The sequence below is a fragment of the Medicago sativa genome, chromosome 1 (assembly GCF_051527215.1).
Source record: "Medicago sativa cultivar Bolivia chromosome 1, Bolivia_mono, whole genome shotgun sequence".
In the NCBI taxonomy this organism is placed as follows: domain Eukaryota; kingdom Viridiplantae; phylum Streptophyta; class Magnoliopsida; order Fabales; family Fabaceae; genus Medicago; species Medicago sativa.
Window position 1 is genome coordinate 91324762 of NC_140749.1, and position 252858 is coordinate 91577619.

The 252858-nt window shown below is 33.0% G+C and overlaps 23 protein-coding genes, 4 long non-coding RNA genes and 1 pseudogene across 48 annotated transcripts; 19 read left to right on the forward strand and 9 right to left on the reverse strand.

The window, feature by feature from the left end:
• The first annotated feature begins 10582 nt into the window (after positions 1–10582).
• LOC146959087 (uncharacterized) lies at positions 10583–11505 on the forward strand. Its single transcript, XM_085740609.1, has one exon. It carries the CDS (start codon positions 10696–10698, stop codon positions 11272–11274), a length of 579 nt encoding a protein of 192 aa, XP_085596735.1. The 5' UTR covers positions 10583–10695; the 3' UTR covers positions 11275–11505.
• A 975-nt stretch (positions 11506–12480) lies between these two features.
• Positions 12481–12891, reverse strand: LOC146959088 (uncharacterized). Its single transcript, XM_085753051.1, has one exon. The coding sequence runs from the start codon at positions 12889–12891 to the stop codon at positions 12481–12483; it is 411 nt and encodes a 136-aa protein (XP_085609177.1).
• Positions 12892–28519: 15628 nt separating this feature from the next.
• Positions 28520–32610, forward strand: LOC146959089 (ubiquitin receptor RAD23d-like). Its single transcript, XM_085740610.1, has 12 exons — positions 28520–28691; positions 29510–29671; positions 30051–30104; positions 30246–30325; positions 30443–30508; positions 30649–30826; positions 31012–31170; positions 31245–31313; positions 31414–31461; positions 31536–31645; positions 31782–31863; positions 32260–32610. Exons 1-12 carry the CDS (start codon positions 28626–28628, stop codon positions 32377–32379), a joined length of 1194 nt encoding a protein of 397 aa, XP_085596736.1. The 5' UTR covers positions 28520–28625; the 3' UTR covers positions 32380–32610.
• Positions 32611–33691: 1081 nt separating this feature from the next.
• LOC146959090 (Glycolipid transfer protein (GLTP) family protein) lies at positions 33692–37445 on the forward strand. The gene is made up of 4 exons (XM_085740611.1): positions 33692–35216; positions 35766–35938; positions 36185–36330; positions 37048–37445. Exons 1-4 carry the CDS (start codon positions 34995–34997, stop codon positions 37152–37154), a joined length of 648 nt encoding a protein of 215 aa, XP_085596737.1. The 5' UTR covers positions 33692–34994; the 3' UTR covers positions 37155–37445.
• Positions 37446–39654: 2209 nt separating this feature from the next.
• Positions 39655–45651, forward strand: LOC146959091 (exocyst complex component EXO84A-like). Its single transcript, XM_085740612.1, has 7 exons — positions 39655–40284; positions 40751–40848; positions 41224–42280; positions 42923–43423; positions 43993–44181; positions 44618–44754; positions 45246–45651. Exons 1-7 carry the CDS (start codon positions 40105–40107, stop codon positions 45355–45357), a joined length of 2274 nt encoding a protein of 757 aa, XP_085596738.1. The 5' UTR covers positions 39655–40104; the 3' UTR covers positions 45358–45651.
• Positions 45652–47385: 1734 nt separating this feature from the next.
• On the reverse strand, positions 47386–51797 carry LOC146959092 (delta-aminolevulinic acid dehydratase, chloroplastic-like; annotated as a pseudogene). The gene is made up of 9 exons (XR_015024808.1): positions 51426–51797; positions 51238–51349; positions 50899–50971; positions 50274–50342; positions 50109–50192; positions 49939–50008; positions 49462–49517; positions 49164–49285; positions 47386–48526 (listed from the first exon to the last, which is right to left on the reverse strand). The product of XR_015024808.1 is annotated as a delta-aminolevulinic acid dehydratase, chloroplastic-like (transcript).
• Positions 51798–60017: 8220 nt separating this feature from the next.
• LTA2 (2-oxoacid dehydrogenases acyltransferase family protein) lies at positions 60018–64568 on the forward strand. The gene is made up of 6 exons (XM_085740616.1): positions 60018–61028; positions 61432–61623; positions 61697–61784; positions 61871–61941; positions 62053–62136; positions 64144–64568. The coding sequence occupies exons 1-6, from the start codon at positions 60144–60146 to the stop codon at positions 64246–64248; spliced, it is 1425 nt and encodes a 474-aa protein (XP_085596742.1). The 5' UTR covers positions 60018–60143; the 3' UTR covers positions 64249–64568.
• Positions 64569–70043: 5475 nt separating this feature from the next.
• On the forward strand, positions 70044–71502 carry LOC146959094 (uncharacterized). 2 transcript variants are annotated; one of them, XM_085740621.1, is made up of 3 exons: positions 70044–70372; positions 70471–70552; positions 71129–71502. In XM_085740621.1, exons 1-3 carry the CDS (start codon positions 70307–70309, stop codon positions 71296–71298), a joined length of 318 nt encoding a protein of 105 aa, XP_085596747.1. In that variant the 5' UTR covers positions 70044–70306; the 3' UTR covers positions 71299–71502. The 2 variants fall into 2 exon arrangements, with proteins under 2 accessions (XP_085596747.1, XP_085596746.1); XM_085740620.1 differs by having other exon boundaries at positions 70058–70372; positions 71126–71502.
• Positions 71503–72198: 696 nt separating this feature from the next.
• LOC146959095 (geranylgeranyl transferase type-2 subunit beta 1-like) lies at positions 72199–91645 on the reverse strand. Of its 3 annotated transcripts, none has more exons than XM_085740619.1 (10): positions 91450–91645; positions 91219–91239; positions 76109–76186; positions 75763–76033; positions 75600–75666; positions 75352–75500; positions 74598–74731; positions 74448–74508; positions 74213–74288; positions 72199–72517 (listed from the first exon to the last, which is right to left on the reverse strand). In XM_085740619.1, the coding sequence occupies exons 3-9, from the start codon at positions 76160–76162 to the stop codon at positions 74260–74262; spliced, it is 765 nt and encodes a 254-aa protein (XP_085596745.1). In that variant the 5' UTR covers positions 76163–76186; positions 91219–91239; positions 91450–91645; the 3' UTR covers positions 72199–72517; positions 74213–74259. The 3 variants fall into 3 exon arrangements, with proteins under 3 accessions (XP_085596745.1, XP_085596743.1, XP_085596744.1); XM_085740617.1 differs by having other exon boundaries at positions 74410–74508; XM_085740618.1 differs by having other exon boundaries at positions 74410–74508; positions 91330–91645.
• Positions 76196–78107, forward strand: LOC146959096 (uncharacterized). Its single transcript, XR_015024810.1, has 2 exons — positions 76196–76539; positions 76636–78107. It is a non-coding gene; the product is annotated as an uncharacterized LOC146959096 (long non-coding RNA).
• A 6989-nt stretch (positions 91646–98634) lies between the features above and the next one.
• On the reverse strand, positions 98635–100394 carry LOC146959097 (uncharacterized). Its single transcript, XR_015022432.1, has 4 exons — positions 99647–100394; positions 99261–99317; positions 98951–99007; positions 98635–98777 (listed from the first exon to the last, which is right to left on the reverse strand). It is a non-coding gene; the product is annotated as an uncharacterized LOC146959097 (long non-coding RNA).
• A 725-nt stretch (positions 100395–101119) lies between these two features.
• Positions 101120–116089, forward strand: LOC146959098 (uncharacterized). Of its 13 annotated transcripts, none has more exons than XR_015024812.1 (16): positions 101120–101524; positions 102426–103672; positions 103754–103926; positions 104860–105020; positions 105127–105195; positions 105571–105643; positions 106293–106449; positions 106543–106834; positions 106946–107060; positions 107159–107322; positions 107551–107625; positions 107763–108169; positions 108471–108533; positions 109094–109108; positions 109217–109243; positions 115698–116089. XR_015024812.1 is itself a non-coding variant. In XM_085740622.1 (12 exons), the coding sequence occupies exons 1-12, from the start codon at positions 101261–101263 to the stop codon at positions 107949–107951; spliced, it is 2979 nt and encodes a 992-aa protein (XP_085596748.1). In that variant the 5' UTR covers positions 101120–101260; the 3' UTR covers positions 107952–108257. The 13 variants fall into 13 exon arrangements, 2 of the variants coding, with proteins under 2 accessions (XP_085596748.1, XP_085596750.1); XR_015024813.1 differs by lacking the exon at positions 115698–116089 and adding an exon at positions 114000–114262; XR_015024814.1 differs by lacking the exon at positions 109217–109243.
• On the reverse strand, positions 112419–114001 carry LOC146959099 (uncharacterized). Its single transcript, XR_015024822.1, has 2 exons — positions 113015–114001; positions 112419–112977 (listed from the first exon to the last, which is right to left on the reverse strand). It is a non-coding gene; the product is annotated as an uncharacterized LOC146959099 (long non-coding RNA).
• A 3490-nt stretch (positions 116090–119579) lies between the features above and the next one.
• Positions 119580–121808, forward strand: LOC146959100 (uncharacterized). Its single transcript, XM_085740625.1, has 5 exons — positions 119580–119854; positions 119987–120090; positions 120192–120363; positions 120644–120766; positions 120993–121808. The coding sequence occupies exons 1-5, from the start codon at positions 119666–119668 to the stop codon at positions 121521–121523; spliced, it is 1119 nt and encodes a 372-aa protein (XP_085596751.1). The 5' UTR covers positions 119580–119665; the 3' UTR covers positions 121524–121808.
• Positions 121809–129944: 8136 nt separating this feature from the next.
• LOC146959101 (cytochrome P450 CYP73A100-like) lies at positions 129945–132244 on the forward strand. Its single transcript, XM_085740626.1, has 2 exons — positions 129945–130874; positions 131334–132244. The coding sequence occupies exons 1-2, from the start codon at positions 129997–129999 to the stop codon at positions 132064–132066; spliced, it is 1611 nt and encodes a 536-aa protein (XP_085596752.1). The 5' UTR covers positions 129945–129996; the 3' UTR covers positions 132067–132244.
• Positions 132245–133165: 921 nt separating this feature from the next.
• On the forward strand, positions 133166–136349 carry LOC146959102 (aluminum-activated malate transporter 4-like). The gene is made up of 6 exons (XM_085740627.1): positions 133166–133604; positions 133842–133982; positions 134243–134512; positions 134651–134787; positions 134943–135089; positions 135636–136349. The coding sequence occupies exons 1-6, from the start codon at positions 133226–133228 to the stop codon at positions 136239–136241; spliced, it is 1680 nt and encodes a 559-aa protein (XP_085596753.1). The 5' UTR covers positions 133166–133225; the 3' UTR covers positions 136242–136349.
• A 3633-nt stretch (positions 136350–139982) lies between these two features.
• Positions 139983–148125, forward strand: LOC146959103 (uncharacterized). The gene is made up of 13 exons (XM_085740613.1): positions 139983–140174; positions 140568–140983; positions 141402–141648; positions 141788–141900; positions 144465–144544; positions 144742–144883; positions 144998–145078; positions 145912–146016; positions 146204–146386; positions 146466–146558; positions 147354–147493; positions 147601–147667; positions 147761–148125. Exons 2-13 carry the CDS (start codon positions 140591–140593, stop codon positions 147878–147880), a joined length of 1764 nt encoding a protein of 587 aa, XP_085596739.1. The 5' UTR covers positions 139983–140174; positions 140568–140590; the 3' UTR covers positions 147881–148125.
• Positions 148126–154790: 6665 nt separating this feature from the next.
• LOC146959104 (uncharacterized) lies at positions 154791–156387 on the forward strand. The gene is made up of 2 exons (XR_015024809.1): positions 154791–154889; positions 155939–156387. It is a non-coding gene; the product is annotated as an uncharacterized LOC146959104 (long non-coding RNA).
• Positions 156388–156509: 122 nt separating this feature from the next.
• Positions 156510–157836, reverse strand: LOC146959105 (putative carboxylesterase 6). The gene has a single exon (XM_085740614.1). The coding sequence runs from the start codon at positions 157724–157726 to the stop codon at positions 156620–156622; it is 1107 nt and encodes a 368-aa protein (XP_085596740.1). The 5' UTR covers positions 157727–157836; the 3' UTR covers positions 156510–156619.
• An 8783-nt stretch (positions 157837–166619) lies between these two features.
• Positions 166620–167667, forward strand: LOC146959106 (uncharacterized). Its single transcript, XM_085740630.1, has 2 exons — positions 166620–167186; positions 167322–167667. The coding sequence occupies exons 1-2, from the start codon at positions 166709–166711 to the stop codon at positions 167375–167377; spliced, it is 534 nt and encodes a 177-aa protein (XP_085596756.1). The 5' UTR covers positions 166620–166708; the 3' UTR covers positions 167378–167667.
• Positions 167629–171320, reverse strand: LOC146959107 (transcription factor TGA2.3-like). 2 transcript variants are annotated; one of them, XM_085740628.1, is made up of 11 exons: positions 171094–171320; positions 170875–170951; positions 170670–170743; positions 170455–170553; positions 170257–170361; positions 170083–170142; positions 169392–169469; positions 169222–169288; positions 168666–168937; positions 168156–168392; positions 167629–168049 (listed from the first exon to the last, which is right to left on the reverse strand). In XM_085740628.1, the coding sequence occupies exons 1-11, from the start codon at positions 171156–171158 to the stop codon at positions 167900–167902; spliced, it is 1284 nt and encodes a 427-aa protein (XP_085596754.1). In that variant the 5' UTR covers positions 171159–171320; the 3' UTR covers positions 167629–167899. The 2 variants fall into 2 exon arrangements, with proteins under 2 accessions (XP_085596754.1, XP_085596755.1); XM_085740629.1 differs by having other exon boundaries at positions 169404–169469; positions 171094–171319.
• Positions 171321–174881: 3561 nt separating this feature from the next.
• On the reverse strand, positions 174882–179255 carry LOC146959108 (uncharacterized). The gene is made up of 7 exons (XM_085740631.1): positions 178689–179255; positions 177813–178279; positions 176951–177134; positions 176606–176830; positions 176387–176503; positions 175577–175810; positions 174882–175363 (listed from the first exon to the last, which is right to left on the reverse strand). The coding sequence occupies exons 1-7, from the start codon at positions 178743–178745 to the stop codon at positions 175157–175159; spliced, it is 1491 nt and encodes a 496-aa protein (XP_085596757.1). The 5' UTR covers positions 178746–179255; the 3' UTR covers positions 174882–175156.
• A 3784-nt stretch (positions 179256–183039) lies between these two features.
• Positions 183040–185110, reverse strand: LOC146959109 (Eukaryotic aspartyl protease family protein). Its single transcript, XM_085740632.1, has one exon. It carries the CDS (start codon positions 184730–184732, stop codon positions 183335–183337), a length of 1398 nt encoding a protein of 465 aa, XP_085596758.1. The 5' UTR covers positions 184733–185110; the 3' UTR covers positions 183040–183334.
• Positions 185111–194513: 9403 nt separating this feature from the next.
• Positions 194514–200114, forward strand: LOC146959110 (uncharacterized). Of its 2 annotated transcripts, none has more exons than XM_085740642.1 (5): positions 194514–194649; positions 195188–195400; positions 198674–198912; positions 199113–199261; positions 199550–200114. In XM_085740642.1, the coding sequence occupies exons 2-5, from the start codon at positions 195216–195218 to the stop codon at positions 199760–199762; spliced, it is 786 nt and encodes a 261-aa protein (XP_085596768.1). In that variant the 5' UTR covers positions 194514–194649; positions 195188–195215; the 3' UTR covers positions 199763–200114. The 2 variants fall into 2 exon arrangements, with proteins under 2 accessions (XP_085596768.1, XP_085596769.1); XM_085740643.1 differs by having other exon boundaries at positions 194526–194649; positions 198685–198912.
• A 21336-nt stretch (positions 200115–221450) lies between these two features.
• Positions 221451–224971, forward strand: LOC146959111 (GDT1-like protein 4). Its single transcript, XM_085740646.1, has 12 exons — positions 221451–221555; positions 221652–221720; positions 222230–222289; positions 222413–222460; positions 222695–222783; positions 222897–222933; positions 223013–223060; positions 223555–223623; positions 223710–223754; positions 223851–223912; positions 224179–224251; positions 224516–224971. The coding sequence occupies exons 1-12, from the start codon at positions 221538–221540 to the stop codon at positions 224582–224584; spliced, it is 687 nt and encodes a 228-aa protein (XP_085596772.1). The 5' UTR covers positions 221451–221537; the 3' UTR covers positions 224585–224971.
• Positions 224972–228828: 3857 nt separating this feature from the next.
• On the forward strand, positions 228829–233338 carry SPD1 (P-loop containing nucleoside triphosphate hydrolases superfamily protein). The gene is made up of 9 exons (XM_085740644.1): positions 228829–229332; positions 229833–230047; positions 230245–230395; positions 230515–230706; positions 230907–231069; positions 231181–231431; positions 231597–231773; positions 231863–232024; positions 232823–233338. Exons 1-9 carry the CDS (start codon positions 228898–228900, stop codon positions 233129–233131), a joined length of 2055 nt encoding a protein of 684 aa, XP_085596770.1. The 5' UTR covers positions 228829–228897; the 3' UTR covers positions 233132–233338.
• A 512-nt stretch (positions 233339–233850) lies between these two features.
• LOC146959113 (uncharacterized) lies at positions 233851–236780 on the forward strand. Its single transcript, XM_085740645.1, has 3 exons — positions 233851–233984; positions 234370–235106; positions 235600–236780. Exons 2-3 carry the CDS (start codon positions 234376–234378, stop codon positions 236513–236515), a joined length of 1647 nt encoding a protein of 548 aa, XP_085596771.1. The 5' UTR covers positions 233851–233984; positions 234370–234375; the 3' UTR covers positions 236516–236780.
• A 5785-nt stretch (positions 236781–242565) lies between these two features.
• Positions 242566–247141, forward strand: LOC146959114 (glycine-rich RNA-binding protein RZ1B-like). 4 transcript variants are annotated; one of them, XM_085740648.1, is made up of 5 exons: positions 242566–242782; positions 243348–244717; positions 244817–244929; positions 245680–246161; positions 246640–247141. In XM_085740648.1, the coding sequence occupies exons 3-5, from the start codon at positions 244891–244893 to the stop codon at positions 246875–246877; spliced, it is 759 nt and encodes a 252-aa protein (XP_085596774.1). In that variant the 5' UTR covers positions 242566–242782; positions 243348–244717; positions 244817–244890; the 3' UTR covers positions 246878–247141. The 4 variants fall into 4 exon arrangements, with proteins under 4 accessions (XP_085596774.1, XP_085596775.1, XP_085596776.1 ...); XM_085740649.1 differs by having other exon boundaries at positions 243445–244717; XM_085740650.1 differs by lacking the exon at positions 244817–244929.
• The last annotated feature ends 5717 nt before the right edge of the window (positions 247142–252858 follow it).

Genomic DNA, 252858 nt, shown 5'->3' on the forward strand with positions numbered 1-252858 from the left:
AAGTTTCTCAATTAAGTTTCTAACTTTATGTTTTTATCACATGACAAATGATTTAATTGAGAAACTTTTTAACAAAAACATAGACTAGTTTAAAATATTAAAATAAAGTTGGAGGCTATTTGAAAGTGACTTACAAAAAATATGGACCAATTTAATGATTTACTCTAATAAAGGTAGCCAGGGACGGATGCATGTTGTTGCATCTGCGGGCTTGTGCCCACACAAAAATTTTAAAAACACTTTTTTTCAGTATAATAATGTATCAATAATTGACATTTTAACCACATTGCCCACACTAATCACAAATTATTTCTCTTTTAGTTCACACCTATCATCATATATCTCAAATCTTTCTTGATAATATGAATATTATCAAGAATCGGATGCGAAATCGAGTGGAAGATGACCAATTAAATGATTGTTTAATTATTTATAGAGAAAAATATTTTTATTGATATTAAAAATGATAAAATCATTCAAAATTTTCATAATATAAAAAATCGTAGAGGACAATTTTATATAAGGCGCCCCCACTATTCAAAAATCCTGGATCCGTCAGTGAAGGTAGCTAGCTTTTATTCGGTGAAGAGTTCTCCTAAGCAAAAACCAACCATTATTTTTTCTGACTCAAGCAAATCAACAAGTAAATTGCGTGTTAATGCAATAAATAAATTAAACTAACTAACACCCACCAATGTGTCCCTTTGTAGCTACGAGTGGTAAGTACGTAATAGATCGGACAGATCAACCAGTGTCTACAATAGTCTAAATTAGGTCAAAGTCAGATAAGATTTTTTTCGAAAAAATTAGACAAGTGAAATCTTTTTTAGAAGCTTGTTTAACTATAAAAACATGATTAGGCTAACAAGTAACAAGTATTCTTATTTTAAAGACATTTGTTAAGGATAAAAAAGAAATATAATTTATATGTTTAATGTACAAAAAAATGTCTTTTAAAGACATTTGTTAAGGATCAAAAAGAAATATAATTTATATGTTTAATGTACAAAAAAATGTTTTTTGAAGTTTCAATTTGTCAAATATATAAATTATAAGATTATTTTTGAACATCCGTTAACATTTTTCATTAATATGGGTCAACAAAAATGTCATTTTAGTCTATCAAACTTTTTTATTTAAGCTGATTTTAGTTAACATATTGTGATAAGTAGAATCATAATGAGTAAACATATAGACATACATATACATTTAATGGATATATTATAAAGGTTTGTCTAACATGTTCCAATACAAATTTATTTATTTTTAATTTTTTAACATGTGTAAATTTACACGTGATAGAAAAACTCATACTATAATATCATCTTAGAATTTATGTTTAGTTTTAATTTAATCCAAAATTCAAACTTATAAAATGATTGATATACCCACCACTTATAAATACATGTCTAAATCATATCTCATCTGATATACTCCCTCCGTTTCAAAATGAATGTCGCTTTAGCCAAAAAAAATTGTTTCAAAATGAATGTCACTTTCGGTTTTCAATGCAATAATAACTTTTTCTTTTCAATTGTACCCTTCAATTAATACTATGTTACACTACTTCCAAAGTATTATTTTTTCTTTAATGAAAAACAAACCAATAGTTGATTAGGATAATTTGGTAAAATTGCTATGACATTTGACTACTTTATTTCATTCCTTAATCTGTGTGCAATTGGCTAAAGCGACACTCATTTTGAAACGGAGGGAGTACAACTTTTAACAATAATTTCATTATACAATATGCTCCTAGCGAATAGTTTTAAAGTCTATTCTACTCATTTTATGAATAAGAAAAGTCTAATATACTCATTCAATACCATGATGTCGGTTGAATATCCGCACAGGTCTAGAACCTCAGAGTCAAGGAAGTTAATTAGAGAATGCCTGAGTTACACTCTCATTTTAAGCCACACAAACACGTCTATGAGACTTTGACACCAAAAAAGATGGAATTTTCCTTGATGAGTTCTAGATATTTTCTTTCATATGATTTCTGCAATTCTTTGTAAACTACTAGATGAATATTCCATGGTGACATAATTGTAAACACTATTATAAAAAAAAAAAAAAAAAAACTTGACGGAACTAGCTTACCCAACTGCAATTGGTCGAATTGGAACTATGTGTGTCTCATTGATTCTATCTTCTGTTACGTGTTTAAAACACTGCATAAACATATTAGAATTATATAAATAGTTTTAACTTAAAATATTAATATACACTCCTGTTCTTAGGCTTATCCTTCAACGAATCGAGTCACCCTAAATACTGCTTATAACGTGGACCATTGCATGCCACGTCGTAGAGAATCACTGAATCAGGGCTGCCTAAAACTATATACATCCACTATTAAGGCTTCTAGCTTAAAAATCTCACGTAGTTGACGTTTTTTACTTGATCATGAAAGTGTTTCCATGTAGATCAGCTATGTTAAACAGTCACCATCTTTAACTTGTTCGCAGCCACTCATGCTGAGCATCCTATTTACAAAAGATTAACTCTCATTCTCAAACCATTAAAAGAGAAGATATTTTCATCTTCATTATAGATATACACAAGATGACCTGTATTTTAAGCGATCATGGTACTAATAAAATTATTCAATTACACAATTGCAATCTTTTGAATATAATAATACACCTTTTTTTTTTTTTGTTAAAATTGACCTTTTGAATATATGAAACCTCCGGTCAAAAAAAGAAAAACTATAAAACATTTGACTGATGACAAAACATATAAGTTTGTGAGAAGAACAAAACGCACAATGATTTTTCCAGACTCTTCCATTCAACAAGTTTAAAATAGTTATTTTAAAAAAATAAAAATAAGTTTAAGACGAGTGATAGCAACACTCTTTTTTCTTATGTTATTATGAGAAAAAAATATAATAATATTTTTTTATTATGTCATCTAGTGGTTAGAATTCAACTTTCAAGATGAATAAACGTGATGTTTGATGTTCGAACTTCGACCTTGCATATTACAATATATTACCAAATGGATTATGTTCATAGAAACATAATATAATAAACATTTAAATTTAAAACAACAACTATCAACTTATTTTTTTTAAAGGTGAATAAGTGAAGTGTTCAGAAATTTTAACTTCTTTATATTATAATGTATTGTCCTTAGCCTAAGACAATTTTTTGAGTTGATTTAATTAATAATAAAGAAGAAGAAAAAAACGTGACATGCGTGGACAGCACGAGTACTCCGTAAAATACTACGATCTCGTGCGAATGCATGCACTACACGAGTACTTCCCCTGTAAATTAAAAAGGAAAATGCTATTTATCTAGAAAAATAGCATCAAGAATTTTTCAAGACACATGTGGCAAGTTTTAATTGCATGATTTATTTGCTCACTTCCTATTTTTCAGCCACACCTCCTTGAATTGTGGCAAATAGTGCATTGTGATTGGTTGCTTTTTATTCTTGAAGAATTCTTGATGTTTTTTTTCTAGAGATATAGCATTGCTCAATTAAAAATATCTTTGATAAAACATTTCAACTTCAAATTTATAACTTCAAGTATTTGATTGTAATCAACTCCGAATCCGTTAATTAGCCAATTTGCTCTCTCATTCCATCATGGCTTGTTAGAGACTTAGGATAATTAAATATGTCCATTGAACCCCTAAAAAAAAAAAATGTCCATTATCAACTTTTCTATCTTGTGTGAGCTGCTTGTTTTTTAGTAGTATTTTCCACGCATCTTGTGCTAAAGAGATTGTTATAGCAGTGTTAATATAATCCATTTTTGCTTGTTAAAAAAAGTATTAAAATTATCAAAGTTATTAAGCACATAATTAAAAAAAAACGTAAATATAAGTGTCACATTATTTATCCAAAAACATTTATATAAAATGACTCGAGTCTCTTCTAACTTAACCAAAATTTTGGTTCGAATGAAGAATTGGGCATGCAACCGCATTAAAACACTTGGGGAGAGTTTGTTGCCTATTTGAGTCGCACAAAGCTTGGGGGATTAATTTCCGCAGTTGTGCGTGCAGAGGATACCAGATTTAGACCAAAAAAAATGTCACATTATTTCTGATTAAAGAAAGCACCACATTCTTAAAAAAAAAAAAATCTCTTTTTCAATGGTTAAATATGTTTTTAGTTTTTATAAATATTTGAACTTTTTGTTTTAGTCTTCGTAAATTTTTTCTTCTACTTTTAATCTTTCAAAAGTTTTCAATCACCGCTTTTGGTCATACTTTTAAATCAACTCATGTGTGTACCTATCAAATTTTTGAATGAGATCCTTTCAAAAAAAAATTGAATGAGATTTTGAAAGAAAAAATATAATATTATATATAATAGAATTTTTATGTTTTTGGTGTTTAAAAATTCATATATATTTCATGTTACGTAAAAAAATATAGAATTTTTTTTGTGGTGGCCGGGGTTTAAATCCCGGATCTTATATATATTATGCATTGTCCATACCAACTGAACTAAACTCACAAAGATATAGAATCTTATAATATTCTAAACATGACTGCAAATAAAAAAATCAAAATTTTAAAAAATGCACATAAATTAGCTTAAAGTAGGAGACCAAAAGTGGTGATTAATGTTTTTCGAAAGATTAAAAATTGAAATATTTATAAAGACAAAATATATTTAACCATTCTTAAAATTGTACTAAGGAACAAATGAAGGAGTAGCAGCCACATCTTTAAATTCTTATCGAAGCAGTACACCGACGTGCTTCAAGAGTGATGTGAGTTTGGAAACAAAAGCAATTTAAAAAATAGATAGCCAAACATTGTGGAATTGAGTTTGACATTCTAAACTCGCATTTCATGTTTTGAAACGCCAAACCGTATGAGTTAGGGATATCTGCGGTGCGGTTTTGTTTGGTTTTGAGGTTAAAAGTTATGTAAGATAAAAAAATATGTGGTTTGATTTGGTTCGGTTGATTTTTAAAATAAAATTCGAACCAAACCAAACCAATGCAGTTTGGTTGGATCGGTTTGTGCGGTTTTTGTCGATACAATACAATTTTTTGTTTTCAACATTAAAACAAGTTAATAAACTAAAACACAACATATTTTCAGCAATGTTTTAAATTTCATCGAACATCAACATTTCATTTTCAGCTAACCATATTCTCTCTCTAAAAAAAATAAATCTAACCATATTCTCAACAACATAAACCAAATTAAAAATGTGAGCAAAAAATAATCTTATTATGTAAGAAATGCAAATACTAAGATTTTATCATTCTCTAAAAGTTCAAGTAAAACAAATATTTTTGAGATAAAGAGTAAAGAAGAAACTTAACAAGAGAAAAAACATGACATTTTATAAAAGTTTTCATTGAGTTTAGTTTCTATGAATATTGGTCTAGACAACATATGTTTAATTAATGTTTTTCTTATATTGCGGTTTGATTTGGTTTGGTTTGGTTTGGTTGGTAAAATAAAAACCGCAAACCGAACCAAGTCATGCAGCTGGGTGAGAAAACAATCTGAATACATCCGAACCAAATATGATTTTTTGCAGTTTCGGTTTGGATTGGTACGGTTTGCGGTTTTTCTATTGGATTAGTTCGGTTTTGAACACCCCTAGGGCTAGCATGAGCACCAAACATATGTTTATTTTTGCGTTCAAATCCACCTAAACACACAACAAATTGAAACTATAAATTTCAGCTTCATGCAAAATGGGCGCGAGCCTGCTATTAAAACGTGGATCCAACACTCGCTATTTTTTTTTTTTTTTTTTTTTGTGAATTTACCTTGAGCCTGAGGGTTTTCTTTTATATGTAGTATGACACGATCTAATCACATTAAATTTTTCATATATAAATAGTTTATCTTGTCAAAAATATATATATATATATATATATATATATATATATATATAAATAGTTTATTGTATCCTAAAAATTATAATATACGTCCTTGAATATATCTTGAGAAATTTATGTGTCCATTTTCATAATATCTCCTTTCAAATTTCAACATCGTTTGAAAAAAAATTATTTGTAAATAAAAACCCCATCTAATTTTCCTATATTTATTTATTAATCCTTTTTCAAACATAGTTTTAATTAAAACTACTACAAATTTGCCTTGAAACATGAAAATTAATAATGAATACACAAATGACATTTTAGATATATTTCCACACAAAAAATGAAGTTGTTAACTATTCTATCAACTTTTTCTTTTCAATATAAAAAGATGTGTTATTTGAATAATAATTCACACGACAACTTATGAGATAACTATAAATTTATAAAAAAAATAAATAGATATTGACACGAAAACTAAAGTAATGGAGAAAGAGAGTACAAGCATAATGTGAATGTTAGAGAAAAGGTTGTCACAAATTAGTTATACAAATATCATTCTCTAAAAAAAACTACATTACCAACTCTTATGATTTTTTTCCAACTTTTCTCAATTTTTAATCTCCACCATTAAAACTCATCAACCACTTTTCTTTGTAATTTAACTCCAACTTTCTCTGTCATGTCTTATGGTTGAAATTTCACATGAAAATTTCAACAAAGAGAATTTAAATTCAAATTTTACAATGTAAACTTGTATTGTATTAAAGACCGAGAGTAATAGATAGTTAAGACATTATGGGATTGAAAATAAATCCATTTTACCACCTCCGGTCACGATTATAGCAAAAGTTTATATTTTAGATCTATTTAATTAATGATGTATATGATCTTTATTATAGATCACATACATAATTTAGTAAATCATTCTCCTTTATTAAAGGGTTTTCTAACTAGTGCCATCAAGACAATGATTAAGGAGAGTGCTAAATAGTGCCCTCAGGGCATTGATTAAGCAACCAAAGCAAGTAGTAATTTTTTTATAAAAAATTTTGTAATTAATCATAAGTCAAAACTTATATTTTCAAGAAAAACTCTCTACTATTTAGTTAGCAAGACCCTTTAATAAATGAATCTAAAATTTTGATAGTATTTGTTTATAGGTCTTTCTAACTAGTGTCCTAAGACCATCCACATTGGTGAGGTTTTAACCATACAAGACCCGGTATTTAATAGGTATCCTCAATGTGGAAAAAAATTTTGGGGGTCTCTTAAGACCCAGAGTTTTACTTAATACCTCAATGCTTAAGTGGACCCCATGTTACTTTTTCGTAAAATAATCATTTTTATTGTACTATCTCTCAAATAAGATAATAGTGTCTTAAATAAATAGTTATAGGTGGGACCCTTTTAGACCTTTTGTTAGAGGGTTTCCATTGAAGTTGATGAGTACCTATCAGATACTATTATTAAAAAATAATAAAAAAATGATGTGTCCATGTGGGACCCATTTAAGACCTCACAATTGAGTGTCTCAAATGTGGATGCTCTAAGGGCAATGGTTAAAGATTCCATTAATAGGAACTTTGTCTTGGAAATACAAGTGTTTACTTTCTTCTTAGCAATAATTACACTATTTTTCAATGCAAACTTACTTATTTTAATACTTTAAGGGTCTTGTTAACCAGTGCCCCTGGGGCACTGGTTAAGGAATACAAAAGTAGAAAAGTTGTCTTGGAAATATAAACTATTACTTTTGACTAACTAATTATACACCACCTTTTAATAAAATCTTACCTCTTTTAGCTGCTTAACCAATGCCCCGGGGGCACTGGTTAACATTCTCCATACTTTAACCAATACCCAAGGGCACCGAAAGAAGTACTACTCCCTCCGGTCCTATTTACAAGAAACAATTTACTTTTTAGATACATTAAATAATTTATGTATTTGGTTTAGGTTCTTGATTAGATACATACATTATTCAATGTATCTAAAAAGTCAATTTTCTCTTGTAAATAGGACCGGAGGGAGTACAATTTATTTAGAGATACTCCCTCCGGTCCAATTTACAAGAGAAAGTTGACTTTTTAGATACATTAAATAATGTATGTATCTAATCAAGAACTTAAACCAAATACATAAATTATTTAACGTATCTAACAAGTAAATTGTTTCTTGTAAATAGTACCGGAGGGAGTACATAATTAAAACGGATCACTTTAAATTGTTTTTAAGGAAAGGAAAAAGGAGATAAGTGTATCTGTCTCTCCATTGATTGAGGCTACGATAGTGGGCAACATTATTATCACAAAGGTTTTTAATGCAACATTATTGACGTTCACAACACTCCACTTATATCCATCCATTCCTTTTTCCTTTCTTTGCTTGTTGCCCATTCCAATCAACTAGAATTTGGAATTGGTAATGCGATTTTCAAGTCTAATCAAATCTTGTTCCATTCAATATCATCCAACCAAATAAAAACACTAAAAATAAAAACAATCCACTAAATTTGATTCCTAAAACGCCCTCATACTAACCCTCTTTATTTGATTTTTCCTTTCAAACCAACCAAAGAAAAAACACGAGCTGAATAAAAGCATCAAAGTCGTGATTGACTAGGCATGTGGGACCCTAGCCAACTGACCCGGACTCCAACTTAAAATTCAACTCAATTCAATAATTAAAAAAGGAAAAAGCAGCCACTGATTCTTTTTCCCTTCCTTTTTTAAAAGAAGCAAACAACCATTTTAATCTCTAGATTTAGGCCAAATCTGTAACTTTTTGTCATATTCATCCCTAAATATAGGTGAAACTGCAAATGCATTCATAAATAAATGTCTTTTTCTTATCTAATTTAATTTTTCCGTCTTTCAATCTACTTTTAAATAATCAATTTGGTTGGTCCTCGTGAGCTTAGCTCAGTTGATATGGAGAATGCATAAAAATATACAAGGTCTGGGGTTCGAACCCTGGCCACCACAAAAAAAAAACAACAAATCAATTTGGTCCTCAAGTATTTTTTTATCGGTCAATATTCATTTTAGTCTATGAATATGTAATGAATAGTCACAATAGTCTTCAATTTATCAAATTTTAAAATAGTTTTTGATTGTGCATTTTATTATTCAAAATAGTCTCTGACGATGAAATAATCTCTTAATACCCACAATAACTTTTTTCATATATGAACTAAAATGATAATAAGAAGATATGTATAAGTGTTGATACGATAATAAGTATGTGTATTGAAATATTAATGAAACATTTTAATATTGGAGACTATTTTGACTAACAAAGTGCACAATCCTACACTATTTTGAAATTTTGATACATTGTAAAACTATTGTAACTACTCGTTACACATTCAGAGACCGAAATGACTATTAGCTCATTTTTTTATTGATCGATTTAATATATAAAATTATTAACAAAAAATATAATACGATCGCCTTTGCAGTTTTGGATACATTAAAGGGCTATGATGACATCATCCCACACATATAGAACCAAAACGGTTTTTTGTTTGCCCTTAGATTTATGAGATGCAGGGCCGGACCTTGGGGAGTGCAAGAAGCGCTACTGAACCGAGCCTCTAAAAACTATGGGCCTAAAAAAAAATTATAATACCCACCCCCAATGAAAGAATCACAACAATTATTTATTTTTCGCATAAACCATTCGTTTTCCCCTTTCCTACGACGTAAGAGTGACATTTCAAACGACACCGTTAGATAAATTTCACTCTCTTTCACTTAATTTTATTTTGTTTTGTTTCGTGTTTAAAAGTTCTTCTGATTCTGATTTTTTAATGAAGCTTAGCTACACAAAAAGAATTGCGTTTTGATTTTACTTGGGCCTATTTTAAAAATAGAACCGAGCCTCCTATTTCATAGGAACGACATTGATGAGATGTGTTGTCTTTCGTATATATGTAAATGAGTCTTGTTAACGAATGTCTTTGAAATATTATTCAAAAATCCTAAATTAATAAATTATTTTTTAAAAAACCAAATATTTCAATGTATAAACACGCAAATTTTCATAAGACTTACATTCAAGGTATTTAAAAATTATTCTGGAATATTTGTTACTATTTCCTTTCGGACAATTGCTTTGTTGATAATTTTGATACATTCACGAACTACTCGTTTCAATCGTAAATATAAGATATATTTTATTCAATATACAATAATACTTCTTTCTGTCTTTATTATAACAAACAATTGTGATACATTTTTTTTTGAATCACCAAACAATTTTGATACATGATCTATAACATATATCATGTAATTTTTTTTATAAGGTATATCATATTTCAATTATTCAATAAATTAAAAAAAAAAAATCTTATAATAAAGAAATGAGAAAGTATAATTTAATACATTAACTTTTATTTATTCAAATATCTCTATATTTATAATAGAGTAATGTTAGCAAAAACTATTTTTTTCAACACGCTATATATTAGCATACAAATTCTACAAAGAGTGTTACAAGAAAAAGTATTTTTAATTACAACTTGTCTTACACGTTGAATGACTAAAATGGTACTAGTTTAAAAACAAAAATAGAAAAAGGTGAAAAGAAAAGGAATAGGGAAACAGGAAAACAAAAAGGCAAAAAATCAATGGTGTGTGGTGATGGGTTAAGAAGAATTGGGTCCCACACGCCTGCGTGGTCAGCATCATTACACTCTCTTCCTTCTTTCTCTCTCCATTGTCCCCCCTTATATATAAACCACCACGAGTTTCTCTTCATACCCACCACCGTGTCAACTTTATTCAAACTCACACAATCTTCTTAACAACAAAACGCTACCGTTTCACACTCCTTCTATTTCTTTTATTATTTTATTTCTACTTCAGATAAAAATGGCTGATGATAACATTACTAATAGTGTCAATAACAAGAAACGGTTACGTGATGAATCGTCCGAGTCAGAAGTTGAATCGTCTGAGGCAAAACGAATCAGAGACGATTTACTCGATTTCTTGAACGATTCTGATCCAACACCCTCAACACAAGATCTTGACTCCGTTATGAAGAGTTTACAGGATGAGATTTCTGCTTCGTCTTCTCTCCCTGTGACGTCAGATTCCGGCGAGTCTCAGATCGGGTATCTTCTTGAAGCTTCCGATGACGAACTTGGTCTTCCACCCCCTGGATATGAATATCCGACGGTGAAGGAAGATAAGAAAGATGAAACTGAGTTGAGCCGAGTTTTGTCTGACTCGTCTGGAATCGGTGAGTTATGGGAGTTTGAGAATCAGATACCGAATTATGATGAATCATTTGATTTAGGAACTGGATTTGGAAGTTATGGTTATGAGAATAATAATAATACTACTGATTATGTTGCGTTTGATGGGATTTTTAACCATTCGGATTTGTATTATGATTCCAATGAATTTTCTGATCCGTGGCGGCATGGAACTTTGCCGGCACAGTAGAATTTATTATGAAGAAAGAAAAAAAAAATATCAGAAAAGGGGAAAAAGAATTTTCCTAAATTAATTTGTCTAATGAAATTTTTTCTTAGGCATGTAAATCTTTTTTTTCTCCTCTATTACCTTTTTGTTCCCTTTTTTTCTAGAGATAAAAAAGGGGATTATAGGATATATTAATTATAAAATGATGAAGATGTGAATCATGGAACATGCGTTCAGACATGGTGATCAAAACGTTTATTTATTTAGTTTTTTTTATTTTTTATTTTTATGGGGTTCCTAAATTTTAATATACTACTACTTTATTTGAAATTAGAAGTTAATGAGAAATTAAAAACAAAAACAAAAAAGTTAAGGACAGAAAGATAAATTAAGAGAAAAGATGTATGAAATCAGTTAAAAAAAAAATAATGTATGAAACGAAAATACTTGAATGGTTATAAGATTTAGACCCACGGCTTAAAAAAAAAATGGTTAATTAAGCAAATGGTCCTTAAATATTCAGAATTTTGTTTTTAGTCCCTATAAAATTTTCCATAAACATTTTTAGTCCCTATAAAATTTTTCCAACAGCATTTTTAGTCCTTGAAAAAAAAATTCATCAACATTTTTAGTCCTTAAAATGCTTAAGGAAAATGTCACGAGGACTAAAAAGTGTGATTTTATTTTGTAGGGACTAAAAACAAAACTGTGAATATTTATAGGGACTAAAAACTTAATTAACCCAAAAAAAAAAAGATTTAGACCATCGATGAAAAATATACTCCCTCCTTCACTATTATAAACAAAACTTCACTTTTTAAATACATTGAATAATTAACGTATGCAATCTATAATAGTGACTAGAAACATTAATTATTCAATGTATCTAAAAAGTAGAGTTTTGCTTATAATCGTAACCAGAGAGAGTATATATTTTTTAATTGAATCATTTCTAGCAAACGAGGTTGGTCATAAATTAACTAGGTGACCTTATTGTCAACAAGTCTCGAGGTTCTATTTAAAATACTAAATTGTATTCAACACACTTTAATTAATGAAATGTTATAAGTGTTTCTCTAAAAAAATTGAATCATTCCCTCTTTCTATTTTTGTGAGTGTGTTTAAATTTTGAGATATTATGATTAAAAGAGTTTCTTTGTAGGATTTGAATGAAATAAAATTGAGAATAAACAAACGATTTTTTTTTTTGAAAATAGACAACATTTATTAATGAATTATATCAGAAAAGTACATAGCTTGGACCGGACTAGGAACCTCGGCCCACCAGATATTATTGGTCTCAACATGACCCAAAGAAGTTAAACTATGTGCTACTTGGTTACAATTCCTAGGGGTGAATTGAAATTTACATATCTCAAAATAGCCAATCAAATTCCAGATTTCCTTGAGAATAGATCCCAGATAAGATCTATCATTAGCGTTATTCTTCTTCAGTTTATCAATAACCACTTTGCAGTCACATTCAAAGATCATCTGCGTATAACCATAGGAAAGGGCCAACACCATAGCTGCATACAAAGCAAAAGCTTCAGCGACAAAAGCGTCTTCGATACCATTCCAACTCCAAGTAGCAGCTACTTGAACAAGACCTTCCTCATCACGAATGATACAACCCATACCCCATCTCCCTGGGAGCTGAAGATTCGCGTCCGTATTAGCTTTTAGACAAGGTGGGACCGGTTTGATCCAGTAACGATCTGAGTGCGAGCTGCTGTTATGCTGATTGGTGGGGTTGCTAGCGCGAGGGGGTAATTATCATGCAAAGTGTCTGATGCATCAGAGGTAGCCTGAAGGAAAGCAGCGACACTGGAACTGGCACGTTGGATGATGGTAAGCTCAGGAACAACAACGTCTTCAAAAACCGCCTAATTACGAGCATGCCATAAACTGTATGTAATTGCCGCCATTTGAGTTAAAAAATATGCATCTTTATTCAGAATGTTCTCTGCTATCCATTCTGGAAACTGTTGGTTGAAACTTTTAATGTTTATGGATAGTTGAGATCCGAACCAAACTCTCTCCGATAGGGGGCAGTCCATGAATAAGTGGGTGTGGGTTTCAAGCTTAGAATTGCATCTAGGACATAGAAGTGAACAGTTCACTCCCCTCGTCTGTAGCTCATTTCTGATGGGAAGGGAGTTGTTTAGGATTCTCCATAGAAGCGTTTTATGGCGGGGGATAGTGTTTATCTTCCAAAGTTTCTGCCATAACATAGTGGATGTGGAACTTGTAGAAGGACCAGTGTTATCTGAGGTTTTCCAATGTTGGATAGCCTCATACCCACTCTTAACCGTATAGTTACCAGTTTTGTCATGCATCCACATCAACTCATCTTCCTTATTTTGGTGGATGATAGGTAATTGAAAAATTTGGGAACAGTCAATAGGGAGGAAATTATCTTGTATTAACTCATAATTCCAATCAAAAGGAGAATTAGATAAAAGATCCTTAACCCAATAAAGGTGAGGAGTAGAGATCCTATTAGAAATAGGTTTGAAACCATTCTGGTAAGGTAGCCAGTTATCCTCCAGAATCCTAACCTTGTTCCCATTGCCAATTTTCCAGCACCCTCCTTTGTTTATAATCCAGACTGATTGTTGAATACTTCTCCAGGCGAAACTGGGGTTGGAACCAATGAGAGCCTGTAAAACATCACAATTATGAAAGTACTTGGCCTTATAACATTTGGCTAATAAGGAATTAGGATTGGTATGAAGCCTCCATATTTGCTTAGCCAGCATTGCTTGATTAAAATCCCTAAGAATTCTGAAACCAAGGCCACCCTCTTTCTTAGGTTTAAAAATCTTAGCTTTAGAGGCCCAGTGGATCTTCCTGCTGTTATCTGAACCACCCCACCAGAAGTTGCACACAACCCTTTCAATATATTTGCAAACGGCCATAGGGAGAAGGAAACAACTCATCACATAGACAGGAATAGATTGAGCAACTGATCTAATGATAACCCCTCTACCTTCAAAAGATAGATTCTGTTCCTTCCATCCTTTAAGCTTTTTCCACACTCTATCCATAATGAACTTGAAATCCTGTGCTTTTGATCTTCCAAATTGAGTAGGAAGGCCCAAGTATTTAGTATTATTGTTACTAATTTGAATGGGAAGGTTTTCTTGGAACTTAAGCTTGACTACAGAGCTTACATTAGGACTAAAAACCATTTCAGACTTGTGAAGACTAAATTTTTGTCTAGACAAGGCCTGATAGGGGTTAAGGATATTAAAAATGACAAGGGCTTCCTCAGGTATGGCCTTGCAAAAGAGCAGACTGTCATCTGCGTACAACAAGTGAGTGAGACAAGGAGCATTAGTTGCTATGGATATGCCATGAATGAGGCCCTGATCCCTGATGTTAGTAAGTAGACTTGAGAGCACTTCAGCACATAAGATGAACAAGTAAGGGGATAGGGGATCCCCTTGTCTAATGCCCCTATGTGGGGAGAAAGAGTCTGTGGGTTCCCCATTAATCAAAATAGCAAATGAAACTGAATTGATGCATCCCATAATTAAGGTCACCATCTTGGGGGGGAAACCCATAGAAGTAAGGGTTTTTTCAATAAAGACCCACTCCAGACTATCATAGGCTTTAGCGATATCCAACTTAATGCCTACATAACCATTGTCATGTTTCCTAGGCCTTTTAAGGTAATGAAAAGCTTCAAAAGCTAGCAAGGTATTATCTGTTATCAATCTCCCTGGTATAAAAGCACTTTGATTTTCTGTGATGATATTAGGCAGAATGAGCTTGAGTCTATTAGCTATAGTCTTTGTAACAATTTTCATGATGACATTGCATAGACTGATAGGCCTGAAATCAGCTGGGGTGTTTGGAGAGTTGATTTTGGGGATGAGACTAATGTAGGTAAAATTGATATCAGCAGGGTTGCCTCCATTATTAAGAATGTTAAGGGTGTAGTCTAGGACCTTCTGACCAACAATCTCCCAGAATTTATGATAGAAAAGAGCAGAAACCCCATCTGGACCAGGTGCAGAGTTACTTTTGAGCTGTTGGGTAGCTTCCATCACCTCCATGCTGGTAAAATCTGCAGCTAAGATGTCAAACATTTGATTATCAATTCTGTTACTGACCCCTTGAAAAAATTCAGATGCCAGCTGGGGGTTAGTACTAGTGAACATAATATGAAAATAGTCCATAAAGGCTTTATGGATATTCATGTTGTCTCTCCAAATTTTGCCCTGAAAGTCAGAAATTTGATGAATGAAGTTCTTCCTTCTTCTCTGACTAGCCTTATAGTGAAAGTACTTTGTATTAAGGTCCCCATGCTTAAGCCAATGCACCTTGGCCCTTTGAGACCACCACATTTCCTCCTTTGCTAGAAAATCATCCAAGCTCCTTTCTGCATTTTTGATTTCTCTAAGCTCTTCTTTAGTTGAAATTTTATTCTTAAGAGTAGATAGACAAGCCTGACCATCTTTAATTCTTCTGGGGATGTCCCCAAACTTTAGTCTGCCCCAACTATCTAAGCTATGGAGAGTAGTTTTAATTTTTGTTGGACAATCTCCAGTAGTTTGGTCCCAACTCTTCTCAATAATCATCTTGCAATCTTTATCTTCAGTCCAGACTTGTTCAAATCTAGTGAGTCTTTTGCTTTTGTAAGTAGCCCTTCATTCAATCTCATCAAAAAACTCTAGGAGGATAGGGGCATGATCAGAGGTATATCTAAGTAAATGAGTGTTAGAAAATCTAGGAAACAGGGACATCCAAAAAGAATTAGCACAAAACCTATCCAAGCATTCCTGAATGTGATGGTTATTGGCCTGGTTGTTGGCCCAAGTAAACTTATAGCCATTGAAACCCAGATCAGTTAAGCCACATTGGTTTAAAGTAGAATTAAAGAGGTTAGTTATAGGAACATCAATACCAATTCCTCCTAATTTATCAGAGCTATTGAGAATCATGTTGAAATCACAAAAAATAAGCCAACTTTCCTGAGATCTGATAGTATATAAATCTTTAATGGCATCACAAGTTAAATGTTTAGTATTTTGGTAAGGGGAACCATAGAAACCAGTTGCAAACCAATGATTATTGTTATTACAAGCAGTAATATAACAGTCAATGATCATTTTATTAGACTTGATAATAGTGATGTTTACATTATTATTCCATAAGAGGGCTAAGCCTCCAGATATATTACTAGAGCTAATAGAGCAATCAACCATAAAAAAATTAGAAATAGGACCACAAGACAGAATTGACTTAGCCTTTTTATCAATAGCAGAAAGTTTGGTTTCCATAAGGAACACCACATCAGGGCAATGCAATTTCAAAAGCTTTTTCAAAGCTCTAACTGCAGGGGGGTTGCCCAGCCCCCTACAGTTCCAAGATAGGAACTTCATGATGCTTGGCTGGCCCCATAAAAAGGACCTGCCATTTCTGAATCCAGTTTGGATTGGTTTCCTGCACCTCCATTGCTGTCCTGACCATTGATGTAACGCCCTTCTTTTTATTTAATTATTTTTATTAAGTTAGAGTTTATTTATGTGATTTATTTAAATATGTTATATGTTGGTATTTACTAGTATAATATATTTGTTATTTGGTGTGTTATTATTATTAAGTGGGGGAGAGATATATTTAATTTAGAAATAAAATAAGATTCGAAAATAAAATAAATATACGAGGTGTTAGTATTTTATTATGTGACAGTATTCTATTATTTAGTAGAATATGAGAATTATTAGTGTAAGTAGAGTTGAAGGTTAGAATAGAAAGAAGAATAAGTTATTGGACCTAAATAGATTTAGGAAAGTGATTAGTATTAATTATGAGAGAAACGTGGAAGGCTTAATATAGGGATAGAGATTACCTTGTGTAGTTATATGTGTATATATGTATATAAGGATAGCAAACTTGTTCCGCACACTAACCATTATTTTAACGAAAGTTATATACAGCCCATTAGCCTTAAAACCATTAGTGTTTATATATATATATATATATATATATATATATATATATATATATATATATATATATATATGCCAACAACCTTTCAAAAAAAAAAATATATATATGCCAACAATAAACCTAGTTACACATAAGAAGAAATTAGTGAAAACGGTGCCGATAGGAGAACAACAAGGCATCGTGAATTACCTTGAGAAAAAGTATCAACCCAAGAACTTATTTTGTTACCCGCTAGAGTAACAAAGCAGAGATGTGAGTGTGTTAAGCTGTTGGGATTCTTTGATGCGTCGAGTTCTTTATATCCTTGAAAGCTTCGATCCAGGTTTAGAGAGAAGAGAACAAGAGGAGAGAAGAACCAAGAGAGAAAGGCTGTCATCGATAATTCTAAGGTAAGGGTGAGACTATCTTTCACTAATATTAAGTCTGTAGATCATTAGATTGCATCTAACGTGTTTTAGGATGAGTTTTGTAAGATTATGAGAATTAGGGTTGAGTGAGAATTGATGATTAGGTGATGAAAAACCATTGAATTGATGTAAGGGGAGAGTCTCTATTCACCATAAAGGGCTGTATGAACATATGGGTAGTGAAGAGTTTTTGTTTTCTATTGTTTTCATGATCTTTTAATGAATTCATGTCAAATTTGTGCTTTAATTTGCTGCTCTGATTTTGTGTATATTCTACCTCTGAATTCATTATTTTTATGTGCTAAATTCATGATTAAACGGTTCAAATGCACAGTACCGTGATTTCAATTGCACATGGAAGAACGTTCTTGTTTCTTTATGTACACGTTCTAAACTAAAGGTTTTGCACAGTACCATGATTTTGAATTGCATATGAATTTTGAAAGATGATTTTTCTTTTGCTTTTGGAATTATAGGCCTTACCGTTAGCGCTAAATTATACATCCCAATGAATACTTAATTTGGCTATTGGAAGAATTATTACCATATTTATTTCAAACAAATTCGGACGTGTATATGATATGCATGTTCTTAATTGATTTTTGGTGTCCATGTATAGCAATAGGTGAATTCAATTAGTGATGTTCCTGTTCCTATGTGCTATTAGATTTTATTGTTGTGTGTATGTGCTTCGGTGATCTACAACTAGTAAATTTGCATGATGTGCTATAATTTATATTGATTATTAGCTTCCCTTAAATTACGATTAACTACTTGTTGTTATACCTTAAGCTATCACTTGAAAGACTTTATTAATTGTTGAACCATGTCTAGTGCCATTTAACTCATATTGCTGCTACTTTAATTCATGTGCCGTGTTCAAATCCAGCTCTTTCCTTATTTTTACCATTGCCGTGCTATTTTAGTTCACATTGCCTTCATGGTCCTTTTGATTAATATATAATGATGTTTAAGATTAGTATTTGATGATATTTAAAGATGTATTATTTAAGATGTGTGATTTAAATATGTGTTATTTATGATGCTTATGTTGATGCGATGTTTAAGATGTTGATGTTTATCATTTGATACTGTTAAGTTATGATGCTGATATGATGTGACTTTATAAGTGTTGCATATGTTGTTGTTGATCTTATTTAAGATGTAAATGTCGGTCTAAGTCAAAGAGTTTGTTAAGTCGTCGAGTCGTTATGAAGTCATCAAGTTGTTAAGATGTTATGTTGTCAAATGTTAAGATGTCATAGATGTTCATGAAGTTTCTAAGACGTAAGATGTTGAGTCCATGCATACTCATTTAAAGATGAGGGCTCATGCCCTGGAGCTTTTGCTCAACCACGACGATGGAGCTTTTGCTCAACTACGACGATGGAGCTTTTGCTCAACTACGACGATGGAGTTTTTGCTCAACCACGACGATGAGGGCTTATGCCCTAAGAGTATATTTATGCTCAACGACGATGAGGGCTTATGCCCTAAAATGGTACCACATGCATTTGCATTTTCATGATGTTCAAAGATGGTTTAAGACGTTAAGAGTTGCATAGTCGAGTCTAGATGCATTGTCAAGTCAAGTTGTTAAGTTGTGATGTTTTAACGAATTACTTTGTGATGCCTTTTAGTATGATGATATGTGACGATGATTGTGACTGCTATATGATGATATATTGCTAAGATGAAATGATGATGTCTATATATTTGATTATAATTGTTAAATGTAATTTATGATTTATGAGCTTAATATTATTGTTTGAGAAATCTCACCCCTTCTGCTTGAAAATGTTGCTCTTCGTATGGGTAACTTGCAGGTAATCAAGATTAGTTGCGGTCGTGGGTGACTATCTCTCACTGTGTCCTTAGGTGCTCTGATACGTAACAGGATGAGGATTTTAATACTATTTTCTGTTCCTTTACGTATTGCCTTTTTGAAGTTTAAGAATTATTATTGAACTAAGATTTATGAGACTTTTATGATGAGGCCTTCGTGCCAAAGACTATTTATGATATTGAAATATTTCCGCTGCGAGATTTAAAAGATCATGTTGCTATATTTTTGAAGGATAAATTATTATTTATTCCATTTACGATTTTTTTTAAGAAATGTGACATTCCGTTTTATGATGAAAAACTCTGATTTTATTTAAGAAATTTTTACGTTGGGAAAACGGGGTGTTACAATTGATAGCTTTCCTTTTGTTGTTATTCTGCTCCTCCATTTGGGATCCTTGCGAGTTTCCTGAAGCCTGAATCATCTTGATACTAGCTGAAATTATATGTTTGTTAGCATGTAGGCTAGAATCACTACTGTTGTTTGCTGAACCCTTACTTCCACTAGAATACTGATGGTGTTTGTTCATATTCAGCTTGGCCATTTTATCCACCAGGCCTTTTGGTATGGGGCTAAACTGTCCCCCACTGAGTGACTTCAAAGGGTTGCTCTTAAAAGCTTTCTCCTTGTTATCAAGAAGTCTGCGCCCATAGATTTTGGACCTTAGCCATGCACCCCTTGGGTTGATGTAACCTTCACCACCAGCCTGACTTGGAGATGGGACATTAGTGCAGTTGCCTTCATTATGTCCTACAAGGCCACACCTAAAACAAAACATGGGTAGGTTTTCATAACGAAAATTCACCCAATTTATCCCATCTTCATCATTCCCAATATAGAGACCAACCCTGATTGGAGAGGAGATATCAAAAAGAAGCTTCATTATGGGACTACATGGTTGAAGGAAGGCTTATAAGAATTGTTAGGTACTACCCATATCAACAAGATGCATCTTCTTTTCGGGAGCTCAATCCATAGGAACTCCACAGTTAAGCGTGCTTGGCTTGGAGTAGTACTAGGATGGGTGACCTACCGGGAAGTTTCCCGGTAAGCATGTAAGTGAGGACAAAGCATGCTGAAAAGACTCGTGTTGGTTTGTGGGGTTAGTCGGCAATCCTGTAAGCAGTCTGGGATGTTACACTTGGTATCAGAGCAGACCTCTCCCAGTACGGTGTGGTTCGGGGACGAACCAGGCGGAAGCTGGTGGGCATGTAACACCCACGTCGTGGCTTTCGATATCCCGCTAGGTGGATACGAAAGGTTCCCGACCTAAGGGGAACGGTTTAAGCCGCAAGGGACCCCCACGACAATAGTAGGAACCGAAACACATCGGAATGAGAGGGATCCGGAGGCCGTGTAGGTATGGGACTACATGGTTGAAGGAAGGCTTATAAGAATTGTTAGGTACTACCCATATCAACAAGATGCATCTTCTTTTCAGGAGCTCAATCCATAGGAACTCCACAGTTAAGCGTGCTTGGCTTGGAGTAGTACTAGGATGGGTGACCTACCGGGAAGTTTCCCGGTAAGCATGTGAGTGAGGACAAAGCATGCTGAAAAGACTCGTGTTGGTTTGTGGGGTTAGTCGGCAATCCTGTAAGCAGTCTGGGATGTTACATTGATTCTGGGGAATGGTGCAGAAAGGTAAGAATTGATTCTGAGAATTTGTGATAATAGGAGGGATACAGAAACTTTTTGGATTTTTGCAGGACGGTTAGAAGCTTGATTTGGGGATGAGTTCTGGAAGTCTAAAGGGACTCTAGATTCATTCTGGTTAGCCATTGGAGATACAACAAGAGAGAAGGTAAAAAAGAAGGGATGGGCAAAGAAGGGAACAAGGAAAATTGAAAAGAGGATGAAGCTAAGCAAGAAACAGAGGACAAAGGGAAACTAGAAGATGAGGGAAATCAAACCAACAAAGGTGGGAGAAAGGAGATTAACATGGAAACATCAAAAGATGTAAAACTACAAATCATCTATCATCACCAAGGCGATGAAGGAAAACTAAGGAAAATTGAAAAGAGGATGAAGCTAAGCAAGAAACAGAGGACAAAGGGAAACTAGAAGATGAGGGAAATCAAACCAACAAAGGTGGGAGAAAGGAGATTAACATGGAAACATCAAAAGATGTAAAACTACAAATCATCTATCATCACCAAGGCGATGAAGGAAAACTAAGGGAAAGCGAGGAACAAAAAGAAAGAAACAAGAAAGGTTCTTGGAGCGATTGGTGGAAAAAACGATTTACGATTTACGATCGCGTTACTCTAGAATAAGATTTGATCACTAAACTGTCATTCTTTTATCGATTTAGTTCTTAAATTATTTAGATCTACTAAAAGATCTTTAAACAAAGACATATATTAATATAACCTTTACACTATTGTAACAAACAACCAATTTTGTTAACTCATAGATTAAATAGTTGGATGAAAGAATAATTTAGAGACATTAACGAATTGCATGTCAAATTTAAATTTAGACAAACTCGAACAAGTTGTTCATTCGACACTAAAAATTAGGATTGATTCTTTATTTTTGGCAGGAAAGGGCTTTTGGCATAAGCCTCCTTTACTTCTGAAAATATTTTTGATCTATATCTTTGAAAATAAGTTTCATGTTGTAATATACCCTCCAATTTTTTAAACATGTTTTTTTAAGAGAATCTTTAAAAATTATAAAAGCTTCTTTTAGAGAATCTTTAAAAAAGTTGTTCATTTAAATTGCTAAGAAATTAAAGATTCATGCTGTAAAGTAATTGTGACGGAGAAGAAGTGGAAAACAAGTGACAAATAGTGTATTTTCAGAACCAATCGAAACATTGTTTTCTTAGCTTTAGTTTTTTTTTTTTTTTTTTAGGGAAGCTTTAGTTGTGGTTAAGTCATCATTCATAGATATTACTATTTATGGAGTAAGATAATCAATGTTTGTGGAGACTATCCATCTAACCTAACTAACCTAACTTTATTCAGAACTCCAAACATAAATAGAGTAAGTTTGTGGAAACTATCCATCTAACCTAACTTTATAATGTAACTCTAGTGACAAAAATAGAGCGGGTTTGCCACATGAGATAACAATAAAGGTAGGTTCTTCCATAGTTAGCGGTTGTTAATTTTGGTTGAAGAATTTATGGATCACATAACGCATATTTTTTTTTTTTCACATGATATGCAGTGCTTAAAATAAGTTCTTCCTCTCAAATTTAAATTTTAGGAGTATGTAAGAGTTCAAAGATCATATTTCTGATAACTTGTTTAAAAGGTCAAACCTCTGACCATGTCAACTAAGATCAATCCACTAATTTTTTATAAGTGGATCAACCTATTGTTGGTGGCTTATATTATTTATATGAAAGACAATCCACATGTTTGAGTTCAAAAAAATTAAAAGTGTTATTTTTTTATTGAAAAAGTGTTATATATTTACTCAAAACTATAAGTTTTGTGTAATTATGCACCCACATTTTTAGTTGTCTAATCAGAGAAAATAAACAAACAATATCAACAAAAGTAAACAAAATAAATATTATTTAACCCTAAATTATTTTGTTGATTCCAATAATTCCAATAATATGTAAACTTGTGGGTCATGGACTCATGCCAATTAGGTATGAGTACATACATGTAACATGCTATAAACGTGAAATGAAAGGATTGTGTTTGTCTGTTTGGTCTCTCAATCGTACTTCTAAATTTATATCAACTATTACCCAAAAAAAAAATGGAATGCTATAAAAAATTAATTTGAGTCTTTATTTTAGCAAAATATTGTTTTGATTAAAAAATTATTTTAAACTTAGCAAAATAAAACATTTTTTTTGGAAATATGTTTAATTCAAATAAAAAATATGATTTATTCCCCTAGTATTTTAAATTCACTATGTTTCTTTTCAAGTAGGGTGACAAACGGGTCCACCTGATGCTCCTGTAATTAGGTTTCAATATTTTTTATAGTTCGTTACTCATTTGGGTTAGCTCATATGAGATATATCTAATTCGCATAATAGAAAAATCCTAAAATTTATATATCTTTTGTAAAATGAATCCTTAGAAAGTTGATTATTAGAGTAAAAAAAATAAAAGTGAACAATCCAATGAATGCACACACTAATATATAAGTAATAAAAAATTATATTTACTCGTTACTTTTAATTTTAATGGTTGGACATAGAAATATATTTAACCATACAATATATAAGTTATCTAAAAATTGATTTTCCAACAATTTTAGTTTGCGACGTTTGAATGACAACGTTTATACGAGGTAGTGTTTAAATCTCCTAAAAGTATTACTTATAAGAACTTTTGTAGAACTATTTTATAGTATTTTTTTTGTTGTAACATTGGTGTGAAGATGGAAAGAAATTGGAAGGTTGGAAGATTAAACACTAAGTAATTAAACTTTGATTTAGTGTTGTGTGAATTAAAAAAAATAGAATGTGGGGGTCCCACATAAAATAGAACACACACATTAGTAGTGTTTAAATTGCGGTATTTAATTTTAAATACCCGATAATGATGAAAATAATAGTAATTATTATTTTTAATTCATGGATATCACTCCCCATAATTTTAGTTTATGTTGGTTGTGATAAGATTGAGAATCCAACTGAATTTCCTATCTTTCCTTCGTTAGTGGATTTATTTCTTTTTGAACTTATCCGATTAGTTTGTTACTTGAGCTGATCTGTGGGTTGCTTAATTTTTAAGTTTAATTCTTAAGTTTCTCCAAATTAGTTACAAACTCTCCCTATAAAAGGAGAGTTCACCTAGTTCAAAAATGACACCAAAGAGTTTCATTGAGTTGTCGGGAACTCTTTCTCTCTTCTCCCTTTCTTGACTTGTGTTGACGAGTTTTTCTTCTCTTCATCTCTTTTTTCTGTCCCTTCGAAACTAAAAGTGTTCTTAAGACCATAGTCCCTTCTTCGGTTTAATGCCCGTTTGGAATTAAGAATGGTCTTAAAAACATAGTCCCTTCGATAATATATGTCCCTTCGGAATAAAGAGTACATTTAAGTTCATAGTCCCTATTTGGAATAACGAAATTAACAATGATCTTAACGGTATATAAAAATTATTTCAATATTTTTCTATTTGAGGAGAAATGGTGGTATCACCGTATTTGAGTGGTCATAGTACCATATTGATAGTTTGGAGAACTTAAAGGTTAGAATGGTGGTAACACCATATTTGAGTGGTCTCAGCACCATAATAGAGTGGTAACAGTACCATATTAAAGTGGTTTCAGTATTAAAAGAATGGTCTTGGTACCATATTGGAGGTGTAATTCTCGAACGGTTTTCTATAGTGCAGTAGTTAACCGCACAATTGTAGTTGGGCTTGTTTTATCCTGGAGGCGGCGTGGTTGATAGTCTGTCTTGCACAATTTTGGGCAGTGCCACGAAACGTCTTAAAGAGAGCGACCTGGTCGTGACTCAACCTAGTAACAACTTCGGTAGATAATAGAATCTGGAAATCCAAATACAACAGTTTGAAAATCCAAAAACTTTTTTTTTTAGGGTTAATAGGTCTTTACCCCCCTGTAAATAGGTCATTTCCGGTTTTCCCCCTCGTAATTTTTTTTTTGATTTACCCCCTGTAAAAGTTTTTTGTTTTGATTTACCCTCTAGTAGGCCAAACAAAAACGAAAATTTCTTGAAAAAAATAAAATAAAATTGGTTTTTGTTTGGCCTACCAGGGGGTAAATCAAAACAAAAAACTTTTACAGGGGTAAATAAAAAAAAAATTTACAGGGAGGAAAACCGAAAATGACCTATATTATAGGGGATAAAGACTTATTAACCATTTTTTTTATAAGGGTGATCCATTTAACTTGCAATTTGTGTAGGGTCGTACTCGGGTGTTTTTTTAGAGCTCATATTTAGGAGAGCTTTTTGCCCAACAACCTGATAAAATCTGAAGCCAGTTAAGACCAACTCTAAATGGACTGGGTAGTCCACTTTAACAACTCTAATCATAACATTTGAGTTGATTTTACTAAAACTATACAATTTTAATAGACAATTTCTTATCCCATCCTACTAATTATCGTGTGGTCTACAACATTTTGGATTATATAATTCAAAAAATGTAAAAACATCTTCCAACCCCCTACATTTTTGTTTTGAATTTCATAATCCAAATCAGACGTGGAGGGTGGAAAAAGAAGCCGTCATCATAAAACTTGAGAGAGTGCCAATCAAGCCGTTCTAAAATTGGAAGGGGCCCAACCTAATGAGAGGCCTCTAAAGCCCATCCTTTTGACCTTCCAACCTTCTTGTACATCCTGTTTTTGGATTCTAAAATCCAAAAAGTGGAAGGGTTTTGAGGGAATTTTAGCATGTTTTACACTGTTTGTATTATATAATGCGAAATTCAGTAGGGCACGAGATGACTGTATGATGGAAAAATATAGTGAATAACTCATATGTTAGAATAATATCGGTAGACTAATTTTTGTATAAATATTCTTTAGTTGTTAAATGATTTCTGGCACTCTTGAAAATCATCTTTTGCACCCCCACGGTTGCGGTATTGCACTGCTTTGGTTATGAACTAAATATAACAGTGGAGCCGTTATGAACTAAATATAATAGTGGAGCCATTAATGTGAAAAAACAAATAAGAGAAAGGGAAAATGTAAAACATAAATATATTTACACTGAATTTTTATCAAACTCGCTGGCCCGTACCAATTAACCAACTATTTTAGATGGTGCATGTTAATGGTTACAGCTCAACCATTTAAATTTGATCGTCCCGTTCAATCTGCTAAAAAAATGAGATGTAATAAGGAAGATTGTTTTCAACCCGGACACTCAGTTTTTTTTTTTTTGGTGTGATCTTTTTAGTTTTTTTTTTTAATAAGTTAAACTAGCCCACCCAAATTGACATCGAGAGAATCGAATCTGAGACCTTGAGGAGGAGCACACTTTCAGATCTCAAACCAATACCATCGGGCTAACCCCAAGTGGGTTTGTGATCTTTTTAGTTTATTTTGCTAGAGATCATTTTGTTCGAGAAATTTAGACTATTTTTAGATTAAGTTGGAATTAATTCAGCGTAGACCCAGCAAGATTGCCTACTCAACGTGGAACAGTGTAAAGAGGTTGGCATTTTTGTGTGGAAGTCAATTGTTTTGGTGCTACGTGGGATCGAGAAATATCACAATATCTAAAGACTTTTTAGAAAGTTTCTAAGTCATCTCTGATCTCACCTCTCTAGTTTGTCTATTTTGTTTGGATGAATGTAGCACTTCTATTGTATAAATATTTTTTTTGGTTACATTCTATTGTATAAATATTTGCAAAGGAATAAAAGATGGGAAAGGAATAGGGTTTGAGATTATTTACCCTTTTTTTGATCAAAGATTATTTACCCTTGACTTGTTTATATGTAGATCGATTATTTTAGTTAGCCATTGTTTTTACTTTTCACTAGCTGTTTTGTAATATGTAAAGGGAAATCATTATCATTATTTGCATTATTTCATGGTTGTACAATGTACACAAAGGGAAACAAATTATTGTAATATGCAGTGTTTGATACTACTGTCAAACCAAAATGATTCAAATTAGACTATTTTGATGTTATTATTGGATTACTAATTTATTTTTATGTATTGTTTCTAATTATTGATTGACACATAGTCAATAATATCATGTTTGGTTTGGTTATTTAGTAGTTGATTTATGTTTAAGTTGTTGGTGTCATATTTTGTTAAAATTTATGATCGTTGTTTTCAAGTTGTCGGGTTTGGATCCCCTCCAGTGACTGCACCATGCAGTGAAATCTTGTTCATTGAAAATTAATTAAGTGGGAGCATTTAAAGTTTAAAAAGAAGAGAGAGATAGCTATTAATGACTGTGATTAAAACTGAAGAAAAAACTGGAGAGACTCCACTGGAGAGGATCTTTTTCCCATATGCTTTGCCACACTTTAGACGAGTTAAATGAGGGGGACCAAAATGGGATGAGCTAATATGTTTTGACACCTCTAAAATCTATCTATTATTTGAGTCATTTATTTACTTACTAATTTATTCATGCTGACTATTTTTTTAAAATATTTTGAACTTGATTTTTTTTTAATATAATTAGTTGTTTTGGAAAATTTAGTAAACTATTGAGAAATATCATGTCCCACAATAATAATTGGCTTTAGGCCTCACATTAAGATGAGCAGGTCCAATTGGATGATTTTTTTTTAGTTTTTAAGTGAAGTGTAAATTGTAATACATAATGGTACTCTTTTTTGTGATTTTTACGATTGAGTAATTGTGAAAATTCTTGCGTTTAACTTTTTTTTTTTCCACTTATTATATTTTATAACTAATTTTCTTCAATTTTAATGAATGGTTGAGATTGTAACGTAGATTAATCTCATTGAAGAAAATCTACATCGCCATAATCCGATTACATAAAAACACACCTTCCTCTCCAACTAGCATTGAACTAAACAATTTAGCCCAGAGATTTTAGCGGAGCATAATGTCATAGAGAGAATACAAACCCATTGTAACACGAAAGTTAGCTCAATTGGGATTTCAATAGAGCATAATGTTATGAAAGAAAAGCTAAACCAATTGTAAACAAAACGTTAGATCGACTACGATTGCAGTCGAGCATAATATCATTGAAGAGAATCCAGTTTCATCGTGACATAAAAATCAGCTCCTTCAGAACCTCATGGAAAGATAACTTCACTAAAACATAGATTAGCTCGTTCACGACTTCATTCGAATATAATGTCATCGGAGAGAATCCAAATCCCGTAATTTTAACCACTTCACCCATAGTTTACAATCAGACACAAAAATCTAGCTCACTCTCCACTTTCAACACTCAATCTTAACCAAACCCCACCTCCTATCCATACACGTTAGGCCCACTTGCCAAAACCCACCGTCAAGATAAACACAAGAAAAACATCGAAGCGGCGCGTTTATCCAATCCCGCAAGTAACGCGTGAAGATCAACTACTGCTAATATAATAAACTAGTAGCATATTTTGGGGTATATCTTGTTTCAAATCGTAGAGAGAAAGAGAAGAAAGATTTTGTTGCGCCTTTTCACTCTTTCTTTTATCCGTCGTCGTTTTGGTCTTCGAATCCCTAGTTTCGAATTTCGAGGCTATTCTTTGCGGCGATCGAAGATGAAGGTTTTCGTCAAGACTCTTAAAGGAACTCACTTCGAAATCGAAGTCACGCCACAAGACTCGGTTTTCCCTCAAACTCTGATTTCGACTCAATTTCGTTCTGAATTTTGTGATTTCAATTTGTTTCAAGAATTGCGTTTTGTTATTTGATTTGTGACTCTTTCGATGTGCGAGATCACTGAATTTGATTGTTAGTTAAGTTAGGGTTTAGTGTTTTTTTTTTCCCTGTTCGGTTAATTATTGACTTTTGTTGTTGATTTGAATTTTCTTGGTACTTGAACTTGAAATTCATCTTGTTTAAGTTATGATTTCGATGTGGTATGTAGAATATGATGTGGAATCGATGAATTATTTCTGAATTATGATTTTTAGTGGGAATTTTGTTGTTAAGTTTTTGGTTATTGGTTATTAGCACGTGATTATGAATTAGTTCCACATTGTCTCTGTTTGGATCATTACTTTCTAGGAATATCGAAATTGTTTATGCTATGAGAAAAATCTCTTCATAAGTACTAGGACACTGACACACGTCAAACACCGGACACAGGACACACCTTTGATCAGAAGTTTCATTGCTTCATAGTTTCAAATATCCACGAGAATTTCAATAATTGAGCATATATGAATTTTATACACTGCTAATACTAACACTTGCATCCATAAATAAGTTATTATTTAATGGACTGTCAAAAGTGATACCGGCCTTACAACTTAGGGCTGCGCCTTATTTAGTGAATTTAACCTCGCTTTGCACACTGCAAATTGTGGTGTTTGATAGTTATACTGGTTTTGTGTTTAATTTTTTACCGTGTTGTTTTTATTCTGAACCACAATTGTTTTTCTGCTATATTAATTGTACTAATTGCGAATATTCTTGTCAGATTTCCGCAGTCAAGAAAAATATAGAAACCGTTCAAGGTGTAGATGTCTATCCTGCTGCACAGCAAATGCTTATTCATCAAGGGAAAGTTTTGAAGGATGGTACCACCTTGGAGGAAAATAAAGTAGCTGAAAATAGTTTCATTGTGATCATGCTTTCAAAGGTAAAACTTTCTTTTATCTCTTTTTCCGTCTCGAAAACTACATTGATTTTGAACTTATTATAAATGTTCCGTTATTTTGTCGCAAACACAGTTTTTGAATTTTCCAGACTACTTCTGCTTCACAATTTTTATTATTTTTGAGTTTTGGTTGGTTGGTGTGTGGAATCTCACATGCCAATTTGGAGTGGTTAAGATCTATCGTAAATTGCAGTTTATCCCAGCTATCTTAAGGGTCTGTGGTTTTGTCTATTTAGCCATAACTGGAGTTGATTATGTTGAGTTTTATCAATGAGAAATCATTATTACCTTTTCATTCCTTAATGCTTGTTATATTCTATTCGGAGTACTAAACTAGAACTTTTTTTTTAATATATGGCAGAGTAAGCCCGCGTCTGGTGAAGGGTCTACTACTTCAAATGCTCCTCCAGCGAAGGTGAGAGAAGTTTGATGTGTTATGATTATTGCTCATGTTACTATCTTTTTTGTTGTTATATTTGCTGGGGTATAGTAAAGAAGGATATTACCCATTTACAGGAACTGAAAACAGTATCTAACAATTATGTATTCTTTGCAGGCCCCACAGACAAGTGCTGCTCCTACTTCAACCCCCCCAGTGTCTGTTTCACCTCAAGCTCCTGCTGCAACTGCGGCACCGTGAGTGACTTGTTTTACATGACATTTTCTTGAGTTGTTTAGATATATTTGGTTCAATTATCTTTACATATTATGTTCCATTCAAATGAACTCTGAATCTTCATTTCAATTCGACAGGCCTGCATCTGTTGCTGCACCTTCCCCAGCTCCAGCTCCTGCTCCCATATCCTCGGCAACTGCTACGTAAATATTCTGTTTACTTTAATGTTTGGAATTTGGTCTTTATAGTTTCTATAATTTTGTACATTGAAAATGGTAATTATACCATTATCTTGATTGTTCCATTAAACTATGTTGCTAAAAGATTAAATTTTTTGAAACAGGGAAGGTTCTGATGTCTATGGGCAGGCTGCATCTAATCTGGTTGCCGGTAGCAACTTGGAGGGAACAGTTCAACAAATCCTAGATATGGGAGGAGGAAGCTGGGATAGGGATACTGTAATTCGTGCTCTTCGAGCTGCCTTCAATAACCCTGAGAGGGCGGTTGAATATTTGTATTCAGTAAGTAGATTTTAGATGTTGAATTTCTTAATGATTGTATCTTCCTATATATTACAGTTACCGGTTTGGAATTCCTGTTATTTCTTGATGATTCTTACATATCTTGTTTCGGTTGTTTGAGTCTTATATGATTTTGGCTTGCCTGGTTAATTTTTTATTTAAATTAAAAATATTCATAAATTTAGGGTATACCCGAACAAGCTGAATCTCCAGCAGTGTCCCGAGCGCCTGCAAGTGCACAACCTGTGAATCCTGAGGCTGCAGCTGCAGCTCCACAAGCAGCTCAGCCTGCTCCTGTTACCTCAAGTGGACCTAATGCTAATCCTCTAGACCTCTTTCCCCAGGTAACAGTCGCTGTTTTATTTTTAAATAAAAAAAAAAAATTCTTCTGGGTGGTATACTTAACTGTATGTTACAGGGCCTGCCAAATATTGGTGCTGGTGCTGCTGGTGCCGGTTCTCTGGATTTTCTACGCAATAGTCAACAAGTATTATTTTTCTCTCCCTGTGCTGCATTTGCACTGAATTTATTACTTATAGGTATGTTTTAAATAGATTAATCATTTTTTTTTTCCATTTTCATTCCAGTTCCAAGCATTGCGAGCTATGGTGCAGGCAAATCCACAAATATTGCAGGTTTTCTTCTCACCTTAGTAGTTATGTCTTATATTCTCTTCTTGTGGATTCCCTGATTCTTGTTATTGCTGCAGCCCATGCTACAAGAGCTTGGCAAACAAAATCCTCATCTTATGAGATTGATTCGGGATCATCAGGCTGACTTCCTTCGCCTGATTAACGAACCTATGGAGGGCGGAGAAGGGTGAGAGTCATCTATTATTGTTCTTTGCAGATTTATTTATAATTGTTTTTGTATATTGGAATGGGTGATCTTGTTATCTTTTTTACTTGAAAATACCTGTCCATTGGCTTACTTTTTGGCTTTCAACATGCTTTAGGAACAACCTATTGGGACAGATGGCTGCTGGCATGCCACAATCAGTAACTGTCACACCCGAGGAGCGCCAAGCTATTGAACGTGTAAGTTTGACTTCTTGACTATAAGATGCCTTAATCGATCTGTCATTTTCTTGTCAAAACCTATTAAGACTATAAGGACTAAGGACGACAACAACATGAGTATAAACTACCGTTACCTATTTATTGTATTTTCTCGACTGTTTTCCCTACATATGTTGATCGAGTTTTGTCTAGGTATATGTACAACATTATACATTTGTTAATTAGGCTTTGTGCATAAATAGTTCAAATTTGGCTCACCTATTGTTTCTCAGAAATATGGAGGTTATTGTTATATATTTGAGTCTTAGGCGGGGTTGTGTTAAGTGAAAAATGTCCTAGAAACACCAGGGTCAATTAGCCTTTCTCTGTATTTTGTAATTTATGTGGGTGGTGATGTTTCCTTTCTTATTGCAGCTTGAAGCAATGGGTTTTGATCGTGCTATAGTATTGGAGGTGTTCTTTGCTTGCAACAAAAATGAGGAATTGGCCGCCAACTACCTTTTAGACCACATGCATGAGTTCGACGAACAATGATCTCCTTTCCAATGATTTCCAAATTATTTTTCGTTATCTTTTCTCTCGGTGGACCTTTTAAATTTCTTATACTTGGTGTTAAATGAGGTAATGCTTTATAATGACAATCTCTCAAGTTGACTGTGGACAAGGGATGTTTTTTACCTTCTCATTGCCGCCCTTACATGACCTTCTCATTTCCTCCCCATCGAGGGCTCCTTCATATACATAGTCATTTGCTTTTCTGTATTATTGTATTGTGCATCCTTCTAACAAGCGTAATTTGACATCCTTTTTTATTCCCAAGTTTATATATAGCCTACCTTGGATTTCACTTGGGGTCCATTGGTGCCTTTAATGTATTTTAGAAAACGATGAATAAATGATTAAAATAAATTATTTAAATGAGTGAACGAATGGTTAAGAGATTGATAAAAAGAAATGCACCGATGACATCCAAGTGAAACCTGGCCTCCCTCTAACTTGAGCTGCGTGATATTAAGGATTTTGTTGCAAGTAAATCAAGGCTTTTTGAAATGGGATCAAAACTCTCCCGTAATGATTTTGTTCTTCTCTTTTATTGGCAAAGTAAACTTAATGATTACTATATGCCCAAAGATCTCCCAATATTCAATTCATTTTACATTGTTCCCTAAAAAAAATTCATTAATTACATCGTGTTTCGGAGTCTACCCCATTGGGAGAAAGACTTGTGTGGACCAGGACTACACAATTTGGTTTGGTCACACACATAGTTTTTTCTTTCTTTCTTTACTTTTTCTATTTTCTCTCTCTTCTCTCTCTTCTCTCCCATTTCTTTGGTTGTGTGACCACACAATGAGGTTTGGTCACTGGTCCACACAAGTATTTTCCCCCCATTGGACTTTTGAACGTAGGATCTATGCAACGTGAATTTCCCTTAAATTCTATGTCGATTTGTCATCTAGCAGTCACTTATTCTAGAATCCCGCATCTGTAAATTTGACCAAGAGTGCCATCAAAACGATATTACACTGACAAGTAAGTGAGTAACGTGTAATCAAAGATCACCAAGTCGTCATGTCATTATACATAACTAAGAGCAATTAAAAGTAAAAATTGATGAGTAATGATATTTGAACAACTATTTTGATACAACTTTTGGGACAACTTTATTGTTTTCTCTAAATATTGGTCAAAAACAATAGTGAGAGAAAAAGTAAGAGAGAGAATAAGAACATAATGTGAGTATGAGAGAGAAAATTGTACAAAAGTTGTACACCCTCTGGTCACTAATATAAGCAAAAATCCAATTTCTAGGTTCATTCAATTAATGATGTATGTAGTCTTTATTATAGGCTACATAGATCATTTATTGAATGAACTTAGAAAGTGGTTTTTGCTTATATTAGTGACCGGAGGGTGTACTAAAATGGTTGTATAAATATCATTTCTTAAAACTGATAGCCTACAATAAGGATTATAAAAGGAGAAAAAAGGATATAGCAAAATGATTGGTTTCTATTGGATGACACTGTAAAAATAATTTCCACAGTTGGTACATAAACATTAATTCTTACAAAAATTGCTTTAAATATAAGTAAAATATTAATAATAAAAGGTTAAATAAATTTTTTGTCTCTATAAATATAGTCAATTATTTTTAGTCCTCGTTAAAAAAATAAAATGTTTCTGTTCCTATAAAAAAAAGAAAAATAGTAATGGTGTGGAAATTAAAATGGACATGCGTAAATTTGCTTGACATGTCACATGCTTAGTCAGCATCTATTAACGATCGACTAACGATCATTTGACGGAAGAATACAATTGAAAATTATATAATAACTTACAGACTCAATAACAATTATATCAGTTTAGGAACATATTTAAAAATTATCAAATAATTTAAAGATCTGGATTAATTCAACCTTAATTTTATACCGACATCGAATAGAAATCAACAAATTTTCCACGTCTCTTCAAATGACATCATTCTAAACTAAAAAGCTAAATCTAAATTAACAAACCAAACTCTTACTTCTAAGAACCAAACTAAATTCTTCTACATATGACCATCGATCATTAATAATAAAAGATCAACAATCTTTAATTTCATATATCCTTTAAAAAAAAAAATTGCTGGTGGTGTTCATACATTTTGACTAAAGGTGATCTTTAAAATGACCCATCATAAACATTTACTCCTATTTTGATAAATAAAGAAGATCCTAAATCGTGATTGAAACCGGATAAGCGGATAACAGCATAAAATAATTTTACAACATCTTATACAAGATCCGAATAGGGCGATGTAAATAAACGAAAAGGTCGTGACCAAAAAAATAAAATAAAATAAAATACTAAAGGAAAAGGTGCGAAGGTTGATGTTTTTTATTACCAGCGGTTGACATTTTCTTTATTTGCGTTTCAAGTGTTTCAGCCTCATACACACCCGTATTCATAGGGAACCTTCCTTCCCTTCCTATTCACTCTCTTTCTTTCTTTGTTTTCCAGAAACTAATTATTTTTCAATTCTTTCTTTCTCTCATACACGCTTTGCCGACATTTCATCGTAAGACTCCTTTTTTGACGTTTCATCAAAGCTTCCTTCATAAAAAGAAATCACAAAAAATGTTTCAGTGATTTTAAAACAAACGATGGTTGTAATGGATCATTCCGATTTAGCGATTGCGTATCCTCTTTCTTCCATTGCCGAAGCCTTTGAGGATCTTTCCACAAAGGTTCAGGGAATCAAGAACGGTTCCTCCACTCAACATATTCGCTTAGACTCTTTCTGTGAAATTGCTTCTCTTGTTTCTGTTCTTTTTCGTTGTCTTGGTCTTGCTTTCAAATTCGCTGAAATGGAATACGTTGCCAAGGTATATCATCATCGTCATTGCTTATCTTAATGGTTCTTTTGTTGATTACTTTTATAAATTCATTAATTACTAGATTCATTCATAATCATCATGTAAGAAATGTATAATTTGACATTTGATACAAGGATTTGTGATTCAATGATATTATAAGATTAAATATTCAACGAGTCTATCTAATCAAAGGTAGTTGTAATCCTTGATATTTGTGATGATGACATGGCTACAATTGCAGTTACAAACACTTCACATTGAAGGTGTGTCCGGCCGGTGTCTGACAAGACACCAATGTATGTAATGTTTTACACTTGAATATTCAATTTTCTCAAAGAAAAATATTGTGAGAGTTTTAGGATACTTCATTATGCTGGTTGTTTTCTCGCTTTTGGTCTATATATTCATTACTTTATACCCACGTATTTCTGGTCTATCTAGTTAGTATTATTGAGCGCATCATGTTTACATTGCTTTCAAGATTTTCAACTATTAGTTTATCATATTATCTGGGCTCTTGTTCTAATGATGTGAATATATGATGATTGGTATGCTCAGCTACATGGACTGGTGGAAGCATCAAAGAAGTATCAGACTCTACAAGATGTAATTGACCATGATGTGGCCCGTGACACAGTGAAAACATCTGGAAGCTATTCACGTAATCTACGCAGAGTTCGCCAGGGTCTTGATCTCGTTAGAGCTATATTCGAACAACTTTTGTCAACTAGGTATCAATCCTATTTATACATGTAACACTTTGTCTTTTGAGAATCCCTTTGTTTTGGGGGGGTGTGGGAACTCAAATTATCTGATGATGTATCCATGTTGTTTACTTTCATACCAGATTTGGTTACTTTAAACTCAAACTAGATGCTGAGATATCCATGTTGTTTACTTTCCTGTCAAATGTGGTTACTTTAAGTGTCTGAGATAGTCATAGTACTGACATCTGATTTGTTATTTGACATTGTCAGTGATATTTATCTGAAAGAAGTGGCGTCAACAGCTTATGGAGAGGTTTGTGCACCGTATCACTCATGGGGAGTCAGAACGGCTGTGTATGCTGGAATGTATACACTTCCAACAAGAGACCAACTTTTTGTAAAGCTCAATGAAACAGGTAACTTTCATTGTTTTGTTTTGTTATGTTCGGTGAATATTGACTCATACATATCGTGCCAAGTAAACTGTCATTTTTGTCTCTAAATGTGTGTGAGGAAGTGTTATTATAATCCCTTAATGTATCAAAAATTTATAAACATCCTCAAGTGTGTCTTATGTTACTAATTTTATGGACCAAACTGACAAACATAAGACACATTCGAAGATCAAACTTAACTAACTAATAGAATACACATTTGAGGATCAATATGGCCAGCAAAAGACACATTCATGGATATATTTTATAATTTTGATGCATTTACATACTATAGTGGATACTCTATAATGCTTTTATATTGGAGATAAATTGAAAAACAGATTCCGTATAGTGGTTTTTCTTTGTTATCACACGTTGACTCTTAATCAAGTTGACATCGCAATGTAAGAAGCATGAATCAACCTCAATCCTAACATGTGAGGCAACCTAGATGACCCTTCTTGTAAGATGTCATCCTAACATGCGAATAACCCTTTCATTAGTCTGTTTATTTTTTTTCCAACTTAGCCGAGAAGCCTTATATAAATCTTTGTGTTGTGAAACAAATGGTATTTTTTATACAAATGCAAATGATTTGAGTATATAGCAAGTTGGATCAGTTATTTACAATTTAAATATTATCTTGTTCCAATCCTTCATCTTACATAGAAATAATCTGTATCATGAATGTTATTGCAGAGCAATCAGCGGAGAAGAAGATGAGAAGGTACATTACTGCCTCACGTCCAGTTATAGAATACATTGATAAACTGTACCTTTCTCGAAATATTTCATTGGACTGGTGAGTTCTAGCAGAGGCAGTGATGTGCTCCATTGGTATAGCAGTACAATGCTTCATTTTTTGTTGTAGTCGATCTGTTCGGTTTAATTAGTCAGTTTCTCAGCGGCTATTTGGAGATTTAGAGAGATACAAAAAAAGAACAAAAAAATTAGGATTTTGCTAAAACGGTTACATTGATGTATTATTTGTTTCTGTATATACATAATCTATTTGGAGGACATAAACAGCGATTTCTAATTCCCTTGAAAGAGCAATACTGAAATTTGGAAGGTTGTTCAGTGCATTATACTCGAAATATTCCTTTTGATGAAAAACATGTATGGTTGAGTGCAAAAATAGTCAAAATTAAAGGCTTCACCTGGCTTTTGTCGTACCCTTCGTAAAGAAACTCATTCATCTTGAGACAGTTTCTTATCGCACCCTACTCTCTTCTCAAACACCCTATTGCATTTCGGGTTTTATCTTCTGAAAATGTAAAACATGTTCAAAAACCCTCCCATTTGTTGGATTTTGGAATCCAAAAATAGGGGGCGCGATAAGGTTGAAGGGTGAAAAAAAAATCTCCTACCTTAAATAAGGACTGGCAATAAGAAATTGTAGAAAGTTATCGGGGCTTTCGTCTTCACTCAACTCTTTCCCCACTTTTATTGTTATAAAGAGAGGTTTCATACGCTTCCCAATTTTTCTACCTACACTCTTTCCCTATTATATTTGAAATTATTGCTATCACATTCCCTCCTCTGCTCCATTTCCCCCTCCTTGTACACGCCAACCCCCCATGATCTATAGTCTTGCTGCCCCACTATCACTCATCTCCTGGATGTCTCAGGGGTGCCAGCCAAAAAAAATAATAATCATATATTGAGTGAGCGGACTATTTTCTATGATACTTCTCTTTTCATTGAATTGACTAAGATTATCTCCAATAGAAGAAACTTTTTTGGTACCAAATAGACAGCCCCATTGTAAAGAAAAAATACAATGAAATTTGACTGTTGTAAAATAGCTTGATGAGTCAGAACAACACGATTATCAATTAGCACAAGTAATAAATCGATTAGATCAACAACTAATAAATTAGGTATTACATAACGATTGATATGAGAAAAAACAAGTCTTTAATCGACCAGATCAACAATTAATCGATTAATGACATAGATAAATCGATTAGATCAACAACTAATAAATTATGTATTACATAACGATTGATATGAGAAAAAACAAGTATTTAATCGATCAGATCAACAACTAATCGATTAATGACATAGAAATTGTAACAGAGCATAACCAAAATGATGGATTCGCCTTCCAAGGAGTGGAAAGTAGAAGGACTGTGAAATAAGTTGTTGGGTAATGGCTATGAAAGTTTCTCCTAAAGTTAAGAAATTCATGAAGCGTCTAGGAAGGATTCGTCTTCCAATCAGACCAAGATTAAAAACTAATGGACTTGATTGTTACTAGACGGTCATCTATTGGTAGTGCTCACTCTCTAGTGAGCATCTATCTCATTTACTCCTCACTCTTTTTCATGACATTCTTGATTGTATTTCCTCCTTTTTTTTTTCTTCCAGAAGTCAAACCAACCCATTAAAATTGGTACTGAGAGAATTGAATCCGAAATCTTGAGAGTAGTACACTCCAAGATGCTAAGCCAACAGTGCTAGGCTCCATTATTATTATTATTATTAATAAAATGCATTAAGTTTGTTTGAGTGAAAAAGTACTTTCAATGCTTAACAAAAATCCAAAATATTTTCATATGTTGTATACTTCTCAAAACTACTATCAAAGAGATTCAATTGTTTGATCTATAATACATAAACAACAATGAATTATAGAAGTGTCTTTTAGCAAACTCGTGGTTTTGTTATGTGTATTCAGAGAGATTTTAATCACAAATTTTATGATAAACATTTAGATAAAATTTTCAGCATTTTCAATAAGATAAGCTCTCCAAATTCATCGTATGCTTAAAGTTTTGTGCACTTCATGTCATAATTGACGCACAAGCCTAACTATAGAGGTTGAAGTTCACATTAGAACAACAAGTTACTCAGGGCCGTTCCTATGAAATAGGAGGCTCGGTTCTATTTTTAAAATAGACCCCAGTAAAATCAAAACGCAATTCTTTTTGTGTAGCTAAGCTTCATTAAAAAATCAGAATCAGAAGAACTTTTAAACACGAAACAAAACAAAATAAAATTAAGTGAAAGAGAGGTAAAATTTACCTAACGGTGTCGTTTGGAATGTCACTCCTAGTCGTAGGAAAGGGGAAAACGAATGGTTTATGCGAAAAAGAAATAATTGTTGTGATTCTTTCAATGGGGGTGGGTATTATAATTTCTTTTGAGGCCCATAGTTTTTAGAGGCTCGGTTCGGTAGCGCTTCTTGCACTCCCAAGGTCCGGCCCTGAAGTTACTCATTATGTCAATTTCATGTCGTTATGAACCAATTAACCATTGTAACCATTCATCTATATTTCCAAAATTCACTCATATTTAATCATTTTATTACATTACATTTTAAAATTAATTGATTTTTTCTCATTACATTTTAAAAAAAAATTAATCAATCAATAAACCCATGCATCACGATTTTTTGATTAAAAATAAACAATATTCATTCATTCATGTTAATAGACTACATATTATTACCTCAAGTTATTATAATGTCTATGAAAGCAAAAATATCTTGAATCATTCTAAATTATGCTTCTTTTTTTCTTTTTCACATGATGCATAGACAAAAAAAAATCTAAATTATGTTACTTTTCATTTTGCAATCACTAGATCCTAAATATTAGATCATTCGATATCTATTGTGATGGATTCTTCTAATTCAATCTTATATAAGGATTTCTTATTTGTAATGTTTATATTGCATGAAAGCATGCATATATTAGTATAATATTGTAACGCATTACAATATCACAGAAGAAGAGAGATCAAATCAATATGTCAATAATGGATAAATCACCTTTCACGACTCCAAGAGGATCCCTTTCATCAAGCATTGGTAACTCTGCTGAACTTGAAGCCAATCTCACTCTCAGTGATAAGCTCCGGGTTTTCAAAAGTTCTACCTTTGATCCCAGTGCCTACGTTGCTTCCAAATCTCGCAGCATGAACGAGAAGGTATATGTGTGTGTGGGCGCGTGGGCGCGCGTGTTTTATTTATATAAGTTTTGAATTTTGATTTGAATTGATTTCCATGTCACAACTTGATAAAAAGGGTTTATTTGTTTATGCTCAGATTAATTCAATGAGTTAGGTAAGATCACACGGACAGTAAAACTCTTCTACCGTCCTTAAAAATGTGAATGATGTTGTGTTTTTAAGGCTGAATTCGAACAAAAAACCTAGAAGATATTCATATAAGTGAAAGGTAGAGTACAGACTAGTTCAACTATCCATACTTTAGAGAATTAAAGTAGTTTTGCATGCATTGAAAGTGTAAATATGATTACAATATTCAATTTATACCCATGTCTTCTTATGCAATGTGTTAGACAATGTTATGGAAAAAATTATACCCTTTTTGCTTTCATTTGATCAAGGAAATGATGTTGCTTTGTTTAATCAATATTTGCATTGTTTATAGGAGATAAGACATTTGTGTGCTTATCTTGTTGACCTTAAGAAGGCTTCTGCAGAAGAAATGCGCAAAAGTGTTCTTGCTAATTACTCTTCCTTCATACGGTGAGTACAGATCAGACAGACCTCTTGCATAAAGTTGTTTCTAGCGAGTATGCAAGTTCTATTTACATATCTTAGTTGAACAATGTTTGTTGCCACATTTCCAAATTCTTATGCATCATATATGAAGGGATTTAACCATTGCCTTTTTGTGAATTTTGGTCTGTATTTGAACAAAATTATGATTACGAAATTTGGCTTTCTTCCGAGGTTCACTGTCAAATGTGTTTGAAGTGCCTCAGTTGAGTTTGCTCTGGAGCTGAGAGACATTGAAAAGAAGTATTGAAATCTACGTAACGTTCTAATAAGATTGCAGACCTTTACTTAAAACCTCAGTATTTGCTATTTGAAACAAACTCTCTGCAATATTTTGTGCAGTACATCCAAAGAGATTTCAGATCTTGAGGGAGAGCTTCTTTCCATGAGAAACCTTTTATCTAACCAAGCTGCATTGGTTCATGGTTTAGCAGAAGGGTGTCAACTCGGTTCCTTGGTGACCGGAAACGAAGATTCAGACATGGATGATATAATAAATGAGAAATCAGATATATCAAAAACAGAAAAATGGCTAATAGGATATCTTGAAACCCTTAATGTCCTATTGGCTGAGAAAAGAGTGGATGAATCCATGGTAGCTTTAGAGGAAGGAGAAAAAATGGCTAAAGAAATTAAACAAGGGAAAACTTTAAGTTCGAGTTTATTTCAAGCACTTCAAAATGCCATTACTGAACACAGACAAAAACTAGCCGATCAACTAGCAGAAACAATCTGCCAACCATCAACTCGGGGAACGGAGATTCGATCAACGGCATTAGTGTTGAAAAATCTGGGGGACGGTCCTCGTGCTCATACGCTACTTCTTAAATCACACAAAGAAAAGTTGAACCGTAACATGCAAAGTCTCGAGCCGACAACTTATGGAGGAATTAGTGCATACACTGCATCAATTTCACACCTTGTTTTTTCAACCATTTCACAAGCAGTATCAGATTCTTTGACAGTTTTTGCTGGTGAAGAACCTGCATATACTTCTGAGCTAGTAACTTGGGCAGTAAGACAAGCCGAAACTTTTTCGCTTCTCCTTAAGAAACGGATTCTCGCCTCGATAGCTGCATCAGGAGGTCTTAGAATTGCATCTGAATGTGTTCATGTTTGCCTTAGTCACTGTCATCTCTTAGAGGCTAGTGGAATGGCACTTTCACCTGTGTTACTTAAACATTTTAGACCATTTGTTGAGCAAGCACTTAACACAAATTTGAAAAGAATTGAACAAAGTAGTGCAGCTTTAGCTGCTGCTGATGATTGGCTGCTTGCTTATGCACCAACCAGTAGGAATAATAATACTGGCCTACGCCCTGTTTCTTCTTATTCTAGTTTGAATTCATACCAGCCTAAGCTTTCAATCAGTGCTCACAAATTCAACTCTATGGTTCAGGTGATTACTTCTTAACTAAATAAATTTTCATTTTTAACCTCACTTTTTTGCCGTGGTTTCACAGTTGTTTGCATATGAAGAAAAACCCACTGCCAAGTAGCCCATGATAATAATAATAGATATTACTTTTAAAATTTATCAAGTATAACATATGTAGCACCGTCACTTCAAATTGAAAGCTTGTTCGATGTCTGACACGATACCAACACATGCAGTTACATTAAATCACTTCTATTTTGTAAAATTATTGCAGGTGTTTACATGTTAGTGTTCAGTGTTGTATCTTTGTCATTGCTTCATAGAATATAACACTGACCAAATCCTTATTATCACTAGGTGGGATGGCACATGCTATATGAATCAAATGACGCTATAGATTCCTCTCTCTCGTATATGAAGTCTGTTAGAATCGAAGAATCAAATCTTTCTTTTTATACTATTAGGAATAGAATCATATATTAGGGTCTGAATTAGAAAATCATATAAACTAGCAATATTAAGCTTGAGCGTGGTATGACTTGGACAGAGAATCAGAAATTCAATTAGGTTGAAAGTGAGGCACAGCCAACAAAGAATAAAATCCTTAATCACTCCCCTTTCCATTTTTATGTAATGCCTTTTCTTTCTTGTGTGAATATATAGGAGCTTTTTGAAGACGTAGGGACACTTGAAATCTTACAATTGGATGGCCTTGCACTAGAAGGACTTCACCAAGTGTTTAATTTCTATGTCAAGCTGTTGATAAATGCAATGCCAGGTTCAGCTGTCACTGAGAATCTAGAAAGCACAGGGCACAAAATTGTTAAGATTGCTGAGACAGAAACACAACAGATAGCATTGCTAGCTAATGCAATATTGCTAGCAGATGAGCTGCTACCGCGTGCTGTAATCAAACTTTCACATAGCACAAAAGGTGACGACTCTCATAAAAGAGTATCAGATAAACAAAGACCTCCGGAACAGCGTGAACTGAAGAAAAGACTCCAGCGCGAAGTTGATCGTCTGAGAGACAGTTTCTGCAGACAGCATGCCCTTGAACTGATCTTCACAGAAGATGGAATCCCACTTTTGAATGCTCAAATGTATTTGGATATGGAGGAGAAAGGGGAGATACCTGAATGGTTTCCTTCTCCAATTTTTCAGGTAAACAAACAAAGGATGCTTCATGCTTCCTTTGGTTATAGCTCTACACTTCTACTTTGCTATGTTCTAACAGCATGGTTATATATCACATGCATTCCTATAAGCATAGTGATAGTAGTATAACCTATGTGACATGGACATTGAACACGACACAGTGACACTAACATATAGACATATCAGTAGTATTTTGAGAAAAGAGAAGTGTTTGAATGTATTGCATGCATTGGTGTCGGACATGGACATATATTAGACATTGAAGACAACAATGCGCAGACGGACATATAGACATCAATAATAATTTAAGAAAATAAAAGTGATTGAATATATGTTTTTTTGAATGGCAAATGCTATTGGTTATTTTGTTAGATTAATAGTTTACTCCTTCATAGGGCTTGAACCCAAGACCTCCAAATACTTTTCCCTATGCAATCCTCCATAGAAGTTATTGAATGTATCCACATAAGTTGGTGTTGGGCACTGAAATGCGTCAGACACTGTACATGTCTTCGATATGAAGTCTCGGTGCTAGATAGAGTATAAGGTTGATCATTTTCTATATTATTGTTCAGGAGCTTTTTGTAAAGCTTACCGGAGTGGCAGGCATTGCATCAGATGTATTTGTGGGAAGGGAAAGGTTTGCAACTATTTTATTGATGAGACTTGCAGAAGCAGTGATACTATGGCTTTCTGATGACCAAGACTTTTGGGCAAACGTTGAAACAGGACAAACTCCTTTGGGTCCTCTCGGCCTTCAACAGGTAGATGAGTTCATAGAGTCATTTGTTTGTGATTTAAAGCAATTTTGGTGCTATACAAAAAGCTTGAGTATTGAAAATAAGGTATTACAGAAGTTGAATTTAGAAACTTAATGGTTATAAAATAAAATGATGTTGTTTTTGAGACAAAGTTGAGTTTTTGATAAATAACTGGACATGGAAATAATAGAATGAAATAATAATGATAATTAATAACAATGAAATTCTTTGTGAAAAAATTGTAAAAGTATTTGGATATATTTTGGTATTTTATAAAACAAATAGCAGACATGAATTTTAAAAGTATCCTCAAACAGAAACAAAATTCTTTAATACACAACAACTATAGCTTGTGACTGATGTATTGAAGATATTTATGTAATGCTTGTGATTAGTTACCAAAAACAATTCCAGACTCACTATTAAATAATTTGTGCAGCTTTATTTGGACATGCAATTTGTGATGATATTTTCATCCCAAGGTCGTTACTTATCTCGTCATCTGCATCAAGCTATTAAAAACATTATTGGAAGGGCTATCGATGCTGTTGCTGCTACAGGGCTAGATCCCAACAGGTACACACATATATAGCTTAAAATAGCATTGTGGATGGAAAATTCTACCGTGGACCGCTTTGAAACTCTAACGGCGACATTTTCTTATGGAAGTAGAACCTCACAGTTCTTCCTGTCCTCATGGTCGAGACTTGAGACAATAACTTGTTCGGTGCCGGTTCAACAAAAACAAGGGAAAACTAATGTGTGCTCAAAACACAATTCATATTCGTTTTTCTTGTTTTTATCGAACAAACATTAATCAGGTCATCATCTAAAGTCATAAGGACAAGGAGGGCAAGAGCTTGTACTTCCAGAAAGCAATATAAAAACAATGGTCAACGTTCCAATTAAAATTATAATCAGAAAATTAAGACATTTTTTTAAAACCAAACATGTTGTATTCTTTGAAAACGTGTCTAGAACTAATCACATGAATAGATTTATAATGTGATTATCCATGTTTGTTTTCTACTGCTTCATAGTACTAATCAAAGATACTTGAATGACAGTGTCTTGCCAGAGGATGAGTGGTTTGTTGAAGTTTCTGAAATAACTATAAAGATGATAACTGGGAAAGCCGCCTTTGACAATGTAGAGGACGATGCTTATAGTCCCACTTGATCAGCCCGAGCATAAATATAATCAATGTCATCAATCCATTCTCGAGGAAAGCGATTACAGCTTATCTTATTGGTCAATCTAGAGAGCAAAAGGGAAACAAGAAATTGAAGTATAAAGAGTTAATGTTATCGTGTACCACTTGATCTGTATTCTACATTATCTTTAGCGACATAACCACCATAGCCACTCCTGCCTACTTTGTGAGGAGTAAACGAAGATGAGAATCAAAAACTAAACATTCTTTTGTGTGTATTATGAATTTATAACGCTAATGCACTTCATTGATTTTAAGAATCTAAGTAGCATGAGGCATGTGAATAAATAGATAAAAATAGCAAAAAAAAAACATGTTTAATTCTTTTTTAACGCTGCAAATCAAGTTTACCAGACAAGAAAAAGCTACAAATTATTTTTTCACAAAATCTGCTGGGAACAAAAGCTGTGAGATGACGGTGCAGAATTCACACTTGACTTGTGAAACAAGTTTACCAGACAAGAAATATACATACTATGGATCAAAAACCATTTATTGCAATAACGACAATAGACTTCCCTAGACAGATCTTCCTACACGATTCACTTCTCCAATGCTTTCTTCAATGCCAACTTACTCATGATATTACCTCCTGCACCAGAATCCTTCTTCAAAGTCTTGATGACTCCAACAGCCACAGTATGACGCTTGTCTCTGACAGCAAAACGGCTGAGTGCAGGATGTTCAGAATAAGCCTCTACCGCCATGGGCTTGGTGGGAATCATCTTAATAATACAAGCATCATCATTCTTCAAATTTGGGTTCCCTCTCAATTTCCTCACCACAACGCCATTCAAACTTGGTAACAAGCTTAGAAAACTTGACAACAATGTGGGAGGTGGGCAGTAAAGAACAAGTGTATAGCCGTTTCCAATATGGCCAGGGTGATTCGTGATGATAACGTGAGACGTGAATTTAACAACCTATGTGGCTGGGTCTTGGAGTTTGAGGCAACATGGCTTAATCAGACACATAAATAACATTAAATCCCACAATGTCACCAAGAAGGGCCTCAATGAGAGGTTCATTGTGCATCTCCACAAACTTCACTTCAGTTGGCAGCCGCGTTAGGGCAAAAGTCACCACCATCCCAGGTTTCAAGACACCAGTCTCAACACGTCCCACAGGCACAGTTCCAATTCCTCCAATCTTGTAGACATCCTGAAGTGGTAATCAGAGAGGTTTGTTTAATGGCCTCTTAGGCTCTTTGATTAGGTCAAGAGCTTCAAGAAGGGTGGAACCCTTGTACCAGTCAAGGTTAGTAGAATGCTCAATGATATTAAATGGAGTTTCATTTAAGCTATAGCCAATCTTCTTCAAATAAGGTGTAACTTGCTTCACCATTTCTTCATACCAACCCTCAGAGTATTTGGGTGTAGATAAGCATGGGACCATCACAAATATATCATCCTTATATAAGTACTAATTATCATCTATAAGCATGGAATCATTGGTAACTAAATCACTTTCTAGTTAGTTTATATGTTATAAAAATCATAAGTCGTCTCTATCTTGTACTAACTATATAAATATGCTTCCATTCACATATATAAGGTAGTTAATTTAACATTGCGATAAAAAATCTTTAACATTAATAATCCAGCTACAATATTATAATCGCAGGAATAAGGGTCTAATCTGCACCTCATGCTTTCTAGATAGAGTCTAATCTAGCTACAATATTCATTGTACAAGAAAAAATGCCTTGTACAATGAATTGGCAGAACGAAAACAAAACATTCTTATAACAGAATCACTAGCAGTCTTGATGATCAAATATTGTAATGATTTCAGGTAAGTGTTTGAAAACCTTGTTGCAACAAATGCACAGCAAGAACAGGACAGTGAAAAAGGACACCTAACTGAATCAAATCACATACATATTCACGATGACATGAAAACCAAGTGTTCGAAATCAAAAAAATTGACAAGGCGAAGTATAAAGCACAATAAATGGAAGTCTATAAAATTCCCTCATCGAACAATTGCACAAATTAAACTCATAATTACTTCCATGTATTCCAAATATGTGTATAGTAAATCACAAAATTTGGACCGTTGGTCCTTGACAGTTGCCCTTTTAGCCAGACGTTTTCAGCTGCAAGAGCATAGGAGTTTCTTGTGCAAGTCACTCTGCCACTACAAAACGCCTTCTATTTGTATCATTGCGTCTAAAAGGTGAACCAAATCACACCCTCACTAAAATCCCTTCAAGTTAGGCATTATACCAAACATTTCACTGAAACATTGTTTTACATAACTGAATGTTCCATCTTGTAAAAAAAATACAGATCGAGTCTCACTGTATCTCGAAAATAATCTTTAATATCACCACCAGCTCCCAGTCCTCCATAGACAAATCACCCTATATCAATAATTCAACAGTATAATTTTTAAGAGACACTCCAACAAAATCCATAAATGGTTAAACATTGTTACTGATACATTTATTTATTTGTTTATTATTAAAGAATTACTCGATAATAAGCTTTGAGAACATCAATAGATCTCCGTGAAATATGGCTTACAAGTTCATCATCAATCCCAAAATGCCTGCCAAACATTTTCTGCTGTTCCTCAGAATTTCTGCCTACAATCTGCAAACCAAGTTGAACAGAATATTAAGACTATCTTATTCACCTCTTGGACAGTTTTATTTCTCTTTCTCTATAGCCAGGTCTAAAGATCGACCGCATGCCTTAATGGCTACTTGCTGCCCTTTTCTCGCACGATCAACCAGTTTACCGTTAATCTTAATGGAGTCGATGCAAGTTCCTTAGCTTCAGAGATGAAGGCCAGTGTAATGCTCTTGTTTCTTTTCAAGCATTACACCTATATAGTAGAATACTCTCGTTTCTTTTCAAGCATTACACTGGCCTTCATCACATCCTTCTTATGTACAGGGCCTATGTTTATAGCACCAACAGGAATATTCACTTCTGGAGTTTTCAAAAACTCCAATAATGATTCCAATGAGCCAAGGGTAGATGCCTGGACACAAACACCCTCACCACTCCTGTCAATCCTTCTCAAGACTGACTCCACGTCTTCCAGGGCCACTTTTTTAACATATTCCAAATCATCATCAGGCTTCACCACATATAGACTAGCGCCAGTAACAGCATGTTCAAGTCCCTGAGATAACAAGAAATCTTATCAAATCTCCGATTCTCTACACATTAACTAAATACAGTAACTGACAAAAATATGCATGAAACTAATAGCAACCTCCACCAATCCATCTTGTTAGTCATAAGTTCTATTTTTGTAGAATTGATTCTCCAATGAGCAAATCAGTGTCAAGCAAGTGAAAATTAGCAAAAATAATGAGATGACCATGGCAGCTCAAGATGCATAACTAAAGGAATTTAAATGCTATGATTATTGGCGAAAGGAAGATAAAATTGTGTATAACTTGTATAAGAAAAAAACCAGCTGGTGCATAATGGAAATGTTTCACTTATAAAATTATTAATATGCCAAACATCTTGAATATCTACACTGATAACAAATGCTACAACCTATAATAGATAGCCATCGATTGTAAGTCTAGATCCTTCATAATACAAAATCTTGTAAGTTTATACCAGATCGATAAAAAAATGCTCATTGTTAGCAATTGTCGATTTCAATTTTCAAATAATTTCCTTCCTTTTACTAAACTTATTTCTAAAGCTCATGAAATTGACGTAATCTTCAATAATTTCCAATGCATGCAGGCAAAACCAGAAAGTAAGCTAAGGAAAAAGAAATGGCCAAGCAACCAAATTACTTTGCTGTATATGACATAATAGAAACATGCTGAAAGCCTTCAGCATCAAGAGCTGCTCGCATTGCTCCTACACGACCATCCATCATATCGCTAGGGCTGACCACATCTGCTCCAGCGCGAGCCTTTTATACAATAAAAAAACAAACTAAATTATGTTAGTGTCTTAGTGCGGATATAGAAGTGTAGCAAGAAAAACTTTGGAACATAGAGCGCGAGTAATTTGTTCAGGAACCCCTGAACAAAATAATGGGTAACTTCCTAGTTGAAGATGTACACATGAAATATGTAGTTATATTACCTGGGCAACAGCTTGTTTACCAAGCTGATGAACAGTCTCATCATTCATGATAACTCCTACAAGATATTGAGGATATACATTATATTAGTACTTTATTGACTACAATCAAGAAAGGCCACTTTCCACTTCCTTCAATAAAAGTTAAAATCATGCAAATAGATCCTAGATTTTTACCAACACAAGTTCATACAGGGAGATGATAAAGCACTTAATTGCTGGCAATTTCTTTTCCTTGTATAAAATTAAAGGTATACAGACGAAAAACATATTCAGCAAGTATTAAACTAATGCTAGAAGTCTTCTGCAGGCATGACTTACAAATTCCATCATCCAAATGTAAAATGTTTAGATTATATGCTTCACATTCACAGAGCATTTCTTATGAATTACTGTAAGTCAATAAACTGAATCATGTTCTGTAACAAAATAGGTTTGAAAAAAAGATTTTGATTGCGAAAGGAAAAGTTCTTAGCGTACCATCTTCTCTAACAATGCCGTCATGCCCATCTGACGAATATGGGTCCAATGCAACATCTGTATAAATAACCTGAACAAAAGTTGAACAAGAAAGGATCATATAGGATTAATCTTCTTACATGCATCAGGAAAATATAACATTCTCAAATCATAAAACTGTGTTCACTTACAAGATCAGGGTATTTATCCTTAAGTAATCGTATAGTTCGAGGCACTAAGCCATTCTCATTGTATGCTTCATCTCCTGTGGGGGACTAAAGGGGGAAACTTGTTAGACCAGAATACATATATTCTTCTACCAAAAATTTATGGTAAGTGTTAGAGAAAAATAGAACCTTCAAAGCATCTGGAATTTTGGGGAAGAGCACAACACTGTTAACACCAACATCCCGTGCTTTTGCAACCTGAATTACAAAAACTCACTGAAATTAATCTAAAATTCAATACTAAGGAATAACAAGAATAATGTCACCATCACTTATGCAGTTTAGAAGATAAAAAGAAAAGGTTTTATGTTTGTTTGGGTTTTTGTACTAACCAGTTATAAGCTATAACTTAAAATATACTACAATATAAGAAAGAAAAAATTTCTTCAGAAACGATACAGCAATGTAATGAGAAGTTCAGCATTGGAAGTAAAATACCCAACAAAATCTATCCAAACTCTTAGACCAGATCGGTGAAGAATAAAATTATGCAAAAAAAAAAAAAAAAACTGCATAATCCTCCCTTTAAAAATGCTGTTATTTACAGCAACAGACGTGCTTTAGCCCAATTCAATACCAACTTTTGAATGGTAATGTCATATTAGCTTGTAATTGATCCTGCTACATTTTCAGAGTCTAACATCATATCAACATTTTCTCAACTAAATTTAAGATACAAAACATAAAAATGCTACTTCAGATAACAAAGAACATGCACGAGTATAAGACACAAAAAGAGTAGCCATATAAAAACCTCTTGCAACAGTCCGTGTCTCCAACCAAGCCTGTGGCACCGGGCATAGCACCGATTGGGGTGTCCTCCTCACCTGCCAAAAAAAAAGTGTTCAAATCTTGTCATAATCTAAATTCAAATCATCAAAAACAAACTACAGCACAACCAAACTCAACTCACACCTACAAGCTAACAATGTATGTATATAAGTAACAACCACAAAAGTTGTGCCCAAAAAAGCGAGAGCATATGGATACAAGCTAAAAAAGCTTACAACATCTTATTAGCATGTCATAAGCTTTTTATACAAACAAATATGAAGCTCAAATAAGTCAAACCAAACAGGTATTTAAGACTAACCTTCATGTATAAAAAGTGGATGTACAAAATTAGCAGGTGATAAAGTTGTATCCTGAAAAGCGGATCGATGTACAGCTGATCTTCTGTTACGACGAGGACGCCTCTGAATTGGCTGAAACAAAACCATTTCTTAGCATTGCACTAAAAATGCACAAACACATATTAATTAATTGTGCAACAATACTCACAAGTGAAGGAACCACGGGTGTTCCAGCAGGTGCAGCCGACGACACATTACCAGCAACAACTGCGTCACTAGCTCTAACAGTGAAAAGACATGGAAGTCGACGCTGCTTTGTTGCGTTGAAGGGACAAGAAGAAAAGTTGAAAATGTTCCTTGATGATGATGGTTTGAGATCAACATTCAAGGTTAAGGGTGTGTTTGGAATTGTTGAAGAAGAAGAAGCCATAATCGGAGATTGAAGCGTGGAAATGTGAAAGTGAGAGAATCTAGATAACAACCAATAAGGTGAAACTGAATGATGGAAGAAGATAAGTTATTTATTATTAAGGGAAACAAGTCCGGGACAATTTCCATTTCTTCCTGAATGGAGTGGAATGGAATAGTGGAACTCATTCCATCCGATACCACCTAAAGTTTTATATAAAAAAAAGGCTTAAATATGTTTTTCGTCCCTGCAAATAGGGGTCGCTTAAAATTTCGTCCCTGCAATCGCTAATCCTTTTTTTTTGCCCCTGCAAAGTTTAATCACTTAAAATTTCGTCCCTTGACCCAGTTAATTAATGCCACGTCATCAAATTAGCAAAATGGCATGGGAAAGGACAAATTTACCCCTCCTTTGTCTTCTTCAAAACGTGAAACCCTCATCTTCTCTTCTCTTCTCTGCAACTGATTCCCTTCTTCTTCTTCATACTCTTCCATTCTTCTTCATATTTCTTAATCAAAGCAAACTCATTCGGTATCACTTCTCGACCCGAAGAATCCGTCGCTAATTCAAATCCTTCTTTCACCGACGGCGTCGCCACCAAAGATATTCACATCGATCCTTTCACCTGGGTTTAGCTTCTTGTTAATTATGTCATGTGTTCTTCTCTGCTATGAATTCAATTTCTTGTTGGGGTTCTGAAATTGAGAATGGGTATATTGCTGAATGGGTTTAGCTTGTCGGGATATTGCTGAATCAGAGTTTGTGTGTTTTCATTGGTGACAACAATCTCCACCACTGTTTTGCTGCTGTTTGTAGAGATAAAAGCAAGATGAATATGGCTTCTTCATTGTAGAGATGAAAGCAAGAGAGTAATTAGTGTTGTATATTGTTTTGTTTTTACTAGGTTTCCGTCCATGCCGCCGCCGTATCTGCTCCGATCCTCTTCCGGTCGTGATTTTGCATCCAGTCACCACCGTCCCTCCGCCGATAACAACCTCTTGTTCCCTCTCCGGCGAGTTTTCGGTTTCTGAAATTGGAATCACGAAAGTCACTCTTTTTCACTCGATCCAGACCTTCATGCTTCTGTTTGTTCTTCTTCCTCTTTCTTGTCTCCATTCCGTGAATCAACACCCATTTGATTTTGATTTCTGTTTTCATGTCCACACCCATTTGGTTATGGGTTGTTGTTCTTGTTGTTCATGGTCTTTCGAACTTGTTAACTGGTTGGTTGATAAACCTGAATTGGGTTGTTGTTGTGGTTGTTCAATTTGGGAATGAATGTTGTTTGAAGATCGGGTAAGAAGAGGAAAGAATGAGAAGATGAAGATAAGGGTAAAGCTGTCATTTCACGTGTGGGTTGACAATTTAACATAGCCACGTCATCAAATTAATGACGTGGCATTAATTAACTGGGTCAAGGGACGAAATTTTAAGTGATTAAACTTTGCAGGGGTAAAAAAAAAAGGATTAGCGATTGCAGGGACGAAATTTTAAGCGACCCCTATTTGCAGGGACGAAAAACATATTTAAGCCTAAAAAAAAAAAGGAATCAAAACTCAGTTCATTAAAAAAAGCAAAGTATTATAAAGGCTTAAATGCCCTTAACTTTATTTCCAGTATCGGTTTGGTCTCATAAATAATAAAAGGTCAGTTTATGTCCCTTAGCTTTATTTAAAGTATTGGTTTGGTCATTTCTGTTAATTTAATTCAAAAAAACGTTAAGTTTAATATCTATATTTTTTTTGAAGGAAAAAAAAAATTATTTGAAAACATTTAAATTTCACTTCTAATATTCGGTTTCAATATTTTCAAATTTGAATGTGAAAATAATTAGAACTAAAAGTTCAAGTAAAATTGGTAGTTTAACTCAAAAAAATTAAAATTGGTAGTTATTTTTCAAATTTCCAATAAATATGATGTTGATTTGAATTTAATTTAAAACTGAAAACAAAAGTTGAGTTTATAATGGTAAAATTAGAAAATTATAAATAAATTATAAAATCATCCAAAATCCTCTATTACATTTATATTTTTTGGTATGTAGGAGATGATTTTTGGCATTTTGTTAAGAATGCTTTTGAGATGGGATCCTTTGATGCTGCCACAACTGACACTTTATTGGTTTTGATTCCTAAAGGGGACCACCCAACCTCCTTTACGAGAACTTCAGACCCATAAGTTTGTGTAATGTCACATATAAAACTATTTCTAAGGTTCTAGTCACTAGATTGAGACCATTCCTTAATGATATTATCTCGCCTCTCCAAAGTAGTTTCATTCCGGGAAGGAGTACCAAAGATAACGCCATCATTTTGCAAGAGATTATCTATCATATGAATAAGAAAAAGAAGAAAAAAGGAGACATGGTGTTCAAGCTTGACTTGGAAAAAGCGTACGACAGAGTGGATTGGGGATTTCTTAAACAAACTTTGATCATGTTCGGTTTTCCTACTTCCATTATTTCTCTAATTATGCATAGTCTTGCTTCCACTTCGATTTCTCTGTTATGGAATGGTAGCAAAACTGAAAGCTTTAAGCCTTCTCGTGGCCTTAGGCAGGGTGACCCTCTCTCCCCATATCTTTTTGTGCTTTGCATGGAGAGACTTGGGGAAATGATTCAGGAAGAGGTTAGGGCGGGTAGATGGCTCCCCCTTCAAGTTTCGGCCAATGGTCCTACCATCTCTCATCTCTTTTTTGCAGATGATGTGTTATTATTTGCCAAATCCAAACCATCTCAAGCAAGAGTAATTAACAAGATTCTAGACGACTTTTGTTCTATGTCAGGGCTTAAAGTTAGCTTGGATAAGTCACGAGTGTTTGCTTCAGCGGGCGTTACTAGAAGAAGAAAGGAAAGCATCACTAGCATCACTCACATCCAGTTCACAACCAACTTAGGGAAATATCTTAGCTTCCAAATGCACCATGGAAGAATTAAGAAAGAGGATTTCTCTACTATTATGGATAGAGTCTCTAATAAGCTAGCATCTTGGAAAGGAAGGCTTCTAAACAAACCAGGTCGTGTGACTCTTGCTAACTCTGTTTTGACTGCAATCCCCGCTTATAGTATGCAAATTCAGTGGCTTCCACAGTATGTGTGTGACCATCTTGACAAAACTGTTCGTAACTTTATATGGAAAGGATCCACAAATAAAGGTATGCATATGGTTGGTTGGGAAAAAATTACTAAATCTAAGAAGAACGAGGGTCTTGGAGTGAGAATTGCGAGGAAACAAAACATTGCGTTACTTGGTAAACTTGTGTGGGATATGTTTAAACCTAGTAATCATTTGTGGTCTCAAATTCTTTCAGCAAGGTATCTTCAGGGATCTAATATTTTCCTTATGAGAAATAGCAAGGGCTCTCCTATTTGGAATGCCATTGTAAAAGCACTTAAAGTATTGGAGGATGGATTTCATTTCAAAATTGGAAATGGTACCACTAGTATGTGGTACGAACCTTGGTTGCTAAAAGATCCCTTATGTCATCTTGTGCCGTTTGTTCAAATTCAAGATATTGATATTCAAATTCGAGATATTATTACCAGGGATGGAGGTAACCTACAAAATGTTTATACCATGCTGCCTCAAGATGTCAGAAGTAAGATTTTGGAAACGACGGCTCACCTCGTGGATGATGTCACTGATAACTGGATTTGGAATAATTGTACCTCTGGTGCCTACTCGGCAAAATCTGCATATAGTTGGTTGAATGATGAAGAGACGGTTCCTCTCTTACCTAGAGATTCTTGGAATTGGGTATGGAAACTTAAAATCCCAGCCAACATCCAATTCTTCCTTTGGCAAGTGATGCATCTTGCGATCCCAACACGAACTATATTGAATCATCGAGGTATCCCATTAGACTCCATTTGTCCTATTTGTGATAATGAACCCGAGACCTTAATTCATTGTTTGTTTAATTGCAACCGAGCAAAAGCTATATGGAACTTGATGGTGGGTCCTAGTCTCGGTTTACCTGAGGAGGATAGCTCGATATTCATGTGGTCCCATGATAGTGTTGACAAGCTTGGCATTGTGATTCCTATTACCATGTGGAGTATTTGGTGTGCTAGAAATGCAAAGGTTTTTGATGATATAAACATGCCTCTAATGGCTACTCTGTCAAAGATCGAGGTTATGACTCATAATGTTACTCAAGCTTTCAGCAGTATGCATAAGGAGATTACTCGCATTCAGCCTCAACTTATTTCTTGGCAAAAAGGACATCTTGACTCATATATTCTTAATGTGGATGGTAGTGCTCAAACCAACCCGAGGATGGCAGGATTCGGTGGCTTAATTAGAGACTTCGATGGACAATTTATGTGTGGCTTTCATGGAAATATTGGCTACTCAAATATTCTTCATGCTGAAATCTTGGCATTAATGCATGGGATTCAAATTTGTTGGGATGAAGGCCTGAGAGACATTATTTGCTACACTGATTCCATGCATACTATTCACCTAGTGCGGTATGCTGATGTTTCTACTCACCATTATGGAAATGAGATAGCTATTATTAGAAAGTACATGGCTAAAGATTGGACTTTTCATTTATGTTACACTCTCAGAGAGGGTGATATGTGTGCTGACTTCTTAGCCAAGCTTGGAACAAGGTCTACGAGTGATCTATTGATCGTGCTTAATCCTCCAGCTGAGCTTCGTTTATTGCTTACGGCAGATCGTATGGGTGTTGCTTATCCTCGTGGCCATTAGTCTCTTTTATTTTATTTTTGCTTTGTTTTGACTTTTTCTCATGTAACCAAAAAAAATTTTTATATTTTTTGGTTACAACTATTACATTTATATGAAGTATAGTATAGATACCTCGTTTTGCTCAAAAAAGATACCTCGTTAAAATCAGACAATTTTCAAGTACTATTTTTTTAAAAGAACTATACGACATTTGAGTTTCTTATCGCACAGAGGATGCGAGGAACAAAGATCCAATTTTTTTTCTTTGTTGAAGGCAGGACCTAATTATGTCAAGTTAAATTTAAGTTTCTTTGATGTAGTTCTAGAAAATATCTCTATTTTTTTTATTCATCTTTTTAGGGGTAATTTTTTTTTTTACTTTATAAATAATTTGTACATCGAATTTAAGGTAATCGTTTCAAGGAAAATTAACATCTTATATTTTTTATTTTTCTATTTTTATATATTTTTGTCCCATAAAATATTCAAACTTTTTGTTTTAATCCCCTTAAAAAAATTAACTTTAGTCATTCAAAAGTTCTCCGCCCACACTTTTGGTCCCTGCTTTTAAGATTGATCATGTGTACTCTTCAATTTTTTTGAATGAGTTTTTGTAGTAATATTTATAATATTATAAGAATCTCTAAAAAAACAATTAACAAAACATGAATTAAATTTGGATTTTTAAGCGCCCAAAACATAAAAATTCATATTTAATTCATACATTGTTAATTTTTTTTTGGAGGAATTCTTATAATATTCTAAACATCTGTGTGAAAAAATTTAAAATATTGAATGATACACGTGAGTTGACTTAAAAGCAGAAACCAAAAAACAATAATCTTATCTTATTTTTTCCTTTCTCACTGGTGGGCAACTCCCCACGATCATGCTTCCTCTCTCATCGCCCATTATATGGTTAACAGTGTTATAAATATGGAGCGTAGATTTAGAGCCTCGTTGTCTAGAACTACTTAGCTTTGATTAGTCTGAAATTCTTTAGACCTACGTTCTTGGTTTGTGGACTTGAGAAAGAATCGGTCCTCCCTCGCTCGACTGCCCTAACCTTTGCTCTGCCAAGGGTTTCATGGCCCAAATAACAATCGCCTATTTGCCGATGTTAGCTAACTAGATAATTATTTTTAAGTGTAAACAATATCATAACCTATCATGAATCTAAGGCTATGCTTTCAAAATAATATCCTAACACTAAAACAAAAGGCGACTACGATCTACCCATGGTGAAGGACTATGACCATAGCCTGCCCAAATGAAGGGGAAAATTTCCCGGTACAAAGGTCAGAGGCTGCTACGGTCTGCCTGTATCGAGGCACTACGAGCTTAGCCACTCTAGGGGCGGAAAAGCTCAAAATATACTTTCTTGGTTAATCTAGGTTTCTGGTGTGGTTCACTCCAGGTTTGATGAAAACCTACACATACGAATTATCACACAAAGTCAGTATACCCCCTTGAATCTTCTACCGTTAGGTGATTAGAAAAATCCATATTATGAGAACCCTAAGGAGTCTCCGTAAAGAACTCATCCACAAGATAAACTTTAGTTTTTATAAATACAATCAAAATTTGAACGTTTATGCCGCATAAGATTAAACATTTATTTTCTAATGGCTATACCCCCAAACCTCTAACATTATACGATAATATATTCATAACAACCGCACTACACCAACCATCACTACTTAAGACCTCCATTTTCCACCCTATCGATAAGACTTCCTCAACCTCCTTCATTAGCCCTAACACCCTCTCCCACTGACCTTTTCTTGCTCCCTCACACCCTCTCACCGTCTATACTATATTTTCTTATACTTTTGAGTTTGACTAATCTATATTTTTCACCTTTATAATTAACCCCAATACCAAGGTTGTCAGACTCACGAGTCTACATAGACTCGAAAAAAATTTGTAGACTCGACTCGTATGAGTCTATGAAAAATTATAATTGACCTTAAAAAAAATATGTAAGTGACATATATATTTATAATATAACATTCATTAGCATAAAAATTAAAATTTCAAACTCCATAACAAACAATTTAAGAAAAAAAACTCATATTAGAGCAAGCAAAGTAGAAAAGTAAGTGGATAAGATCCTAGTTCCTTCCTATTGGATACTACATACACCAAAAAAATCATAAAACATATATGACAATGGCTTCAAACATCCAAATCTCTAGCAAAATCATGTTCATCGTCAAAATCACCGTCATCGTCATCTTCACAAGCATCTTGACCATTATCATCAAACTCAACCCCAGATAAAATACCTTATTCATCATTAACCGTAACCTAACTTGGATTGTTTTAACCTACAACTAATTCCACAATGCTTCCATCACCACTTTGCACATCATTATTAGCAACATTAGCTCCCACAATATTTCGATACACAAAAGAGAACGTTGTCGATGAAGGAAGAAGAAAATGCTGTCGACGAAGGTGAGAGTGACCTGAATTCTTCTATCTTCGGTGAAAGTGAGAGTTTTGTTTCTAAATTGAGAGTGATATCGAAAAAGAAAAGAGGATTCTAGGTTTTTTTTTCCTTTCAAATTTTGTTTAGTTTGAGTTTTTTTCTTCTTCGGGTTTTTTGCTTTAAAAAAAATTTGTTTTTTCAAAAAACCTCATAGACTCGTCATAGACTCACAAACTTATACGAGTCTGTACGAGCCTTAACGAGTCTACCAAGTCTACCATAAAATGATTATATGCGCGATTCCACTCATTTTTGCCTTCTAAACTTGTAAACTCGTAAGAGTCTACTCGCGAGTTTGAAACCCATCTCACATCCCCCACCTTAACTTCAGGCTTATCATGTAAAAAGTAAAATAAACCAATTTGTCCAATCACCATTACTGCAAGAAATAGAATTGCTCAAAGACAAAGATTTACCTTGAACATCAAAAATAGAAGTGCAACTATTACTTATTTTTGACATTCTTTTTCTACATATCTTCACTGGATAACACTTGGGTGAAATGGTGGTGTGAATGTCATGTGACATTGACCAACCACAATGTGTCACCTGTTGTTTAAAGAAATAGCAAAAAACAAAAAATCCTTGTTAAAGATAAATAAGAACCGCACTTGTCACATTGTAGTTGGCCAATGTCAGATGACATTGACGCCACAATGCTTTCTTCACCACCTTTTAACAATGTTTTTCGATCATCTTTAAAGACTTTAGAAAAATCTTTTCACTTAACTTTTTCACCGTGTTACTTGCACCCCAGTTTGTTGTACTTGCATCCGTCGAAACTAAAATAAAAGAGGTAATGATCGTTTTGGTCCATGAATGTGCAAGGAGTAGTCACAATAGTCACTTATTATATCAAAATAATTGTGGTTGTGCACTCTGTTAGTTAAGATAGTCTCTAACGCTAAAATAATTCTCAAATACTCACAAAACTCTTTCATATAGAGACTCAAATGATAACAAACAAGTATATTGAATGACTAATTTATCAATATTAATGAAGTATTTTTTAACAACAAAGACGATTTTGATTAACAAAGTGAATAATCAAAATTATTTTAAATTTTTTTGATACATTGAAGATTATTATGAGTAAATATATTGAATGACTAATATATCAATATACCAAGACGACTAATATCCCGAAAATAAAATAAACAAAAGATTTGCTTCGATAAGTTCGTTGGGCAACAAGGAAGGAGTAAGAAAAGAGAGTGAACAGTAGTTAGCTAGCAACTCTCCCTCGTCCTCTCCGCCCCTCTCACCTGTCCCTCCTTCTTCATATTTCTTCTCATTTCTCATTCATTCATTAATTCTCATTGCTCCAAAATGAATACACATTCTCTCTCTTCTTCTTCGATGATCTCAATGTCTTCTATTCGCACCCCTCAATTCACCACTCTCCTCCTCCCTCACCGCTCCTCCCCTCCCCGCAAATCCTTTTCCTTCAAAATCCAAGCTAAGATCCGTGAAATCTTCATGCCTGCACTCAGTTCCACTATGACCGAGGGTAAAATCGTCTCTTGGATCAAATCCGAAGGCGACACTCTCTCCAAAGGTGATAGTGTCGTTGTTGTTGAATCTGATAAGGCTGATATGGACGTTGAAACTTTCTACGACGGCATTCTCGCCGCTATCGTTGTCGACGAAGGCGAAACAGCTCCGGTTGGTGCTCCAATTGGTTTACTTGCTGAAACTGCTGAAGATATCGCTGAAGCTCAAGCCCAGGCTAAATCCGTCAAATCCGCTTCTTCTTCTTCCTCTTCCTCTCCTCCTCCGGCGACTCCTCAGGAAACTTCTCAGTCTCCTCCTCCACCACCGCCTCCACCGGCGGCGGTTAAGTCTGTTTCCGATGGTCCCAAGAATATCACAGCGACACCTCAAGCGAAGAAGCTTGCAAAGCAGCATAAGGTTGACATTGCATCAGTCAATGGGACTGGTCCGTTTGGTAGGATTACTCCGGCGGATGTGGAGGCTGCTGCTGGGATTACACCGGTGATGAGTAATGTAGCTCCGGTGGCGACTCCTGCTCCCACCGCGCCTAAAGGTGGTTCTTCTACTGCTGCACCAGCTGCGATTCCGGGTTCGAGTAATGTTGCTTTCACAACGATGCAATCTGCTGTTGCTAAGAATATGATGGAGAGTTTATCTGTTCCTACTTTCCGTGTTGGGTATCCAGTTATCACTGATGCTCTTGATGCTTTCTATGAGAAGGTATAAATGTGCATTTTTCTAATTTGAAATATGATGATATATGATAATGACATTGTTTGATTTTTAAATTTTGGTGATGGATTGTTGAGACTAAATATTATTATTGTATTGGAGTTTTGAAATTTGAAAATGATTATATATGATGATGACATTTGTAGCCCTGACACTTCTAATTTGAGGCGTGTTTGGTGTTTGACACTGACACATGTGATTACATTCAATTATGTCATTTTTTCAAATTACCTCCGGGTGTTGACGTGTGTCCGATGTCTATGTATGTGCCAATGCTTTATAGATGATGACATTGTTTAATTTGAAAATTTAGGTGATGGATGGATGGTTGAGATTGAATATTATTGTTGTATTGGAGTTTTGAAATTTGATGTTGAATTTTTCTTTTCAGGTGAAACCTAAGGGTGTGACGATGACTGCTATTTTGGCGAAGGCTGTAGCTATGGCACTTGTTCAGCATCCAGTTGTTAATGCCACCTGCAAAGATGGCAAGAACTTTCATTACAATAGTAACATTAATGTTGCGGTTGCTGTGGCAATCAACGGTGGCTTGATAACTCCAGTTCTTCAGGATGCTGATAAGGTCTGTGAATTTAAATTTGTTTTCTGTTTTTTTTGTTCAATTCATTTGTTGATTGTTTGTTGCTGTGTTGTAGTTGGACTTGTATCTGTTGTCTCAAAAGTGGAAAGAACTAGTTGGAAAGGCTCGTTCAAAGCAATTGCAACCAAATGAGTATAATTCAGGTTTGTTTATTGTTGTTGTTGGCTATCTGGTTTCTGTGTTACTTGAACGTTTTAACCGGATATTAATTGTGCCTGTTTGCCTGCAGGAACTTTCACGCTTTCCAATTTGGGTATGTTTGGAGTTGACAGATTTGATGCCATACTTCCACCAGGCCAGGTTAGTGCTTATTTCTAATATTTTGAGTTGTTAGTTTGAGAGATTATCTGGCTTATTTTCTAGCAATTTGGACCTTTTTTTGGGAGGTGTTAAACTTGTCATTTATTTCAGGGGGCTATCATGGCTGTTGGAGCATCAAAGCCCACTGTTCTTGCTGATACAGATGGATTCTTCAGAGTGAAAAGTAAAATGCTGGTGAGTTAGTATATATACTTTCCTTGCTGTTTATGCATTCATGCTTGCTTAGAACAGTAGATGAATCCCCGAGTGAGAACATAAACGAACATTTTCTTAATAGAATAAGGCCTTCTGTCATAGCCCTGCGGCCATCGTATGAGGTAGAACCTTAGATTGCATTTGCATCATGTCACATTAGCAATATAATTTTCTGAAATGTTAACTATAGGGTCATAGCCTGAATTTTAAATTATATCTGAGTGGTGTTGAGCCACATGAGTACATTTTTCTCAAGGGTTAATAAATTGCATAATTTTTTTATCACACCTGCAAGGTGCCGTGCTTCAGTAATGTTCAGGAATATGAACTCTAGTATTTTTCTGCAGAGTTAATTTTCTGGCCCTGTCTCAAATATTCACCATAATGCTTTTTTCTAATCTTAAAATTCATAAAGTGCGGCCTATGAATTTTCTATTTCTCAAATTTCTGACTCCTTCTCTTCTTACCTGATGAACCAAAGTTTTCAATGTTCAGAAGGCTTCTTTCGTAACTGGCCTGGATCATACATTATTCCTCTATTGTATAATAAAGTCTTATCTAGACTTTTTACTTTTCATCCTGTATTCTTTATAGAGATAGGTTTCACAGGAACCTTATTTGGATAGTTCGATTGATTCCTAGTGGCTAAGGTGCATCTTAATATACCACATAGGCTCATTTTGTAGTTTAACATCTTTCTTCTGCTAAGTTCCTTGACACAGTAAACGATTGGAGTTGTTTCTTGTCAATGAAATTTCAACATACTATATTATATGCATGGACGCATAGGACCTATAACCACAGTTTTCTCTAGTGTTTTGTTTTGTTTTTTCCTTTTGAAGAATCTATACACTTGATTCTCTGCAAACAAATTGCAAGACTCTGTTGGAGGTGTACATCTAGAAACCATAAAATGGGAATGTCTGCAAATCATCATTTCAAATGCAATGTTATTGCTTTTATAGTCACAATGGGTATGCACTTCGATTAGAGATTTTAGAGCAACACAAAATCCAGTTTGCTAGATTTCAAATTTGTCTGTTTCATTTTTCAAGCATTTTGTCCCGTATCTTTTGATCTTGGATGTTGAAATACTTACTGGACATATCCAATAAACGGTATCGTAGCACATGTTATTTTGTAAACAATTGAAAAGCTAGTGATATGTCATAAAGCCTGTGAGACAATTTCAACCTAAGCCATAGTAAAGAAATAGTATATGGAATGCAAAACAAATTTTATCAGAGAGGTGAACATTTAATACAGGTCTCTTGATTTAAAGTATTTAAAGTATCATAGATCTATCATACAAAGGAACATAGAGATAGAGGAGGATATCAATCACAATCAAAATAGGATGGATGAAATTGAGTTATATGCAATAGAAAATACCACTCAACCATAAAGAATAAAATCCATTGCATAGTTATAAGATTTTCAATATTGTGTATGCAACTGAATGTTTGGTGGTAAAAAGCTAACAAGTAAACTCAGTGTTGCCTAGATGAGAATATTGTGATCATGATTGGTTACACGAGGCAAAATAGGATTAGAAACACTAATTAGAGAAAAAGTTGGGCTAGCCTCCAGTAGAGTCATTTAGGACATTCATTGTTGCTTTTTTTTTTTCTTTTTCCACAACCGAAAATTCGGAAAAAACGGTGGTTCCTTTTTATCCTATTCAAATGCACAGTTTCACTACCGTGTTCAAATTTTATAAATTAATGACCTCACATGCATGATGCCTCACTCTGAAATATAAGGGTAGAAAACATTTTTCTTGTCTTTATCTTGTATGCATCATATATCATGAATCATGATAGATGTATTATTTGGCTTTTGGTTAATGTGGTCATAAGAAGCACCATGTCAAATACTGGTTCAGATAGTTCTCTTCCCAGTTTTTGATAAGAACCATATGAAATCATTTGTTCTTATTTTTATTCCGCAGGATCAAATTAATTGGGTCTAAACTTTCCTTTTCAGGTGAATGTAACAGCTGATCACCGAATAATTTATGGAGCTGACTTGGCTGCCTTCCTTCAGACATTCTCTAAAATCATTGAAAACCCAGAAAACCTAACATTATAGTTATTCTTCACTTTCAGATAAATTTAGTTCTACCAGGCGCACTGTTTCTTGAGAAGCTGTTTGTCTTGATTCTTAATCTTTTGTACTTTTTCTTTTCACTTTCTTTTTGTTTTACTATACTAGATCATTCACCCATGAATTTCTAAAACTTTTGTACTTTTTGTTTGCACTTTCTTTTTGTTATATTTTACCTTTATACTAGAATGATCATCCGTGTGATGTACGAGTCAGTTGCATTTTGCATATGAATATGATTGTAATAATATTTGTGCACTTTTAGAAACCATAATTTAAGTATCTACTATTTAATTGTCTATTAATTAATAATGTTTCACATGTTTGATGTTTAGACTTTAGATAAGAAATGCAAAGACTCCTATTATCACAGAAGAGAAATACAAAGACTGAGTAGAACATAAAATTTCATGCCTTGGGTGCCATATTAGCGGAAGCACTTGGGTGACATAATGTCACCGTGACATTAAATCTGGGCCACACAACACACATTGCCACAGAACATCTGAGCTACACAACACATACAACACATCTGGGCCACACAACACAACACCTTTGTATGGCCCAAATTTAATGTCACGGTGACATTATGTCACCCAAGTATTTTCCCATATTAGTGGATTACCATGATCATGGGAGCATCGATAACATTAACAATTATTTTAAAGACTGCTTTTAACGCAGAGTTGCAAACATTTGGCAGAACATCAACAATGTTTCTGTTCAACTGAAAAAAATATAATTTTATGTATTAAGAATTTCTTCCCACGTTTTTATTAGACTTTGATTGAGAATAAGAATGTGATGCTTCAAATTTTAATCATTTGTGTTATAAAATATCATCGTTATCTTTTATTTTTAATAAAAAAATAATCAAAAACTCCTCCATAAGGGAAATCTCTTGATGACTACGATTTGGTTTTGGTAACAGCATTGCAAATCGTAGTCATCAAGTGATGCTTCCCTTACGGGGGAGTTTTTGATTATATTTTTTATTAAATAAAAGATAACGATGATATTTTATAACACAAATGATTAAATAAAATAAAAAAAATAAACGGCGAAAATATTACATAAAAATATGTTTTGGAAAACATTAGTTTCTTCCGCAAGAAAAGAAATACTAAATTATTTTCTAAAACAAAATTGGTAAAACATGTGGGTCGAGTTGAGGTATTTGTGTTGGAATTGTATTTACCCAAAACCTAGTAAATTTAATTGACACACTCAGAATTTTCCAGAAACGAATTGCAGGAAACGAACCGCACGGAATTTCAGATAAAAACTTTCAAACCATATCTCCTATTTTCACGCTTAAACCGAACAAGAGATTGAGAATCATGAAGAGAAAAACGAAAGGCGTTTTAACAGGTTTTTTTGGTCTTATCTATCTATTTTTTACGCATTGGCTAGTTTGTGACCTTGTATCCATCCAGCAATAACAGAGCACTTTTGTTGGACTAATACTATTTTCATATAATTTGTATTTAGAAAAATACAGCTAAATTCTGCTATTTAATTTTTGCATCACTAAAATTACTTAACATAAAGACTCAAAATAACTAAATTTTATGTGTCATGTTTAGGGAGGATCATAGAGAAACCGTAGTACAAGGTGAAAGTGAAGCACAATAGAATAGAATAGCAATTAATTTACATAAAACGAAAACAAGTAAACTCAAGCTATTGAGTTCCTATACATATTTCTACACTGATAATTTTCTATTGGCTTTAATAAATTAGGACCCGTCAAACAAATGAATGGCAACTAAGTATGTCATTGCATTAACACAAACCATTGACAAATAAATATAGTTGTATTGTGTATGTCTCTATCCTCAATTGAGGGTGCTAGTCGCAACTTGCCGAATAATAAGATACTCTCCCAATGATAATCACAATGAAAGTTATTGTGAAGACTATTACTCAAATAGACACCGTCAATCAGAAGTTTGCGGGTACAATACAATGATAAGGATATGTAGGGAATCTTCGATTATTTTTGCAAACATTATACTCTCACCTCGTTGGGACGGACCACCTTAAATGACCTCAAGTTGAAATGCGACAAGAGTGATAGACCTTAAATGGTTAATTTATCAAAAGAAAATTCGGTGAAATCTCTCGCTGGCCCAAGTGTGTGAGCAAGTCCTGTAACTCACACTTCTCCAATCCATTTTTTGTCAAAATGCATCTCAATATATTTTCAGGAAAGCCACACATCACACTATTCTCGCCATACTTTGTAGGATATACCTTATTCATTCCCTTCCTCATACGTCGTTTATTGGTGAGCTAGTCTATCACCCTTTCCAATGATGATCATTACTACCAATTGAGGAACAAGGACGATTGTCTATCGTTGGTTCCTGCAATGGATTGCTATGCTTTCTCGTTGTTTCTATCAACACTAAGTATAATAGTTCTATTTCTGGAACCCAACCCCAAATACACTGCCCAAAAAACTAGGCTCTTTTCGCATTTTAGGTAACTATCCAAATTCTCGTTTGCTTATGATGATTTAAATGCCAAACATAAGGTGGTGGCCTTCCTATCCCAACGAGGTGAGAGTTTTCGCATTGGGTAATAAAGTTGGAAAAAATATTCTAAGTTTCCATCGGATCTTTATCATCGCAACCTTGTGAATGGTGGTGTCTATTTGGGTAATAGTCTTATTTGGTCTTTGCAATTCGTTCTGATTATCATTGATTATATACTAGTGGTCAACAAGTTGTGATTATCTCCTTAGAGTTTTGATGAAGTGCAGTTATATATGCCATTTATTTCCCTGTTAATTGAGTGTTTTTGTTTATTTGAAAGAGAATAATCTTGTTATATGGAAGATGGGGAAATTTGGAGTTGAAGAATCTTGTACTACAATGCTTGAGTTTATTTATTTGTTTATTTCGGATATTTCCTGTTGGTTGTCGTTACAGTTTTAGAGAATGGAAATACAATGATATAGGCAAGCAATCAAGGACATGTAATTCACCATAATACGAGAGAAGTAGAGTAAGAACAGACTAGAACTACCATTTACATATATTGATTTCTTTTTTCTTGTGTTAACCCTCCGGTTCTCATGGGAAGGGGGGCCTTGGTAATCCAGAGTTCGGCCGGGTAAATAAAATCTGACCAACAATTATTCCATCCAGAAATCAAACTTAGGTTATCCTAAACAATTCGTCCTTTGGAGGAGCTCATTAACCACTTGAGCCCAATTGCTTGGTTACATATATTGATTCCTAGTCAAGCATTATGTTAAATGACATACTAAGTTGCCGTTCAATTGTTGGTTACTGTTTGGCTTGGATATGGTGTAATAACATGATATGTTTCCATTCATTTCATCAATAAGCTGCATGGGAAAGCGCCAATTAGCTCGAGCAACTGGATTCAAAAGTTAACTCTCCCTACCAAACTCCTTCCTCTTGTATTGCCAGAGTTTTGTTACTCTTGTACTCCGGCACTTGTAAGGGCTTACATTTATCTAATAAAAAAATTGCAGAATATAAAACTTTTACCTCATATGGGAACATACGAGCTTCTGTTTTCATTATTTGGTATTGTTAATGCTCAATGTGAAGACAATAGATATATGCTGTCACAGGTGGATGCTGCTAAAAGAATAAATATAGAAAGGGATATTGGCGAATAACAAGTTCTGTAATGTTTCCCTAAATTCCCTTGTGTATAATTTAAGGATGATGCAATCGTATGTGGAATTCCTTCTGCTAGAATCTAGGAAGAGCTTGAATGGGTGTTTGAGAGAAAGTCAAACTAACACCTGTCTAAGAAAATAGAGTCTCGCCAAATATGGTATGGTGTTACATTAAAGTGAAACTATTACTCCTAGGTCTCTCTATTGGCACATGCACTAGGAAGGGTGCACATGAAATTGCCTCACACATGCATTGTATCCACAACTTTTGATGAGTAGAGTTTCTAACCAAAAAAAAACTTAAGATTAGTAGAGTTGTGAACAGTTTATTTGGCCTATAAAGTATTGTATGAATATAAAATCTTGAGTTACAATGTAAATGTTACATTATTTAATTACTGTCAACTTATTATGCTTGCCTATAAGAATAAGAATGTTTTTTTTGTGGTGGTCGGGATTTGAACCTCGGACCTTGCATATATAATGCATTGTTCTTACCAGTTGAGATAAGCTCACGAGCACATTTTTATAAAGCCCGGGCGAAAAAAAATTTGCAATACATTTATAGGGGTTTACATAAGAAATTGCAAGCAAATAATAAAATTTTTTAAAGAAATTGCCCAATTTATAGGGGTTTATATAAGAAATTCAAGGGGATTTACATAAGAAATTGCAAAAAATTTGGGCCGGAGCCCGGGTGAGTGCCCGGGCTCGCCGGGCCTTAGAACCGCCCCTGCTCACGAGGACATAAGAATAAGAATGGGGAAATACTTGTGTGACATTAATGTCACGGTGACATTAAATCTGGGCCACACATTGGGTGACATTAGATGTGTTGTGTGGCCCAGATGCAATGACAATGACAATGTGTGGTTCAGATTTAATGTCACCGTGACATTAATGTCACCAAAGTGCCACCCATAAGAATGTGATACAACTAATATCATTTTGCTGTGTTAAAAGTGAAATATCAAATCTTTATAATCATATCTTTATATTAACATCATTTTGTCTTGGTGCTGGTGGTTGTTGATTTATTTTGATTAAAGCGAAATATCAAATCTTTGTTCAAGGACATTCCTCATCTTGTCCCATCCATAGCATGGTTTTTGAAGACTATACCCCCATTTCCTCTGCCATGCTTTCCATGTTTCACAAAGAATTTCCTTAAAATTTTGTCAGTTCAATTTGGAAATGAGAGTTTGAGAAAAGGAGAGATTGTTGTGGGTAACGTTTTTACGGGTGAGTCACATGCGATTGTAATAATATTTGTGCACTTTGAGAAACCATAATATAAGTAGTACTAATTTAAATGGCTATTAATAAAGTTCAAATGTTTGATGTTTAGTTTAGATAAGAAGTACAAAGACTCGTATTCAAAACAAAAAAATACAAAGACTCGCTATCTAGAGAGAAAGAAATATAGTAGAACATAGAATTTCATGCCATGGTTACCATGAATTAATCCACGATCATGGTTACCATATTTGTAAATATTTTTATAAATGGAGTAATAAAGAGTACAAGAGAGAGATACCTATTCTATTCATAATCAAAGAGAGTTTGGTATTCATGCATAGAAAAGGCATCGTACTTTGCCGTGTAGAAGACTATCGATTCGAAGGTAGTAGAATACAAGAATTTCAATGCATGCTGTCATTCTGAAATGGACCACTGTCAGTGATGGAGCCAATTGTTTGACTTTACTCATACACACCCAATGACCTACGAAGTGGATCCAATGCTATTAATATTAATCTTCTGGATAACAATAATTAACTATGTTGGCTTAATTCATTCAATAATACAAAATACTACTAATCAACATCTACACATTGAGCCTAAGCTGCTTTTCTTTATTCTTCAGCTTCTCTCTCCCAAGTGGCTTAAGCCAAGTCACACACTTCAGTTTTGATTTTGACATGCTCAACTTGGTTGGCTTGCTGTCTCTTAAGCTGTTCTATTCTAGCCAATAATTAGTGTAGTTGACCCATTCAATTCAATTAATTTAGTGCCCCCCGGTTAAATAAGCAACCTTGTAGGAATAAATCGTGTGAAGAAAAAAACAATCAAGCACTATGTCACTATGTGGGACCTGCTAGCTCCACTCCAGTATATTAGTGAAACAAATTATCTATGTTAACATAGTCATCATAAAATAAAAAAGCCATTTTCACCTTTTTGGCTATTTTTCATTTTCTGCCAACCCCACCAACAACTCAAGTCATAAGCATCCCAAGAGATGAAATTGTTCTATCAACTACAAGCTTAATAAACACTCAGTTTCTGTTGGAGAGGAGTAATAAGAAGTTAAATAAAACTAAGGCTTTTGAAGATTGTTATTATGATAAAAGGAATCTTCAGAAATCAGCTGGTATAAAAATGTCCAAGAGTTTTCCTCTTTCTGGGACTAGTCTTGCATCTTTGGAGTCTTTGTCACTGCCACTGGTATGTAGTTTTGAACCTTTTACTGTATTTTGAGTTTTGAAATGAGCTTGAATTTCTATATATATAGTGTTTAATGGTGATTGTTTTGTTGAGAACAGGTGCAGGAAGTTGTTCTTTCAGCAGATATGCAATGTGAAACCTGCCAGAAGAGAGTTGCTGACATTATTACAAAAATGAATGGTAGTAAGCTTGTTTCTGTATCATTTTTGTTCTGTTAAATAAGGAGATATCATGTATGGCTGGCTATATGTGTTGCACATGATTGAGAAATTGTTGATTGATTTTAATGCTCTATGTGAAAATTGCTTTCTTCAAATCTCAATATTCCTCTATTTGCTTTGCAAGAAGAGGTTAAAGAAGACAGAGAGGAAAAGAGCTGTGGTCCTTACTGTTTATGTTGCTACTGTATAATTTATAAGCCCTGCATGTGTTTTTGGCTGCAAGCTAGAGGAATGTTATAGGGCTATAGTGCTGATATCTATGACTTAAATTACTGTTATTATTTACCTTACAATTATTGTTATTTACTGTTAAATCTTCTGTTTTTTTTAGAAACTTTATTTATCTTTCACTGATTATATACATGGTATCTTATAAGATATCTGAACTTATGATTCTGATGTGAGTTTAGCAGAACTTAGTATAAAACACATTTTCTGTTTTATACTAAAGTGTAATGAATTTTGTGATGATGTTTATGTTATTTCTCTTGTTAGCTCTAATACATGTTCCCCCGTATCTATAATTTTTCAGCAGAGACAGAGTCAATTGTGGTGAATGTATTGGAAAAGAAGGTGATACTTACATTTAGGATATCAAAAACAACTGTTGGTAAATTAATCTCAAAGAAAGTTACGCCATTAAACAAGACTCCTTCCCCTAAATTTGCCATTATCAAACGGATATTCCGCTCATCCAGTGGTTAATTAGTAATTATACACAACTAAGAAAGTAACCACATGTGCATAAGATTCTGTTAGATTGATTTGACAATGTACAGCACACAGTCTTTGTATTCATTCATCATTGAATTTGTTTTTTGTTATTGCTTTCTCAACATGGAAATTCACAAATAGTAGAGATGTAAGGATTTTATTGAATTGTGTTTGAATAAATTCTTTATGTTGTAATTTGGTAACACAATGCATTATCTGATAGTAAAATCGCTTTATTGAAAATAAGAAATGTTTCGTGGAAACCCACTTTTTCATACAATCATGATATTTGATTAATCATGTACAAAAATATGGTTAATTCAAGTAGTTGAATTAACCATATCTTTCATCGTGAATAACCACATGCATGTAAAAAAAATTGGGTGTTCATGGATCGTTTTTGATTAAAAATAACCCACTTTGTTCCTGCTCAACTTTCTTGAAAGGATTGTTCCTGAAAATATATAATAGTAAAGTTTATGTATTGAGAATTTCTTGTCTTGAGGCTGCTTTTATTAGACTTCGAGAATAAGAACATGATTCTTCAAATTTCAATGTTGCTTTGTGTAACGGCGACGCAAATTGTAGGCATCAAGGGGTGCTTCCCCTAGTATAAGGTGAATATGTGTTAATTAAGTTGAAGCTTAGTTAGATAACTTCGTCTTATTGAAAATAAGAGAGACATTAGGAGAGTACAGTGTCGGTTGATCCATGAACATCCATGTCATAATTTCACTTTCCCTTGCTTTTTTTTCCTTATCCAAAAAATAAACCAATCACGGGTTCTGTCAGTACTATTAACTCATTTCAGAAAAGGGAAAGTGTTTGTGATTTTTCACTGGGGTATGTATATTCTACACTCTCAGTGGACTAGTTGAATGTAGAATTGAATTCCTCGAGAATAATGTAATAAATAATTGTAAACGAAAGTGTCTGGTTGCGACACACTCACCCAGTCACACATCAGAAAAACAAGATGTTATATACATGAAATTTAATACAGCTAAAAATAAGAATTAAAGATCTTTCACCTCAAAAAAAATTAAAATTAAAGATCTTATGAATCTAAACTCAAGACGGTTATCATTACTTGATAATGTTTGTTGAACTCCAAGTCATTTACTAAAGAAAATTCTATTCACAACTTCCACGGGTAAAGCGTAAGCTGGGTCTATCGGTTTCACTCCAGGATATTCAAGAAGTGAAAGTCCTGCAACAACAAATAAAACAACTTCATATGAAACACATAAATAAAATTAACAGAGATACATTACTAAGTTAAATCATGTTATATGCCAAATTGAATTCGGGACTTGATATATGTTGTATGACCAGCATTATAAGGGGTAAAAGCATAAAATGCAGAGTGGGATAGGCAGGGAAGCTATAATATGCAATAATGAAGTGTAGAACAACATTAATTTTCTGTTAAAAAAAAGAAGGTACAACATTAAGTTCATAACTAACATATGTACTCGCTTTAAACCTAAGAAACAACAATATATCAAGAAACATTTCTAACGACAAATCATTCCCGATCAACACTTTTTATCAGTGCTTCTCAAGTCTACTCCACATAAGACGAAACTCTACCAACCAACTTTCTCGCTAACATTTATATTCCTAATCCTATCTTGTTTTATGTGATTACACGTACAGCTAGCATTGTCATTTTAGCAACAGTGTGATTACTTTCTCATTAGCTCTAAAGCCCAACATTCAATATCATGTAACTGCAGATTTTAAAGTCGTGTGGTAAAATTTTCTTTTAAACTTCAATGTTAGTATGTTACTTTTCTATCACAGATCTTCAATGTTACTTTTCTATCACAGATTACACTAGAAACATTTCTCCATTCCCACCACCATGATATCCAGATTTTAACCAGTTTGGATAAACTTTTCAAAAAGCATTTACGAGAAAATAAGATTGAAATTATACAACAATAATGATTATGAGTATATAACTAATAACTTTTTGCATAAATTGAAATGAGCTTTCCACATTTCGACAATTTCAGAAACTTATTTATCTTATAACTCCAGGACAACCTATAAATGCATTAGGGCTTGTTCTATAGATACGAATCAAACACATCTCTCTATTAAGAAGCTCATATAGCACTTAAACTTAAACTGTGTAAATTGTAATATGGTATGTTCTCCAATTTTCCACGTTAAGCTAAAATTTCAGTGCCTTTTGCTAAAGTTACATTCCATATTATACCCTTTCTACTACAAACTTTCCAAACAACTAAAATAAAAATAGAATGACATGTATCTAGTTCTAAATTCTAATGTATAATTATGTAAGCTTGTTGAACTAATATGATTTTTCAAGTGATTTTACTTAATAGTTTAACCTTTTGACATAGTTTGTCCCACTGTAGTCAGGGTCGAGTGCTGGTTCATAGGATCGTATGATCCTACGTTCCACGGCACCTCAATCGTGCTTCGACTTTACTCAGGTTCATTTTTTCTCTGTTTGCTCTGTTTTTCTTCTGTTTCCTCTGCTTTCTCTGTTTTTTTGTTTGTTTTCTCTGTTTTTCCTCTACTTTCTCTGGTTTTTTGCTTGGTTCCACTGTTTTTCCTCTATTTTCTCTGTTTTTTCACTCAACTCTATCAACAACCTACTGATCTTACTTACGAAGCGTGTTACGACCCTCATGTTTACAATCTTTCAGCAGCCTACCGATCCTACTTAAAAACTCGAACCTGACTACACTCTGCATTTTCCACGCTTTAGCACAAGCATAGGCTTATAAGATAATCAATTTTATGACATGAACCAAAACATGAAGTGGGCAACAAAAAGTCACTAGGTTTCTTGAAGATGCCTTTTTGCTTATCTTTCGAAATTACATGACCAAACAAAGTAGAAAATACAAAAAAGGGAAAACATTACCAGCCACCCCAAAGTATGTATGGAATACATCCACAGCATCATCTGGTCTATCTGAAATCCCACCATTGTCTGTGTCCTAACAGTTTCAACGTACACAATATTTCAGAAATACTAACCTCATAAGTCATAACAGTTAACACCACAAAAGAAGAAGGAAAAAACATGCTGATTTGTTTACACAAATTCCACTAAATAACCTGACAGTCCAAGATAAATTTTATAAGCTTCTCCTTACTGATCCAATGAACCCTGTCAATCATGATCAGGCTAGAAAGAACCCACCATGAGTAGCATACCTGACAAGATCTAAAGCTGGTAAGAGAAACTGAACAAAACAATAATAGCATCTATAGCAATAGACCTAAACTTGAAAAGATTTACTCACATCAGGGAGTTTCTCTGGACGCCCATTCAGACCTCCAGATTTAACTTGTCGCTCACATAACCACCAACCAAGTAGGTCCTTGTCAACAAGATCTAGTGACCCCGCTATAGCAAGGGCCCCCACACAACAGAAAACTGAAAATAGAAAAGCAATATCTCACAAGGATTATTCAAGTCTGCAACTCATTGCATTCTTTTATTTGGAATTCAAAAGATGGAAAAACCAAAGCAGACATATTTACACACTAAGAATGCATTCGCCGACTAAAATTTGTTTTATCATATGCATTCCTTGAGTGAACAGTCAACACAACACAACATAAGTAGAATACCAAATTATGGGATTTGGCCTCCTAAAGAAGTTATCTTAATTCTAAAGCACATATTGTAACCTCTTAGCATTCAAAGGTTTAGAGAGTTGCTCACAGTATTATTAATTTGGGAAATTTATTCAATATAAGTAAAATGGAGACTTTTAAATATGATATTTGCTTCCGGTATGCCCTAATCCCACTGCTTAAACCAGGAGAAAGGTTCCTTCTTCTAGTGAAAACATTATTTTTACTCCTTTTATTGGCTGCATCAGAGCAGAAAGCAAATTCTTGTGTCCATAATTTAAACAACAAATTCAAACTATGGCCTAACGACACACAACATTCCTTTCGTGTGGGAAAAACGAAAAAAAAACAACAGATCTTGAAAAGGAATAGATGAACATGCATTGAGTAACATAGAGAAAGTAATTTATAACATACTTTGTCCAGCATGAGATTCCCCACCAGGTGTGCAACCAAAACCACCATCCATGTTTTGGCAACTTATAATGTATTTGACAGCCTTGTCCACATTTATTCTATCCAAGCGATGTAATAACGATAGACAACAAATAGCAATGTATGAGAACCTAAGACAAACAAGTCAGTAGATTTTAGTAAAAAAAAAGTGCAGTAAGCTCATAGGCAATCAACAATCAAAACCGGAGTTAAGTAGCAAAATAGCATACCGGGTATCAACTTCACCCCATATATCCCCTGAAAAAGACCCATCTTCATTTTGCAGGCCGACAATATCTAACATAAATATTAAGCAACGCAAGATCCAGTATATTTATTAACAGACAAATAACTCATGAATACATATCACAGGACAGAACCTTTAAAGGATACAATTTGTGACCTTATCTGCATCAATAACGTCCAACTTATCAAAGAGAGCGAGCACCTGCACGGCGCTCAATGTATACAAGATATGTGGGTCATGTCCAACATTTCCACCGAATCCCCCTTCATCGTGCTGACAACTGATGATCCATGAAACAACCTCATTAACATCTACAGTGTCGTCGAGCTTTCCGAGAAGATGAAGGGTAGTCAATCCCCAGTACGCTCCATTCATCCTGAGATGCTCCATTACCACAGATTCAAAACTATCTTTCTTCTGAAAAACAAGGAATATTAAAAAAGATGATATATTTAGTTTTGGAAATAATTTAGGAATGAGAAGCAGACGGACCTTTTGAACAGATAGTATATACTGAACGTGTTTCTCAGCAACCAGGTCTCCCATCTTCTCTTCTCCGGAGCAAAGTAATCTACTATAATATAAGAAAGTAGTGCACGCTCAACCACAGCTTGACCTCTGGCAGCGTGTGTGAGTGCCATTTGGCAGCGGCTTTGCTTGACAAGTGGACAGCTCTTCTGCTTGACATATGGCATCTGGTATTTTCAAATTTGCTTTATGAAGAGAAAGGTCATTTTGGGGGGCAAATTCTTACATTTGAATTTCAAATTTCAATACCCTTTTCTATAAAAGTTAATACTTCTACGGATCTCTTCTTTCATTAGATATCTTCTTTCATTTTTCTTCTCTCTCACTTTTTCTTATCTATGTTTAATGTTTAATAATCTATTTCTTATTTTGCAGGAAATGAAACGAAATGTAAGGTAACAACAACAACAACTCTTCTTTCTTCTTCTTCTTGATGTCCTTTTCTTTCCAAACTTTCTAATCTTTACCTTCTCTTCAATTGGATTTTGCAGGAAACTTGAAGTGTTGCAAAAAAAATATTATGAACAACTTTTCAGATCTACAAGTTCATTTGATGTTTAAAGTGTCTAAAATTTACTCTTTTCTCTTTTCTTTATCTAACATGTACCTTTTCAATATTTGTATTTACATTCAACTACAATTTTTTGATCTAGAAATGTTGCAGGAAAGTTGAATGGAGTTCATTTCTCTTTATCAAACTACAAACAAAGAAAAGAGAAAAAAGGGAAAAAAGAAAACAAAGATGGAGAACAACAAACTTAAATGTGTAAGTATGGATAGGAAAGGTGATTCAATGGATGTATCACCTAAAACGAATGTATCAATGATTCAATGGTGTTTGTTCAATCTTTTTCAAATACTTATAAACTTGCATAATCTTCCTTTAGTTTATTATTATTTTTGAAAGAAAAAAAATTGAGTAAAAATAAAGTTTATACTATTTTGTATCAATGGTGTTTGTTCAATCTTTTTCAAATACTTCTAAACTTACATAATCTTCCTTTAGTTTATTATTATTTTTGAAAGAAAAAAAATTGAGTAAAAATAAAGTTTATACTATTTTGTATAAGAAAAAAATAGCTTATAAATAAAAATGAAAAACAACCATGAAGGATTAAGAACAAGAAAAAGAAAATAAAGATGAGTACAAACATCAAAATAGACAACAATTTTGTCTGATGTAAATTGTGTCTACAATTTTCACTTCCATTAATTTGTTTTTACAACCTGTTGCTATTAAGCTATTAAAATACACAGATCTGTGATTTTTTATTATTCAACATGTGAGTTTTTTTTATTATTCAACTGTGAAAGAGAAAATTCTTTATATATTCTAAAAAGAACAGTCCTCATTTAGACTTAGAAAAAAAAAAACAGAGAGAAAGAAAGAGAATTCTTCTGTTTACATCATTCTGTAACAACGTCAAAAAAAACAAAATTTGCAGAAAAAATGGTTTTTCTATTGATATTATGGAAGAAAAAAAAAGTCTTCATTTTTGCTGGAAACGAAATTTGGGATTTTCAGAAAAAATATATTTTTTTTATCAAAATCCAGTAGAAGGATTGTCAAAAAACATCAATAGAAAAAGATTATTTGATCTACATAAGAAATTCTTACATCTTTTCAAAATACAAGAGAATCAGATCCAATTTCATCTTTTAACTGTTGTTGTTGTTGCATGTAATGGAAACATAAGATGTAAAGAACTTGACCTTGATGAAGACACCAACCCAGTTTCATACCATAACAGCGGCGGTTGCAATTTCAGGCGCGGAGGTCGCAATTTCTGGTGTGGAGGTCGACGGGGAAAGTGTTTCAAATTATGATCTTTTTTGTGGGTTTTGTAGAGGAGTTGGAGGAGAGTCTTTTTATGGTATTGATTTTTCAAAAGGTTGTCTATGTTGGCCGAGATCTAGCCAAGAAGGTGGTAGTTGAGAAGTTTACAAATCTATTTGATCTGAATGATAGATGATAAAGAATAGGGCAAGATTATGAGTGTGGTTCAGCCAAAGGCAGCCGGAAATTAATCATGGAGGTTGTGAACAGTAATCCGGCGGCTAGGGTTTGTTAGAAGAGGAGAGCTTCTCAAATTCCTTTGATGAAGAGAGAGAATAAAATTAACAAATGAGCATTTGTCTAAAAATAATAATAATAATAAAGGGTGGGAGAGATAAATTATAAAACTTAAAAGTTGGATTACCGAAAAGAAAAAAAAAATGAAAACTGGTAGCCTATGTTGTACAATACATTCAATTGTTGTACAATACATTCAATTGTTATTAAATTCTAAAATTAAATGGCTGATCTTTGAGAAAAAAATGTGAAAAAATTGATATGAGTATTTACAATTAGATGTAAGAGCATCCACATCCATGCCACCCAAATGAGTGGTATAAATGGGACCCACATAATATATTATATTACTTTACACTTTTCAATTATTTAAACCACTCAACTATATTTTCTAAATATCCATACCACTCCTCTAAAACTCTAAAATGGGTCCCACTTATCTTACACCTACAATATACTTTAAATTATATTTTACATTAAAATAAGTAATTAAAATAAAAAGAACTCAAAAGCAATACAAAAGTTCTGACAAATTCTGGAATGGAACGGTGGTAATGCATTGCCACCATGGTTGGTTTTACTACTTGCTTTTTTGCCAAATAACAGAGGTTTCCTGACACAATTTCATTTGTGGCAGTTATACCACGGTGCAAAAGCACCGATAATCATGCTCTAAGTTACTTAATTGGTTCTCTTAAAAAAATGTTTTAATTGGTTGTACGTGTAAAATTATTTTTCGACCGTCAACTCATTACCATTAAACTTTAAATATTATTGGTACTCTTAATCAATGGTTGTGATGTCTGTGTTTCCTCTTGATGCGTGTCCTCTCTACTTGCTTAGCCAAAAAAAAAAATCAATGGTTGTGATCACTTAGTCAAAATTAAAAAGGGAGATGTATTTCAAAAATTAATTGTATATTTTTAACCGATCCAACTCTAAAAAATGTGGATCCTTAATCAATTTATTAAAAAAATTATTTGCAATGGGTGTCATTATTTGAGATTTATACAATTAAACTATCATGAACTTGCATGTTTTCACTAATACAATTCGTCACTAATGAAATCAATTCTGATAAATGAGACAAGTTCTCATTGATAAAATAATTTTTATTGAGAGGCCATTGATAAAATAATATTTATCTTTGATATATTTCACTGATATGTATAAAAATATGATATCACTATAATGGTGTTCCTATTTTTATACCATAACTTTGATTACACAATGTCATTAAACCATCGTTAACTAAAATGTATGAAAGAAATTGACATTGATTAAAATTTAAAAAATAATTAAAAATGGATGGAAGAAGTTTACATTGATTAATTGAACTATTAAGCACGAAAGAAGTTGTCACTGATAAAAATTATAAAATCTTACTAGACAACGATATTAAACTCTTTAACTAAAATACATGAAAAAAGTGATATTAAACTCTTTAATTAGGAAATTCACTCTAATTCACGAGATAAGTTGTCATTGATAAAATAATATTTTTAGGAGAACATTGATAAAATAATATTTGTCACCGATATATTAAATTATATTTAAGCAGAGAATCTTTGTTTTTTTGTTTTTTTTAACAAGCAAAAATGGATTTTATGAAGTAGATGTAATCGTCACAAGAAAATTTATGTAACACAAGGCAGAATTTCATATAACTCTCCAATTATTGATTAATACATTAAAGGCAATTTATTAATGAATATCAAATTTATGTACGTTGGAAACTACTCATTTAAGTTGGAGAAATGCCAATAGAGCAACTCATGAGCAGAAGCGTGTGACCAACATAAAAACTAATAGACCAACTCACTACCCTTAAGAAACCATGGGCTGTTAACTAAGGAAATTAACTATGTCAACTGGGTTGTAACTATGTATTCAAATGCAAGTCAAAACATGTGTTAGACAAATCATGACATTGGACAATGTAAGAAACAGTACCTGTAACAATTATATTAATAAAAATAGCATTATCAATTGACCAACTTTGAATAGTTCTGTCTAATCAAAGTCTATCATATACTACCTAATCTAGAATAGTAATGAGTACCATTTTTTGGGAACCAATGAAAATTATTTGTCTCAACTAAATTTCGATTACAAACAAATGGTGTTAGAAACTCAAAACAACACACTGTTATAAACACACAAATTCTGCCATCAACCAATCTAATGGATCACCTTCAGCTTACTCAACAACATATTAAGATTAAGAGACAAAAGAAAACAAGTATTAGAAGAGAAAAAAATTGGTGGTACATCTAACATTAGTAGAGATACTTCAACTAAGAAATTTACTCCCAAATTTAGTAAACCTCTTATTTGAGGAGCAAATACGCTAGACAGGTTGTCACTTATAAAATTTTAAAAATCACTTAAATACTTGGGATAAGTCGTCACAAATGAAATTAACTCTGATAAAAGAGACAAACTGTCGTTGATAAAATAATTTTTGTTGAGTGATCAATAAAAAAATAAAGTTTTTAATCGATACATTATATAATATTCAACATAGAGTATCCTCTTTAACTGATATATATATATATATATATATATATATATATATATATATATATATATATATATAAGATGATATCACTAACACGAAGTTCCTATTATTTACACAATAACTTTTATGGTACAACGATATTAAACTCTTTAACTAAAATACATGAAAAAAGTGATAAATTGTCACTAATAAAGTTAAATTTCATTCAGAAGACAAGTTTATTTTCAGAGCAAATACGCTAGATAAGTTGTTACTTATAAAATTCTAGAAATAACTAAAATGCATGGGATAAGTTGTCACAAATTAATTAACTCTAATAAAAGAGACAAGCTGTTATTGATTAAATTATTTTTGTTGAATGTTCATTGATAAAACAATATTTTTTTATCGATATATTAAAGGGTTAATTAAGTAAATGGTCCTTATAAATATTCAGAATTTTGTTTTTAGTCCCTACAAAATAAAATCACACTTTTTAGTCCCTATAAAATTTTCCATCAACATTTTTAGTCCCTATAAAATTTTCCATCCGCATGTTTAGTCCCTATAAAATTTTTCCATCAGCATTTTTAGTCCCTAAAATGCTTAAGAAAAAAGTCACAGGGACTAAAAAATGTGATTTTATTTTATAGGGACTAAAAACAAAACTGTGAATATTTATAGGGACTAAAAACTTAATTAACCCTATATTAAATAATATTTAATGTAACGTATCTTCTTTACTGATATATAAAAAAAACATGAAATCACTATAATGATGTTTCTATTATTTATACCATAAATTCTATTATACAACGATATTAAACTCTCTTTAACTAAAATACATGAAAAAAGTAATTAGTTATCAATAATAAAGTTAAATTTCATACATAAAACAAGTTTTTTTAAGGAGAAATACGCTAGACAAGTTGTCAGTTATAAAATCTTACTAATAACACAAATGCACGGGATAAGTTTTCACAAATAAAATTAACTGCGATAAAATAGACAAGTTGTCACTGATAAAATAATTTTTGTTGAGTGGTCATTGATAAAAATATTTTTCATCGATATATTATATAATATTCAATATAGAGTATCTTCTTTTATTGATATATAAAAAAGTGATACACTAAAACGAAGCTCCTATTATTTATACCATCACTTTTTTTATACAACGATATTAAACTCTCTTTATCATTTATTCATGAAAAAATGATAAGTTGTCACAAAAAAAGTTAAATTTCATACAAAAGACAAGTTTTTTCGAGGAGCAAATACCCTAAACAAATTGTCACTTATAAAATCTTAGAAATAACTCAAATGCATGGGATAAGTTGTCACAAATGAAAATAACTCTGACAAAAAAGACAAGTTGTCACTGATAAAATAATTTTTGTTGAGTGGTCATTGATAAAATAATATTCTTCATTGATACATTCAATAAGATTCAATGTAGAGTATCTTCTTTCGCTAATATATAAAAAACATGATATCGCTATAATGATGTTCCTATTATTTATACCATCACTTTTTTTGTACCACGATATTAAACTCTCTTTAACTAAAATGCATGAAAAAAGTGATAAGTTGTCAATAATAAAGTTAAATTGCATACATAAGACAAGTTTTTTTAAGGAGCAAATACGTTAGACAAGTTGTCATTAATAAAAATTTATAAATAACTCAAATGCACAGGATAAGTTGTCACAAATGAAATTAACTCCGATAAAATAGACAACTTTTCACGGATAAAATAATTTTTGTTGAGTGGTCATTGATAAAATCTTATTTTTCATAGATATATTACATAATATTCAATGTAGAGTATCTTCTTTCACTGATATATAAAAAAAATTATATCACTATAACAATGTTCCTACTATTTAGACCATAACTTTTTTTATACAACGATATTGAACTCTCTTTGTAATTTATGCATGAAAAAAATGATAAGTTGTCACTAATAAAGTTAAATTTCATAAAGAAGATAAGTCTTTTTAAGGAGCAAATACGCTAAACAAATTGTCACTTATAAAATAAATAAATCAAATGAAAGGGATAAGTTGTCACAAATGAAATTAACTATGTTAAAAAGACAAGTTGTCACTGATAAAATAATCTATGTTGAGTGGTCATTGATTAAATAATCTTTTTTATCGATATATAATAAAATATTCAATGTACTTTTATTGATATATAAAAAAATGTGATATCACTATAACGAAGTTCCTGTTATTTATACCATAATTTTATTATACACCGATATTAAGCTCTCTTTAACTAAAATGCATTAAAAAAAGTGATAAGTTGTTGGTTGTCACTAATAAATATAAATTTCATACATAAGACAAGTTACTTTTAGGAGCAAATACGCTAGACAAGAGGTCACTTATAAAATCTTAGAAATAAATCAAATGCCCGGGATAAGTTTTCACAAATAAATTTAACTCTGACAAAAGAGACAAGTGGTCGCACATATGTTTATATAAAAAAAATTATATCAGTACAACAATGTTCCTAATATTTAGACAATAACTTTTATTATACAATGATATTAAACTCTCTTTATAATTTGTGCATGAAAAAAGTGATAAGTTGTCACTAATAAAGTTAAATTTCATACATAAGACAAGTTTTTTTTCTGAGCAAATACGCTAGACAAGTTGTCATTAATAAAAATTTATAAATAACTCAAATGCACGGGATAAGTCGGCATAAATTAAATTAAATCCGATAAAATAGACAAGTTTTCACGGATAAAATAATTTTTGTTGAGTGGTCATTGATAAAATCTTATTTTTCATAGATATATTATATAATATTCAATGTAGAGTATCTTCTTTCACTGATATATAATAAAAAAATTATATCACTATAACAATGTTTGTATTATTTAGACCATAAATTTTTTTATACAACGATATTAAACTCTCTTTGTAATTTATGCATGACAAAACTGATAAATTGTCACTAATAAAGTTAAATTTCATAAAGAAGTTAAGTTTTTTTTAGGAGCAAATACGGTAAACAAATTGTCACTTATAAAATAAATAACTCAAATGAACGGGATAAGTTGTCACAAATGAAATTAACTCTGTTAAAAAGACAAGTTGTCACTGATAAAATAATTTATGTTGAGTGGTCATTGATTAAATAATATTTTTTATCGATATATTATATAATATTCAATGTAGAGTATCTTCTTTTATTGATATATAAAAAAATGTGATATCACTATAACAAAGTTCCTATTATTTATACCATAATTTTATTATACAACGATATTAAGCTCTGTTTAACTAAAATGCATTAAAAAGGTGATAAGTTGTCAGTTGTCACTAATAAATATAAATTTCATACATAATACAAGTTATTTTTAGGAGCAAATACGATACACAAGTCGTCACTTATAAAATCTTAGAAATAAATCAAATGCTCGGGATAATTTTTCACAAATAAATTTAACTCTGATAAAAAAGACAATTTGGATCTTATAAAATCTTAGAAATAACTCAAATGTACGGGATAAGTTTTCACAAATGAAATTATCTCTGATAAACTTTTATTATACAACGATGTTAAATTCTCTTTAACTAACATGCATGAAAAATTGATAAGTTGTCACTGATAAAGTTAAGTTTTATACCTAAAACAAGTTTAGTTTAGGAGCAAATACACTATACAAGTTGTCACTTATAAAATCTTAGAAATAACTCAAATAGACGCGATAAGTTGTTACAAATGGACATAACTTTGATAAAAGAGACAAGTTTCGCTGATAAAATAATTTTTGTTGAGTGGTCATTGATAAGGACGTTATTTTTTATCGACATATTAAATAAGATTCAATGTAGAGTATCTTCTTTCAATGATGTATAAAAAAATAAACATGATATCACTATAACTATATTCGTATTATTTTAACCATAATTTTTATCATACAAAGATATTAAACTCTCTTTAACTAAATGCATGAAAAAAGTGATAAGTTGTCACTAATAAAGTTAAACATCATACGGCAGACAAGTTTTTTTTAGTAGAAAATACGCTAAGCGATTTGTCACTTATAAAATCTTAGAAATAACTCAAATGTACGAGATCAGTTGTCACAAATGGAATTAACTCTGATAAAAAAGACAGGTTGTCACTTATAAAATTTTCGAAATAACTTAAATGTACGGGATAAGTTTTCACAAATGAATTGTTCAAAAGAAAAAAAGTTTTCACAAATGAAATTAACTCTAATAAACTTTTATTATATAACAATATAAAACTCTTTTTAACTTAAATGCATGAAAAAAGTGATAAGTTTTCATTAATAAAGTTAAATTTCATACAGTAGACAAGTTTTTTTTAGGAGCAAATACACTAAACAAGTTGTCACTTATAAAATCTTATAAATATCTCTAATGTATAATATAAGTTGTCACAAATGAAATTAACTGTGATAAAAAAGACAAGTTGTCACTTATAAAATCTTTGAAATAACTCAAATGTACTGGATAAGTTGTCACAAATAAAATTAACTCACATAAACTTTTATTATATAACTATATTAAACTCTCTTTTACTAAAATGCATGAAAAAATAAATGATAAGTTGTCACTAATAAAGTTAAACTTCATACGACAGACAAGTTTTTTTTAGGAGCAAATACGCTAAACGAGTTGTCACTTATAAAATCTAAAAAATAACTCAAATGCACGGGATAAGTTGTCACAAAAGGAATTAACTTTGATAAAAAGATAAGTTGTCACTTATAAAATCTTAGAAATAGCTCAAAGGTACGGGATAATTTGTCACAAATAAAATTAACTCTAATAAATTTTGATTATACAACGATATTAAACTCTCTTTAACTAAAATGCAGGTAAAAAGTGATAGGTTATCATCACTAAAATTAAATTTCATAAGATTAGAACTTTTTTTTAGGAGCAAATACGCTAAACAAGTTGTCACTTATAAAACCTTATAAATAACTCAAATGGACGGGATAATTGTCACAAATGGAATTAACTCTAATAAAAGAGACAAGCTGTCATTGATAACATAATTTTTGTTATGTTGTCATGGATAAAATAATATTTTTTATTAAGTAACCAAAAAAAAAAATATTTTTTATCGATATATTAAATAAGATTCAATGTAGAGTATCTTCTTTCACTGATTATTTATACCAAAACGTTTATTATACAACACGATATTAAACACTCTTTAACTAAAATGCATGAAAAAAGTGATAAATTGTCACTAATAAAGTTAAACTTCATACGACAGACAAGTTTTTTTTTGGAGCAAATACGCTAAACGAGTTGTAACTTATAAAATCTTAGAAATAACTCAAATGTACGGGATTAGTTGTCACAAATGAAATTAACTCTAATAAAAAAGACAATTTGGATCTAAAAAAAAAAATTAGAAATAACTCAAATGTACGGGATAAGTTTTCACAAATGAAATTATCTCTGATAAACTTTTATCCTACAACGATATTAAATTCTCTTTAACTAAAATGCATGAAAAAAATGATAAGAAATCGCTAATAAAGTTAAATTTGATATAAAAGACAAGTTTATTTTAGTAACAAATACGCTACACAAGTTGCCACTTATAAAATCTTAGAAATAACTCAAATACACGGGATAAGTTGTCACAAATGATATTAACTCAGATAAAAGAGAAAAGCTGTCATTGATAAAATAATTTTTGTTGAGTGGTCATTGATAAAATAATATTTTTTGAGTGATCATTGATAAAATATTATTTTTCATCGATATATTAAATAATAGTCAATGCATAGTATCTTTTTTCACTGATATATAAAAAAACACATCACTATAACGATGTTCCTATGATTTAGACCATAACTTTTATTTTACAATGATATTAAACTCCAATAAAAGAGACAAACTATCATTGATAAAATAACATTTGTTGAGTGATCATTGATAAAATATTATTTTTCATCGATATATTAAATAATAGTCAATGTATAGTATCGTTTTTCACTGATATATAAAAAAACACATCACTATAACGATGTTCCTATGATTTAGACCATTACTTTATTATATAACGATATTAAACTCTCTTTAAATAAAATACATGAAAAAAGTGAAAGAAGTCACTAATAAAGTTAAATTTCATACATAAAACAAATTTTTGTGAGGAACAAATACGCTAGACACGTTGTCACTTATAAAATCTTAGAAATAACTTTGATAAAAGAGACAAGCTTCGCAGATAAAATCATTTTTGTTGAGTGGTCATTGATAAAGACGTTATTTTTTATCGACATATTAAATAAGATTCAATGTAGGATATCTTATTTCAATGATGTATACAAAAATAAACATGATATCACTATAACTATATTCGTATTATTTATATCATAATTTTTATCATACAAAGATATTAAACTCTCTTTAACTAAATGCATGAAAAAAGTGATAAGTTGTCAATAATAAATTTAAACATCATACAACATACAAGTTTTTTTTAGGAGCAAATACGCTAAGCGAGCTGTCACTTATAAAATCTAAGAAATAACTCAAATGCACGGGATAAGTTGTCACAAAAGGAATTAACTTTGATATCACCTAAGATAAGTTGTCACTTATAAAATCATAGAAATAGCTCAAATGTACGGGATAAGTTGTCACAAATAAAATTAACTCTCATAAACTTTTCTTATACAACGATATTAAACTCTCTTTCTATACTCTTACTAATAAAGTTAAACTTCATACGACAGACAAGTTTTTTTTAGGAGCAAATACGCTAAACGAGTTGTCACTTATAAAATCTAAAAAATAACTCAAATGCACGGGATAAGTTGTCACAAAAGGAATTAACTTTGATAAAAAGATAAGTTGTCACTTATAAAATCTTAGAAATAGCTCAAAGGTACGGGATAATTTGTCACAAATAAAATTAACTCTAATAAATTTTGATTATACAACGATATTAAACTCTCTTTAACTAAAATGCAGGTAAAAAGTGATAGGTTATCATCACTAAAATTAAATTTCATAAGATTAGAACTTTTTTTTAGGAGCAAATACGCTAAACAAGTTGTCACTTATAAAACCTTATAAATAACTCAAATGGACGGGATAATTGTCACAAATGGAATTAACTCTAATAAAAGAGACAAGATGTCACTGATATCATAATTTTTTTTGAGTTGTCATTGATAAAATAATAATTTTTATCGATATATTAAATAAGATTCAATGTAAAGTATCTTCTTTCGCTGATTATTTATACCAGAACGTTTATTATACAACACGATAATAAACACTCTTTAACTAAAATGCATGAAAAAAGTGATAAGTTGTCAATAATAAATTTAAACATCATACAACATACAAGTTTTTTTTAGGAGCAAATACGCTAAGCGAGCTGTCACTTATAAAATCTAAGAAATAACTCAAATGCACGGGATAAGTTGTCACAAAAGGAATTAACTTTGATATCACCTAAGATAAGTTGTCACTTATAAAATCATAGAAATAGCTCAAATGTACGGGATAAGTTGTCACAAATAAAATTAACTCTCATAAACTTTTCTTATACAACGATATTAAACTCTCTTTTACTAAAATGCAAGTAAAAAGTGATAGGTTATCATTACTAAAATTAAATTTCATAAGATTAGAACTTTTTTTTAGGAGCAAATACGCTAAACAAGTTGTCACTTATAAAATCTTAGAAATTAACTCAAATGTACGGGATAATTGTCACAAATGGAATTAACTCTAATAAAAGAGACAAGATGTCACTGATAACATAATTTTTTTTGAGTTGTCATTGATAAAATAATAATTTTTATCGATATATTAAATAAGATTCAATGTAAAGTATCTTCTTTTGCTGATTATTTATACCAGAACGTTTATTATACAACACGATAATAAACACTCTTTAACTAAAATGCATGAAAAAAGTGATAAGTTGTCACTAATAAAGTTAAACTTCATACCGCAGACAAGTTTTTTTTTAGGAGCAAATACGCTAAACGAGTTGTAACTTATAAAATCTTAGAAATAACTCAAATGTACGGGATCAGTTGTCGCAAATGGAATTAACTCTAATAAAAAAGACAATTTGGATCTAATAAAATATTAGAAATAACTCAAATGTACGGGATAAGTTTTTACAAATGAAATTATCTCTGATAAACTTTTATCATACAACGATATTAAATTCTCTTTAACTAAAATGCATGAAAAAAGTGATATGTTGTCACTAATAAAGTTAAATTTCATACAGAAAACAAGTTTATTTTAAGCGCAAATACGCTATTCAAGTTGTCACTTATAAAATCTTAGAAATAACTCAAATATACGCGATAAGTTTTCACAAATGGAATTAACTTTGATAAAAGAGACAAGCTTCACTAATAAAATAATTTTTGTTGAGTGGTCATTGATAAGTACGTTATTTTTATTGACATATTAAATAAGATTCATTTTTTTTAGAGACATTTTATACCATAATTAAATAAGATTCAACGTAAAGTATCTTCTTTCAATGATGTATAAAAAAATAAACATGATATCACTATAACTATATGCGTATTATTTGTACTATAATTTTTATCATACAAAAATATTAAACTCTCTTTAACTAAATGCATGAAAAAAGTGATAAGTTGTCACTAATAAAGTTAAACATCATACGGCAGACAAGTTTTTTTTAAGAGCAAATACGCTAAGCGAGTTGTCACTTATAAAATCTTAGAAATAACTCAAATGTACGGGATCAGTTGTCACAAATGGAATTAACTCTGTTAAAAAAGACAGATTGTCACTTATAAAATCTTCGAAATAACTCAAATGTACGGGATAAGTTTTGACAAATGAAATTAACTCTAATAAACTTTTATTATACAAGTATATCAAACTCTTTTTAACTTACAAGCATAAAAAAAGTGATATATTTTCACTAATAAAGTTAAATTTCATACAGTAGACAAGTTATTTTTAGGAGCAAATACAGTAAACGAGTTGTCACTTATAAAATCTTATAAATAACTCAAATGTATAATATAAGTTGTCACAAATGAAATTAACTATGATAAAAAAGACAAGTTATCACTTATAAAATCGTAGAAATAACTCAAATGTACGGGATAAGTTGTCACAAATAAAATGAACTCTCATAAAATTTTATTATACAATGATATTAAACTCTCTTTAACTAAAATGCATGAAAAAAGTGATAAGTTGTCACTAATAAAGTTAAATTGCATACAGAAGACAAGTTTATTTTAGGAGCAAATACGTTAAACAAGTTGTCACCTATAAAATCTTAGAAATAACTCAAATATAAGTTGTCACAAATGAAATTAACTTTGATAAAAGAGACAAGTTGTCGCTGATAAAATAATTTTGTTGAGTGGTCATTGATAAAATTATTTTCCACAAAAGAGTCATTGATCTTAAGCTCTCTTTTGCTACAAAGCACAAAAGAAGTCGACATTGACTAAAATTTGAAAAAGAATTAAAATACCTGGGAGAAGTTGTTACTGATTAAATTAAATCTAATACAGAAAACAAGTTTTTTTTGGGGGGACAAATACATAAGACAAGACATCAATATTTTAGAAATAACTCAAATGCATGAGATAAGTTGTCATCAAAAAAACTTTAACAATGTTTAAAATTTTTTGTTGAGAAGTCATTGATAAAGTAATATTTGTCATCAATATATTAAATAATAATGATATTACTATATCAATGTTTAATATTAGACAAATATTAAACCCTCTTTAACTAAAATGCATGTAGAGTATCTTCTTTCGTTGATATATATAAAAAATAAGATATTCGCTTTAAATTTTCAACAATGGATATAGTTGTAGGATCCATGCTTTTAAGAGGATTCATGTCCTACATTTATATACTCAATTTCCAAAAAGTTCATCTTCTATGTTCTTAATCTATAATAAAAATTAAACAGATAGTCCAAAGTCCCTTTTTTTAAGGTGATAGTCCAAAGTCCTTATACATTCTTATTTACCCAAATTATTATTCCATTAATCTAATTTATACAATGATGAAAAAAATGCGCTAACGGTACAACCCATGCGTCCGCAAGTGGTGTAATGCACATTTGAATATGTTCATTAATGAAGCTGCATTTTACTCTGTGTTACCATAAATCTATCAATACTACTAATCTTGCTTATTGCTAATTACCATGTTGACTCGGAAATATATTTTATAATACCTCCCATTTACTTTGTCAAAACTTACGATGGGAACATTGCTTCCTATTACTTCCTCATCAAGCTACCATTTATATGAATTTATGATAATTATACGTTATCCAAATCTTACTTATTCCAAAACAAAATAGAATTACTGCCAAAGAAAAATATATTTAAAAATTTTTGCTTTTTTTAAAAAACTCCCAAATTAAATTATAAACATTGGCAAAAAAACATGCGCCAACGGCGCAACCCGTGCGTATGCACGGGTACAGCACTAGTTAGAATAGAATAAAAGGTTTCTGTAACAAACAGTAAAAAGGGTATTAGGGATTTGGCCAAAAGGCTATATATAAAGGGTAAGTTGACCACAGGATTAAGTCGCTAATTACCTAAACTTAACAATTAAGCATTCATCTAATACCAAGTAATTGCCAGCTCATGCTAAAAGAAAGGGAGGGAATACACTGTTACAGTTTCACCAAAAATAATGATGATGAGTTTATTCTAACCTGTGAATTAGAGACGAAAATACAATGGATCAAAGCTCTTCCAATCTCTATCTTCTTGGAAGATAGAGTCTGAGAGAGACGAGAGAGACGGTGTCTGGTCTCAACGTCTTTTATTTATCTTCTGAGCCAAACAAGAGAGATTCTCTCTCTCTCTCCCCCTTTTTCCTATATTTCTTACTTCACGTCTACCAAACACACTCTCGTGTCTTCTGTTTCTCTTGTAGTACCTGTTTGGTTGCACGTTGCAACCTCCAAAACGTACGTCTATGAAATAGAAACGTGATTTTCCCATAATATTTATGTTTGGCTTCGACAAAAGATAATTGATTTTGAAGCCTAGAATTGAGTTAGCAAGAAGCTTGTATTCTTAGCTTCTGCGATCAGTAGAATCAATTCTACTGCTTTTTTGGACAAATATTTTATATTATGTCTTTATTTCTCTATATTGCCCTTATTTATATGTAATTTACGCAGAGCATGCTTATTGTTATTTTGCTTATGGAACTATAACATTATTTATTTTTATGTTATTATGGCCAACTATTTCTTCTTACACGGAACCATGCTTCTATTTTTTTTACGCACAATCCATACTTACTATTAACTTTCAATTATTTTCTGTTATATTCCAACCAAAAAAATAAATATTTTCTATTATGTTATTATATTGAATTTTAAGTTTATTATATAATTTGACAAAAAATAAGTACTGGTATAATATGGATTTTCTTAATGGAGTATAATATGAATTGTTTCCGTCAAAAATAAAGTGTAATATCTAAATGTTATAGTAGTTCTTCAAAAATTAAATAATAATTTGTACACAATTGAATTCCTTTAAAAAATCTGCACCTAGTTTTAAATACAATCAAAACCCTTTTTGGTAATTACACATTCAAAAGCAATTTTGATTCAAATTATCCAAACAACATAATTTGATAAGAATCAATTTTACAGGAGTGTATCTAAACATAAATCAATTTACATTCAACTCACTTTTAATCAAAATCAATTCTCTCAAAATCAATTCCACCAAACTCAATTCTAGCTACCGCAGAACCAAACACACACGTAATCTAAAAGCATCCACACGCCCGCATCCATTTTTGGTACTTTTTTTTTTGTTGAAAAATACATTTTTGTTACATAAATGGGTCACATATCCCCACGGATCATTCGTTTTTGTTTGTTGAAGAAATACATTTTTGGTATTTAAATGGGTCACGTATCCCCACGCATCATTCGTTGTTAACCTAGCAATTGAAGTATAATTTTTAAATGGATCTACTAATCGTATCAATAACTCTGTTATATCATTATACTTCAATATTTTAATATTAACAATGGTGGGACCCACTTAAAATTTGAATGTTTGAGTGAGACCTTTGTCCCATCGAGTACTCAGAATCATTTGTCCCCCAATGAGGATACCTCGTAGGTATCAACTATCAAGTCTTAAACGGTGAAATTCCTTCGTTAGGGAAGGCCTAACAAACAAAAGTATTGTTAACAACGCTTTTTTAACACATTCTCAATCTTTTGCTTGGTTAAACCAATATGGGTCATGCGTTTTGGAAATGGAATCTACATAGAGTGATAGAACATGCGTTAATTTCACTCGATAAAATAGAGTATTCAAAAGAGAGTGTTACTAGCATTCGTCGCCAAACAATGTCTCGGTTTATTGTATTATCTTCTCTTTCTCTTTTTTAATGTCTCTTCAAAACCAAACAAAATTGTAGTGTCAAGACGCTTTTTGCCATAAGAAGTAAAAAAAATAGGACCGGACTGTTCGCATTTTAGCTCATTTTACATGTGCCAATGTTTTTTAAAACCATAGTGAAATCGAATCGGCGAGACATTTGAGTCATGATTTAACGTTTGAAATAAATAATAACAATAATTATAATACTACTTAATGAAGAGTAATAAACCGAAGGATAAAATGTTAAAGAAAGTTCGATTCATTGGCAAGAAAATTCTTAGTCGTATTCTACTTATCTCTAGGTGAGTCTTTTGGTTACTGAAGTCTTTTCACCCAAGAATCGAAGCGTTAATAGAAAGAGAAAAGAAAAAAGAACAAAGAATAATTTTAGGCCCAAAATAATTAAGAAGTAAGCTGTTAAGCTTGTTTTATTATATATGAGCCATTAATTTGAACTAAATGGTTTAATATGATTTTGATAGCATTAGCTCATATCGAGAGCAATAGTATAAGACTTGAAAAAATATCTGAGTTGCGCTTTAGTCAATGAACACTTTCTTTATCAAGGAAAAAATAAATATGAAACAAATTCAAATAAAAATCACAAATTGTTAAATGAAAAATAAAAAGTTGTAGATTTTTTATTTGATGTTTTCTTATCTTCTTTTGTGAAAACTGATTGGATCAAATTAATTTGAAATTCGTATTCATGCAGCGAATTACACGAGTATTAGGATGTGTTTTAAAAATTGACTCGGTAGTTGACTTGGCAAGTGTGATGAGTCATTGAATCGTTTGTCGAATAGTCATTGGATTACTGGTCAAACTATATGATATAACTTGATCTTTATACATCAGGAAAATGCTGGTCTTAGGCTTTTCCCTTACATGCCTTGTGATGAGGAGGCTATGGACTTTCATGACAAATCTGACCTATTCCATCAAGCATTTCACTTCAGAACACCTATTCAGCTCGTTTGTTATTAAGGTTCGCTCTCGAGATTCACATCACTGTATACAAGGGTGTCTTTTATTGCAAGACCTAAGCAACTCATTCCACCAAAAATACCCGAAGATGGCTAGGTTAGAGTTCTATCAAGAACAAAGGGATTCTGAGCAATTACATTCCCTTGAAAGTATGATGAAAATATATAGTTGCACTTACATGTTGCATATCAAAGATCTGAAATAAAAATAGAGAAAATTAGCCAAAAAGCGGGATGTTCACAAATTAGAAATTACATTCCACGACGAATATGAAGTGAATAACACGTTAGGAATGAGATAGTTGCAATAAATAAGGCAGCTCATAGGAGAATGTGAGACGATCGCTTAATCGTGATTCATACTGAGGAAAAAAACACGTATTTTAATGGATTGTCTTTGATGATCAATTTTTTTATGACTTTTTACTCGTAGATAAAACAAAACACTCTTTCAACAAACTTACAAAAACCTTGAGGCTTTCTCATACTTTCACAGTTTTTTATTATGTTTTCTTTTTTCAACCACGTTAAGATCTTCATTGCCTCTCATTGTCATATTTCCAGTTATTTTTACCTTGATGCTTTTCTGTTTCACAATCTTTTTATCACTGTTCATCACTTCCGAGTGTCGTTAATCGTTGTTCGTGTTAGTTTTTTTTTTCTGTGTTGTAAAAACATTAGTTTTTAACATTCACTTCAAACATTTATTCTTATACTGTTTACACGATAATAAGCAATATTTACACAATAACGTCCATATGCCTATGTGCAAGACACATGACCCTACCACTGAGATAAACCAAGTCATACAAGGCTGTGAACATTATGCACGTGCATGCCATACTCTAAGAAAGATAACAAAATACAATATGCACGAGGAAGGAGCGTATCAATAACCTTCTGACTTGAATGGACATAGTAGGGCACGTCGCTACCCCACTTATATGATCGAGATATACTAGACCATCGACCCGTGCGCCGCACGGGTCTAATGTGATATTTAGTAATTGAGTAAATTATTAATCATAAATCAAACACACATTAAATCATCTTTCTGTTTCATAAGATGCAATCCAATGATTAAAGGGTTAAGGCATTAAATGGGTTTGAGAAGGAGTTCCAAAGTCCTATCCATATAAAAGATTAAAAGTGGATGTCATTGTAAACAAATGAGTAGCGTTTACACTAAAACTATGTACTTGTACTTGAGGAAATTGTGATTATTTTTGCTTAGACATCGTGATAGTATACTTGTTGGAACTTAATGAATTTTGCAACGTTCCAAGGCAATTGTTTAATACTGATGTAAGATATTTACATATCATCTATAATTATGTATGCTTTCAAAAAAATATCTATAATTATGTATATTTATGCATAAGTGGGACAATTAGTAAGATAAGTAAGATATTTAGTGGGCAAATTAGTAAGATATTGCTATGTCAATTTAAATATATTTTAGTGGACCAATTCATAGGGGAAGGGAGCCTAATAATATGGAGTTCAACCTCGAGCCAAGGAACATGAACAAACTTTTCATTCATCCTAAATGATCAAAAACTCCAATCTCATTAATTAAGGAATGATTTACTAACGTAATCAACCCTCATTAATTTGTCACGTTACACATTACTCCCTCCGTTCCAAAATATATGACTTAGTTGACAATGTGGATTGTTTTTTTGAAGGAGACAGTGTGGATTGTTGAATTGACATTCTTTGACCATGTCTTTTATACTAATATACAAATATAAATCTCATATAAGATGTTGAATTTGTCTCGATGAATATTTTTAAAATATTAAATTTTGATAATTTTTTCTAATAGATAATAAATATATTATAGATAAAAAATATGCATTGATATGTGTGATTGATTCAACTCTATCACTCACTTAATATGAGACAGAGGATGAATATTCAGCTTGAGCAAAAACGTGACATTGGTTATGGATATCAATTGAACATAAAAATTGTGACTACAAACATGTGATGTTAATGACAGATCACACAAACAATAATTAATCGAAATTTAAATTAATGATAAGGAAGTGGATAGCAAGAATGAATCAAAAAATATACATAAATCTTGACAAAATCTATAAGGATGATCTCTTTTTTCAGGGAAAGGATGATCTGATATGCATTATTCTATGTACCTTTTACAAATTAAATTATATGATCATGTAAAATTAATCTTCATTTTTCATAAGCTAAACTATATTTACTCCTTGCAAAACATAAGGCAAGACCACCTTAACAGTCGATATAAATATCAGGTAGTGGTGCTCTTGGCCAAAAATAATATTTCTTTTTTAGGAGAATTGATGGTTTTTCTTTATATAGTTTGTAACAAAAATATATTAAAATATTACAACATAACTATAGTTTACAGAAGAGTTCAACACTAATAAGTTGGTCAGAGAACCAAATTACACCTTTACAATCTTTCTAACAAAAGAGAGTAATAACACCAAAACCACACAACTTTATCAAAACACATATTCTTATGCTTAAGTTGAAAGAAACTTGATCACTAAAACTTAGCAAACTAAACAAACAAAGGTAATTGCTGCCACAAAAAAGCATGAGATGCACAATTATAAGGCATCTCTCACAAAATACAGCAACAGTCCAAACAAATGTGGCGAACAGAAAAATAGCCCGAAATGGATAGTCTGCAAGTCACATCTCTACTGATTGTAACATCAACTCCCCACTCAAAATACAGCAACCAAAATCCTGGAACAATATGCATATCTCAACACAGCTAAACCTGGAACACGCTACTCAGACTGAGGAACTCCAACTCAATGACAGGCTATATCAAAGGCAAAAGGACTACACCTAATCAGATGACATGCATCCAGTAGGAACATAATCATTGTCTGCAGATCAAGAAATCAACCAAAAACTATAGAATCCAACCCGATATTAACTGATAAGAGAAGACCGTGACTATGTGAACTGTCAATCGTAAATAAACTCCAGATCTGGCGCGATTGGAAAAATAAGTCATTAAAAAATAACACACAAATCAACATAACCTTAATTGCACTTTTCAGAAACCTCTCACAAAAAGAACTATTGTCGACACCAAATCAATTTCATAAACAAAAGAATCATTCATTAAAAACAAAATGAAGAGTTGATGCTAATAATATCTATCTCACAATCAAGATACCAGCCAGGGTCACATCTGCATATTCTCAAAGTTGTTTCTCGCACAATGACCTATTTGATTCTTTATCAAGATAAAGAAACATGCCTTAAGAAAAATTAAGCGAAATTGAAAGTGTCAAATTCTGGGTATGTGTCACAAAGCGAACAAACTTGAAAGTGTAAACAATGCTAGTAAGAATCATGCTCAGAATAAGTTTACTGAATAATTAAAAAATTAAAGAAGAATATTTGGTTGATAAAGTCATAAAGCAACATATTTTTATCCCCCATTTTCATTTTCCTCTTTGTAAACTTTTATCCTTCCATCATTTTATCCCATCAATATTATCAATTTATGGAAAAATTAAAATAAAACTCAATTGACTTAGTAACATTTTCAATCACAATTTATAACTATTAAGAGGACCCTATTTACACATTCAGCCAATCAGATACCACACAACAACTTCAAAGGTACCTTGTAATATATAACAATAGCAGATATGAAACAGACAGATTCAGAATGTCAAAAATACAATGACAAAACTTACTAAAATTGATATTCAATAATTTTGATTATTATATATGTTTTTCTATTGGAGTTTAAATAAATCCTGTATAATATAAAGTACATTAGCACTTTCTAAGTCAGAAGATCAAGTAAATAAGGCCTAATTTAAAAAAGAACTCATTAGAGCACTATGGCGTAATTTGATCCATGTAGTCGACCCCACTTTGTGGGAGAAGGCTTAGTTGTTGTTGTGGTATAGAAGCGGATAAATTGGAACTCAAAAGAGAGCTGCCCATGAATTAAAAAAAAACTCATTTTTAACAAAATATGAATCAACATAGGATATTGTGATCAACGTATAAATAACCTCTGCAAAGTAAACAATTCATTGAACAAAAGTGTTCAATTATTCTCAGCAGCTATTCAACTATTTCAATATATTAAAATGATTTAATATCATCACTCACTAATAGCTGTTTGAGATTCTAGCTTCAGGTATAATTCAAAATCTTATTGTAACTACATATACCTTGATTAGTTAAATAGTCTCTCCGTGAGTACATTGCACAACCAACGACACCGTCATGAGCTTTTGTAGGCGCCATTCAATGCGGTGCACCTGAAAAGTTAGACATAATTATCATGTTAAGATAAGGTAACAACTCGCTTGAACAAAAATAAGGACTCCATTACATACGCACTTGTGTTGCTTCAATACAATCGCACCAGCAAATATCAAACCCAATGGTGAAACAAAACACGAACATGAAATCCAAAATTGATATTCATAGGATAGTTGATTGCATTAGTAAAGTACCTTGGTGAGAAGGCCCCTTTACCGCAATTGTCGCTTGAAACTCTCAATATAACACATTTTGTTGTTGTTGTTGTAGCAGCAAAAATAATCAAAGATGGGTACAAAGACCAGTGCTCTACCCAAAGTTTTCATTAGGACCCATAGATCCTGCAATTGCAAAATGCAGCTGTGCTTAGTAAATGCAACCATGTATTTATCAAATGAAGTTATCACATAGACATCAAACAGTGGAGGAAATTAATTTCAGGTTTAGTAATCTCAAAAACTAATCCATAAGACTACAAATTCAATAGAAAATAGTGAAAAGTAAATATGTATACCTCTACATGTGTGCGCTATGCAAATTCAGGTTTAGTAAGCTCAACAGCTTTATGAACCTACAAAGTAATATAGAAAAACACAATTTAAAATCCCAATTTATGAGATATCCTTTTACAAAAAAAAAAAGAAGCTAGGAAGTTATGAAAATAAGCCACTACATTTCAAACAAAGTACAAAAATGATGACAAAATTAACGTGAAATCTGCAAATATGATTCATATAGAATCGCAAATATCATATATGTGATTTAAAAGCATAAATATTCGACTACAAATTCAATAGAAAATAGTGAAAAGTAAATATGCATACCTCTACATGTGTGTGCTATGCAAATTCAGGTTTAGTAAGCTCAACAGCTTTATGAACCTACAAAGTAATATAGAAAAACACAATTTAAAATCCCAATTTATGAGATATCCTTTTACAAAAAAGAAGAAGCTAGGAAGTTATGAAAATAAGCCACTACATTTCAAACAAAGTACAAAAATGATGACAAAATTAACGTGAAATCTGCAAATATGATTCATATAGAATCGCAAATATCATATATGTGATTTAAAAGCATAAATATTCGACTACAAAGTTGTTGTTCTAGATTTGCTATCAGTTTTTCAGATTGAGACATTTCCTCAAACATCTCATGATCATAATTAAACTTCCAATAAAAGACAAATTAAGAAAGCAAGTCCACATACCTTTGAGCAGATAATTTGAATTAAACTTGCAATTTTCGTTACCTTTGAGCAAATAATTTGTGTTGCTTCATTTCCTAATAAACTCCAATTCGTCACCAAACAAAACCAGAGAAAACAGGTTAGCATAAAAATATCACGAAACCGACAACAATCAACAATATGAACAACAACTACTGCATGTCACTTGCAAGCAAAAGAATTGAAAGTAAAGAAGGATATCTAATTTACCTAGCTAAAAAATTACACCCACTCGCAACAGAACAACAAAAGAAATTTGCCCAAAGCCAAAAACAAAGTTTAGTAACACAGAAGACACAAAATGCAATCAGAAGCTAATTAGTAATATCTCTGCAGAAGCTAGAAAACCGTAACATTGAAAATAAACACCAACAACCTTGGAGGGAATTGCGGCGAGAGAGAGAGAGAGAGAGAGAGAGAGAGATCCGAGAGGAGAGTGAGTGGAGAGAACATTGAAGAAGATGGATGATGAATCAATATTGAGAGAGGGATAAGCTTGGTGAACAGAGAGAATGAATAATTTGAATTTTTTCTTCGGAAGTGGGGAGGATGAGATAGTGCATGATTCCAGGGAAAAAAACGTAAAAGTTTGTTTTTAAGGATAACAGTGTAGCGTTGGATTAGGGTAAAACAGTTAGGGTTTAGCGGAAACAACCATGTTTGTAGCGCAAACAGATGAAAAACCCTATTTTTCTTTTTATTTTTCATAATTAAAGTTTGGAATAGGGTAAAACAGTAATTATAATCATTAGGGCTTCTGAAAAATTAGGGCGAAATTGTTTGCTTGGGGCAACTTTTATATATAGATAACAGACAAAACCCTAATTCATTAAATCTTTACCCATAAATATTGAACCCTATTACGACGCATCGTTAACAAGGTATACCATGTTGTTCTCGACAATATTCCGTGCATGCCATATTGTTGTATAAAATCGATGTTATTGTTTTTTTTTTAAATTGTGAAAGGAGAAAAATCTGTTAATGAAAACAATGTTGATGATCGTAATCATCATCGCATGGATTCAATCTTAATATTTGAGGTTACATATCAAGCTATCGCCATTTACCACGTAGTTAACATCTAAGTAAATTTTGTTATTGTTTTTTATACGCCAGAGTCACTTTGTTATTGAAAAAAGTTATAACGGGCATCAATTTTATTTTTCTCTATTCAAATCTTAGAATTTATTTATCATCTTCTTTACTTAATCTCGTAGCTTTGTTTTCTTTTGCTAAAAATCCACTGATCCTTTGAAATCTTAAAATTTATAAAAAAAAAAATCTGTATTAAAAATCTAAATCTAAATCTGAAAAAAATCTTTAAAATCAATACAATACTACAAAATGTTTTAAAATCTTCAAAAATATTTTTTAAAACCCCAATCCAATAGACTCATTGACACGCTTGTAAGGCACGTGGGATTAAAGTTTTCTGAATCTAAAATCTAATCCATCCAATACAGAACGAACCTCCGTGCGTGCCATAACTAACCGTTCGCTGTTTGTTCTACCGTATCGTATCGTATTAATTCAACCAATTAGCCACAAAAACCTAAACAAACCCTAACCCTAATTTTTTCTATCCAATCAATCATGCCCACCGATTCTCGACGCAAGCATCGCCGATCACCTTCTCCCGATGACCACGACAAATCCTCCAAACGTCACAAACACCGTCACCGCCACCGCAGCAGCAAAAAACGCGACGAAGAAGAGATTCAATTCGTTGCTGAAACCGTTGATTCGGTGAAGATCAATCATCTCCCTGCTGATGACGTTGAGGAGGGAGAGATTCTCGATGATGAGCCTTTCGAGGTCAAAGACGATACAGATCTTCGATCTCATAACAAAAATCCGGTATGATACGATCCAATTGAATTGGTTTATGTATTTATTATTATTTATTTAATTTCAATTTTCTGTAATGCTACATGTGTTTTCTGTTTGGTTGCTGAGAAAAACAGAGGATGCCATTGAAATAGAATTCAATAAATCACAGTCGCTAAACTATCACTCAATGTTCTATTTAATCCCTAAACTATGTAAATATAATATTCTCCATAACCTATACAAAATTCGTCAATTTAGTCTCAAGTTTATAAAAATTCGTCAATTTAGTCCCTGAAGTGTATACAAATTTGTCAATTTACTTCAATTTGTTGTCAATTTAGCCCCTAGCATTACATCTTAATAGCAGAGACTAAATTGGCGGGTTTTATATATTATAGGGACTATTTATTGTATTTACAATTTTCAGGGATTAAATGGAAGTTTGAGTAATAGTTTATGGACTAAATTGATGTTTTATTCAAAATATAGTTCATCAAATTCAAAAAGTTTTTGCTCTTCTACTTGTTTTTTTGTTGTTGTAAATTTTTGATTATGTCACAGAATTAAGTGTTTCAGTCTATCTCACCTCGTCTCAGTGACCAAACAGAACACAGTGATTCCTTTTTTTGGATTGTATAATGATTTTTTTATTCGTGAGAGCTTGTTGTTAGAGTACCCTGTCAGTGTTTCATAGATATGTAAGAACCTGGTTGCACTACACAAACATGACATGAAAGAAATCTCTCTAGGCGTTTCAGTGAAGACTGGGGGCTTACAGTTAATTTGTAAGAGCTGGTTTTTGTGTTTTGTAAATTTATTTTTGCATATATTATGGATTGATTTAAATGCATTGCTTATTTTATTCAGCTCTAACTTGAGTATTGTTATCTTTAACATCTGCACTTAATTAATTCTTTATGGTGGGCAGGGCATTCCTGCTAAAAGTTCAGAAACTGAACGTGAGGGCATCAGCAATGACAGATTTATTAGTCACACTTCTGATGAAGAAGATGGGAAACTGCGTCACAGCTGCCACATTGATACTCGAATTAATGACGACGATGATTCTCCATACATCTCAAGAGCTGAAACTCAAACTAGGAGGGATGTTCGAGCTGGTACTGATGCTCTGGGCAATGGGCATTTGGGTGTTAAGTCTTCCAAAGGGGATAAGTGGAAGAATGGGGAGTTTGGTCATTTTAGAGGAAATGAGAAACTTAAAGGTGACAATGATGACGACGCACTGGAGGCTAATAGAAGGGAAGTAAATCCCCACAGGAATTCCTCTGAAAGTGGCGAAGAAAAACACAGAATGTCAGCGAATTCTCCTTTGCATGATGGACACAGAAGTCGATCAAGATCAATTGGTCATACAAGGGACAGGTCTCGTTCTCGTAGTGTAGTAGAAGAGCATGCTCGTCCCAAGAACAGGCGCTCTGTGGAACGAGGATCACTTTATTATACCAGCAAACACAAGACTGACTATGACCTTGATGAGGAAACAGTGAGGGAAGGAAGAAGGGAGCATCGTCACGGCAGTAAGGATCTGATGGAAGATGATAGACGAGAACACAGTTCTAGGTATCACAGTCGGGAGGCCCGGGATAAGGACAGGAACAAGGATATGGATAAGGATAGGAGTCGGGACCGAGATGTGGATAGAGACTTGCATAGGGAAAAGAAGCGAGATGAAACAAGCAGGAATAAGGAGGTTGATTGGGTGCATAGAAGGGAAAAAGAACGTGGAAGGAGTCATGACAGGCATAGAAGGGACATGGTAAAAGATAGGAGCAGGGAAAGGGATGAGGGTAGGGATAGGAGAAGAGAAATGGAAAGAGATAGGAGCAGGGACACAAATTATGAGAGGGATAGGAGAAGGGAAACTGAAAGAGATATGAGCAGGGACAGAACAAGGGGTGGTGAGAGAGATAGAGACTGGAAGAGTGAATGGGATTATAGGAACCGGGAAAGGGATATCAATAAGGAGAGACGAGATGACAGATATCGGCACAACGATGAAGACGCTCCTAATGGTAAGGATAAGCATATGCGTCGCGAGGATGATAATGACAGCAGAGATAGATATAAAAAACATTCAAGACATGAAGAAAATGGATACCATGCAGATAGAAAGAGAAACTATACCATGGAAGATGATGGAAGGAAACTAAAAGGGTAAATTTCATTTTTACTATAAAACTTTGTTCTGGAATATCATACTTGTTTTGTTTTGATTCTGATGTATATTGATTGCAGCAGCGAGGTTGAACAAGATGATGTAGATGAGGATACATTGGAATTACCTGATCAGGAAGAGGAAGATCTGATCAGAATCAAAGAGGAGAGTAGAAGAAGAAGAGAAGCAATAATGGAGAAATACAAGAAACAAAATCAGCAAATAGAACAAGCAGCTGAAAACGAAGGAAAAGGTATTTACTTCTGCTTTTTTTATAGGTCTGAGTGAGGCAGATAGTATTAGTTACAGTACTTATCATAATTTATATTTAATTAATTTCTGCATTTATCATAAGTATTGTCTTGATTTTCACAACTTTGGCTTTTAGACTATGATTTCATATTTCAGACCATGTATCAGTTTACATGAAGGTGCGTATGTGGCTTATAATATTTTTTGACCCCATAGGTTACCCGTAAAATATGATCTCTGCTATTAGAGCCATGCTATGCCTTCTGCTCTTCTTAATGGAGGTGGTCTTGCTTTTTCAAAAGACCGTCACATGCTAGATGTGGCTAGTTTAATTTTTTCTCTACTACTATTTATAGTATGTTTGGTCTGTGCTTAAATAGGAAAGTTCAGTGTGTTTATACGTCTCACAATTATTCTCTCTTTAGCATTTTTTCTTTTTCTCAAAATAATTGTCACTTTATAATACCATTGCAGCATTTATTATTTTTTTCCACTATTATACCCTTATTTATTGAATTTCATCCAACTTAACTACTTCACTAACTACAATTAATGAGGACATTTTAGTAAATGCTTCTAATTTTACCATTGAAATCAACACAATTAATCATTTCCTTAATAATCGTGCACAAACCTTAAACGACTAATATTGTGAGACGGAGGGAGTATATATTTAAAGTTAATTACAGCTGGACTAGAGAAATTTGGCATTGTTATTTTAGTCTTCACTGTTATCCATTCTTTGTAACTCATGTAAATTACATTTTTAGAGTTGCATAATATGTTCTCATGACACTAAATTTTGAAACTACATAGAAACATTGAGCATTGAATGAAATGCATATACATTAAGGTGTTTACGAGTCTTTGATTTTTTGCCCATATTATCGTCATATTTGAGATTTTCTCTAATTTTGTAATACACTATTATTAGACAAGGACATGGAGATTCACACTGACATTTCTAAAGCAATTGATGGCAAGAGTGATGATGTGGAACCATCATTTTCTGTTGGGAAATCTCCACCTGAAAATGTGGATGTTGGCTCAGAGAAGGTACCTGGTGCTGGTGGCCTAGGCGAGGGTACTCCAAAGGTTTGTCCTAAATTAGTTTTATATTTTAAGATAATAGTACTAAATCAGATGCAATTTTTCATATTTATATCTATTGGATTTTGAAGTTCATTCATAACTCTTGCAGAGTGAGAGGTCAGCTGACAAGTATTGTGATGATATATTTGGTGAGACACCAACTGGAGTTAGGAAATCGGTAAGTATTTGGTTTAACTTTTCAAATTTTGTAGCAAATCATGACATTGTTCTGATTATAGATGGATTATCTTTCTTGAATGATAATCTAGGAAGCCCGTCTTCTGTGTTTTTCCCCATTTTAGTTTTCTCATCCGCCTTCTCCATTAAACATGCTCTGGTATATATTTTACAGCCTTCCGCCCCCAAGATAAGTAGCCTTTATTGTAGTAGACGACTTTTCCTTGCGGGCTCTTATCACTTATTGCAGTTATTTTCTTTCATTATCATTTTTCTTCATTCTTTTATGCTTGAAAAGTTGTTGAACCAATTGTATATTTTGTCGATTTGGTGCTATAATTTCTTGTTGTATTAACATTTTCTATCTTCTATTCAGGGAAAAGAAGATGGGTTACTGATTGAGAGGGCCGGCCTGCATGACAATTGGGATGATGCAGAGGGCTATTACAGTAAGTAATTCATTTGACTATAGCTAGCTGGATCATTCTCTTTTGATTGTTGAGTTGTGACTCCAGAGCTATTAGTTTTGTGCCACGTGTTTGTAAGAAACTTAATTTTCTACGTAACTTTAATTGTTTTTATGCATACTGTGTTGGCATGGGTTTTCCATCAAAATAGTTATGGTGTAGTTTTGATGTTTTTGGAAGGAATAATTTCAAAACATAATTGTTGATATTTAAATACCCTTAACAAGCATTTTAAGTTGTTACCGTTGTCACAAAAAAAAAGTTACCAAAATGATGCTGTTTGATACTATAGACCCTAAGTTCAATGATCTGACAAGTAGTTCGCTTACAAATCTTCAGTAACTTTTCTGAAGCATTTCCTGTGGATCTGCTACCACAACCTGTCAATATGATGTGGGAAATCTTTGGGGAAATCATATTCCTGTTGAAATTGTTGGTCAGTTATTATGTCTAATATCCTTGGCTATGTCTGTTTTCCCATTTCATGGGTTTATATTCTTATAATATGATGTGGGAAATCTTTGGGGAAATCATATTCCTGTTGAAATTGTTGGTCAGTTATTATATCTAATATCCTTGGCTATGTCTGTTTTCCCGTTTCATGGGTTTATATTCTTATATTTCAATGCAGGCTATCGTTTTGGTGAAATACTTGATGGCCGATATGAAGTTACTGCTGCACATGGGAAGGGTGTCTTTTCAACAGTTGTACGAGCTAGGAATCTAAAAGCTGGTAATGGCGAGCCAGATGAAGTAGCAATAAAAATTATTCGCAATAACGACACTATGTGAGTGGTTTTTTCCCCGGCTATCCTTAATCAATCCTTTTCACTTTTGGGTAGTGTCTCTTTACTTATTGTTACATCTCTGATGTGGAATAGGTACAAGGCTGGTTTGGATGAATTGGTCATTTTGAAGAAATTAGTAGGTGCAGATCCGGATGATAAACGTCATTGTGTTCGTTTCCTTTCAAGCTTTAAGTACAGAAATCATCTATGTTTAGTTTTTGAATCTCTAAATATGAATCTGCGTGAGGTTTTAAAGAAGTTCGGTCGCAATATTGGCCTTAGGCTAACTGCTGTGAGGACATATGCAAAACAGCTTTTTATTGCACTGAAGCATCTCCGTAACTGTGGTGTTCTGCACTGTGATATAAAGCCCGATAATATGTTGGTATGTCTAGAATGCTATTTTGAGTTAAGATTGTTTCTTTTGTTAGTTTTTTTCCTTTATTAAATGAAATAGCCATTATCTAACTTTTATTTCAATTTCCTTTTCTGTAAGGTGAACGAGGCTAAAAATGTTTTGAAGCTTTGTGACTTTGGTAATGCCATGTTTGCTGGTAAAAATGAAGTGACACCATATCTTGTGAGTCGCTTTTATCGTGCTCCTGAAATAAGTAAGTACTGTTCATTATACTTTTAATTGTATTACTTCCAACTACTTTTTCTTAGTTACTTACTGTTACTATCTGGGCTCTTGAATCTTTCTTTGCAGTTCTTGGCTTGCAGTATGATCATCCATTGGATATTTGGTCTGTAGGCTGTTGTTTGTATGAACTGTATACAGGGAAGGTTCTTTTTCCAGGGCTCACAAACAATGACATGTTGCGGCTTCACATGGAATTGAAGGGCCCTTTTCCAAAAAAGATGCTCCGTAAGGTAAAGATATACTGTTTAGTCTTATGGATGATTTTAATACTTTGAGTCTTTGACACTCCAAAAAAATTACTAATATTTGATACTAGCTTGCATTTGTCCTGTCATTTTTTGACTGTTGCTATTTAAATTTTATAACTGTTCTTTTATATGATCTGCACCTTCAATTGAAATTTTGGTTTGAACGAAGTGTTTGTATTTATATCATCTTGTTTATGTTACTCCTGGCAGGGAGCATTTACTGGACAGCATTACGACCAAGACTTAAGTTTTCATGCCACTGAAGAGGATCCTGTAACAAAAAAGGTGAGCTAGACTTATGATTGTGTTTTTAAGTATTACATTATGATTGTGTTTTTAAGTATTACATTGTGTTTTTAAGTATTACGTTGTAGAACGAATGTTTTTTTAGTCTGAATAATGTTTGTAATATTATTTCGTAGACCATAAAGCGGATGATTCTTAACATAAAGCCGAAAGATATTGGAACAATCGTTGCTGGCTCTTCTGGGGAAGACCCAAAAATGTTGGCCAATTTTAAAGATATTCTAGATAAAATTTTCGTCTTGGATCCGGACAAGCGGTTGACAGTCTCACAAGCATTGAACCACCCATTCATCACTGGCAAGTGACCAATGTTGCAAAACTTGACTCCTGAAATGATATTCACTGATATTTGTACATATTTATCCAATTGGTATTAAGGTTCTAATCATATGGTACTATTTATCTTCTCTGTACGGCCCAAGGAGTGTCATCGCAGTTGTCGGCCTGTTGAAGTTAAAAAGTGTGATGTCCCTAAAGGCGTACACTTAACTGGCGGTTCTCAGTGGAATGTACTGTTTCTATTGTAAGACAACTTGCCGATGGAAGTTTTTCTTTCTGCAGATGTATTTGTATTTGAAACACTGCTCATGCAATTAAATCCATTGAAACTATACTATGAGTTCAGTTTTTTTTTTTTTTTTTTGTTCAAGATAGATCTGTTTATTCTTTTATCTGCTCCTTTTTTTTTCACACTACTTTTCTTAATAATCTTTGCATTGGTTATGCTCAGATTCTCATTAATTGTCACTATTTATGCAATGCATATTTCTTTACCATTTCATGTAACTTGAGTTCTGGAGAGTCTAATTGAATTTCTCATTCAGGAGACATCACGGGTTTCAGGCTTCCCTCCCATGCTTAGATGCATAAAAGGAACCCAGGAGAAGGTATCTTGGTTTGTTTATTAGGAGATTAAATTCGCTGTTTTAGAATGAATTATAATTTCCATTAAAATTTGTTATCAATGCCTATACAATAGCTACTGTATGTGTGATGGAAATATATTATGATGAGCTTGAATGTGCTCTCTTTTGAGCTGTGAGGGAAGTCAATAGTTGTTGGTGCTATCTGAGAACATGTGAGCTCATCAATTGTTTGTGTTTTAACTAGGTTCATAAGTTAGGAGTAGTGTTTAGTGTTGAACCTGCATTTTCATCCAGGTGCAGGTTCCAGTACTACGCGCCACTGTTTTGATGAAAAGTCAGTATTAGTGAAAGAATTAACAAGACCTGTGTTTTCTACACTTCTTTCTTTTGCCTTAGTCACTGCTTGAGTTGGACATATAGATCAATTTATCTAGTTGTACTTAGCATTTCTTTCCTTTTGATGTCTTGTTATTATTTTCTAAAGTTTGCCGTTACGTATCCTAATGGATTAATGTTGCATTTTATCCATGGCTGGTCATTCTGGATGCATTTCTACTGGATGTTTGGCCGTGTTCTTGAAGCATATTCATATCTCGGTAAGCAATTCAATTTTTTGTTTTATTGGGCTCGTGGTAGCATGTGTTAAGATTGATACTGCTTTTATTGGATGATATTTTGATGGTTTTCATGTCTTATCTTTTTAGGTAATGTATCATACTCCTGCAGTTTCTGTAAGTATATTGAAATCCATTTCCTTTCTCATTTTTGTCAGTATTAATGCCTTTGATGGTCCACGGCATCCAGTTTCCTACGATGATATCATAATACAGAGTTATCATTTCTGTTTGTGGATGGATGTTTTGCGAATTTGCAACTACATCCATAGTTTCCTACAGTGTTTTCAATGATCGATCTGACCCTTCTTCCTACTATAGCATAGGATCTAGAAATTTAGAAATATACGAGTTAAAGTCGTGTGTTTGTGCGCGTAGGCATTTAGAAATTTAAGAGGTGTTGGTTGCCCTAGTTAGTCCAGACAAACTTTTGGATTTAAACACAAGTCCATTGTTCATCGGCGGAGGGTGACTAAGTGAGCCAACTCCTTCGGTACCTTTTATGGCCTCTGCCATCACGATTGAATAGTGCATGTCAATGAATACCTATTTTTTTATTTTACCTTCAGCTTTAATTTTTTATAGTGTTGCATTTGCCTTGGTTGTATATCTTGATATGCAGTCTTGGGTGTGGATGCGTTACACAACTCAAATTTTATATAGTCTAGAAGTAGTGAGGATGGGGGGAAAGAACATGGTTATTTGATGATGGGCCGTTAGACATAGATACAACAACCTTGTAACCACTTGGTTATTTGTAGTAAATGAATTTCTTCCCTAAATTTCGATGTACAATTAACCTTCTACCATCAACTTCTATTTCGTTTCCCCTCATCTCTCTAGGGTACAATACACATTCTTTCACCGTTGATTCCACCCTGGTCCTAACATTATCACCTGCTGGAGCTGCAACTTTGTCCCCAAGGTTGAATTTTAGGAACTGGTTTCTAATAGTGGTGGCATCCTCTTAAATAGCAATAGGAAACAACTAAAAGAGAGAGAATTGTTGGACATACTTAATGCAAGAATCTCAACATATATTCCTGACATGATGCCCAAAAACAGTTACGAGAAAATGCTAAGAACCAATTCTACTAATCCCCTAATCAGTATGCAGAACTAGATTAGTAGAGTGGTTGCTGTTGGCTTGTTTAGAAACGTCCAAGCCTGGCCTTCCAAGTCATGTCGAGAAGAAAGAAATCTTTTATGCTGTTTTTCTTCCTGATTTGATTTTATTGTTGTAGGTCATTAATGTGGATCCCCAGGGGTTCCAATTTCAGTAGGTAACAAATGATGCAAGACTAATATTTAAAGCATTTTCCTTAAATAATGAAATTTGAAAGAGGTAATGGTGAAATGACTTAAAGTGCCGTAATGGATGTGGCCCCCTTGAGTTTCCTCTTAGAATTGTCTGACCTTTTCCATTCGCCTGCTCTGTCTATCTCCGAGTCATGGCATAATTCACTACGTACGGTGTTGTAAGTGCTATTTTTGGAAACATGTTTTGATTTTGATATTCCCTTGGGTCATATTATGGGGGTGTTTAGACTAATAGAGATGTAGCCGTCATGTAAGCTTTCTAAAATTGGATCACCAATGATCACGAAAGTTTGTAGGATTGGATTATAGAATCAATCAGATTGAGTGAAAGACAATGTTTGAATTTTCATTATGGGGGTGTTTAGACTAATAGAGATGTAGCCGTCATGTAAGCTTTCTAAAATTGGATCTTACCAATGATCATGAAAGTTTGTAGGATTGGATTATAGAATCAATCAGATTGAGTGAAAGACAATGTTTGAATTTTCATTATGGGGGTGTTTAGACTAATAGAGATGTAGCCGTCATGTAAGCTTTCTAAAATTGGATCTTACCAATGATCATGAAAGTTTGTAGGATTGGATTATAGAATCAATCAGATTGAGTGAAAGATAATGTTTGAATTTTCTTCATGCTATAGGTTAGTTTTAGAAAATCTACATATCGACTTTGTTAAATTGTGTGATCCGGTTCGGTCCTTGTATGTTCTGGAAATTCACTCGAGTTAACCTAGTGAAATAGTCGGGTTGTTTAGTTCTAAACCTCGAGATGTTTCTGAACACACCCAATGGTTAGCAAGAGGTTTCTAGCTTTTTAGCATGAAATGTTCAATGCATGCAGAGCATTCCAATTTATAGAAGAATTGATTGATGCATTTTTCTGAGGTTTGAATAAAAGAATATTCGTTATCTCTATTATAAATGTTAAAATAATTTCTAATGCTAACAAATCAGAATGAATTCAAATCATACGAATGTCTTCCATCTATTTATGAAACAAGAAGGTATGTTTTTATGATATTTATTAGACCGGGCCTTTGGATTTCATGGTATAGTATGAAGTTTTACTTTACTATTCAATCCTTGGAACTTTTAATTTTTGACGAAGAATTCTAGTAGCTCCTAAATAAAAAAAATTACCATGCATTATTCTGCATTCTTTATGGTTTTTATCGAGTAAAATGCCGCTAAAAAATCTCCCATAGATACAAATTTTTCAAACTAACTTGTTTTCAGGGATATCCTAAAGTGATTATGATTCTGATTAATCTTTACCAGATTTATCAAGTAAAACCACTTCTATGATATCTATATTTACTTTTTGGGTTAATTAAGTTTTTAGTCCCTATAAATATTCACAGTTTTGTTTTTAGTCCCTACAAAATAAAATCACACATTTTAGTCCCTGTGACATTTTCCTTAAGCATTTTAGGGACCAAAAATGTTGATGGAAATTTTTGACAGGGACTAAAATGCTGATAGAAATTTTTTATGAGGACTAAAAATGCTAATGGAAAATTTTATAGGGACTAAAAAGTGTGATTTTATTTTGTAGGGACTAAAAACAAAATTCTGAATATTTATAGGGACCATTTACTTAATTAACCCTTACTTTTTTTTTTCCATGTTAGAACATTATCTTGCCATCCTGATTAATATTTGACAGACTTTTGTTTTTCTCCTAAACAATATTTTATTTTAAATAGCACTTTTGTTTTTTTATGAAAATATGTAATCAATGCTTTGGAAATTGAAATATTTGATTTTTTTATAAAATAATTTCTTTTAGAATCACCTTAAAGACGACCCGGAGGTACTTGTGAATAATGTATTTGATGTAAAGTTCACGCATCTGTGTCATACAACAAGCCATGATGTTGTGACTCGCTACTGTACACGATGGTTCGTACTTTACTCATCTAAAGATGAACAAGAACACCACGAAAGTACCCCACAACAATAAAAATTGAATGTTTTTTTTTTTTTTTACCAACACTTAGCTTTACTATTTTGTTTTCAATGATTATTTTTGATGGATTTTAATAATGGGGCATCGAGAACATCGAGATCACTAACCTTAAATTCATTTCAGCTTCGTTGACTTGCTTTCTACGATGTAAATATTGTCATTTTACCTTCAATTGTATAATTATTTATGCATTTGGACACCACAATAAACAATAATCCGACTGGTAATATTTTTGTAAGTATTTAAGAAATTGTAATATCTTTACCAACCTATTCTTGGACTAAAATTGTGTCTTCTTTTCATTTTCTTTTCCTTTAGTTGAGAAACTTTTCCTTTAGTTGAGAAATCATGAAATGTGACAAATGTTATTAGACTGTGTTTGTCGCTTCACTTTGTATTTTCCTTGAGAAGTCAAAATGAGATTTCGTTGCTTATGAAGCATAATATGGAGACTATGCAATCACTTATCTACGCACCAACACGGTGTATAAACAAGTTATTTGACGGAAAAGAATTATGGATTATTAATAGGGATTGGTGAAAAAAACCGTATCCATTGGTACCTGTTTGGAAAAGTACTTGTTTGGAAGATTCCGTCACCTGTTTGGAAAAGTACTTGTTTGGAAGATTCCGTCACCTGTTTGGAATCCGTTGATAAGTTAAGTAGATGACTAAACTTTTGCCAAAAACAAAAGTTCAATAAAAAAAACCTAGAACTATTTTTTAGACAAATAGTTCTAAAAAAGATTCGATCCTTTTTTTTTTTAAAACAATGATATCCATGGAAATCCGTAAATACTTGCGAGTATATCAAAATATGTAGATTACCTGCTTAACCAATACTTAGAAAAATATGATGCAGATACATATATATTAGGGTTAAATATATATCAATTTTTCGTTTTAGTCACTCTAAACATTTTCTTCAACTTTTATTCCCAAATGTTTTCCATCTCACTTTTGGTCCCATGTAAAATTCATATTATGAATAAAATTTTGCTGAAAAAATTATAATATTATTCCCAACTTTTTTTTAAGAATCGCTCCCCAAAAAAAAAAAAATAGATTTGGTTTACAAAACATGAATTAAATATGAGTATTTATATTTTTTGCGGTTTAAAATTTGTATTTAATTTATGTTTTGTAAAAAAAATTAATTTTTTTAGGAGATATTTAATTTATGTTTTGCGGTTTATATTTTTACACAATTTCATTAAAAAATACAAAAACTAACTTAAAAATAGGGATCAAAAATAATTTTTATAGAGAATAAAAATTTGAAAGAAATTTTAGAAGTACTAAAACAAAATAAAATGTTATATTTACAGAAACAAAAACATATTTAATTATTGGACAGAGCAGACATGATTATCATACTATTTTAAATATCTATCTACATCCCTAATTATTAGTGCAACTAGATCATGCAGTTTATTTTATTTTTCACGAGGACCATCCTTCTACATAAAAAATTGTTTTTTTTTTGTTATGCCATTTCTCTACCTCGTTAGGTCTCTGATTTTGTGATATTATTTTAATTTTATTTTTTATTAAAAGATTTTTTTTATTATAATGTTGTGATTAGGTCTAAGGCGTGTGGGGTGCTCTATTGACGAATGTGCCATCGGAGGGTCAGCTTATATACAACTTTTGCTTTCAAGTTTAACACTTAAACGGCCTAAACATTTCTTGATGAAATGAAACGTTGATTTCCTATTCTGCCTTTTTTTATTATTATTCTTTTTTTTTTTTATATTGGAAATGTTAAAGAGTCCTTTAAGGCATTTTTTTTTTGTTACACAAGGCATTGTTTAAACTTTAATGACACGAATATAAGTCTTCCATGTATCGTGCTGGGAAAATACACATAGATAGGAAGGTTTGGGAAAAAAGGAATGAGCAAGTGGAAGAAATAGAGGAAATAGGAGGGGAAGATTTTGGGGGGTTAACTTTTCTTCATGATACTAAACCCTTCTGATTTGGGGGAACTTAAAAATTGTATTGGAGGAGGGTTTTGGGGAATTTTGAAGGGTTTATATGGATTCTTCAAATTTAATCTATGTTGTTATATTATTTTTAAAATTAAAAATATATTATTTTATCATTCTCTAAAAAACTACTCTTTTAAAACTTTTAAAAAATTTCTCCATTTTCACTCATATTTTTCATCCCTCAAAGCCTTTTTCTCCCCTCCAAACTCGCAAACAAATTCTGAATCGTTTTAAAATTTAAATTCCGTTTGCCCCTAATATACTATTTTCAAACTGTCCTCGTGAGCATAGCTCAGTTGGTATGGACGATGCATAAAATATGCAAAGTCCGGGGTTCAAACCCGGGCCACCACAAAAAAATACTATTTCAAACTATAAGTACACAATTTTTTTTATTATTAAAATGAAGTATAAAAAAATGTTTAGTTTTTTTTGTAGGATAAAATAATTAATCAATAGCAACAGCTCCTTTCAAAAAATAAAAAATCAACAGCCGCAACATATTAGTTAAAAAGTAATCTCTATCTCTATATACATGTATTCTAAGCTACATTTTGCTTACATGTCACCTCACAAATGCCTCTTTTCTAACTTATTTTCTATAAAGGATTCACCAAGTGGCTCTCTATTTTTTTTCTTTTTTTTTCTTTTTTCATATTTACTAAATATTTACATATATTCATTCTTATATTTATTTTGTAACTTGCCAATTGAGCTTTGTAACTTTCCACTATGCATTCTTACATTTATCGTGCTGCACGTGGCTCTTTCTTTTCTTGGATTTTTTCATCTACAAGTTACAAATTTATTGACCTTAATTTATTATATAATTTCGGTTTAATTTGGGAAATTGGAGTAATGAAAGGTGAAGAGATGCATCCCTTTTAATGTTTTATTGTGTAACTTATTCAGAGTTTAACCTTTTAAAATTCTTCTTAGCCACTCAATTCAACAATAGTATAAAAAGGTTGGGTGAATTAGAATATTTACGTGCCTTGTGTACAACCTTTGTGCATATAGGCCTCTGAAATTTTAGTTTGAGAGTGTTGTGCATATTGTAGAAGAAGAATGTATTTTTCTCAAACTTTTGAGATCTCATTGTGAACCTTTTTTCCCTTTAAATTCAGCAAGTGCAGCATTACAGTGCATAGTTTATATTTTTAATTTTAGAACCTACCCGTTCATACTTGATACAAAAATATTGTCTTTGCTTCTGATATATCTTTCGTCTATGTGGTGTATGTAATTAGTGTTTTATATATTGTGTATTTTATATGTTGATTAATTTGTAGGTTTCAAAGGAGTGCAAATGGAGTCGTGGCACATCACATAAAGTGCATGAAAGGATCATATATAGTGTTTGAGCATAAGCAAATGTTGATCGAATACAAGGGGTACTTGACTCGCCGATCAAACGACCAACTAAAAATCAGGCAAAAACTTTATTTAAATATCGATAATAAACTAGATTAGAAAACCATTCATAATATAATCAAAATACTCATTTGTTTCTCACTAGAAACAACTTTCAAGGTTGATTTTTAATTATGTCCACCACCTCAACACGGTTCGTGATATGATAATATCATGAAAGCATGCTTGAATATGTTTTTGTCTGATTTTTAAATATGCTTGAATATGCATGAAAGCATGATAATATTAATGGCCAACACAATTAGAGAAATCGGAGCTTGATTTTGTATCTACTAATTGGTATTTAAATTTTTCACTCCAATTACCTACATGCTACTATGGTAAAGAACTTCAATTTTGCCATGTATCAAAGAAAACACTACACGTAAATGAAGGACCAAAGATATATGCCATCAAATGGACACATAATAGCATACCTAAAGAGTGAAGTAATATATGTTGTGGTTGTTATAAAAAAGACATAAAGTTCAAAGTAAGGTATGAGAAGAATTTGCAAAGTAAAATAGTTTTTTTTTTGGTAGTGGCCGGGGTTTAAATCCCAGACCTTGCATATATTATGCATTGTCCTTACCAACTGAGCTAAGCTCACGAGAACAGCAAAGTAAAATAGATAGATGTGAAGTTAAAATTATTGTAATTTAAAAAGGTTAAATTTTTTTTTCCCACACAAATAATTTAATACAAAAATTATTTGGATTCCACGAAAATAAATTACATGGGATAACAGGAGGAAACTCAATGACTTTGATAATGTCTTTAACTAAAAAATTAGATGGTGCTTGAAACGAAGAAGTGTTGCCATAGCTTGCTACGTACTATGCCAATCAATCGTTTATATAAATTATTACTATTTAAATAAAACTAACATTCATGTAACAAGTGGCCTCTTCAAAAAAAAAAAAACATTCATGTAACAAGCTAAGAAGGTGTAACTGGTATAGGAATTGAACAAGGCATGATTTCATAGGTTACAAGTTTAGAAACGTAATATAGAAGTCTTTTTATTCTCCAAAAAAAAAGTCTTTTTTTTAATTGTGTATTTTACTGTTTTAAAAAATTATTTGTCTAATAGAAATCATGTCTCAATTTCTTTTTTGTTCCTTAATTTATGCTCTTAAAACATAAATTAATATGACCATAAAAAATTTATTAATTTTTTAAACACTTGAATGTCTATTTATCAATCAACGTTAAAGCATGGTTCTAAGTGAACAACCAATCATTACAAATAGAAAATTAATTTACCAACATTGTTTCTGACCGGTGAAGTGTTTTGACAGTTCAACTCACAAATCTAAAACGCCAAGACATTTCATAGACAATGACAAAAATTGCATGTGAAGATCAACTTCTTGGTGTGAACAGGGCTGCGTTGGGTTGCTTCACATTGTTTAGAAATTAGTGATTGTCGTGTCTTTAGTTAGTTTTTTTAGTCATTTGTTAATTTTTGTCAAAAAAAACTAAGGAAAAAGTTGTCTTGAGAATGATGCATTCAACTCATTGACATAACCCTTTTTTAAAATCAAACAATCAATCAATAAACCTATCAAAATTATAATTTTAAATAAAAAAAATATATAAAATTATGATGAAACCCGTGCAACGCACGGGTTATATACCTAGTAGTAGTAATAAGAAAGGGTATGTGTTTATGTCAACAAAAGAAGATGAAAGGGTATGCGTTTGTGTGTTTTTATTTTTTAATATTGCGCTGTAGTTCTCTCAAAAAAAAAATATTGCGCTGTAGTTTTTTTTAGGGGAATATTGAGCTGTAGTTATATTATTACTTTTGATTAGTTATATTTTCTAGTCTCTACATTATTTTATATTCACTATCAAAATTTAATCTTTACAAATTTTACCATAAAAGAGTGCTATGAACATTTTCTCTTTTACAATTTTAATCTTTACTAATTTAATATTTTATTTATATTTAATTGTCATATTATTGGTACGAAATTTCCATCATCGTTATTTCCTTTATACTTCTTTACTCAGTCAAAATAAAAAGGTAAACAACAACTCTGATAACGTGAAATAAGTGGAAGACCGAATGTAGGAGAATATTTTTGTTGGGAAAAACTCACGTTATTTTCTTTTTGACGTATAATAATTGTCATCTATTATGGATTAAGAATATATTTAATCATTTGCCTTATAAATTATTTCAGAAAAAAAAAAATCTTTTTCTTATATATAGACAATAAAATAAAATTTGTGCACAAAAAAAATCTTATATCTAATATAAAAAACATTATTATATCATAATTATCTTTATATTTTAAGGTGACACAGAAAAGTGACCCACAACCAACAATGGATTGATCTTAGTGGTAAGGATTTGAACCACTTAGATCATCATTATCGCCAAATCCTTACCACTGCAAAGCAAGTTTGAATCCATACTCGAGTTTATTAAATATCTCGGTAATCTTTTCTTCTTCTTAATAGATAGACGAAATTACAATAGATATTAGAGACTTAGATAAGTGGAGGAGTCAAAGTTTGAACCAGGGTCAAGACGTTTAACCTAGCAATTTATGTATTTTTTGTTAGTTGAACTATGATTTATGGACAATATCTTTTTTTCTTTGAAGAGGTATGGATAATGCCTTTGCAACCTTTTATCATCTTAATTCTACGGAGAGCTTTTATTTAAATTATGAGATCACTATACTTTTTTTAGGGGAAATCACCATACTTTTATTTATAAGGAAAATGAAATAAAATATCAAACATGTAATTATAGAAAACTTTTTTTTACCAAACTAATTATAAAAAACTTAATTAATGAGTACGTGGAAAAAATAAGTGAAGATCCAATTTGATATCTGACAACTTTTTCGCACCCAACTTATTCATCGACAAAAATAATATCCAAATTAGTTTTCAACATTTCCATACATCGGATAAACCAGTCACCGACTCATTACAACATAATGACTAATTTATCTCCGATTTAAAAAGGGTAATAGTCATTTAGTTCCTTAATGTGTAGCAAGTAGTCACAATAGTCCTTCAATGTATCAAAATTCTAAAATAGTCCCTGATTGTCCAATTTGTTAGTCAAAATAGTCCCTAAAGCTTAAATAACCCCTTAATACTCACAATAACTCTTTTGATATAAGGACTAAAATGATAATAAGTAAGTACGTATAAGGACTAATATGACAAAAGTAAGTCTATTGAAGGACTAATATGACAATATTAATGAAATATTTTAATATCAAGAACTATTTTGACTAACAAAGTGCACAATCAGGGACTATTTTGCTATTTCGATACATTGAGGGACTATTGTGACTACTCGTCACTCATTCAAGGATCAAAGTGACTATTTCTCCAATTTAAAAATAATATACATGGAACAGTAATTTTGTATTATCTTTTGTTGGGACTAAATTGAGCTGCGAGAGAATTCTCAGAGACCAAATTGAATCTTCAAGTACAATTGTTCCGAATGTTTTTTCTGGTGTAAATTCTGAGCCCTTTCTAGGAAGGTGACAACTGCCAAATGAGAGGAAATTTTAGTTTTAGCTTTGGAATGTTCACACGCCAACCGCGTAGATTCATTTAGTAACAACGACACTTTTCCTATTTGCATTAAGCCTTCTCTTATAAGCAAACAAAATACTACTATTACAATTAATTTATTTATTTATTTATTAATAAGCAATTATATTATATTATACTATACTATACTATACTATATAATAACACCTTCTAGCGTGACTGTGTCCATTGCTATGCTCTTTTGAGTTTTCTCCTTCTCGTATTTCAGCACTATACAACGTAGCAATTACGTTACGTTTGTGTGCATACTAATATGGGTAAGAAACTTGATGCATTGTTGGGTAGAAACTTCAAAACTGACAAATTCAAGCCTACTATTAACCTCGCCATATCGCGCCTCGCTGTTCTCAAGAATCAACGTAACGCACGTCTCAGACAATCCCGTTCTGATGTTCTTCAACTTCTCCAACTCCCCGATAACCATCAACGCGCTCTCCTTCGAGTAATTTATTATGATCCTTTTGTTAAATATAATTGGAGATTTGTTAGAATTAGTTTGATATTATTTAACGTAGTTACTAGTTAGTTATAAACATAATCATAATAATCTAATAATCATTCTTGCTTTGTACAGGTTGAACATGTAATCAAGGAGCAGAATATGTTGGATGTGTACGATGAAATTGAAGGATACTTCAACCTCTTGGTTGAAAGGATCCACCTCATTGCACAACAAAGGTGTGTTCCTCAGTTCAACTTCAATTGCTTGTGATTTTGTTAAAATATATTTTCGTATTTTTTAATCATGTTGATGATTTATGTTTTTATTGATGTTATAGAGAATGTCCTGATGAACTAGAGGAGGCAGCATCAGGAATACTGTTTGCGGCATCAAGGTGTGGAGATTTTCCAGAGATTCAAGAGATTCGCGCAATTCTTACTTCCAGATTTGGGAAAGAATTCGCTGCACGTGCTATTGAGTTGAGGAACAATTGCAGAGTTCATCCTAAGGTATATATTTTTTTTCATGTCATAAATCAATTCAATCAAGTTTATCATAATTTTTTAATAAGCCTCAAATGTCATTGGTACTCTAGTAATTTGTTTTGACCTTTTGTTGTTGTAGAAACTTATTGAATTTTATGGGCTAAATTGATGATCTATTTTAAGTTTTATGATTACTTATTAGTGCGGAATTTGTGTAAAAAGCAGAGAACCTTTTTGAGGAATTTTGTTTTTTTGATGTATTATTTACTTGTAATCTTATATAGTCTTTTGAGTATTTTTATAGATAATCACAAAGCTTTCTACGAGGATGCCGAGCTTAGAAAGCAGAATGAAGGTACTCAGAGAAATTGCTTCTGAGAACAATATTATCCTGCAGCTTGAACAAGTTTCTTCAACTATAGATGAGGTACAAAACTAATGTGATCTTATTGTCTATCACACTTAACTGCATGTTTAGATTGACAGTAAGTTTGGCAGAATAAGGTGCGCCACCGTGATTTTGGCGAGAACTACACTTTGTAGCTTCAACGAAATCATAGTGCCAGTATGATTTCGTCAAACTTGTTGTGGTTCTAACGATGCAATTGAACAAAATTACTAAATGAGGTTGTTGTGAATTGTGATCAATGCAGGAACAAGTAACAAAGCAGGAAAAGCAAAACCAGCAAAAATCTGAGATCAAGGAAGAAGAAAAAGTCCACATTTTAGTTAATGAAGGAAAAAGTGATGAATTTTCTGATTCCTTTAAGGGTAGGAAAAAGTATAAGGATGTAGCTGATGCAGCACAGGCAGCTTTTGAATCAGCTGCATATGCTGCAGCTGCTGCTAGAGCAGCTGTGGAACTATCAAGATTCCAATCACATGATCCTGATGATGATGACCATAATAGTTTAAGCCCTCGACCGAGAAAAGTGTTGGATGGACATGATTCTGTGAAAGCTATGTCACCGCTGAAAGGAGAAGAAGTCAATAAGAATGTTGAAGAGTTAGAGAAGGTAATTAGTAGTTCAAATTCAGGTGCTGATGAGATTGTTGATTCAATGGATGCAGAAATTGAGGGTGGATCAGGGGTTGTATTGGAATCCAAGACGCAAAGTGCACCTTTTATTGATTTGGAGAAGAAGCCATTTTCAGTGAGGACTAAAAGGGTAAAAGGTTATTGAGTAAGAATGTTTTATATGAATGTGGCATATATATGACTTGAGTTTTGCAACTATCTAAGACTAAGCATGTAAATATTTGTGTTATATTTTGGTTCCTTTTAACAATAATATGGTCAGAATTCTTTTATTTCTTTTGATGCAAACAGACTACTCATAATGTATCAAGGGATCCATACATACTGAAACGCAATCAACATAGTAATGACACTTATCATATGAAGATACCATGTTACATTGTATTTTTATTTTCGTAAAATATAATTTGCAATCCTTTAAGTTGTTTAATTGTATCGTATTACCCATTTCAGTTTTTTTGTCTCAAATATATTATTCACGTCTCATTATCCCTACACCATTACACTTTTCACGCATTCCGTTTCAAAAATACATAGGTGTTCGTTATATTATTGAAGGAGCGAAGTTGCTCACTAAATTGGCTTTTAGTGGAATTGGTTGATGGATTTTGATGGTAACAAGTACAGCAGATGGATTTTTTGTTGATTTACACCATGGAAGCTATTTTGAGGATGAAATGAGCAGCAATATTAAAACCTGAAAGTGTGGTCAATCTCATTCCAACATAATATACACTTCATGACCGATTTAAGACAGAAAAAATGTGTTAAAACTTTAAAATGATACTGGTAGTATGATATAATTAAAGGACATATTCAAGACAGAAAAAAAATTAAAGAACCAATCTGATATTTTGTCCAGCTAGTATCGCCCTCTCCCTTTTCCTCACACACCACACGAACTAGCAATCCATAAGCAAGGGCCATTCAGTATGGTCACTATAACTCCATAAAACCCCACCTCTATAGTTGGCTGCAACTGCAAACCATAAAGTTGCACCCACTCCACACGGGCTCCACTTTATAACTTTAAACCAATACTTCATGTCACCCTCAAACTCACCCAACCACCGTAGAACTTGAAGCTTAAGCTCATCTAAAACTTTTAAATTTTTGTTTCCTCTACTTGCACACTGTGGTGAGAAAGGATTCAACGACTATGTGGATTACTTTATTCATTTTGGAGATTCTATCTATGTAGGGGACTCAATTTAGCCAGGGTTAACCCGTGACAAATATATAAAGGGGTCATATTTAACCTTAGTTTAATTGTGGCCTGTGAAACATGGACACCGGACGCGACACAGACGCAAATACGTCGACATCGACTAAATTTTAAGAAAATGACATAATTAAATGTAATCATAAGTGTCTGTGTCGGATACAACACGTGGCAGACACTAAGACACACCTTCAATCAGAAGTGTCGGTGCAATAGAGATTGTGGCAAATTTTTTCGGTGATGCGCGGTAGCCTAGTTTGCACATGCTATAGGTTGGCCTTGACTTTACCTAACCAATGAGAGAATAAGCCAAAGATTCATAACCTAGTATTCTTTTCTATCTCTTCTATTCAAATCCAGGAAATTTTTTCCATTAGATTAACAACAATATTTTTTGAAGTATGGATACTCCACAATTCATGTGCATCACATCGTGAATGTACTTGAATCGTGTAATATATAGCTGAGTAGACCTATGATTAGTACAATCATTGCAACTTATGGATATGATTAGAACATGCAAAGTCCTCTTTTATAATGGAAATTGGATTAGTACAGTCGAGATAGGTGCAAGGGTGCAATTAGCATCTCAGTGCTGTCTAATTAAGATTAGGTGGCGGTTCAAATCTTAATACATTTTATTTTTATTTAATATAAAATTTAGGTTAAAATATGACAAGTCATAGATTACTGACAGCATGCTGGCCCTAACTGCACAAAAGCCTAATCCTTCACAAGCTATTCCTCTCCGGAAATAATTGTGGGGGAGAGAGGAAAGGATGAAGAGAGGAAACAAATATGGAGAGGAGAGAAATAGTATTACACAATCAATGTGAAGATGATACCTTGGAGCACAAGCTAACTCACAACAAGGATGAAGCAAATAACTTGGAGAGCAAGCAAGGAACTCAAGCTTAGTGATTAGGGTTTATTAGATACAGTCATCCTATAGTTACTATGATACACCCTATTTCATGTATAAATAAGCTTGTAATCATTTACCAATCAATACAATTTGACACTTCATTCATTTGTTTTCTACTTGATAATATGGTATCAGTTTCTCTCTTCAAGAGAGAGAAAGTTAGTTACGATCCAGATCTAACCGTTTTCCGCCATTAAAGCTTGAAGCTCAAGCTTTATTGTTGCTCTGTTTTCTACATTTTTCTTTGCGATTCATTCTAGTTTCGCTATCTTCTTCTTGTTTCTGTTCTCAATTCTTCATTGAGATTCTCTTTTTCTTCTCATTTCTCGCGATTCATCACCTCTGTTTCTTCAATTCTTAGCATTTTCCTTGATTAATCATGGTTCGTAATCAACGTGAAGATACTGAATCTCCGTTTTACGTTCATCCAAGTGAAGGTCCTCACTCTGTGATAATTTCACCAAAATTCAACGGTTCCAATTATCTTGCATGGAGTAGATCTATGCAGTGTGCACTTGGAGCGAAGAATAAACTACCTTTCATCAATGGCTCTCTTCCAGTTCCAGATGATGATGATCTTAACAAAAATGCTTGGGAAAGGTGTAATCACCTTGTGCAGTCTTGGCTCATTTCTTCGGTTTCAGATTCCATTGCACAAACTATAGTTTTTCATGACACAACTTTTGATGTTTGGCAAGATCTCAAGGAAAGATTTTCAAAGGTTGATCGTATTAGAATTGCAAATCTGCGTTCCTCCATTAACAACCTCAAGCAAGGTTCAAAATCTGTTTTGGAATACTTCACTGAGTTGAAAGCTTTATGGGAAGAGCTTCATTCACATCGTCCCCTTCCTAATTGCATTTGTCCAGTTCAGTGTAGGTGTGCTGCAATGAGAACCAACAAGGAATATCGCATTGAAGATCAAATTATTCAGTTCCTAACTGGCCTCAATGATCAGTTTTCAGTTGTGAAAACTCAAGTTCTTTTGCTTGATCCTTTACCTTCCTTGAACAAAGTTTTCTCCTTGGTAGTTCAGGAAGAAAGTAACAATGTATTAGTTCCTTCCCTTCCTTCTCTGGATGAAGGTTCAGTTCTTGTGAATGCCTCTGATGCTAGAAGGCCACAAGGACGTGGAAGAGGTTCATTCAATAAACCTTCCACTAGATATTGTTCATTTTGCAACAGATACAATCATACTGTTGAATATTGTTACCAGAAACATGGTTTTCCAAATAAACCTCCCAATCAGTCTCCCAATACTGGTAATTCTCAAGCTAATGCTTCTTCAGTGGAGCCTTCTGATGCAAGTAATGCTTCTGGCAGTGTTTCTACTGGTTCTGGTGGTATTGGCAATGTTTCTAGTTCTATTGGTTTGGCTCAGGATCAGATAAATCAGCTTGTATGTTTGCTTCAGCAAGCAAATTTGTTTTCCTCAGCCTCAACTCCCTCTCCTAGCCCCACCACCAACCATGTGAATGTTTCTCATCACATTACTCCTGAATACTCTGCTTCCTCTTCTTCTGCAGGTATATATAGCATCAATTCCTGCTCTTTACCTTCAACTTCTTATTGGCTTATTGATTCAGGTGGTAATGAGCACATTTGCAGCCATTTGTCTCATTTTTCTTCATTATATTCCATTAAACCTGTCTATGTTAATCTACCTAATAACACTAATGTTGTCATCAATCAAGCTGGTACTATCACTTTTAGTCCCCATTTTTATCTTACCAATGTTCTCTATTGTCCAACTTTCAAATTGAATCTCATGTCTGTTGCTAAAGTTTGCAAATCTCTATCATGTGTTTTTCATTTCTCTGACAAACAATGTCTTATACAGGACACAATGTCATTGAAGATGATTGGTTTGGCTAGTCAGCATGATGGATTATACAAGTTTCATAGTTCCAATTTAGCATCTGTTAATTCCATTTCTAGCACAATAAATGTACCTTGTACTCCTATTTCTGATATTTCTTGTAATTCAAGTCAGTTTATCCCTGTTAAAGCCTTATGGCATTTTAGATTGGGACATTTATCCCATCAAAGAATGGATAATATGTCATCTTTGTACTCTTCTATTGTTAATAATAATAAAGCTGCATGTGACATCTGTCACTTTGCTAAACAAAAACACATTCCCTTTCAATCTAGTTATTCTCATGCATCTTCCAAATTTGAATTGTTGCACCTTGATATATGGGGTCCTTTATCAGTTACATCTGTTCATGGTCATAAGTATTTTTTAACTATTGTTGATGATCATAGTAGATTTCTATGGATCATTTTACTTAAGTCTAAAGCTGAAGCTTCACATCATGTTAAATCCTTCATTATCATGATTCAAAATCAATTTAACATCACCCCTAAAATCATCAGGTCTGATAATGGACCAGAATTCATGCTTTCTGACTTTTATGCCTCTCTTGGTATTTTACACCAAAAATCTTGTGTTGAAACTCCTCAACAAAATGCAAGAGTTGAAAGGAAACACCAACACATTCTCAATGTTGGTAGAGCCCTTCTATTTCAGTCCAAACTCCCTCCTTCATATTGGTCTTATGCTGTTCTTTATGCAGTTTTCCTAATCAATAGAATCACCACTCCTGTTCTTAAAAATAAATCTCCATTTCAAGTTCTATATCAAAAACTTCCTGACATATCCTCTTTCAAAGTATTTGGTTGTCTATGCTATGCTTCTTCATTACAGGCCCATAGAACCAAATTGCATCCCAAAGCCAGAAAATCCATATTCCTTGGTTATCAATCTGGTTATAAGGGTTTCATTCTCTTAGACATGCATTCTAGAACCATATTCATCTCCAGACATGTCATTTTTCATGAGCACATCCTTCCTTACCCCAGCACTTCTGCCTCTATCACTTCTCAATGGGAGTATTTTTCTTCCTCTCCCACTTCTATTTCTCCTTCACCTGATATCACTCCTGCACCTCCCATAATTGTTGATGACCCACCTTTCACTCCTTCTCATGATAGTATCACTCCTCCTCCTCCCATTTTACCTGTTTCCACTAGACAATCCAATAAGATCTCCCATACTCCTGCTTATTTGCAAGATTATGTGTGCAATAATGTTTATACTTCTTTATATCCTATTACCAATTATATTTCTCATCATAAGTTGTCTAACCAACATTCTTGTTTTGTTAACTCTTTACATTCAAACCCTGAACCTAAATCCTTCTCTGAGGCAAACAAATTTGATTGTTGGAGGCAAGCTATGCAAGCTGAATTATCTGCTCTTGAGTCAACTGGTACCTGGAAACTTGTTGATCTACCAGACCATGTCAAGCCTATTGGTTGTAAATGGATATATAGAGTCAAGTACCATGCAGATGGCTCTATTGAAAGGTACAAAGCCAGACTTGTGGCTAAAGGGTACAACCAGATTGAAGACATTGACTTCTTTGACACCTTCTCTCCAGTTGCCAAGATGACCACAGTGAGGTTGGTTCTTGCTCTGGCCTCTATAAATCACTGGAATTTACATCAGCTTGATGTAAACAATGCTTTTCTCCATGGTGAATTGCAAGAAGATGTTTACATGACTCTTCCACCAGGTGTCACATCTCCCAAACCAAATCAGGTGTGCAAGCTGATGAAATCATTATATGGTCTCAAACAAGCTAGCAGAAAATGGTTTGAAAAGTTAACATCTGTATTACTGCAGCATCATTACATACAAGCACCATCTGACCATTCCTTGTTTATCAAGAAAACTGCTTCCTCATTTACAGTTTTACTGGTGTATGTAGATGACATTATTCTTGCTGGAGATTCTTTGACTGAGTTTGATCACATCAAATCTGTTTTACACAATTCTTTCAAGATCAAGAATTTAGGTCAACTCAAATATTTTTTGGGTTTGGAGGTTGCTCATTCTCAACAGGGTATCTCATTATGTCAGAGAAAATATTGTTTGGATCTCTTATCTGATTCATGCTCCATCAATTCAAAGCCTGTTTCAACACCTTCTGATCCATCCATCAAACTTCACCACGATTCCTCCCTTCCATATGATGATATCCCTTCTTACAAAAGGTTGGTAGGCAGGTTACTTTACTTGACCACTACTAGACCAGACATAACGTTCATTACTCAACAACTTAGTCAATTCCTCTCCAAACCAACTCAAACTCATCATCATGCTGCTTTAAGGGTTCTCAGATACCTCAAAGGCTGTCCTGGTAAAGGTCTTCGTTTCCCCAGATACTCCTCTTTACATTTGCAAGGATTTTCTGATGCTGATTGGGCAGGGTGTATTGACACCAGAAGATCCATTAATGGCCAGTGTTTCTTTCTTGGACATTCCCTAATCTCTTGGAGAACCAAGAAGCAATTGACTGTATCCAGATCCTCTTCAGAGGCTGAATATAGGGCTCTAGCTTCTGCTGCTTGTGAACTGCAGTGGCTTCTTTACTTGCTCAGAGATTTACATGTTACTTGTCATAAACCTCCAGTGTTATTTTGTGACAATCAAAGTGCTCTTCATATTGCTGCCAACCCTGTTTTCCATGAAAGAACAAAACATTTAGATATTGACTGTCACATTGTCAGAGAAAAGCTTCAAGCTGGTGTTTTAAAGCTTCTGCCTGTGAATTCCAAAGACCAGATAGCTGATTTATTCACAAAGCCCTTGTTGCCTCAACCTTTTGGTATATTACTATCCAAGCTGGGTTTGCTAGACCTCTATCAACCTCCAGCTTGTGGGGGGCTATTACACAATCAATGTGAAGATGATACCTTCGAGCACAAGCTAACTCACAACAAGGATGAAGCAAATAACTTGGAGAGCAAGCAAGGAACTCAAGCTTAGTGATTAGGGTTTATTAGATACAGTCATCCTATAGTTACTATGATACACCCTATTTCATGTATAAATAAGCTTGTAATCATTTACCAATCAATACAATTTGACACTTCATTCATTTGTTTTCTACTTGATAATAAATAGCAATATATTTTTGTCGTAGATAGATGGAGAAAATGAATTGAGAGAGAGGAACATATATATGTGACCCTTTTAGTAGATGCTATGAGGAGCAAATGTAACTTTAAAAGAAAAACTAAGCGCCTGTTTGAAACACTTTTTAAAAACACTTTTTTAGTTTTTAAAAATTAAAAAGTTAAAAACTTGTTTGACTACCTATTTTTAAAATATAATTTTTGAAAAGTGTTTTGGGTTTTTTAGTTTTGGAAACTAAAAAAGTGAAAGAGCTAAAATGGATTTTGCTTTTCTGTTCTTAGTTTTTAAAATAGAGTAAAAAATAAGAAAAGTGAAAACACGGAGAAAAGTGTCACTTTTCTCAATGGCATAGTTGTAAAAATAATAATAAATTTCTCAATGGCTTAGTTTTTAAAATAAGAAAAACTAAGCCTCCTATCTGCTTTCTTTGTAGATATAATTTTTTGGACCAAGTAATTAAAATTGGACTAACCACTCAGCCGGCGGCAAAGATACTATAGTTCAAGGGTTCAATTGTTCAACTTTGGTCCCACCACGGTCAAATTAGGGTAAAGGATAAAAAAAGAACTAAGACAAAGGTTAAACATGTGTCCTAAAAACGCATGCTAAGAAATTTAAAATAGAATTAATTATTTTAAAAGTTGTGCATTCAAGTTTATTTAAATTTTTATAGTCAAAATTTTGTTTTTTTTTATTAAAAACTTCTAATTTTGGATTCTTTAATAGTCTAAAAAAAATGTTACAAGTAGAATATTGAATTCAAAAGTTTCGTCCAATGGTAAAAACGACATTATCCTCCAAAAGGTCACTATCTACTAAAAAGTTTGGTCCAATGATAAAAAAGTCACTATTTTGGCACTATCCTAACTATAATATTGACCAATTAATTACACATACCATCTAATCAAGTCATTTCATGATGCCTAGATTAATTTCTAAATAAATTTTTTGAGGGAATTAATTTCTAAATAAATATAATTTGATTAAATGTATGTGTAAAAAAAAATTTACACAGCATTTGTATATAGAAATTAATCTCGACTATATATTGGACAATATTGAAACATTGTTTATATTCTACGTACCCACGGTTGGGTGGCTTGGCTTGACCGAATGGTTGCTCATGTCTGCAAGTAATTTTATTTCATTTTTTATTTTGACAAAGTAATTTTATTTCATAGTCTCACCAAACTCTGCGCTTTGACTTCAAAAAATGGCTTACTTTATTCACCAACTATTAGTATAAACTATAAACTATTATATACATATTCACATTCCTCTAATTAATCCTTCCTACCTTGGTTTGAAAATTTGAAATACTAATAGAGATAGAGCCCATGGATTCATCACAAACCATGGAACACACACACACCTACACACCTACCTCGTGACTCCCAACATATATAAACAATCTCATTCCTTAATCCAACCCATCACAATTCTTCATCCATTCAAATATCTTTTACTACCTCACAAATCAAAACATGACTCTCCTTCAACTCACAAAGAAACCAATAATATTTTTCACTCTTTTTGCAATGCTCATTCCAATAATTACTACAAAACTCTTTTTTACACCCTCTCTCTCAACCTCCATTGCTTGTGTCTCTCCCATAATCTTATTATTTATATACCTAACTCATTCCAATTCAAACAGCCACAAGAAAAATTCTTCACCTCCAAGCCCTTTTTCTGTTCCTATATTTGGAAACTGGCTTCAAGTTGGCAATGATCTCAATCATCGTATGCTTGCATCCATGTCACAAACTTATGGACCACTTTTCCTACTCAAACTTGGTTCCAAAAACTTGGTTGTTGTCTCTGATCCAAACCTTGCCACACAAGTTCTTCATTCACAAGGTGTCGAATTCGGTTCTCGTCCTCGCAACGTTGTCTTTGATATCTTCACTGGTAATGGACAAGACATGGTTTTCACTGTCTATGGTGATCACTGGCGCAAAATGCGAAGAATCATGACATTGCCGTTTTTCACTAACAAAGTTGTCCAAAATTATAGTAGCATGTGGGAACAAGAGATGGATTTGGTAGTTCAAGACCTAAAGGCTAATGACATTGTTAAAAGTGAAGGCATTGTAATTAGAAAACGTCTTCAGCTGATGTTGTATAATATCATGTATAGGATGATGTTTGATGCCAAATTTGAATCTCAAGAAGATCCTTTGTTTATTCAGGCTACAAGGTTTAACTCTGAGAGAAGCCGTTTGGCACAGAGTTTTGAATATAATTATGGTGATTTTATTCCCTTGCTTAGGCCATTTTTGAGAGGCTACCTTAACAAGTGCAAAGACTTGCAAACTAGGAGGCTTGCATTTTTCAACAACTACTACATTGAGAAGAGGAGGTAAGTAATTGATCTATTAATATTAGTCAAGTTTCTTGTCTGGATTTACAGCTTAATTAAGTGCTTATTGCATAGGTGCTTAACTGCTTATGATATAGGTGCTTAAATATAAGTTTTTTTTTTTCTCATAGAGAGAATTAGAAATAAGTTGATAATAGCTAACGGACATGTCATAATTTGTTACCATAAACTATTCCAAATAGTCTCAAATACTTATGCCAGTAGATAAACTCAAACGTGTTCTCTGAAGCGGTCTCACAAGTGTGGTTAACCACGAAATTGAGGATCACGTAAACATAATGCAACACCTTTACACATAGATCCAATCACAATTCACCCTATTGGCATTTTGTTATACTACCAAAAATACATCCACAAAAATCCATATTAATTATATAATTTTTTTCAACTGATTTTCCATTTATATGTAACATAGAGTATTTTTTTTTTCTTCTCCAGAAAAATAATGGCAGCCAATGGGGAGAAGCATGAGATAAACTGTGCAATTGATCATATCATAGATGCTGAGATGAAAGGTGAAATAAGTGAAGATAATGTGACTTACATAGTAGAGAACATTAATGTTGCTGCAATAGAGACAACACTATGGTCCATGGAATGGGCAATAGCAGAGTTAGTGAATCATCCAGAAGTTCAAACCAAAATTCGTGATGAGATATCAAAAGTGCTTAAAGGTGAACAAGTCACAGAATCAAACTTAAACCAATTACCATATTTACAAGCTACATTGAAAGAGATATTGAGATTGCATACACCAATTCCATTGTTAGTGCCACACATGAACCTTGAAGAGGCTAAGCTAGGAGAGTACACTATTCCAAAAGAGTCTAAGGTAGTTGTTAATGCTTGGTGGCTTGCAAATAATCCATTATGGTGGGAAAAGCCAGAGGAGTTCAGGCCAGAGAGGTTTATGGAAGAAGAAAATGGAATTGATGCTGTTGCTGGTGGAGGGAAAGTTGATTTTAGGTTTGTGCCATTTGGTGTTGGAAGAAGGAGTTGTCCTGGAATTATACTTGCATTGCCAATATTGGGATTGGTTATTGGAAAGTTGGTGTCAAATTTTGAGATGAAGGGTCCAAATGGGACAAAGATTGATGTTAGTGAAAAAGGTGGACAATTTAGCTTGCACATTGCCAACCACTCCACTGTTTTGTTCCATCCAATTAATTAGAAGCATGAAGAATAAGTCTCAATCAAGCTCCCAATGCTTTCTTACAAGGATTTTTTTTTTCTTTCTATTTTGATTTTTGCATGTAATGTTTGATCATAAAGGAACTTTCAATTAAGTTGTTATCACTACTCATTGTCATTGGTATAATATACATAACTTTTGTTCTTCTTTTGTAAAACTCTTTCTCTCTAAGCTGTTTGCCTGTTTTCCTTCCCACTCTTAAGATTTTAAATTTTTTATTGCATACTATATCAATTTTTTGAATGAGTCAAATCGAAATCGGTACCCCGAGATTTATATGACATTTTTTGTTTTCTGCAAGTACAATATAAGAAAACAGAAATATAATAAGGTACTCCTCCCTTAAAAAAAAAATAGGTACTCCTTGTTACAATAATAAAAGAAAGATAAAAACATATACAAAGTGATAGTAAAAAAAGTATAAAAAGTTAAAATAAAAATTTTATAAAAGAAATTAAGATTGATAATATTTTTGGGTAAATGTATAGACTATAGTGCTTATAGGACAACACTTGGGTGACATAATATCACCGTGACATTAAATTTGGGCCACACAACACACATTATCATTTGCATCTGGGCCACACAACACATCCATGGGTACATTTGCACGGTGACATTATGTCACCCAAGTATTTTCCGTGCTTATATACCCCATTATCCTATACTATCTATACATCCATCCACAAGAACAAAACTAGCTAGATTCTTACGAAGGAACCAAATATATAGAAAAAATAAAATATATTTTTATGAATAATTTTCGTTACCGACAAAGCTCTCTATGTGTAGAGTTTGAAAGTGCGAAAACAAGAAAAATGAATTTATCCATCAAATGATAATTTCTTGTATTTCCTATTTCTACTAATTTTTCACAAATAAACTTGGGTAGCTAAATCTACCTATCTAAATATAAAAATAGACTAAATTATAAAATAAATAAATGAAAAAGGAGTAATATGTAGTATGTGGTTTGAGAGAAAAGTTCAAAAGACAATAGCGAAAGAATGGCGGGTCTTATGGTCTTCCTACTCTTGGGCACTCCCCAAACAGGACATAACCTTCATTTTCTCATTCCTTCATTCAACAACAACAACTGTGTCTGTGTCTTTGTCTCTGTTCTTTTGATCCCAACAAAATGCAATCACATGGAACGTCAGCAACAAGAATCGGTTCCTTCAGACACAGTATCTTAGAAAGGAGCAGAGAGAGACTCCTTGCTAAAAAAGAATACACTGATGATGATTTCAACTTTAACGATACCGTCCCCAAACGCAGTTGTTTCGATCTTGACGCTCTTTCTCAACGCGTTGTCAACATTCGTAATGGCTCTCGTGATTTCATCCAAAAACTCTACGAGATGGGTCGTTCTGATCGACGTAAAGTTATTTTTGCCATGAAAGCTGGTTTAACTTTGGCTCTTGTTTCTCTTTTCATTTACATTAAGGAAAAACAACTTAGCAAATACTCTATTTGGGCTATTCTCACTGTTGTCGTTGTTTTCGAATTCAGCATAGGTAGGAATCTATTCTATTCAACCACCAACATAAAATGATTGTGTCGGTGTTGTGCCAATGTCACATACACCAACACATGTTAGACATTGAACATGTTTTCAATCTGAGGTGTCGGGACGATATAGTTGTTACTTATTATTATTGTTGTGACAAAACGAAATATTATGTGATTTTTTTTTTTTTTAAATAAGGTTTTGTTTAATGAAAAAGTTAACTTTTTTTTCTTTCTGAGATTAGGTGCAACCCTTAACAAAGGGTTCAATCGTGCTTTGGGAACAATTTCAGCAGGAGTGCTTGCTATAGGGATTGCACGATTATCAGTTTTAGTTGGTGGAGCTTTTGAGGAGCTTCTTATTGTCGTAGCTATTTTCGTTGCAGGTTGGATTTTATTTTTCTTTCTTAAGCTGAATGGAAAATTGAGGATTGATGCGTGTGTGTGTTATCATATATATGTTGTATGAAATACCGACACATACAAGACACTGACACGTTGACACCAGTAATAAATGGAGAGCATGTAATTATTGAACATAACTACATGTATCAGTGTTGGGCAGTGAGTCAGATACCTGACATGTCTTCAACTTGAAGTGTTGGTGCTACATAGTATATGATTGTATTGTTGTGGGGATTTGCAGGGTTTTGTGCAAGTTTTATGAAGCTATATCCTGCAATGAAGACTTATGAATACGGCTTTCGTGTGTTTTTGTTAACCTTTTGTATTGTGTTGGTGTCTGGAAGAGATGGAAAGCAGTTTTTCACCACTGCTTTTTATAGATTGGTTCTTATTGGTGTTGGTGCTGGTTTGAGTTTGTCTGTTAATATTTGCATTTACCCTATTTGGTCCGGAGAGGATCTCCACAAATTGGTCGTCAAAAATTTCCACGGAGTTGCTGCATCTTTAGAAGGTTAATACTCGTTTTTTCATATGTTTCCCGTTTTCATTTTCAGAAATTCGTTTGTGCTGTTTAATTTGTGTGACTTTTCTTCAGTTTGTTCTATAGATGCTAACTTGCTAGGTTGGTATTTTGTGGTAATTTTCTTAGGTTGTGTAAATGGTTACCTACAATGTGTTGAATATGAGAGGGTGCCATCCAAAATTCTCGTATATCAAGCCTCTGATGACCCTCTTTATCGCGGTTATAGAACAGCAGTGCAATCATCAAGCCAAGAGGAGACTTTGGTATTCTCATTTGTGTTTCCTTTTCCCTCTTTTCCAACAACTCACTTAAATGTGTAATTAATCCTTGATATATAAATACAATTTGGGAAGCGATTACTTAAATGTTTTCTAATCCTGTCTAATATTCATTCTTACTTATTTGGACCGTTGCACAGTTAGATTTTGCATTGTGGGAGCCACCTCATGGTCCATACAAGATGTTCAATTATCCTTGGAGAAGCTATGTCAAACTTAGTGGAGCATTGAGGCATTGTGCTTTCATGGTCATGGCAATGCATGGATGCATACTTTCAGAAATACAGGTATAAGAAGAACTTCTCTTTTGTGATTTGTGTCTCATTTAAGCTTCTCAGTCATTTCTGTTTTTTTATGCTTGATAACCGTTGTAAGGAGGAAAGCATTTGTCCATGTATGAACATGTGGTTAATTGTAAATTTATATGTTCCCCATTATAAATTTTATGAATTGTTTTATGACAATAGTTTGCTTAATCATACATTCTTTCATTCCTCTGTACTCCCAAAACACTTAGCAACATGATATCTTTGCTTGTTCATTTTGATAATTGTTTGGAATTAACCACGATGAGCGTGAAGAACTTAATGTTATAACTTTATTTTGTGCATGTTCACTTCTTTTTTGGTATAGAATTACATAATGGCACAAGTCAACAATATATTTACTCAAATACATTTTCAAGTGCAGACCCTATAATTGTGGAATGCAGACCAACAATTATGAAAATTTTCTTGGTTCACTGCTAAATACCGCAAATTTTCTATATTACTACGGAAAATAATGCTTATTTATAGGAATGTCTTAATTTATATATATTGTTAATGTCATAGGCACCTCCAGAAAAGAGGTTGGTATTCTTTCAAGAACTTCAGAAGGTGGGTGCTGAAGGAGCTAAAGTACTGCGTCAACTAGGAAGCAAAGTAGAAAAGATGGAGAAGCTAAGCCCACGTGACATTCTGTTAGAAGTTCACGAGGCAGCCGAGCTATTGCAGATGAAGATTGACAGCCATTCATTCCTTCTAGTCAATTCAGAGAACTGGGAAGCTGTAAGACAACACCAGGCTAAAGGAAATGGACAATCTGACAATTTGATCGATGAGAGTAAGAAGTCATCGTCAAAGCAGTCATCGACGAATGAACTAGTGGACGATTCAAAACTTAATATAAGCATACAAGATTCGCTGCCAGAGTCGAGTTTTACACAGACCATGAACAAGGGCTTAGTATCATGGCCTCAACTCTCTTTTTGCGGTGATGCTATACTGAATGAGCCAGAATCTAAAGTTTATGAAAGTGCTAGCTCTTTGTCTTTGGCTACATTTGCTTCACTTTTAATCGAGTTTGTTGCAAGACTTCAAAATCTTGTGGATGAATTCCAAGATCTTGGTGAGAAGGCTAATTTTAAAGATCCCTTTGATGAACCTATATTGAAGTGAAGTAGTTGGGCTTAGTCACACTTTAGACATACATGGCTTTATAGGCATTGAATTTGACATGGATATTTTGTTTCATTTATTAAAAAAATACAAATTTGAAATGGTAAATTCATTTTTTCCCCTTTGTGTTTGTAGATTGTAGAGGTGTCTCTTCTAGCCACTAATAAGTTCTGAATTATGAGTTTCTATTTACAAAGATTCTTGTATAGGAACAAAATTAAGTTGGTAAGACTTGAAGAATGCTTATAGTAAGGATTTAGACAAGTGAAGTGATACATAAGCTTTACCTTTCTAGAAAAACATTTAATATAGAATTTATGAAGTCTTGAGTTGACGCATAATGTAAGTTTAAAATTAAGGGTATAGGATGCTTCATTTGGTTCAAAATTTAGTAGTAAAATAAATGTTCTATTCTATAACCCAAAGTTGAATGTTGTTCATTTATTTGTTTTTGTTGCAAGGGCAAAAATCAAATCTAATTGCTACACTTTGCAATAACTAGACTCTTGTATAATCTGTGTTTGGTTTGCACTTTACAGTTACACAAGTACTCAAACTTAAAAATTGACCAAGAGCAACAAGAAAGTTCCATTTCTGTTCACATGTCTTGGAGGGTGTAGCATAGGCAAACCAAATATAGATTTATAAGATATCACCAACATTATCCACAAGAAAATAAACACAAATTCTTTAGACAAACAAATTCTATTTGGTATAGGATCATCTTGATGACAAGTATGAATTTGACTCCAATTGGGATCCAGTGGTAGAATCAAAGTTGTCAAAGGAAGCATGGCCCTATCGAGGTGTTAGTAAATGAGAATATAATTTGTTTTTTGAGTAAGAGAATATAAATTTTTTAAACCCTAAAACAAATGTAAAGTTCTCAATGAAGAACTCCTAAAGAAAAAGTTTTCAGTGGAATGAAGAAACTCACAAATTTTATTAATCTTCCAGTTCTATTTTTTTAGGAGTACGTGAGTTTTCTATTAATAGGCTAAGCATTATATACAAGAAATAAATTTTCATTATCATGCATTTACCAAATACAAAATAAGAGCATGTACATTACCTTAAAAATAGACATAAACATGATAGTAAAATCCTACTGACGACTAAGGAAGTCACTTAATCTCATCAACAAACTTAAGCACAAAATAAGACGCACAGGTTAAAAATCAAATAACAAAATTGGATTTCATTATTAGCCAAATAGTAATAGTCATACACGGTAAAGTCAATAAAAATTTCACAAAAACAATAAAATTCAAGAGAGGGCTTGAACCCTCGTAAGAGTGAAGAAATTACAGGACACCACTTGTGTACCATTAGGATACCAATGTTATATAATATTGGTCAATGAAGGTGTGCCACATAGCACTTTACATGCATATCTTTTATATTTCCTCTTTAGACCTTCCTATGTGACACACCTTCATTAGCCAATGTTATATAACATTGGTATAACCTAAGCTAGCAAAGAGTTTGAATTTCATTTGTGTTTGTACTGTTAGATTGTTGCGGCCTATACTTATTTTTCTGCTGAAACCCTTTTACACAGAAGCAAAAGAAGACATTCCCTACACAACTAAGGTTCTAAAACTTTTGGTTTTGAAATACCCTTTTTGGAACGGGTGATGATGACCTCTAAATCCTTAGGATTAGCTTGTGTGATATGTTTTTTTTTGCTTTTTGGCTATAAAGCCCCGATACTTAAAAATGGATGACTTATCGTATCCCCTGCGTATCCTGCACCGATACCTCCCGATACGTATCAGAAGAGTATCCAAAGATTAAATTTTATTTTTTAAAAAAATAATTATCCGATACTTCCCGATACGTATCAGGAGAGTATTCGATAATTATCCTGCACTGATACCTGCCCCGATATTTCCCAATTAATGTTAACTAAAATAACTTAACTCTTGGGTACTGATGTGTTCTTTTTTGGATATAGTGCTTCTTTTTTGGATAGATATAGTATAACACTAACAATGTTCCTTTTGGATATAATATAGGAGTGATGGTGCTCTTTTTGGGATATATTGTTTATGTAATTGACTAATCATCACTCTCTTAATCGTCAATATTATTTATATTTATGTTGATGTGCTACGAGCCTATGACTGGTTTCTTTTGTTTGTTAATATATTTGAATATTAAAAAAATGGTTATATTTATATTGTACATTTAATTATATAAGTTTTTTTATGAACGTATCCCAGCCGTATCGTATCTTGATTTTTGAAATTTTTCAGTATCGGCGTATCGGTGCAGTATCGTATCTCGTATCCGGGCTTCACAGCTTTTTGGAGACCAAAAGAGTGTTTGGAGTGTCAATTTTTACCAACACTGGACTTTCCCTTTTTTTGCCTCTAAGCTTTTCGGTTAGTCTTAGGGAGGTTAGCAAGCTCTACATTATGAGCCAGGTACTCGTAGACATCAAATTCTGCTTCCTGGAGGCAATCAGAGGCCGAATCTTCTACATCATCATCATCCCCCCCGTAATTTCTTCAGAATTTGGACACTTCTAAGGCTAACTTCAGAATGTATGTTAGTGGTATGCTTTCCAACATATGTGCTAACAGGGTGGTTGTCACTTGTCCAAGACATGTAAGCAGTAGTGATAGGTTGTGGCATGGGATGTTGCACAACTACGTTATTCTTGTCTGATATCCCAGGATTCAAGGTCATGTTTGGAGCTATGATCACATCCAAAGAGTGAGTAACAGTTGCACTCACACATCTAAGTCAGTGGAGTCAAGATTATCATTCACAACCTCAACCAAGGCCTCCCCATCTGTGACATTTTTCAGATCATTCAATAAGTCAAAAGAGTTTGTCTAAGATAGATCTTTCTTGGTATTTGTCAAGTAAGAGCATCCACAATGAGAGAGTCTTAAACATTTAAGACCTGGTACCTCATAAGTACCCCATTGTGGAAAAAAAAAGTGAGGGTCTTAAAAGATGAAAGGTCTAAATTAAGACCTCATTCTTAAATGGGTCCACATCACCTTTTTATTTAAATAATAATTAAAAAGTGTATTAAAATAGATAGTGTATTAAATAAATAATATTGGTGGGACCCAATTAGACCTTTTGTTAGAGGGTCTCGATTGGAGTGGTTAAGTACCTATTAGGTACTGTTATTAAAAAATTATTAAAAAGTGATGTGTCAATGTGGGATCCATTTAAGACCTCAAAGATGAGAGTCTCCATTGTGGATGCTCTAAGTAATGTTTATTGTACTTCCAAACTTTATGATATTTTGAAAACATTTTATTTCCTAACAATTGTCATCATATCATATATTAATAAAAGCATGATTGAAATAAATTATTTGAATAGTGTACATAATTAAACTGTGACAATTGTTTTGAGACAAAAGAAATATTTATTTCATAAGTCTATCTTTCAAGAAAGAAATAGTTAGTTTACTTGCTAAAAAAAAATAGTTAGTTTATGTTCCAGCAAAAGTGACGTAAAATAAAGAAAGATTGATTGATAAATAAATAATTAATACACACAAAATTCAATATATTCTTTTTACGCATATAAGTATGTTTTAAATTTTGATATTTTTTCTTTGAAGTAATTTTAATCTTAGTATATTTAGGAACGGGTTTATTATAGAATTTGAAAAGCAATTAATCGAAGAAGAGAGGAAAGGAAACAAAGTTGGTTACACACGTGCCACGGGCAACGGTGAAAGTAAAAGCATTGAAGAAAGAAGCGAGTTTCATTTCTAATTTCTAATATTGTCTTCGTCGTCGTCTTCCTTTCTTCTTTGTTGGTGTGTGTATGTGTGTTAGGGTTTTCACTATCCCATCCATAGCAGTAGCAGTAAATAATTAGTTGAATTCCTTATTCAAGATCTCAATTCCTTCATACTTACCGACCTAAATCGCAACAATTCAACAACACTTTCGCGAGGTACTTCTTTCTATCTCAATTTCACACTTTACCTTTTCAATTCATCTTCAACTTAACTTTTTCAATTTCTTGATTTCTTCTTCTTCTTATTATTATTTTTTCAAATGCTTTCGATTTGCCATGCGCGCGCGTGCGTCTTTCAGCTTCGAACTTCTACTTTCTCCTTCGTTGTTAAACTCTTGCATTAATCAATTGATTACTTAATTAATTCAACCACACAAAGTAATGCCTAATTACGCCAATCAAATTATTAATCAATTCAAATGAACTAGTTAATGTCGATTTAGTAATAATGTTTACTGTTTATTGTACTTCAAACTTTACTTTTGGTTGGAACTTAGGGTTATATTTGAGATTCTATTGATCATTTGATTGATTTACTCATTCTTTCAGAACTATTGGCAGAACTAAACAAAATGTCTATGGCGGACGAACCACTTTATCCAATAGCCGTGCTTATAGACGAGCTCAAAAATGATGATATCCAACTGCGGTTGAACTCAATTCGCAGGCTATCCACCATTGCACGTGCTCTTGGAGAGGAGCGAACCCGTAAGGAATTAATTCCATTTTTAACCGAGAATAATGACGATGATGATGAGGTACTTCTTGCTATGGCGGAAGAGTTGGGAGTTTTCATTCCTTATGTTGGTGGAGTCGAACATGCTAGTGTGTTGCTCCCACCTTTGGAGGCTTTTTGCAGTGTTGAGGAAACCTGCGTGAGGGATAAAGCTGTGGAGTCACTTTGTCGAATTGGATCTCAAATGAGGGAGAGTGATTTGGTTGAATATTTTATCCCATTAGTGAAGGTCCGTTTATATTCTTTTTCATTGCTATAAATTCTTTTATTATTACTTTACATGGAAGATATCATGAATGCTACCTAAATTGTTTACTTTTGGCTCATAATTTTGTCATTCAGTGCGGTTTTGATTATCACATTAATTTACTTTATCTGGAATTTGACAAGTTTCTATTATGTTAACAGTTCTGATACTTTTGAAAAATGGAGTTTGATTAATGGATCTGGGCGTATTATAATGATGCTTGATAAGTACCTTATTTGACATTGTTTTGTTGCTACCTAACATTTTTTTTGTTGCTAAGTGATCATATGTGTCTTAGTGTTTGTTTCTCGTTTAAGATATGTTGTATATAGCCTCGTAGTTCCCATTTGTTATATTACTAGAATAGTCTGTTCAATTAATGCCAAGACATCTGTTTCAGAGATTGGCAGCAGGTGAATGGTTTACTGCCCGAGTCTCTGCATGTGGTCTATTCCATATTGCTTACCCTAGTGCACCAGAAGCATCAAAGACGGAGTTGAGATCAATATACAGTCAGTTATGTCAGGATGACATGCCTATGGTTAGAAGATCTGCTGCGACAAATCTTGGGAAGTTCGCTGCAACTGTTGAGTATACTCATTTGAAGGCTGACATCATGTCAATTTTTGACGATCTTACTCAAGATGGTACTTAAATAAACATTTTATGTTCTTTATAGATAGATGCCTATGTGTTTGTCCATTGTCTAAACTGTTTGATATTATCTTTATTTTTGAACGCGCTTTACTTGTTTAACATGTAATTCTATTTTTTTACTTGGGGCAGATCAAGATTCTGTCAGATTGTTGGCTGTGGAGGGCTGTGCTGCTCTTGGAAAACTGTTGGAGCCACAAGATTGTGTTGCACATATACTCCCAGTTATAGTTAATTTCTCCCAGGTACATATAGGAGTTGATAAAACTGTTGTTCATCTATAATTAATTTTCATCATTGCGCCCTTATCATATTTACTATATGGATGATTCAACAGTCAAAGTATGTAGCTAACCTAGAGATCTTCCCATTCTAATACGTTATATTACTTGCGACTTTTCAGATATCCACTTCAAAGTAATTTTATCCAAACCATCAATTTATAACCTTAGCTAGTTTTTTTTTTCTTTTCTTTTTTTTTTTCTTTCAAGATTTCCTTTGAATGCTATATATCCATTATCTACTAAAATGGTGTCTAGTGAATGTCACATATCTTTTACCTGAACGAAGTAGCAGGAAGATGTTTGGCTATTGGGTGATTTTTGTCCATTCTGAACTAGAAGGAGAAAATTGCACTATGCTTACAGATAGGAATTCCAGTAACTTAGAAATGTTAGTTAATTATGTGCAATTGGAAAGCCAACCCAAAGCACAGTTCGGCTTTGGACACAGATTTAAAACTTAAATAAATAACTGTGATGGTTGTTAAGAAACAAGTACATTTGATTAAATTTCCCTTTTATAAAAAATACCACCTTAAATTTTCGGTAACCTTTCTCTCACTTCTTTAATATTATGTATCTTTATCGGCTAAAACTCTGTTCCCTATCTATTGCTTTTCATTTACCCTCTCTTCCTTCATTAATTTACCAATATGCATAATTATAAATCTGGGACAGCATATCAGCATGGAACGGCCAATCCCGGAATCACTATAAGCGGAAAGTGGATAGTAGGGTGATTGCTATACCAAAAACTATAATATTAGATAAGTAATTTAAGCTACACGTATATAGATGCTAAAAAAAAAAACATTATTATAGGCACAAATTAAAAAAAAAGGGCAACCCGGTGCATTAGAGCTCCCGCATAATTATAGGCTCAAATTATTTAAACTAAACACGTATAGGTATAGATGCTAAAAAATATTACTTTAGGCATTCATAATTGATAATTAAGCATTAAGAAGTCAGAAAATAAGAAGACAGGCCAGTTAAACAGAAACTTGAACATGTGTGGATAAACAGATCTGGAGAGGATGCCAGATAATCCCAGGTTTTGGAAGAATGCTCGTCTAGAGTTTTGTATTACCGATATTGCATCTTTTGAGGAAGGAGGATGAGATGTATTCTTATGAAAAATAAAGAGAAATTACAAAAACATCCAAAAAAAAAAAAATGATTTGATAAACTAAGAAAATTGGGGAAGGGTGTTTTTTTGTCCATGCGTTCGTACCATTGGGGCCAGGATTTTCCATGATATTAACTGCAATCACTCAAAACTGTGACATGATGAAGACCATGTAGGCTGTAGCTGCCACCTGATAGTAATGTGACACCATAATGTTACTATAGTGTGTGATTGACTATCATGCCAGTGTGCAAATCAGTAAAAAAATCCTTGAACTGTTCAGTTATGCAACTAGTTTAACTTTTCATCAAATTGAAATTCTTGTGTTATTGTTTTTTATATTGAATTTTTTTTATGAATTCCCTGCAAAAACAATTACATAGTTATAAAACAAAGTTTGTTACGGAGAAAACAAATACAATTGACTTTTATCTTATCATGCTTCATTTTTGGACTCGGATAAAGATTCATAATCGATTATCTAGATAGATCTATACAAACTTCAACGTTTGCGAATTTTTTTCTTTCTTGGAGTTATTAAAAACACACTGATTAAAATCAAATTTATAATGGATGTCATGTGTGAAGTGTTTTTGTCATTGGTAAATGTTTGGGGTGGGAGTAGGAGGGAGGAGAATATGAAAGGATACTTCAGTTGATTACACTTCAATTAGTCAACCTTTTAGTTTGGTATTTATCCTAAAAAGTACGTGAATGAATTTTATTGCTGTACATGAGTTGTAACAGAAGAGAAGAAAATATCCGTCAGTCAATTGTGATATTGTACAACAAAGCATAGGTTAAAAAATAAAGTTGTTTTTTAATTTAATCTTGGTATAAATTCCAGTGATTGGGGTAGGGATATAGCAACTATAACCATATAGATATAATAATGAAAATAAATCAGTTAACTTAAAAGGAGACAGACAAAATTTTATCAATTGATGTATTTTGGGAAATAAATCAATCTAATATCTAGTTGCTAAGAATTATACCCTCTTTGTTCATTAAAGTGATAGATACATTGACACAAATTCATTTTCTAAAATGACAATATTGTAAACTAGAGGTGATAATAAATTTGCTTAAATGTGTTATATGATTATATTCTGCTATAAATGAACTGTCCATTTATCAAATGTATTTTAAACATCCAAATAAGGAAAAGTGAACTCATTATTTAGTACCCTCGCCTAAAAAGATCCTTTTTCTTTACATCATTTTAGTTCCTAACTCCCAAACATGCACTTGGTTCTTTGGTCAGCATGCATTTACATATCTGTACAATGTTATATGCACCTTACTAAATGTTTTTACTTTTTAGCTAATTATTTATTTGATGTGATTCATTTTTTAGTTACCTTTCGATTAATGACATGATTCATTTTATCCTGGGCAGGATAAGTCTTGGCGTGTGCGTTACATGGTTGCAAATCAATTGTATGAGCTCTGTGAAGCTGTAGGCCCCGAACCTACCAGGTATTATTTTTTCACCTACTATTTCAATTACGGTATATCTTTCCATCATAGTGCCATATTATGTAACTTGTGAGCTGAGTTCACTAGTTGGGATCTTGATTTTCTCATACATATAATACGGCCCAACCCTAAAGCCCGGTGAATATATCTTTCTTGATATTTTAACATGTTGAAACACTTTTTTTTTGTTTGTGAAGAGCGGAATTGGTCCCTGCATATGTTCGATTGCTTCGAGATAATGAGGCTGAGGTACGCATAGCAGCTGCTGGGAAAGTGACCAAGTTTTGTCGGATTTTAAGTCCAGATCTTGCGATTCAGCATATTCTTCCTTGTGTGAAGGTGTGCATCTTTGAGAAAGAAATTTAGATGGATGTTTAATATTACCATATATATGAAGGCTCTCTTTTGTTTTGGTTGTGTAATTTAGCATTCTAAATTGAACAACTTTTGCAGGAATTGTCATCAGACTCTTCACAGCATGTCCGTTCTGCACTGGCTTCAGTAATAATGGGAATGGCTCCTGTGTTAGGAAAGGTATAAATGTCAGATAGAAGTTTCTGCAGTAATTTTTCTCTAGACAGTGTTTGCAGTATCCATATCAGGAAGGTGAAATCTGTTGTTGGGGGTCCTTCATAAAAAATGTATATTGCCTTTCACCATGTAACTCATTAACTCGTAAACTGAGCAGAGTTTTGAACATTATTTAGTGTTTTGGCTGTCTTTGTATATTTCACAGTTTTCATAAATGCCATCTGCTTGTGTTGTGTAGACCATTGAAACTCTATACAACTAGCTACTGAAATATGTCTTTCGCAAGTCAGAAGGGCATATGTCATACTGCGGTCTCGATTGACCTGTACAGTATTTAATTAGATTCACCTTTAAAGTCCTCACTTTCCACCGTCCTCCCAGCCTGCAACAAGGGAAATATCTTATCGTTAAATCTTGGTTTAAAGCAGTGTTTAGGTCTTCTAAACTAGCAAGGTCATAAACTAAATGAATGTTAGTAATGTATGACATGTCATGTTTCACTCACATATCCTGTGTCATTTCTAAAGGTTCCTTTCTTTCTTAGCAATCTGTGTATATTTATGGTTGACTGCTTAGTGTAGTTACTTTATGGTATCTTTTGCTTCTGGCTTTTGCTGGCATGAAAATTTATATTGAATTTACTGGATTTTGATAATTCAGTTCTGTAACTAATTTTGTGCCACTAGTTTTCCACGGATTTTCAATTTTCAATAAATTATTGTATTTCCTCGTTTGTGCAATAAAGTGCTGTCCTCAAAAGCATTTGTTTTCTGATCATGGTAGTAGTAGCATTTAGTGCAAATGTGATTCTTAGTTCTACCTTATCTTCAATGCAGGAAGCAACAATAGAGCAGCTTCTTCCTATTTTCCTATCCCTTCTGAAGGATGAATTTCCTGACGTGCGCCTAAACATCATCAGCAAGCTTGATCAAGTGAATCAGGTTGTTCTAGTTTTCTGGAGTTGTTTTAATTTTCAGAATGCTTTTAAACTCTTGAAAACCTTTTCCTTTCCTCTGATTAATTTAACACGCAGAACCTGTTTATTGATGTCCTTAAATCTGCATGCCACACATATATACTCAGCAAAACAAATATTTCAAAGTTTTATTGATCAAACTATTCTTACAGGTTATTGGAATCGATCTGTTATCTCAATCTTTATTACCAGCCATTGTTGAGCTTGCGGAGGATAGGCATTGGAGAGTTCGGCTTGCAATTATAGAGTATATACCCTTATTGGCAAGTCAGTTAGGGGTTGGATTTTTTGACGACAAATTGGGTGCTCTTTGCATGCAGTGGCTACAGGATAAGGTTTGTGCTCTTCACTTTCTTGCTAGTAAGGTAGATTTTGGGAACTGCATATTTAATATTACTATTTTTGTTTGTGTAGGTTCATTCGATTCGTGAAGCAGCTGCTAACAATTTGAAACGTCTAGCTGAAGAGTTTGGTCCTGAGTGGGCTATGCAGCACATCATTCCTCAGGTTCATCTATTACCTTAATTTATTACTTACACGTGGTACACTACCTTGTATCTCAATATTATTTTGTCTTTGTGTGTATGCTTTTATCTTCCGTCGGAAGGACACTTCTAATTTGTTCTTCTGTATCGTCATTGTTTTTTTTTAGATACATTTCTTTGCTTACACCGTATAATTTAGAGAACAGTAAACCGTATTTTAAATGAATTAACGAACCTGCTGGTTTTCAACTGGAATGTTGAAAGAAAGTTGTTGCACATGAGCAATCGTGGGAAGTGGAGTAGGGGACTAGTGAAAATCTTCCACTTTTTTCTGCCGTCTTTATTGAGATCAAAGAAGCCTGCATTCACTCTTGGTTTGTTTTCAGTTTAAGCACAGCAGCTCCTATTCCAAAATATTGAAATAATAGAATTATCTGCTTTCGTGGTACTGCTGTTTGAATAAAGTTGAAGTCATGTACAAAAAGGTCTCCTGTCATAAATATAACAAATTGAATTTTCGACTGCAGCTAAATTAGGAAATACAGGTTTTATTTTTTTATGTTCAGCCTTGGACCAAAATATGGTTTATGATAGAAGATTATGGCGTAATTTGATCCATGTAGCCGACCCCACTTAGTGGGATAAGGCTTGGTCTTTGTTGTATGTTCAGCCATCCCCCCTTGGCTCTGGCCTCTCTCTGGCCCTTCGAGGACTCGCTGTATTATTATCCTTGAAATATGTGCTTTGTATCTGCTATTACTTGTTTTGTTGTCCTAAATGCAACTTCACATGTATCATTTCGAACTGTATGGAACAGGTTCTGGAGATGATTACCAATCCACACTATTTGTATCGGATGACCATTCTTCGTGCTATCTCCCTGCTAGCCCCTGTAATGGGCTCTGAAGTCACTTGTTCAAAATTGTTGCCTGCTGTTGTTGCAGCATCAAAAGACAGGTATTTTATTTTAATTTTTGAAAGTCTGCCCTATGCCATTGCACCATAGGGTAAGGATTAACATAATTGTTCAAGCTTCTAACTCATGGCTGTTCGATCCCGTGTAGAGTGCCCAACATAAAGTTCAACGTGGCAAAGGTATTAGAGTCGATCTTCCCCATCGTCGACCAGTCTGTAAGTATCTTGCTTTCTTGCATTTTTAATCGACGTATCCTTTTTTCTTTCTATGCCAGCACTCTTATCCCTGTGAACACCATTGCCATTCAGGTGGTAGAAAAGACAATCCGACCATGTCTGGTTGAGCTAGGTGAGGATCCTGATGTTGACGTGCGATTTTTTTCCAACCAAGCCTTGCAGGCAATTGATCATGTCATGATGTCTAGCTAGACCATAATGTAAATGTGTCTGTGTCACATTGATGACTTCAGCAAGGATGCTAATTTTTCGATTATTATAAACAATACTGCTTAGTTATGTTTAATGCTGTTCAGTTATAGCTAAATGGTTTTTTGCGAGTAACTAGTCATTGACAATTGATGTGATTTAGTTCTGGTTATGTACCATTTTCTCTATAATTCTTTTCTTGATTGTATTTTGCATAGGTTCTATATTGTTACCATCATCTTTGTTCATTGTCCTTGTTCTAGAATGCATTGCATTTGCTTATTTCAAATATTAAGTTGTTTAGATATCTAGTTTGGTTACAGAATTTCGATGGAACAGAAGCGTCTCATTGGTATTGGCTATTCTCTACTCTACACTATTTACTACGGCGACGAAGAATCAAATTATCACTACATTATTAAGTGCCTTGATGGTTTTTTTCTACCAATCGAGGCCCTCCCTTCACCACCACCATGGGGATGGTCTACAGGGTTCATAACTACAATTACTACAGGACGTTATGTTTAGCTCCGGCTCCGCCCAAACTTTTCTGAACTTTAATATTTTGATTATTTTCAGCTAAAATTTTTTTTGGAATAAAACATAATTTTATTTTTGGAATTTATTCAATACATAGAACTTTAGTTTTTGTCCCACTTGCTTTTAGTTTATTTTTATCTTAAAGTTTACAAATACAGATAATTTTAAATCAAATTCTTCAACATTCCATTTGAACACATTTAAGCGTCAAGCCCTCTTTTCCATTTTGATTTTAGTTTAGGGAACTATTTCTCGTTGAGTTTAGGGAACAATTTCGAAACAGCTTATTTGGCGTGTTATAGCAAGTCGAAGATAATCACGAAAAATTAAAATGAAATAAATTTTTAGAAATTAAAATGAAAGAAATTTTTAGACATGACATGGTGGCAACGTTTGATCATTGGTTGTATTTTGATCTACGATTTAAGATCATTTTAGACATTATTCTTAGAGATTAATGGAGGCATGCTCTCTAGGTTTTTAAGGTCTTTCACCTATTTTTTAATTTTATTTTATGAATTGGATATCTCTATGTGTAAATGCAAAAGTTGTAAATATTAATCATTTGAATCGAATAGGATCACAATGATCAGAAGAACTTTCTTTATAATCTTCTCCTTTCTCTATAAATATATATTATTATTTGTTCCTCTTTACTAACTTTTACACGTACTCACGAGTCACGTAAACAAAACTAAAAAAAATGATTTATTAATTAAAAATTATATAAAACAAAAAATTGTTTTATTTTTTGGTAGTGTTACAAGGTAACGAGGAAAAAGAAAAAGAAAAAAAAAAGAGAGACGAAATTAAGTTCCAAGCTTATCTCTCAGGATGAGAGATTCCATGCCAGACGGAGGGCAGTTCCAGTGAGCAGAGCATCTTCCATGTGATCCTTCCTTAGCCAAAAAATCTGCACACATGTTTTGTTCCCTAAGAACATGCACCAATGTTGTATTTTCATTTGCATGTAAAACATCTCTAATATGAAGGATGTCAGTAACATAAGTGTGCAAGGTATGATCGTGACCATCAATAATCAGGTCAACTGCTTCCAAACAATCACTCTCACAAATAATGTTGACATAACCATTTTTACTACAAAAATAAAGACCTATCTGGATAGCACGTAACCCAGCTAATAACACATCACCTCCAACTTCATAGTGGGAAAAACCAGTTATCCAATCTCCATCGTGGTTGCGAACAACACCACCAGCACCTAAACAACCAAAATCGTCTAGAAAGCTGCCATCTATATTGAGTTTGAGTGTACCTTCTGGAGGGGGGATCCAATGAGCTAAGAGGCGCGACGAGTGTGGGTCTAAACCAGGATTGGGATAGTAAGAAATGCATTCGTCATGTAACAAAAAAATCTTTCGCACCACATCTTGAATACGCCAATGTTGATCCTCAAAAATAGCATTGTTTCTCCAACACCAAGCATACCATACTCCTGTAACAAACAAAATTGAGGAAGTACCTTTTTTCATCTCATGAAGCCAAACCTTGACATCAAATTCAGAGAAAAAATTATTATAACGCCCCATATTCAAGCGGAGCCAAAGCTCTTTAGAGTGCGGGCAATCACGTAAACAGTGAAGAATATCCTCTATGGGTGAAGAGCAACGGGTGCAGCTAGGAGAAGCTACCATGTTGCAATGATGCTGACGGGCATTAATAGGGAGAGCATTGTGAAAACAAAGCCATAGAAAGTGTTGAAGTTTTGCTGGTACTTTAAGGCGCCAAAGCCAATTCAAGATACAATTCACATTCCAATCTCTATTTTGTTGAAGAAGCCAATAATATCCACTCGAGCAAGTATATTCACCTTTCTTTGCATGCCTCTAAGTCCACGCATCTTGAAGTCGTACATCCAAGTTATTAGGAGCTGGAAGCTGATGAATATGGTGAACAATATCGGTAGGTATCATAGTGGCAAGATCCTGCAAGTTCCACCTACCATCCTTCCACACATCCTTCAAACACATAACTGAATCACTGATGTTAACAAATGGGACCAATTGGCAGAGGGGACCGAGTTGTGTCCAGTCAATATTCTAAATCGATGAGTTTCCAGAGCCTACACGAAAACTAAACCCTGCAGCAAAATTTGTAATGGCATGTTGAATACCACGCCAAGTGATTGATGGTTTATTAGGTTTCTTATTCATCCATAAAGACGTGTTGCCCATGTATTTAATTATGGGCGAGAACTTTCACCCACAATTTATCTTTATTATGAGGCATGCTCCACACCAACTTACCAAGCAGAGCTAAATTGGTAAGTCTAGCTTCACGAATACCTAGGCCACCAAAGCGTTTAGGGGTTGTAACCATATTCCAATTAACATGATTCCAAGTTCGAGAGATCTCATCGCCTCCCCAAAGGAAACTCCTTGACATCTTATCCAACCTATTGCAAACATAAGTAGGAAGATAGTGAAGTTGCATGGTATAAACAGGAATTGCTGTTGTGACAGACTTCACTAGGCAGGCTCGTCCTGCTTTATTCAAGATATTTCCTTTCCAAGTAGCTAGCCTTTTTGAAACTTTGTCAACAACTTCATTATATGCATCTCGAGAAACTCGACCCTTGACAAGAGGAAAACCAAGATAATGACCCAAATCCGCCACAAATTTAATAGTTGAAATATCTTGTAGCTCACGTTTTCTACCCCCTTGAACCATCCTAGAACACATAGCTTTGGATTTTAAGGTATTAATCCTTAACCCCGAAGCTGAACAAAACTCCTCTAAGGTATCCATAACCACTTTGACCTGTTCAATACTAGCTTCACAAAATAACATAACATCATCAGCAAAAAGAATATGAGATAATGGTGGGCCACCCTTAGATACCTGTATTGGTTTCCATATTCCACTTAGGACTTTCTGTTGAATACTAAGAGATAGTTTCTCCATACAGAGAACAAACAAGCCTTGGCGTAGACCTCTAGATGGAGCAAAATGATCAATTTTGGCACCATTCCAAATAACACTCAAATTGCTAGATCGAACACAACTCATGATGAGAGATATAGTTGCTGGAGGGAAACCAAAATCATGGAGAGTGAGTTCCAAAAAGTCCCAATTAAGCCTATTATATGCCTTTTCAAGATCAATTTTGAACGCAATAGAGCCCTTTTTTGCATGAGAATGATGTATGAAATGAACAACCTCCTAGGCCAGGATGGCATTATCAGTAGTACCTCGACCGGGGATGAAGCTACTTTGAAGAGGGCTTATCAGGTCAACAAGAAATGGTCGCAAGCGACTAACCAAAACTTTTGTGATTACCTTAAAAATGACATTACAAAGACTGATGGGTCTAAAATTCTTTAACCTTTGGGGATTACTCTCCTTGGGTATTAGGACAAGTAACGTCTCTGCAATTGAAGCATTAATAGTACCCATAATGAAAGACGTATGTACGAGACGCCATATGTCATCACCAATTCTTCCCCAAAAATGTTTAAAAAATATGGGTTGAAAGCCATCAGGGCCAGGAGCTTTATATGACTTCATACTAAACACGGCGCTCCTCACCTCTACCTTAAGGACCGGTGTTGTAAGAGAATCTCTGCATTTCTCACTTAAACGAGGCATATCATTAATCAATAGATTATTTGGAGTAGTGGCGTGGTCTACCTCAAATAACTGTTTAAAGTAATTTATGGCCTCTGCTTGGAGGATAACATCATCAATACTCCATTGACCATTTTCAAGAAAGAGGCCCTGAATCTTATTTCGTTTTCTCCTTACTAGTGTCTGGGTGTGGAAAAAACTCGTGTTACGGTCTCCCAGTTTCACCCAATTCTCCCTCGACTTTTGGTACCAAAGGATCTCTTCCTGTCTTAAAACATCATTATATTCTTTTTGGAGTGATGCCTCAGTCATCGTGAGGTGGGTTGAATCAACCGTTTCTAACTTGTGTTGCACATGCTTTAATTTCTCTGCAAGAGTACTCTTCCTTTTATTAATGTCACCAAACACCTCTCTCTTGAATGTAGTCGCATCTAACCGAACATGCTCAAGATTCGCGGGTACAATATGTTCACCTTTATCCCAAGCTTTATAAACTACCTCTGGAAAATCTTTATGTGTTAGCCAAGCAGCTTGAAAGCGAAAAGGACGCACACGTTTAGCTGGAACAAAACCGACACCCCTTAAGAGGATAGGGCGATGGTCGGAATAATTCCGTGTTAAGTTCTCTACATAAGCTTCTGGAAAAGTAGTTCTCTACATAAAAAATTTGTTTTATAATTTTATTATACTTTTTTTAGAAGTAATTTGATTATACTTATTTGTCAAAATTTTTTATTATATCTATAACAAATATATTTTACTTTCTCTATCATGTATTGCAAAAAAAAAAAAAATTAAAGTTTCGTTGAAAATAAAAATAGAAATACTGTATTATGAAATGGTAAAAAATGATGAATTTAACTATTTAATAGGTAAAATATTATTGAATTCAATGCAAACATACTACTTTTGATTTCCTTAGCACTTGTTAGCATAACCCTAAATTTCATCTTAACAAATTAAAATAAATTACTTGAATATTTAAGAATACAATATGTCTTGGAAAATTCTTAAACTCATTTTTTTTGTGGTTTTTTTTTCTAGATTACCTTTGAAGAATTGTGACTAATTTACCCATCAACTAATTAAAATCAGCCACATAAGTAACCTTTGAAGTTTCCTAGATCTATGAATATTGTGTTTACGAGGATTGATTTTGTCATCAAAAAAGGCCAGGTGGCACAGCTTTTTGCCCGCTTGTTTTCCATTCAAGTGGAAACAATATTTTATTTTTTCTTAAGTAATGACACAGAGTGAATTAAATGGAAGTTAATTTGTGGGTATCACTTTACATATTTACTCATTTGAATTACTTACAATTATTCAAATGTCTCACCTTTTTTATATAAACAAAAGTTACGTGAGTTGTTGTCTTGTATGAACCAACTTCCAACCGAACCAACTTGTGTTATTAAAATTACAATTCCATACATATCCCACGTGAATTTAGTGACGATCGTATCAACCATGATTTGTACTTCTTCCAACCTTACGACTACGACAAAAGAGAGAAATATGTTATGATAGCATACTTGCAATTAATATTGCATAGGCAGTAATATATTCATCTTTTTCACTCGAGTTGGGGAAAAAATAAGTCATGTGGCTACTTGATCTTCAACGTGAAGTACAAGAAATAGAGGCCTCAACTTCCACCAGTTTGTTCCAAAAATAATTGAAATTGAAATAGAAATAGTTTCAAATGTGGGGGTTGAGGTTCAGTCATCATTCTTACAGGACTGGTTGCTGTTTTTCATTGTTCCACCAACCCCCAATGCACTTATTTTCACTCTTCAGTCTTCACCTTAGTTGTAAAAATAAAATCATTACTCCATCCAACTTACAATAATTGTCACTTTACCATTTTTTTTCTTTTTCACAAAATAATTGTCACTTTAGAATACCAATGCAGCATTTATTATTTTTTTTCCATTAATATACCCTTTTTTATTGAATTTCATCCAACTTAAATACTCCACTAACTACAATTGATAAGGTTGTTTTAGTAAATGACACTAATTTTACTATCAAAATCAACCCAACTAATCATTTCCTTAATAACCGTGCACAAACCTTAAACGACTATAATTTAGAGACGGATGGAGTAAGTTTTTAGTCTTTCTAATAAATCTTTTCCTTTTGACTGTTTGTTGGTTTTAGTTGTACCAATTTTGCTGATTCCTGTCCAAAAAAAGTTTGTTTATTAATATCATAAAAGTCGAAATATTTGCTTTTAGTTCTCATTATTTTGATGTTAACTCCTTAAAATATAGTTTTTTTTTAAAGGTATAATATATAGTTTATGTTAAATGAGTTCTTGTAATATGTATTGATTTTAATCTCTAAAATACTACTTCATTTTTATTTTTCAAAAACTAATTGAACATGAACCAAATATTAAAATAACAAGCAAAATTACTAATTTTTAGAAATTAAAACCGACAAAAAAAATATAAAGATTAAAATCAAAAAAATATTTTACATATATTAGAGGACTGAAAATCCATTCAAACCAAAAAAGTTACTTAAATACAATTACATAGATTTCTAATTAAGTTAAAAAATTACCTTCATTTTAAAAAAAAAATTACCTTCATGATAATGTATTGTATTTTTGTATACATATAATAAACTTATTTTAGAGGAAATTTATTACACTTTGTACCTTAGTCATTTTTATTTTTTTTGACAAGTTGCACCTTTGTCATTGTCATATACGGTATTGGGTTATTGGCATTTGAGCAAATCCACGCTTATAAATAGCATCCAAGCTAGGTATATCATTGCATTCGTTCTCTTCTCCTTCCCTACCTAGTTAGTTTTATTTAATATATACTATGAAGCAAGAAAATGACCACATATCATCATTTCCTTTGCTACCCAGGTATTTCAGTACACCACCTTTTTAACATATTCAAGCTAGAATGATTTTAAATGATCAACATATAAACTTCCAAATTTTGATTCCATAACAAAAACAAATTATATCATCATTTCTCCTCAAAGACAACACACGTATATAAATTGTTTTGTCTTCTGATATCAGTTTTATTTTATTTTTTAAAAGATGTAAGAAAGTAATCAATTCAATTTTTTGTGTTTATATATATAAGGAAGGATTCCCGTTTATAACCAAAATAAAATACTAGTATATATGAAAAGATCAAATTATTACATCTATGTAACACTTAATTAGTATATGTATCTGGATAGATATGGTTTTTCTTTCGTATTTTTGTGTTATGAGGTTATGAGTGCAGTGTTGTTTTATTTGTAGTATTGATACGACATTGTCGAGCTTCTCTCTTTGTTGTGTTGTTCGTTTGATTTAGATTGACAAATTAACTTCAATCTATTGCAGATTTGACGTCAATATTACAAATCTGGAAACATGAATATTTTTGTCATTTTGATTTTGTCACCTTTGTGAATATTTTTCTGTTTTATGCTATTAATTAAGATATTGTTAGTTTGTTCACAAATTCACTCATTTTAGCGTTAACATATTGAATATGTATTGTTTTCGACCTATTCTAAATTAATATATATTTTATTTTTAGTAAAATAAAGGGTTTTGCACTTCAAATCAACTATCCATTCTGTTTTTGTGTCGTCCTTTCAACCTCAACCTTGTCTTTAACACTTCATTTGTGTTGGTTGTTTCAAAATTTCATTCTCGACTACTTTAATTCAGACAAACAAAATTGGTTATGTTATAATACTTATGTGTTATCTTCTTGTGAATAACTTTAATTCCCATTCTTCTTGATGATGATGATAGTAATAATATTAACAATAACAATATAGAGAAATATTATCTATTCTGATGCAATCATTCAAATGAGAAGATTTATTCTGATTTGGATTCATGTAAAATTTCATGTGTGCAAAACCTTAAATTTGGATCTTGATGTATATACTTTAATTGTGTAGGAACAACGACCGAAAGTTATTATGAGTTGGCCTGGAACACTCATTTGAGCAAGAAAAAACAAGCAACTTAAGCAGATTAAAGGTTGAGGTTGTAAACTGTTTACAAACCTCAACCTCGAACTTTCAGCTAGATCAAGGGTTTAAGCTGAAGCCTTCAAGATGTGCTGCTTCAATGGTGTATCACCACTGCTTAGTGTGACATTGACCACGTGATCCACATATATAAAACTACAATTATTTATTTATAGTAAACATAAGATAGATTAATTAAATGACCAAATAGTGTCATTTGAACACTTTATTTGATTGTTATACAAAGTGTATATGAAAGATATTGATGGATTATTTTATTTCAAAAAACCTAGCAACTCAATTTGTGACTTTGGTTTTTGTAACAGTACTCTTTCACTAGGTTCAAACTTGATCACTAATGATTTATTACTTTCTTATCGCCTTAGCAAGGTTTTTTCTTTTGTGGAATTCGAATCTTATACTTTGGAAATAAGTACACAGATTCATGGAATCCTACTAAATGTAAAAAAAACAAAAATACTTATCAATAGCTATAATGTTATGAACACAATTTTCTTCAATATTTACATTGACCAAGAGTCCAATATGTACACCCAGCATACATTTTTAAACATTAATCAAGATCAAATAAAAACAGAGAATAATCAATCAAAGAGCCATGAATGATTTGACACAATCCATCATTTGAACAACTCTTATCTTAGAGACCTGAGATTTACTTAGAATCTGGAAAGCATGTCCAACACCTTTAAACACTTCACATTCAACCCTTGTACCTGTTCTTCCTAAAGCATCACAAAACTCCAAGTTCCTATCCTTCAATATATCCATCTCAGATATACACACCAACATAGGCATCATCAGTAGCTTCAATTCCTCCATTTTCACCAATGGATTACACCATGGATGATCACGATCTTCACCATATGGTAATGCCAATCGCCAATAAGTATCTGAAGCTGCTAAATTCAAAGCAGAACCAGATAATTGTTCCATGCATTTCTCTGATAATGTTCTTTCTTTTCCACCAAAAAATGGTTGTATCAAAATAAGACCCTTTAAATTTAAAGGCCTTAGAAATGCACCTTCACATGAATCTATCCTTTTGGCAACATTATAAGCTATGTTACCACCTGCACTATCACCTCCTAAGAAGACATTAGAAAAGTTGCATTTTTTAGTCCACCATTCAAATTCACTACTCTCATTTTGATATAAAAATTGTTTTTTCAACCACATTAGTGCATTTAAACCATCATCATAAGGTGCTGGTAGAGGATTTTCTGGTGCTAATCTATAGTTAACTGACATTATCAAGCAACCAACTTTTGAAGATAGCATAGCAAGAAATTCATGGTAGCAACTCCAAGCTGCAGAACCAACACAGAAACCACCACCATGAAAATACACTAACAAAGGTAGTTTTTTTGTGTTGGAATTTGGAACATAGAAACGTGCCCAAATGTTTGTAACACTGTCAATGATAATGTCTCTTGAAGTTACATTTATTTTTGGACATAGATCAGAAGTGACACATGGAACAATGTTGGGTCGTTCTATATATCCATCTTTGTGTACTTTAATTAGACCTTTAATTTCCTCAACAACAGAAGAACCTTGGTGTTGTTGATGGTTTTTACCATGTTGTGGGATAAGGTTTAGGTTTGAGGTAAGAGCAGTCATAGGTTTTGGTGATTGAAACAAGAAACAAAGGAATGAATGAAAATTTATTTGGGGGTGATTGGGTTTAGGCATTACATTTATTGTTTGCTTTATATACACAACACAAGGAGTGGGGGGCAAAAGTGATCAATGAATCTTTACCTACCAAAGTGGAATGTTGTAAATGTATCAACGTGAATTCACATGTGGTGGGTCATTATAATTCTCAAATGCGCCTCCAATTTATTTTGAGAATTCACATTCATCTAAGTGGAAAATGTATAGAAAATTAATCACATACTTTTCTTGTAGGATACAAACTCACATTAAATATCATAGACACCTTTTTATATATACCATTGAGTATATTCTTATATTTAGAGTGAGATTAATGGTTGATACTTTTCAACAATGCTTGAGTGAAGCCATCATACCTATATCAACTCCAGTTCTCCTATTAAATTGAACCGGACTCTAATACCATTTGTTGGGTTACGAGTAGAATCTAAAACGTTAGAAAAAGTGTCTTCATATTATACTTCGAACAACTAAATGACTTAAACATTATATTTTGATTCAAAACCCTAAAATATTGAATATAAAATTATCTCTTTTACATATCCTTTGTTTAACTCATTCTTATAATTTTATTCAATGTGAAACTAATCATTCCTATATCCCACTATTAGGTGTGTCGCTGTTAAATTACTCAAATAGAAACAAAATGAACATAATGAATGTGTGCATTGGATGAGCCACGTTACTGCATGTCATTCGCCAGCTGCTTATGTTTGACCTTTTAATCATCGATTGCTCCTTCCCTCCCATATTACTTGACACAGTTGACTCTGACACACATATCAATGTATATTTTTTATCTTTAATATCTTCAATTCTCTATTAGAAAAAATTACGAAAATTTAATATTTTAAAAATACTTATCGAGACGAATCCAACAACATATTACATGATATTGTTTATATTTGTATATTAGTAGAAAAATATATGGGTCATGTTAAGTCAATATTGTACATTGTCAAATAGGTACTTGAGTTTTGACTCTTGAGGTATGCAACTATGCTTGAGATTTTCATTAATATGCTTGAAAAAAAATCATAAACTATGTTTTTTTTCTCTCTTTTATTAAAAATAGTTTTTCCAAAGCTAATAATCTAAATAACTTTCATTTTCAATCTAAAAATAATTTTTTAAGTAAAAAATATTTTTTTTAAAGAAAAAATAACTTACATGCAAACATAACTAAAAAATCATTTTTTTAAAAAAAAAAAAAAAAAAAGTCTTGCTAACGAAGGTCCTTAGGTCATTTTTTAAGGTTTTCCAATTAAGAAATTATTCTTTGAAAAAGTTTAGCAATTCAATTTTCGATGCATTAAATACACAATTCTTCATAAAAATTTACTATTTAAAGTTTTTAAAGAGTGCTCCTAAGACACTGGTTAATGTTTCTCTTTAAAAAAATCTTAAACAAGGGAAAGAGGAAAAAAGCCTTAAAAACATTGTAGCATTACATTATTGACATTTTGAGAAACAATTGAGCTGAGTGGAGTGCAAACACTACGGGCTAACATTAGGCTGTCTCCCATTAGCATCATTTCAGGAACACAGTATGAGACAACTTTAGCAATTGATTGAGTTGTTGAATTAACAAAGCATTCTTTGGAAGTGATATGTAGTTTGTGGCATGTCACTTTGTTGCGTTATGAGGCCCTCATCTTATAGGTCAGAATACATCTAAATATAGAAGCTTTCTCTGGTCTTAGTTGCTTTTTGATGTCCATTGAACTTGCTCCTGTCACTCAACATTTGGGACTTCAAAATAAAGAATGAGAGATCGGTGTTTTATCTTTTGAGTTACATTCATGCATCTTTTAAACTACATTTCTATCTAAGTATTCACATCAGCAGAGCCAGTAAAAAATATTCTAGTGGAAAAGATGATGGGCCACAAGATAATTTTATTTAAAAATCAATGATATTTTAATAATTTCTCCAATAAAAAAATTTAAAAATTTTGGGTCGGATGGGCCGTGGCCAACCCAAGCCCTAATAGGGTTCCGCCACTAAGTACTCACATCATATAAAAATACAACTTGGATGTGTTTGGTGTTTGAAACAGAGAGAGTAAAAACAATGTGGAAGTAGGATTTTGTATTTGAGAAACTTGTCTATTCTATATGGTAGTAACTAGTAAGTCCTTATCTCAATGCAAGTGATATTTCAAAGGCTTAATGGTTTTTTATCCTTTATTTTTCGATGCTCGCAAAAATAGTCTGTGTTTAAAACAAATTTGAATATGTTGATCTCTCAAGTATCACATTTGTTGTAATTTTGGACTAGATCCGAAGTTTTTTTCCCCCAAAACATGGTAACTTTCAGCCTCAAACATGTTAACTTACTGTCCCAATTTTGATTCAAAAAAAAAACGCCAATTGAGGCCAATAATCACCATTTTTGTGACAAAAATAACTATTTATAGGGTAAAAATCTGAGTCATGCCAAAATTGCAACAAATGTAATACTTGAGGAATCAAAAAATTCAAATTTAAAAAGAATAATCAAACGCACACTTAAGGAAGCAAATATAGTAGCTTTTGTATTGAAAATTGTGTAATAAAATTTCTCAAAAGTCAAAAAGGTGTTATTTTTAATTTAAATTTTCCTTTTTTGGATTCCTTAACCAGTGCCCCGGGGGCACCGGTTAACAGGACCCACAACATATATTTGTCCTCGTGAGCTTAACTCAATTGGTATGGACAATGCATAAAATATGCAAGGTCCGGGGTTCGAACCCCGGGCACCACCAAAAAAAATTATAACATATATTTATATTATTTTTTCTAAATAGACCTCTTATTAATAATATTAATGTCCTTAAAAATAGAAGAATAGAATTAGACATATGTTATGTACAAGTGACATGTAGCAAAAATCCCTTTCATAGCGACTTTCATTACTCCAGCAGCCAAAGCCCAATATAATGACTCTTCAATGGCCCAAACACGGTTTTCTCCCTAAACACCCCCTCATATGAGTTTTTATTTTTTATTTTGGAAAATCTTAGACTCATAGGTACTACTTATAGTAATTTTGTCTTAAATATCATGTATTGAAATTTTTAAAAGTATATAAAATTAATTTTAATTGATATAAAATTTCTACTTTTGAGTCTATAAGTTCATGCTCAACTTGCAAAAATGTCAAAATTTATAAGAAATATGCCGTTACCGGAATTCAAACACCGGTCTCTCAATTTTTGTGTGTAAGTTTCAATAGTTATTTGTCATTTTAATAGACTTTTAAGTTTCTTAATGTGTGTCTCTGGGATAAGTCATGAAATCCTTTTTTTCCTAGCACAATTATAATACATTAATAAGCAAATATTTGATGATCCAAAATATTTGTAAATCTCAGCTAAATTCATTCTTTTTAACATTCAATCAATATAAATTTTATTTTTGATAATTTATTTATCCTTACTTAAAAAAATTGTTTATCCTTTTTTTTGAGCAAAGGCAAAACTAGTTCATATCATTCAATAATAAAGTGTTCAAACTAGACGGTACATCAGAGAAAATATGGGGGCTAGGATGAGATAAGGAAGCTCTAGCTATGTTATGAGCTACCTTATTTGCTTGCCTCCTTACAAAACGCACAAAAAAGTTAGTGTGCAAAGACAAAAGTTGTTTACAATAGAAAATAATGTCACCAAGTTCATTGTGGGGGTTGACACTAGAGTTCACAGCATCCACCACAATTTTGCAATCAGATTCGAAGACAACAGATTGCATGCCTCGTGCAATAGCTAGTTTGATTGCTTCAAGAAGTCCGGTAGCTTCCGCCTCAGATGGAGTGACTCTAAGAAACTCATAATTAGACATGCCAAGGAGAAAATGACCCATGGAGTCTCTAAAGCATAAACCATAACCCATGATAGAGTTATTGTTAAACAGTGCGCAGTCAACATTACATTTAACAACTGTCAACGGAGGCTTCTCCCACAACGCATCATGTGTTATTTCTTGCATCGGATTTTTTGCCTGTTGCATATAGCTCCATTCATAGAGTGTGTCTCTTGCTCGATTAATAACCACAAGCGGCGGTGTATCAACATTGTCCCAAAGTTTGCTATTGCGACATTTCCAAAGGCTCCATAGAGTCATAGCTGCCAATGCCACTTGAGAACTGGATAACCTGTCAAAAAAAGTGAACAACATAGAGGGAAAATCGCTGGCAGTGAGAAGAAGATCACGAACAAGATTATCTAGCTTCAGTAATTTCCAACAGCTTGTTGCCTAATACAACAATTCCATGAAATGCAGCTTAAAAAATATCATTATTAATATATAAGTATAGCTCAGCTGACAAAAATGTTGAAATTGTTAGGTCAAACGCTGTAATCGGAGTTCGAACCCCGACTCTTCCACTTGGGTGTGAGTTTTAATGGCTATTGTCATTTTGTCTATCTACCAAAAGAAAAAAGAAATCATTAATATTTTATAACATTAGACAAAAAAAATTAAGGGGTATAAAATTATAAAATTAATGACAGATAATTAAAATATTAAATGAGATACTTGTATTTATATTAATCAAGATCGAAGATACTCCTTTTAAGAAAAAGACCAGAGATTTTTTTGACAAAAATAAGTGATACTCGTTCATTCAAAATGATAGAGTACATCGATACAATACAAATTTAAAATCGCTGAAAACAAAAAGGATGAATTTGCGAACAAACTCACATCATCCATGTTAATAGCATAAAACCGTAAATTACCTATGCCTACAAATATTACTATATTCAAGTCCCCAGAATACTCATGTCTGGATATGCAAACGTTGACGATACAAAAGTCATTGATTGAATTTGCACTTACTTAAGGTTAATCTTTCAACATAAATCAAATAAACACTACACTAAAATGGAAAATCTACATCAGACTGCACAAAGACGGAAAATCAAAATAAATAGAGTCGTGCAAAGACGACAAAATCACAAAAACAAAGGAAATAAGATTGGAAATATGTAAAAATCACTTATTCAACTAAATCACCCCTCTTTGATAAATGAAGAATAAAAGAGGTGACGGCTATGATTTAAGAAGAAACAACAGAGAGAAAAACTCAATTTCCAAAAAAAAAACCTCGGGATATTGTTCAATTACTAATCAATCAAAATACGATCCCATGACCTTAGCTCAATTGGCAAGGATAATGCATAATATATGCAAGGTCTGGGTTCGACTCTTAGACACCAAAAAAAAAAATCAAAATACATTTACATGTTAGATTTATTACGGTATTTTAGCCCGATTGAAAAAGAATTTTTAAATGTTTTTGTGTGGACTCAAGGATTAGTCTAATAGCAGTCCAAAATGTGTTTAAATTATGAGTTTTACTTTTCCCATCCTGTGGGTTTCCTCGCGCACCCTATTTTTTTACATTTTTACCCCTGGTTCGGAATTCGTTTTCCGGAATGAATTGTTAACGTTTTTCAGATTTATCCGAATTATACATGTTGGAATGGTCTTTTTCCAGAACTTTTTCAATTTTAAGCTTTGAAGTTCGTAAAATTATTGCAAATAAACATATAAAACAGAAATAAAAGACAAAAAGATAAAAATAACTCAATTTATTGATATTTGAATAATACATTACAATAATGTCGAAGCTTTTTACATAAGAACCTAAAACTATTTCTAGGGGGTAAGCTATATTAGTGGCTCCGGCTGATGGGACATATCAGTAGCTTCACTGTTGGAGGGGAGACAGGGGAAGAGGAAATAGGAGGACGGGAAGAAGAAACCAATGCCCTTGGGCCCCATTGACTGTTCATACAATCTCTAAAAATTTCCAAAGAGACCTGTTTCTATGAAAGGCCAACGATGGAAAACCATGGTTGTAGAAGGAAGAGGAGGAGAGGGTTATAGAAGGAAGAGGAGGAAAGGGTGGGAGAGAATGGTGTGAGAAATAGTGTGGTTTGGAAGGCTATTTATAGGGAGAGTGGGTCAAAAACGGTTGCGAGGCCTTAAATGTAGTCAAAAAACGTGGTAAAACACGTTTTCTTGACTTGACCCAAGACCAAAACAATTGACAAATGTGTTCTGTGTGGTGCAGACCACCGGCCAAATGATTCTGATGCAGTTCGGATTTTATAATTCGGATTACACATGCATTTCAGATTATATAATCCGGAAAAATATGATTCTTGTTGAAACAAACAAAACTTGGTGCTTTCTGTAGGGTTAATAGTGGTTCGGATTTTATAATCCGGACAGCCTCATCATAGGATTCTTTTGTATGGACCACATCACACCAAGAGTTTATGTGGTCCACAACATCCAAGGACCTCTATAAATACACCATCTCTGGTTTTCAGCTTCAATACCAGCAAAACACACAAACACACCAAAGAAAACCTTGCAAATTTTTGTCATTAAACTGAGGATCTTTCTCATGCGGTCGCAAATTGATAGCTCTCTATTTGACCGTGTCCGCGTGATGAAGTTCCTCCGCATGCTGGCAAAAATATATAGATACAAAGAGGTTGCTTTATATTTGACTCCAAAAGAAGAGGTTCTTATGAACTGGATCATGTCGGCCTGCCGATCGTAACATGTCAGTTGGCAGGCCGGCAAGATCGATTTCAAAAGCTCCTTTTCGAACACCTTCCCAAAAGATTCATCATTTATGTTATTATGGTTTTTTAAAACTTTTTATTTGTCTTATGTTGCTTCTATTTATGTTATGTACCTTTGTTCTATTATTTTTCCGAGGCATTCGCAACGAAAATGATCCAAATAAAGGGTCTGGTGCACTTCGGATTTTACAATCCGGACCACCTTCATGCATTCCGGATTATAAAATCCGGAAACCCTCAGTAATGGTCTTTTTCCAGAACTTTTTCAATTTCAAGCTTTGAAATTCGTAAAATAAATGCAAATAAAAATATAAACCAGAAATAAAAAGATAAAAAAAAAACACATTTTATTAATATATGAACAATACATTACAATAATGTTGAAGCTTTTTAAGCTTATTACATAAGAACTTAAATCTAATTCTAATATCCTAAGAGCCTAACCACTGGTATGTGATAGGACATACCGGTAGCTTCCCTGTTGGAGGTCAGCCAGGGGAGGAGGGAAGAGGAGGGCGGGAATAAGAAAACAACGCCCCTGAGGGGGGTAGGGGGTGCTCAAACTTATGTCAAGAACGGCCAACCTAAGAACCACACTGACCCACATGACCCCCAGATGAACCGCACTTATTTGCAACGTGGTTCCATCCTTATTGACCGTTCATACAAACCCTAAAAGTTTTCAACGAGGCCCTTATCTATGAAAGGCCAACGATGGAAAACCATGGTTGTAAAAGGAAGAAGAGGAGGAGAGGGTAGGAGAGGATGGTGTGAGAAATGGTGGGGTTTGGAAGGCTATTTATAGGAAGGGTGGGTCAAAAAACGGTTGGGAGGTCATAAATGTAGTCAAAAAACGTGGTAAAACACGTTTTCTTGACTTGACCACCGACAAAAACATGTGGTGCAAACCACCGGCCATGACACTGATACATTCCGGAAAATAAAATCGGGAATACACCTTTGTTTTCCGGAATATATTTTTCGGATTAATACGATACTGGGGAAAAGCTTCAGCATTGGATTCTTTTGTGTGGAGACATTAATGTAGGTTTAGACGGTTACAACCACTAACACGTTTTCATTGAATGTACTGATGACCTAGGACTTGTTTTAGGCTATAAATAGGATTTCATCTTCAACAAATACCTTCATTCTTCACTTCACCTCTTTTCTTCCATTTTCTTCAATTTTTTTAGTTTTTTAGGGGTGTCGGTGGTGCCATGGTCATTGTTGACCGTTCATATGAATCCTGCAATTGCATTGCAGCTTGTGTGGGGTTCATATAACGTTCAACAAAGACCCTTGACATCAAAGAAAGACACAAAAAAGCACATAACAATATGGTCCGGAGTTCGTTTTTCAGAAATCACTAACAATCTGTTCCGAATTATATAATCCGGACCAGAGGTATTTTTCGAAATTTTGCAGGGCGCGCGAGAAGGCAGCAGGGTGGGAAAAGTAATACTCTTAAATTATAAGGATGCATTGGAATACATATTGGGGTCTAGGATCCTAATTTTTCTAATTACGGTGGATTGGAAAAAATATTGCCCCTCCATATTTTTTTTAAGGAGCCCCTCCGTATTTTGTTGTAAGTCGTTTTGACATTTTTACACATTAAAAAATGTAATTAATTTGGTATTTGAAAGAAAAATTATGTGTGATTTTATATAATCATCCTTCATTGCATGGGAAAATATATTAAAATTGAAAGAAGTTGAAGTAATAAATGGTAAATGGTATAATAGAAAAATAAACATTAATAATGTATTAGGATGATGGTTCTCTTAAAAAAAAATCTCAGTTGTTTCAATTGGATGCATTGGTATTGCAAAGTGATATATATAATAAAAGATAATAAAAGATAGAGGAGTATATATTGGCATCTTGACTATTTGCATGAGTCACGTATTTGCCTTGTTATGTTTCAGAAAGAAAGTGCCATAAAAATCATACCTATATCAAGTTAAAATTAGTTCCAACAATCCAAATATTAGCATGTAAGTTTGACCTTTATATTGTTGGTTATGAGAATTGAGAAGTGATCCAACACCAATAAGATTCTCTTGATTGCATCCTTCCTATTAGTTAAAAATTAAAACACAATCATCCCAATTTTAGAAGCAATACCTACTAAATTGATATTTAATGCTAACCCAAACCATAAGCATGCATGATGTAGACTTAAGGTGAAGAATAATGACCATTTATGTCACTAAAAAGTAACCATCAAAACTCTTCTAAATTTTGATCCATTAGATTTGGCCATAAAGATTCAATATGACAACATATCATACTAAAATTTAATAAAGTACTCAAAGAGCAGACACTTGCTAACGTACGAAATTGCAACATATTCTTCCAACTTGGAAACTATTGGATGTGATATACTCATACATAGATTGACCACTATCATGTATCTCTTATGTTCCTCAATTATTATACATAAACCTCATAATCCATTTATTTTGATGTCACAATTCATAATTTCCTTGCATCAACCCAAGCCCAAACTTAAATTTCCTAGGAAAGGTTTATTAATCTTAAATCTTGTCATGGAAATGAATTCAAATCCTAGTGTTTGGTTTGAGACAGAAAATGAAGATGATACTTTCTATGCTGAGATTAAGAGGCAGATCCTGCAGTTAACATCTGAAGACCATGAAGATTTAGTTGAAACCAATAGTTTCAAACACATTGATGTTACAAATGATGGTTCAAACAGGTCAATTTACAATTATAACAATGCAACAAAACCTACAAGAAAATTCTATTTGTGGGAAACAGATAGCTCTGGTTCGCCACCTATTTGGCTAACAAATTTGTGGAGGAATGGTAAAGGTACTGGAGTGTTCATTCCTCAAGTTTCATGCAAGGAAAATCAAAGACCAGGTACAATTTTGATCTCTTATTCATTAGTTTATTTTTTAAATTCACAAATTTGTAAATTAGTGGTTATGTTAGTTTTTGACAGTTCGAACTACTACGATAATTGTTACTTTGCTCACTGTTGTGATTCTTTTGCAGCAAGAATGAACAATAGGACGAGGAAAATATATAGACCAGTGGTGAATAAGAAATGAAGAAGCTTATGCTGTGGAGATTTGTATTTAGTGAAATTTGAAAACTGGAGTTTTATCATAATATAGCTTATTATGATTTTTCCAAAGCAAAAGTGCATGAAAATAAGGGAGAATAGGTTGTGAAAAACTCTCGTGATATCTATGTAAAGATAATAATGTTATTATAAGAGAGAATAGAATGAACTTGTAAAACTTGTTTAATGCAATTTTGTACATATTCTTGATTGAAAGAAAGAAAAGACACATGGAAGTACAGATATTAAAATTTCATGTGTCAATTTACCATATAAGAGTTGGAATGATATATCTATGGCAATTAGTTTCAAGCGTGGCACTGTCACAACATAACATCCCCTTGAATGTGATGATATTCACAACATCTATCAATAGTACTGTTAAAAACTTGTACTAGTACATATCAATATGTAGGTAGTTAGATCAGTAGTTAAGAAAAACAAGGTTTCTTATCAATGAAGTCAATTATTCGCCTACACTACACACTAGTTATGCGTGTCAATTCCTTTAGTATTCTTTAGGACATGCTGACCATAATGAATTAAGAGCTCGAATTCGCGAAATGAAATCATTTATGACAAGGAGAGCGCGAGCAGCTTGGTGCGCGGTCAAAATTCGACGCAACTGTTGCAGTGTTTGTTGCCTCAAGAGATCAGCCTAAGAAAAACAATGTTCACAAGATTTACAATGTGATCACACTCAATTAATTGTGGAATAAAATAATGTTGAGTGATCAAGATCAAATTGTCTTAAGTTTAATTACCTGATGAATGAAAGTCTCTAGTGTGGCAAGCTTGGCCATTGCAAGAGCCATTTGGCCCATGTACTCAGCAACATTTCCAGATCCAGTGGATGTGGAGGATAGTGTTTCTGAAAGAGATTGTTGCAATGCTTCCATTCCTTGAGATAAAGCATCCTCAGCTTGCTGAGAAGAATGCTGCAGATTGTAGATCCCCATCAACTGCTGATCCGATAACGGCTCAAGGTGGTTTCTAACAATCTGAATCTCAATATGAAAAAACAAATGCGAAGAGGAAGGAATAGTTATAAAGTGTAAATAGTTACTAGTCCATTTAAGTTAGTTAATTACTTAGTTTGTTAGTATATAGGCCTGATATAACCACTTTATAATAATCTTTCCTATTCATCCCAAAATACAATTTCTATTTTACTTTCCGACACTTTTGAAACTTTTCACTTTATAATAATGCTTTCTATACAAGAGCAGCAAATTTTAGTGTTAAGCTAAGATGGTAAATGAAATCAAAATCACCTTAAGAAGTTCGGAAGAACGGAATCCACCGAGCCACATGAAACATCTTTCTGCAGGTGTCTTCCACAACCCAGAAAGTATGTGAAATACATCAGCCTTTGCAGCTATGCTCTTCAACTTGTATAATTCATCATAATGTGACATGACACCTTCAACAAGAAGATGCAGTTCATTATCGCCCATTTGAGAATTTATAGCTGATCTTATGTCATTGATTAGTCGTTGATGCTCATCCACCCAACGAGCATAATCCATATCAAATGCTAATGCACCTGAAGGTTTAAAATACTTCATCAGTCACATACTCACATTCTCTCCATAATTAATTTGTAAAATGCATTCTTAATTCTCATGATGCCGCATGAATTTAAGTGTCCATTGATCATCTATTTTGTTGCTTACCAAGAATGATTAGTTCTAAGGAAATGCACATCATAAATTGCAGTTAAAATATCAAAAATAATAGAGTAATTTATATTTGAAAACATATATTAGACACAAACACCATGTTTCTACCACTGTGAAGGAAATGAAACTCAAGGTTGCTTCACTTCACCTGAATTACTATTTCCAACAATTGAATGACCATGATCCGCTGGAACTCCGGTTGCAACAAATGCACCCTATAGGGGAAAAGCAATCCATGGAAAAAATAAGTAGAATGACAATAAAATTATATTGAGCAAACCAATTTTACCAAATGAAAAATCTTTGAAGTTGTTGGACCTGTTGACGTACTTGTTGAAGCTCTTGTTCTATTTGAGCAAGCCTAAGTCGACTGTTCTCCAATTGTTGCACATATGCCTATTCAAAACCAAAACATATAACTTAGTCCAGTAATGCTATATCGTACGAATTTTTTTGTCACAAATGCTGAGATGTCTTCCTATTAGAGAAAGGTCCAATTAAAATGTTTTATCAGTATTTGAGTTACAGCGTCGTGACATAAAACAGTTCAGAAATTATTGAGTTATGTATACGTCTAAAACATCAACATTATGCAGTCCCTTTGACAGATTAAAATATACCAGAGCAGGAAGAAAACAAAATTTGTAGTCAAATTCAATGCAAAAGAATAGCTTTTCCAATCCCAAAAGTCAAATTAGATGATCATTTATGAAAAATGAAAGTATTACATTAACTTTTGCATCTTAATAAGTTATAAAACACTCTTGCCTTATGTCCTTGGCCATAACAATTTTTCAGAAGGTTTCTTATTTAAGTATTACAATACTACTTAATAAATGTTTATAAGTTTGTAAGAACTTGTTAAGTTAACCCGAAAAAGAACATGGAGCTGGATAATTAAGCTCTCTATTCGACTAAAAACATCAAAGCAGAAATTAGTTTAAATATAACATACAAACAAGACACACACACAAGACAAATCATAAGTTAGGAGGATCAATGCAATTACCTTTTTCCTTAACCTACTTTTCCTTGCAGCCTCACGATTCTGCATCAGCCGACGAAGAGCCTAAGAAAATGTAACCCATAAATAAATGTATCAGTAACAGAAATGTAACATAATTTAAATTTGAATTGGATAGCACAAAGTCACAATAAAAGTGGTAGAAAAAAAATCAACAACCTTGTGCTCATCAGATTGACCCTTAGTCTTGCATTGATCCTTGGATTCAACAACTACAAGAGCCTCATTTCCAACACCATTGCACCAAGACACGGTGGATAAACACTGAAAAATAAGGACATTACCACTCTTCATACATCAAATGTATACATAGATATTGAAATAGTGGGAAAAGATCAAAAGACGGTTGAAATGTACTTGGTTGTTTTTATCATCATTGTCAAAATCTTCTGTTGAAGTATCTTCTGTCTTTTGACTGTTATCTGCCATGCCTGAAGAAGAAGCTGAACCAATGTTCTATACAATACACAACATTGAATCAGATAAGGCTGTTAGTTTTACACAAAATTTAGATAGAGAGAGAGAGAGAGAGAGAGAGAGAGAGAGAGAGAGAGAGAGAGAGAGAGAGTTACAGTATTGAATGTTCCATACTGCAAGTTACTTGCAACAACAGTGACATTGTTAGACTTTGCACCAAACACATAGCCTGAATATGATTAAAAAAAAAGTGAAATGAGAATATTGACAAAGAAGGAACTGTTATATATATATATATATATATATATATATATATATATATATAGAGAGAGAGAGAGAGAGAGAGAGAGAGAGAGAGACTTGAGCTTAAATCAACAGCATGGTGATGTTGAGGATGGAAGAAACGCGTTGGATTTATGTTGAGTTCATCATCTCCCCTGTTTCAAAACAGAGAAACTCTGTTTTACATTAACCATTTTACTACTACTGCTAAAAAATGGGAGAGGGGGGTAAATAGTAAAAAAAAAAAAAAAAATAGTGAAACAACTTTGATTTTGAGCATTGTGTAATGTAACTTACCTAAGCAAGAAGGAAGAATGGGAAGAGAATGGTGAGGTTGATTCAATTGTGTTGAAGTTTTGCATATTTGTTTAGGAAAATCAGACACAGTATATATGTATGTTTAGGAAAACATGGTCATGATGATGAGTTTTGTGATAAGCAAGTTGATGCAAATTGCAGTTTGTATGCATAAAAGGGTTTGATGATGTAACTTGTCAAAAAAAAAAAAAGTTCAGTATATACTTAATGCATTCATCAAGAGTTAGGCTAACACATGCCATATTTGTAAAAAATAAAAACATAAAAAAAATATTTGCAAAAAAATGTGTCATAAAACCCGAATTCGATTTTTGTATGAAAGAATTATGAAAAATAGTGTCCTTGAAATACTTGTTTAGAACTCAAAAGAAGAAACTTTATTTTTTTGAAATTGTATATTCAACACGTTAAAATTTCAAAAAGGAACTTTATTTACATAAAATTTATAAATTATTTCCTCTTTTTTTTTAAGTAATAAATTATTTCCTCTTTTAAATCCTTAACAAATGTTTTAGGATACTTCTTAGCGGAACCTAAAATTTATTAAGGGAGATTAGTCACTTTAGTCATTGAATGGGAAAGGAGTCGTCACTTTACTCCCTGAATGCAGATAAATTGCAAAATAGTCTCTGAATGCAGACTTTGTTAGTCAATTTAGTCCCTGAATGCGGACTCTGTTAGTCAATTTAGTCGCTGAATATAGACTTCGTTAGTCACTTTACTCCTTGAAATTGATCAACAGAGTTTACATTCATGGACTGTATTGCAATTTCTCTACATTCATGGACTAAAATGACTACTCATTTCTCATTCAGGTAATAAAATGACTAATTCCCCATTTATTAAAGTATACTTGATTGAACTTTGTATTATGAGAGTCATTTTTCTCTTAAGAAATTAAGATCATGAGAGTCCCTCTCTCCAGAATCCTAGGGTTATAGGTGTGGTCTTTTTATGTTACGAGTTGTGAGATCTGCAAAGTACAGTACTAGATTTGATAAAAATGGATCCGAGGAAGGTTAAACAATCACTGCTACCTCCCTCCCTCATGGACTCATAATCATATAGCTGTTTGTAATAGTACTAGTAGTATCATTTTGATGATAAAAAGTAGTACTATAAAAGATTTGGGTATGTTTTTGACAGTCTTTTAAAAATACTTTATCTTTGTTATATCATTTTTAAAAGAGTTTAAAAAAAGAGTTTTGCTAACCAGTGCCCTAAGGGTAATGGTTAAGGAATCCATTAATAGAAATTATGTCTTGGAAATGCAAGCTTTTACTTTTGTTTTAGCAATGATTGCACAACTTTTTATTGCAAAGTTACTTATTTTAATACTCTAACCAATGCCCCAAGGGCACTCATTAGCATTCTCCTTGAAAAAAATCAAATGAAAAATTGATCTGATGGTCTGAATAGATTCTTGTAAAAAATCATTAAGTATTTTATGATTTTGCTACAATCTTTTATAATAAGATTTAAAAAAAACATTTAAAATGAAAAGTTATTTTGAATAGTTTTTCATACAAATCATTTTTAAAATATATATTTTTGAAAAAATAAATGATTTTTATTAGGACAAAATCATATCTATGTCCTTGAATAACAAAAATACATTTTAATTTATAACATATGAGCTCAAACTAATCATCTCCTTAAATAATAAGCTTAAAATGATTTTTATTATTTAATTTGTATCTTTCTTTTTCCTTTTTATCCCTTTTTAGATTTGTAACTTGTTGATTTAACCTTCTTTTTTTGGCACGTTTTTTTTTCTTTATAAAATTTGTCTGACACATATTATACCGGAAAGTCTAGGCTCTTTAGGAATCTAATATCATTTTAGCTTCTTCTAAAAAAAATAAGCTTAAAAAACAAAATCAGTTGTTCAAAATTAATAGTTTATAAAAAAAAAATTGAGGTTAATTTCTTAGGTTGTAGTTCTTATTCAACTTAAAATATTGATATCTTCGATTGCGTGCATGATTTCACACGTAAAAACTTCATTGGTTCACCATTTTGTCCTCTTCAATTAATAGTAGGCAATGCATAAACAGTGAATATTGAGACTGATAGGATGTGTGAGGAGATTGAGACAAGTAACAAGGCCAAAGATAAAGGTTTTCAATAAATGTTCTTCTGGGTTCTAAAGATTATATAGTAGAGTTTTTTCTTTTTCTTTTAGATAAGCTTAGATTAGAGTTAGTTAGTGAATGATTTATCTTTGAATACACTAATGTAAAGGTAAAATCAAGGATAAATAAATTTGTTCCCGTGAACATAGCTCAGTTGACATGAACATGCATTATTATACGTAGGAATTGAGGTTCGAACTTCATACACCTCATTTATTCTCTTTGAAAAGTGTGAATTCTAGTAACTAAGCTATTTGACAAAAAAATAAAATCGATAATAAATTTGAATGTTTTTGGCAAAAATAAATAAAGTTGAATGTCAAAATCCGTTTTAGAATCAAAAACTCTAATTTATAATTTCAAATATAATCAGTTTTAAAAGAAAAATCAATTTAACTGGAACAGCTAAAGATTGTAAAATTGATTTTACATCTTTTGAATTAATCTAGTGTATGTTTCTTACATTGTTTGCAAAACAGAATTTGATGAAGCAAAAATCCACACGTAGAAGATGGTATTTAGAGCTTCTTAAAACATCTAATTAATTTGAAAACAAGAAACCAAACACAAGCTTTATATCATGGATAAATGAATCAAAGATTAATTCGTTCTTATGAAAATATGAAGGATTTATATGAATATTTTTGTCGGAGATTAAATCAGACCCAGAGAAAATTGTGAAAACTAAATTGAATCTTTCACTGTTAAAGTAAAAAACTTTGCTTGAAAGGCACTTCATGGCTCTTGAGCTTGGGTTTGGATAAACCATAAGCAATAGCAGTGCAATAATACAGTTTGGTTTTTGTTTTGATTTGCATAGCTGAAGCAGCAGCATGTGTCAGAACTCAGAATCAGCAGAACGTTGTGTGTATATGTATCTTTACGCTAATTCTGTACCAAATCGGCTCAACTTAGAAAAGCGTATAAATATTAAATACTGCACTTTTTCTCTATTTATTCAAACTTACTTTTCTCTTCTTCCAGGGTCAGATTGCATTTATCCTTCAAGACTCAATTCTAATGTCATCAATAAATATCACCATTAAATTAAACTAAATAAGTATAAGGAGACTTATTGATTCATGTAAAAATAAAACTTATGCATCATGCAACGATATATTTTATTATTTGTGTACTCAAGTCACTGCTAGACAAAGCTAAAAAATGGTTTTTTACTTACAACAAGTGTGTTAGACAAAGCTTAATTTTGATCATCCAATTTAATGAGTTGACAATCAACTATACGACCTGACATAAAAATAAAAACGAGAAGTCTAATCGTTGTGAGTCTTCAAAAATGAAATCTTGATCAAATTATTTGGTGGATGGATTAGATAGATATGGATTTCGTGGACCATATTACCACCCTTAATTAATATCCAACGTCGCAAGAGTCACCTCGTATTTAGCACAGGTCACAATGCTAGTTAAATATAAACACAGCTTTTTAACGATAATTAATGCATCAAAATACATAATTTACAATTTCAAATGCATTTAATACACAATTTTTCATTAAAAACTTACTATTTAAAGTGTTCAACGAGTGCCCGGGAGCACTCGTTAACATTTCCCTTTAGTTTAAAAAGAAATGTTGCTAACTGTAATAATGGAATTATAAATACATCTTAATAATGTAACTGTGCTTTTATTTTTTGTTAAAAATGAAAGAAACTGTACAATTTTGAAGTTTATCTATACCCATCCATCCCTACACACCAAGCCATGAGGTAAACATGACCTTTTCACTCATCCAATTCTACATTGTTGATTACACCACCACCATAAACCTTCTCCTATTCCTATTAATTTAACACCAAATTTATATGAAAATATGCTATAGATACGATCTACACAATGGATAAATAAACTGTTGTAGAACAAAAGAAAACAACACATGTGAATCCTCATATAGAGGCGTTTTCTCGTATAGGGTCATCATGGAATCGATAGTCCCTGGCTCGAGCACTCCTATATTGAAGTCGGTGATGTAGTGTCTCAGACATCTGGTTGAAAAATTCAGCATCCCATCTTTGAATCAATAAAGGGTCTTCTGCATAGCAAATATATATCGATGTAACAGCACTCTCCACCACAACCATTGCCAATCCAACCTGAAAACAAAGTTACATATTTCATTTCATGTTCACACAAGAAAAATAACTAACTTAATGCATGTTTGAAATCACGGAGAATTTAACAAAATCACCGTGACACTGATTTCGTTGAAGCTCTAAAGTATAATATTTACAAAAATCATGGTGGGATTCTATCAAACTAACAGTCAATTCAAACGTGTTTAAAGATTTAAGGAGATTGGAACTTACCAAAACCATACCCATGAGCATGGATGTGGAGCCAATCATAATAACTCTATCACTCCATTTAACCCACGCCCAAACACCAGCACAAGTTCCAGTTATCAATCCACCAAAAATGGTGCCCATTAGCAAAACAGCACCTGAACAATCATATGCCACAAGTGCCTCAACCCCAGTTGATTGGAATAACTCCCATGCATCTCTAGCCGAATTGTTGAAGCTTTTACCATTAACAGCTATCTGTAAGTGACATCATATCACCATTAACCATGTCATTGTTGTGTAAGTTTACCAATTACACGGATCATGCAATATCGGTGTCCTATTAAAAATCATGTTTAACGACAGACCATTAAAATCTAAATTTTAATATTTTAGCCTATATATTCTTGATCTCCTTTTTAATTATTAGACTATTCACGATCCGATCTACTCTCTTTATTAAGGCTTTTACAGGTATTTCCCACACAAGCCCAAATCAACTTAGGTGAGATTCATCGTCTTTCCTACAACTGACTATACAAACATAAATGTATTTGGTTTTGTATGATAATAAACTGATTAAAATAAAACAACTCATTTGCTTTCCATAGGTAGCACTTGAAGTCATATTTGATCCTCAATTAGTCTCAACAACCACTTAACTCGTATTTTCCACAGTACCTCCTTTATAGTAAGGAGTAAGGAATACACCCAAGTGAAAATGGCTGAAACCAAATATGATGCTGCCAAGAACTTTACCCGACAAATTCTTACACATTCCTTCTCAGTAATTATCAGTAGTTAGACTATATAAAAAAATCAACAATCTGGTACCTGAACATAGGCATATTTGTTAAAAAATCGAACAAGAGTCTCCACAAGATGAAAGAGGAAATCAACACAGCAAAGCAAACACTCATTGTTGCCAATCTTTGACCTAAGTCCACGTATCTGAAAGAAAAACGAATATGTTGATAAAAGAAAAGAAACAGAAAATTCTCTACACATACAAAAAATGATTTGAATTTGTCACATACGAAAATGATTTGTTACCTCCCATCGCAGTGTCCTGATAGCTGCAGTAAATAATGAGCCATAACAAATGCTACCAAAAGATGTTGTTAAAGCATACTGCAAAGATTTCATTAAGGAGTTAGCAGGAATTGAAGCTGCCTCTCTACCACCATGAAGAAGAACAAGAAACACCATCCCAGACACTATAACATGCACAGTATTACAGAGCACTGCACCTGTCCAAAATAAGCTTACAGAGAAAACCTGTAAGCATGAAATGTAATAACAGCGTCATCAGATGAGGAAAGCTCAAAAAATCGATCTACTTCCATAACCAGTCCAAATAAGAACATACAGAATGAAGAGCAAAACTTGCCACCTCACCACAAGAAGCCACCAGCGTCCCCCATCACTCAAGTTTGAAGCCACAACACCTGCTGCTCCAAATGACCATAAGGCCATCCATAAAAGCACAGCAAACATGAATGCACACGACACTCTCATGACCTCGGGAAGATTCCAAACCATCTTCACAGCTTTTTGCAGAACCAGCATCGTAAATGGAAGTCTGGAGAAGAAAAGAAGCCATGAGGATTGGAACCATCGTAGACAAAAATAAAAGAAAGAAAGAAGAAAAAAAACGGGTCAAGAAACCAAGCCACAAAAATTAGGAACCTGCAACATTCATCTACAAACTACAATAAATGAGAAAGTATGCATAGAGCGGGAAAAAACCTTAAGAAACTGAACTAACCGCTGTTTATTTGCATTTCCGTTGGCAGGAGACTACTAAAACTTCAATTTTGGGGGGGGGGGGGGGGGGGAGTGAGAATACATTTGAACTACGACGTATGTCCATTTGATGCAGTAAACATAGAGAACAGACCCACTTCATCATCTTATATTAAACTAAACCCGTATCAAGAAGTACATTATTGACTTTTATAAATGTTTGGATTAGCGGTGAGTTTGGCAAAATCACGATGAAGCTTAAAGTGTAAGTTTTATTAAAATCATATGACTCACCATAATTCTATCAATCTCGCCGCCAATCCAAACATTGCAACTTGAAATTTATTGGCTGACTATGAAAAATCAAGATTTTGTGTTCTAAAAGAACAGGGAATTGATGAATAATTGAGATGTTTGATACAAAGCACCGATCAAATAATATTATTCACTCTAACATATTCAGGGCCAATCGCTTCTGCAATCCAACACAAACATATGATTTCAGGGCAAATACCTGTCTATGACGGATATAACATACAAGAACTGAAGAGCAGCTCCAACAGCGAAAGCAACCCCCCAGAAAATCTGGTTAGTCCAGAAACACAAAACACTTATGACAGCCAGATAAGTGGTGAGGATGTGAACAGAAACTTTCATCATTTGAGTAGCCTGGGAACCCAACAACAACAACCAAGTCCATCCAAGAACAGTCCCAATTCCACCAGCAGCCGCATAAAGCGGCCAATAAGTTTCGGTTAACCCGGCATGATTCCCGGTAAGACCAGGAGTGTACTTATCAATGTTCAGTCTATTCTCTTTCTCAAACCTATTGAGACCAAGAACCCCCAAAAGGAATCCCAGTGCAATCAAATGAATCACAAATATTCCTAACCAGAAAACATCATGCCACCGCCGCGATTGTTCTGCCGCCACCACCATTTCACTGCTGCCGCCGCCACTTCTCCTGCTCCGGGATGCACTCTATCACCATAAAAAGCAACCAAATTTAGAAATTTTAACTTCATTTCTGACTCTTCAAGAAACCAGGTCAAAGAAAGTCAATGACAAAAATGAAAAAAGATAACTTTTTTGCTATTCAAGGGAAATTGGGTGACCCCAAACGAATAAAAATCTGTTTAAAATAAAATGATCAGTAAAAGTGATAGTCTTTTTCTATTGCTATATAAAGAATAACAATGATACACGCAGTGAAGTGATGAGAAGGAAAAGCATATTAATTCCACATAAAAATACTAACTTTACTAACATTTTTCATTCTAAAAAAACAAGGGTACCCAGATAAAGCAATTAAAATGATGCACATAACATAAACAAATATTATTGGGTACGGTCCCAATAGAGAAAAAGAGTGAAAATGATGATTCATAACCTGAATGGCGGAAGCGAAGTCAGAGGAAGAAGAGGAAAAAGAGGGAGAATCCATCATTGGGAATGGAGAAACATAGTGTGTGAATGTAGAATAATAATAGTAATAGAGAGGAATGAATGGAATGGAATGAATATGGAAAAAGGGTGGAAAATGAAGGAAAACGTAAGAACCAAGGCGAATAAAAGATTAGAGAGGAGAAGGTCAATGGGTTATGGTAGGGTGATGGTGGTGGATTAGTTTATTAATTAGTATAATAATTAGGGTTTTGAATAAGAATAGTAGTAGTAATTGAATTGAATTGAATTGAATTGAATGAATCAATTAAAGTGTGAAAGAGACATGAAAAATGGGAAGGTTGTGAGAAAATGGAGAAAAAACAAACTGAAAGTTAACGGCTAACAGAGTTGAGATGGAAATAGTCATGAAGGAAGCAGACAAGAGACAAAAAAAGATTGGCGTGCGCGGTAATTTCCTTCACAAACCGTCTTTATCGTTTGGACTTTGGCCTTTTCACAAACTACTCACTTTTTCACCCTTCACAAAAGGTGAAGATTGAAGAACTTCTAAATTAACAATAGAGAAATGATATTTTGACAACCATTTTTTGACAACTTTTGGACAACTTTCTCTCTCATACTCACATGATGTTTTTATCCTCTCTCTTCCTTTTTCTCTCTCCATTGTTTTTGACCAATAAGAAGTGAGAAAAACAAGGTTGTCAACAAAGTTGTCATCAGATGGATGTCAAAATATCATTACTCTTAACAATAGTATGTTTTAAGAGAAAGACTTGCTTAAAGCCTTAAACACAGATACAAATAAAAAAGTTTGGGCACGCTCACACAAGTAGAGAAAAATAAATGAAAAAGAATTTAATCATATCATTTAATTATTTTTTCTTTAATTAATGAGATTTATTTCATTTATATGTATGTACCTAAACTTTTTTTTCTTGTGTTTGTGACTAAGAAAAAATTTCTCATCTTTTAAACCGTACCTAAGGGCTAAGGTTGGTCTGTCACTACATACACACAGCTCATTTAAACTGTATTGTTTCATTCCAAACTATTTTGTCCTACCTTCTTTGGGATGTTCACTTTGTTTATATTTTGTGTGAATATAATACTCTCTTCAGCCGCATTTATAAGGAAAAATCAGTTTTTTAAGTTATTGAATAATTATTGTATAAATGTGACTGGATACATTGATTATTCAATGTATCTGAAAAAATGTTTTTTTGCTTATAAATGTGACCGGAGGGGGTATGGAAATGTGTTTACAAATCCTATCTCAATCGAGTTTAATGGTGAAGGATTGACGGTCCAAAACAATTTTGCACATGCAATCAATCAAAACATTTAGAATCGCAACGTCAATTAATGTTTTTAATTTACGTGGCAGTTTGAAATGTTTTAATTGGTTGTGCAAAATTGTTTTGGACTGTCAATCCACCACCATTAAACTCATCATTAATTACTGTAATTGCACATCATTGAATAAATGTGTAAAATAACACTACAATAATGGGGGAACGGATTGTCTCCGGTGCATTTTCTCTCCGGTTTCCTCCTGTGAATTGATCTCAGCCCTTCATTTATTTAAATGACAAATCAATGGATAGAAATAGAACACATAAATGAGATTTTTTTTTTAAGGAAAGTAACATAAATGAGATGTTGTTTTCTCTATTCCATGCCGTTTTGGCTATCTCCTCAGGTTTTCCCTTTTTTGCTCACAAATTCATCTCAATCGTACTTGTTCACAAAATGCATCCCTAAAACTCTGTAACTCTGATCTCCACACCATCGCTAATCGCAGCTGTGATTAATCTGATTAATTGATATGCAGTGTAATCAGATCTCTTTCCAAAAAATGATAAACGGTAATCAAAATGATAAACAGTAAGAAAAAGAATAATGTTATTAATCTGATTAATTTGGCTTCCCTTTTTTTGATTAATCTGATTAATTGATTTCTTTTTGTTGATTTGAAATTTGGTTAATTTGAATAATAATGAATGAAAAGCCATCTCAAACAATATCATAAAATTTACATAAAGAATGGGAGAAGGAAGGAAAAGGGAAAACAGAGAAGGAAGAAGACACCGCTGTGAACCTGTGTAGGGAACTAAGCAGAAAAATGGTTTGTGAAGAAGGAGATACGTGAAAGGAAAGAGACAAAATCTGATTTAATTGGCTTTACTGTAGCCCTCGATCTGTCTTTAAAAAAAATGAAAGGTTGAGATTGCACAGGAGAAAACCGGAGAAAAACTTAACATGAGACAATTCATTCCCCAATAATGGTGTACAACTATTAAACGGCTAAAGATCCTCTTCATTTGTAATTTGTTCCATTTGTTGCAATTTGGATAGACACAAAAAAAAAATGATGGTGGGATCCACTTAGTGATAGGACCCACCACTTTTTTTTTGTGTCTATCTCTCTCTAAATTGCAACAAATGGAACAAATTACAAATGGAGATGATCTTAACCCTATTAAACTCTAGTATTATTATTATGAGTAGTGATATTTGTACAACTCTTTGGTACAACTTTCATGACAGCTTTGGTTTTCTCTCTTTTGATTGGTCAAAAATAATAGAGAGAAAAATGAAGAGAGAGAATAAGAAGATAATGTGAGTATGAGAGATAAAGTTGTCAAAAAATTGTTAGAAAATGGTTGTACAAATATCATTTCTCTATTATTATTGTTATTATTGTTGTTGTTAACGTTAACTTGATAGATCCAAATCATTTTTTTTAATTGTAACAAATAATAGCTTCCCTCAACAAATAAATAAAGGTTTTAAGGCTTCTTTCCCTCGCATGCATCCCTTAGTTTGTTTCCTACTTTCCTTTCATTTCGTTCCACCTCCAAAAATTACTATTACTTTTTCCCGCCATCACAAACAGGCACAAAAATAAAACCAAATGCCTAAATCAAAGAAGTGGTTACTACTAATTTGTTCATTGCAAAACAATAAAAAAAAAAACCAATTTTTCAACCATAAACATAATCAATCATTAACATTTCTTTATAAACTTCAATCACAAGATGCATTTCTTTATAAACTTCAATCTCAAGATGCATTTCTTTATAAACCCCTAAGTTCATCTTAGGTTTTATGTTGGTCCCTTATGTTTTAAATTTTTTAAGTTGATCCCTTATGTTTTAAAAGTTTCAAGTTGGTTCAAAACGTTACGCACATTGGAATAAGTTGGTCCCTCCGTCACTCAATCGTTTAAAGATTCGGTTGACAATATGGGTGATGGAATTTAACTTATTTAGAAAATTAGTTTTAAAACATTTTTTTTGTTTTATTAAACTCAATATCATATCGCGGAAGAAACTGACTTATTTTAACGTGAGTAACGTTTGAGACCTACTTGAAACCTTTAAAACGTAAAAGACCAACTTGAAACTTTTAAAACATAAGAGATCAACTTAAAACCTAAAATAAACATAAGTGATCAAACATGCAATTAAGTTTTTTTTTTTTAATGTTTGACGTGGTCCAATTATTTTGACCACATCATATCTTTGACCGAGGCCCGTTTGTTTCAGATTTTTTCCAAAAAAAATCTATTTTTTCCTTAAAAAAATCACTTTTTTCATTTTTAAGTGTTTGTTTATGATTTTTAGAAAAATCATTTTATCAAAAAAATCTATTTTGACCCTAAAATGAAAAGCTATTAGGATTAACTTTTCTCAAAATCTATTTTTTTCAACAACAAGGAGATAACACATGTGCATGTTAGAACTCTTTTTTTTTTAAAAAAATGGATTTTTATGGATAGTAGACAAACGCAAATAACTTCAGATTTTTTTAAAAATCTCTAAAAAAATATCTCTAGATTCTTTTGACACAAAATCTATTTTTTTTTAAAGCTGAAACAAACGCACCTTTCCTCTAACCACTCATTTTTTACTCTATTTACATGACAACTACTCAAAATAGCGAGACCCCTTTTTTAGAACTAGAAAAATAAATTTGTCTTCATTTTTTATTCAATTTTCATTTTTCTCATGAAGAACTTCATATTCATACCGAGAAGAATCTTGTGTATCATGGAAACTTGTTCATAGGAGACAGACAAATCCTTTAAGTACAATAACTATAAGCCTTAAGATACAATTACATATGTTATTTTTAGGTTTTAATCGAATTGTGTCGGGCACCAAAGTTTTACATCAGTAGACCCCATAAAACCTCGTTCCAGATGATTCTAATGCTTGTTTGTAACTATAAATTTTGGAGTTGTTTTTTGTCGGACGAGGTTATGAGCTATCAGCTATAAGCTATAAGCTCTTTTTTGGGTGTTACCAAAGAGACCCAAATTAACTTTGGAGTAGTAAATAACAAGATCAACACATGTTAAAAGAATATAACAGTCAGAGAGGGACTACAATGACAATGATAACCCCCCAAACAAAGAGCCACTTAATTTACTACCACACCCTTGTTCACATGCAATGCTATGTTACTAAAGGGTTAGGGATCCATTCAGCTGGTCCTGCTGCCAACATTGCAACCTTGTTCAAATGGACCCCCCATTTCATTACACTAACACGTGAAAAGGCATAATTACTAATAAACAAGTATCCTATGTAACGGTTACATTGTAATGTAATCTAAAGCAATTAATTAGCAACTGTTAGGGGAAAATCCAACTAATGAATTTGCAAGGTCAAAACTGACACGTGTCCCTTGCTGTTGAATATTCCCGATAATCGACAAAGAAGACATCGTTGGAGCAAACGCAAAACAGAAAGTCCCTACCGAATCAACCGGTACCAGGTAATTCTTCGCCGGAAGCACCAAAACTTTCCCTTCTCCGAAATGAAACGCCACCGTCGGAACTTCCACGCTTGTCTTCGACGACAAATCATAACACGTATCAAACAACGACACGTCATCCGTCGCGGGCAAATCCTTTGTCCCCTTAACAAACGCATCACGAACCACATTATAAACATCGCTCTGCAACCGTGTCACCGCCGTGCCGGAATCCACAATAATCCCTCCATTCCCGGCGGAATCCACCTCAAAACTCGTCTCCGGTATTGCAAGCAACTCGCCGCCGACGCTTATCCCTACCAGTCCCACATAGTAATACGTGTCCAATTGCGGATTACGCCGTAACGGCGCGGTAACGGCGTCACGAGAAAACGGTGAATCAAACTCTAACGTTGAAACCAAGTCAGAATCACGGTCCACTAAGCAATACGAAAACGACGTCGAATTGAGCTGTGCCGGAAAAGAAAGTGGACCACCGCCTAAGCCGATTAAGCCAGCTGCACCAACGAACAAGCCTTCGTTGTTATGACCACACCCTAGCGCTACATTCTTAACCTTATTAACGCCGATGGTAACTGTCTCGGTAACAAAGTCTCCTAACGTGTACGAGCCATCGCCGTAGGAGACTTGATAGAGACAGTTACCATTGCGACACTGAGATTGGTCAAGATATTTGCATTGAGCGGCTTCACAAGAGAGCTGCGTGTAGGAAGCTGATGCAGTTGGCTCGAAAATGGGATCGGCTTGGCGGTAGCAATCGGCGCAGGGTGCGCATTGTACCCAGCTTATGTCGCTTCCAGTGTCGAGAACCATGTATGCTTGACTCGGTGGCTCACCGATTCCGATTCTGGAGAAATACTCGCCGCTACCTTGACTTGTTCCGGAGATAATGGGTCCAGAAAGTTTCTCTGTGTTGAAGTTTTGATTTAACTTAGTTGTTATGGATTTGACTCGGGCTGAGTCGCGGTCGAGTCGGGATAATGTTAGTGACTTGTAATCAGCATGTGAAGAAAGGGATGCACGTGAATGAAGTTGCAAAGAGAGTGTTGATGTTGATGAAGTAAATGAACTCTTTTGTTGTTGTTGCTGTTGTTTAAAGTTTTGGCTGAAGTTGAGAACTTGATATGTTTTTTGAATTGAAGCAACAACATCGAGCATTGTGGTTTTGGCATTGTGGGGTATGTTTCGAGAATGTGCTAATGGAGAAGTCCATAACAAGATGAAGAAGATGAATTTGAGACCCATTGAATTGAATTGAAGTGAGGGACAAAGTGGAATGAGTGGATGTGGATGAAAGTGAGTATTGGGATGAGTTGGGTTTTTATGTTAAGGAAAGTAAGGCATAGGGTGATTCATGACAAGCTCGCTGGAGAAGATAACAAATGATTATTAAAGCAAAGGGAAAACAAAGTGAGGTTCTTTGGATTAGGAGAGATGTACTTTGGATATGTGAAGTTATGATTGGCTTAGTTTATGAGCATAATGTTTTAGAGCTCTTTACATTGTTGCTTTCTTGGGTGTCATAGCCTTTGCATTTTGTTGTTTGTAGCATATTATTGATGATTCCTTTATAATTAAGTATTCAATGTCACACGATTCTTTCTCAAATTTTGCATCATTTTTTGTTTCTTTTTTATCTGGCCACTAATCTCTATGTGTTGGGAAAACTAAAAGAGCTTGTAATGATAACTCCACCTTTATTTTGAGAAGATAATTGCAAATTAATTAATGGCGGGATTATTAGTGAAGAATGAGGCCCATGCGAATTTATCAACTTAGAATTTAAATGATCACATGTAACAATGTCATGACTCCTATGTCCATAAATATTGTGCTTACGATAATTAATCATCAACATATAACGAAAATCTAGTAGTAGTTGTTGTTCGCGGATGACTGGAAAGTGATTAACCTGCAAAATAACAAACCGTGAAATAAACCTGAGGCGTGATTGCGTCACTGGACTAAGGAATTATCCGCAGAATTGCGCAACTCCCCCAGAATACAACAGGTTCCTCTCGGCGGTAATCGTACCGAGGCTATCAGGACACGAGAAATAATAATGGTATTATGCTGAGAAAACATTAAGCACGATTCTTTTTCACTCAAATGTAAGTGGAAGCTATTAATTAGGTAAGTGGGAATTGACCAAAACAGTTGCTAAAAAGATGCCAAAACTCTGAATAATATCTCAATGCTTGCTCAAGGGTAATTGAATGAATGCTATTCAATAGCAAGTAAATAACAAACTATTTTTGGCTGAATAAAACTATTTTGGCTTAATAAAAACGTGTAGTTTGGCTTGAGACAAAATAGGAAGTAAGGTTCATCAGTAAGCTCATAAAACACGCTTATAGTTTTAATAAATAATAATAATAATAATAATAATAATAATAATAATAATAATAATAATAATAATAATAATAATAATAATAATAATAATAATAATAATAATAATAATAATAATAATAATCAATAGTATATATATAAAGTAAGGTTTTTTATGCCACATGTCACTTCCACATTCATTCTCAATATTTTTATTATTTTTTCTATTTTATTTAACATAAATATCTCAACAAACTTTTGATCTTTTGCACTCAGTATTTTTTATCTCAACAAACTACACATCAATCAATCAATCAATAGTATATATATAAAGTAAGGTTTTTTATGCCACGTGTCACTTCCACATTCATTCTCAATATTTTTATTATTTTTTCTATTTTATTTAACATAAATATCTCAACAAACTTTTGATCTTATGCACTCAGTATTTTTTATCTCAACAAACTGCACATCAATCAATCAATCAATAGTATATATATAAAGTAAGGTTTTTTATGCCACATGTCACTTCCACATTCATTCTCAATATTTTTATTATTTTTTCTATTTTATTTAACATAAATATCTCAACAAACTTTTGATCTTATGCACTTAGTATTTTTTATCTCAACAAACTACACATCAATCAATCAATCAATCAATAGTATATATATAAAGTAAGGTTTTTTATGCCACATGTCACTTCCACATTCATTCTCAATATTTTTATTATTTTTTCTATTTTATTTAACATAAATATCTCAACAAACTTTTGATCTTTTGCACTCAGTATTTTTTATCTCAACAAACTACACATCAATCAATCAATCAATAGTATATATATAAAGTAAGGTTTTTTATGCCACATGTCACTTGCACATTCATTCTCAATATTTTTATTATTTTTTATATTTTATTTAACATAAATATCTCGACAAACTTTTGATCTTTTGCACTCAGTATTTTTTATCTCAACAAACTACACATCAATCAATCAATCAATCAATAGTATATATATAAAGTAAGGTTTTTTATGCCATCTGTCACTTCCACGTTTATTCTCAATATTTTTTTTATTTTTTATATTTTATTTGACACAAATATCTCAACAAACTTTTGATCTTATCCACTAAATATTTTATTAAATTTTATATTTAATTTCTAATATTTTATGTAGCCAAAATATCTCAACAAACTATATATAATACTTTCAATATTATCCATTAAATCTTCCTTTTTTCTTCTTCTTTTTTTTTTTAGGAAAAGAAGTTTCAATTAGTTATTATATAATCTTTTAGCACCATATTATTCAATTAGTTTTTTCATTGAGGAGAAAAAGGCTTCGGTTTGTTTTTTTTTTTTTAACTATAAATAAATGAGATTTTGTTAATCACCAAAATCACATATTATGAGCAGAAACCGAAACTCAAACTTTCTTTATTTCATATACTATTATCTCACACTGGGTCTATTTGATGCAATAGAAATACCTTCCTATGAGTTTTTGACAGTTGTTCATGTGCACGTTTACTTTCATATTAACTTTTATATTTTTGTTTACTAAACTTATTTCTCTATCTAGCATAGACATCTCAAGTTCTCAACAAATAATCCACATCTACTTTGATTTTATCGTCCAAATATTTTATTTGTTTTTTTTTATTTTCTAATTTTATTTTAACATCATTTATTTCGTTAAATTCTTATATTTCTATGGAACAACCACCTATATTTTCTCTATAAATATCTAACCGCTTATATTTTTTCCATGGAAACTAACCAATTATATTATTCTCACACTTTTTATGTGTTTTATTCATGATGTGATATATGTTATTATTTTATCCATAAACAAAATACTATTTTTTTTTATCTTGCTTTCTTTTTCCCCAACACTCTTTGTCATTCTATTTATTAGGGATTTTTCTTACTTTATAGTATTTATCTTTGACTATTTTCCTTTCAGTATAATTATTCTTATGTTATTTTTTTCATCTTATTATTCTTTATTTGTTGTATGGATGTTTCATTTTTCTTCTGAGAATAAAGAGTGAAAGATACTCATTTATTTTTTAGTACGTTTTCATTTTGTTTTACTATGCTTTGTGGTATATAAGCAAAAAAGATACGATGTTGAACATTTTCATTTGTCAAACAACAACTGAAAAAGCTAAATTTATCAATGTTTCTTTCATTTGTTCTTCTTAGATGTTTATTTTCTTATATATTAACAAAATTTTGTTGCAGTTATTTTGAATATAAAATAAATATTTATCATTTTTGAATCAATTAAGGTTTGTATTATTTTTGGACTCGGAACAAGTTTTTTCTCTTTATACTTTGAGATTATTTTTTTTAATGGAAGTGTTAGTTTATTATTATTTTTTAATATAATTATTATTATGATTATTTTATCGTTGTTGTTACTATACTGTTACCGGAGATGATAATGGATGTCCACGGGTATACGTAGTAGTTATCTCTCTTTATTTGATAAAAATGATATTTATGTTATTTTCACATTTGCATGAATATCCGCCAAGCGAGTATTAGTGGATATTAAGATATTTACAAATATTTGAAAATATCAACGTTCTAAACAATTTTTTTATACAAAAAAATGCATTATTAAAAAAAATTGAAATTATGTAGAATTTATTCGTAATTTTTTTTAATAAGTGTGATTCTAATGATCATTTTACAACCGTTTCATGTGAGATTTGGACAACATCTCTTGAAGTTACAAAGTCAGACTTTTACAACTGAATTGACACATCTTAGACTTATTCCTTCTATTTTTTAAGACAAAAATATTATACCACACACTTTCACTTGACAAGAAATTACTAATCAAACAAAAATCATTAATTAGACAATACAATTATATTTTATTTCATGACGAGAAGATATTTATTCAAGTAATATGACAATTGTATAATTTTACTAATATAATAATGGGTACAGATTTTTGCAAGTCCAGATACTTAAAAAATATTAATTTTATTATATATATGTTAATAATTTTACTAAATCCAGTTAATTATATTTGTCTGTGCATCTATAAATTTACGAGTATACAAAATTATATGTCTAACCCGGGCAACGCCGGGTAAATATACTAGTAATAATAATAAGAACAACAACAACAACTACTTTTGAAATAACTTCAAATATACAACAATCCCCCACATATTTCAAAAGTTTTAAATTAAACTATATTGCCTGAGTCAACCTTGAGTGTAATGCATCGGAACGGTGTAGCAAGCTATGAAACCCGTCCTAGACTAATGAGGTTTAACACACAGTGAAATGGTTTAGCAAGCTATCATGTATGCTAGAGGTCTCATAATCACATTACACCCCCACAATTCTCGTGTAATCGCTGTGTTGCGCATTTAGGCCATGCGCGTGTCTGGTTTTCATGAGTGCTCTAGAGACCCGCCACGGTCTCATGCAAGCGGTCCCACTTGACACATATATTGGTGATTCCATCTAGTGCATGCTACAACCACACACCACCCTAAAGGCTTATGGTAATCATTAAAGGCATTAATGCCTAACCCTCAAATTTTAAAATTTAATTAGCACTTCTCATTTGCATAACACTATAGGAAAAAGACAACTATTTTAGTGCTAACATAACTAACAAGTGACTTGTTTTTCCCATTGAACCTTTTTCATGGGATCTCCAATCATAAAGGTTGGGTTCCCATCACTTGTCGTTTTCGAATGGCGTAGTCTTATTTCCTTCTCTTTCTTCCCGGGGTTTTTGTCTATGAATTCGTTAAATTCACAAATATTGACTAAGACGTCTCTAAGTCAATTAATCTCATATTTCGTCGAGTCTATAAAAATAAACTCGGTTTTCACAATAAATTTATACAAATTTGCTTATACAAAGTAAGCAACAACATATTCATCAATAAAATAAATCTATTTATTTTATTGGTTAAAACTCAATTATCATCATTGTATTATTTGAATACAATGGTTTATCCTCTCTAAATAATATCACATGTGCTGTCAAATCAATTTCCCTAATATGGTTTATCAAGTCTACTTAGATAAATCCAAGTGACAACGTCTCCACAAAAGGAAAAACTAAATCTAAAGATAAAGTTACTATCCAAGTCTACTTAGAAAATGTTTAAACAACAAACCCCCACATTGGATTAATACAATGCAATGTGTAAATTTATTGAACAAATTAACTTGAATGATTAGTGACAACACTCTAACAATGGAGAAAACAAATTCCCGTAAATATATATATTTTCATATAAACAAATTTTAATAAACATAATTTTTGTGGTATCTCACAAATAACTCATGATTAATTCAAATAGCATCATTACAAAATCTCATTTGTACATCATATTTAAAAACTACATAGAAATCATCATATTTAGTATAGAACTTTGCCACATCCTTCTCATAAAAGGATAATAAAAACAAGATAAATCAAGTTCATCATTGTTGTCATTTAAATATGTTAATGTTCAGTTCATTCCAATTTATAAGAATTTTTAAACAAACACCAATTTCCAATAAGCACAGTAGAATACCCAGTTTAAATCGTAAAAATCTATCACAATCATATACTCATCATAAGTTTTTCAAGAATGCCTTATATCAATGCAATTCATAAAATGCAAGGAACTCTCATATTTTACAACAAAGCAAAATTCCTCAAATTATAGTTCTCATATATACACACACAAAAATTGTTAAAAAGGAATTCTCCCACTATAAAAATCATATATTCATGAGAACCAAGTTTAACGTAATATTTCACTATAAAGTTTATTAAAAGATGACATAGAAAGTAATCCACATCTAATAATATATCTATCTGTTTATTCCAAGGTAACTTCTCTCAAACGTATTTTGATCAAAATAATAGTTTAAGAAATCAAGAGTGCAATTTGATGGTAGAAAACAGATTTAAAATCCACACAAAAGTCCATATTCATTTCTACCAAGCAATTCGTAATAGTAACAACATGACACTAAGAACTATTTAACAACTTAAAACAAACAAAAGGAACCTGTTTCGAAGAATCACGTAGCATCTTCGTCAGTTTTGCATTGTTGATCCTGATTCTTGCACCCCATCACATGTATCTCTCGCAAAAAAAAATAATTATAATCCAGCCATCGAATTTGCAAGCAATACAAAACATAATTGCATCTCCGTAAAAGTGAGAAACATATATGCATAATGCCATTAACCAAAATTGAAAACTGAAGATAGATTTTGCTTTGATAAACAATGCAAGTCTCGTACGGAAAAGGACAAAACAGTTTAAAAGGGATCTATCTATCTTTGAAAGAAAAAAATAATAATTATGTCTTCACTCTTCAACGTCTAAAAGAACACAATATGACTCTTTTATCAAAAGGAAAAACATATAACTCATCTTCTTATTATCTCAAGAAACCTTTCGTTTTAAATAAACAAAATCAATCCATGTCAAACTTGAATTCTTAATAATCTCACAGTACCAATACCACGTCAACTTATAACATTAACATACAGTACAATTACACCAAGATTTGTTAAGTAAACTTACACGGTTCCTTTGATCAGCAACCTCCGCATTTTTATGTGTAAAAGGATAGAGAGAAATAAAAAACCACACCGTTATAAGGTGAAGCAACAATAAGAACACTAGAATCAACGACCTGCTTTCCATTGTCAAATACATTATAATCATCTCCATTCATAATTCCTTAGATTGTTGTTCGCGGATGACTGGAAAGTGATTAACCTGCAAAATAACAAACCGTGAAATAAACCTGAGGCGTGACTGCGTCACTGGACTAAGGAATTATCCGCAGAATTGCGCAACTCCCCCAGAATACAACAGGTTCCTCTCGGCGGTAATCGTACCGAGGCTATCAGGACACGAGAAATAATAACTCAGATGACCCAAACACTTTGTATTTTATGAAGAAGTAGAAAAATAATAATTAGAAGAATGGTTTGTAACACTCTCTTTCACGTAATGAAAGTTTGATTTTATAATGGTATTATGCTGAGAAAACATTAAGCACGATTCTTTTTCACTCAAATGTAAGTGGAAGCTATTAATTAGGTAAGTGGGAATTGACCAAAAAAGTTGCGATGCCAAAACTCTGAATAATATCTCAATGCTTGTTCAAGGGTAATTGAATGAAGACTATTTAATAGCAAGTAAATAACAAACTATTTTTGGCTGAATAAAACTATTTTGGCTTAATAAAAACGTGTAGTTTGGCTTGAGACAAAATAGGAAGTAAGGTTCATCAGTAAGCTCATAAAACACGTTTATAGTTTTAATAAATAATAATAATAATAATAATAATAATAATAACTTTTGAAATTACTTCAAATATACAACAGTAGTTTGATAAGCTTCACAAAATATTAGAGTCTTTGTAATCTCTTCCTTATTGGAATTCATTGAGAAAGCTATATGCAAGTTCATATATGATTCTTATATATAAATAAAGTCCAGTAGTTCTGAATCCCGTTGCATCTAAATGTCCAAAGTACATTAAGATTTATCACTTATGAATTTCAAGGACAAACCTCGGCATATCAGCATGCCATGCAAAGCTTCATCTAGTTCTAGTTCGTCTTCTTTGAGTTCAGCTTCGTCTAGTTATACCATATTTACAAAGATATTACGAAACCAGGCACGGATGCAGGTAATAGCAATTGGGGGCAGTTGACCCCACTTCTTAAGATTTTTTTTTAACCAATAACCCTTTATTTTATATGTTGACCCCATATCAAATTAATAGTTGACCCCACACAAGTTCTTTCAATCCACTAAAGAGAAACTATTACACTAATATTATACTGGAATACAATATTATACTGTAATACAATACCACTCGTTGGAATAAACAAAAAGTGGATGACCACGATGATGGGAAGTTGCCTCTCGGAAAAAAAACTCTACACTGAAGGCTAGTAATTACAACCAACAACACACTACAACTATTATAAACTTATGTGTCTTGGTTTATTTATCATCCACTGATTACAACCAAACTAACTTTGAAGTACTCTTGAAGGTGGTTTTTTTATGCTTTAAAACTGAAAGAGGAGAAACCTCTTTTTTTTTTGTTGGTAGATAGACGAAATGACAAAGCTATTACAAACTCACACACACAAGTGGAGGTGCCGGGGTTCGAACCCCAATCATGGCGTCCGGCCTAACAATTTCAGTATTTTGCCAGATCATGGGGTTCTTTTTATTTCTATCTCTGCATTTGTGTTATTGAAGTTCCAAATTTTATTATACTCATGCACTCATACATGTATTAAAACCAACCAATTAATCAGTGTAACATTAATTAACAAGCTAGTTTTCTTTCAAAAAAAAATTAATTAACAAGCTAGAAATAGAAAAGAAAATAAAAAAGATCAAAATTAAAGTCTCAACAAGCTAATGAAGTGAAAAATACACGGACACAACAATTAGGTCCATCCTTAAAAAAGTGATATATTTAAATTGATAATATTGAAAATGAAAAAAAAAAAAAACACTTTCAAAATACGAAAACGGGGAGTGCATCTATAAATCTTTTATATTTAGATGCCTTAAATCTATAATACTCCCTCCGTCCCGTAATAGATACTTATTTGAAAATGTGTATTATTGATCTAACATATTTTGACTATATTTTTCTACTAACATACAAAGATAAATAATATCATATAAGATGTCGTTGGATTCTTCTCGATGAATATTTTAAAAATATTAAATTTTCATAATCTTTTCTAATAGAGAATTGAAGATATTAAAGGTAAAACATATTCATTGGTATGTGTGACAGAGTCAACCGTGTCACTTAATATAGGACGGAGGGAATATGATTTTTTAATCTCTCCAAAAAAAATTAATGATATTTTGATGATGATGTCAACCTTTATTGGTTATTAATTTGTATATTTTATCGTAAATATTTTTTATAAACGACGTTGACCCCACTAATTGAAATTCCAGGATCCGTCCCTGTGCGAAACAAGCCTTGTATAGTTAACCCCGACCCTTTGTCTAACTGAATAAATAAAACTCAGCAACTAATACACCACCAATACAACAAACACATGACAACCCCTAACATGTGACAGACAACATTTCCTTTCAATTGTGTAATTCTTCTAAGTATATTCAATAAAATCCATATCATTTTTCTCCAATTTGTTGTTACTAATAAGGATCAAACCCTTACACCAAATTCATTAATACACAAAAAAAATTGTTTGTCACTGGGATCAACTTGCTTGATTTTTGTCAACTTCAAATGGTATTTGTACACTCATAGATACTAAATTTTTTAGATATTTTGTTTTCTTTTAAATAATAATAATAATAATAATAATAATAAAAAAAAAAAAAGCAATTACCCCCTGTAACAGGACATGACATGTTAGACCACGTGACAATGCCACATAGACAGTCAACGATTTCACTATGTTGACCGCCATATGAAACTAACATAAGTGACAAATTGACTGTAGGTTAACAATTATGTTTTTTGTTGTTGCAATTTCTCGAATTTCAAAAGGGTAATCGCAAGATTTTACAATTTCAAGGGGTAAATTTTTTTTTTTTAACAAATTTTATGGGATAATTGTCTATTTCCTCAAAATTAATTAAATTTGAAATGGACAATTTTTTTTTTTTTTTTTTTGAAATGGACAAAACTATTTATAATTTGTGAGCATAAGTGAGCTGGGAAATATTATTGACCCTTTTTTTTTCTTTCTTTCTGGGATCGGAGACACAACGCAGACACACCCTCTCGCCTTGTTACTGACTCTCGTCTCCTCGCAGGTAAGCCATTCGATTCTCCTTCCTTCTTTTTTGTTGTTAATAACGGGTTGAAGACAATAGTCATTTTCCCCAATTTGACATGCTGATTTTGCATAGTATAAATTGGTAATACCAAAATTGTTCTCATGTGTTTGTTGATGTGCTTCAATCTGCGTGTTAGAAAAAGAAATATACTTTGAGTGTTGCAATGTACTAGTAGGTAGTTCTAGTAATCAGTATAAAAAAATTATGAATTGAGAATTTGTGATAAATGGAGTGCATGGTGAAGGTATTCTGAGAGGATAGGATATTGAATTAGTAGATGCACCTCTTTGTTTATCATAAGTGGCAACAGACCTGATCAACATTGTCATGTGGAATTATTTACCAAATATGACTTAATTTCATGGAATAATTTGCAACAACCAGGTTTTTTCATCACCTCTTAGCACTTTCATTGGGCTATCGCTTATAAAAATATCTATGCACTTTTTTATAAGTAAAGTAATGTATTTTGATAATCAACTTCATCATCTTTTATTTTTTGATTGAATTGCAGAAGAGAAGAAAAACACAGTGCATAATAAATGAGCATGTTGGGGAAAGCAAGAGAAGGAGTAATTGTTCCATCGATGAAACTCGTACAGTTAAAAGGGATGTCTATTTTGGAGCAATTGCATCTAGAAGAACGCTTGCTTCGAACTAGTTCCGATAATTGGTGTCTGATTAATGATGGTACCACTTCTCCTGCCATTGTTATGGGTTTGTCCGGGTGAGTGACTACTTCTTTTTAATCTTTCATAATGTTGTTCTGTTTTAGAATTATACATGATACAATATTATGATGTCGTTTGATTCATGTAGCGGGCGGATCCTATTTAGTTGAGACAAGACTTGATTGATTGATTGTTGTTGTTGTTGTTCTACTTTAGAATCACAATCTAGTTTTATTTTTAGTCTCTGTTTGGATAAAAACTTCATTAAGTGCTTATAGTTCAGTCATTCATCATATATGTGCTTATAAGCCTGTTTGAATTAGCTTATACGAGTTTACCATGAGACTGTTTGAGGGAGTTTACAAAACAGCTTGACATGTATATCAACTATTTTCAGCTTATTTCTGTAACTTTTTTCGGATAGCTTACGAGAACAACTTATAGCTTCTATGAGAACGACTTGAATTTATTTTATTTTGTTATCGGAATAGCTTATAGATAAACACTTATGTGATAAGTACTTATGCTATTGGTGCTTAATTAAGCTGTTTATCCAAATAGGGCTATGTAGAAGCTACTTCTGTAACAAAAGTTAAAATATATTCAAACTGTTTACATATGAGCTATAAGTTGTTCTCTAAGATATCATAGAGAGCTCATGGAAATAAGCTGTTGAAAATGGCATATGGGCATGTCATAAGCTCTCTCGAATAGTCTTATAAGTGATTATGCTAGCTAGTGGACCCTATTTAGTGAGTTAAGAGTTAGCTGTTGTTATTGTTGTTCTGCTTCAGAATCACAATCCAGTTTTTTTTTAGAATCTGTTTGGATAAACAACTTATTTAAGTGCTTAGAGTATAAACATTTATTATGTAAGTGCGTATAAGCCTGTTTGGATTAGTTTGTTTGAGCTTATCTACCGTCTTAAACACTCTTGAGACTGTTGAGAGAGCTTATGGAAACACATGTCCATAAACTGTTTCCAGTTTATTTCTTTAACCTCTTTAGGATAACATTTGAGAACAGTTTTTACTTTTTAGCTTATATGAGAATAGTTTGGATTTACTTTATTTTATGTTATTGAAATAGCTTATAGATAAGCACTTATATGATACTTCCTTATGCTATAAGTGCTTAATTTACTTGTAGGACTGTTTTGATTAACTTATTTAAGTTTATTTACTGATATACACACTTGTAAGATTTTCTGTTTGGGAGAGCTTATGGAAACATCTCATGACATGTATATAAGTTGTTTTCAGCTTATTTTTGTTAGCTCTTTATGATAGCTTGTGAGAATAGCGTATACCTTACAGATAAGCACTTATATGATAGGTATGTACGTTATAACTACTTATTTAACTTATGTATAAGCTATTTCTATAAGAAAAGATAAAATAAAGTCAAGTTGTTTTCATAAGCTATCCTAGAGAGCTTACATAAACGTGCTGCCGAAAACAGTTTATGGATATATCATAAGTTGCTTTCATAAACTCTCTCAAGCAGTCTCACAAATGTTTATAGCAGTGGATAAGCTCAACCCAAATAAGCCCTATGTTTTTATATCTTCGGAATACTGTTCTGTTTTAGAATCACAATCTAGTTTTGTTTCAGTAATATTCCCTTATCACTTGTTTTTCATTCAATTCATTTGGTATGACTCCATGCAGTAGTCCTCTTATTTATAGTTGGAAAATGCTAACTTGTGCCCTAAGGGCACAAGATAAGGATCTAAAAATAGAATTAAAAAATATATGTTGCATTGAAAATATAAGTTTTTAAACTTTTAAGATTATGAATGCACAATTTCCAAGAATAAATTTCTACATTTAGTTTCTTATCTTGTGCCCTTAGGGAACAAGTTAACAAGACCTTTTATAGTTTGGAAACAAGTGATACATGGAGAAGAATCTGGTGTGTACTTGAGAAAACTGAAAATAACAGTGTGTTTACTTTTATCCTATAGCCTAATCTTTTTCCTGATTTTGTACCACATTAGTGTATATTAAACTAAAAAATGGATGCATGAATCACAAAAATGAGAGCGGAGTTTGTGGGTTGGGGAATGCCCTAGTGTTTGACTTGCTTATTAATTAGAATCTATGAAACATTGACATGTATACACTAATTATAATTTGAAAAATGAAAGTGATTGCATGTAATCACACCACATGCGTAAGTGTCATCCCTTAAAAAAAAAAACGTGGAAGTGTCATGAGTGTGTCAGGCACTGGGAAACACCTTCAACTTAAGTGTCTGTGCTAGATAGCTTAGAACAAATTTCAAATAATTAATTTGTTAATGATGGGACTACCAACCCTGCCATTAAATAGTCTCACAGTTGCTTATACTAGTATCCCCTTGCCACTTGTTTTTCTTCCAATTTATTTGACATGATTCCATGGAATAGTCCTCTTATTTATAATTTGGAACGGTGTTATCGATGGCGGAAAGCCAAAAATCCGCCACCATAATCTGCCATGTCTGATATTTGACTACCCTACTATGGAAATAAGTCTAAGATGGAGGTTAAGAATCTGGTGCACAATTAAAAACCAAAAAGAATGAGGTGCTTTTGTTTGATTGGTAGAGATGTTAGTGGTATTTCTTTTTAATTTTTTGCAATGTTGTTCTGCTTTAGAATCGCAATCCAGTTTTTCTTTTACTAGTATTCCCTTGCCACTTGTTTTTCTTTCAATTTACTTGGCATGATTCCATTAAATAGCCGTATAATATACTTTGCAATCATGTCTTACATGGAGTCTAAGAATCTTGTGCGCATGTGAAAACCGAAAAGAATGAAGTGTTGATTTTGTACCATATTGCTATTTATTAAACTTGAAAATGGGTGCATAAATCTCTGATGAGATCTGAGGTTGTGGAATCATGTTTATTTTGCCAAATGCTCAACTGTTTGACTTTCCTAGAACACTTTTGAGAGTGTTATTTATTTATTTTTTTAAATTCTTTAGCTAATAAGTTTGGCTCTTTGAACTTAAAGTCCCAATTATCTTGGTCATTTTCCTTAAATCACTTTTGGGTGGAAGCTAAGTCAATGTAGTGGTGTCATGTTTTTATTAGTAAAAATAATTTCAACATCATGGGAACATACTATTCTTACCTCTACCATGGAGAGGTCTTAAAAAATCTTTTGGGAATGCTGCATTCCCAGGTATGAAAGATAATAAATCTATCTAGCAAATGAATGTTAGTATGTTACATTCTACAGGCCACTTGTTGATTTGCTTTATTTATGTGATGCCTCTTTCATTCCCTCCCTCTGAACATGGGAAGTAGGATTTGATGTCAATGTGAAATATTTTACATAGGAAACTTTCAGAACTTGTTGAAGTCAAGTCTGTGTTGCGAGATCATATACCTATCATCAGAAGGTTTACTGGGGGAGGAACTGTTATTGTTGACAACGGCACTATCTTTATTACACTGATATGCAATAAAGACGCTGTTCCAAATGTTCAACCCTTTCCCCGTCCAATTATGTCATGGAGTGGTCAATTGTATGGTAGAGTTTTTGAAGGGCTTGCTGATTTCCATCTCCGTGAAAATGGTATATTGATTGAGTCTCGTATCAAGATCTTTTTTACAATGTTTCTAGGACCATTAATTTTTTGTGTTAAATGTACACAATAGTGCAGAGTTGTGTTTAGTTCAATGGTTCATTTAAAGTCTGTTTAAAATTCAATCTGTTTCATAAATTTTATAATGAATTTTTGTTCCAATTCTTTTTTTCTTCCTTTGTGTTCTAAGATTACGCGTTTGGTGATCGAAAGTTTGGTGGAAATGCTCAATCTATAACCAAGAACCGGTGGGTACACCACACGTCTTTTCTATGGGATTATGAAGCCAAGAACATGTCTTATCTCAAGTTACCAACAAAGGCTCCCAAGTATCGATTAGTAAGTTTATATTTCAATATTTCTTTGCCCCCTACTTGCGTTTTTGTGGGGGTGGTGGTGTTTTTTATGTCCCATCCGACTCATCTTGAGTGGATTTGGGTTACTTTATAATAATATTGGCTGTTAAAAAAATAAAAAATTCTTTTCTCTACATAAGAGTTATTAATTCATCAATATACTTTATATTGAGTTATTACTCAATATACTCTTATACTCAATATTGGCTGTTAAGATTACTTGCTTCATTTGTTTATCGATCAATGCTTACATTTGTTTGCTTTGGTGCAGACAAGAGATCACATGGATTTTATATGTCGAATGAAGGAGCATATGCCAAGATCAGAATTTATAGAGAGAACTATAAAGGCGGTTGGAGCCGAGTTTTCTGTGAGTCCCGTTCGCTTGGAGTCCGTAAACAGTGATTCTGTTTCTGAATATGTTCATACTACGAAGCTACTAACAGAGCAGGAAATTAGGGAAGCTTCTATTGTTCAAACTTGAAAGTATAGTTACAAAAGGACTGACAATAATTTATGAGTAGCATGCGAGATAAAATTCGTCGATGGGGGAAGGAGGATGCTGCTGAGGAACTTGCTTTCCCAAGTTGAGTGCTGATGAAATTTAAATGCCATGTATTTGAAATTGTTGTCTGATCAATTTTTACTAAATAATTCTTTCTGACCAAATTTTGCTCAAATGTTCTTGTCAGTAGGCATTATTTTTATTCCATTCTGAATTCTCAACTATTATCTTCTTATTTAGATGACTATTTTTTTTCTCAATACTTTCCTTTGTTGTAGCTTGTAATATCGTTATCTATTAAAATAATAATAATTTTCTATCATTGTTTTTATTTTGTTGTATGTTTGTTTTCTTTTATTCTGCAACCTTTTTAGCAGTGTTGTCAAATGGCGGCTATCCTGTCGTAGCATATGATATGCAATTTGGTATAAATATTGTCAAATAGCAGCTATGCGGTGCTATAGCATTGTGACATAACATAATTTTAACGAACTGCTATTCTATGATATGCGATTGACAACATTGATTGAATTTTGCTCTTCACCCTGCACATTTTGCTCGCGTCCTGCAGCCGTTCCAATTATATCCTTGCGCATGTTAACTAATGCAAGTGTAAATGTATGCGTTAGTTAACATACGCTGCGCTACTTAAGTAACGCAAGTGTAAAACACTGCGTGAGTTAACTTGCGCAGCCATTAGCACATGCGTGAGTTAACTTGTGCAGCCATTAGCACATGCGTGAGTTAACTCACACACATTCTGTGCATACAACCAAAAGAGGCAGAAACCTCTATTTTCCCTATTTTTTCAATCCTTCTTTCATACATTCACTCAAGAACATAATTTTCATCATTCATTTAATAATACATTCAATCAAGAGCAACTCATAATTATATTACGAAAAATAACGGAATAAAACAACGGAATAAAATAACGGAAAAACGCTAAAAAGCGCAAGTGTAATAGGATTACACCCAAATCCAACAAAATGTCAAACAAAAAAAAAACTACACAAGTCATGCTGGTCCATCCCGTGGACTCCTACTCCTCCTCCGCGGAGCCGGCACCTGCTCCAGCATGGTCCACTCAATTGCACTGTCCCATGGATTACCAAACACATCAAGATGCCCAATTGCACTGTCCACTCTAGCTCTGATGTTGCTGATGATCTGGTATGGGTCGGGAGGATGTCTGACCCACTGCTGCTCAACAAGAACCTCCTCGTAAGGAGGAACAGGACGAGGAGGGGAAGCAACTGCGTAGTCAGGAATGGCCGCAGGGGGGGTTCACAATAGGATGTGATACTCTAACGAATCATCTCATGTACCCCCTAGTATGAGCCCACGACTCGTTATCTGGAACCGGATGACCCCTCTACTGATGGCTGAGGACATGTAGAGCAAACTCCGTGAAGGCCTGGGCCACGTCATCCGCCGCAATAGGGTCGTAGGCAACATCATCAATCCTTGGAAGCGGGGAAACAGTAGGGTCGTAGGCATCATCATCAATCCTCGGAATGATGTTCGAGAAGTGCGCCAAAGTCCATCCCTGCAAACACAAAGAAACAAATATTTATATCACCGCAAGAATTATACAAACAACTAAACATTTACGATCAAATAAGTAAAAAAGAAGAAAAACAATTATTACCACAAGCAATGTCATGTAACCACCACAGGAGGCCACAGATGAGTCGGAGGTAAGAGATAGCTGCTCATATAGGAAAGCAAGTCCCATCTCACCCCATGACCAGTTGTCCAACTCATCCATATCTTGCAGCGCAAAAGAAGATTAATGTTTTTGTTGTTCTTGGCGGAAAAAATGGTCCAACCAAGCAAGAGCAACAGAAACGCCTTAACGCAGGCCAACCTAATTTGAGCTCGCTTGTTTTGCTCCTCTACTGTGTCAATCTCAATCAGCTGATTACACCTATTCAAGAGCTCCTCGTAGCGCCTCTTCAGTACACCAAAACTAACATGAGAACCACCCTGTTTTGTCAGCTCCTTAGCGGCATCCTCCTCTGTAAACAGTAGGTCCGCCTACATCATCTCTAGCCCCTCCTCACGGGTTAACTCTTTATCCGGAAGGATTCTCCCAGTGATGGGGATGCCTAGGAGACACGCCACATCATCTAGTGTGATGGTCATCTCTCCAACAGGTAGATGGAAGCTGCTGGTCTCCTCATGCCATCTCTCTGTCATCGCACAAACGAACTCGTGAGATATGTTCTCGTACCCACTAGTCAGGATGGGAGTAAGACCGGACATATTCACTTCTGACCAAAACCACTCATTTTGTTCCCCTGGCATAGGCAATGCCAAGTTTTTAATGCTCAGCTTCTTCCCGTGCGAGATACCTTTCACCCTATGTTTTCTTCGAAACTGAAATACAAAAACAAAACACAACAAACAACACCGTTAAATAAATAATAAGTAAAACAAACATTAAATATATGCTAACATAACTGTTAATTCTAACACTAAATAAGTAAAATAATAATTATAATAAGTAAAATAAACATTAAATTATATTTACATCGGCATCGACCCATATCCTGCATGCCACATGTCCACCAAAGTGATGTAAAAGCCTGAGGTCAGAAGGCCCCCCTGCATAGCCGTCTGGGCCGGCCTCGTAGACCACCCTCGAAATCCCCTGAAAACGAGCCTCACCATCATGCTGCTCAGGCTCATCATGCTGCTCAGGCTCCTCAATAACAGGTGGCTCCTCAACAACAGGCTCCTCAATAACAAACTGATAGTGGTGAGGCTGAGGCTCCTGAAACTGATACGCATGATCCTGCGGCTGCTGATAGACCTCATAATGCTGTTGATACTGCGTCGGGTCCACCGTCTGGGATGGACCTGTCTGCGACGTTGACCCCCTGCAGCATCAACTCTACCAAGTCTCGTTCCCCCACCTCTCCCTCGACCAGCCATAGGAGGGCGTAATGCTTCTTTCTCCCTCCTTGCACTACCAGTAGTGGCAATCCTCCTTGCCCTAAGTCTGTCACTCCTATCCTGAGGCGGCTCAGGCGGTCTCTGAGACGTACTCCTCCGAGGCATATCTGCACAACATTTAACAAAACACAAATTCAATATACATTTTCACACGCACATTGTGTCATTTCCAACAATTCAACAACAACACTAAAATTCCAACAATGTCATTTCAATCCGTAAACTACCATATTACAGTCAAACATATTATAATGAAAATTAACAAACCATATGCTAACTAATTTGATAAGTCACAATCCAAAAAAACAAAATAATTACCATTGAGACATTTTACCAAACACATGGTGTGCAATTTTCAAACAACTACCTTAATCTAACAATTTGTAGACCCTAAACTACCACATTATACTCTAAACAACTTCTAAACAACAATTCCTAAGTTAATTCGTCACTAACAATCATCAAAACTAACATGCAAGCAAAATTTATAAAAACCTAAAAATGTCATATCTGTATACTATATATAAAAGGAAATGGCTCATGAATTTACCAATTTGCCCCTAGGAGGGGCATTTTGGTAATTCAATTATTGGAGGTGGTTTTTTTTTTTAGGTTTGGCCTATGAATTTCCATTTTTGCCCCTAACCAAATTTTTTAATTATTTTCTTATTTTTATATTTTTAATAACTTTTAATTATTTTCCAATTTTTATATTTTTAACTATTTTTCAATTTTTCCTCCCAAATTCAATTGCTTCTACATTGCCGTTGTGGGAGATTAAGGTATCGTTTGACCCGACTTTTTTCAAACCTCTCTACATTTTTAAGGAGAAGTTAGACCCAATACAATATCAATTAAGTACTTACTAAAAAAAGTACTTTTTTTGAACGCATAAAATTGAATGGAATGAGCTTTGACCAAAAGCTGTTGAATGTTACTTTAAAAAATCTACTTCTCGACAATTTATTTCACAAGCACCTCTTTTCAACTCACGCTGGGAACTTTTTCTTTATTTTTTAATATTATATTTCAATATGTTTTTTTCTTCCATTTAACTTTATTTTTTTTAACCGTTCCATTAATTTTTAAGGAGAATCCATTTATTACCTTTTTTTCAAAGGAATTTTATTATCTTTTTATCACTTATATATTTAATTTCAATATCGTTTAATCATCACAATCTCACAAATATTTTTATTCACGCTGTCATTTAATGATCCCAAATATTTTTATCTCCTTTCTTCAACCTCGCAAATATATACACACATTAACGTTTAGAGTAATATTTTATCTCCGCTTGTCTGTTTTTTTTGTTACGCTAATGCATATAATTTTTTTAGTGTTGCTTGGTTGAGTGCTACCTCACCAATTTTTTTTAACTATTTTCCAATTTTTATATTTTTAAAAACTTTTAACTATTTTACAATTTTTTATTTTTAACTATTTAAAACTAAGTTGATGGTTCGTGGTTTTTAAGGTTTATATTTTCACATATTACAATGATTCACAATTATCCGTCATTTTACCATCTATTCTTTCAATGTAATCTTCCAGACTGAATATTACTAAGCATATGTGAATAGACTGAATATTGCTCAGCTGATATTACTTTTTTGACGTCAAAGAGATTTTTTATTTTTTAATAGTCAAATTATTAATAACCAAGTTCCTACACAAGACGCTAAAGAGTTTAATGTGTTTCTTTCGTTCATTTTGTGTCATGTAAATATTGGTGTTAATCCCTTTTTGGTAACTCTATGATAGTAGCGCTCACTTTTATAATTTTAACTAATATGTAATTTATGATGTTTTCCTGCTCTTGATAAAGCTTTCATAAATATTTTGATAAAGATTTATAATTTTTGTGCAATATTCATTAATTTGTTCATTTTTCCTTCGGAACAATTTTTTTACAAAATACGTTACTGAACCCCATGCCTTAGACCATGCATCACAAATATTTGGATTATGCGACCTTCATTCTCAAATTTACGAAGAATGGTAATATTCCGTAATTTGAACATATCTCCTTTAAAACAAGTTTTTAAAAGTCCGTATAATTCACATGAAATGACTCGATACTAAATTGCAGTTAATATATGCCTTTGCTGTATATCATGTGAAATGATTTATATACGTTGAAACTGAAAGACAAAATGATATAAATCAAGTAGAGAGGCATTCAACTATCTGTCTGATTCAGAAGTTTGTTCACATGAAAGGACTGGATACTAAATTGCAGTTAATATCTACCTTTGTTGTAGATCATGTGAAATGATTTATATATGTGGTACTAAATTGCAGTTAATATCTGCCTTTACTAGGGGTGGCAAAAATACCCATGCCCACGAGTACCCGTGGGTAAAATCCGTCACGGGTATGGAGCAGGTAGCTAAACGGGTATCCACGGGTATAATAAACGAGTATTTGACTACCCATTATTATATATGGACACAGACACGGATTGGATTGTATCCATACCTACGGGTACCCATACCCGATAATAAATTAAGTAAATTACTAATATATCTTTATATATCATATCTTATTACTTAAAGTTGGTACCTTATTGAAGAAAATTTTACCGCCCACCTAGAAATCCTCAATAATAACCTATTTTTATTTTAAATTTTTTTAATTCATCTTATTAAGTTCACCGTTTCCACTTCATTCACATCATAAAACATATAGATTATATAAGAATCATGAATTTTCTATGAATTATGTATGATTTATGAAATTTTGAGTGGATTATGTATGGATGTTTAAAAGTTGAAGTTTTTTGGTAATTAAAAAAAGTTATTATTTGTACCAAAAAATAAATAAATTCAAAACTCCATGGGTACCCATGGATACCTCAATACCTACGAGTACCCGTATAGTGGGTACCCACGAGGATACGGGGCGGGCACGTGTATCATACTTATCCAACGGGGCGGGGACGAGTATCATGTTATCCGTGCCCATGGGTATCCATTGACATCCCTAGCCTTTGCTGTAGATCATGTGAAAAGATTTATATACGTTGAAGCTAAAACACAAATGATATAAATTAGGTAGAGAGGCTTTCAGCTATCTATCAGATGCAGAAGTTTGTTCACCTGAAAGAACTGGATACTAAATTGCAGTTAATATCTGTCTTTGTTGTAGATCATGTGAAATGATTTATATATGTTGAAGCTGAAAGTCAAAATGATATAAATCAGGTAGCTTTGGTAATATGGTTTTCATTGGTTTACAGATAGATATCAATTATTACTGGAAAAATGTTTCTACCGCTGACAAAATATGTTTTCATTTGTTACTCTTGATCAAACCTTTTTGAAGATTTAATTTTGTAATCCGTAATGCAAGAGTACTCTAAATATTGTATTATGGTTTATAATTATCTGTCATTTCGCAATTTATCCTTCAAATATAATATTTTGTCAAATACGTTACTGCTCTATTCAATCTCTATGATATAATGTCCGTAATATAATTATATTATTATTTAAATAAAGTTTGTTTTATTATATTCTATCTCGATTGTTTCTATTCAGCTTCCACAACTGCCATATACCATGTGTGAATGTACAACATGCAAGGAACATGTTCAGTCTTCATGTCACTAATGTCTTAATCAAACCCTTTTTTGGTAATCAAACTTAAATAGGTTTTTGACTATATCACAACATCTATATTTTGACTGCAGTACACTATATGTGCAATAACAATGGTTGCTATGTTAGTTCATTTCCATATTTGAGAAGGACAATAGTGTTCTATGATTTCAACAATACTTCTTAGAATCAGTTCACTTTTAACCGTTAACAAATGCGATTGCCAACAAAATTATCCGGAAAAAAAAAAAAAAGCAATCCACCCCGTGCGAAGCACGGGTTGACAGCTAGTTTCTTCGAAAAAAAAACTAAAATTTCTACAAGTTAAATGCAATTAAGTAGGGTAATCATCACTTACTTGATAATGTGGGAGAAATTGGCTTTGAATGGCACAAGAATGATGAAAATCGGATATGGGGGGAAAAATTTCGAAGTTGGGAAGTTGGAGAAATGAGGGAAATGTGTTTTCGTTTTGCTGATATATGACTTAAGCAACGCTGCGCAAGTTAACTCACGCAACGCCACCTAAGTCACGCACACTATACAACGTGCGCAAGTTAAGACACGCATCGTGACTTAACTTGCGCAGGGGTAAAATTGTAAACGATGCAGGATGCTAGTGATTTGTGCTGGGTGAAGAGCAAAATTCACATTGATTCAAATGCATATCTGTTTTAATGTAGTGTCTGCCCATGGCTTAGTTCTGCGTTTAATTTGAAATTTTCATGTCATGAGACTCAAGAAGGATCAAATTTAAGAATAAGAATTAGCCAATGTTTAGATTTTTAGTAGGGTTAAATGTTTTTGGTCCCTATAAATATGTCAACTTTTCGTTTTAGTCCCTCTAAAATTTTCCTTCAACTTTTAGTCCCTATAAAATTTTCAATCACTACTTTTGGTCCCTATTTTTAATTTAATTTTTGTATTTTTTAATGAAATTGTGCAGAAATGTGTAAAATATTCTTAAAAAAATTCCTAAAAAAAATTAGAATTTTTTAACAAAACACAAATTAAATATGAATTTTTAACTGTAAAAAATATAAAAATTCATATTAAATTAATGTTTTGTTAAAAAATTCTGAATTTTTTTTGGAATGATTCTTATAATATTTTGAATTTTTTTGAAAATTTTTATTAAATAATATGAATTTTAAATATGAGTTTACTTTAATAGAGGGACCAAAAGTGAAGATTAAAAATTTTATAGGGACTAAAAGTTAAAGGAAAATTTTAGAGGGACTAAAACGATAAGTTGACATATTTATAGAGACCAAAAATATATTTAACCCTTTTTAGTATTTGTGTGCAAACCCCTCTCGTGCCAAAAAATAACAGAGAAAAAATGTTAAATTTAATTTTGGCGCAAGAGAAGTTCCAAGCATGTATGGAAGGATCCATGATTGGACCCTGCAACTAGAAATGCATTTGGATTTTAAAATCCAAAGTACTTTTTTTTTTTTTTTTTTAAATTTATAATTGGAATTGGTGTAAAAAGCAGCTAGTCAGGGTTGAACCGAGGCTAAAACGAAGTTAATTTTACACACTTTGAAAATGACAAAAAAATAAACTTTAATTTCGATTTTATAACAAAAAATTAAATGATATTTTTGGAATTTCAAAGGAGCTACCTGGAGGATGGAAAAAAAAATTCAAATATAATTTGATATCGTTATAGCTAAGAATAAGGTCGCTGTCTTGTTCAAAACCCGCACGCCATTTTTGAAAGTAAAGAGTAGTATAATATAATATTCTGATTAATCTGAAAAAACAGTTTTTGTCCATTTGCCATTGGAATTTAACCCACCTGATTATTTATCCAAGCTCCGACCTTTGCGAAACGACAAGCAAAAATATGCCTAACAATTCAACGCAAATCTTTGGTGTTGCGTATAATTTAAAGTGATTTGGTGATATAGTATAACTAACTTTACGTATATTCCAACCATTTTATTTTTTTTAATTTTTAAACGAATTGGTGAATACCATTTAGACAACTGCTAGATCTCAAGTTTAAATTTGGATGAAGAGTTACATCCATCGATTTTGTGTCCGTAGTCAAATTGTCAAACAACGTCACAAACTCGTATAGGCAGAGTGGAAGACTTTAAAGTTCCAATTCGGGAGACTGCCAGAAAATATCAATATTTATTTATCACAAGTGAAAATAACAAATTTCATATTAATTGTAATTAATTTTTTTAATTTCATTAAAATTTATTGTATTCTTAAAATCACAACCAATCAATTGAGTTTGAGTGATTAACAACCTACTCAAATTCGATTTTTGGATGGAACTATTTTTGATATATTTGTTAAAAAAACGGGTTACCGCTGAGAGTTAGTAGTTGATTCATTCAATTAACTTTCGAGTTTGATATTGAAGTTGAGAAGTAATTATTTGAATGATCCTATGAAAAAAGATGATGAATCTTGTGAAGAGGGTTAAATAGTTTAATGAGAGCTATACATGAAAATCATATAAAAATCCATTAGAGTTTCATTTCATTTGTTATTTACTGAGTTAATATTTGTTTGATTAAGATCACATAAATTTCTTAATAATGAAGCTATAATGTTTTGTAAAATACTAGCATGGACACCCGTGCCAAGCACGGGCTAGAATGTCGTTATATTTGATGGAGGGAATATTGTGATGTATCAAGTGTTACTTAAAATTTTAGATGGAGTTTTGGTTGTATCATTATCACTTGTGTGGTTTCTCTTTATCCAAATTGTCGATCTACATCAACGTAGGCTCCCACAGAAAGCCCAACGGTGGTATCACATCCGGGTTCGACGTTGTGGGGGATCGAGAGTTGTTCTTGGTGGTGGACTACACACACAAAGATCCTAACACTTAATGGAGAGATGTTAATGTCTCAAGTGTGAGTTAAAATTCCGTATTGTATGCAAGAGTAGATGTGAGAAACATATAAGTGAAATGACTCATATACATAATGCCTTAAGACTTTGAAAGAAGATAGGATGTGAATCTCACTTCTGTGATTGATCTTAGCTTAATGTGATAATACAATCCATTGTAGGATCCTAGCTTAATGTGATGATTTGTTTCGTTATTTTTTGAGTGTCATTTGTTTAATTTTTCATCTTAAATTTTAGTTTTTGAATGTGATTAGCTTTCATGCACAAAAAAAAATAACCTTTGTCATTTCAAATTCCTTCACTTATGGTATTTCATGGGATCTTGCAATGGAAAAATGTATATGTATGATGAGTTGAAAAAATACATATTCGTTAGACATTTTAAATAGATGTACATATTTTCAATAAATCTAATATTTTGGTAGCATAATTGCCCAGTAATATTCAACTTCTTCAACAAATCCATAAAATCACCACCAATTTATTATGTTTCCTATCCTCTCACGGATAAAACGCACACTCCTTATTTTTTTTTCTCTTTTCATTTCTATCAAGTTCAAATTCATTTTTAATCTTCTTATCTTTTATAATTTACTTTATCTCTTCTAATGAAAGAAAGAAACAAACACCCCTCTATGAAATTGCCGCCAACCCACTTTTTTTTACCATGTCGTGTCTCTGACCTTATGTGATATCTCACCAGATCACATACATAATAGTCTCACACTTAAGGGAGAGATGTTTATGTTTCATATGTGAGCTAAACTTGTGTGCAATAATATACATTGAGTAACATATAAGCAAGAAAAACAATATACCTAATGTCTTAAGATTTTACTCAAAGATGTGATGTCAATCTCACTTGTGGAGTTTCTCATAGTCAAATGTGATGGTCCAACCCATTGTAGACTCCCTCAGAACTCTAAACATTATAGTGAGTTAAACTTGTGTGCAATAATATACATTGAGTAACGTATAAGTGAGAAGAACAATATACCTAATGTCGTAAGATTTTACGCGAAGATGTGCTGTCAATATCACTTGTGGAGTTTCTCATAGTCAAATGTGATGGTCCAACCCATTGTAGACTCCCTCAGAACTCTAAACATTAAATTTTTTTATTTTTTTTTTTTAGTTTTTGAATTTCATTTGTTTAACTTTTTATATCAAGTATAAGTTTTTGGATGTCATTTGCTTTCATACAATTTTTTTATCCAATCAATATTATATCAAATACCTCCATATTTGGTCTTTGGGTGAACGAACATGCGAATGGAAAAATACAAATGTGTTATGTTGAATTGAAAAAGTACATGATTATTAAACATTTTATAAAGATGTGGCGTTTTTTTTAACCGAGTCTATTTTTTGGTGAAATATTTAATCTTAAATTTCCAACACTTTTTAACTGACCCATAAAATTATCAGTAACTCGCTATATTTCCGATACTTCCATGGACAAAACACACACTATTTTTTTCCCTTATCATTTCTTTCATGTTCAAATTTCTTTTCATATTCTAATTTAATTTTATTGTTGCTAAATTTATTTCTCTCGTTTCATGAAAGATGGGAACACAAATTTCCCTCCGCAAAAACACCATTAATCCATTTTTTTAAACCATGTTGTGCCTTCGCCTAACCTTATTTGACTATCAACAAATTACAGACGCATTGAGTCTCACACTTTAGAGATATATGTTCATGTGTAAATTGTGACTTAAAGTTCCACATTATTGGATGCCAAAGTAGACGTTGAGAAACATATAAGTAAGATGGCCAATACACCTAATGCCTTAAGGTTTTGGATAATGATGTGATGTCAATCACAATTGTGTGGTTTCACTTAGCCTAATGTGATAGTCCAACCTACTGTAGACACCCTTAGAACTCTCAACATTACGATAAATGGTTTCGTTAGTTTTGGGATGCCACTTATTTAATTTTTATATCAAATTTATGTTTTTGGGTGTTGTTCACTTTCATGCAATATTTTTTAATCAATCTCTAAGATATTAAATTCCTTATCCTTTGATCTTTGGTGGAATTTAACCATAGATAAACACTTAAGTGTTATGCTGAGTTAACAAAATATGTGCTTAGTAAATTCTTTATATGTTGTTGCGTTTTTTTACCCGAATCTAACTTTTTGGTAAATTAGTTTTTTTTAACGCAATCTAACTTTTTGGTAAATTAATTACACAAAAATCTTCAACTCCTTCAACAATTTCATAAAATCACTTGCAACTTACTTCGTTCTTTATAAGCTCATGGACAATATACACAATTCTTATTTTTTGTAATCGGTATCAGTTCTCTCAATCTCAAATTTATTTTTCATCTTCTAACTTCTTTGATCTCTTCTCATGAAATAAAGGAACAAAAACACACTTTCAGTAAATTACCATTAATCTACCTTTTTGATCATGTTGTACATCGGTTTGACCTTATTTGGCTATGTCACGTAATTACGGACACAGAGAATGTCACACTTGAGGGAGATATGTTATCGTGTAAAATAAGAGTTAAAGTTCTACAATGAAAGGAATAGTAGATATTGAATAAGATATAAGTGAGATGACTCACAAACGTGTGCCTAAATAATTTGGGAGAAATTGTGGTGTTGATATCATTTGTCTAGTTTCTTTTAGCCTAATGCAAAGATACAACCCAATGTAGGTTACACTTGCAGTCCCGAAATTATGATGATTTGTTTTGTTAGCTTTTGAATGTCATTTGTTTAATTTTTTTATGTTAAATATTATATTTTGGAAGTCGTTCGCTTTCATGCAATTTTTATTTGTCAATGCGATAACTTTTTTTTATTTAACCTCTATTATTTTAAGTTCCTTCACTTTTAGTCTTTAGTGGGATATGACAAAGGAAAAACGTTTATGTGTTATGCTGAGTTGAAAAATACATGTTTATTGTACATTTTAAATTGATGTGACATTTTTAATGAGTCTAATATTTTTGGTAGAATAATTACTCAGTAATATCCAACTCCTTCAACAAACTCATAAAACTACCCACAACTCACTCGTTTTCCTTGTCATTTCTTTCCAGTTCGAATAATTTTTCTAATTTAATTTCTCTCTTCTCATAAAATAAATGAGAAAAAAAAAACACATCTCTATGAAACCACCACCAAGCCACCTTTTTTACCATGTTGTGCCTCTGACCTTATTTGACTATTTCATCATATCATAGACATAGAGAGTCTCACGTTTAAGGGAGAAATGCTAATTTGTCATGTGTGAGTAAAAATTCTATATTGCCAGCAAGATTTGATATTTATGAAAATATAAATGAGATGAGTAATATACATATTGTCTTAAGGTTTTGTATGAAGATGCGGGGTTTCTCATTTTGAAACACAATACCTTGGTATATGTTCCTCATCAATATTATTGGACATCCAACTTTACATCTTAATTTGTGGTTTGAAATATGCAACTGTTAATATCATTCAAGAACTCAATTGAATACCATTTGCTTTGTAGCTTTTTATTTTGGTCAGATTGACAAACCAAATCAAAGCTAATATTTTCCTTCTCGTTTTCTGGAAACAACGATAGAATAATATTGTTAAAGTGCTCAAATGGGTCCAAAGTTTGAGCAAGTATCCCTCGCTCTTGATTTTTTTGGAGATCTATATATTTTCCAAATTATTTGGATAAACAAAGTCAATAAGGGAACACAATGAATAAGTTTGATCTAACCCACTTGTTTTGGCCTGGGACTACTTTTAAGGTCTCGTGTTTGATTCTCTCTGCTGCCTTCATATCAATTTTAAGGTCTCGTATTTTCTTTTCAAATCCATGTATCAATGCTTCATTGATTTTCAATGGAATATTGAAGGATGAACCGGTTGTACGAACACCTGGAATTAACATGTAATTAGCTATGACCCTAGGAAAAAATGGTCAAATTGATAATAGATTAGAGCCTCATAAGTATGTGGATAGCAGTTCAATTTCTGCCTCATGTGTATGGAAAATATTCGGCTGAGATGAGAGAACTCGTCTTATGTATCCCACAGGTTTTCCAACTAAGATTAGTCACTGCTAAGGTGATGTAAGCTTTATACCAATTTCATGATAACTCGAAAAAATATCAAATATAAAATTAGTTACCAAACTTAATTGATACATTTAATTAGTATATCTAATAGACATTAAAAATCAATATTTATTATTATTAATAATAATATAATAATGATATTTAAAAATTGATAATTTCAGCAAGCATTTATTTTGTATTATTTTCGACCAAAAATTTTCATCAATAAGTTAATCGATTGTTAGAGTATCCACAATGGACCTCTCCTTTTGGTTGCTTAAATGAGTCTCTATGTACATGTTACTTGCTCTTATAATTAATACTTAATAAGATTTAATCTTTCAAACTCTAGGAGTATATATGTTACCAGAATAACTCAAGGACTTTCTCTTAGTTCGTTCATTTTATTTTTCTTTTGGTTTTCTTTACTTTTTATTTTCTTGTTATTTACTTTTTTCTTGGTTTGGTGTTTGCCCCTCAGCTTTTTGCTTAGCTTTATTGAGAAGGTTTTGGTCCATCCCCCAACTCCTTTTGTTCTTGTTTCCTTTTATTTATGCATTTATAAAGTGATGCAGCTGGTTCATAATTGAACCCCATTTAACTAAAAAAATAAAAAATCTCTCAAACTCAACACTTCAAAAAATATTAAATGGGTCTTAGTAATAAATAATTGTTGTGCATTTTATATTAAATGTGTAGTTTTTTAATAAATAATAGTTGTTTTCAATAAGAAGTTATTACTTTCAGTTGCTTTAACATGTGCAATATTGCATCTAAAAACCCATAGGTCTAGCCACTGTATATGTTCTACACCTAATTTTCTAGTTCTATCTAGTGGAGGTTCGGTTTAAAATTAACATAAAAAAAACACATTTGTTGGCTAGTGCCCCTTTTAAAATAGATATATTTTGATTAATGTGTATATACACTCTTTACAACTTTGTTTGTATGAGAGGTAGTACAATACTTATATTATTGAGTAAACATGTTTTATTCAAACTATTGATTGTTATAATGATTTTTTTAAATTACCATTTACATGCTCTTCAAAGTCAAATGAGGTTTGGGTTTTATCATTTTTTAAAAGTGAAAACGAACCAAACTGAATCGATGGTGTACGGTTTGGTTCGACCAAAACTGCATTTAAATAAAAGAGGAATTCCCTCAAAAAAAAATAAAAGAGGAATTTTTTTCTTCAAATGTTTGTATTTATTTAATACTGAAAATAAAATATATGAAATTCCGTGAGAACACATAATTTAGAAATAAAGTTGCAATAAAAATTTAGATTTTTTTTTAGCAAAATTCAGAAATAATCATAGTAATAAAATTCAGAAAATTTTTTGCATCGTAAGAATCTAGAATATGTCAAAAAAGAAACTTAAGAATCCAGAAGAGAAGCTGCAACAAAGAAAAATGAAACCCTAATTCAAAATTCTTTTAATGTAACACTAATCCAAACAACACAAAGAAGAAAAATAAACAAAAGCCTTAAAAAGACTAAAATACACACTTATTACATATGATTCGTGGTATAAAATGAGTAAATGACAAATTACCAAAAAAACTAAAGTTTGGCCCTGAGAGTTAATATAGGATGCGCGACCTTGAACTGAATATATAGATAGGAAACTACTTTGTTCTCAATATTATAAAGGTCTCTGCAAAATAATGAACACATTGTAAACAAAACCGATAAAAGAAATTTCAATAATGTTGAGTTTCCTCCCAATTAGAAGAAACACAACCAAACTGGAAGGAATTAAAGTCGATTAAACTGAGATATACTTTAGTTATAAATCCGATAAGTTCTTTGTAAATTTGAGGAACATTGAGTAGCAATATGGTCATCCGCAAACAAATATATGGGAAAATAAATATGTTACATTAATAGCAAAAGAAATTTAATGAATAAGATCATATCGTTATATGATGAAAATAATGTCTCAAATGAAGCATTTTCAAAAATGATATATAGTAGACAATTATTTGGAACAAAATATAAATCATGAGAGAATTGGAACAAAATATAAATCATGAGAGAAGATTCAAGATCCCTTTCGTTTATGCCTTTCTTCAGCTTCAAAATCAATTTCTCAACAAATTATTTGATAACTAACATTCTCCCTCTTATTTTCTCATGTACAGCTAAAAATCCAACTATTAGCAATAAAATCCTAAATCATGGTCACAAACCATGATGAAGGGGAACGGTCTGATGCAATCAACAATAAAATTTGATGAAATTGTAGGAACTAAAGGTGTTCTTGATCTTCTTATTGTTCTTAAAACTATTTTTGAAAAATAGTAATAGTGATGAGAATAGGATGGGAGATAAAGATCTGAGCTATTTTATTTCCTTTTTGTGACAAAAAGAATCATTACCTTTCACTATTTTATTTTGGTTTTAATTTGATTTTAATAGGTGAGAAACAATTCAACGATAGTCTTGAATTAGATCAATTGTCAACATTCTTTTTTAGGACTGTTATAAGTGTTGAATAATTTGAATTTAATTTCATTAATTGGCAGTTGATAGTTTCTTGTTTGATTTTTTTATGGGCAGTTTCTTGTTTGATTTGATATCATGCAATTAAATTTCAAGATATCATTTTGATCATAATAATAAATCGAATGATTTCTTAAAATAGAGGCAGTATATGGAAGTATGTGTTGAGACTGAAATACCAGGTGCTAAGCATATACCATGTAATGGAAATTTGAATTTTTCTAGCATTAATTAGCCTGACATTAATTAGAATGAGACTATAACATGCCACATGTACTTTTGAATGAAAATGGTTTCACTTGTTTATATTGTAGATGTAGATGTAGATTGTAGATGTAGATAAGGATACGGATAGAGATATTGATAGTTTAGCCGAGATTGTTGTCTTTTTTTTTTTTAATATAATTTTAAAATAAATAAAAAAATATGGGTATGAAATAAAGGCAAATAAATATTATCGATGTTGATGAGTGACTCAAACAACCATAAGTATGTGTTTTATCATGCAATTTGTAAAAAAATTAACAAAGAAGCTTGAGTATGTGTTGATGACAGAAATAAATAAATATGGGGAGATAAAAATGGAATGCTTGATTAGGTGATAAAGAGTATTTGATGCATGTGAACTAATTTATCAAATGAAATGAATGGATGAGATTTGATGTTAAAATAATTTATGAGAAATAATATATATCAACGCCATGTTTAGTGAAAATGAGTGATTGACAATAGAAACTAAAAAACTTAATAAATTAAATCAGTTCTTTTGAATAGGAGCAAATGAAAATAATAAAGAAAATAGTGAGGTTTAGATAAAATTCATTGAAAAAAAAATAACTAAAATAAATTTTCTACATTTTCGCAGGGGTCGGTCTTGTTCTACAACATACATGAATAGTTTGCACCACAAAAATGTAAGATAAAAATATAATATCTTGAGAACTATCAACTAATATGTTACCCAAAAATACTTGAGAATTCTCTGTTTTTTTTAAGGAAGAATTCTCTTTTATATGCACAACTTCAACGTTGAAAGAACAAAACATTGACATGCCTTTCACATATCTCTCATTATTAATAGTGGCAAAAAAAAATAGTTTTGGAATGAAGAAATCTGATTCAAAACGTCTTTCAATTACGTCGCTTCAAATTAATAGAAAAATAATGAAATTCATTAAAACGTGAAGCAAACTTTTTCAAAAGGTGTAAATATATATGGGGATGAAAACCCTAAAATTAACAGAGCCGACAGCTAAACCTATAAAAGGGAATCAAAATTCGGAAGGAAAAAAAAAGGTGCCTAAATCAATTTGATAATAATGAAATCAATAAAATTGAATTGGTCAGGAGGTAGAAATATTTGCATTTCAAATAAATGATATTATAAACAATTTGTACGAAAGGAAGATGCATATACAAATGATGAAAGACAAATTGACTATATATAGGAAAAAAACTCAAGACTGGCTAACTTAATATGATGATGTGTTGATTACAATTTGATTGGATGATAATTAAGAATTATGTACCAACATGTAATTGGTACATATCTTGTCATAAGCCGTTAGAACTCGAGGGTATCATAGGATGAATATGTGAATTTGAACAAAATACATGGATATATACAACATGTAGTGGAGTAATATCATAAATTGAATCAATTTTTGAAATTAGAGTGATGAAAAAAATATGTTAAGAAGAAAAGTGTTTCAATAAAATAAAAGAGAGATTTTGAGAATAATTTTAAAATGGAGGAATATCATGGATATATACAACATGTAGTGGAGTAATATCATAAATTGAATCAATTTTTGAAATTAGAGTGATGAAAAAAATATGTTAAGAAGAAAAGTGTTTCAATAAAATAAAAGAGAGATTTTGAGAATAATTTTAAAATTTTAGTATGAATTCTAAATGATGTGAAAATGTTTGAGACGGACAAATAATATTTATAGGAAAAAAGAAGCAAATAAGTCACATCAATTATGCCATTAATTTAGTAATAAAATTAGTAACACATCAAATAGCAAAAATAATTTGAATAAAATATTCCATTTATTTTTTGTCATTATAAGCCTTTTAGTCAACTTGCATAATCATGTTAATTACATAAGTCTTGCACAAATCACATAATATGTACCAATTACACAAAACATTAAATGCACCTTTCAATATAAGGATGCCATGTGTACTATCAAAATAAAATAGTGCAAATATATATAATAGAGATACATCATTCATATTTAACATTTATCCCTCCACCAGGAAGTTGCTTGATTTGTCACTTTCCCTAAACTCTAATAAACAGAGGTTCAAAATGTTTATTGATCAGCTTGAGGCAACTTCCCTAAATTCCAAACTAAATAATTGATTCAATCTGATAGCTTGAAAATCACTACTCCTCACTCATCCACCCAAAAGGAATCAATTAAAGATGGTAGCAGTCTGAGTATATTATCCGATAATAGTACTTTTTTTAGTGCCACTGAATTTATAAATGAAAACCTCAAAACAGTTATTATTTTGGCCAACTACGGTCACTGCTGGTCTTTTCTATTTTTACATGTCAATTTTAAGATATATATATATATATTCCATCCCAGCATCTGTCTTTTTCACCATATATATGTCTTTTTCACCATATATATATCATGGTTGTTTAAATTTTATTCATTTGTATAAAGTATAAAAAGAAACATAAATGTATGGTTCTTCAGTTTTATAAAACGTTAAAAGGCGTTGCTTTTTTGTCAAAAAAAAGGTCATCACTTTTAATCAAATAAAAATGTCTTTTCATCCAAGCTAGAGCTAAAAAGTTCCTTACAAACACTTGTAACCGATACAATCATTTTGTCACAATCAAGTTAAGCTGAGTCTCTATAGGCTTAAAGATGCAATTTTTTACGATAAAAAAAATGCAATATGTACTCCCTCCGTTCCGGAATATCTGACCCATTTTCTAAACAAAAATGTCCCAAAATAACTGAGTCATTTCAATTTTCAATACAACTTTCATCATTCCCAATACAATATAACTCTAATTAATACTACTTTCATCATTCCCGATACAATATATTCCACTTTCCCCTTTATTTATACATTTTTTTAATCTGTGTGAAAAACCAAACTGGCTCAGATAAAACGGGACGGAGGGAGTAATGTTTTATTTTTAATTTATTTAATAATGTTAAACTAAAGTGAAAGAACTAAAATTAATTATAATTAGTAAACCAAGCAAACAAAATACCAACTTGTAGTTGGTTGAATGGTAGAGGACTAGGACAACTTAGGATATGTTTTGGAGTTCAGGATAATAGGAGGGGATGAGAGAGCTCAGAAAAAAAGGTGGAAAAAAACAAAAAGAAAGGAAACACAGTCTTTCAATATAAATTTCACAATATAAATTTCTCTAATATGGAGAAATAAAACATTATATTAGTCAAAAGTTTTTGAGAATTTTGGATATGACTAATATAAATTCTTCAATTCTTCAATTTTTATTTATTTCACTGACCTCGAGGAGAATTTTTATACTTTTACACTGACCTCGAGGAGAAGCACATTTCTAACCCCAAGTCAATACTCGTGTGAGTTTTGTGGTGAAATAATTAAAGTATTTTTTTGGTGGTGTTTGAGGTTTGAACCCCAGACCTTGCAATAATTATATATTATCTCTAGCTTCACGAGGACCAAAGTATTTAATAGAATGAATGTGTTAATACATAATTATTTCCACCCCTAAGAAAAATATTTACTCTCACGAGGACCAAAGTAGGCATGGCAACAAAACCCATACTCGTGGTTACCCGCCCGAACCAAACCCAATTTGACGGGTTTTTCCCGTTTTGACTGGGTTTGGGTGTGTGTATGGGTTTTCCCCGATTTCAAAACACGGGTATGGGACGAGTAATGGGTATATAGGTACCCACCCCGAACCCATACCCAAACCCGTCCCAAATATAAAAAAATACTTTATGTTGATATGTCATGTTATTTTGTTTGATAATTGTATGTTAATAAAACTACCATTGATATTTAAAGGATCAACTAAATCATTCCGTCTAACAAATGTTAAAGTGAGCGTATTGTTTGATAATGTATTACAACGTTGCTCTTGGGGATGCAAAAAAACTTCTATTTTTTATTACAAAAAATTATTCAATGCGGGAACGGGGATGGGTCGGGAATACCCGAACCCGTCGGGGACGGGGATGAGATTCAATTTCTCATCCCCGTTGGGTATGAGTAGGGTAACGGGTAAGTATATGAGAATCGGTATGGAGACGGGGAAGGTAAAACCCGTCCCCACCCCGCCCCATTGCCATGCCCAGACCAAAGTATTTCCACCCCTAAGAAAAATATTTCGAGAAAATGGTGAAAATCAATATTTTAAAATAATTAAATTAACGTGTGTTAAGGCATTGATTCCAAAATTTGATATTTTAAAAAAAAGCACATACTTCTTCCGTCCCCAATTATAAGCAAAAAAAAAAAAAATCATAATCCTTCCGGTCACTATTATAAGCAAAAAACAACTTTTTAGGTTCATTCATTAAATGATGTACACCCTCCGGTCACTATTATAAACAAAAATCAATATTTTGGATTCATTCATTTAATGATGTATGTGGTCTATAATAAAGACCACATACATCATTAAATGAATGAACCTACAATATTGTTTTTTGCTTATAATAGTGACCGGAGGGTGTATATGTATTTGGTCCCAAATACATCATTTAATGAATGAACCTAAAAAGTTGTTTTTTGCTTATAATAGTGACCGGAGGGAGTACTTATTTAGAAAATTAAAATATTGTAGTTTGTAGTATAGTTTTTTGTGTTATCCTTGGAATAATTAAGTTTCATATAGAAAGATGTAAAAACAATTTGTATTGGTTATTAGTTATAGAAAAAATAAAAGAGAGCATAATTAATGCAAATTGCATTTAATTTCTCCTTGAAAAAGATGATTTTTTGAAAAAACATAATTAAATATGATAAAAGTTAAACTTTTTTGTTTATAATATGAAACAAGGAAAATAACTTTTTTGTTAGAGTAATGATATTTTGACATCCATTTAATGGCAACTTTATTGAAAGTTGTCCAAAAGTTATCAAAAAATGATTGTCAAATTATTATTTCTCTTTTTTTTACTTATACTCCCTCCGTTTCAAAATACATGTTCAAGTCAACCACTTCACACATGCCAATGCACAATTTTGACTGTTAATATCTTTAATTATCTAAAGTAAAAAATTATAAAAATTTAATATTTTGAAAATATTTGTCGAGACAAATCAAACAACATCTTACATGCTAATATTTGTATTTATAGATTAGTTAAAAAAATATGGTTAAAGTAAGTCAAGTGAATAGTGCACATTGCAAAAAATGGACATGTATTTTGAAACGGAGGAAGTAATTTGGGAGCGATAGAGTTCTTGTTTGACGCTTAAATTGATTTATTTATTGAGATTCGGTGAAACGGAATTGAATGCTATACTCTGAATTTGTGATCGGATCAATTAATATTTAATTACTGTGGCCCAGTGAAAAAAAGAATCACCCAGTTGCACAGTTGCACGCACGCGCAGACTGTGTCTACCATTCATTCATTCATAAATCATATCAATTCAGTGTTGGTTCGTTCAACCCTTAACTGGTAACAATTCACACTCAAGCAGAGAGAAGAAGACAAACAACAACAACAACTCTCTCTCTCTCTCTGCAAATATGAGCTCAATTGTTCAGGTATTTTCTCCTATCAATTATTTCACCTCATTTTTTCATTTTCTGTTTCTATGTCAACGCTAATCTCATTTTTATATTCATTTTGATTTTGATTAGGGTTTTACAAAGTCACTCGCCATGACCGTTCTCTCTGAGATCGGTGATAAGACTTTTTTTGCAGCTGCGGTTAGTTTCTTACTTACTTACTTACTTACCTTATTTATTTTCTCACCTCAAGCTACCTCAGCTCAGATATCACACTCTTTATTTATTTAATTTCATTTCATTCATGTCTTTCAATTTCACCAATCAACTCAATAACTATTCAACTCTTTTTTATTTTTTATTTTTAAATATTTTTATAGAGAATATGAGAAACATTATTCAGTTACAATTCATTATTGGCTCTAACTTTGTTCGAAGTGTTGTTTCATAAATTGAGTTTCAATTTCAAATATTAGGTGTGTTGTCTATTATTATTTCATTGCATAATTCCTAAAATTGAAGGGGTGATAATAATAATATTTGTTTTTGTTGTCTTAAGAGTAAAATTCATAAGTCTTCACTGTTTGATATATTTGATGCTTTTTTGAAGATAACAAATATATCAAACAGGAAGGGCTAATGGTTTTTGTTTTTGTTGTCTTGAGAGTAAAGTTAAATAATATCTTTGATATTTTGATGCTTATTTCAAGATACTGGCTATGCGACACCCACGACGCCTTGTCTTAACAGGTTGCCTCGCAGCTTTGATAGTAAGAATCTTTTTCTCTCTCTCTTTTTTTTTTTCCTTTCTTTCTTTTCCAGATTTGTTATCTTTGTTTTTAAAGTAGTGGTATTTTGATTCTCATAGTTCCTTGTAAAATTTCGAATTATAGGTGATGACAATTCTCTCTGTTCTTGTTGGTTGGGCTGCTCCAAATCTGGTGAGCATTCTTTTTTGCCGGTTTAACTTCAGAATCATCATCGTTGTTTGTTTACTACTATATCGTTCAAAGTTGTTATCTTATCGTGACTCGTGGCACTAAAACTGTTTGTGCATATATTTTGATAAGATATTCAGCATGAGTATATATTATAGGCATTATCTAACTCTTGTTTGCCCGCATTATCTTTTTTCTTTGATTTCTTCCCTTATTGATTTTCATGCTATTATGCAGATCTCTCGTAGTTGGGCTCATCACATTACGACGTTCTTATTCTTCGGGTTTGGACTTTGGTCCTTGAAAGAGGCTATATTTGGAGAAGGGTGATTATTTAATATCCCTCATATCAACCTGATTATACATTTCTAATGAACGCAAGTTATCATCTGAGTTGAATTTTTTGTACTCATTCGTAATAAATTCATTTGATGGACAGGGAATCAGAGGAGTTGGCTGAAGTTGAAGCTGAACTGGTTGGTTTTTCAACATTATTTGGTTTCTTATGTTAATTCAATTTATATCTTCTTGACAACACCCTTGTATTGTAATTAGGACAAAGATTGGAAGGCTAAAAATGGAGCTACAAAAGATACCAAAAAGGTAAAATAATACCTGTTTAATTAAATCTGTGCTGCATTCTTTCTGTTTGCCTCCATGTTCACTCTTTTGATCTCAGCATGCATTAAAAAGTTTGTATCAGTCCCTTAAGACGATGTGCGGTCATATTATGTAGTATTTAAACATTTCCATAGAAAATATTTTGTCTACTTCGTGTGATATTTGATTACCAAATGGTTAAAGATATATTTGGAAAATCCTTAGAACTACAACAACAGAACAAAGAGTGAGTTTCTTGAATATCTATGCTAGAATAAATTGCTTTTAACTTATTCATACTTTGAATAGGAACTTCAAATCTTGCAAGGAAAGCTTTAATACCAAAATCTTCAATTGCACTACTTCTGATTCATGAGCTTGAATAAGAATTTTCTACTTATTTCGAATAAATTGATTAAAATGTATAATACAGAATTATCATATGCTTTGTACTCATTTTCTAAGACCTAATACACATTATTTGTCATATTTTTCAGGTTGATGATGCCACAAAAAAACATAAACGGCCATTTTTATCTCAGTTTTTCTCTCCCATCTTGTTACAGGTAATAAATTAATAGTATCTCCATGCAATATTTAACTGAATTCAGAACCATGCCAAATTTGATTCCTTTTCACTTCCATTCTGCAGGCATTTTCTATCACTTTTTTTGGTGAATGGGGTGACAAGAGCCAGGTAAGGATAGTTAGAAAACATGTTTCATTTTCTTGTATATATTGGAGCACGTTTCATCAGTCGTTACTTATTAAGCATAACTTTTTTTTTGTTCAGTTGGCTACCATAGGTTTAGCTGCAGATGAAAACCCATTTGGCGTGGTTCTTGGAGGGATTCTGTGAGTTTGGACTATTGATTTCTTTTTGTCTGCATATTATAGAATAAACTGATTTCCTTCAAGATTATGACTATTTTCCTTTGGTTGCCTGCATTTGTTTCTTCATTAACTTTTTACTAGAATTATGCATACATGTTTGTGTGCCTTGCAAATGTGAAAGAGTGTAGTGTTTGTTTAGAGGCTTAAATATTTGACAGATATGTCTTATGCCTAAGGTGCTACAAATTTCTTAGAAGAGGAATGTAATTATTAGTTGTTTATTACAGGGGGCACGCGTTGTGTACTTCTGCTGCTGTTATCGGAGGGAAGAGTTTAGCATCTCAGATTTCTGAAAAAGTGGTAATATTTTTATTTCTTTATATTTACATTACAACAAGTTGTCCATATGTTTTTGTCACCTTTTTTTTCCACCTTTTTTAATTCAAGTAATTTCAAAATTAGTTTAAACTAGCAGAAAGTAAATGAAAAAGAAGTAATGGAAAACTTGATGGAATAGATGCAACAATTTCTAGGTCATAGTGTGCAATTCTAATTTACTACACTACTGGTAAAGATTAAGATAAGTATGTATGTCACCTAAATGCTGTATTCAACATTTGGCAGGTTGGACTCTCAGGTGGAATTCTTTTTATTGTTTTTGGTATCCAATCATTCCTTTCTTCAGTCGAATGATGAAGTCTATGCTATTGGTTAGTGATTATTCTCAGGCTTTTCTTTGACAAGATATGTTTAGCAAACATGCTTGTTACAGTGGTTGAGATTGGCTGCCAAAAGAGCTTGCCTTTCCACCTTGGGTCAAAGCTTTCATTCTTTTCACCCTTTTAAAGAGTCTATGGTTTAAAATAAAGATACTATTGTAAAACAGAACAGACCCAAATTTAATTAATGTAGGAAGTTGATTGGATTATTCCTTTTCAACACGTACTTGCAGTAACGGATTCTCTATGGGAGATTTTCACAAATTTGTAAATGTCTATGAAGAGAGTTTTCCCTTGACAGGGGTTGTGTGAAATTTCTCATGTGAAAGTTAGCATAAAAAGGATCCATTCCATGTGCCTACACTTAACCTCTTTATCTTCCTCTCTCAATCTATTGATGCATGTGTGAATTTCCAATGCTTATTGCTGGTGGAATAAATGATCATTTTGAAGAGTATCTTTAATTTTCAAGTTGTTTTAATTCATTATTTCCCCCCTGGGATGGTGTCTAAGGACTAAGTTGGTAACTGTGAAAATGACCCTGCCTGGGTTGTAGGAAGTAATAAAACAAGATTGGGGTGAGGTAGAAGGGGAGAAAAACCAAGCTTGTTTGTATGGGTTGTGCTTGAATGCTTGATTTTAGGACTGTTGACCCAATACTCTTGCATTGTGACCTTTCCGTCCATGCCTGTATGTTGTGACAGATTCAAAAAGTGTAAGTTGTGGTTGCAATACCTATATGGGATCCAACTTCCCAATTCACTTTAGAATGTAAAGTGAGTAATATAAACCATTAGTTAACAAATCAAATGTAGATATTGTAGTTACATCATAACAAATCACGAGTTTGTTAAATTAACTTTTAATTTTCACTTTACACTTTAGTCACTTTAGAGGATTCAAATCCCCTTTACACTTTAGTCACTTTAGAGGATTCAAATCCCCTATATGGTATATATGATATTCAATTTATGGAAATCTTAGTGGGTACAAATGCACCCGATGTCCCCAACATCAAGCCATCCCTTGCTTGCTTGCATAAAAATGCCTTTCCTTCACTGGAGCCCAACTTAAGTAGCATGGCATTTTATAGAAAATATTAGCGAAATTTAAAATGAATCAAAAAATGTTAAACCAAGTAGATCCTGCAAGTGAGATTGACAGAAGCCATAAGATGACATGTCACACAACGAATCATGCAAACCTAATCTGGGTAGACTTGGTTCATACCATAATCTTTTCCTTGCAATGGAGATAATTAGATTGGATGGAATATAACTCTCTCAAGTGCTGTTAGTAACTTCACTGAGATCACAAAAGAATTTGTTGGTGACTCGGATGGATTTTTAGTTTAGAATGGTTTATTGCTACTTTGTTAGTGTGAAAAATTATATTACCTTGACAATTTGAATTATGATTTCCTCAAAATCCAAGTGATCACCACTTCACCTACCCTCAAGTAGCTTAGAAAACCTATCATAAATTTGCTTTGATTTTAAAAAATTAACTAGTAGAACACCCACCTGACTTAATCTATCCAAAACTTGCACTATCCACTCGCTCTAATCTCAGGCCCTGTCGTAGATTTGAATGAGCAAGTTCCATTGTATGACTTTTTCCTGTTTTTAATTAGAGAAACGACATTTGAACAACCATTTTTTTCACAATTTTTGTGATAATTTTTTCTTTCATACTCACATTATGTTTTTACTTTCTCTCTCTATTGCTTTGATTTTTGTGCTAATATCTCATTTTCTTTGTAAAATTTTAGTTGTCTCAAAAGTTATATAAATGGATGTTCAAATAATACAACTCTTTTAATTAAGGATTCCCCTCGTACACAATACTCCAACAGTTAACTTGTGTACATCTAGGCTCTGTTTGGTAAACCCAAAAAAAGAGCTTTTAGCTCTTAGCTTTTAGCTTATAAGCTCATTTGACAAAAAAAACTCTGTTTGGTAACACTTTAGCTCTGTTTGGTACAACGAGCTTATAGCTTATTTCAGGAGCTTATAAGCTATTTTTCAGAAGCTACTTCAAGTAGCTTTTGAGCTCATAGCTTTTAGCTTCTCATTTTTTCTTCCATATTTACCCTTATTATTCAAAGCAAAAGCTATCAGCTAATTTTACCAAACACTTCAACTAGCTTATCAGCTAAAAGCTATCAGCTAGCTTATCAGCTATCAGCTAATTTTACCAAACAGAGCCCTACTAACATTTCCAATTTCTCTTTTCAAAAGCATCAACCTACTAAATGCCACCCAACCTACTGGCTTAAAAGTTAGAAGTTCTTGTAGTGACAGCATACCTTTTATTTAGTTTTTTAGCCGGAATTTAAAATTGGACTTTGCATTTCAACTTTTTCATTAATTTAACTTCATAAATAATTTGAACTTGGGAAAAAAAATCACCGATGACTAATGGAATACTCAATTTTTGAGAAACTTTCAGAAATTATTAGAGTTCCCTTCCCATAAAAATAAATGATTCAGAAACAATTACTAGTAAGTATATCTAGGTCAGCAAATTCAACTGGAGACTTGTTAATGAAATAATGAATGATGTTCAAGATATTAATATTAATTTTTTTCAGCAAAAGATATATTTAACTCACGTATTCTTATTTGTTTAATGTATCTAAACTAGTTATCCCAAAGAAGCTTGCTTGTGCAAATTCAAAACTGGTTAACAACCAATTGTTTTTTAGTTTTGGAACTACACCAACACTAATTGTTAGAAAGTCAATAACTTTTTTTTTTTGAAAGAAAAAGTCAATAACTATATGTTTGAATTTTCTGATATTTGTGATCATTTTTTTGCTGTTTGAATTAGAGAGTTTTTTTTTTTTTCTTAACTCTCTAATTATCGATGTATACAACTATCAACACTCCCACATTTTTTTGAGACATACTTTATGATGACGCATGTTTTGTGTGCATGTCTGAACGACATAAAATTCATATTTTAAAGATGGGTTTTGTTAGAAGACACCTTTTATGAAGGTGTCTTTTAGCAAATTATTCTATGAACATTTGTTAAAAGACACCAACTAATTTGTATGAAGGTGTCTTTTAGCAAAGTTATAACTAAAAAGTGGAAATCACACCTTGAGGTGTGGGTTGTTAAAAAACACCTTCATGGGTGGTTTCTAGCAAAACCCTTTAAAGATATACCTCCAATTTTTGTTAAAAAGAGATATATACCTCAACAATACCTACAATCATACTCATTAAGTTTTTAAACAAGTCAATTTTTAACAACAAATATTTTATGGTTTAAATGAGACGAGGTGTTTTAATTTTTACTCATGTCACGGTGTTAACTCTAAATAATTAAATTTTTATCGTTAAATGAGTTAATTGATTGTCAATTCAAAAACTAGTTAAAATGACAACGGTGCTCAAATACATTTACACATTCAACTGTTTGAAAATGTGAGACTCAAATACCACGTAGTATTAAGAATTTCACTTTTTAATTTTAAAAAATTGAATTTAAATCTTCTTAAAAACAATTGTAAAATGTTCACTAAATAATTGTCTTATTCCTTAACGCAACAAGAAATATTACAAATATTTTAAGGGTCTTGTTAACGTGTGTTCTCGAGCACAAATTAAAAATTCAACAAATAACAAATATTTATTGTGAACAATTAATTGTAACTTTTAAAAAATAATTTGACACAACTTTTAATATTTAATTTTTTTTTTGTGTAAAAAAAGCGTGTACCCAAAAATTTAACAACAAACTATTAATAATGTACCTAATAATGTTGTTAAGTAAATCATAATTCATAAAAGTATTTTAACTAGTGAGTGTGATAGACCAAAACCAAAAATAAAAGGAATATACCAATAAAAATAAAATAAAAACAAAAGAAAAAAAGAAAGAAAAGTCCCGATGGTATAGGAATATTTTTGCGTGACGGAAAACCATTGGCCAAAATGTGTACTTTTGTGTGGTGATTAGAGGTCGTTCCTCTGATTCTTCTTACCAATAATAATACCAACCAAACCCCTTTCACTACTTTTCATCTCACTCTCATGTTTGTTGCTTCCTTTTTCTTCCCATAGAATAGAACACAAAAAAAGATACCAAAGAATCTTCCCTCTTCTCTTCACTTTCATTTTCCCATTCTTCAATTATTACATCATTTATCATTATTATATATTTATTTTTTATATTATAACTAGAACAAAAAACTCCTCAAAAAAACTCAAACATACAGAAACATAAAAAAATAACAAAACATTAACAGACACACAAACAAATAGGAAGAGATAGAGAATGAGAGCAATAAATTCGCATGTTGTCTTAATTGATCTTCACTGCACCTCATGGCAAAGGAACAACAACCTTAACAACAATAAATTGTTTTCTTCATTCCATCGTTCATCAAGAAGACTTGATAAAGCGATTCAAGCTTCCAAATCATCTTCTTCAGCTTCTCCTCAAATCCGAAGACCCTCTGATCGTTACCCAATCAGAAATGGATCCTCACCGTCGAATTCACAACCCGAAACCACAGCGGAGCTTGATATGTTTCTGGAACTTCTTCCATTGGAGATGAGGATGGAATTGTATCGCCACCAAGAGATTGGTGGACTCATTGAAGTTGTTATGGATTTAGGTAGAAAACCTCTTGCTAGATTCCCTTCTGGTGATTGGGTCATTTCTCAACGACCCATTAACCATGATGATTTACGCCACGCCATTTCTAAGGTACTCTACTCTACCTCTGTTTTTGGATAAACAATTTAATTAACCACTTATTCATAATAATAATAATTAATCTGTTCTAAGTTCTAACTTAATTTGCTAGCCAAGTGACTTGTTTATTTGGAAATTGTTTTGACTTTTGATTATTAAACTCAGTTTGTATTTTTAATGTGGGGTCCAATGTTCTTTATGTACTTTACATTAATTAATTGGATTAAATTACTCTTTTTTTTTCTTTCCCACTTTTACGTATGATGCATGGTTAAATAAAATTTATACTTTTGCATTCAATTCATTAGTTTATCCACTATCTGCTACTAGCTAACTTATGCCTAAACTCGTCGTATGTTATCAGTTATTGCTTTTTACCAAACTGAGTTTTTGTAGTGTGTGTGTGCGCGCGCTAATGTGAGCTAATTGACTATAACTAAGTAAATGTCGAAAGGTTCTTTTTTGTCGTTGAAGAGTAATGGATATAATGGTTGTTTGGTTTATTGTTATAGGTTGGTGATTTTTCGGATGACAACCGATCTGGTATTGATAGCTCATTGCATCGTATAAGTGCAATTCGGAACCGTCAGATGCAAATCATTGGCCTTACTTGTCGTGTTGGTCGAGCGGTGAGTGGCAGTGCTAAAATCATACATGATCTGGTTGAGGAAGGAGGTTCTATATTGGTCATTGGACCTCCTGGTGTTGGTAAAACTACCTTAATCAGGTCAACATTTTAATTTTGCTTTTTACTATGTCTGTATGTGGAACTGGTTTACTATGCAACTGATTTTCGCTTTCATTTTCTGTTTTATTTCATGTTTTCTTTGAAAATGCCACTGGACTGTGTTTGTTTCTGTTTTCCTGTCAGTTTCCTTTTTATTTTATCTAGTTTAAATGTCTGAAGAAGCTTTGATTGTGCAGAGAGACTGCTAGGATGCTGGCAGATGAGTTCCTGAAGCGCGTAGTAATAGTGGATACATCCAATGAAATTGGAGGTGACGGAGATGTTCCTCATGCAGGCATAGGCAGGGCGAGGAGGATGCAAGTTCCAAATGTGAATATGCAGCATAGTGTTAGTACTAATCTCACTCATTTGGCTTAATTGACTGCTTCATCTTTATGGAAATTGTTTTGATGATTTGCAATCTAATCTTCTGTGGTGCTGTTTTGTTTTGTTTATAATTTGTACAGATTATGATTGAAGCAGTTGAAAATCATATGCCTGAAACCATTATAATTGATGAAATTGGAACAGAACTTGAAGCATTAGCAGCAAGTACCATTGCTCAAAGAGGAGTTCAATTGGTTGGAACAGCACATGGAACAACCATTGAAAGCATAATGAAGAATCCTTATCTTCAGATCCTTGTTGGTGGTATAGAGGTGCAAAAGCTACTCTTATTTATTTTCCTTCAAGGTTATGATTTATAATAAAGAATTGTTAGTTAAATAGATCCATCCATTCCGGCCCCATCCTTCTTTCAAAGATTGAATCAATCTAATTTTTTTTGTAGCATATCCTAATGAAATATGTATAGCGCGTGTCCACGTTAATGATGTTTATTGATCATTTATTTGAATAGAGTGTAACTCTCGGGGATGAGGAAGCCAGGAAAAGGAAAGTGCAAAAGACAATTCTAGAAAGGAAAGGACCACCTACATTTACGTGTGCTGTTGAGATGATATCCAAAACTGAATGTCGTGTTCATCATAGGTTAGATTCAACTGTGGATGCTATTTTGGCAGGTATTCCTCATCTTCTATAATGGAATATCTTACTTCATATCTAACTGACTGATGCAGTATTTATTTAGTTATTTGGATGAGAATTTAACTAGAAAATCTTCTCTGTTACAGGAAAACCTCCAGTATTTGAAGTCCGTCATTGGGATGATTTTTCCAATGATTTGGTGAAGCATGCTCCAATACCTGAAATAAGCCATGAAGAAACATCGGATTTAAATTTAACTAACACTAATATCACAAGTTCTGACAGAGAGTATGACGAGGATGATACATACTACTATCCCACTCGATCCATGAAATGGAGTGATAATAGTGGATCTGTGATCAAGAGGAGTTCACCAATGCAAGTGTACACCTGCAAGGTAAATTATTTTTGGGTTTGCATGTGCTGGTAGAGAATATTATCAGGATTCAGGAGCTTCGATAACTGTCTCATTTTCATGTTCCATTGAAGGAACAAATTTCTTAAAACTTATCTTATTTTATTTCTTAATAACGGGCACTGTTTTCTTGTTGGATGAATTTAGATTCTTGAAGCTGATCTAGTACGAGTAGCAAAAGTGATGGGGTTTGAAGATTTAATAGAAGTAACTGATGACATTGGAACTGCTGATGCAATTCTTGCATCCGGTTCTGAGTTACGACAGAATTCATGGATCCGTGGTGTTGCGAAATTCCACCAGTTACCTGTATTTGTTCTCAAGGTGCCCTTTTGCTATTGCTACCTCTTTCAACAATTGCTTCAATGTGGTCTCCTTTTGCCTTATAATGAATTTTTGTTCCTTCATTGCAGTCCAATACCATGGCAAAAATGGTAAAGGCAGTAAAAATGATCCTCGGGCTAGAACCCTTTGGCTCCACGATAAAGAAGCCATCAAATGAGTCTCCAGATATTGAAATTGACGATGACGAACCGAAGCGCAAACCATCGCTGGAAGAGATTGACGCCTTGGAGGTACAACCCTTTTCTGCCCACTCAATTAGTATCTAATTTCTCTTCTTGAAGTCCCATCTTCTGTGCGAAATATTTATCTATGCTGTGTACTAGAAGTCTAGCAATTGCTTCAAGTGCTTAGTTGTTTGGGTCTTATAGAATGATTGGCCTTTTCTTTTTAGCGCATTTATTGATCGAATTCCTTTTGTGTATGCTCATTTGTGTTGTTTATAAGTATTCTAGTTTACCACTAGCAGTTCTTAGATTTGGGTTGAATCTAACTTATCCTGCAAAATTGGTTTGTAAAGTAAAAAATGTCTTTCACTTATAGATACTTTTTAATACTATACCACACTTAATGTGTAACTTTCAACACACACTCTTAACACCTAAGACTTGACATTATAGAGCGTGACCCAAGTGACCTATTTTTTGGACACAGACCACTCAAGTGGTCTGATATCACATGGCCCAACAGATCCTTTACAGACTTTAATCTTAGAATTTGAATTATCTAACCTCCCTAAACCGACTTGTGAAATTTGAGTTATCGAACCTCTCTAAACCAAATTGTAAGTTGAGGGATGTCTCTCACCTGTAAACATTTTTTAAGATCATATCACATTTAGTCTAGGACTCTCAACAATAATCTCAGTTTCTGATTTTTTAACTCGAGGGCTATTTTTCGGATAAATTGCTTTTGTGTTAAACAATTGTGTTTGAATTGGAAAAGTATACATTTTGCCTAGATTATTTATTATTGTGTTATCTATGTAATATCAACATTATGATAAATTTTATTGTATTCGTATACGGCAGGAGGTTCGGCTAGCGATAGAGTACATAGTGATTCCTGGTGGAGAGGCTGTGGAACTTCTTCCAAGACGTTCTGAAATTATTGACCGGCAGATTGAACTTGTGCAAAGCTATCAGTTGGCTGCTGAAAAGTCAGGTACGGATCAAAACACCAGGTTGCAGATTCTTCCCTTGAGGCTAAGTACCAAAAGACCCTCCAAGTCTAGTTCTGTTTCCTGCAAGAAAAGAAGTTTTACCTCAGAAAAATCTGCTGGTAGTGGTGGCGGCGGCAATGGTACCACTGTCACTAGGCTTCCTATTTTACCTGAATGATTCAAAATTTCCTCCCATTCTAACATATTTCCCTTCATTGGTTTGTACATGTATGTATGTAATAACATGTACAGTCGTGTATGTGGTGTAAAACTGTAAATAATTTATTTATAGTATTTTGTTCATCCACAGAAAATACAAAGATTTCACTCCTGAAATGTAGTTCGATTTTTAATTTTTAATAAATTTATTAAATATTGTTGCTCATATTAGTAATTAACGAAAGCCAAGCTAGCATTAGCGTTAAAAAATGTACGTATAGAAAAGACTAAAGACAGATGAAGATCCTTCCAGTCTAATTGTTGAAGTTGAGAAAATACAAGTTTTTTGTGCTTAGATTGATTGCTTTTGAGAGACATTGAACATGAACCACAAGACAAGCAGAAAAACGTCACATGGATCAAACTTCGAGTCATTGGACAATTCTTGGAGTCTTTGTCATTCGAATATGCTTACATGACAAAAGGAAGCACATATCAGAAGAACTAAAATGATTAGTAAAATATTTTCATGATTTTTGTAGTTAAACAGAATATACTTTCATGAGTTTTGTACCCATAAAGAATATATTTTTATGAGTTCTTTCCATCGGAGATAATCCTATTTGAGATGTTAAACATTTGCAGGATTTAATGGGGTGTTTGGACTTTAATTGTGCAATGCACAATAATAGCTTGTTGATCCTATCAAGTTTATCGGGTTGGTTCCTCGTGGTAAACAAATGATGGATAATATTCATACTATTTGCGACACTCGTTAGTCGTTTTGCAGCAAATAGTATGAATATATCATAACGACTAACGAGTGTCGCAAAGAAGCCTTCCAGTGTTACGGCAAAATTCTTGAATGCCAGGTACCCTTTGAGTAGTTTTGCAGCAATTAATTGCATTACTATTTTAGTGCCTAATTTAAGCCATGCTTAGTTGAGGTTAAATCTGTCAATGTCTGGGAAATTTATTAGTATACTTTGGAATTGGTAATCAAATCAATCTTTGAGTAACTTCAAGTTTCCTTTTTTATTCTGATTGGTTTAGTTAATTGTCCTATTAAACATGTTTTATATGTTCAATACAATTCATCTTGTTTTGCAAGTGTTACAATAATGACCGTGCAATCGTCATTTGCATCAAAAACGACATTCATAATTGTTTTCAATATTATAAATGCCATTAAATTGTTGACATTAACTGTACATATTGCTATTATTCGCCATGAATTTTCAAGTGTTCTTCCTGTAGATCGTGATGGAAAGGGATACAGGACGTTCGCGTGGATTTGGGTTTATTGCATTTGCAGATTGTCAGGGAATGGAGGATGCAATCAAACACATGGGTGCACTGGAAATTGGTGATCGCACCCTCTCTGTCGAAAAGGCACATGCCAGGATGGGGGGTGATGATGCTGACCGACATCTCAAAGAAGATAGGGCAGGGCAGAATGACTGTTTCAGATGTGGGCATCCAGGGCATCGGGCCCGAGATTGTCGTTTCTCAGACGATGATAGTGACGCTGGAGATAGGGTAGGGCATGATGACTGTTTCAGATGTGGGCGTCCAGGGCACTGGGCTCGAGAATGTACTTTCACAAGAGGTGATGATGTGGCTGGAGATGGGGTGGGTCACAATGACTGTTTCAGATGTGGCCGTCCAGGGCACTGGGCCCGAGAATGTCCTCTCCCAAGAGATAATGATGGGGCTGGAGATAGGGTAGGGCGTGGTGACTGTTTCAACTGTGGGCGTCCAGGGCACTGGGCCCGAGAATGTCCTTTTTCAGGAGATGATGGTGGCCGTGGTCGGGGTAGTGGTTCATCTTCTTCACCTCCTAGGTTTGGAGGTGCTGGTGGGCACGGGGATCGCCTTGGTGAACGTGAGCGATACCTTGATGATCGTCATGGTGGAGGACGTTATGAGGATAGGGACTGTTTAGACAACCGAGACTACAAATATAGTGGCCGGGATCGCTATGCTGGTGACAGGTATAAACAGTTAATTGTTGTTACCGAATTGCCACTCTTGGTGCTTTTGCCATAGCTTTAAAACAATAATTTAATTTAAAAATTATACTTTTAGAGCATAAGTAAGTTTTACACGAATATCTAATTATATATATTGTTTTAAAACTTGTTTACACTCCGACAAGATAATAACAAACGATTGAATGTGTATGTAAAACTTATTTAAACTATGATTGTATAGTTATTAAATTTATTAGACTTTTAAAATAAGCTGAATGACTTCAATTTTAAATGTTATTTTTCTTATTTTGTTTAATTGGTAATGTGGGCAATTGGGAAAATTGTGGTTGAATAAAGATTTGGTTAGGCATTGGTCTTATTCCTCTTTTTAGTAGTAGTATTTATTCATTTATCATGAATGAAAAAGATCAATAACCTCTTCGGTTTCCATTTATCATTCCTTTTGTTCTATGTACTTGTTTGTTACATCACTGCTTTGCTGAAAATTGTGTAGGCATACAACTAGTGGAGATCGAATTGCAAGTGATCAACATGGGAGTGGTTCAAACTTCCTGCAACTGGCTGAATCGCCTAGATTCCAAGAGAAAGAATCGCCATTTCAGGCTCAAGTGCCTCCAAGGCAATCCACTCCCTCACCAGCTCAGCCATCATCTCCTCCAAAGATTTCTGAAGAGGAACTGAGTAAATATTTCTCTGAAGCTGATTTTCCTTCCACAGTCTCCCTATCTACTCAAGAAGATCTAGACATGGTAGCTGCGGTGCTGCAAAAGGAAATTCCCACCAAGACCGAAGACGTTGATACTCTGCGAACAATGTTGTTTCGGTTGGGATCAGCCAATGGAGTACCTTCCTCTCAACAAGAAATTTTCAACAAGATAGCCCTTCAGTTGAGTGACATCTCAAGGGATTATCTTGGATTCCAGGACCAATACGCACACGCTGCTCGTAGTCTCAACAAGATAGAAACGATGCAGTCAAGCAAGTCAGTCCTAAAAAAAGCATATTCGGAGCTTGAGGAGGAAAGAAAAGCGACTCTTCAAATACAAAAGGAGATGGAAGAAAGAATGATCTTCCTAAAGGCAGAGCAGAAGCGCATCAAAAAAGAAATAATGGAGCTAACACCAGAAGCTTCACAGTTAGCCGAGAAATTGAAGTCGGCCAACAGTCAAAGGGTCAAACTATACACTGATTCGACTGGTATTGACAGTGAATTGAAGCCCTTGTTGGATCAGAAGCTAGGCCTACAAATGGACTTTCAAAATAGCCAAACAGGTTTGAAGCTCAAACGACAAACCTGGGAACATTTCAGAGTGTCCTTGGAGGAAGCTAGAGTGCCACCCTCCATATACACCTTTAGCCGCACCGTGTCCTCCTCGTGTAGCCAAGCCAGAGGTAGCTCCTACGACTAAGGATCAAAGTATTGTTGGGGTTGAACAACCAGCAGCCCCTCAGAATGAAGGAGTGATAACCATATAGAATCTGCAAGAAGAAGCTCCTACTGCCACAAGTCCTCCTCCTAACCAAGAAGTTGTAGAACCAGGCAAGGAGGCAAACTAAGGCCCAACTTCTTAGGTTTTCTTTATGTATTTTTTGCATTTTAAAATCCGCTAGATAATCGACCTTTGGCTATCAATATTCAAAACATCAAGGGAATTTTCACTTTGTTCTTCGATACGTTTTTAAATATTTTCCACTTATGCTTCTGTTTAATTTCTCGCATTCCATATTCAGTAGCAGATAGACTCCTCCGGTAAAAGCCTTACTAGTTTGGCGACCATTTCATCATCATTAATCCAATGGCAAAGGGAATTTTGGAATTCTGGAACATTTAAAGGTGTTAGAAGTAATACGAATACTCTGTTAAGAGATAGTCTAGCTTGCTAATGTGTAAAGTAGTGTTTGTTAGAAAGTTAGTTATAATGTTAATAACCAACAACTACGGAGTACTATAGTATAAATAAATACTAGTCTGTGAAATAATAACAGTGTGCATCATGTATTATTCATTCAATTAGATTTTTTTTTGGGTTTCATTTGGCTGATTTTGAAGTTTGGTGATTTTGGTGACTTTGTTTTCATCTCTCTCTTAACCGATCATTCTCTTTATCTAAATAATTTATTTTAATCATTCATTCATGTCATATTCATTCCTTAAGTACACTAAAGTCATCAAACTCCAAAGTCGCCAAAGTAAAATCCGATGTTACACAATTTCTAGTTGCAATAAAAGGGTCTTGCTTCAAATATTGACATGTGTCTAAAGTACTAAAAACACTATTCACATATTACTGTCAGGAATTCCTCCATCCTCCTTCAAAAACAAATGTTACTGTTATGAATGAAATCTATTTTGCAATGAAAATTGATGTTCACACATTTGATAGGGCTGAAAAACACATGTAAATTACTCAAATGCCCATCGGCAGTTAACTGTCGAATTTGATTGGAACCGGCTGCAGTTAACTACCGAGGAAAACCTCGGCAGTTAACTGCCGATGATCTGTTATAAGAACAGAACAGGCATAGGAGTTTCCAAAACTCCATTGTTACGTTTTTGGTTCTCCTAGGTGCGATTTTCAGCCATTTCAAGTCATTCCAAGCCAATTTCAATCACAAAAACAAGTAAGTTTTTTAGTTTTTTTGAATCTTATTGCATTGTTGTTTTGTTGTTGAATTGTTTTTTTTTTGTTGTTAAATTTCGATTATATAGGTTTTATTAATGTTATGATTTTATGATATGTTAGATTTATGTTTAGGTTTTATTGTTTTGACGATTTGTTGTAGAATTGTTAAAATTGTTAGGTTTATGTTTTATGATTTTAGGATAGTTTAGGTTAGAATTGTTAGAATTGTTTAGGTTTAGATTTAGGTTGTTATGAATTGTTATAATTGTTATAGAAGTTTTATTGAATTGTTAGGTTTAGGTTTTGATGAATTGTTGTAGAATTGTTAGAATTGTTTAGGTTTAGGTGTATGTTTTGATGATAGTTTAGGTTTATGTTTAGGTTTTGATTTTTTGATTTTATGATTTTATCGCATTGTTGTTTAGTTTAGGTTTTGATCGCCAATTTTTTTTTTTTTTTTTTATGTAGACATGTCTCAGAATCAGAACCAGGGTAACGTTCAGGGTGATGAGAAGAAGAAAGAAAAATCGCCTATGACATGGCACGGAATCACATGTGATGGTTTCGTCAAAAAGAAGGATTCGAAGGTGCTGGTGTACAATCAGTCGAGGTTGTGGAGGAGCGGGAGAACATGTTATTTTGGTCCTCAACCAAAAGCAGGTGCTCCAGGGACTGTCGCGGGCAACCCGATTGACTTGTGTGACGAGGAAGATGCTTGAATGTAGTGGCTTGTAATACCTATTTGTTTTGAATCTTTTTTATGTTTTTTTATATGTCGCTGGTGCTTTTGAATAAAAATCGCGTTTTGAATAATTTCAATTAAAGTCCCATCTTGAATAATTGCGTATTCGAATAAAAACTAATTAAATCTAACGTGAATTCGAATAATTAAAATTGCGTAATGAATAAATAAATTTGAAAAGTGAATAAATAAGATAATTATTGTTCCATTACATTATATATGTTATCACATTACATTACATTCGGAAATATACCTTCCAACTACAACAATTATCTTAACTTTGAATGGGGTAAATTCAAACTTGCCAAACAACAGGACTCAAACATATGTCCGGCATTCCCATTGTTCCATTCAAAAGATTAAATTATTGTTAGACTTGGTTTAAATGATGGTATTCAAGTGTCAAAAGAATGAGGTCCATTCCTTGACACTTCGATACCTTCATCTAAACCAGCCTTACAAGAATTTAATCTTTTGAAAGGAACAATGGGAATGTCGGGCGAATGTTGGAGTCTCGCCGTTTGGCAAGTTTGAATTACCCCATTCAAAGGAAGACAAATGTTGTAGTTGGAAGGTGCATTCCCTACCTAATCACGATCTTCTGGCGGAATCATACTTGATAATATCTTCAGTTGATCTCAGCAACGTTACCCGCATATCGATCCACTGGAACATGATGTGCTCCCAAAACATGCTCGTCACGTTTTCGTCGTTCTTTAATTCCACCCAAGTGAATGATACTCTCCCCTCGTCGAGCGTTGGACGTTTATACCGAACATATTCCACCATCCCTGTGTCTCCTGGGTTGACTCCTTGGTTGAATTCATTCAATTCATCCTTGAGACCTCTTAACGTTACATCAAGACACCGAACCTTCAACCTCTGAGGTTCTCCACCGTTGAATTGTGCATGAACGTCGATCCACCCGGCCATTGTTTCAAATCTACACAATAAGAAATTGAAAACAATCAATGAAAAACTCATTCAAACATTTCATCAAACACTTGGAGTGTAAATTATACATAAACCCTACAAATCATAAAAATAACCCTAAAATGTTTTACTCTAAAAAAAACATAAAAATAGTGTAAAATAAAAAATAAATCTACTCTTAAAATAAATCATATACTCTTACATGTAAATCTACTTAAAAATTAAAATAAAAAAATAAATATAAAAACCAAAATAAAAAATAACCCTAAAATTCTAAACTATAACATAAACATCATGCAAACATTTTAACTAAATTAATCAACTAACATCTACTCTAAAAATGAATTATAACATGTAAATCTACTCAAAAACTAAATCTACTCAAAAACTAAAAAAAAAAACATACGTTTATAACAACTAAAATGTAAGTTAATAGCATTATGATTACTTGTGATTTTGTTGAATAAATTTGGTTGAGATTTTTAGAGAGATTTTGAGAGACATTGGGAAAATTTTGTGAGATTTTGAGAGTAATAATGGATGAGAGAGCTTATGCCAGATTTGTAGCATGAGCGCATTGGCATTTAACTGTCGAGGTTTTCCTCGATAGTTAACTGCAGCCGATTCCAATCAAATTCGGCAGTTAGCTGCTGAAGGACATTTGAGTAATTTACACGTGTTTTTCAGCCCTATCAAATATGGGAACAACAATTTTCTTTTGCAATTAGGCTGGTAAGGTAAAAAGCAAGTATCTACACTTAGATACTAGTCTAAGTATCTACACAATTTAAGAGGACCAATCAGAAAAAACACGAATTTTTGAGGGAGTATTTTGAACAAAAAATTATAAAACTAAAATGAAAAACATATTATACTGCTAAAAATATAAGAGAACGATTTTTTCTTTCTTTCTATAATACTTCATTTCATTGTAAAATTAATACTTCAATTCAATTCATGGTAAAATTAAATTTACCAAATGAATAAGACATTATTTTTCTTTAAGAAAAACCATTGATTTTTATATATTTCATAAACACATTATTAACTGTCAGACACTAAAAATAAGTGTCAAGGGATTTGAGTCCCTTAAATACGTGGTGATTCATTTGGTTGGGTTATATCTTTAACCAATGGAGTGAAACTTCATACTGGTAATTCAAAAAAATAACTAACACTTACAAAAATATATTAAATATTTTTTTCTCTCCTGTAAATATACTTGGAACTCATATGCAATTGTGAGGTTCTAAATTTTAAACACGGATGAAAATGTTTCAGCCTACCAATTATAACGTTATCAATTGAGTTAAAATCTACCAACGTTTTTTTTTTTTGTGGTGATCGAGGTTTGAACCCCACACCTTACATATATTATGCATTGTTCCTACCAACTGAGTTAAGCTCACAATAACAAATCTACCAACGTTTGTTGACTCAATTTAAGAGATAAAGTACTACTAGCCTATAGTGTGATTAAAAATTTCACCCAACTTCCACATTTCTAAAAAGCTACACATGATTAGAAGAAAGAAAAATAAAAAGTGTTTTTGTCTAAAATAATTTTTCGTAGGCTAGAAGATTTTGTTTTATATTTTTGAAGTTGCTTTGAGAGTGAAAAAAATTGTGTCCTATTTTTTAGTATGGATCGGACGCCATGGGCACGTAATTATAGAGATTAATCTTCTTAAGATTGGATTCAAATATATAATATTTGATTAAATCGAAAGAGATCTCTTACTAATCATCTGAGTACTCGTGTAAAAAAAGTTGCTTATTTAATTTTTCTTTAATTTTATTCTAAAAATAAATAAAATATTGTTACATTATTATTTGAGTAAATACACAATTTAGCCTTTAACAATTTTGTTGCTGTTCAATTCAGTTTCTGACAAAAAATAATTTTTAAATTAGTCTATAAATCTTCTATACCAAAATCTTCCGTTATTATGAATCGAGAACCAATTTAGGTGAGACTCCCTTTTTAAATGGAAAATATTGTATACATTGTTTTAAAAATATTATACTCAAGTGTAAATTTATAATAAACATATTCTTTTTATGTCCTCGTGAATTTAGCTAATTGGATAGAAACAATGCATAATATAATATGTAATGTCACAAAAACATATTCTTTTTATGCATGTAGACGAATTGACAAACATCATTTAAAATTCACACGCACATTTATAAGGTTTCAAGTTCTAACCTAAATAAAAATGTTAATTCAATTCTGAGCAAAATATACCATATGTTTAACCCTTTATTTTCTAAATTCACACGCACATTTATAAGGTTTTGAGTTCTTACTTAATTTTTGTCCAAAAAAAAAATTACTCTAATAATTAAATTAAATAATTTAGTTATTTTATTACTTTCTTAATAGAAACTTATTCCCTCAAAAAAAAAAAAAAAAAAAATAGAAACCTATGTCACGTCATGAATTTTTTTTCTAACCTTAAAAAGGACGACAAGTAACGACAGTCAGAAATAGTTTTGGAATCTTAACACTGTTCCAAGCTTCAACCTCAACAAGGGTTTCCTTCAAAACCCTAAGGGTTTGTTTGGTTCTAAGGAAAGGGTATGGACAGAAAGCAGCAAGGAAAGAAAGTTTATTGATAAGTGTTCTTTCCACCGTTTGGATGGTCTGTCAGAGAGGAAAGATAGTGTTATTTGTGTGGGTCCCACGTTGGAAAACCTTCCCCCCTATAATGCGAAGAAAGCACAGAAGAAGCATCAAATTTGATATATTGACAATACAACCCACACTTTTTGAAGTATATTTCCATTTTACCACACATGCATTTTCATCAATAAATTGCTTCTGACGTCATCGTAAGGTTTAAGGCATGACACCATTGTTCTATTTTAATTTGTTTCTCAGACCGTCACCTTTTTTTTTGTATATCTCCATTTTTATTCCATTTTTTATAACTTTGTCTATTCTATTTCAATATAAGGGCATTTATGTCATTTGAAAAGTATAAATCTTTCTTTCCACTCACTTTCTTATCACTTTCATTCATACCAAACAACTAAAAAATTCATCTCCCTTTCCACTCACTTTCTTTCCTTAAACAATCTTTCCATACACTTTCTTTCCTTTGACTTTCATTGCTCATCCAAACATAGCCTAAATTTCCAAATTTACTCTTTTTTGTAAGTATCTTCTTCATTTTCAAATTCTACAACATTTCTTTCTGCTATTTTCAATTCATTGATTCGTAACGAAAACTGTGGTTTCAGGATTTTCGAAATTGGAAGCAATGTCTGGAAAAGAAGAAAATCGAATATTTGTTGGTGGATTGGGTTGGGATGTTACGGAACGTCAGCTTGAACATGCTTTTGATCGTTACGGCAAAATTCTCGAATGCCAGGTACCTCTTTCTCTGCCAACCCTTTATTTTCCCCAATTTGTTTCAATTCTCAGCAAAATATACCATTTTTTTTTTTAGTTGTTGTAGTAATTGTTGTCACAGGGAGAATTTTATTTTCCTGAATGGGTTGGTGTCAGATTTACAGTTTATTTTAATTTTAGAAATTTAAAGTTGAATTTTTTATTCCATTTTTGAAGTTTTCATGTAATCCAGCTTTGTTTTGTTTTATTATATTTTTGTTGAAGAATTAATCTTCAAAATTATTGTAGTTTTTGGCATGATTTTGATTCTCGACACTGCGGTCAAATTCAGCTTTTATCACAATGGTGGAGACAAAAAACACCACGATTTCGTGACCTAGATTGCGGTCATGGACCTTTTCTTAAAACTGTTAAGGTCTATCAGCTGTTTATGTTAGGGAAGTTGCGAGTTTTGGTTAGGATGCACTCTATTTTTGGAGTGTGTAATTTGTTTACTAATTGAAGAATTTATTATGTTTGGATTCTTCACTAATTTTTTTTCTTTGTTTTTCTGGAATGCTGTTGCGAACCTTTTGATCTTTGAGATGCGGTGGGTTTTTTGAGTGATGTTTTAGCAGAGTGATTTCTTCATGTTTGAAGCTCGTTTTCAATTTTCTGATAAAATAGTAGTTTGTGGTAAAGGTAGAGCTCAAGGTGGAGATTAGTATGGTTGAGATATGTTGAATTCAGGGATATGAAAGTAGCCAAGGGAATATCAGTCTGATCTGTTTGCTATTGTTCCGAGAGACAAGGTTCATTAGTAATAATTTTATATAATTTGGAAGGAATATTTGGCAGTAAGATTGGGCTGAAAACTGGACAAAGTTGATACCATATTGAAGTATTCTTTCCTGTATTTGTTTGTTGAATTGAACAAATATGTGCCGTGTCTGTTCATCCGCCTCCTTCCTCTTCTAGTAGTAAATCTGTTATGCGACGATGATACTGATGACTACTAGTAAGATTGTAGTGAATTATAACGAGGTATACCCATAGCAGATGGGTATTAATGGCTTCTATTCCGTATGCTGCCTTTGCTTCCGCCTTTTATGTACTTTCTGCAACCCATAGCAGGTGTGTATGACCAACCACCATACACCACTGACAGGTCCTATGAGTACTCTAGTGCTGCTGAGCTTAAAGTTTTCAAATCCAAAGCATTGGGATCATAGGCAATTGCTGCTTAGATAGTGGGTTCCTCTCTTCATTCTGAGTAACTGTATCTCATCAGTTGGTCTACCTATTATAGCTAATTTTGAAGTCCGAATGATTTTTTTGAATTACTTACCACTTTTTACATCAGAATAGTATTGATTAGTTGGAAAGTTTTGCATTAGTTTTGAATGGTTTTGCTTTTGTCAGTGTAGTTTTATAGAAAGAATCCATGTCTGCTCGAGAATTATTTTCTGCTAAAATGTCGAGGTGTTCACCAAGTCAGTTAAGGGGTGGCAGAATTACATGAAATGCTAGGCATATAATTGCAGTATAATCAATGTTATGCATTTGTCTTGCATATGACAAGCATATTGCTGCCTAAGATTGATTATAATTTGCACCTGGGGAGGAGAATACTAGCAAAAGGTGCTGGTGTGCGTAAGAAGCGAAAGCATGATCTCCACGAGGAACGATGTCAATGCAATGGAAACCATGCCTGTAACTTGCGTGTTGTCTTTGAGAATTTCGAAAAAAAAAATATACTCTGGTAGATATATTTTGTTTTGAAGAGCAGTCCTCTGTGATACTTGTCATAAAATTGGAGCTGCAACATAGTGGTTTGGCGACTGCAGAAGTGAAATCAATACTTGGTTTTTTTCCTTATATATGCTGTTTATTTGTGGCTGCAATTTGGTTTAATGTTAGTTCTACTGATTGAGAAAATAGCGGTATTCGACATAATACAGTGCTTTTTAATCAAGTAAGTCAGATACTAAGATTATATTTGTTGGATTATATTGTTTAAATTTATATCATGGAGTCATGAACCAGAATGGAACAAGTTGAAATTTTTGCTCAGATTGTGGAAATGATTTTTGTAAGAGATAATTGTTGTCAAATATGGGCTTGGGATTCGTCTGAATACTTAGCTGTATGAAAACTATTCTTGTGCTTTGTCATCAGAACACAGAAGTAAGTTGTCTGGTTATAAATTTGCTTTATAGTGAATGCTGTTTGCATGTTTCACGGAAATAAAATACTGAAACTCCTTATTCAATGCACAAGTTTCTATGGTCACAATTTGCATTTTTTTGTTTATAAATTTAATGTCCCGGTATTTTTTTATGCTTGTTTATGTAAGCGTCATTCTTTGGACCTATAGAAATTTTGAGTAGTTTTGCAAATTGCATTGCTGTTTTAGTGGCTAATTTAAGCTATGCTTAGTTGACGTTAAATCTGTCAGTGTCTGAGAAAATTATATGTATACTTAGGAACTGGTTCTCCTTGGTAACTTAAATTGTATCTATAATTGATGGGGATGGGGGAAAAGAGCTGGTATTTGAATAGAGAGAACTTCTGTAAAGAACTGATAATCAAATCTATCTTTGAAGATGATTTTTTTTTTTTTTTGCTCTTTTGTGACATGAACTACTTTGTCCTACCTTCTACTTATATCTTGTCTTGTTTTTTCACCATTGTATCCTCATCTTGTGTGTATGGATCTTATCTGTTGTCTTGTTTTTTCACCATTTTATCCATCTTGCTTGTATGATCTTATCTGGTGTCTTGTTTTCACCATTGTATCCTCATCTTGTTTGTATGTATGATGTGGTTCTATTTTACTGGTTTTGTAAAGAATTTAGTTTTTTTTTATGAGAATTGTTGACATTAATTATTCATATTTCCATTATCTGGCATAAATTTCAAATGTTCTTCCTGTAGATCATGATGGAAAGGGATACAGGACGACCACGTGGATTTGGGTTTATTACATTTTCAGACCGTCGGGGAATGGAGGATGCAATCAAAGAAATGGATGGACGGGAAATTGGTGATCGCATCATCTCAGTCAACAAGGCACAGCCCAGGATGGGGGGTGATGATGCAGACCAACGTTACAGAGGTGGTTTTTCTTCGGGTGGTAGGGGAAGCTATGGGGCTGGAGATAGGGTAGGACAGGATGACTGTTTCAAATGTGGGCGTCCAGGGCACTGGGCCCGAGATTGTCCTTTGGCAGGAGGTGATGGTGGTCGTGGTCGGGGTGGTGGTTCATTTTCTTCACGTCCTAGGTTTGGAGGGGATCGCCTTGGTGAACGTGAGCGATACATTGATGATCGTTATGACGGAGGACGTTATGGGGATAGGGATCGTTTAGACAACCGAGACTACAAGTATAGTGGCCGTGATCGCTATGCTAGTGACAGGTATAAACAGTTAATTGTTGCTACCGAATTACACCACTCGTGCTTTTGCCATAGCTATAAAATAATTATAATAATTATACATTTAGAGTTTAAAACAATTATAATAATTATACATTTATGTCTAATTATATTTATTGGTTTATAACTTGTTTTCATGGATAGTAACAAATGATTGAAGGTTTATCTAAAACTTATTTAAACTGGGAGTGCATAGTTATTAAATTTATTAGACTTATAAAAAAAGTTGAATGATTTCCATTTAAAATGTTATTTTTCTTATTTTGTTTAATTGATAATGTGGGCAACGGTGAAGACTGTGATTGAATAAAGATTTGATTAGGCACTGGTCTTATTTCCCTTTTTAGTAGTATTTATTCATTTATCATGAATGAAAAGGATCATTAACCCCTGGTTTCCATTTGTCATTCCTTCTGGTCTATGTATTTGTTACTTCATTGTTTTGCTGAAAATTGTGTAGGTATACAACTAGTGGAGATCGATCTGCAAGTGATCGATATGGCAGTGGCTCAGACTACCCGCAAAATGGTTATGGGAAGGAAAGAGGCTATGACCGAAACGGTGGTGCGCGTGGAGGTGCTGATAGATATGGAAGCGGAATGCCAGCTCGTGATGAAGGAAGGAGTTATAGGGGTAGACCTGGTCCTTATGACCGCCCAAGCAGGGCTGCTCGTCCACCATCATTTGACCGCTACTGATTGCTACTGTTGCATGTTGGTTTTTCCAGCGAGAGATTCTAACGCAGGAGCAACATTAGGGACGTAGTTATTGGTTATGTAGGCACTCACAGTTTCAGACAACCGCAGGATTCTAGTTTTATAGATTATGGATTTGATATTTTATTTCTTTATTCAGATCATTTTAATTACTTCCTAGTTACTTCCCCTCGTTTGTTTGACGCTAGTCACGAGTTTCCTTTCAAATGCAATTGAACATGGCTTTATGGTTGTTTTGCATTGAAACTTTTTTTTTTTACAAGTGTTTTTTCTTTTTTTGTGTACAATTTTTTTTTTACAAGTGCTTACTTGAAACTTAGTCGTTCAAGTTTCTTAGTTGAAGTTCTTCAAAGATTTTGGGGTAATAAAATGCAAGGAAGAGGAATGCAAGGAAAAAACATGGGGTGCAAATCGTGGTAGCATTCACCAACAACAATGAAAGACAACGGAATAACCGAGCAATGTGAAAAGTTCACAAAGCATTATCTAAAGCAAAACCAAATTTAGCTGAATGCATTGAGCACTTTGTTCGCATGCAACAAAACTGGGTACTATATCTCTTTATAATTTTCTGAAATAAGGGAAAAAAAAGCATAGGAGAGTGCGATCAGACATTTTGTATATTTTGAGAGGACATTATGCAGAAACTTGAATATACCATTTTAAACGGGTCAAAACAGTTGCACTTCAACCTAGTTGTTTACAAATTGTGCACTATGTGTTTGGTAAAATGTCTCAATGGTAATTATTTTGTTTTTTTGGATTGTGAATTATCAAATTAGTTAGCATATGGTTTGTTAATTTTGATTATAATATGTTTGACTGCAATGTGGTAGTTTACGGATTGAAATGACATTGTTGGAATTTTAGTGTTGTTGTTGAATTGTTGGAAATGACACAATGTGCGTGTGAAAAGGTATCATTGAATTTGTGTTTTGTTAAATGTGCAGATATGCCTCAGAGGAATACATCTCAGAGACCGCCTGAGCCGCCTCAGGATAGGGCAGGGAGGCCTGCCCCTACTGGTGGTGCACGGAGGGAGAAAGAAGCATTACGCCCTCCTATGACTGGTCGAGGGAGAGGTGGGGGAACGAGATTTGCTAGAGTTGATGCTGCGGGGGGATCATCGTCCCAGACGGGCCTTTCCCAGAAGGTGGACCCGACGTAGTATCAGCAGCATTATGAGGTGTATTAGCAGCCGCAGGATCATGCGTATCATTTTCAGGAGCCTCAGCCTCACCAGTATCAGTTTGATGCTTATCATCAGCATCAGTATCAGGATCATCATGAGCAGCCTGTTGTTGAGGAGCAGCCTGTTGTTGAGGAGCCTCAGCAGCATGATGATATTGAGCAGCCTGAGCAGCATGATGGTGGGGCTCGTTTTCAGGGGGCGCCGATGGTGGTGTACGAGGCCGGCCCGAATGGCTATGCAGGGGGGGCCTTCTGACCTCAGGCTTTTACCTCACTTTGGTGGACATGTGGCATGCAGGATATGGGTCGATGCCGATGTAAGTATAATTTAATGTTTATTTGACTTCTTTTACTATTTATACAACATATTATAATTATTATTTTACTTATTTAATGTTAGAATTAACATTTATGTTAGCATATATTTAATGTTTGTTTTACTTATTATTTATTTAACGGTGTTGTTTGTTGTTTTTTGTTTTTGTATTTCAGTTTCGAAGAAAACATAGGGTGAAAGGTATCTCGCACGGGAAGAAGCTGAGTATTAAAAACTTGGCATTGCCTATGCCGGGGGAACAAACCGAGTGGTTTTGGTCAGAAGTGAATATGTCCGGTCTTACTCCCCTCCTGACTAGTGGGTACGAGAACATATCTCACGGGTTCGTTTGTGCGATGACAGAGAGATGGCATGAAGAGACCATCAACTTCCATCTACCTGTTGGAGAGATGACCATCACACTAGATGATGTGGCGTGTCTCATAGGCATCCCCATCACTGGGAGACTCCTTTCGGATAGAGAGTTAACCCGTGAGGAGGGGCTAGAGATGATGCAGGCGGACCTACTGTTTACAGAGGAGGCTGCCGCTAAGGAGCTGACAAGACAGGGTGCTGCTCACATCAGTTTTGGTGTACTGAAGAGGCGATACGAGGAACTCTTGAATAGGTGTAATTAGCTTCTTGAGATTGACACACATGAGGAGCAAAGATGAGCGAGCTGAAGTTAGGCTGGCCTGTATTAAGGTGTTTTTGTTGCTCTTGCTTGGCTTGACCATTTTTTCCGGCAAGAACAACAAAAACATTAATCTGCTTTGGCTGCTTGCGCTGCAAGATATGGACGAGTTGGACAGCTGGTCATAGGGTGGGATGGGACTTGCTTTCCTATATGAGCAGCTATCTCTTACCTCCAACTCATCTGTGGCCTCCTGTGGTGGTTACATGACATTGCTTGTGGTAATATTTGTTTTTCTTCTTTTTACTTATTGGATCGTAAATGTTTAGTTGTTTGTATAATTCTTGTGGTGATATAAATATTTGTTTCTTTGTGTTTGCAGGGATGGACTTTGGCGCATTTCTTGAACATCATTCCGAGGATTGATGATGATGCCTACGACCCTACTGTTTCCCCGCTTGTGAGTAAATGGAAACCTCCCAGGGGCTTTTCTGATCCGGGACACTACCGAGCTGCCATTGATTCGATGGACCATTCTCATGTCACCTGGATGCCGTACGAGAGACGACGACACATCACGCCCTTTCAGGACATATGCTGGTACTCCGGATGGATCATGGCCGGCAGCGACAGGATGGTCTGTCACTTGCAAGAGCGGGTTCTTAGGCAGTACGGGTATGTCCAGACTATTCCCAGGCCTCCTACAGACACTGAGCTTCTTGCGGCAGATGATGTGTCCCAGGCCTTCACGGAGTTTGCTCTACATGTCCTCAGCCATCAGCAGAGGGGTCATCCAGTTCCGGATAACCAGCTGTGGGCTCACACTAAGGGGTACATGAGATGGTTCATTAGAGTATCACATCCTATTGTGAACCCCCCTGCGGCCATTCCTGACTACGCAGCTGATGCCCCTCCTCGTCATGTCCCTCCTTACGAGGACGTTCTTGTTGAGCAGCAGTGGGCCAGACATCCTCCCGACCCATACCAGATCATCAACAACATCAGAGCTAGAGTGGACAGTGCAATTGGGCATCCTGATGTGTTTGGTAATCCAGAGGTTCTTCTCATCATGCAGGGCATACAGTCTGAGTGGAGCATGCTGGAGCAGGTGTCGGCTCCGCGGAGGAGGATTAGGAGTCCACGGGATGGACCAGTATGACTTGTGTAGCTTTTATGACTTGTGTAGTTTTTTTTTTGTTTGACATTTTGTTGGATTTGGTTGTAATCCTATTACACTTGCGCTTTTTAGCGTTTTTATGAGATTATTCGTTATTTTATTCCGTTATTTTTCGTAATATAATTATGAGTTGCTCTTGATTGAATGTATTATTGAATGAATGATGAAAATTCTGTTCTTAAATGAATGGATGAAAGAAGGATTGAAAAAATAGGGAAAATAGAGGTTTCTGCCTCTTCTGGTTGTATGCACAGAATGTGCGTGAGTTAACTCACGCATGTGCTAATGGCTGCGCAAGTTAACTCATGCAGTGTTTTACACATGCGTTACTTAAGTAGCGCAGCGTATGTTAACTAACGCATACATTTACACTTGCGTTAGTTAACTTGCGCAAGGGTATATTTGAAACGGCTGCAGGGCGTGAGCAAAATGTGGAGAGTGAAGAGCAAAATTCTAACTTCTATCATTTAATTTTTATCTATCTATAATTTGTCAAAAAAAAAAAAACTATCTGTAATTGCTTGCACATGAAAGATGGAAAGACACCATAGAAAAGTAAAACAATATTATAATATCTTATATTATATAGTGCAATATATACTACTTATTTTTATATGATTCAACTTTCTTGTTAGAATTTTTTCCCAATTTTTTCCACGATATTTATTCTGTAGAAACATGTTTAGCCTCCAGCATGTTTTCTTTGATGTTGAACTGTTTCTTCTTTAACATATTGAAACTCCTACTGCATTTTCTCATATTTCCTACAATGAGCTTCTGTTTGGGGCCAATTATATTAAGGCTAATTTAATGTTTCATTGGCTTCCTTCATCTTCCTTTACCTTTCTAGGAACCTATATTGAAGGTTTTTTCCAGTTTGAGCATTACCTTTGTGAGTGGCAGGACCGTGGTCTCTAATTTGAAGAATTTCCAGTCCTCCAAGGTCGATATCGCATGACAGTATACTTCAAAACATCAGTTCTTGATGGTGTCTTCCCAAATGACCCAATTCCTTGGCACCAAAGGCTCCATATAGTCATGGTCACTATGTTGTTCAACTGGACATCATTGCAAAAATAGATTGGTTGAAACCATCTAAGTTCTAACCCATAAATAAAAAGTTTGATGGTTTCCCATAATCCACCTCTTTCCAGTCCTCATTTGCCACATTACGCATGAAAAATATTTGCTGCTCTTTCTCCCCCAAGGAAATACTTTTGCGACAATCTTACGCGAGTAAGGTAACACTCCATAGAAATACTTTCACCTTGTTTAGAACCGAGTTCCACGACGTGATAATATGCAAACATGATTGTGTATCTTCCATTCCTGCTGTGCAATTTCATCTGAAACTTGCTATATTTTGCCACAATGGAATCTTTAAAATCTCCTCAACTTCTCTCGCTTGGAAAATATTAGATATCACGCCATGCATGGATCAAGAAGTTAACCTACTACGATAGCATATAGCAACAAAAAATTTAAAATGGAAAAATGCTAGTCAAATTCTTTGACACACTCTTTTGGACAATTTATCAATCGTGAAGCCACCTCACCCTATTTCTTATACATTAATCTTGGCAACAGCTCTACTGTTTTACAACCCCCCACTCTTTTCCCCTCATCTCATTCTATCTCTTCTCTCAATCTGCAAGTCCAAACCACTCTTCCCCTGCATTGTGGATCTCTCAATGAAACCTAGGCTTTACACTAAGGCTTTCTTTGCGAGTTTGGAGGGGAGGGGAAGGGAAGACTTTGAGGGGTGGAAAATATGAGGGAAAATGGAGAAATCTTTCAAATTTTTTAAAAGAGTAGTTTTTTAGAGAGTGATAAATTAATGTATATGATCACTATATTTTTAATTTTAAAAATAATATAACAACATAGATTAAATATGAAGATTTCATATAAACCCTCCAAAACCCCCCAAAACCCTCCTCCAATACAATTTTTTAGTTCCCCCAAATGAGGAGGGTTTAGTATTATGAAGAAAAGTTAACCCCCCAAAGCCCTCCCCTCCCATTTTCCTCTATTTCTTCCACTTGCTCATTCCTTTTTTCCCAAGCCTTCCCCTCCCTTCCCCTCCAAACTTGCAAACAAAGCCTAAATTTTCTCATTTAATATCGAAATTGGATTTTGCAATAAAAGAATATCTAGCTTTTGGATTCAAACAACTATGAAAAAAAAACAGTTAAAATTTAAGAAACCAATAGAATTTGTTAACGAATGTCGCTAAGAAAAATGTTAGAGTTTGACTGTAGCATTCCTCAATAAACTATAGTAGATTGGTGAAGGAGAAACTCTTGATTAGTCTCCTTGTAAAATTGAATTATTTTCTTTCCAATTCAGTCTATATGTTTTGTAAAATTATTCAACACCACACCGTAGCATTCCTCTAATTTTTAATATATCCATTTTCTTACCAATATTTTCTTAAATACATAAATATCAAGCAAATAATTATGAAATAATGACAAATGTCCAATTATCCAAAGGTTTTTTTACAATAAAACAAACTTCGTTTAAATGTTGACATAACGAGTAACATGACAACATTCAAAGACAATATACATCGATGAAGCCAACGCCACATTTAGAGATGACAAAAATATTTGTACCCATATGTATCCGCCATGGACATGAGA

What these genes read in the sequence shown, in the direction of transcription:
- LOC146959110 (XM_085740642.1), top strand. Translation starts at nt 195,216, where the DNA reads ATGAGCATGTTGGGGAAAGCAAGAGAAGGAGTAATTGTTCCATCGATG. An exon ending in ATTGTTATGGGTTTGTCCGG is followed by an intron (nt 195,401 to 198,673) that starts GTGAGTGACTAC and finishes TATTTTACATAG; the next exon opens with GAAACTTTCAGAACTTGTTG. An exon ending in AGGCTCCCAAGTATCGATTA is followed by an intron (nt 199,262 to 199,549) that starts GTAAGTTTATAT and finishes GCTTTGGTGCAG; the next exon opens with ACAAGAGATCACATGGATTT.
- SPD1 (XM_085740644.1), top strand. Translation starts at nt 228,898, where the DNA reads ATGAGAGCAATAAATTCGCATGTTGTCTTAATTGATCTTCACTGCACC. An exon ending in TCCTTGTTGGTGGTATAGAG is followed by an intron (nt 230,707 to 230,906) that starts GTGCAAAAGCTA and finishes TTATTTGAATAG; the next exon opens with AGTGTAACTCTCGGGGATGA. An exon ending in AAGAGATTGACGCCTTGGAG is followed by an intron (nt 232,025 to 232,822) that starts GTACAACCCTTT and finishes CGTATACGGCAG; the next exon opens with GAGGTTCGGCTAGCGATAGA.
- LOC146959107 (XM_085740628.1), bottom strand. Translation starts at nt 171,158, where the DNA reads ATGCAAAACTTCAACACAATTGAATCAACCTCACCATTCTCTTCCCAT. An exon ending in TGCTGTTGATTTAAGCTCAA is followed by an intron (nt 170,744 to 170,874) that starts GTCTCTCTCTCT and finishes AATCATATTCAG; the next exon opens with GCTATGTGTTTGGTGCAAAG. An exon ending in TGTTGGAAATAGTAATTCAG is followed by an intron (nt 168,938 to 169,221) that starts GTGAAGTGAAGC and finishes TTAAACCTTCAG; the next exon opens with GTGCATTAGCATTTGATATG.
- LOC146959091 (XM_085740612.1), top strand. Translation starts at nt 40,105, where the DNA reads ATGTCAATAATGGATAAATCACCTTTCACGACTCCAAGAGGATCCCTT. An exon ending in GTCCTCTCGGCCTTCAACAG is followed by an intron (nt 44,182 to 44,617) that starts GTAGATGAGTTC and finishes TAATTTGTGCAG; the next exon opens with CTTTATTTGGACATGCAATT. An exon ending in ACAGGGCTAGATCCCAACAG is followed by an intron (nt 44,755 to 45,245) that starts GTACACACATAT and finishes CTTGAATGACAG; the next exon opens with TGTCTTGCCAGAGGATGAGT.
- LOC146959098 (XM_085740622.1), top strand. Translation starts at nt 101,261, where the DNA reads ATGCCCACCGATTCTCGACGCAAGCATCGCCGATCACCTTCTCCCGAT. An exon ending in GATGGAAGGAAACTAAAAGG is followed by an intron (nt 103,673 to 103,753) that starts GTAAATTTCATT and finishes TATTGATTGCAG; the next exon opens with CAGCGAGGTTGAACAAGATG. An exon ending in TGATGCAGAGGGCTATTACA is followed by an intron (nt 105,644 to 106,292) that starts GTAAGTAATTCA and finishes ATTTCAATGCAG; the next exon opens with GCTATCGTTTTGGTGAAATA.
- LOC146959100 (XM_085740625.1), top strand. Translation starts at nt 119,666, where the DNA reads ATGGGTAAGAAACTTGATGCATTGTTGGGTAGAAACTTCAAAACTGAC. An exon ending in ATCAACGCGCTCTCCTTCGA is followed by an intron (nt 119,855 to 119,986) that starts GTAATTTATTAT and finishes TGCTTTGTACAG; the next exon opens with GTTGAACATGTAATCAAGGA. An exon ending in ATTGCAGAGTTCATCCTAAG is followed by an intron (nt 120,364 to 120,643) that starts GTATATATTTTT and finishes GTATTTTTATAG; the next exon opens with ATAATCACAAAGCTTTCTAC.
- LOC146959101 (XM_085740626.1), top strand. Translation starts at nt 129,997, where the DNA reads ATGACTCTCCTTCAACTCACAAAGAAACCAATAATATTTTTCACTCTT. An exon ending in TACTACATTGAGAAGAGGAG is followed by an intron (nt 130,875 to 131,333) that starts GTAAGTAATTGA and finishes TTTCTTCTCCAG; the next exon opens with AAAAATAATGGCAGCCAATG.
- LOC146959109 (XM_085740632.1), bottom strand. Translation starts at nt 184,732, where the DNA reads ATGGGTCTCAAATTCATCTTCTTCATCTTGTTATGGACTTCTCCATTA.
- LTA2 (XM_085740616.1), top strand. Translation starts at nt 60,144, where the DNA reads ATGAATACACATTCTCTCTCTTCTTCTTCGATGATCTCAATGTCTTCT. An exon ending in TTCTTCAGGATGCTGATAAG is followed by an intron (nt 61,624 to 61,696) that starts GTCTGTGAATTT and finishes GCTGTGTTGTAG; the next exon opens with TTGGACTTGTATCTGTTGTC. An exon ending in ACCAAATGAGTATAATTCAG is followed by an intron (nt 61,785 to 61,870) that starts GTTTGTTTATTG and finishes GTTTGCCTGCAG; the next exon opens with GAACTTTCACGCTTTCCAAT.
- LOC146959103 (XM_085740613.1), top strand. Translation starts at nt 140,591, where the DNA reads ATGTCTATGGCGGACGAACCACTTTATCCAATAGCCGTGCTTATAGAC. An exon ending in TGGCTCCTGTGTTAGGAAAG is followed by an intron (nt 145,079 to 145,911) that starts GTATAAATGTCA and finishes TCTTCAATGCAG; the next exon opens with GAAGCAACAATAGAGCAGCT. An exon ending in TGCAGTGGCTACAGGATAAG is followed by an intron (nt 146,387 to 146,465) that starts GTTTGTGCTCTT and finishes TTGTTTGTGTAG; the next exon opens with GTTCATTCGATTCGTGAAGC.
- LOC146959111 (XM_085740646.1), top strand. An exon ending in AGACTTTTTTTGCAGCTGCG is followed by an intron (nt 221,721 to 222,229) that starts GTTAGTTTCTTA and finishes GCTTATTTCAAG; the next exon opens with ATACTGGCTATGCGACACCC. An exon ending in CTGAAGTTGAAGCTGAACTG is followed by an intron (nt 222,934 to 223,012) that starts GTTGGTTTTTCA and finishes TATTGTAATTAG; the next exon opens with GACAAAGATTGGAAGGCTAA.
- LOC146959102 (XM_085740627.1), top strand. Translation starts at nt 133,226, where the DNA reads ATGCAATCACATGGAACGTCAGCAACAAGAATCGGTTCCTTCAGACAC. An exon ending in CGTAGCTATTTTCGTTGCAG is followed by an intron (nt 133,983 to 134,242) that starts GTTGGATTTTAT and finishes GGGGATTTGCAG; the next exon opens with GGTTTTGTGCAAGTTTTATG. An exon ending in GCATACTTTCAGAAATACAG is followed by an intron (nt 135,090 to 135,635) that starts GTATAAGAAGAA and finishes TTAATGTCATAG; the next exon opens with GCACCTCCAGAAAAGAGGTT.
- LOC146959106 (XM_085740630.1), top strand. Translation starts at nt 166,709, where the DNA reads ATGTATCTCTTATGTTCCTCAATTATTATACATAAACCTCATAATCCA. An exon ending in CAAGGAAAATCAAAGACCAG is followed by an intron (nt 167,187 to 167,321) that starts GTACAATTTTGA and finishes ATTCTTTTGCAG; the next exon opens with CAAGAATGAACAATAGGACG.
- LOC146959094 (XM_085740620.1), top strand. Translation starts at nt 70,307, where the DNA reads ATGTCCAAGAGTTTTCCTCTTTCTGGGACTAGTCTTGCATCTTTGGAG. An exon ending in AGTCTTTGTCACTGCCACTG is followed by an intron (nt 70,373 to 70,470) that starts GTATGTAGTTTT and finishes TGTTGAGAACAG; the next exon opens with GTGCAGGAAGTTGTTCTTTC. An exon ending in CATTATTACAAAAATGAATG is followed by an intron (nt 70,553 to 71,125) that starts GTAGTAAGCTTG and finishes ATAATTTTTCAG; the next exon opens with CAGAGACAGAGTCAATTGTG.
- LOC146959095 (XM_085740617.1), bottom strand. Translation starts at nt 76,162, where the DNA reads ATGGGAGACCTGGTTGCTGAGAAACACGTTCAGTATATACTATCTGTT. An exon ending in ATATACTATCTGTTCAAAAG is followed by an intron (nt 76,034 to 76,108) that starts GTCCGTCTGCTT and finishes CTTGTTTTTCAG; the next exon opens with AAGAAAGATAGTTTTGAATC. An exon ending in GTCCAGAGAAACTCCCTGAT is followed by an intron (nt 74,509 to 74,597) that starts GTGAGTAAATCT and finishes AGATCTTGTCAG; the next exon opens with GTATGCTACTCATGGTGGGT.
- LOC146959114 (XM_085740647.1), top strand. Translation starts at nt 242,672, where the DNA reads ATGTCTGGAAAAGAAGAAAATCGAATATTTGTTGGTGGATTGGGTTGG. An exon ending in GCAAAATTCTCGAATGCCAG is followed by an intron (nt 242,783 to 245,679) that starts GTACCTCTTTCT and finishes TTCTTCCTGTAG; the next exon opens with ATCATGATGGAAAGGGATAC. An exon ending in GATCGCTATGCTAGTGACAG is followed by an intron (nt 246,162 to 246,639) that starts GTATAAACAGTT and finishes AAAATTGTGTAG; the next exon opens with GTATACAACTAGTGGAGATC.
- LOC146959090 (XM_085740611.1), top strand. Translation starts at nt 34,995, where the DNA reads ATGGTTGTAATGGATCATTCCGATTTAGCGATTGCGTATCCTCTTTCT. An exon ending in AAATGGAATACGTTGCCAAG is followed by an intron (nt 35,217 to 35,765) that starts GTATATCATCAT and finishes TGGTATGCTCAG; the next exon opens with CTACATGGACTGGTGGAAGC. An exon ending in TGTAAAGCTCAATGAAACAG is followed by an intron (nt 36,331 to 37,047) that starts GTAACTTTCATT and finishes ATGTTATTGCAG; the next exon opens with AGCAATCAGCGGAGAAGAAG.
- LOC146959088 (XM_085753051.1), bottom strand. Translation starts at nt 12,891, where the DNA reads ATGGGTTGTATCATTCGTGATGAGGAAGGTCTTGTTCAAGTAGCTGCT.
- LOC146959089 (XM_085740610.1), top strand. Translation starts at nt 28,626, where the DNA reads ATGAAGGTTTTCGTCAAGACTCTTAAAGGAACTCACTTCGAAATCGAA. An exon ending in AAGTCACGCCACAAGACTCG is followed by an intron (nt 28,692 to 29,509) that starts GTTTTCCCTCAA and finishes TATTCTTGTCAG; the next exon opens with ATTTCCGCAGTCAAGAAAAA. An exon ending in AGCGCCAAGCTATTGAACGT is followed by an intron (nt 31,864 to 32,259) that starts GTAAGTTTGACT and finishes TTCTTATTGCAG; the next exon opens with CTTGAAGCAATGGGTTTTGA.
- LOC146959108 (XM_085740631.1), bottom strand. Translation starts at nt 178,745, where the DNA reads ATGATGGATTCTCCCTCTTTTTCCTCTTCTTCCTCTGACTTCGCTTCC. An exon ending in GTTATATCCGTCATAGACAG is followed by an intron (nt 177,135 to 177,812) that starts GTATTTGCCCTG and finishes TTTCTTCTCCAG; the next exon opens with ACTTCCATTTACGATGCTGG. An exon ending in GACGCTGGTGGCTTCTTGTG is followed by an intron (nt 176,831 to 176,950) that starts GTGAGGTGGCAA and finishes TCATGCTTACAG; the next exon opens with GTTTTCTCTGTAAGCTTATT.
- LOC146959087 (XM_085740609.1), top strand. Translation starts at nt 10,696, where the DNA reads ATGGCTGATGATAACATTACTAATAGTGTCAATAACAAGAAACGGTTA.
- LOC146959113 (XM_085740645.1), top strand. Translation starts at nt 234,376, where the DNA reads ATGGAAAGGGATACAGGACGTTCGCGTGGATTTGGGTTTATTGCATTT. An exon ending in GATCGCTATGCTGGTGACAG is followed by an intron (nt 235,107 to 235,599) that starts GTATAAACAGTT and finishes AAAATTGTGTAG; the next exon opens with GCATACAACTAGTGGAGATC.
- LOC146959105 (XM_085740614.1), bottom strand. Translation starts at nt 157,726, where the DNA reads ATGCCTAAACCCAATCACCCCCAAATAAATTTTCATTCATTCCTTTGT.